The 288,358-nt window shown below is 38.2% G+C and overlaps 1 protein-coding gene across 1 annotated transcript; it reads left to right on the top strand.

The window, feature by feature from the left end:
- Positions 1 to 107,978: 107,978 nt before the first annotated feature.
- clvs2 (clavesin 2) lies at positions 107,979 to 263,325 on the top strand. The gene is made up of 5 exons (XM_039748408.1): positions 107,979 to 109,436; positions 144,842 to 145,016; positions 236,733 to 236,843; positions 238,641 to 238,861; positions 259,623 to 263,325. The coding sequence occupies exons 1-5, from the start codon at positions 109,048 to 109,050 to the stop codon at positions 259,714 to 259,716; spliced, it is 990 nt and encodes a 329-aa protein (XP_039604342.1). The 5' UTR covers positions 107,979 to 109,047; the 3' UTR covers positions 259,717 to 263,325.
- The last annotated feature ends 25,033 nt before the right edge of the window (positions 263,326 to 288,358 follow it).

The following is a 288,358-nucleotide window of genomic DNA, read 5'->3' as shown; positions in this document are numbered from 1 at the left end:
GTTGCTCTCAAACTTCGTGACATGGCTCTTGGCTTTGTTTGCCAACATTGGGATAACTTCGGTGACGTGGTGTCCGTTGTTCTTAGTCACAGAGGCATTGTTATACAGTCTGCTCAACAATACGCTGATTACATGAATACGTCCTGACTCTATGGTGCAGCGTGTCAAACGGTTTGCGAGGGGTATCCCATGGGATCCTTAAAACAATCCTTTACAACTGAGGTTAAAACACAATGAAGTGAGCAGTTTTCGGTTACGACGCTCCACCACGTGCTCCATGGCAAACTGTTTTACACGCTACATAAAGCAATTCGCATCCGCGACAAACATGCGTCGTCTAGATGCTCCTGCACTTTGTTCACACCCCCCCCTTACTACCGTGGTCAGGTGTCTTGGTGGATTATATATAGAAAGGCAGCCGAAACCGCACAGAGCAATGAAAAGTCTACAGTTCCATCTTTTCATTCACTTTCTGTTGTATCCTCAAACCCTCCCTTTGTAGATAACTGTGTCTTTCCAGAAGTGTTCAACCATCAATAAATAATTATGCATGACATTGACCGTGTGTCTACCCGGCGTGGGTAAGCCGTTGAGCCCATTCGGCTGCAAACCGTGGAATTCCCAATAAGTGCGACTCATACGCTCCCAGGGCCGATCCTGGCGACGGGCAAAACGCGCCCGCACGTGCCAAACTCAAAGGCGGCCGTTGAGGAGACGGCAGCAGCCGGCAACGCTGCGACCGGGCGGCTGTCCGCCTTTGAATTTTAAAGTCTGAGGGCGGCGACCATAGCAGCGGCGGCGTTTGCAGTGTGCAAAGTTTGACGAAGTTGCGTGTGGCGTGTATTGTAGTTGATGCCTATTAGGGACTCCACACACATAGCGATTTGCTCGCGCGAGCGGCGCAAAAACCTTTGATGGTCGCCGGCTCATCGCACGCTCTGTCTGAACGGTTCCATTGCTTACCATGTGTTTACGACACGCTCTCTAAATGTGTATAGTCCCTTAGTCAACGCTCAACTTGCATGTTTCATAGTTGCGCGCGCGGCGATAGATTTCATGTGAGATGCGTCGTTCCTCAATGGGATTGCGAGTCAAGACAAGCGGCAAAGACAGCGGGCTGGCGATCTCTGAATTGACTGTCACTGTGTGCAGAGCTGCCTGTCGCTTAGAACGATTAAATAAACCGGCTTTCTAATCTAGGCTGTTTTTTTCTATAAAATTAATCGTTTGAAATTAAATTTTATTTATACATCCCGACTCTAACCATAACACCGTCTTAATCCTGTTTGAAGTAGTACATGTAATAGTAATATCCGTCATATCATAATAGAAAATAGGTACGTAGGGCGGCGAAACCACATTCGCACAAAGGCGGCCGTCTACCCAGGATCGGCCCTGACACTCCCACTGATTGCGTCGCGACAAACATGCGTCTTCTTGGATGCTCCTGCACTTTGTACACACCCCACCCCGCCACGGACGATTGTGTGTTGGTTCGTTCCGTGCATTGTTACAATGTTGCTTTTCTTGCCGATTTATTACATTACCGATTTTTCAAATGTTAATTTTCTCCCTGTGCTTAAAATTCATTAAAAAACCGGCCTGATTATGCGGCATATGGTACGCGGGTTGGCTAGTAGGAATTAAAGCATGTTATTAAACATGGGAACATGGTGGCACAGTGATTGTTCATGTCTCACGCAAGATGCTTGCTGCGCCATTTGCGACCTTTGATGAAATACTTTATTGTAGCAGTACTGTCTCTTTCAAATGTACTAACCTCTAATTCCTGTCTTTCCTTTTCTTTCTCCAAATACCCAATCGCCATACAATTAGCTCTGTAATAGACGTTAAGCCATCTGTAAGCTTAGAATGCCGATTCTTCCAAACTTTTAAGGAACATTGAAATATCTTCATAATAAATGTTTAATTATTCTATCCATCTATCCTTCCAGTGTCATGTCAGAACCAGCAAGAATACAGCGCAAGGCAGGAACAATCCGTGAACAGAGCACCAGCGACAATTATTAACAATATAGATTATTTAAATGAAGTTAAAAGTTTTATCTGTATAATATAATAAACATATTTTGCTGCATTTCATTGTAAAAATGATAACGTCATCATATGTAAATATGCGCTTTATGAAGTAGCTCAGGTTGTGCAATATTGTAACTGTATCGCATGTTTACAGTGAGGTAATAGTACTTATAAGTACAAACAGTTCTACAAGGAGCACTTGATGAACTGATTGAGTGTGTTTATAGTTCTTGGGATGAAACTGTTTCTGAACAGCGAGGCTGAGGCAGCGTGTGCTTGATGCTGTATACCGATAATTCTCTTTCCGATCAGCTGCTCTACAGCTGTGATTCACACTCATATACAGTGATATAAATATTCTGAGTGGTGCAGTGAGAGTAATATGGAAAAAGATGATCCGCTGTGGCAAACCCTAACGGGAGCAGCTGAAAGAAGAAGAAGAAGATGCAGTAAGAGTAACAACGTTAAAGCAGTTATGGTATTTGGAATAGTTTGACCATTCTGTGGACCATTATATTGTTACAGGTTATTTGCAATCAGATGCATTAAAATGATAAACAATATGCAGTTAATTTCAGTGTATTTATAAAGCCGCATCAGGGATGTGGATCTAAGAAAGAAAGGTAAGCACTGCTTTGACGCTGGGTACTGCCAGTCTGCAAAATCGAGCGCAGAACTTGCGTATGACAGGCTATGAGCTACCGTGGAAATGTGCGTGACTTTACGCCAAGTTTAGGTTTTATACATCATGATTTGAACGTGGAAACATTCTGACGCAACATTTTTGTGCATATGCACCATTTATACATGAGGCCCCAGGTCTCCAGAGAAAGGAAGATAAAAGGAGTAAGCTGTCTACTATACGCCCATGTGTGACACCTTACATACACTATATTACATATATATTGGTGTATGTAAGTGTCTTTATTGAATAATATCATTAAAATATACACTAAAAAATAAAAGTATTATGAATTGGTTTTGCTTTGAAGATCCTTGATGTTAATAATAAGGGCAGAAGTTGAAAGTACAACAAAAAGTTGAAAAGGAAAAAATGGTGCTAAATTAACAAATGGGAAATCAGGTCTACAGTGCAAAATACCAACAGATATTAGCGTACAGACTTTATGAATTTCTTCAATGAGAAAATTAAAAATATAAGATTCCAGATCTCAGCATCACACCACAAACTGCAGACTAGCTTAGCAGACCCTGCCTCACATTGCATTCAGCACTTTAGTAATTTTAATCATGTAACTGAGCAGGAAGTCAACTTTAATTTCTAAAATAAAACCCACTACTTGTTCCCTAGAACGAGTACCAACAAAACTAGTAAAAAGTGCAATGGATGTTCTTGCAGCGCCTATTCTAAACATTATCAATAGCTCCTAATTTCATGGCACAGTATCTGATGCATTAAAAGTGTCAGTCATTAAACCATTACTTAAAAAGTCAGACCTAGACCCACACATACTAAATAATTATAGGCCTATTTCAAATTTACCCTCTCTCTCTAAAATACTAGAAAAAGTACTCGCCAATCACCTTCAGTCACACCTTATGCATTACAATTTATTTCAGAAATTCCAGTCTGGTTTCCACACTGGTCATAGTACAGAAACGGCACTAACGCGGGTTGTAAACGACATTCTGATATCCTCTGATGAAGGAAACTCCACTGTAATTATGTTGTTAGACTTAAGTGCAGCATTTGACACCATTGACCATTCTATTTTACTGCACAGGCTAGAAAATGATGTTGGGCTTACAGGCACTGTGCTCGCTTGGTTTAGTTCTTATTTATCAAATTGATTCCAATATGTACAGAAATGTGCTGACAGTACTCCATCATTATACACAGAAGTTCAATATGGTGTCCCACAGGGCTCAGTACTGGGACCTTTACTGTTTTCACTTTACATGCTTCCACTGGGATCTCTCATTAGGAAACATAATGTTAATTTTCACTGTATGCAGATGACACCCAGTTATACCTTTCATTTAGATCAAATGAAGTTTCTCTGATGTTGTCTTTAATTAGTTGTGTTAGTGAATTAAAGGACTGGATGGATGAGAACTACTTGTCTTTAAACACAGATAAAACAGAGATGTTAATTGTTGGAGGGAATGACGCTGATCACAGCAATATTTTGTCATCATTTAACTCATTTGGAATCACCATTAATTTTACTGAATCAGCGCACAATCTAGGAGTTATCTTTGACTCTAGTATGTCATTTAAAGCACATATTACAAAGTTGTCCAAATCATGTTTCTTCCATCTTTAAAATGTTGGGAAAGTAAGGCGCTTTCTAAATAAACAGGATTCTGAGAAGTTAATTCATGCATTTATTTCTAGTAGGATTGACTATTGCAATGCGGTGTTCACTGGCTGTTCAAACTGTTCTCTATACAGCCTCCAGTTAATCCAAACTACTGCTGCAAGAATTATCACAAGAACAAGAAAGTACGAACATATAACTCCAGTTCTTAAATCCTTACACTGGCTCCCGGTTAAGTTTAGGGCAGATTTCAAAATCCTCCTTTTAACATATAAAGCATTAAATGGCCAAGGTCCAGCTTACTTGTCTGAACTTATCATGACTTACAAACCAGAGTGCACATTAAGATCTCAAGATGCTGGTCTGCTTATGATTCCAAGGATTAATAAAATAACAGTGGGAGGTCGAGCTTTTAGTTACAGGGCCTCTAAACTGTGGAGTGGTCTGCCTGCTTCTATAAGAGATGGCCCTTCGGTCTCAGCTTTTAAATCCCGGCTGAAGACTCATTACTTCAGTTTAGCATATCCTGACTAGAGCTGCTGATTAACTGTACAGGCTGCATCTCTGATGTTAGTCATTAGCCCTAAAACATAAGTAACATGATAGTTATAATTTGTTACTAACCCTCACCTATTCTGTTTCTCTTCTTTATACTCAAATGTGGCACTTGGTGCCACAGCCCACCTCCCAACTTGTTTTGCCTGCCTAAGGTAAAGTCATCCCTGATGGAGGATCGCAGGAATCGTGGGGTAGATGGGTCATTTCATCTGATTGGCTGACCCAGCAATGTTTCAGCTGTGGAATGGCCAAATGGGGGAGGCAGCTTGATGGCTGAGGTCTAAAGGACTCTAAACAAATCCAAATCATAGTATGTGATGTCATCTACTGTTAAATTCTACTCTGTACTTCTAAAATTTTTATTTTTATACTGTATTGAGGATTTGTTCTGTTTTGTGTATTGATTTGCATTGACACCCTTCTTTTTGACACCCACTGCACACCCAACCTACCTGGACAGGGGTCTCTCTATGAACTGCCTTTCCCAAGGTTTCTTCCATTGTTTCCCTACAAGGGTTTTTTTTGGGAGTTTTTCCTTGTCTTCTTAGAGAGTCAAGTCAAGAGGCAGGGCCTGTTAAAGCCCATTTTGGCACTTCTTGTGTGATTTTGGGCTATAAAAAATGTAATTGTATTGTATTGTATTGTGTCAAGATGAGGAGATACATGAGATACCTGTGGAACTGATCAAGGAAGGAGAACCCGAACTACTTTAGCAGTTATTGAAATGTTGCAGTGAAATATAGGCAACAGGGATATGGCCAACAGATTGGCGTAGATCTATTTTGATGGCATCACCAAAATTTTAAGGTTTAATGCATTGTACATATTAAACAACAATAGCACTGATCCCACATTTATGTAGACATGACTGAGATGTAAACTTAGAGAATATAAATAAGGAACAAAGTGGTTTTAGGAGAGATAGGGACACCATTCATCAGGTACTGATCCTTTGATTGCTGTAGAAATGTTAAGTAAATTAAAAACCTCTACTACTACTTCATTTACTTTACTTGGTATGGCACTAAGGATTGTGGAGGTCATTGGTAAGTATGGAAACATTAGAGAAAGTTATTAGGGTAACTAGAAGCCTATATTACAGTATATATCTGATCAATGGCTATGAAGATTAAGAAAAGTCTCATTGAGTGGATAAAGGCCACAATAGGTAGCAGAAAAGGAGATAAAATATTACCACTCGGTGTCGCAAAAGGGCACTGCAGGGAGATACCGCTATGTAAGACTTCTGTGTGACCTGGAAGTACTTGCAATGGGCAACAGCCCTGGTACTGGAAGTACTTCTGGGTCCTCAATAAAAGAGACAGTACTCCCTTGTTCAGGTGAGTCGGAGCTGGGAGGAAGATGAGCAACACTTAACTGGAGGAGGGCAGTGGGTTGGATAGAGGAGAGGTGATTTGGAGGAGAGATAACTGTACTTGGTACTTTGTGTGAGGTATTATATAATAACACACTATTTATTTGAACCCAGGACTGTCTTTGTGTGTTCATGATGGAGTCTGGGGCTCTCTGGTGCTCCCTAGGGTTTGCAAAATATTATGCCAAAAATCAGGAGCCAAAAAAGAGAAGGGCTTCAAAATATATGTTTCAAACTACATCCATAATTATGAAGTTAAGATCCAGACGCATTACAAACTTGTGTCTACTATGAACTTACGTGGGACAGATATGTAATTACATTAGGATTCTTTACTAAAAAACAAAAAATCAATAATTAGTCATTAAACTTTATTCAAGAGCCAAAAGAAAAATGTATGTAAGCTTAATACTGCAACAAGTTATACCACCGTGGGATGACCACTCTACATTCTGCACAGTCGGAAATTCTTTATTGAGCTAGTGCGGCAAAAAGCAAGCAGTCATTGTAAGGATAGCAAACCACCTCAAAGAGCCACATAATGATCAGAGAATCCATCCAATGTGGCACTCGGTGCTGATGCTACTTTGGTGTCAGAAGTGGGATATGGAGAAGTCCCTATGTTCAAACTCCGAGTGCCTTGGAGACCTAAAATGAACCTCCTCTTTGGAGGAGGTGCTACAGAGTCTCAAGGTTCAAATCTGGAGTGCCATTTGCAGCAACTGTACAGGGATGGAGACAGATGAAAGACTGGCACCTCTGCAGCTCCAGCACCACTTCTCCATCTGCTAAGGTCCATTTGTCTGGGTGCGTGAACACCAGCAGAGCTTCAGGCTCATTCAGCTGTGGAAAAGTGTGGCAGATCAAGTTGCCACTGACCCCAAGTGAGTTGTGAGAAGCAGGGTCTGTGGCAAAAATGCACAGGCAAAGAACAAGGCAGATCACAGAGGCGTTGTGAAACAGTGCTGAAGGGAGAGTTTTAAAGCTAAGATCCAGACCTGGAAAGTGATTTACAACACCAATTAAGTAAAGGAAAACATCTGCATCTCCAAACAAGGAGGTTCACCTGCTTACCTACAGCTGACCAGCGCTGAACACCCTTGTTGCACCACATGACAACACAGCACTTAATATCCCATTTGTCCCATCTGCCAGTGTGCTCCACAACATTCCTGATTTCTGATAACCCCACTGTTTCAACGAGTTTGTGCGCCATTACAAAGAGTTGGAAGTGGCTGCTTTGAAGGGAAGGCTGTGCAACGGTGATGGACATGTTTTACTTCCGCCAAGAGTGAATCACCAAAAGAATGTGCTGGCATTACATCATCAATAGCAGGAGCTCATATAAAAATGGCAGCTGTGCACAGTCGCACGTCCTTTTTCAATTACTGTGGCAAAAGACACACAGTCCTTTTAAGTATAGCGAGCCACCTCAAACAGTTATGTAAAGAGCAGAGAATCCATCAGTTGTGATTCTTGGCACGGATGCTACAATACATAATAACTTGAGTCTGCTGGACATCTAACCTTGCAAAACAGTGAATGGCAAAAACCACTGCTTCATTGTAAGGGTCGCAATTTGTTTCCTCAGCTGGAGGATCTCCTTTCTAAGAGACATGTTTTTCAAGCATTAGGCTGACAGCTGTTGGATCTGAGCCAAAGCGTAACTGTGGTCCTTGAGGATTTTATCATCCTCCTCCTTGCCCAGTCATCCTCCTTCGGTTGCTTTCTCCTCTTCCAAACCTCCTTGAAAATGGAACAGAGAAATTCTTCTACTTAAACAACACAGGAAAGTCGTTGCCTTTTTTGAGACCGTGACTTGCAAAAATCTTTTTTTTTTTTAATATGCCAGCTACAAACTCAGGTATGGGGACTAACTATAAAGCTCTCTCTCTGAATAGCGATGATCCTTTTAGATCAGGTTTCCTCATTGGTGGGAAATGTATGAAAAGTAAGTACCTTCTTGTACTTCCCGGAAGCTCGACATAAAGGTACACAACAGTGTTAAACTGTAGAGCTATCTGTATGCTGGAACATAGAGTTCTTTTTCTCTGACATTCTAACAACTAAACAAAAATCACAAATGCAATACGGACAACGGACGTGACTGAGCAGGCCAAGATTGCGCTGGAACTACGTCAGCAATACTCTGGGCATATAATCTATTGAAAGATCCTTTTTCCACCAGTCCATAGGATCACTGATGGCAAAATTAATTTTTTAAAATTGCAAGTACAGAATGTGTTTTCAAAAAAGAAAGACAATTTCCCAAGTTACATGACAAACTTCTTTCTCACCACATCCATAAACCTTCGCTTAGGCCTTCCTCTTTTCCTCTTCCCTGCCAGCTCTATCCTTAGCATCCTTCTCCCAATATACTCAGAATCCCTCCTCTGCACATATCCAGACCAACGCAATCTCACCTCTCTGACTTTGTCTCCCAACCGTCCAACTTGAGCTGACCCTCTAATGTACTCATTTCTAATCCTATCCATCCTCGTCACACCCAGTGCAAATCTTAGCATCTTTAACTCTACTACCTCCAGCTCTGTCTCCTGCTTTCTGGTCAGTGCCACTGTCTGAAGCCCTTATAAAATAGCTGGTCTCACTACCGTCCTGTAGACCTTCCCTTTCACTCTTGCTGATACCCGTCTGTCACAAATTACTCCTGACACTCTTCTCCACTCTCTTTTTCACCTGTCTTTCACAATCCCCATTACTCTGTACTGTTGATCCCAATTATTTAAACTCATCCACCTTCACCAACTCTACTCCCTGCATCCTCACCATTCCACTGACCTCCCTCTCATTTACACACATGTATTCTGTCTTGTTCCTACTGACCTTTATTCCTCTCCTCTCTAGAGTATATCTCCACCTCTCCAGGGTCTCCTCAACCTGCTCCCTACTATTGCTGCAGATCACAATGTCATCAGCAAACATCATAGTCCACAGAGACTCCTGTCTAATCTCGTCTCTCAACCTGTCCATCATCATTGCAAATAAGAAAGGGCTCAGAGCCAGTCCCTGATGTAATCCCACCTCCAACTTGAATGCATCCGTCACTCCTACCGCAGACCTCACCACTGTAACACTTCCCTCGTACATATCCTGTACAATTCTTACGTACTTCTCTGCAACTCCCGACTTCCTCATACAATACCACAACTCCTCTTGAGGTACCCTGTCATATGCTTTTTCCAGGTCCACAAAGACACAATGCAACTCCTTCTGGCCTTCCCTAAATTTCTCCATCAACATCCTCAGAGCAAACATTACATCTGTGGTGCTCTTTGTTGGCATGAAACCATACTGCTGCTCACTAATCATCACCTCACTTCTTAACCTAGCTTCCACTACTCTTTTCCATAACTTCATGCTGTGGCTCATCAATTTTATCCCCCTGTAGTTACTGCAGTCCTGCACATCCCCCTTATTCTTAAATATCGGCACCAGTACACTTCTTCTCTACTCCTCAGGCATCCATTGACTTTCTAAGATTCCATTAAACAATCTTGTTAAAAACTCCACTGCCATCTCTTCTAAACACCTCCATGCTTCCATAGGTATGTCAACTGGACCAACGGCCTTTCCATTTATAATTCTATACATATGCGGAAAAACAAATGAAAAGTAATTATTTTCCATTCAAAAATAAAACATTGGATGATATCTGAATTACCATGCAATGATGTCAAGAACTGGTATGCTGATGGTAGTTCTGAGGAAATTTTGTGCCTTAATAAACTATTTAAAAAGGAGCACAAATGTATTTCTCACTTGTCGACTCACCTGCTATGCTTTACTCTCAGTGAGATGCATATTTTGCTTGGTTAAACATTATTATTGCCAGATTTTGTAAAGAAGATGAATAATCTTAACCACTTCTGATTTATGTTCTTTGTAGTTTATGGCAGGCAAAGGCATTCTAATGGGATTTGAACTGAATGCCGTCTTGGGTCTCCCCTGCTCCAAAGTGTCTCTTTGTCTGCCTCAGTAAATGTGTCATAGCCAGGCAGGGGGCCGTCAATGAACGGGAGTAACCTCTCTGCCTCACAACGTAATCCTCATTAAGGAAGTCTTTCTAAAGATTTGGTCAGCTGTAAAACTCTGCTTAATATTCTGCTGAGGAATCACATTGTGACAGTCAGCTGCATTTTCAAGGAACCTGTGGGCTTAAGAAAAAGCAATGCTGTCAGTTTCTGTACCAGACGGAATATTTTTCTGAGTTAATTTTATCTGGTCATCAATAGCTGAGGCTTATCCCAGCACCATGGAGTAGTGCAAACTAGGAAACAATCAATTTAGATGCACCTCTTTGCAATAAAATGCACATCTTTGCAATGTGGGAACAAATCTGAGTGGCTGGAAAAAAATGGGGAAAACTTCACACAGACAGGCACTGGGCCAAAATTCAAACCAAGGTCAAGAGAGCTGTGGGGCAGCAGTGCCAAACACAATGCCGCTTTCAATATTAAAAATCGTGGCTGTTACTTTTGGTCGAACTTTTATATTCCAATTTTTAATTGCAAAATTTAGTTTGCCACTTTGTCAACTAATATTTTTATAGAAATGCTTTTTAAATTAATTAACCAAAATGTTCTGATTATTTTCATGGAAATAATAATAATAATAATTCATTACATTTATATAGCACTTTTCTCAACTTGCACTGTAAAGCATTACTTGAACTGAAAAATGTATACTTCTCACCTGTTGAGTTTTTAATGTAAGTTGATTTTTTTTATTTCAAAATATTGCAAGTCAAGTACATTGATAAAAAAAACTATCTTCTTTTTATGCCACACCAAAATTACCAAAGCACGCTCAGTTCCAAGGCTTGTTTAATTCATCTTATTTTTGCTTTTTGTTTTTTTGCTTTTTTTGTTAAATTCGGTCAGCAATCTAGAATTTTAAACAATTGTTTCATTTTCAAATTCAGTGCACTACACTATTTAGTAAGCCGTGTCCTCTACTTCATTTTGCCTTTCCCACATGTGCGGTGAATATGTTCAAAAAGTGGGAAATGGCAAAGCAGCGACTGGTCTCATGCTTCGCTGGTGATTTGTCAGCTTAATGAATGTGTGCCATTTACAACCTTTGTGAGGAAGGCTTGGATTCAGATCTTATTTAGCTGTAAGCCGATTGTGCCTCTTTCCTTTGTGGATCGAGCATAACCAGATTCTTCGTGGCCAATCTCCATTGGGTTTGCCCATTACATCACCGTCAGACGATGTCTTTGCAAGGAATACAAAATGAGTCTCCTTGTTTCTTTTGTGATAAGAGAGCATGGGAAGCGTGGAGAAATCAAAGGGGTGCCAGTGTGAACCTCTGAGAACCACTTCAGCGTAGATGTTTAATGAAAACACTCCTGCACAGATGCTCTTGAGTTTTGCCTCAAATAGCAGATGCATGTGCACAATCAGCAATCTTGTCTGTTTAGGCATAAACTGCTTCAAACATGTGCTTTCTGTGTGGTGCTATGCATCTTAAAGTGATACACGTCCATCTGCTTGAGGTGTTGACTAAAAACTTGAGCAATCTTCTTTGTTCAAGAACTACCATAATTATCATATCCAAGATAATGTTTTATTGTCTTTTATACCTGACAGTGTTTTGAAAAGCCTGTAGCGTGAGTAGACAGTAAGTCTTTGCATATACTTAATGGCATAAGGTATATTGTATCACATATCCTCTTTGAGCTTTAATTTATCAGAAGACAGGAGTTTTTTTTTTTTTTTGGAGCAACCAAAAAATTTGTGTGGTAGCAAAGGGCCGTTCTTGTGCATTCTTTTAGGCTGCGTAATTTTGTTGTCTCTTTACTATTTCAGCCATTCTGTTCCCTTATTTTCTGGTATCTCATGGTTGCAATCATCACTACTACCTTCTCAGGGCTCTAGACATTTTCCTTCCTCTTCCATATCCTGGAAACACTTTTGTGTTTACCACGACTCTTCATTTTCTTTAGGTTAACATAACAGTCTCTTCTCTAAACACAACTTTTGAAATAACAGTAATAAAGATTTTGCAACCTCTTGTGCAACTCTGTGATTTTTTTAAAAATGAACACTACTCTTTGCTTTAGGGCTTGAATATGCTTCATGTGCGTCTTAGCTTGACTACTACTACTGACTGTGCATATGTGGTTGGGCTTCCTTCCATATACAGTATCTGTAGCCATGATTTTGATTATTTACATGTAATTAGTAACGGCGCACTGCACAATAACATGCAGTGAATACACTTGACTTGAGCATTCATGGTGTTCATACTCTTCCCCTGTATGTTTAGCATTCATTTGCTCAGAGGTTGATGCGCTTGTTGCTTCTTGAGCAGCTCTTCTTTTCTCCACCCTAGCAGCCCACTTCTTCTCTTCTTTCTTTGGCATCTTTTTCACATTAAAACTGATTAAGTCAGTGTTTGTGTTGTAATTACTTAGTAAGTTTTCCTTAATTTTTCACTTAAGCTGGCACTAAAGTCTTCAATCTGCCTCAAGAATGATTTAAGATATGAAGAAGAAGGGGAATTGACGACGAAGGTGGCTGCTGCCGAGAGTTGATTCTACAATAAAATAAAGTAAAAATAAAAAGAGGAATAATCTTGGAGGTCAATTGGATAGTAGAGTTCACATAGTATATTGGTTCAATAGGTCAAACGGTTTGCGAGCTACAAGTAATTTAAAATCCTGGACAGACAAACGAACAGCCACGGTAGCGTATCTCTCTATTATTAAAAAAATCTTGGGAGGGAGAGACTAGGGAGATGAGACGTGATCTTCACGGAAGACACTTAAAAGACCCAAGAGCGCCTTGCGGGGACCTTAAACATGAGACTTTGTGCCAAGAGATTGATCCAGGACCGTCTCGCTGGAACGTAGAACATGAGATTCTTGCCAGACACGCCCTAATTACAACCAATATCAAATAAGACCACAGGCAGCAAAATACTCAGTGATGTAAAAGCTTTTAGCAGCCACAGACCCAGGGCTCTCAGCGCATATAAAGTATTTAAGGACAATACCTTATAGATGAAACATCGACGACTAAGCAAAGAAAATAGAGCAGCGTGGAGAAAAGAGACCCAAAAGCGTTGGAGAGAAAAAAATGCAAAAAAAAAAAAGAATAATCTAGGTGCAAATTCAGAAAATAATGAAAGTAATAATCAGCCCGGGAACAAGTGGAATTGAAAAAAAGCAGGTCCAATCGGGCTCAGAAATAAAAGACAAAGAGTAAAAGACAAAGTAGAACTTCATAAAGACCTTCAAAAACGGGGCGATACACATGCAGAGAAGGTTAGAGATTATGAAAGCAGTGGAATTCGAAAGGCTTAAAAAAACGCTGGCGTGATACAAATGCAAAGTTAAAGAATATGAAAGCAGGAAAATGAGTATAAACAATAGATGGCAAAAATCGCAGTAGCGCAAACAAACGGAAATTACTCGAGAAAAGGGAAAATAATCACCATGGACCAGGTGCCTCATGTATAAACGGTGCATACACACAGAAATGTTGCATAAGAACGTTTCCACGTTCAAATTGCGATGTATAAAACCTACACTTGGCGTAAAGCCACGTACTTTTCCACAGTACCTCATACCTTGTCATACACAAGTTCTCCGCTCAGTTTTGCAGACTGGCAGCACCCAGCGTCAAAGCAATGCTACTGTTCCTGTGTGGTTACTCCTTATTTTCCTGACGCGGCTTTATAAATACACTGAAACTAACCACATATTGTTTATTAGTGTAATGCATCTGATTGTAATTAATTTGTAACAATATAATGGTCCAGGAAATAGCCATAGTATTCCAAATACCATAACTGCTTTAGTGTTGTTACTCTCACTGCACCTTCTTCTTCTTTCAGCTGCTCCTGTTTGCCAGAGTGGATCATCTTTTTCCATATTACTCTCACTGCACGACTCGGAGTGTTTATATCACTGTAGCTGAGTGTGAATCACAGCAGCAGCTGATCGGAAAGAGAATTATCGGTATACAGCTTCAAGCACACGTTACCTCAGCCACTGCAGAACGTTTCAAAGCCATTTCTGTACGGACCTCGCGGTTCAGAAACTGTTTCATCCCAAGAACTATAAACGCACTCAATCAATTGTACCTTGTAGAACTGTTTGTACTTTTAAGTACAATCACCTCACTGTAAACTTGCACTACAGTTATAATATCACACAACCTGAGCCACTTTATAAAGCGCGTATTTACATATGATGACGATATCATTTTTAAGATGAAATGCAGCAAAATATGTTTATTATCTTATACAGATAAAACTTTAACTTCATTTAAATAATCTATATTCTTCACTGGGACTGGCGTGAAGGATAGAATAATTAAACATGTACTACGAAGATATTTCAATGTTCCTTAAACGTTTTAAAGAATCGGCGCTCTAAGCTTACAGATGACTTAACGTCTATTACAGAGTTGATTGTATGGCGATCGGTTACTTGGAGAAAGAAAAGCAAGGACTGCAGAGGTGGCCATGCCAATATATATTGAATATAAAACAGAAAGAGAAAATAACGACACAGTTAAAAACGCAGCGGCAAATTTCGACAAAAGTTAAACGCTTGTGTAATGAGCACGAGGCGGCTATGCAGTGTCCGCACAGGACGTGGCCATCCACCGTGCATAAGATAACATATTGACATTGGCGGGCGAAGGAGCCACCGATTCTTTATCTGCCTAGAGCCGCCCATGAGTACTGCTGCAATAAATAATTTCATCGAAGATCGCACACACTGCGCCGTGTTCCCATGTTTAATAACATGCTTTAACTCCTATCATCATGAAAATGATATCATGTATACATCTCAGTATTTTAGTTATTCAGAGAGCTGTAATATCATGAATATAATGGATTCTGTGTCCTTCCGGAGGAAGAGAGCCGGTTTAAGAAGCAAGTAGTGATTCACACACAGAGCACAAAGAAGATCAAATACAAAACAAAGCATTTAACGTGCTATACTTTAATTACGATGTGATTTGAGAAACTGCTTAATTAAACAATATTGAGATGAAGTTTATGATATTCTACTTTAATGACAAAATAAACTACGTGACGAAAGTGGAAATTTCGAGATTGAAGTTTACATTTCGTGCTTTTACCCCACTGTGTGCCTTTTTTTTCTCTGTACCCTAATAAGCTTTCATATGCCATTCAGACAGTGGGCTACAACTCGCCTTTTCACGGCAACTTTGATATGTGACTTCTTTTTTACTTCTAGCACTGTGCGACTTTGTGAATGTGAGCTTTCAAGTTTCTCCAAAACGTTATGTCATTCGATCAACTTTTTGATTATACCATGGTTAATTAAACAAATAGTATGTCTTTCCTTTGCTTCCACTTGGTATTCGCTGAAATTCTTTATATTTTTCCCCGTGCTTTTCCCATTGTCTTTTCACAAAAGGCTGAGCTTAAGGGCGATTCATATTGATTTGCATATTCAAAAAGGCGTAATTCGGGGAGAATTGGGGCATTACATATAGCGCGTGCACGAGCGTTACTTTTCACGCTGACTGGGATTTATGTAGTGGAAGAACGTGGAAGTTGGAGTACGCACAGATTCCTGCATCTGGATTTTTTTGTGCGTAAGCACATTTCGGCTTTTGTGCTTACGCCATGTTATAGTATGAGTTCTACACATGGCGTTATACATGAGGCCCCAGGTGTAATTGGAAAAAAAGCAAGACAAAGTAAGGTCAGAAATAAAAGACAGAATAGAAAACAAAGTAAAACATCATAAAGAGGTTAAAAAACAAGGGGGCCAAACATATGAAGAGCAGGTTAGAGATAATGAAAACAGTGGAATTGAAAAGACTCAAAAAAATCGTAGGCGCGATACACATGCAGAGCAACATACAGAATATAGAAGCAGAAAAAAAATAAAGTAAAAAAAAAAAGAAACTAAAAATCGCATTAGTGGAAACAAAGAAAAATGATTACTCGGAGAAATAATGGAAAGGCGAGTAGAGATAGAATATATGGACATGGATGATATGTCAGAAGTATGTAAATATTGTAAGGCTTTGAAGTTTAGGTCAGAGACTTGTAGATCGTCTTAATTCGTGTTGCCATCAGGGAAAAGTAGTGTTTATACACAATGAGGAGGTGTATCAAAGAGAATTAAAAGATTTGATGTTTGGGGAAAGTGAAATCCACAAACACAACAGATAAAATATCCGAGTCTACAATAATCTTTTCACGTTAGCATCAATCAATGCTCAAAACATAGATTTACACAATTCAGGACCATACGCTATGAGAATCTGTGGTCCAGGAACCAATGACAAAAACACGGACAAAGAAGTTTTCTTTATGAATCAGAAAGACCACGCATGCATCTATAATAATAAAAGGCAAAGCCCTCACTGACTCATTCACTGACTGACTGACTCACTCACTCACTGACTCATCACTAATTCTCCAACTTCCCGTGTAGGTAGAAGGCTGAAATTTGGTAGGGTTATTCCTTACAGCTTCCTTATAAAAGTTGGGCAGGTTTCATTTCGAAATTCTACGCATAATGGTCATAACTGGAAGCTATTTTTCTCCATTTACTTTAATGGAGTTGAGCTTGAAAGCCGTGGGGGGCCGGAGTTTCGTGTGACATCATCACGCCTCCCACGTAATCACGCAGTACGTAGAAAACCAGGAAGAGCTCCAAAAAGCGCTGAAGAAAACATGCATTATATAATTGAGAAGGCAGCGAAACAATAAGAAGCGAGCGAGTGACATGTACAACCATATTCATTAGTGCTGCTACTTCGGAAACAAAGCAAGGTGTAAATCTAAAGTTTAAATTAAGTTCATAGACAGGCTGCCGCTGGCGTTTGTAATTCAGTGCCTGCCCATATAAGGCCGTCCGTCAGCAGCAATCCAATAGAAACACTGCCGCTAAATATTCACGGGTGAAGGACTGTGCTTATGCAGAGGAAGATGAGATGGTCAGGGTGGTGTTTGGCACAAACTCAGTGAAACTGCGAGAGAAAGTTTTAAGTGCCGGGTCTTAGCTAAAATTAAATACAGCCGTGGACATAGCACGACATGGCACCAGCACAGCTGGGAAACTTCGATGCATGTACACCGAGCGGCTCACGTGAACTGACGCAGTGCGCAGACAAAAAGCAACAGTTCCAAAGAGTGCTGAACAAAAACCGAATTACACAATTGAGAAGGCAGCAAAAAAATATGAAGCGTCTGATACATATAAGCATATTCATAAGTGCAGCTACTGCGGAAACAAAGCACAGGGTGGAAAAAGTTAATGTCCCGCTAAAGGAAGACAGTGTAAAAATAAACCAGTGCATGCAGTGTGTCATGTCTCAGATAAAGAGGAAGATGAGCTGTTTATTGATGCAGTAAGAAATGAATCGATGAATGAAACCTGTCATCTTTACAACGATTGACAAACACGAAATGTAACTTGAACACAACACATCCTACAAATACGAACCTGATTGAAAGAAATAATGATAATCAAATCCTTGATGACAGCAACACTCAATAACACTCACAAAACAATTACTGTATATTGACAATCATGTTACGTTATTTTTAAAATGTTCCCTTTTCTTTTTCATAACTTCTTTAACACACTACTTCTCCGCTGCGAAACGTGGATATATATATATATGTATATATATACCCCGATCTACATACTCGCAAATAGACAAGCCACACGCCGTGGCGCAATTGTAGAGGCTTCGCCTCTAGCGCTGACATCCGAGGTTCGATTCCCGAGAGGGGGTGCACATGTATGTACGCGGGCTTCCCGATTCGTTTTACCCTCGCATCCCCTTGGTTTGAGACGTATGAAAAAATATTCGTTTAACGCAGAATCATGTTACGTTATTTTTAAAATGTTTCCTTTTCTTAGCACAAGCACAGCTGAGAAGCTTTGATGCATGTACTCCATAACACGTTAAAACAAATAACGCATTTAATCACACTTTCAATTTCAAGCAAAGGGGAACTTTTGTCAATGCATGATTTCCTGGTACATCGATTAGATTGATGCACACATCAGAGCTACAAAAAAGTTAAGAGTCGGAATAAAGCGCGTTTCTACGACTGATCGGAGGAAAATTTCGTTTCAAAAGACTACCCGACGGAAGCCTTGATAAAAGCATGGTTTTGTGCACACTGAAAAGCAAGCAAAATTAGATGCATTACAGAAAGCGGACTTTGTGGCTCTTTCTGGGGATCATTGGACTTCCGTGACCGTTAGTAATTCTAATTACATCTAATTACAAAATGTTCAATGATCACACTGTTTTAGCCTAATGTACAAAATAATTTTGGGTAAGGTTACTCAGAGTTTAAAGATTAAGTTGGTCAAATTACCTTTTATGTTTCTAACTTATTTTTTTAAGAAGAAAAACTGCACTTTGTGTTGAAATTTTGGTTATTATTATTTAAAGACAATACCATTCTGAAAATGTACTTAAAGTACTTTGTAATTAAACTACCACTTTATTTTTAAGTCTGCCCAATTTTAGCCAGGGATGATATTTTTGTTTCTGTTTTGAATTGAAGTGCAGTTTAAAAGCATTTTTTTTTCAGAAATTAAAAGAGCTTGAGTTTACAATATTCATGTCCATGTCTATTATTTGATTCTGTCGCCCACTAAAACCCTTTTAAATTAAAAACAAAAATTTGCGATTTGGGGCAAATTTTCATGTGTGATTACATACAATTAATCAAGATTAATTATTACACAGCCTCTAATTAATTAGATAAATTTTTTTAATCGAGTCCCACCCCTAATATATATGTAGAGATATATATATGTAGATTTGTATATATATGTGTATATACAATATATATGTAGATATGTATATGTATATATATGTGTGTGTATATATATATATGTGTATATATGTATATATTTATGTCTATATTTGTATATGTGTATATGTATATATGTATATATGTATGTATATGTATTATGTGGTGCCAAACAGGCAAATACATTGATTTTCTGAATTTATAAAGTCGGCGTCAGAATATATAAAGTCACTGTCGGAATATATAAAGTCAAAACCTGAGTATATAAAGTCAGCGTTGGAATATTTAAAGTCAAAACTTGAAATATATAAAGTCAGCGTCGGTATAATTAAAGTCAAACTTGTTTCTGAATATATAAAGTCAAAACTTGAATATATAAAGTCAGTGTCGGAATATATAAGGTCATTCCTTATTATATAAAGTCAACATTGGCGTATATAAACTCATTCCTGAATATATAAAGTCAAAGTCAAAATATATTGATTGAAACAACTCACATTTTTAGTAAACTAAAAAAACTGAAATAAGTTAACAAAAATGTATTCAGAAAAATTAATTAAAAAAAACACTGTTCGGTTAATGTTTTGAAAATGATGCATGTGCCCTGCCCAGGATTGGTTCCTGCCTTGCGCCCAGTGTTGGCTGGCATTGGCTCCAGCAGACCCCCGTGACCCTGTGGTCGGATTCAATGGGTTGGGAAATGGATGGATATTCCAGCGCTGACTTTGTATATTCCGACGCTGACTTTATATACTCAGGTTTTGACTTTATATATTCCAGTGCTGACTTTACTGTATATATACCGACGCTGACTTTATATAATCAAGTTTTGACTTTATATATTTGGGAATGACTTTATATATTCAAGTTTTCACTTTATATATTCAGAAAATCAATTTATTTGCCTGTTTGGCACCCCATAATATGTATATATATATATATATATATATATATATATATATATATATATATATATATGATGTGTATATATATATGTTTATATATGTGTGTGTGTGTATTTATATATATATATATTGTCGCGGATGCCAGGGGCGACGACCCGGCCGGGATGCCTTGGAGGACCCTGTAGGGGCCTGTGGTCACCGCCAGGAGGCGCCCCAATGCCTTGGGGACTTGTGACCTCAGCACTTCCGCCACACCAGGAAGTGCTGGGGGGAAGATTTAGGAGGACACCCGGAGAGCTGCCGGGAGAACAGCCGGCACTTCCGCCACGCTGGGGCGTGGCCAAGAGGGGAATGCCGGGAACCACCTGGAGCTCGTCCGGGAGTATATAAAAGGGGCCGTCTCCCTTCATTCAAGGCTGGAGTCGGGTGGAAGCAGGACAAGGCACGAGAGGTGTGGAGGCGGCCAGAAGAAAGGCATTGTGAGGCCAGGACTGAGTATTGGGGTGTGTGCACTATTTGAACTAGGTCTGAGTGACCAAAATATTGTAAATATTTGTATAATAAACGTGCGGTGGTTGAAGAACAACATGTCCGCCTGTCTGTATTTTGGGTATTTTGCTATATATATATATATATAGATATACATATATACATATAGATATATATATATATATATATATATATATATATATGACAACAGCACTCATATCAATGACAAAACAATTACATTAACAATCATGTTACATTATTTTTAAAATTTTTCCTTTTTCATAACTTCTTTAACACACTGCTTCTCCGCTGCGTAGTGGATATTCTGCTAGTATATAATAATCGAACATGTGACGAATTATCAGCAATAATAGTTTCGAAAGAAGGAAATATCAAAAACAGAGTAGATATTTGTGTTTATCCAAAAGCAAATCATGAATCAACATTTCTGTCTAATAATTCACCACATTACGATCCTTTACTCTTTCCTTTGCTTTTCCCAGATGGAGAAACAGGATGGTCATACAATATGAAAACCACGAATTCAGAAAAACGAAAAACACCAACACAATATTTTGGGACAAAATTAGGGATACGTTCTGTTATCTCAACGTCTAATGCAACATTACATTATTAATGCGTATGTAAAAGTTGAAGCTAATTGTCTTTTCTTTATTAAATCGAATTAGGCAAAACTTACAACGGAACATATGCAAGGTCTCATTGATCACGTTCAAAATTCAAATATCAATAATTCAGACAAATTCAAAATAAGTAAAGCAGTAATATTACCATTATCATATCAAAGTAGTCCAAGAGCATTGCAACAATTATATCATGATGTAATGGCAATATCCAGAACTATTGGTCGCACAGATTTATTTATTACAATGATGTGCAATCCACAATGGCCAGAAATTCAGAGATTCTTTAAAACAATTCCACCTGCTACACCAGCTCAGGATATTCTGACTTTCGTAAGTAGATTGTTTTATCAGAAAGTCTTAATTTTATTGAAATAACTCGAAATGGTGTTCAGTCAAATCCAAGCATAAATTTACACGATAGAATTTCAAAAACAGGGTTTACCTCACATTCATTTATTGGTTACTTTGCAAAAAAATTATTAACTGCTGATGTACTGTACATCGTTTTGTCTGTGCTGAAATTCCAAACAGAGAAACATATCCCAAGTGGATCCCAAACTGTGTCCTAAGCCTCATGCCTGGACAAACTAGTGAGGAAGGCAGGCTCTATTGTAGGCACAAAGCTGGACAGTTTGACATCAGTGGCAGAGCAACGGGTGCTGAGCAGGCTCCTGTCAATAATGGAAAATCCACTGCATCCACTTAACAGTGTCATCTCCAGGCAGAGGAGTAGCTTCAGTAACAGACTGAGGAGATCGTTCCTCCCCCACACTATGCGACTCTTCAGTTTCACCTGGGGTGGTAAACGTTAATATTATACAAAATTATTGTCTGTCTGTTATACCTTCATTGTTATCACTCTTTAATATTGCTCTTTCTCAGTATGCTGCTGCTGGAGTATGTGAATTTCCCCTTGGGATTAATAAAGTATCTATCTATCTATCTATCTATCTATCTATCTATCTATCTATCTATCTATCTATCTATCTATCTATCTATCTATCTATCTATCTATCTATCTAAAGACCCACTGTGGCTGCAGGTTTTTATTCCAGCCAAATTCACAATTAGTGATAATAATTGATCTTATTTATTTAGATGGCCTTTTTTCCATTCTCTTATTCTGCCTTTAGAAAAGCACAGCAGTATGATTTTTACATTTATAAGACATTTAGAAATATTTCAACTTTTGCTTTAAACTCTTACCTCTCTTTTATTGTTGTTCTATTGTTTTGTTATTTTTTGTGCAGTCTGCCCCTTCATTGTATCCTAATAATGATAATTAAAACAAACAGAACTGACAGCCAGGTAAACAAAACTGAATGATGAAAGGCTACAATAACCTTAGCATCAGACACACTAATTAGTAGATAATAAATTAAACAATCAGAACACCTGGAAAAGCAGAATGAAAATCAGGCTGAAATTTGTTAAAAGTTAAAAAAGCTATCCCCTTACAAGTACATTTTAATAAACATTTACCAAACTTAATTTTGGTATTTCTCCATTGACTCCAAAACACAGAAACTGGGAAATAACAGGTCACTTAATTGGGCTAGGAGACAAACTAAAAACAGAAGTTGGTTGGAACAAAAATCTGCAGCCACAGTGTGTCCCCAGGACTGAGTTTGGGAAGCACTGTCTTAGGCTATCAAGCAATCTCCCAACTGATCAATGCAAGGTGAGTCCACTTCTTTGGCCACGTTGCATAAGTTACACTGTTTCACAATCATCATTATGCAATATACAGTAGCTGTTCCCTTTCAGAAACCCCCAACCAACTGAAAAAGACCAGAGGCTGGGGACAGCTAGATCTGGCTTTGCATTGTTGAAGGGACCTGAAACCTTTGAAGACAGGCCTCAGAGAAAGGGACTGTGATTAGGACCACTGCCAATGCATTGTGGACACCAATGTGCTACACTATGAAGTTTGTCAATGAAGAAGAATGAAAAAATTACATTGTAGTGTCTGTTCCTTAATATCCATTCAGGGAAAACAATAAGAAAATGTAGCATGGTTTATCATTTTGAATAAATGTTTGAGTGAAAAAGCTTGTCTCTCTGGCTTGAAAAGAAATGATTCTGCATGAATAATTAAGAACATGCTTCCATACCTTCCACATTTTACATTGTGTTTTGATTTTGTGAAAGTTAATGATTAACGTTGGTAGTTACAAAATGAACAAAAGATGCCTCCATTCTCACACTTTGTGTAGACTGCTCTGTCTATGTCCTATCTACTACGCTTTGTCTTTACAAGTGTAGTCAATAAGACATTGTGTTTCATACAATGATCATCTACCAAAATAATATCACAGCAGAAGCTCAGAAATGTGTTTGGGAAGAAACAGGTAATAATTCTTGTGTGATATTTGTTTCCAGAAGATTTTATACGTATTCCTGTATCCTGAATCTAAATGAAGCAAGACAGCACCAAATGATATGTTTGTTTAGAATATTGAAGGGTACTTTTCAAAGGCTTTAATTTTCATAGAGATTAAAAGATATCAGGATGAAAACCCATTATTAAGCTCAGAATAAAAATAATAGACAATTACTTGTAAGTATGCAAAGCAATAATAAAGTCATAGAGGCAATTTGCAATAATGTTTATATAAGCATACTGTAATTTTACTGTTCCTAAGGACAATCATTTTATTTGAAGGTTTTTTGAATTGTAATTAACATTATTCACATTTCTCTCTAATGGACTAACTGTTGTTACACAGTGAGTGTGTTTTAAAAATAATGAGCTCTTCTAATTAATCTTCTCTTAATTACAGAGAGGGCAAAATGTAACTTATACTCGGAAAACTATCAAAAGTGAAAAGTCAAAATGATCATGGATGAATTTGAATGGCTGAGGAAAGTCAGGACAAAACTAACAATGAAACATGTTGAAACTATTTTGCCTGAAGGCTGGAAGAAGACCAGGACATGAAACATCATAAAAACCAGAAAGTAGTCGAAACCAAGAAGATGAAACCCATTGCTCCAAAGCCTAATTGCTAATCATAAAGCAAAGACAGAGAAAAAACTAGAAATTAGGGAGAAATTTGCATTATGTTCATTTTGAGTTTTTTTTTTTACCAAATCATAGATACGAATGATTCATTGTGCTGGTATGTAAAGGGGTCGTGCTGATGACAAAAGACGTGGCGCCATCCAAAATCATGTTCATTTGCAACTAGAAGCAGGTAATGAGAATGATAACATAGCCCATAAACAAATCAAAATCATGTTTCAGCATCATGAAATAAATCACTATGATCAGGAATATTACACTACAAAGGTAACTGCACACAAATATACCCAACATGAAGAAACTCATATTCCCCCATATACAATACATTTGCTTAGAATAATTATTTTTAAAAGAAATATATTCTCATGGTGAATATCTCATAAGAAAAAACACTAGTCAAAAGTTCCTAACAAGATTTTAGAATTTCAAAGATTGCTAAGTTTGTTTTTATCCAACAATTAGGATACTTAAAAGCATTTACCACCATCTTTTATAGGAGCACATAGAGACACCATCCCACAACACTGATGCTAGCCACATACCAGCAACCAGCATTGAAAGAATAACAAAAATGGCTGTGCATGTAGGAAAACAAAAAAAATGACATTGCATCCAAAAAGAGCAATAAAATATAAACAGAAATATAATTGTTTCACATTGTTCAGAATTTTTCTCTGACCAGGATTGGCTCTGGCTGCCTGTGACCCTTGTGGACACCACGGGGCACTCCAGCTCCCCAGAACACCCAACACACGCAAGTTTGGACTCAAGTCCTTTATTGTGGGAACCTCTTCCCACCACAGCTACAAACACAAGTATGCACAAGCACAATACAGCACAACTCTTTTTTTCCTTCTCTCTTACTGTCACTGGTCACTGCCTCCTGCAGTCCTCCTCATAAGCTTTGTCTACCTTCCACCCGACTCTGGCTCACTGACATGAGGCATACAGCTCCTTGTGAAGCTGCAGCCCCAAAGTACTTCTGGGTGAAGTTGGAGCGCTACAGAGTGAGGGTCTCCCGGCTAGGTAAGGGCCCTGACTGTCCCAATACCCTGTATTGGTCTAAGCAGGTTTGTGAAAATACACATATATATATGCATGTATCATTTAGATTTAAAAATATTTATAGATAGAAATCAAAAATGGCATGGAGTTAACCATCAAAATGTCAATTTTTTTAATTCAATTTAATCTGATGTAGTGTTGCTCTTATTGTGAAGGCTCAGAGAGCAGTGCACATTCATAAGTACACTATAAAAACATATATGGGCATACATTCATAAAATGCTTTAGTTTGGCAGTCTTTTAGAGTTAAAGGTGTTTAGAGTTAATTTATTTTTTATACTTCAGTAATAATTTACTGAATATTGGGCCCCAGCAACTACGAAAATAAGCAGAGAACCTTTTAAAGCTTTTAGTATTGTTTTTCTTCACACTGCTTACCATAATTATATTTATTTCTCTCACAATTATATGCAATACAATAAGCACATCAAGCTGCAGGTGTTTTATACGTATAAACATCCATTTCAATGCAAATCAATGTGCACTGCACGCATATATTTTTCTACATATAGTATCTGATGGCCATGGGTGGGCACCGCATGTTAAACTATAAAAAAATCAGATGTATAAAATAATGGAACATTATGTCTAAAAAAGAATATAAAAGTAAAATGGTCATTACCAGACTTTTTGTTAAGGTGTTAACATTTTCATTTATAGCTCTCACTGCACACATTACAGTTCCATTCTCATAAGCTTTTTTTTGTCAAATTAAGATTCTATTCATCCCACAATTTCCTGAGCATACAGATAACAAATTCTGTGTTGTGGGGATCAGCTTTGAGTGCAAAAGACAAGAAAAAGCCAGTGGGGAAAATAATAATTCATCACATTCAGCCTTAGTCAGACCAGGCCTAGCCAGAGTCATCCATCGACCAGCACACCCATGCAGCAGGAAACACCTGACAGATACAACGCAAATACAAAGAGAACAACCATTTTTTGAAGGTTTTCTGAAAGGGTCCGTCCAAAACCTGCATGCTGAAATGCTTGATGAGCTAAAATGTCCATTTTTATGAAATAGCTTAAGACCAGCTTTCTACACTTATCTCAGCAGGTATGGAGCCAAAACCCTCTTGTCTTCTAACTAAAGTGCAAGGTTGCCAATTTTAATTCATCGGCTGATTTGCTGTTTGATGCTAAGTATAGTAGCTCTTGTTATCTGCCTGTGGAATAAAGCATTTTGCTTAGTAAAGCTGAGTTTTAGAGGTTGTGTGAAGTGTAACACATTATGCTCAACATAATGGATAATAATAAAAGTTAAAAGAAAAAATGTTCTTGTATTTATAATAATAATAATAATAATGCATTTTAGTTATAGGGCACTTTACATTAGTAGTAAATCTCAAAGTGCTACATAAAAAAGTTTAAACAAAGGCAAAGCAAGATAAAAACAGAGATAAAGCAACAGTAATTAGTAGTATTCTTGTTAATAAGCTTTCCTAAATAGAAAAGTTTTTTAAAACAGCCCACAATCTGCTGTGTTCTCAGCCTCTCTGGTAGGACATTCCAGAGCTGTGGAGCAGCAACTGCAAAGGCTCGGTCACCTATTGTACGAAGTTTGGTCATAGAGGGGCGAAGGCGGTAGGTATTTACTGACTACTTAAGTATTTTTGCAGAACCTAAAATACTGATAAGCATGGTGGTCCACATGGTAGATCTTCACAATGTTTAGCTTCAACGTTTGATCTACAAGTTGAGTTACCTTCAGTGGAGAGTTTTAGGTTCTCCTGTGTAAACTCACTTGTGTGCAGTTAGCCAGCTTATAATTCATTGTTAAATGGGCACTACATAATCCTCTGTTGCAGCGGTTCCCAAACTGTGGTACGCGTACCACTGGTGGTATGCAGAGCCTTTTCAGGTGGTACGCATCGTGGTCCCTGAAATTTAATTTATCTGTGCAAAACCCTTTATGACAAGCCTATTGTGAGCAAAAACCAATTAAACTGTTTAAATACAATAATATGTGGATTCCCAAATTTAGTGTGGTGTGAAATTTCGTCATCTGAATAAATAAAACCTGTTATTCGAATCAGTATTTAGTTCATTTAACGCTACCATAATTCTGTTTTGCGGAAGTCAACTTCTACTTCTTCACTGTTTGAGCTTTTCATCACTAGATGACAGCACAACGCCGACACTATTTAGTCTTTGGTAACTCTGCCTTACAGAAACCGCTCGCATTTGTTGTTATACGTGCACTGCCGCTGTATCACATCGTAGTCATTAGATCTAAGCACAAAGCCGATACCATTTCGTCTTCAGTAACTGTGTCACATACAGGCCGAAGGCAGGATTTAGTTTCGGGGCGGAATTTATCAATTTATGTACATGCACACATTTTTTCATTAATTTTATGCATAATTTCTTCCAATTCTTTAACTTTTATTCAGATTTCGGGGCGGTTTAGACCTGAACTCCCCCCCTTACAGCTCTCCATTCCTTTCAACAAGGTGCGGGTGGTACGCAACGCAACTCACTTAACCTCAGGTGGTACTTGACGTCCAAACGTTTGGGAACCCCTGCTCTATTGGATATAAGAATGATAAAGTAGAAGTATGGTGTGTTGTTGTTATTAATTAACAATAAATACAATTCTTCTTCAGTACTGTGTCCAACTACAAAACCTATACTAAAAAGTATAAAGCAATGTAAAGTGTGCCCTTAAAAGAAATATTGTAGAGTGTTTTCCTCTTGCCACATTCAGGGTTGCCCGGAAGGACTTTGGTATCTGTGACAATGAACTGGATTAAGTAAGTTTGATAATGGATGGATGAATACAATACAATACAGTTTATTTTTGTATAGCCCAAAATCACACAGGAAGTGCCGCAATGGGCTTTAACAGGCCCTGCCTCTTGACAGTCCCCCAGCCTTGACTCTCTGAGAAGACAAGGAAAAACTCCCAATAAAAACCTTGTAGGGAAAAATGGAAGAAACCTCGGAAAGGCAGTTCAAAGAGAGACCCCTTTCCAGGTAGGTTGGGCGTGCAGTGGGTGTCAAAAGTAGGGGGTCAATACAATACAATACACAGAACAGAACAAATCCTTAACACAGCATAATAATAAAAATTTTAGAAGTACGGTTTAACAGTAGATGATATGACATAATTAGGTTTGGATATTTTTAGAGTCCTGGAGACCTCATCCATCTAGCTGCCTCCCCATTTGGCAATGCCACGGCTGAAACGTTGCTTCGATGAAAGGACCCCTCTTTCCCATGATTCCTGTGATCCTCCATCAGGGATGACTTTACCATAGGCAGGCAAACAACTTGGTGGGTACCAAGAAAAGAAACAGAATAGGTGAGGGTTAGTATTCAAATATAATTATCATGTTACTTATGTTTTAGTGCTAATGACTAACAACAGAGATGCAGTATGTACAGTTAATCAGCAGCTCTAGTCAGGATATGCTAAACTGAAGTGTGAGTCTTCAGCCGGGATTTAAAGGCTGAGACTGAAGGGGCATCTCTTATGGAAGCAGGAAGACCATTCCACAGTTTAGGGGCCCTGTAACTAAAAGCTCGACCTCCCACTGTTATTTTATTAATCCTTGGAATCCTAAGCAGACCGGCATCTTGAGATCTTAATGTGCGCTCAGGTTTGTAAGTCATGATAAGTTCAGACAAGTAAGCCGGACCTTGGCCGTTTAATGCTTTATATGTTAAAAGGAGGATTTTGAAATCTGCCCTAAATTTAACTGGGAGCCAGTGTAAGGATTTAAGAACTGGGGTTATGTGTTCATATTTTCTTGTTCTTGTAATAATTCTTTCAGCCACATTTTGGATTAACTGTAGGCTGTATAGAGAACAGTTTGAACAGCCAGTGAACACCGCATTGCAATAGTCAATCCTGCTAGAGATAAATGCATGAATTATGCTATTCTGAATTTTATTGCTGACAAATTAATTATTACGTGTCTCTAACCTATGATAAGATGAACATAGGATTTTCTATGCCTACTTTGTCCCATATTAATATTATAATTTTCAATTAATCGCACACTAGATTTGGAGTATTTGCAAATGTATTTAAATTGCAATTGCTAAAAAAAAATGCTAAAAATTAAATAGAAAACAGAGTGATGAAGTATACTGAGTTTTGGCTAATGTATTACCATACAGTAACAATTCTTTTTTACAGCTTCAGGGATCTTGCTGGGAAACCCAGTCTTGCCAGCACCTGTATGATGTTTTCAAATTCTTTTTGTGTGTAAGTGAAATTCCTCCTTTGTCTCTGTATGTATGTGTTGGCGAGTGTGTACCAGTCTAGAGTATATCCTGACTTGCAAAATGTGCCACATGTACTGTATTTAAAATGTATATAGTTTAGGCATCAACTTTAAAACATCTTGGCCTCTGCCTAAATATGCAATACTTGTACTGGAGTCAACCCGGGAAGTGTTATTAGCAGATGTGACTGCTATGTAAATGTTGTCCAAACCTCTCAGACTGTTAGCATCAATGGAGAGAAATACAACAGATAAATGACAGCATTGTCAGGCAGCAGATGAATGATTGGTCTCACTGATTCACTCTCCCGGTGCAGAATTAATCTCTAAGGCACAAGATGACTTAAGGACTAGCATGTGGCCCTGTGGTTTAGTGCAGAGGATGTGAGACTTCATGTGGTTAAAGAAATTGGTGAAAACTGTTCTCACAAGTGAGAGAGCATTTTCAGTGTTACCTTATGTGGTGTGAAAAAAGAGAAGATTGCTGTTGTCTGTATGCAAAACTGCACAAGACTGACTGCGAAACCCACTTGTCAGAATAAGGCCTTCTAAGCATTTAACTACTGTATAAGCTGACACTGTGGCGAAGTAGATAAAACACTGGACTCAAAGGTTAACTGTGACTTCATTTCAGTCACCTCTTAATGTATCTTTAAATAGCTGTAATATATGCTGAAGTTGAAATGCACTTTAGATAACGGTGTCAGCCAAATGTAAAATAATATTAACTGACTGCCCAGATGTTTTTTTTTTTATACAGGTTTAAGTTTCTGTGTTTTTCCACAGCATGAGTAGCTGATGTCCACAAAGAGATAGTCAGTTCTAGAGACCTTGGGTGACGTCACCCTCCTAACTCCTTTCTTAATGTCTCTCTCAGACTGCTTTCTGTGACCTGATTATCAATGTCAGTCTTACTGTATATGGCAATGAAATGCACTGAGATGCACAAGTGTTAGAATTTAGTCATTACATTTTATTTTGTGATTTTTTTTTCCCATTTTAAAGACACATGTGTTATGATTTTTGTAATTCTGAGTTCTCTGTGCTTTTGAATGCATCTTGTACTTTATTATTTTTATCACAATTTTCATTTCCAACTACCTTCATGTACAAAGACTATTCAGAAAGTTTTTCAAAACATTTTACCTTTATAAATAGTAGTTTATCATTGTTACAGTTGCTGTAAGGTCTCTCAGAACTAACAATAACTAAGCCCCAAGCCTTCAATGAAATTTAGAATAAAGGCCTTAAGAAGTAGGGTCCATGGTGTACACAGGCCAAAATGAAACTGTGGTTGAAAAACCATCCATCATCCAACCCGCTATATCCTAACTACAGGGTCATGGGGATTCTGCTGGTGCCAATCCCAGCGCGCAAGGCAGGAAACAAACCCCGAGCAGGGCGTGCACACACACTAGGGACAATTTTAGAACTGCTAATGCACCTAACCTGCATGTCTTTGGACTGTAGGAGGAAATTGGAGTACCCGGAGGAAACCCACGCAGACACAGGGAGAGCATGCAAACTCCACGCAGGGAGGACCTGGGAAGCGAACCCAGGTCTCCTAACTGCGAGGCAGAAGCGCTACCCACTGCGCCACCATGCCCCCCGACAAACCATTCAAACCTAATAAAGGGAGTTGAGAATTTTAAAAAACCCTGTCCAAGTTACAAAAAAAAAAAACTCCTTTATATCTAAAAATGTTATTAACAAAAAAAATAGAAATGGTAGAAATGAAATTGCAAAAAGCATGCCTAAAAGGCAAAACTAAAACTAAAAAACTCCAATCTGTAAGAACCAAAAATCAGAAGATCAAAAAAGAGCACTTACAATAGACAAAATCCAAAAATTCTAGAGAGAACAAAACAATTAGAAGTTGTGCCATCGTGCTAGTGCTGTGGCACACTAAGACTTTTTTAGAGTACTCCCACAACTGCAGTGTTAGAGGCCCTGACCCCTTAGGCTCAATATACAGTAAAGAGAACATGGAAAATAATTAAAAAAAAGACAGAAACATTTCTGAAACATAAATTATAAATGAATACAGAAAAGACAATAAAATAAATAAACTAAAAGAAAAGATACTTGAGCCAGAAATTGCGCCCTGGCTATAACATAATTATAGGATTGTACAAAGATTCTCATAGGATCACTAGATGTCCTAATCTTTATATGCAGCTCATGGATTACACTTTAGATCTGACCAGTTTGACTCTCACGTGTGTATTCTGAGCAGTTTATAACATAAAATTATGCAACATCTGTAAATGAAGGCCATGAATATGTAGATAGTAATAAGCACATACTAGAAACTCCTACTTTGGACAACCCATATAAGGAATATTGATTTTAGGGCTGATGCAGATGTGTGTGTTTATAACTATATTAAATAATACATTTTCCTGATACATTTTGCTGTGTAAGCATGTGTGCCATTTCCTCCAACTCCATGGCTTGGCAAACTTTAGATATTTTTGGTAGTTTTGCTAGCAAATGGCTCAGCTTGTATTACTTGGTCTAGAGCAACCTTCAGAGCAAAACTTAATAAAAAGTCTGGAAATAGAAAAGCAAGGAAAATTAATTCTCAATGAAAACAGAGTGTTTACTCAAGATATTGAACTTATTTTCTGCTAAAATATGTTATTTAATCCAATAAGGACCTATGTAAATGTGCAAGTATTTAAGCATAAAGATTACATATGTGTATAGAAGCATGTAAGCATACAAGCTATTTATCCATTTTGTCCTCCTTCTTTTGCATTTACAACTTTAAGCACTGGGCATCTATCCAGTATTACACCCTTCTTTGCACAGAGAGCCAGTAATGCCTTAAAAAGAGAAGCTAGGAGCAGCCGGCTATTCCATCCCCCCACCAATTTAGAACGTGCACGAACCTCTCTCAGCTCATGCCTTGATTGAGTATCTGGGAGTGAAGTGGAGTTTTAGAGTGGAAATAATAGATTGATGTTTGGAACACACGCATTTCATGTCTGTTCCGTTTCTACAGTAATCTGTGTCAACACATTGTTAAAACAGAAACTTTTTATATTCTAGTAGTAGATGACAAAATGTAGGCATAAACTATATAATGTATGAAGCCTGAAGTCCAAATAGCAAAGAAACATTTTCACAAGAATAACACAATTGCACTTTTATTCAAACATATAACTGCAGAAAGAAAAAGCCGCCTTAACATGCGACATTGACACCAGTTTTCTATAACTGACTCCGTGGTTTAATAGATACAGCCCCGCATGGAATCAAGGGGTCACGGGTTCGATCCTCGTCATTCCCTTTGAGAAGTAAACTGTTCCTAGTCTTATTGAGTGTTCCTGCTGTATGCTTTTCTTTTGCACCCCAGGACATGCAGAAGAAAGAATGGTAAAGACCAACTTCGGCGCTATATGCAATCATCAGACACTCCCCATCTGCCCGTGTCGTTCAAACACAGGAACATATATTGGTGTAAAAGTATAACAAAAGTGCACTTTTATTCAAGTGCACTTTTTCCATCGCCTTTTCCTGTAAGAAGCAGTGTACACACTTCTCTCTATGCTGTGGTTTCTATTACACACCTGAAAGAAAGACAATATATGTGAAAATATAATCGCACTAATGCAATATTATTTGAAAACGAACAGCGTCAGATCGGGTGTGAATTTATTCAGGAACTGGAAATTCTCTGATGCGGGACCTTCCCCCAGGGAAGAAAGTACAGTGTCAGGTGCTCATTCAGTGTAATAGAAACCATAGCACAGAGAGGTGTGTACACGGCAACAAGTACACGTGTCGTAAATGTAGGAAGGACGGTCCTTGGGTGTGTGGGAACTGTTAATATTTGAATGTGATGATTTTATATAGCACGGAATGAAAATCTGCACTTCTTAGCATTGCACCATGCAAGATGTCGTATCAATCGCCTACTGTATCTTGCTTTCTTTTTTCTTCGGTTATACAGGTAGTTTTGAATAAAAGTGCACTTGTTTTGTTTGCGAAATGAAGTGTCTGCGTGCACTTTTCGTGGCATTACACGTGTATTTTTTGAGCATGCCCGTTTGAGCAGTATAAAAAGTATAACAAAACAACGGGCAGATGGAGAGTGTCTGATGATTGCATATAGCGCCGAACTTACTGCTCTTTACTATTCTCTCCTCTGCGTGCCCTGGAGTACAAAAGAAACAGAATACAGACGCGCTATAGCTCTGTGCTGTACCACGATGCATACTAACGCCCCCCCCGGTTCTGACACACAGACGCTGGCGAAGCTGTCTTCTTCGTATCTCACCGTCACTTGATTTTCTTTTTATTCAGTTTTATTGAGTGTTCCTGCCAGTCCCCGCATGTTGCTGTATGCTGGATATGTTCATATGTATTGTCTCTTTCTTTCAGGTGTGTAATAGAAACCACAGCATAGAGAGAAGTGTGTACACTGCTTCTTACAGGAAAAGGCGATGGAAAAAGTGCACTTGAATAAAAGTGCACTTTTGTTATACTTTTACACCAATATATGTTCCTGTGTTTGAACGACACGGGCAGATGGGGAGTGTCTGATGATTGCATATAGCGCCGAAGTTGGTCTTTACCATTCTTTCTTCTGCATGTCCTGGGGTGCAAAAGAAAAAGCATACAGCAGGAACACTCAATAAAACTGAATAAAAAGAAAAGCAAGTGACGGTGAGATACGAAGAAGGCAGCTTCGCCAGCGTTTGTGTGTCAGAACCTTGGGGCGTTAGTATGCATCGTGGTACACTGCAGAGCTATAGCGCGTCTTTAGTGAAAACAGCCGTGTCAGATGGGGTTGTATGGATTGATTCTGAACGCGACTGAGAGAGTGAAAAGTGAATAAAAAAAAAAGCTAACCTTTACAAAGATCATAAATTGCACCGGCTGTTACAGACTGAAATCAAATGTATGTTTTTATTCTAAAACAGTAAGACTAAGAACAGTTTACTTCTCAAAAGGAGGGCGCAGGATCGAACCCGTGACCCTTGATTCCCAAGCGGGGCTGTATCTATTGAACCACGGAGTCAGTTATAGTAAACTGGTGTCAATGTCGCATGTTAAGGCGGCTTTTTCTTTCTGCAGTTATATGTTTGAATAAAAGTGCAATTGTGTTATTCTTGTGAAAATGTTTCTTTGCTATTTGGACTTCAGGCTTCATACATTATATAGTTTATGCCTACATTTTGTCATCTACTACTAGAATATAAAAAAGTTTCTGTTTTAACAATGTGTTGACACAGATTACTGTAGAAACGGAACAGACATGAAATGCGTGTGTTCCAAACAACGATCTATTATTTCCTCTAAAACTCCACTTCACTCCCAGATACTCAATCAAGGCATGAGCTGAGAGAAGTTCGTGCACGTTCTAAATTGGTGGGGGGATGGAATAGCCGGCTTCTCTTTATCAGCACATTTAGAGACAAAGGCGCTGGCGGAGAGGTGTGAAGGGATTTAAGAAGCAGTTTAAGGTGGGACGGAATTACGAGTTTTTCGTAGGCTCTGGTAATTCTAGTGTTAATGGCTAGTATTTGATACGCTCCTCATTTTTCTACATATTCTCCATCCACTTCAACAGTCTTGCACAACTTACAAACAAGAGTATGTATCCCCTTCTTGTACAAGTCTGAATGCCACTCCATGGACTATCTATCTCTCACTGAAAGTGAAGTATCCTTGTTTTCTCCCCAAATGACAATTTGTGACTGAAAGATTTTGCTCTCAGTCTTGTAATGAGGAAACACATTTGTCCACACCTCTATTCATGTGGTTTATTTAGGATTAATAGGACTCAAACAGGACCATTTTGAATAACCACACAAAAAAACTGGACAATTCAAATTAACCACAGAATTAGAAGTTGTATACCTTTCCTTTTAACTTTAACTGAAGTGTAAAATGTGTTGCCAAATTTTTTGGAATCCCCATGTATTCACACTATATTATTCCACAGAGGTACAGGAAACAGGTTGAATGTTTTACATCCGGTGATCAAAGTTACTGAAATGCAGAGATCACGTGCTTAAGAGAATAACAAAAGTTTGGGCAAGAAGAAGCTATTCTTGCCATCATACCCATGATATTAGAAGTGGGGTCCCTCAGGATTCAATGCTGGGGCCACAGGTATTTTTAATATTGTCAGGGATGCCAGGGGCAATGACCCGGCCGGGACGCCGTGAGGGACCGGATGTGGGTCTGCGCCCACCCTGGATGTCGTGGGGGCCGCCTTCCTGGTTGCTCTGGGGGCTGTGGGTTGAGGGCATGGAAGCCCCACCCTGTAGGGGCCTGTGGTCACCGCCAGGAAGCGCCCCAATGCCTCGGGGACCTGTTACCTCAGCACTTACGCCACACCAGGAAGTGCTGGGGGGAAGAATTAAGAGGACACCCGGGGAGCTGCCGGGAGAGCAGCCGACACTTCCGCCACACGTAGGCGTGGCCAACGGGGGTGTGTCAGAAGCACCTGGAGCTCATCCGGGGAGTGTATAAAAGGGGCCGTCTCCCTTCATTCGAGGCTGGAGTCGGGTGGAAGCAGGACGAGGCACGAGAGAGGTGTGGAGGCGGCCCGAAGAAGAGGCATTTGTGGCCAGGACTGTGTGTGTTTGGGGTATTGTGCACGAACTGGGTCTGAGTGACCATTTATAATTGTTGTAAATAGTTGTAAATAAACGTGTGGTGGTTGAAAAACAACACGTCCGCCTGTCTGTGTCCGGGTCTGCTCCACAATATATATAAATGATCTAGATAGGAATTTACTGTAAATAACAAACTGGTTAATTTTGCAAATTATATCAAACTAGAGAGGAACTTGAACCACATAAAGACTTAGGCAGATTTGCACAAGATGAAAGTAAATGTAAAATATACTGTGGACACCAAGGGGGCACTCCAGCTCTCCAAACACCCAGCACAGGCAGGCCCAGCTTAAAAGGCTAAAGAGTCTTTTATTATGTTAAACTCTTTAAAGCAAACGTTTCCCACCACACCCACAAGTACAGTAAACACAATGGACACACAGCACAACTCTTTATTTCCTTCTCTCTATCACTGCCACCTCCATTCCTCCTCATAAACATTGTGAATGTTCCTCCAGACTCCATGTGAGGCATGCAGTTCCTTTTATCTCCCACCCGGGAGTACTCCTTGTTCTCTTTTAGACGTTGTCCTAAAGTAGTTCCAGGTGTGACAGAAACCCCATGAAGTAGGGCTCCCCAGTCCCTGCAGCACCTCCTGGTGGCACTCACGGAAACCAGAAAGGCTGAGTCGAAGAACACCATGTTCTTTGCAACCCTGAGGGAATCTGAGGCACCACTACAACTATGGGTTGGGGATTGCCTTGTAGCACTCCGAGGGAGATAATACCCTGTGCACACTATCTCCCTTGGTCCTTCCATCCTAAGGGCATCCCGGCCGGGTAAGTATACGGGCTGTCACTCACAATAGGAAGTAGAAATGTTAGATTTGAGTACACAGTGAAAGTCTGGAGCTTAAAAGTACCCTTTATGAGAAGGACCTGGGAGTCAGAGTGGACCATCAATATCTAGAAAATCAACATAAGCAATCATGAAGGCTAACAGAATATCAGGTTATATATTGTAGCACAATGTCTGCTGTACAGGTTAGACATGGCATGATACCACTTTTTTATGTCCGATACCGATACCGATATTGTGAATTTGGATATCTGCCGATACGTCACAAATCCGATACAGTCATTGAGTCTTTTTTTAAACAGAAAACAAAAATTAATGCTTTCAAAAAAATGTCCAGATACATTTTATATACCTCAACACAAATACAGAAATCATAACTGTGATATAATAAGGAAGAAACATTGCAAAGAGAACATGGTTTAGTAACCGCTTCTTTTTATTTAAATGTCCTCAGTTTTAGCAGCATTTGACGGACCAGCACCATCCAAAAAATCCAAAAAGACAAGAGCAACTGTATACGAAAATAAAACATAGGATGACATAAAAGCTTAGTATCTAAAGAAACATTAATAATGAAATTGAGCTCATATTGAGCTCAATTTGAATGTTCTCCAAACGTGAATATGCAAGTGCAGAGTGCTTAAAGTGACCCACTATTTTTCTTCCGACAGCCACTGCATCACTAATACTACGTTGCGATAACAGTCCCTCATTCACCACGAGTTGCAAAGTGTGCGCGAAGCATCCTAAACTTGGAACTCCTAGTCTATCCATTGCCTTTATTACGTTGCTGCCATTGTCTCGTAAAACAACATGAACTTTGATTTTTGAAATTTTCCATTCATTTAACATTTCCTCTATAGCTGTAGCGATGCACTCTCCTGAGTGCGAGCCACGAAGCTGCTTAGCATGCAAAACTGCTTTTTGCAACTTAAAACTTGAGTCTATCCACTGTGCTGTTAGACCTAGCAAGGACAATGGACACACGTCTGAGCTCCAAATATCTGAGGTCAAGCTTAAAGCGGGAACGCTATCCAAGCATTCAAAAATGAACTTGCGCACTTGTTTGTACTTATCTGGAACAGCTGTCTCGGAGATAAAATGTCGGTTTGGTAGCGCGTAACGAGGCTCCAAATGTTCCATTAAGAGCCGAAACCCCACATTCTCAACAACAGAAAGGGGCTGGTCATCAAGCACAACAAACTCGACGATTTTCTCTGTTATCAGCTTTGCTTTGTTGCTTTCTGGAGGGAGTTTCTCGCGTTTCTGAATTGTTTCAAACAGTGTTTGTTGATGCGACACCATTTTCTTCTTGGCGCTCGTGGAATTAATAAATTCCGTGTACTCCTTTCCATGATATTTCTGCAGGTGTTTAATCAGATTCGTTGTGTTAGAGTTTCCAACTCTGCTACCACCCCGCGAAACACTTGTATTGCATAAATTACATTCGGCAGTCTTGGCTTTTTCTTCTTTGAGTCGGAAGTAACTCCAAACTGCTGACATGTCGGCAAGTCTCACACGCAACAGAAACTCTTATCAAGTGATGCATGTCCCAAATCACGTTATGCATGCGGTAATTATTTTCCGTAATTTTTAAAGGATCAAATTACATTTTTTATTGCTTCCCGATTTCCGATCCAGTAATTTAGGTCAGGATCGGACCGATACCGATACAGAATATCGGATCGGCGCATCTCTAGTACAGGTCAAAGGAGGCAATGCTTAAGCTTTACACAAAACTGCAGTTTTTGCCTCTGGACTGCAAAAAAGTCTTAGCAGTGCTTGTGAAAATCCAGATTAGAAAAATTGGGCTGATTCTGGGATTAACAGTACTGAGCAATAAGGAATGATGAAAGGAGAAGAACCCTTTTGGTTTAAGCAAATGAAGATCAAGGGGTGACATGTTCAAAATGTTTAAAATTATTAAAGGAATTAGTACAATGGATTCAGGCAGTTACTTTAAAATTAGCTCAAGAAGAACACAGGGACACAGACTGAAACTTACAAAGGCCAGGTTTCTCACAAATGTTAGAAAGTTTTACATCACACAAAGAGCCGTACACACATGAAATAAATTAGGTGGAGAGTTGGACTTTAGGGACATTCAAAACTCGACTCAATCCTATTTTGGAAACACTATATAGATAGAATTGATGAACTTTGTTGGGTTGAATGGCCTGTTCTTGTGTAAATCTTTCTATTGTTCTAATACCAATTGATTTCTTTTCACCTGATATTTCTGAAAAAGGCTAGATCACATTAATGAAATTACAGGTTTGTGCTGAGAGGGTTCAATGCTGCTCTGCATGACGATGACGATGATGATTATAACTACTACTACTGCTTCTACACTACTGGAACTAATGATCATCATGATCATGATCTTAGTAAGACTAATAATATTAAAAATAATATAAACGAATGGACTGGCATTCAGTGGGTTGGATGCTGTCCTGTGCCCAATCCTACTTTGTCCACCAAGGTCTTAAATTGGTTGAGGTTGATATATGAAATTTATGTATGTAAGGACAGTTAAGAATATGTATGAGGATGTCTACACGCAAATGACAACTAGTGTAGGAATAACAGACAGGTTTGCAGTTAAGGTTGGGTTTCATCAAAGATTATCATTAAATTCATATCTTTTTACTCTAGTTATTCGATGTTATTGCTAGGAGATTAATAAATCAGACCCCATGGTGCATGCAATTTGTGGATAACATTGTGCACAATGTGGCACCTCTAAGTATAATGTGGAAATGAAAGTGAAGGAAAGAAGAAGAGCTATGGAGGATAGAAGCCATACAATTAGTAGAAAACAGATGGAATATTTAAGATTTAAGGGACAAAAACACGACAGAGAAGTTAATCTCTGAGAAGAAAAGGCTTTAAAGGGTAGAACAGTTCAAATACCTAGGATCAGCAGTAGCAGAGGATGGAGAGCTAGATTGATAAATAAATTATAGAGTAAAATTAGGTTGGGAAAACTAGAAAATTGGGATATTATATCCTTAAAGTATTAGTGCAAGGTTCATGAAGGTGCATGAAATGAGGAGGTTGAAATGGATGTGTGGAATAACAAGCTTTTATATGATTTGAAATGAGAGAATCAGAGGTAAAATTAAAATTGGAGAAAAATCTTAGAAAATACAAGAAAGATTGTAAAAGTGATACTGGCATGTGATGAGAAGAGAGGTGGACAATATGGGAAGAATATTCATGGATATGGAGGCATCATGACAAAGGAGAAGAGAGGGACCAAAGAGAAGGTGGATGGAGTGTGTTATGGGGAATCTAAGAGAGTAGAGGTATCACGGGAGAATGTGTACAACAGATGGGAATGGAGGAGACTGGTCAAATATAGTGACCCTACCTGAAAGTGGAAAAGTTTTAAAAGAAGAATAAGGTGTAGACTATAGATAGATGGATGGGATGATATTATTACTGTTACTATTATTATTACTTTTCTGCATGTTTTTTCTCTGGGGTCTAATTTTTTCAGAAAAATTGAAAAGGTAATTGCTGCCTATGAATAATTGAGTGTGGCCATGTCCATGGGTTTTTCCTACAACAGACTGGTGTTCTGTCCAGAGTTGGTTTCTGCCTTGCACCCAAAGCTTCAAGGACATGCCACCAACCTCGCCATTCCTGAGCTGAATTTCCAAGTTTGAAGATAGCTGAATAGGTAAACTGATTATTACTTTCACACTTTTCATGACAAACACATTTCAATTTTTAAATGCCATATTACAAAACCTAAGTAAACAATTTACCACTTTTTCAAGGAATGTGCATGCTTGTTTTTGCCATATGTTTATCCCTGTCAGTAATCATTAAAATCTGTACGGACAAGATCTGGGGGTAGACATACAAGACTTTGTTGATCGTGATAGTCTCTGGCTATTTGTATTGCTACTCAATTACTTAAACCTTTCATACCAGCAGTACTGAATAGACAAGCCACCAATGGCACCTGCTGGACATAGCTAACATTGCAGTTGCCTAACTAATGCTCCTAATATTTAAGCATTATGAGACATTGCAGTGGGTGGCACAGTGACCTACTTATTAGTGCTGCATTCTAGCTTCCAGTACCTGAGTTTGAGTCTTGGCGTATTCACAATTTCAAGTATTTGCTTGATCCATTTTACTAACATGTTCTTATATATAAGGTTGCACTCTTAATATATATATATATGTGTGTGAGTGTGTGTGTGTGTTTAAATTAATTCATGATTTTATATTATATCTATAAAAGTACATTTGTTCATGAGTGTGGCATATGCTGGACTTAAGTCCATCCATACTTACATGCTAATGGGAAAGGCTTTGGCTCCCTACAGCTATCCATAGGTGTTTTGAAAAGAGATGGTGTCATTGTTCAAGGAGACACGCTTGGTCAAAGAGGAAATGTTGGGGCACCAACTGGATCATCCTGTTTAATATTTAGAGTGTCTGCATCAAATAATGTCAAAACAGAAAGCAGTCCAAAACAGAAATAAACAAGAGGATTCAAGGCTTCCTAGAGTGGTCAGTTTTCAGGTTGGACCCTCATTCTTCGGTCTACTCTCTCCAGAAGGAGATGACTCATGCTGGGAACACCTCGGTTTAATAGCAGAAGGCCTAGAAAATGCAGAGTCAGTTGTCCTCAATAGCCAAGTTTCTTAAGGCTATGCGAGAACATGGCGATGATACCATCAGCAATTGTGCCCCTCATGACTCGGAGTGGTAGTGTTTACCTTCAGTGATCTCGGAAGGCGAACCTTAGATGCACATGTATGACAATGGACATTCATACCTTTCACTACAACATTTGCGTTTCTTTTGCATTAAAACGGTGTATCCAAATTCTTCAGTCCTAATTTGTAATTGATGGCCCAGACTCCCTTGATGTCTCTCATTCTTTCATCACTCAGTACCTCTTTAGTAGTCCCATTTACCACTGGGAGGTTACTTCCTCGCACATGAAGACCTCAGAACAATTAGAGAATCTTCTATTTCACTTCTGAATTTTTTGAATTCTCTTTTTCTATTCCTGATGCACTTCACCTCTTGCTTGCCTGTTCTTTTATTACTGAAATAGAGAAAGAATCTCTTAGGATCGACTTTTGCCTGATCTGTTACAGTATATTCCTCTCCAACTGTCTTTCAGACTCACTTAATATACTTCTTAATAGTTGCCCTCATGTACTCATGTGCCCTAAGATTCACATTGGAGTTATCAGTCTGTGAACATTTTGGGGTGCCCCTGAGCCCCTAAACTCCAGATATACAAGACCCAACATGATTCTGGGTTCAAATAGAAGGGTTTTTAAAGCACACAGTTCTAATGTAATGATAAACACAGCCAAATACAGACTTTTATATAGTTGCTCTTTCTTGCCCTTTCTTTGTCTCTTTTTTCTCTTTCTTCTCTCCTCCAGTGAGTGTCGCTTGCTGTCTCCCGACACTGACTCCTTGAAGTGTGGTGGTGTGGTTCTTTTAAGTGCCCTCTATTGTTCCCCAAGGACCCCTACAAGGCTGCACTTCTGGACTCCAATTCCCATGCAGCCCTGTGGGCGACCATTGGCGAGAGACACTCCCACTTATTTGTTTGGGGGATAAATTGTTCCCGAATTCCAGCTCTCCTCAGTCCATTAGTCCTTCTAGCATCCCAGCCAGGATGGAATCACAGGGCATCCCAGCCAGGTAATGTCTATAACTGGGTCATCCTTCCATTATGGCTACCTGGCCTGGCAATAAATTATCCTTCATCATGCCTGTCTGTCCTCTTGGGCATAATCTTATATGCCTTAAACAGCTGTTTTTTCCTTTGTAGCTTCTTTTTTAACTCTTTACTAACCCACTGCATAATTTTTAAAAATTAAAACCTAATTTAGGTATACACCTGTCCTGCATTACATGTAAAATGTTTTTAAACCTGTTCCACGGCTCTTTGACTGTCTCCACACTTCAAATATTATCCCAGTCTATCCACCTTAGACTTTGCCGCACCTGCTCAAAATTTACTCTACCAAAGATAAACTTAACAGTTTTAATCTTTGCATCTGCACTCTTCCAAAACACAACTTTGTTATATTATGGTCACTTGACCCTAGTGGTTCAATCACCTCTGAACCCCCAATTCTATCCTGATTATTACAAAATACTAAATCAAGACACATTGATACTTTAACATGCTGTGTCAAAAAACAATCTCTGATTACTTCTAAAATACCCTGCTCTTGTGCTCTGCTGTTTGCAATGTTATCCCAGTTAACATTCAGGTAGTTAAAGTCCCCCATTTCTATAATAACCCCCTGTGAACTTGAATTTTTAATATTACTAAAAACATGTACATTGAAATTACTGTCTGCATTGGACGTTTTATATCTAAAATAAGGCTTCTTTCTCTAATGCTTTCCAGACAAAGCCACATGGCCTTATCGTCCAACTGAACAGGACTTCTGTTTAAATTTTGTTTGACATAAACAGCAACCACACCTTCTTTGCTGTTCTGTCTGTCATCCCCATCTTTGTTATTTAGCCAAATTTCTGTTATTTCTAGAATTCTCTAGCTCACTTGTTTTATTTTTGATGTCTAGCATTAAAGCAAGCTATTTTAATGTGTCACTCGTTTTACTTTTGGATTTAAACATTGGGTTAGAATTTACATTACTATGCATTTTTATTTTTATATTATTGTTTGTTCCTTCATGTACAGTTCTAAACCTGGGTTGTCCTAAATTTCCTAACCCCTCCCCATTCCCTAGCTCAAACAATCCTTGACTAACCTATTCATATGCCTCCCCAAACACATCTGTGGCCTTCTATTTCAGATGCAGACCATTGCAGGAGAACAGGCACCATTTGTTCTAAAAGTAGTCCCAATGCCCCATAAACCTGTACCCTTCTAATCTACACCAAGATTTAAGCCATGTGTTAAGACTTCTAATTTCCTCAGTCTTACTTGGACTGGCACGTGGCACAGGCAGAACTTCAGAGAAGACCATCTTGTCAATCCTACTCCTCAGAATGACACCTATCTCTTTAATTTTAGATCGCAGAACTGACAGATTACCCTTATGTATTTCATTTGTTCCAATATGGACAATGACGACTGGATCCACCCCCCGCTCTAGCTAAGAGCCTATCCACCCTTCCAGGTAGGTCTCCCACCTGTGCACATGGAAGGCAACACACCGTGCAAGACGCTCTGTCTCTGGAATAAACCAGAGCTTTAATCCCACTAATAATGAAGTCCCTAACTATCATTACCTCTCTTTTTCTGGGAACTGATTTTGAGGTGTCTCGTTGGGTTTTCTCATGCCTGCCTTCGACCAGAGAATCGTCAGAGACACAGTCCTGCTCCACAAGGATTTGAAAATGGTTTGACACTTCCAATTCTGGTATTGATGCCCCCTTGTGCATTCTTTACCTTGCTCAAGTATACCTAACCTCTTATACCTGTTTTGTCCTAGGAACCCCATACCAGACTGCCAACCTATTAGACGCTAGAGAAAAGAGTTCAGAATACAGAGTATTGTGGTTTTGGAATTTGGCCACCAAGAGGAGATTGTCCCAAAAAAATTTAAAGTCTGGAGTACTACACAATGTGAAGAACTTAAAATGGCCTTATTACGTTTCTACTGTATGCATTATGCTGTTATTTTGTATGTTTTATATATGTATGCTATATTACATAACACAGCCCCCTAAACTTTTATGTCTCTGTTTCATATGCCATTGCAGACAGCACATTCATAAGTCACTCTATGTGAAGCATATTCACTCTTCTGTATTTGCATCCCAGCAAGCTACAGTGTGTTGGGCTGTCCAGAATGTGACAGGAACTCAGCAACACGAGCTATGGAAAACAAAGGAATGTGCTTCCTTATTTCCATTTCAAACTACAATGCTATTGCTGCTTTTTTTTCAAACAAGGGTACACATTGTAAAAGTCAAGTGAGTGTTAGTGCCAGGGTTAAGGTTACTGAATGTGTGCCTAGATTAAAAAATATCAATATTTACAAACCATTCCTAATTCAAAATGCCTAAAAATAAACTAATTGTTCCTCTGTTTAAATTGATTTTTGAAGGAATTATCAATGCAGTTCATTGTACGCTGTATTCTCCTCCAGAGCATGATTGATTATCTGAATGTATTGCATGGTGGGGAAAGGGGTTGTGGCAAGCAAATCTCTTAAGTTAAACCTACATACAAACAGCCTCAATCCAGTTCTGGGGAGCTGTGTCTGTAGTGTATATCCTGACCACATTTGGGTACAAGGCACAAACCAACCATGGACAGGGTGTTATTCCATTTCACACACTGGGGTCAATTTAGTGTCCCCAATTATCCTGAGATGCATTTTTTTGGAATGTGGAAGGAGCCAGAGAAAAACCCAGCAGACACCTGGAGAATATACAGACTCAACAAGGACAACACCTAATGCTGGATTTGTGAGGGAACAGCACTTATCACTGCACCATCCTTGAGAACAACAGGGGTTCCATTGGTGTTATTGATTTGAGAATCTTCATTCCATGGCACTTATATTTTTCTAAATTATCATCTAAACCACCTGGACTTGCCTCTTCCTGCCAGAACACCTCTTAAGTTCGAAAGCCATCATCTTGGGCAGTCACCCTGAGAGGATGCAAGTCTTGCACTTACAATGTATTTTCACTTTTTTTTGTATTTTTGCTTTTTCATTTATATGGGGTTTGCTGAAAGGTTCCCCAACATACTGACATTGTCTTGCCTTGTGTTACAATGGTGTAGTTGGCAGGATTTTGAGCAGAATTAAAGATCAGAGCAACAGGACAATACTGCCATCATTTAGGCCATGGCTTTTGAGATCCAGGCTCTCAAAGTCCCACTAGGAGAACAGCAGACCCAGCCTGTTGAAGCGGAGGTATATAACAGAGCTTGTGTTGCCTTCTAACAGCAGATCCAGATGGGATTGTCCCAGATTTTGCTACCACTCCACCCTGATGACAATAATGAGACATACCTGTTGTTGTTTGAATGAACTGCCACCTGTTATCACTGGGAATGTAAGGAATGGGTGCACATACTGGCACCGATCTTGAGGGGACTGGCACAGCAGGCCTATTGCGACTTTGACAAGCAGGCTGCCAGAAACTGTGACCAACTGAAAGCCATGATGCTGCTCCGCTACAACATCAAGCCAGACCAACAGGTGAGGGCATGCCATGAGTAGGATTTCAGGCATATGAGCTTTGGGACAGAGTCGTGCATTTGCTGAAACCAGAGGTAAATAGTGAAAAGACTATCACAGAAATGGTCACTTCTGACCAATTAATAAATGCTCTACTCAATTAACTTACCCAGCCAGTCTGGAGACAGGAGCATAAAAGCCTTGACTTTATAATAGCAGCCCTCGAGCAACACCATGCAGCCTTGCAAGCCAAGTGTACGGAATGGTCCATTGATCGCCATCCTAGATGTGTCGCCAACCCAGAGCCTACCCATCACAATACAGAACCAGTGGTGAGATCCAAGGAGAGGCACATGAGTCTTCCCCACTGCTACAAGTGCGGGGAGCTGAGCCATACCATCCCCAACTGCCCCTGCTTTAGCGAACCGAAGGACTGCAGTTGGGTACGAGAAGAGAGGTATTTTTCACTGCTAGTCCTCTGTCTCTCCCACATAATGAGGTGGTGGTTGTTAATGGGCATAAAGTTTCTGCACTATTTACAAATCTCCATTGTTGCCTATCATTATATGTTTCTGTGACAGTAGGAAATTGGATCGATTAGTCTAACCAATATCCACAGGGAAATTTGATGGTACAGGTCTGCCAGATGTAGCATTGCATATTAGGGGCTAACAAAAAAGGTAAGGGTGGCTGTAACATGCAGCCCATCCAACCCAGTGATCCTTGGGCAGAACTGGTCATAAAATAAAAGTGATAAAGCGCCTACCACCTCTCCTAAAACACTGGACCAAGTAAGTGTTGGTGAAACCTCATCACAAACTGTCTCTACTCCATGCTTACAGCCAGCTACTGAGCAGGGCCACGTCTTTACTCAGTGGGATGTCAGTGACATAATCACAATCTGAAATCTCTATGGAGATGGAAGGCAAGACATAACAGAACGGTGTTCTGCCCCTTGAGGTCACCACAGATCCACTCTCAGAATTACATTTACAAGTTAGGCAAATGCCAGTCAGCATCATTTGAAAGGGAACAGTGGAATGATGACTCCCCTATGTTTGCCATGAATGCAATAGTTCTGATTAATAGACACCATACAAATGATCTCACCCCACCAGGGCTGCATTTTGTCCTCAACAATGATGTATTATATCGTGTAGTGGAGCATGAGGATGAGGTGAGGTCATTGTTGTTAGTCCCGTAGTCTTATTGACAGCAGGTTTGTGAGGTGGTACACACCCATCACGCACCTGAGAACCAAAAAAAAAAAAAAAAAAGTAGATCAAACTGATTTTATTTGCCAGGGATCAACAAGGAGGTCATTGCTTTTGCACTTCTTGACTGGAGCATCAATTGAGACAAATTCAATGACATAGTCTTGTCTGGTGTTACACAGTATATAATGGCACTTTTCCACTGCATAGTATGGCACGACACGGTTCAGTTCAGCTCACTTTTGGGGTGTTTTCCACTGGGAACAGTACCTGGTACCTGGTCCTTTTTTTAGTACCACCTCAGCCGAGGTTCCAAGCGCGCCGAACCGTTACCAAAACGTGACGTGTAAACTCTGCTGGTCACTGATTGGCCGGAGAAAATCGTCATTACTGCGTCACTGGCTATTCTTTTCTTTAAAGGTACACACACGCAGAAGTTTGTGCCCCGTCTCTCCATCGCTGGACGCAGTTTGTTGCACAAGTGGATGAATGTTTCTTCAGACATTCTAAAGTTCTCCAGCCACTGAGTGTTTATGGCGTTATTTCAGTGCCACTATTCTGAGCACACGTAAAAAATATTGAGCGCACGTAAAAAAAAGATTGCAAGTGCAAGTGTTGCATTTTGAAGAGAAATTTATTTTGAGCGTACAAAAGCTGAATTTGAGTGAACAAAATTCATTGCTGCGTGCAAAAAATGTATTTCAGTGTTTGCACTTATCCATATACACACACACAATAGCACCCCCTCTCGCTCAGTTTTTTCATTTGCGCTTGCTCGCAATGTGTTGCTTGCGCTCACAACATTCTCTGCTGCGAGCGCTCAACTCTCTGTACACCGTTATAAGTGTGCCACAAAACCAACCAATCACAGACTTGGTTTCAAAAATTCTGATTGGCTCTTACGGTCTCCAATCAGCTCGCTAGCTGCTGCATTCCGGAAACAGTCAGTTGGCATGGTTGTATAATGCAACTACATTATACTACACCAACGATAGTCTTAACAAATAATATATTTTAAAATAAAATAATTAAAGATATTATCCGCAAATTGGGGTTTAATTGAGTTTAGCTGGATTTAGCTACATTTCGGACTGTTTCCGGAATGCAGCAGCTAGCGAGCTGATTGGAGACCGTAAGAGCCAATCAGAATTTTTGAAACCAAGTCTGTGATTGGTTGGTTTTGTGGCACACTTATAACGGTGTACAGAGAGTTGAGCGCTTGCAGCAGAGAATGTTGTGAGCGCAAGCAACACATTGCGAGCAAGCGCAAATGAAAAAACTGAGCGAGAGGGGATGCTATTGTGTGTGTGTATATGGATAAGTGCAAACACTGAAATACATTTTTTGCACGCAGCAATGAATTTTGTTCACTCAAATTCAGCTTTTGTACGCTCAAAATAAATTTCTCCTCAAAATGCAACACTTGCACTTGCAATATTTTTTTACGTGCGCTCAGAATAGTGGCACTGAAATAACGGCATAAGTGTTTGTAAAACCGGGAACAATCACATCCCACCACTCTGAAGCACGGTTAAATGTCCAAACAGATGGTCTGTTGCGGCGACTTTTTTGCAAAATGTGGAAGATCTGTAATATACAGAATCAGCATTTTAATGTTACACTGGCAGTTAAGTTTATTTTATGCTTTGCAACAGTGATAAAAGTTAGCTAGTGACATTCTTTTTTTAGATGCTTACCCTTGCGCGTCATCGAGCTAAAGTGTTGTAATTGTCTGCGTGTTGTTGTAAAAGTTCCACGGTGTCACGGCAGTAGAGGCGGCGCAACTATAACGACACGTGAATAATCCCGCCCACTCTAAAGCGGTACTAAACTGCAGTCCAAACGCAAACCGAGCCGAACTGAGCCGAACCAAGGTGAGCTGTACTGAACCGTGCTGTGCCGTACTATGCAGTGGAAAAGCGCCTTTAAAGAGCTGGCCGTGTGCATTATTTTTTGTTGGATTGATGAAATAAATAGCACAAGGCACTTTTTGCACCTAGCTTCTTGTTGTGTGTTCTTATTGCATTAGTATGTCCCTGTCATAACTCTCAATGTCCTGGCTTCATGGAGATGCCAAGACTGCTGGCAGCCCCAGCATCACAACACCTTGTGCTGCTGTGATAAAGATTAATGATGATCAATGGCTGGGCAAATGGGTGGGCTTTTTAGTCATCTGTTCTGGAGAATTCTAGAAATATAAAGACACAACACTGCATCACTGACCATCTCCATCCAGGCACACATTTTTCTGGGAAATAAATATTCCTTTACTAATCCAGTTATATATATCCTTCTTTTCCTTATTCATTAAATCTGTCCCCTTTCTGAGGAAATGTACCAGTCATCTTCTTCTATAACTGCTTGCCAGATGGCCTCTCACAAATGGCTAAGATTCTCAACTCACCTAGATGGCTGCTGCCCACATTGTTTAATCTGTTCCTAACTCCACTTGTACTGCTCTCTTGGATCACTCTTGTACCTTAATCTTCAGCTCCCTGCAATAGTATTGATAGTCATATTGTTTCATGTATAGAATAAAGAGAAATTCTTACTAGCATGTCCAACCAATAAGCAACCCATTTTCACTCTCTGTTGCCATGATAACAAAAATGTATTAGAATTATTAACTCCATGTCTTGTACTAGATAACACAAATCAGCTTACCCACTGTTCCTGGCAAAGACAATGTAGGCAAATGCCTAGGATGGCAAATGAGTTGGGAAGCACAAACACTACACCCTGGCACACTGCACTCTCGTCTACCCGGTCCACACGAGTGCTCTAAAATGACACTCATATTGGTGGGTGCAGCCAGGAACCTCTTTCACTGCGGCTGTCTGCTAACAAGAACAGAGGCTGGTTAGGGTTCATGCTTGTTATTCTGTCCTTTTCTCAAACTCCCTCATTGTACTGATCAGTGAAATGAGATCTAACAAAATGCATGAATTCATCCTGTTTTCTTTAAAAGCACACAAGTATATGTAATATTGCCCAGCAAATGTTTCCAAAGGACTGTCATTATATTTTTACCATAAATTAGATATAACAAATAGTGAAAGCTGCATTTGAAGCAGGTTGAGGTGGTTTATTCCATAACACGTTGTGACCTTTGATTTACTGGGAAAGGGAGGTGGGCAATTGCTTGATGACAAAATCTAGGTGATGTATCCATTATATTACCCAAGGAGGACTGTCTGACATAAATGTCAGACACTTTGAACAGGAGCTGAAGAACTTGCCTAATTTGCTATCTAAGAACATGCCCTCCCTTAAACAGCTGACAGTCAATCATGAAAACCAGCTCTCAGACATTTATGTCTCTCATTATGTTACATCCAGGAGTCCCAGTTCTGTATGAACCACTTACGTATTATCACCATCTATCACTTCATCCCAGTAAGTTGTTTAAAAAACACACTACAGAATTATCTAAAACCTGCTTTTTTCCATGTTTAAAATGTTGGAAAACTAAAATGGTTTTAAATATGGAGGAAGCTGAAACATCATGACTTCATGCTCCTCATGTGCCTTCATGTACTGTACCTTTTTCTAGTGGGATTGATGACTATAATATTTTATTCATTAACTATTCAAAGCATTCTGCCTGCAGCTTTCGGTTAATTCTTGTAAGGCCAAGAAGCTTTCAGATTCTTGCTGCTACAAGAATCATTACAAGAACAATTATTATATGGTTCACACCTTTATCCATGGTGACCTACAACATTTAAGGCATGACTGGTTACATTTCTGCTTTTTTTCCAGTTGGAACACAGGCAAGTGAAGTGGCTTGCTCATGGTCACACAATGTCAGTAATGGGATTCGAACCCACAACCTCAAGTTGAAGTCCAAAATCCAGACCACTGCACCACATTGCCTGCCATAACTGGGATTGGAAGAACTAGAGAGTATTAACACAGAGCTCCAGGTCTTAGGTCTTTACACCAGCTTCCAGTTCAGCTTAGGGCTGCTTTCAATATCCTCATTCTTTCATAAAAAGAGTTAAATGACTAAGACCCTGCTTATTTATCTGAACTTATCATGACTTACAAACCAGAGTGTGCATTAAGATCTTGAGACGATGGCTTACTAAAGATTCCCAGGATTAATAAAACTACAGTGGGAGGTTGAGCATTGCACCTTAGGGCCCAGAGCTGTAGAACGATCTGCGTATGTATTTAAGAGATACCTCTTCAGGTTTTAAATCCAGGCTGAAGGTTCACTGCTGTAGTCTGTAGTCTGGCATACCCTGATTAGTCACTGCTCTAGTCTGGCATACCCTGATTAGAGTTGCAGATTAGCTGCACATATGGCATCTCCATTTGTTAGTCAGTTGTGCAATGTCAGTAATGGGATTTGAATCCATAACCCCAGGGTTTGAAGTCCAGACCACTGCACCACACAGCCAGCCATAACTGGGAAAGGAAGAACTAGAGAGTATGAACACAGAGCTCCAGTACGTAAGTCTTTACACCAGCTTCCTGTTCAGCTTAGGGCTGATTTCTACATTCTCCTTCTTTCATATAAACCAGAGTGTGCATTAAGATCTTGAGATGATGGCCTACTAAAGATTCCAAGGATTAATAAAACAACAGTGGGAGGTTGAGCGTTGTGCCTTAGGGTCCCATAGTTGTAGAATGATCAGCCTATACATTTAAGAGATGCCCCTTCAGTCTTAGCTTTTAAATCCAGGCTGAAGGCTCACTGATGTACTCTGGTATACCCTGATTAGAGTTGCAGATTAGCTGCACATATGGCATATCCATTTGTTAGTCAGTTGTGCATAAATATAAGTAATGCAATAATTATGAACTGTTATTAGCCCTCTTCTGTTCTGTTTCTCTTCCTGGTATCCTGTTGTGGTACTTGGTGATAACGCTCTACATCCAAGCTGTTTTCCTGCCCTTGGAAAAGACACCTGATGTACTGGGAGCCTTGGAATCAAAGGGTGGAAAGATTTTGCTATCAGGTTAGAGGACCCAGCACAGACTACTGCAGAATGTCCAGGAGGAGGTGGGCAGCCAGATGGTTGAGATTTTAGGGACCATGACAGTGTCTGACCTTGTCTTTGACTTTGTTTGTTACAACTGACTGTGGCTCCCCACAGAAGTTTATTTTTTCCAGAGATGTTGCTGACTGGAATTTTTGTTTTCTTCTCCTTCATTGTCATCTAACCATAGTTTAACAATTAATTAATGGACAGATATTGCTGGGCTCCATTTATGTGAACCATTTTCAAAGTACTTTGTTTTCCTGTCTTTTTAAACAAAAGTGTGTCTTTATGTTGTGAGGTTTATAAACTCTTTTGGAATTCCCACCAATGGGATGACATACTGAAGAGCGTCTGAAAGCGCGATCGATGCTTCTGTGAAAGACAGCTTATCCGTCGCTGAACCAACTGCAGGCTCCCAGCACTGCAGTGGCTCACCACAAAAACAAATCCCAGCCGACTGTGGTTGTGTTATAAGCGCCTTTTGTTGATGGGTGATGCAAGGAACATTATAACTGCAGGGAACAGTATTACTTGGCCATTAACCTGGCCACGATGCTGCCTGATTGCTGTGTCTGTATATAGGAGAATTGTAGATCCCGCTACAATAAATAGCCCTGCTGTTCCTGTTTCAAGCTGAATAAAGCTGTTTTATGCTAAAGTACTGAGATTCAGTCTCATGTTTTGGGGTGCAAGTCAGTGACTCACATGTCACAATGTGTAATTGCATTTGTAATTGAATTTACTAGAGAAGTCATTCCTGCAGTCTGTGCCTATAGTCAGTGAAAAGCACTATACAAAAACAAACCAAATTATTATTATTAACATTATTATCTTGCAGATAATCTACATGAATGTGCATCGGGAATCATGTTAAGTAACTCACTTACTGAACGAGTACAAGAGGTCACAAGTCCAATCAGTCATCTGAGTTCTGCTTTAGTCCAACTGACAGAGTGCTATATTTCACTCTCCACACGGATAGTGTAGCTCAAGTTTCTTTACCTGAGTTGGAGTGACTCTGGCTGTGCAAAACTATTGTAACAAAGAAAAATTGTGTCTGTGAGGCTGCAACACAAGGCAAAAATTATTATTTCTGAAATACTATGCAATGTTGGGGTAGTATGGTGGCATAGTGGTTAATGATGCTAACTTGTGAACTAAAGCAGTGGTTCTTAAACTTTTTTTTTTTTCTCACAACCAAATTTGCCCTTTTTTGTGTGTTCATGACCCACAATCGCCAGAAATCGACATCCTGGGTCCCACCTTGGAGAATCGCAGATGCGGGTCATAGTGGAGTGATCACGTTTGCTTTAGCTGCGGGCAGTGACCCATCACAAGACATTCTGCAAACCATTTGCAACCCTTTCCCATTCAGTACTGTTTTGATTCACAACTCTGCACAACCCAAATTCAGACAACACATGACCCAAAATGGGTTGTGACCCATAGTTTAAGAACCTATGGACTATAGTGTTCTGGGATTGAATTGCACACATGGCTTTTGTTGCTGTGCCGTTTACATGTCCTCACTGTGTTAGTGTGTGTTTTCCTACAGATGCTCAGGTTCCATCCATCCATTATCCGACCCGCTATATCCTATCTACAGGGTCACGTGGGTCTGCTAGAGCCAATCCCAGCCAACACAGGGCGCAAGGCAGGAAAGGCAAGGCAGAGCGCCAGCCCACCGCAGAGATGCTCAGGTTTTCCTTCTTAAATCTTGTACACATGCAGGTTAGTTTAGTTTAACTAGCGACTTTATTTTGGCCCCATACATGTTTGTGTGTGTGCCCTGCGGTGTACTAGCACCCTGTTCAGAGTTGTTTCCCATGTTGTACTCAGTCTTGTCAGCAAAGACACCAGTATCACTTCCCTGAAATGGATTAAGTGACTTTGAGAATGTGTTTAGTAGTTTTGCCACTTACACAGAAAACAGTGAAATCCTAACTTGCATCTCTACCCAACATGCAAGTTGTCAACATTTTCTACTGTTACGATCAATAAGAATGCATAAAATAATATAAACTTCCCTGACCTGCTCCTTATCCCTGTTTCCACACCACTTGTCCAGTTATGCACGCTGTTCAGAAATTTTGTATTTGCTAACGGAAACCTGCACACATGTTAGACAAAATAGGCTGCTCTTGATAAAACTGTTTTTTTAAAACTTTCTAATGAATGCTTTGTTTTTCTTGGGCAGTGTTTCTTGCATTATTTTGGTACTTGCAGTGAAAGTGTGATATCCTGTAAAATTAAAGCCGATTATATAAAATGGCAAATGATTTTTGAAAGACTCAAATAGATCCTGCCCCTGGAAAGTGGTTGGTCTTGTAATATTCAAAAAGTAATGGAGAAAACATTGAAGGAAAATATTATTTTTATTTGTTATTTCATTTCAGGGTTCTGGAACAAAATTTAGCCTACACCAGTGGCATGAAGGATAAGCCTGGGGCCAAACCTGGATGGGGTACAAGTCCATCACAATGCCCACTCTCACACATGGGGTCACGAAGTTTAATAACTTTTCTCTTGTGCAATTAACTTTTACCTCAGAATATTGCTAACAATAGTAATTATACTTGTTAGTTACAGAGTGCACATACAGTAGTGCACATTAACAACAGCAACAACATTTATTTATATAGCACATTTTCATACAAATGATGTAGCTCAAAGTGCTTTACAGGATGAAGAAAGAGAAAAAAGAGAAAATATAAAAAATAAAATTTGCCAATACTAATTAACATAGAATAAAAATAAAGTCCGATGGCCAGGGAGGACAGAAAAAAACAAAACACACACAAAAAAACTCCAGACGGCTGGAGAAAAAAAATATAATCTACAGGGGTTTCAAGGCTGTAAGACCACCCAGCTCACTCTAGGCATCCTACCTAACATAAATGACCTCAATCAGTCCTCATGGTATTCAGGCTTCACATGGAAAAACTTGATGATGACGGTCATGTGAACTTTTGGCCTTTAATCCATCAATGTACTGTAGGGACATCACAGTGCTTTGATTGGGTGGTGGTGGCGCAGAAAACCGGAAAAAGAACAGCAGAGAAAGTAGGGCTTAGTATGGATTTATGGAGCCACCGTGAATAATAATGATAATTAAATGCATATACAGAATATCAGGAGTAAACTAAAATGAAGCTAAGAGAAAGCCATGTTAAAATAATGGGTTTTTGCAGTTTTTTAATGTGCTCCACCGTTTCAACCTGGTGAATTTCTATCGGTAAGCTATTCCAGATTTTAGGTGCATAACAGCAGAAGGCTGCCTGACTGCTTCTTTTAAGTTTCCATCCATCCATCCATTATCCAACTCGCTATATCCTAACTACAGGGTCACGGGGGTCTGCTGGAGTCAATCCCAGCCAACACAGGGTGCAAGGCAGGAAACAAACCCCAGGCAGAGCGCCAGCCCGCCGCAGGGCACACACACACATGCCCACACACCAGGGACAATTTAGAATCGCCAATGCACCTAACCTGCATGTCTTTGGACTGTGGGAGGAAACCAACGCAGACATGGGGAGAACATGCAAACTCCACGCAGGGAGAACCCGGGAAGTGAACCTGGGTCTTCTATCTGTGAGGCTGCAGCTCTACCCACTGCGCCCTTCTTTTAAGTTTAGCTCTTGGAATTCTAAGTAGACACTCATTTGAAGATCTAAGGTTATGATTTGGAATGTAAGGTGACAGGCATTCTGAGATATAAGATGGAGCGAGATTATTTAAGGCTTTGTAAACCACCAGCAGCATTTTAAAGGCAATTCTAAATGACACAGGTAACCAATGTAGTGACATCAAAACTGGAGAGATATGTTCAGATTTTCTTTTCCTTGTTAAGATTCTAGCAGCTGCATTCTGCACTAGTTGCAACTGATTTATGTCTTTTTTGGGTAGTCCTGAGAGGAGTGCGTTACAGTAATCTAGCCGACTGAAAACAAAAGCGTGAACTAATTTCTCAGCGTCTTGCAATGCTAGAAGAGGTCTAACTTTTGCTATATTTCTTAAGTGGAAAAATTATATTACAGGCCGGAGTAACTTACCTCAAAGACATTGTAGGCATATGGACTCATTATTGTCAGAGCACAGAGAAATTCATACTTTTATGTTCTAATCAACATGCAACACATTGTCAGTCAGAAGAACTTCCTTAAAGTTAAATTTCTTTCTTTCTTAACTGAGAAATCTCAGAACGTATTTGTCATAACCTAGACAATGAAATAAAGAAAAGATGTCTTGCTACATGACAGAACTGTGTTTTCACCTAAACAAATGACTGGAATTCTTCAGTTGTTGCTACCATATAGAATTGCATCATTCAGTATGGTGGCTTTGGAGAAATTTCTCTATGATGTATTTCTTTAAAAATGAATTTTATTTGTTAAAAGCCACACCATTCATTATCTATACCTTCTTTAGATGGTATACATGGCTTTGTGGAATTTATTGTCTTGCGACCATGCCTTTCTGCCACCCTAACTTAGAAGAACTCTTTAAAAATAAACACATAGGAAGGAACATTAAATGGAGAAAACAAAGAAAACAAAAACTGAGATAAAATTCTGCTGCCTATCTAAACCTACCTATACAGGTTTTCAGTATCTGTCTACTCAGGAAAATTGTTAGGTTCCACCATAATGTGGCATAAGCTCCAAGTAACTCTATCAGTCACTTCCCAAAGCATCATAATATGTGTCCTTGCCCAACTCACCTCTCAACTCTCAGCTCAGTGAACATTTGGCAAGGATCTGCCTTTTAACTCTGGAATCATGTCTGCAACAATCCTCAGAAGCACTTCTAGGATCACCCAGAGCCACTTCTGAGGTCAGGAACATGTTTTGAAGGTCTTCAGGCCCCCTCCCCACCAGGGATCCCTTTGGTGACTCCCCAATCTCCTTGCTCCTTGTTACTAAGCCCCAGCACTTATTTAAATGGCCAGGCATACTATACTGTGCCTCTACTAGAGTTGTGTCTTGTCAGTGCTACTGTATGGAGGAAAGTGGGAAGCAACATTGCCAAACTGTCATCCTTTCACACAACATGCCTCAGAAGGATATGCCGCCTCTCTTGGCCACAGAAAATTCCCAAACAAGACCTCCTTGTCCAGTACCACCACGCTGACATGAACACCATTCTGATGTCAAGGTGATGGAGGTGGATAGGCCACGTGTTGAGGCGGGTTGCAGATTCCATCACCAAAACTAGTCTACACTGGACTCCAGAAGGCAGAAGAAGAAGGGGGTGCCCAGAAACAGCATGGAGGCGTACAGTTGAAAAAGGGCTGCAGAGCATGAACATGACCTAGGGAACGGTGGAGAAATTGGCCAAGGGTAAACAAGGGTGGATGAACTTTGTTGCTGCCCTAAGTGCCAGTGGGCGCAATGGGCAGACATGACCTGACCCTTGGTGTTTTGGTCTTACCTGTTCCACGTAATAGGAAGCTGGGCAAAATCCATTCCATGGTTCAAGCCTAAGTTGCCATTCTCTCCTGGTCCCTGCTATAATCTTTTAGCATTTCATGCTTTAACTCAGGTAACAACTTTGGTGATGGTGGCACAGTCTCGTACCCTCTCAGAGTAGTATGCACATCTCAAGGGCAAATTGTCCCATTAACGTGTAAATGTACATTGCCCTTATTGTGGTGTCTTCAATCAACATATGGACTTTTCTATTTTCTGTCCCTTCCACCTATGGCACAGGCTTGTCAGCCTGGCATTATGTCATTATGTATTACAGTATTGTTAATTATAAAGATATCAGTTGTAACTCCAAAATCATCATCAACAGTGTAGTTTTACTAATTTAATCCACAGATTCTGATCATTTATATTCCTTTGCTTCATCTGTTCATCCATTTCTACTCACCAGTTTTTCATATTTTAGAAAAAAAAATCAGTTTCTGTTTTCTTCAGTTAGAAAGGCATGAAGTGTGCTTTTTGGAACGCCAAACAATCAGGGGAAGTGAAGAGATATAACATGGCAAACTTACAAGATCATGAGCCATTAGACAGAACAAAATGAACAAAATGAGATAATTTGTTTCAGTGTTTTAGCTGGTTAAATGACTTGTTTGGGTTATGGTATGCTAACAAAATGCGGAAAGACTGCTACAAATGGAGCCTCCTCTGCAACCAGCACCTGGAGATGTGATGTCAAAGGGTATTTTGATAAAATATTTACTGTAAGAGCTGGGGCACAAGCCAGTTTATGCTAGAAAATGCAGTAAATTATAAGCTCTTTTTTTATGAGTGCCATGAGAGGAATTTAAATGGCTTTTTTTGGACTGGATCTTTAAAATACAAATGAATTCCATGTAAAATTGAACGTACATATGAGTCAAGAATACAGAAAAACACACAGGCATGTGTTGTGCAAACGATTACAACAAATACTTCATCATGGTCACATTTTCTTTTTGAGGCCAATTCTGTCTAAACCTGTTTTTTAAGTAATTTAGTGCATCATAGCCTCATAAAACCCTTCTCACACTCAGACATTATCTCAGGCTAGCGTATTGTTTCAGCCCATTGCTTTTTGACCAACTGGTTCTTTCTTGATGGTCCTTCAATTTCATCTTGGATGCTTCTTTTATGACTGGTGTCTAAAAAAAAAAAGACCTGGGCTAGCTGGCATGATAGACACCAATAATGTTTCGTTACAACTCTTAGCAGCTGGCTGCCATTCTGAGATCCTGAAATTAGTCTATATAGGTTTATTTCCAAACCATGCCTGAGAAGAAAATGTCTGTAAGAAAAGAGGAGAGAGACGGGGTGGGAGCATGCACTGATACAGCACGTCACTGCACCCACCACAAGATAAACCACTTAGTAAAAAAAAACTCTTTCCAAAACTTTTGTAACTTAAAAAGAGATGTGTACACACGTTCCTGGGCTATCTAATCACTGGATGGCTCAGCATCATTTTTGACCAGTTGTCAATCTTTGACCTTTGTCCTAAGATACTATAGTGTAAGGTGCACTATTGATCAACCTAATGTTTGAAGGTGTTGATTGTTATTGGCAAGCCATGACTAACACAGAAATTCAATACCAATTTCTCACTCAGATTTAAGTCACTGTGACCATTTCTCCTTGTCAGATCATTCTTGGGGGTTTCTATTGTTCTTGATTGGGGTCTGCAAATCAGATTTCAATATTACAGAATGACACATGTCTAATTAATATACTCACCATCTGTAATGCTCAGTCCTCTTAATAGGTATTTAGGTTTGAAAAAGTGCAAAAAAAACCAATATGATGGACAGCCCTTTCCCGGCCGGGATGCTGCTGTAAATGTAGGACATGGGGAGATAATGTGCATAGGGCACTGCCTCCCCCAGAGTGCTAGACGGCAGTCCCCCTGGTTTGTAGCGGTGCCTCAGGGCTCTATGGGAGTTGGAGTTTCACACAGCCCTGTTGGGTTCCATGGGGACTGGCAAGGGGAGCTGCAGAGCCCTACTTTGTTGGGCTTCCACCACACCTGGGAGCCGCCTGCCTTCATTCGGGAGTCTGAGTCGGGAGAAAGAGTGACGAAATTTTCCGGAGGAGGAGTGGAGGTGAAAAGACCAAGACAAAGACAGAGAGAGAGAAAGAGGAGAAGAGAAGAAAAATACCATGTGCTGTCTATTGTACTGTACTTGGTGCCGGTGGGAAACAAGGAAAAAAGCATTTCCCTCTTGGAAAAAAAGCCTTTTGTGTTGCAGAGACTTGTGCCTATGTCTGTCTGTGTCAGGTTTGGGGAGCTGGTGCACCCCGTGGTGGTCACAACAGGTTTTTCTTTCTATAAGGTGGATCATCACTATTGTCCATAGGCCCATAAGGCATCATTGGCAGCTAAGGTAGTGAAATATACTGTCGTTGTCCCAGTGGATTATATGGTGGAATAAGGGTATGGGGAAATAGTTGTAGTTGTCCACTCTTCCAATGGATCAAAGGTGCTGTCCTGAATGTGTAGATGCCATCTGCACACCAGCTATCCCATGTTAACAGATTTCATGCACAGACTTCTATCAAGATCACTACACACCACCATTACCTCCTTTAATTTCAGTAGCAATGAATAGTGAAGGGGACAAGGATGTAACTCTGGAGGTCCATAGTCTTGAATCTACAGCTTCTGTAAGCCGGCTGTTTGGCACTCAAATTGGGAATAGAACACAGTTAAATGGCCATGTCTATTACTGAGCAGTCCTTTCTGGAATCTTCTCTGCTCAATTCATGGGAACAGGTGCATGGGGGGTAAAAAAAGCACATCATAATATAATGTTTTTAAGGTCAAAACTATAAAAAAAAAAGTCTGATGAAGATTTCTAATAGGGATGACTGTATCCTCATTGACACCAGCAACAGTGATTATCCTGAATAAAGAAGTGCCTTTCTGCCAGGAAAATCATGAGATTTGATATCACTGCATCAATTCCGGCATCAACACCAAGGCAAAGTCATCATCCAACACTGCATCAGAATATCCGACTCTTGCACTTCTAGATGAGTAAGACGATTAAAGACGCCATCAAAGCCTTAGCTACAAAAATTGCATATCCAAGTCCTATCCTCAGAATATCCTCCTCGTAATTCAATAAACTGCACTTCATTTTGAAAACAAGTAAAACTCTGGTAAGGTCAATAAAAGATGTGAAGATGTGGAAGGACAAGATGGAGAACCTATATTTGTGCAAATCATTCCCAAACAAAAATCCCTTGGCTTTTTGTCCCAAGTTCTGTGGCATCTTTCTTGCTTTCAGTGACCACATTCATGATCTTCGCCTGCATGACTTGTATCCCTTACCTGCTTTGATCGTTTCCTACCAGGAGACTAGAGCTTGAGAGACAGTATCTTAAAACATGAAGTCTGACTGCAGGGTAAATGCTCTGTGTAGAAGTGAATCAGGCCATGCATTGTTTCTCTTTCTCTTCCCCAGCTGCTGAAGTGACATTTTTCATTGCCAAGGTCTAGTTTGTCTGGAACAGTTCCATACAAGCTCTTCATCCAACATGCGTCAGACCCGTAAACCATCCATGTCCTTGTGGCTGTGTTTAAAGAATCACACAGTGTCTCTCTATAGATAAACCTGATTAGGAAACATGGGCTACTTGGGTACCAAAAACCTCATGTATAAAACTTATATTCAACAATAAAATCTTGTTTATGGTCGAAAAGCAAAAACAGGGCACTCACAAAACAAAAAACAAAAAAAATCAGATTTATAAAACCATATGTAAGTCATGTGCCATGCAAAGTTCCTTAATTAATCTTAAATCAGCTTAAAACCGTGCACTCGTGCACACGCTTTTAGCCACTCCCTGTCACCTTCCTTCAGTATCTATATATAAAAAAGCATTAAAAATGCCTTTTAAAAATGCAAATTAATTAATAAAAATTAAAATGCAAGCTGAAGAGGAGAAGCTCAAATGCATCCTTTTTAACAGTCTTTCTGCAGGAGTCACAAATAAAAGAAAAAAGCTAAGTGTGGGAGCAAGTGACAGCAGCAGAGTGGAGAGAGCAATAGCAATGTGTAATCATACAGTGCCAAGACTGCTTCCATGCGCTCATCTTGGACTACTCAGTTGGCAGAGTTAATCCAGATGTGCACTATGCTGTGAAATACTGCAGAAGCCATTATAACATGCAAATATTTGTGCGGCTTAAAAGTTGTGTGCCAAACGCTAGTCCAAACAGCACCATCCACATTTTACTGAACCAATGGTCTATTGTATCACTGGTCATGTGTGTGAGTGCCACGCATTATATCTTTTTTCTAATTATGAATCCATTGTGAGCCACTAGGGGGGCACAAGAGAACCCAAAAACCCCAGACACAACTTCGCAGACACCAGTCCCTTTCAAATAAAGCTGATTTATTTGTACAAATACCTTCCACACAGGTCCAAAACCATAATCACTACTATTCTCTTCAGCTTCTCTCTCCTCCCCCCTCTCTTTCCTATTCCTCAACACCCTTCAGGCGAACTTCTGCTCTTCTGCTCACATGGTCTGCAAGTAGATAGATAGATAGATAGATAGATAGATAGATAGATAGATAGATAGATAGATAGATAGATAGATAGATAGATAGATAGATAGATAGATAGATAGATAGATAGATAGATAGATAATCCCAAGGGGAAATTCACATAATCCAGCAGCAGTATACTGATACAAAAAAAAAAAAAACAATATTAAATTAAATCATAATACAAATGCATGTAAAAGCAGAAAATAACTTTAAATAATGTTCGCATTTACTCCCCGGATGGAATTGAGGAGTCGCATAGTGTAGGGGAGGAACGATCTCCTCAGTCTGTCAGTGGAGCAGGACAGTGACAACAGTCTGTCAGTGGAGCTACTCCTATGCCTGGAAATGACGTTGTTCTGTGTATGCAGTGGATTCTTCATGATTGACAGGAGTTTACTTAATGCCCGCCGCTCTGCCACAGATGTTAAACTGATACACTTCACATACAGAGTTGTACTTCCAGGTTAGGCAAAAAACCCATGGCATATGGGTCTTCTGTTTTCACAGCACCCTTTGGCAGCACACACGGTACCCAACAGGGCTGTGACAAAGAACACCAAGTCCCATAATGGCATTTAGGAACCCAAGGCACTGCTGAAATCTGAGAAAGGTGCCATCTATCGTTCTGGGTGAGGCAATGTAGCAAATCCAATATTCTCTCCAGTCTTTCCATTATAAGTGCCTCCTGGCTTGGTATTGTTCGTGGATCTCACCCAGCTGGGACACCAGTGTATTCCTCCTGGCACTGACATCCTCTACCTCTGTACTAGGCAAGGAAGAGTTTTCTTTGCCCTGTTTCTTGAAGTGGCACAGGGCTGACTTACTGTTTAATTAAAGAACCACTCACTTTCCCGACCAGGATGCCTGCCTCTGCATATCGTTCATCATACCATCATCACGTGAAGTAAAGATTATGCAGTTGTCTATAATGTACTAAACTTAACTGTGATCCTATTAATTAGGTTTACTTACCAAGATGTCAACCATCACACAAAGCATGATCTTGAAGTCTTCTTCCCACATTACTTTTTAATAAAATTAAATATTCATGGGCTCAACAAGGCCGCCTTGCAACAATATTAGTCAGGCACATTTGAGCATCAAATATTAGTTGTATATTAATTGAATCAAAGTGCTTTCACTTTACATATGCAAATTAATTCTGTGATGGTGCCTTTATCACAATATCTGTGAAGTCAGTTGCACTGATTATGCTGAAAATGGCCTTTTAATCCATGCCTGCTCACCCAGATGGCATAACACAAATCAAGGAGACTGCAAGACTCATTACTGATCACCAAGTTCACGCTGAAAAGTGTCTGTTGCAAAATACCCTACAGTTGTTAAAACCTGTAACAGAACAGGGAACCCATGATTTCAGCTTGATGAAGGTTCCAATTCACTCAGCTTTAAGAGGACAGCTCTAGGAAGTCTAAATCAGCTTTTATGCCGGCCATCATCATCAGCAATTAAATTATTTTAATCCCTGAAAACTCTCTTTAGCTTGTCTTTGGTGATATTCTCCTGCTGCTTCTGCCAGTTATATTGCACAACACCCAGCACATTCTTACTATAGATAAAATAGACAGACTACACACTAAAAGCACAAACATTAGGTGTTATTTTAAATGTTGAAGAGAGCTATATTGAGAAAACATGTCAGTTAACTGTTCAAGAACATCGGAATGCCACTAACAAAAGACTGAAATATGCAACGAAGCAAGATTTTCTGTACGCTTCATTGTCCAGCTGCCTGAAGTCACTACAAATGGTAACACCAAAGACATCTTTGTAGCACTTACGGCTGGTTGACATTTGCCGTAATGTTAAGCCAATTTTAACGGCAGATTTGACTTTTTATAAATTCCAACTTATTGTGTAAGAAATGGCTTACATATGTTTCTGAGCTTGAGCAAGTTTTATACAGGAGGCCTCAGGTACCCAAAGAAGAACACTGCTTCAGTGATGGGACCTGATTTGTCATTTCTGGTGGAGGGTCTGTAAACTTTTGATTAGACTACCATGTGAGGCAATTTTTGGAACATTTGTTGTCAAATATGTACACTTAGATCAATCTGCCAAGTTTATCAACATAGTTCTAAGGATTTATATAGGATAAATGTAAGTATTGGATAACTGATCTATCAATAAATGGCAAAGGTTCAAAAAAGAAAAAGTTATTTATTACTCAAACGCCCTTTATATAATGTTGGATTTTGATTGAAGACCTATCAAAAGTGCATGTTATAGAGGAAATCAGGAAGGGGGAAATAACTTTTCATGGCACTGTGCCTACAAATGGATGAACATTTAAAGAAGCTCAGGCATATAAGGCCATTTTTTCTCAAGTGACTCAGTTATGAGCCTGCCATAATTGTTTAGACTAACCCCATCAAGATATACTCTAAAAGTATGCAGGACCTTGAAAATTATAAGTGATTATCTTTTTTGTGTTATAAACAAGATGACTTCATGTCTTCCTATTTCATATGACTGGGTAGCAATGATCAGCCCCAAATTCCTGTTTTGCCTCTGCTTATCCTGCACTAGAAACGAGATATCAGTTGAACACGAAAGCCTAACATTTGCATTTTTAGATTACAGGAAATAATGTTTCAATAATATTTTGTTATCTTTTGGAAATAATATATTCTGTCAGTCAGAAGAACTTAAAAGATAACACAGTATTTTTTATCTCTTATTTGCATGACAAGTCTTTTCTCATTTTGTTGATCTCCCTGAACATTTGAATTATTTATTCCAAACCAAATAATGTCTTAGAATATATTTTTATGATTAAACAGCAGTTCTCTACATCCAGTACCTTTAACGCTATATCGTTTTATTTCAGTCTGGTTAGGGTTAGGGTTACCAGGACAATGGACACCTTCAGAATGGCACAGAGCAGCCTCACATCCCACCAAAGACGTTATCATGAGATAGAACCACACTGGCATCAGAAATGGCAGATCATTGGGCACAGGCACCAGTATAATAATGAGAGATGCAGCTTGTTAGAAATGTATAACATTTGCACACAAGGCTAGCAAGAAGGCAGACAAGCAGTTGTCAGGGATAACAGAGAAAATAAGGCCAGATAAATAACAGAGGTGGCCACCTGCTATATGCTATTGTAAATGATCCTACAATGGAAATAATGCACTGTGTAGTTCTACTAATAGAAAAGGCAGACGGAGAGCAGCCGTAGAGGCCCAGGCAACTAAAGGCTCAAGCATGCAAGGAGCTAGTAGATGTGTTAGGGTACCAAAGGATGAACGCAGGTTACTGTGGGATGGATTAGAAATCCATCTTGCAGCCAAAGCATAGTTGAGTCTAAATTGAAGTGGAGAGTTTGTGGTGAAGGCTCAATGAGCAGGAAGATGAGAGGCTAGGATTCAGATCATGAAAAGATGAGTTGAGGAGGGGGCTGTTTTGTCTGGTGCTGTGGTGGGCAAATGATTGAGCCCCTTCATTGGATAGATGGGGGAATCAAGTCTCTATAGGGTGGTCCAGATCTAATTATGCAATTATCATAACGCTATAACTTTATTACAGTTTATTAAGTTTATTACAAAGAAAATCACCCAAAAAATCCTTGACCATCAAGAAGCGTGTGAACTGACTACATGAAGAATCGTCTTTGTGCCGAACTGGAATCGTCCCGCATAAATCAAAGTCATCCAGATGATCTGGATCTGCATAATTAGATCTGGACCACCCTGTATAGTATGGCCTAGAAAAAGAGTGAGTTTGTTGTTTTGTTCTTGTTTATTTTATACTCTGTTTGTCTCTGTGTTCACCACTGTCTTGAATTGTTTTTCTTTAATACAGGCTCCAGTTTTGTTATATTTGTGTTTTTTTTTTTACAAGGTCATTCTTATATTTTTTTTTTAATTTATATTTGTTATTTTTTTTTAGAAACCTTCTATACATATTTTTCTGCATATTCAGGGTTTTTTTTTTTTAAATGTGAGGGAATCCCTTTGTAGCTTTATTTTCATATTTTGCTTTGGATTTTCAAAGTTGATTTTCATTACCGTTTGTTTTTCTTTATTTGCATGACACCTTTTCGAAGATCATGTGACCTTGATCATCACCCCAATGGCATAATGGACGTTACTTTATAACACGTCATCCCTTGCCTGAAAAAAGTACTTCAAAAGGCTCTTTAGCATCAGATTATTTCCCAAGTAGGCCCTAGTGGCAGGAGTTTGTTTTTGGTTTTGACTTTCACTTTATCTTTGACTTGAATATCACCTTGTTCTTTTGTTCTTCGTAACCTCAATTTATTTTGGAACTCACAGTTCCATCCTTGACTGCACCTTTTTTGTTATTTATCATCTCTTGGTATTTTTTAGGGCTCTCAATAATCTCTAGGCACTTCAATGTGCCCATGACAAAAAAGAAATTGTCTACAGATTGAAAGAAGAAAAAAATGATCAGGATATGAACGTATTAGTAAAGGGAGTGGGCAAAAATCTTGTCAAACATACTGGTGAGGGACAAAAATGCTAGAAGTGATGAGGAAACAAAACCTAAATCAAAACATTAGTAGTAAAAGAATACATAGCACATGTACTGACATCATATGAAAGGTGCACAGACTAGGAGATCATAAAAAAATTGGAATCAAAAAACAGACCAAGATGAAAATGAGGAAAAGAAAGTATCAAGTCACCAAAGCCCAATATGCAACACCAAAGCAAAGACATTTCTAACATTAGCTACAGCACAATAATGTGTTTGTTATACCCAGAAACTTGGACATCAGGATTAGCAATCTGCCATCATTTACAGGTGGAAAATGGTGACTCAAAATGTCACATGATCATAGGGTCACATGACAAGCAGTGGGCAAAGGAACCTGTAGACAAATTGCCCATGATCATACAAACAGCCACCAGGTCAGGTCAGGTTGGGGAGTAGGCTATTGTGAAATAGCCACCATATGACAGTAAATCCTGAAAGAAACAGAACACAAGATTACAATGATTGAAATTGAAAACAGCACACACAATAATGGTGCACATCATAAATATAATTATAAATTTCTAGCAGCTATATCACCATTTCCACTGGGATTGGTGTACATTAAATTTTTTGTAGACAGTCATGAAGTCATGAAGTCATGTTAGGGGGCAGCTAAGTTTTGAAGACCCACCACGGTAAGAACGTCCAGCAGGAGAATGTTGTGTTAATACTTTCCATAACAGTGAGGGAGGAAGTAAAGAAGAAGGTTTTCTTTGGGAAATGATTTTGAATGACTGCTGCTAACATAGGTAAAAAGGGGAGAAGGAGGAACAGGGATATCTGTGTCAAGGCCTTTCCAAAAGGATGTTTGTTTGTGGATGTCAGTTGCAGACCTACATTTTTGGGGCTCTGAACTCTGAACAGTTATGGAGCCTCGTCACAACCAGCAATGAGGTCTTGATATCTACGATTTAAAGAACAATAGCCTTAGACTAATCTAACACTATTTCACCTTTATTGCTTACCTTACTTTTCTAAATTTAACATTTCTTTTTGAGTAGGTGTAATTCAAATATTGTATCCTTATGAGTACATTATCGAAAAAAAAATGTCTAGACTGCTATCATGAGTACCAACACGTTTTATGTTAAGACATGTCAACTATTGTTTGTGTCTACCAATTAAAATTATCTATTATTTTATTTTAATTATTACTATATTTTAATTGCACATAGTTAATATTGTTATTATTTTAATAGCATTACATGTTTAGTATATTTTAAGGTTATATATGATTATTGTGGTGGGCTGGCACCCTGCCCGGGGTTTGTTTCCTGCCTTCTGCCCTGTGTTGGCTGGGATTGGCTCCAGCAGACTCCTGTGACCCTGTAATTAGGATATAGTGGGTTGGATAATGGATGGATGGACATATGATTATTCATGTAAATAAAAAGTTATTGAAATGTTGTCCATTACAATGATCGCAAGCATCAAAATATGCTTTCATTTTTTTGATTACAAGTAACCTATGATAAATAATTTTGATAAAAATTTGAATTTATGTCATTAATGTTAGTAGTGTTTTAAATTATTTATATTTGTTTTGTATTAAATATATTTAGAATGAAACATTCTTGATTGGAATGTTTTTTTCAATTATGGCTAGTCTAAACGGTACTATAGTAACCTTTTAATTTTTATTTTAACTTTTATTTTGTATTGAATTAAACTATATTATTAACATTATTGTTTTTTTTAAACTTCTCATACAGTAGACACCCAAACTTTTTAAGGAATGTGGACTAAATTCACTTCTACTGCCCCTCCAGAATTAGGGGCCCTGGAGCTAAAGCTTCATGAGCTTCATAGTATATCCAGCCCTATGATGGTGACCACCTCAAAGAGGATTCCTGAATGGATGGACACCCAGTGAAAGAGGAGACCTGATTCATGTGTTAAGTTCTTAGGTTATTTCTGGTTTGTGGGTCAAAATGGTTTGTTCTCTTTTGGTTTAGGGACAGCACTACCCAAATTTCGGTTTCAACTGCCATTTCTCCTGAAGATTCAACTGACTTTGGATCCTTATCTTTACAGAACATTAGGAGAAAATATTTCTTTGTAACTACTTTTGACAAAAATATAAATGTTTCAGTATTTTTTTTTTTTAACTTTTTTGTTTCAATTGTTTTTGTGGCTGTCATCATTCTACCATAGTAGGTAGTAGATATTCAAGAATTAATAGACAAGGAACAGGAATCTTGCTGAGATCTCCCCATATGATGGGTCAGAGTTGATAAAAGGAGCCTTTCCGAGGTTGACATGAATTGTGTAGTACAGTCAATAAACTACCAGCTAAAAATAGCATTGGTGCTGAAAGAGGCATATCTGCTTGTAAGATAGAAGACAGAAGTATTTGAAAATGTGTTTTGACCTGAAGAATTCCAATTCCTACTGATTCACACACTGATCAGAGGACCAGAATGTGGCGAGAAGGCTGCAAATAACCTGATGGGTGTCAGCACTTCACTTCAGGAAAATGGTGATGGTATAATGGTTTGCGGACCCCTGGGGGTATACTGGCTTCTGAAGGAGGTTCCAAAGAATATGTCACCTAAAAAATATTTTTTAATTTTGTTATTTTCCCTGGTGTTGTTTGTAGTGATTGCTGAAAAAAAAAAACCCTTTTAAACATGTTTTCCCAAAAAATAGAGATAACAAAATTCAAGATACAATAGACTTCAGGGTGAACACTCTTTGAACAACTGCAGTCAATATTAAAACATCCAGTTTTTCATGTCATATAATCTACATTTCAAGTATCTGGTCATATACTCACATTGTCCGGAGTGTGTAATTTGTTCTAGAAAACACCCAGCACCCCACCCGCCCCCACCTTTTTAAGCTGCATGTTACAACAAATGGCAAGATCCTAGTATGGTTTCAGGAGTGTCACAAGAAATTCTTAAAATGGATGAATGTAGAAGAAGCCTAGTTTGAGGAAAAGACAAAGAACAAGAAATAAAGTGTTAATTAATTAAAATTAATAGGAAGAATGCAATTCTGTTATTATAACATTTAGGTGTGCCTTAGGATTGTGGATGGCTTATTCCGTTCATGGCAAAGACGAGTTATATGCTAGAATATCTTAAAAAGGCTACACACATCTCCTTGTGGGCTGTGGGTTGTACATGCAGCCTGGGCCAACCAACAGTTTAGATATGATTTCTGTTTAAAATATCTCTCTAGGAATGTGTAACATTTTATACATTTTATTTTAAAATAGTAATAAGCCAAGAGCCTGCTGTTATGTGTATTTAACATTAAATGAACATTTGCCTCTTTATCTTATGTTGGCTACAATATGAAATGAATGAAGTAAGGCATCAATGGATATTGCTTGATTGAGATGTTGCTTTTAATTAGGTATATTAATCAGTGTTTATCAGTTTGTTTTTTTATGATGTAAAAACCTTGTTCAGAAGTGTGGTGAAAACAGCATTACACATTCAGTAAACCTTTAAATATTCAGATAATTTCCGAAGTGCTCAGATAACAGCTTGTAACTTCTTCCCTTATGTGTTTATGGTTTTTCATTTCATAGTCTGTTTTTCACATATTGATATTTACATTTTTATATTTATATTTTGCTTGCTACAGTTCTCTATTATATTAATACATTTAAAAAACATTCAGGGATTTTTGTACTTCCACATTAAAACATAAAAGGAAGATGGCTTCAATTTTGTACTGTTAGAGCTGCATCTGAATGGATTCATGTACTGTAGGTCTATAAGGTGAGAAAACAGATGTAAAACAATGTGAAGACAGTTATAAGAAAAGAGATGTGGAGGAAAGTGCACATGCTCAGATCTCTACTGCCCTCTTGTGGCGGCAGCAAATAGTGCAAGAATTCACTCTTTTCAAAACAGGTTATAATTTCATCAACAAACAAAAACACTGAAAACCTATCTATCTATCTATCTATCTATCTATCTATCTATCTATCTATCTATCTATCTATCTATCTATCTATCTATCTATCTATCTATCTATCTATCTATCTATCTATCTATCTATCTATCTATCTATAATGCCCCTTTTCATACTGGCTTTGCTTTACTTAATGACACATCAAAGGCACACAGGAATAGACTGGTCTATAGGTTTTTATGTAATCACTTTTCAGGAAGCATGCAGAACTTTTTCAATGAGATGGCTGGGGTGGCGACCCGGCCAGGACGCCCAGGAGGACCGTTCCCCAGACCATGTGGAGGCAACCGCCCTAGTTCCTTTGGAGGCCACGGGTACAGAGCTTTAAAGCTCAACCCTGTAGGGGCCTATGGTCATCGCCAGGGGGTGCCCCTATGCCTTTGGAGCCCTGGACCTCAGCACTTCCGCAACACCCAGAAGCGCTGGGGAGAAGAAGAGCAGGGACACCCGGAGTGCTTCCAGGGATGCAGCCGGCATTTCCGCCACACTGGGGCGTGTCGATGGAAGATTGCTGGGACACACCTGGAGCACATCCCGGCGATTATAAAAGGGGCCGCCTTCCTTCATACAAGGTCTAGAGTCGGGTGGAAGACGTACGAGGTCTTGGAGGAGGCAAGGAGGCGTCCTGAAGGAAGAAGGCATTTGTGTTGTGGCCAGAACTTTGGGGACTTGAGGGGTTATGCACTGTACAGTATGTATAATAAACGTGTTGTGGGTGACATGAACGTGTCCGCCTGTCTGTTTCCGGGCCTCAACTACCACACTATCTATCTATCTATCTATCTATCTATCTATCTATCTATCTATCTATCTATCTATCTATCTATCTATCTATCTATCTATCTATCTATCTATCTAATAATTTGTGTCTCAGAAAATGAGACTCTGCCTTTCCCACAAGAGCATCCTCTATGAGAGGACGTGGTGTTCAGGGCTCTTGTGATGTTATTAAGTACATGTGCAGTCTAACATTAAGCATGCTGTATCCCCCTGATTAATATCAGTCGATCTTCTCCAGACTGCTGTTAGATACTGATAGTGTTATTTACTGTATTATTTGCTTGGATTGCACACAAAATCTGAGGAATATTGTCATCCATCAGGGGGTTTCGTTATTTAAGCTAAAACACAGCAACCTTCTGGCTGTCTGTAGCTACAGTATATGCATCCTTTGACAAACACTGAGTTAGGACATCACTGAGGAAATCACTTCATTGTGCTGAATTTATTGTGATGCCCTGGGAACCACTGTGGAGCTTTTCTAGTCCTGAGACATTGTGATTTCTCTGACTAGAAAATCTAATTTACTGTAAGGTAGATCTTTTTATGAGGGCATTCACCTAATCACTTATCACATTTAGAAATAATGTGTGATTGAAACATAGGATTCTACAGTATGTGCTCAGTTAAAGCACCCCATGCTGCTAGTGCCAATACCACAGGTCTGAACTGGTGACAACTGCCAGGATGGATTTTTGAGTGAATGAAATTTTCACCTCACTCTGGCCCTTTCTTTAGTATGAATAAGCAGGAATTGGGATTAATTAGACCAATTTTGCTTGGGTTTCCTAGCTGCTCAAAAAAAGTAGAACTCAGTAGGGACTTTGGCAGCTATGCCACTTTTTCAGTAATTTCTCAACTAATGTCACATTACATGACTTTCTGTCCATGGGATGTCAAACTTAACAGCTAGAACTGCTGTTGATGATTGACTTGAAACTGCAGTGTATGTTAAATTACATCACTGCATAAGAACTTTTTGGCACAGTTTCACATTTCAAAGTATGCCCCTTTTTCTGACAGCTAAAAATATGCTGCCTGATAGAGCTGATTACTATGTGATGCTTTACAGGTGCAGCAAGTTAAGGTGCCATCTAGTCCCATATTCATCTTTTTTCTATTTTGTAACAGTATGTAAAGCATGCAACATTGGACAGATGAGTCTCTGTTCTGTTTGACAGTTCGAGAACCCCCATGTTCCTAATTCCTTGCAGCTCTGTTATACAGTATGCATTGTATTTCTCAATCTCTCAGTGGTTGTCAGCCCTCACATGCACACAAGCACATCCTAATGACCAAAGCTATGGCCACACTACTGTGTTTTCATTTTAAACAAAAACAACCTGTGTCCACATTGTCATTTTCACATCATTTGCAAAAAAATCTCTGTCCACACTAAAATGACCGAAAATGCACATGACATAGATGTTTGCCTGCACTGGGCCTACATGCAAAATCCTTAAAGGGATGGTAATACTAACAGCCATGGGATTATCACAAAACTATAGTGATTGGTAAAACATTTGCCTTTTACACATGTATGCAGCACTTTAGCTGTACAAAACATAATTTAGATGCATACTAAGCGGCAGAACAAGCGACACCAGAAAGCAACTCCTCTGTATCCACTATGTTAGAATATAGTTTTCTTCCATTAAGGGTAACAAATCGGGGAATGATACACTGTAATGAGCAGGATCCAATCAGGGAAGAGCCACATAATAAGTACAAAAATCAGATTTTGTTAAGTGTCTATGTTTTCCAAAATCTGTGTTTTCACCCAATGCTTTGAATGTAGCCTGCCATTTTTCAAATGTCATATCAGTTTGTTTGACTTCCTTTCATCAAAGGTTGTCTCTCCCACAGCACCACTACTAGCTGAATGACTTTTTTATTAGGTGGTTTCCTATCCTCAATATATTGTGGCCCTGTGGTGCATTAAAACCCATCCAGGAATCTTGTTCTTAATATTGTGAGGGACGGCCAAGGCGTTTCTGAAACAGGTGGATGAATATCTGATGAGGCTCAGCACAGGACTCTCCAACAAGGTAAATTCAGCATTACAGGTAAGTCTCACCGGTACTGTAAGATTAAAGGCAATCCAACACAAATTGACAACGGAATGAACTGAAGGGTGTTGAGTAGCAGGGATTCTGACAATGGACAAGGTTGCAGTAACTGATTGCCTGGTGTTAAGATTTCCCACTGGGAAGAATGATGGAGGGTTGGATGAGATGGATCAGCATATCAGTGCCGATGTCACCCACCAAACCAGTGACAGTCACGCACAAGGAAAAAAGGACGCCGGCAATGCTGGCTTTCTCTTGATCTCACAGAGAGAAAGAAACTGTCACCGCACCCCAGAGCAAGAAAGAGATCCATGAAAGAAGAACTTAACATTGTGGAGTGAGTGGCTTTGCTGACATGACGAAATGAGCCAACTTCAGCTGAGCAGAAGGGGAGGAAGGGAATGCCATCTTTTTTTTTGATTTGTGGGTTATGGGCTCTAAGAGTGGGGTGGTGGTGATTCGAGTGCTGTCGGCCAGAGCATGGCTGCCATAGCATCTCTCTGTCATTGGGTTGTGTTTATATTACAGGACAGAGCCATGGAATGAACAATGCCGTCAGCAACCCCTTGGAGAGAATCAGCCTTCATGGGATGGGATGCCTATAAGGCTCAGCTGAAGGATGGGCACTTTGAGGAATGTGCAGGAGCCTATACCCTCAGCTGGGAAGGACTGGGGGAAATAGCATGCACAGGACATCTCCCCCAGATATATGGTAGGCCCCCAGGGTTGCAGCAGCACCATGGTTTCCCACATCGCATCATGGCAACTGGAGTTCTTGGACTCAGCCTTTTAGGGTTCCATGGGTGCCACCAGGGGATGCTGTAAGGACTAACGAGCCTTATCTTGTGGGGCTCAAGCCTAACTTTGAACTGCTCTCGGACAATAATTATGGGACATCAGAAGTACTTCTGGGTTTCACATAAAAAAAGTTGTCTGCCACTGCTTGAAGAGAAAGGAAGGAGGAAAAAGCTTGCATGGAGGAATGGAGGCAGTGACTGCGACAGAGAAAGACAGAGAAGAAGAGAAAACAGAGAGAAGACAAAGCATTGCTGTGTGCTATTGAACTTAACTATACTTGTGGCTGTGGCATGGGAAATGCTTACAGAGAAGAGTTTCCCACAATAAAAACTCTTTGTGCTTATATATGTGTGGCCAAGCCTTTGTGTCGGGTGTTTGGGGAACTGGAGTGCCCCCTGGTGGCAACAGTATGTTTATACAGGTGTGTCTGGTAGTCATTCAAGTGATCAAAACCACTTCAATGTTTAGTCTTGTTCTTTAATGATTTCTCAGTGTATGTAAAATTTGCTAGTACTTTCCTAATATTGGTGCCTTTTTATCTTTACTCAGATTTGCTTTGAAAAAATCTGTCTTTGTGATGTATTTTTTATTAAGGGCTGTAGATTTAGATTTCCCAAGAATTAGTGTAGTTAACATGAATCCATATGATGAACCTGAATTGACTGCAGGATTATCCTTCATTATAGTGAAAATAGGAATCTTTACACTGTTCATTTGATTATTTCACTGTTTACCTTACAAAAGACAATATATGCACAGATTTCAGATTATAACATATTGTTTCATATTGTAACACAATAAAATGTAAAGAAGCACAAGAAGCTGAATCCTACTCACATTTTCTGTACATTTGTCATTACCCCTAAGAACAAATAATTGTGTCCCCAAAAAAAACAAGACTTATGTATCCCACAAAAGCCTTTCACTGTTAGTTATTTTTGATGACTGCAGTGTTTGTACCCTAAACTCAGATTGCTTCAATCCAAAAACATTCAATAAAATCTCATCATTAAATGTATGTTTAGAAGCTGGTAGGTTTGTGGATAAATTAAGAGACCTCAAGAGGGTGCTGCTCATGCAGAATAGAAAATTGAGGAGATTTTTCAGAGACACTAACCAGTAAACATTAAACACATCATTTAATGGAATAAACAGAAGATTACAGAGGGTGATTCAGTACAGATTCTGTTATACATGAAAGACTTCAAATGGATGCCCTTTCATGTCACTTTTGATCTTTATTTTAACTTTTGAAAAATGGACAAAAGAGAGCTGCTTTTGTTCAACAAAGAGAAGATGCAATTCAGTAGCACACTAGAGGGAGAGAGAGACATGCTACTTGAAATATAAAGGCTGAAATCAAATAAATGACCTAGACCAAATAATGCTTTCTCATGAGAGACCAAGGAAGCAAGTCATTACATTGTTAAACAACTACTGGGTTAAAGTGGATATCCAAGAAGAGTAATAGGCAGGAGCTCTAGAAAGTGTGAAATAAAGAGATCCTGCAGTGTACCCAGTACCTCAAAACAGTGTGTCAGAAGTCATAGTAGTGACAGCATCGTCATATGGACAAAGTACAGTGAAATACCGACTAGTATGTTTGACCAACATGCACCACATAGTGAGGCCTAATAGGGCCGGCTGGAGGCCATAAGATCTCCTGGCAACCAGTGAAGTGCAAGAAGATGTCTATTTTTAAATGGAGCGGCCAAGTTGATTATTAGGACTCCATTTCAGCTTCAATTAAATTTATTTTTACTGTAGTTTAGAATAAAGCCTTTTTCTTCTAGTCCCACTTCTAGGCCCAGAAACATTTAGTAACTAAATTACACCATGGAACAAAACAGCAGGCACAGATTACTACAAACAGCAGCAATGATTAAAAAGGAGAAATTGCAACAGTTCTATATTAAAAAGAAAAACATAAATAAATGATCACATATAAAAAACAAAATTTAACAAACAATGCAAGTAATAATTAGACAGTGACATTAGATAAGTTGGAACTGTTAGAGGGTGTTTTATTCTGAAGATTTTACAGCAAAGTAGCGCAACCCCAGGCTTGACCAAGAATGACCCCAACTGGGGCGCTTAAACTGCCTCATGGCCAAGATGCTATTCAGTCTTGAGTCGGGAGGAGACTTCAGAGCAAAGGGAAGTGTGGCAGAAAGAAAAGGCCAGTGTGGAAACAATGAGATGGTCTGAAGGTTGGTGGACAACTGTGGGTGCTGCCCCACCCAATAGACAGGGGTCAGTAGCCACAAATGGAAACTGTGAAAGGTTTCATGTTTCTTGTTTATGTCTATTCAATCATGCTTTACTTTCACCCTCATTTGTACCTCACTCTATATTTTATTTTATTAACAATTAAGGTATTTTTTTGTTTTTACAAATTTTAGCCTTCTTGATTTTGATCTTAGTGCAGAAGATTCCAACAAGAGACGTTCCTTATCATAAATGAAAATGGAAGTGGGCATTCCAAAGAAGGGACAGTAACATATAAGGCCATGACAGTAAAATGACTCCTGAAGGGAATGACTTACACTGTTGTTCCAGTAGAAAAGAAGGCTGCTGAAGGTAATCACACTTGTATGGTAGAATACTTCAGGAGCACAGAAGCAAAGGAATATCACTGAAAATCTTTGGGAAATGAGGAAGAAGACCTCCAGTCTTATAGGTGGCAACAGGGAGGCCTATTGTGTATGTGGTATGGTAGACAGGAATCTCTGCCCTTTAAATATAAGGATTGCAGATCCACCTGGTGTTGGCATTAAGAATTCTAACAAAACAGTTTCAAGCTCCAGAGGGGATTGCTGAACCCCAAAGTGACCAGAGCTACCTGGAAAATGATGACTATTGATGGAACAATCTTGGCTGTCCCTGAATCCAAAATAAGGACCAAACAACAACAACATTTATTTCCAAAGCTCATTTGCACACACAACATACACACGAAGTGAAGTACAAATAATGGATTTGTTCTCCAAAGTAAAGTATACATGAAAAGAAAAATACAAGAAAGAAATACAAAATAAAGAGGAAAAGATAACCCACTCCCCTTAAAGCCTCTGAGGAGATGATATACCTTAACTCACCAATGGGGAGCGTAGCACACTGTCCCTTAATATACCATAAAGTAGACATACTTCCTCAATCTTTTTTACAATCTCAGGTCTCATTCTGCCCTCAAGTTGAGTTCTTGTCATGATCTGCTCCTCAACTTCAAGCTGAAAGAGAGAATGAATATATGGATGGAGTTTTGTTTTATAGAATAATCCCTCAACCACTTATGGTTAGACTGCAGAATAGGTCCAGGCCATCTAACAAAGCCCTTATGTCATATGATTAGAGCTCCTCCTAAAGGAGCCAGATGTTTCTACATTTTTCAGACTAGAATTCTTCCCATTTATTCCACAGTCATGGCAGACCCAGTTCTATGATGGTGAAACCCCTGATGGCCAAAGAAGATGTCTTAGGTCTCTATCACATAGGATAGAGCTTAAAGGCTGTTTAAGGTTAAAGGCCAAGTGGACATGAAGTCAGGAGGTAAGCATGGCAAGGGTTCAACTAGTGGACAGAAAAGCCGGCATTGAGAAAAATTATTACTGTTTGAAGAAATTTGGAAAAAATTCCAGCAATTCAGAAATGACTAGATACTTACTTAGAGAGAGAAGTCAGAAAACAGTCTAGGTTTGAAGTATGGTAACTAGAAGGAGCCAATAACAAATGCAGACCTCAAATCATAGTAACGAAACGTTTTCAAGGTTAATACCGAACAAAAACCTAAATCTTTGCTCTTGAAAGGTCGGAGAAAGGTAAAGTGCTTGTGTGGTATTGAAGCGGAAGGTGGATCAGTTACTCCATTCGATACTATAAAATAGTACAGAGACCGCAATTCATGCCAAATTAGTTTTGGAAAAGGTTTTATTATGCTAATGGTATTTCATGAAGAGCAAAATTCATGCCATTAACATGAGGATAAATGTGTTCACTTTTCATCTGGAACAGTTTTCATGCACTAATCCTGCATGCAAAATATATTTATCTACTGTCTAAGTAAAGTTCTCTAGTTAAAACAAAAAAACAAACAAAAAACACTGCAGTCCTGCCACATGAAGTCATTTTGTTGAGCCCTGAGATGTGTGTTATGGTTGTTCCGGAAGTATGTTGTCAACTTTGCCGATTATGAGGACAATCTTGGTGATCACAATTGTAAAAATGTGTTGGACACAGAAACAATTCTCAATACATTCCTCCACAGTGTTTGGAGTGTGCATATCTTAAGACTCATCTGCAGGATGAAGAAACAGGAAAAAGAAAATGAAAGGTAACAGCGAAAATCATGCTTTACATATAATATGTTTATCTGTGGAGAAATTTCAGTAATGTCCAAAATGATGGGTTTTGGTACAGCAAATATGCAGAAAATGTCACATTTTAAAAAAAAATGCATTGTGCATAAAAGAAATCCACCGTAAATAATTAATTTTACTGTAAGTTGCAATTTACCTATGTTATACAACTAACAAGGACTTTCCACCTCAAAAAAACAAAAGAAAAACAAACCTCCACTTAGTTTGTTTCAAATTTCACAATTGTGAAATCGTGTGCAAAACAAATTTTAATGTCAGTTCAGAAAATGCAACCTGGCTGTTGCACTCATCACTAGTCAATGACTTTATCCTGTAAAGGTATATCCCGAGGGGCTACAGCGCTTATTTTTTTGTCTGTTATACTTTGATCTCTTTATTTCCCAAGTTACTTTCTTTAAAGGAAAGTAAGATCCCAAGACTCCATTTAACATTGTACAAATTCAGTTCCAAAGCTCTTTCTCTTTATTGAATTCTCTTTATTGATTTTTTTTAATTCCTGCCTATTGAGTGTGAGCTGCTCACCCCATTTTGTCTTTGGCACAGTTCTTTAAGAATGAGACTTCAAAAGCACAGCCTTGTGTGATAAAGATAAGTACATGGTTTGGACTGCTGTACAGAGAGACAGTGACAGTGGCTTTTATGCTGCCCACCTTTTAGTCTAGTAGACAGAGATAGATAGATAGATACTTTATTAATCCCAAGGGAAAATTCACATACTGCAGCAGCAGCTTACTGATAAAAAATATTAAATGAAAGAGTGATAAAAATGCAGGTATAACAGTCAATAACTTTGTATAATGTAAATGTTTAAAGGTGGAATTGAAGAGTTGCATAGTGTGGGGGAGGAACGATCTCCTCAGTCTGTCAGTGGAGCAGGACAGTGACAGCAGTGTGTCGCTGAAGCTGCTCCTGTGTCTGGAGATGATACTGTTTAGTGGATTCTTCATGATTGACAGGAGCCTGCTCAGTGCCAGTCACTCTGCCAATGTTGTCAAACTGTCCAGCTCCGTGCCTACAATAGAGCCTTCCTTCCTCACCAGTTTGTCCAGGCGTGAGGCGTCCTTCTTCTTTATGCTGCCTCCCCAGCACACCACTGCATAGAAGAGGGCACTCACCACAACCGTCTGATAGTACATCTTCAGCATCTTATTGCAGATGTTGAAGGACGCCAGTCTTCTAAGGAAGTATAGTCAGCTCTGAACTTTCTTACACAGAGCATCAGTATTGGCAGTCTAGTCCAATTTATCATCCAGCTGCACTCCCAGGTATTTATAGGTCTGCACCCTCTGCACACAGTCGTCTCTAATAATTACAATTAGTACTGTGTCTAAGGACAGATCCTGTCTAGTCTGTTGTCCTCCATGACCACAAGTTGCATTAATAGACATTGTGTCTCCTGTAATATTTTGACCTGTTTCTACAATATTCATGTGTTCAAACTGCATGCCCCCCAGAGTTGCTTGGCACTTTGTTCTGGTAAATGAGTACTCACATTTATGGTAGAAGAAGATTGTTTTACTACTAGCTTATATCTGTGGCACTCATACTGTTATTTAGGTTGATAGGTCCTCATAGCAAGTAAAAGAACAACAATATGTATTTACTGTATATAGCAAATTTTCATACAAAAAACAAAATGTTTATTTCTGTCATTTAAATTCAAATAGGTCCTAGACCTTTACTATACTTACCTTACTTAAGCTGGGTTAAATGGAGCAACTCTGCAGATGCATGGAATGCCAGCTTCCCAAGATTCATGGCCACTGACAGGACTTTAGAATTTATTGGTTGAAATGGCTCTTCACAGAGAAAGTTATTTATAGATGTATGGGCGGCTATCTTGGATACAGACAGAGCAGAAGATGTTAGTCTTTGGGCTGATGCTGTCCCAGTACTAAAGAAAACAAAACTGACAGGTGGCAGGTGAGTTCAGGCAGATGTGCCTTTGAGTCTCAGCAGCCTGTAAGGCAAGCCACGTGCCATGTAAGCAGATGCCAGTCCTCATTTGTCCTTTTACTATGAGAAAATGTCTTCAGATGGCTGTTTTGTTTCCTTTTCTTTAGAAATAATATAAAGATATTAGGCAAATGTGTCTGTTTTCATGGCTTTCTACATCTAAAACAAGCCTCAACCTTTTGATCCCATCACATAACCGTTGAGTGATAGCAATGGTTGTATTGGTATTGGTTTTAATGTATAAAAGTAACTGAGTATTATTGTTGCAATTTAGATTTATCTTACATTTTGCCCATGAGAGCTAACTCTACTCATTCAGTTGTCTGACAGTTGTCTGTTCAGTTGACGGTTGTAGATCTTATACATCCAAAAATTGAAATATTATCTGAGTATAAAGTAAAGAGCTCTATGGTCATTTTAGTTACACTTAAGTTTAAATGATACTTCATTGTAGTTACTACGCACAGAACTATTCATTTTCTTTTAGACGGAAAAGACAATCCCCTCTTTACAGCGTGTAAAAAATATTTGAATGAAGAATCAACAAACACAAATACAGTTATGTTATTTAAAACGGTCAGGAATGCTTCTTATTTGCACTTGTTCACATATTGCTATGTGTGCACCGGCATGAAATAAAACTGTTAAATTGATATTCTTTTAATATATTGACTTTGTGATGTGCTCTCTCATTGTTCTTGCAGAATTATCATTACCTAATCTTAAATACCATATATTTAGACCCTACTGTCTTCTTCAGATTTAGTCCCTGCTTTATATCTAGTGACACCCGGGTAGGCTCTGTCTTCTTATAACATACAGTATAATGGAGTTTTTGGAGTTTTTTTTTTTGTTTTTTCTGTCCACCCTGGCCATTGGACCTTACTTATTCTATGTTAATTAATGTTGACTTATGTTTATTTTTTATTGTGTCTTCTATTTTTCTATTCTTCATTATGTAAAGCACTTTGAGCTACATTTTTTGTATGAAAATGTGCTATATAAATAAATGTTGATTGATTGATTGAATGGACTAAGCTGTCTAGGACAAATTAATAAAAGAATTTGCAAATATTTATTCAGCTACTTGTTAGGTAATTTTTACATTATACACTTAAAAAAATGCACACATTTGGAATATAATTTGCAAAAAATTAAGATGTAGTTGTCACAGATTATTATAAATTTGACCTGAAAACAAAAGAGGATGCAATTACAACAATGTATGCAATTTAGAATGTTACACTGAATTTTATGGGGAGTGTGGGATTAGTCACGATCATTAAACATTACCTTAAGCACTTTTCTTTTACCTCAACTAAGCTTGCTGTGAGATTCCCTGCTGTTTTCTTTCTTATGCTGCATGTAGTGGACATGAATGAAATATAAAAGTGCAAAGCCATTCTGTTCACATCTAAACTGTGCATGCTTATTCTCATTCATTAAAAAGACTGTATATAAATCACACCTTGTAGATACGTCCAGATGGTGCACGCTGAAAAGAAAACTTTCTGCCATATGGTGCTCTAATATATCATCAGTTACATTGGGGTTAAGCACACTGCTTCTCGCTGACAAAGCCACACCAGTCAGTGACCATGTTCTCTGTGCTTCCAGGCAACAATTTCATCAGATGTTAAGGTCCATTTAGAGCAGTTTGTATCCCATAGTGGTTGAAAGGGCATCTGTGATGCTGACTTTGGCTCACATTAAGTACTGTCCCAGTTTTTGTTTTCCTATAGGAGCACAGACAAGCTGCTGATTAAAAGCCCCCTAAAAAAAACCAGTGGAATTCTACCAGAAATATTTATTTTTCTTTGTGGGCAAGTAAAATTAAATTAGAAACCTGATGCTGCTTACAGTGTGTTTGCAATGTGGAATTAAACAAATTATGAATTTTCTCTAATAATCTGATTATCAAAATCATCTCACTCTCTGTCCCTCTCTTTCTCTCTCTCTCTCTCTCTGCCTTTCTCTTTCTGTAATAAGCATGCTTTTTGGTGAAAGAAGATTATTTTTAACCATCTGGTTCTCTACCATTACTAGGAAGCATCAATTTGCTACATTAGTGCTGGATACCAGTATTTGATTCTAACAGTCATTCAAGGGGTCAGCTGCGGTCAGAATCTGCAGGTCAATGAGATTCATTAATTCACCAGTCATGCAATTTAGGAGAGGGTGATGAGAAATTAGGAGAATTGGGGGAAGGGAAAGGGGGTTGAGACTGAACTGCTCTCAGCGGTAGGGCAGGATCTAAAACAAAAGTATTTGTAGCTCTTCAGATGAAGCACTGGGCCTTCCAGTCAAAGAGAAATATGGGCAATTATGGAAATTACAAAGACACAAAGGGAAGAATAAACTACAGGTAGTTTGTGATTCAGCTGAATGGCACTAAAATGGGAATACTGTATAAGATTAAAGAGTTCTCAATAGATAGATAGATAGATAGATAGATAGATAGATAGATAGATAGATAGATAGATAGAGAATGATAAATTAGTAAATTGTAGATATATAGACACACAGACAGTGTGGTAGACATGAAACAAATTGACTAAAGAAAGAAACATCCTCTACTAGGACAAGTATGATAAAACCTCTTGAGTCAGTAATCAGGCAGGTGGAAAACTTGTCCATTGCATCTTTAATAAACTCCTCAGCAATTGCTGAATAGGGAGCATCCATTACAGACGTCTGTTGATTAAAAAATGAAAGGACAGAGGCCCATTATATAAGCAGCTGAATTTATGGAATAGTGTCAATCAATGCATATATTTACTCTGGTTGGTTCGTTTGTCGATGCTCAAGTGAAATAATGAAAATAAAAGTCACTATTTCATGATGTTCTTGTTCTTGTCATGTGCTTTGGGTTTCTCTATCACCCTTGAGATTTCCTTGCATGTAACAGCTACTCAGTTTTGTTGTTTACAGGACATCTGCTAATCTCTTAATTATCCTTTGGTACATTCTGTGTATTATGTCAACCTCAGTAGCTTCCTTCATGACATTTTTAAACAAATACTTATATATTTCATTTTGCACTGCAAACCAAAATACTTAACTACCATTACCACTAAATTATTCTCTCACATAAGAAGGACAGATAGATTGATACTGTAGATAGACACAGGTTATTAGACTGATTTTTTTTCATAAATGTTCTGTTATTAAGATATGATCTGAGTTGTGAAACTACCACATTCTCTGACATTTTAGAAATTTAGAGTAAATAAAAAAAAAAACTGATCTATAATTCTTTTTGAAAATTTTAATGTAAATCTGATTTCTTAAGTAGTGGGCTAAAAAGATGAGTACTTCAAAGGAATCAGCGACAACATCATTCAATAAATATGTAGTAATTATGTCCAGTACTGGCTATGCAACTGCTGCAAAGGTGGTTTTCAACAAACTAATTGGTATGAGGTCTGAAGAGTAGACCTATGCTTAATTTTAGAATTCAGATGTGAAACATCCTGTTCTGTCATTAATCGAAATTCATTACAATGGTACGTGCAAGAGGTGACAGTGTGTGGTAGATAAGGAACTTGACTGCTGAATATATAATCTTATGTTACCTAGTCTATCAAAAAAAAAATCAGGGCAAAGGCAAATAAGATTTGTCATGTTGGTATTTATTGTAAATAAAACTGGAAGGCTGTTCACATCTATTAATATGGAACAGTAGTGAAAGCATACCTTGCAGCTTTTATATAAGCGCCTTGAGCATGGGAAAGGTGCTATATAAATAAAATGTATTATTATTATTATTATGTCCTTCAGTTTGATAGATAGATAGATAGATAGATAGATAGATAGATAGATAGATAGATAGATAGATAGATAGATAGATAGATAGATAGATAGATAGATAGATAGATAGATAGATAGATAGATCTCACGATGATATTTCCTTTGCAATAAAACACTTTGGTGGTGCCTTTGTCTTTTGCAATCTCTTGAGAGCTGAGTGCACTTTTTGTAAACAAATAACTAATTATGAAAAACCATTTACCTTACATTACACAAATTGGTAGGCATCCACAATACCAAGATTAATGACTAGCACTGGACAGGGCAACTCAAAGATTCTATTTAACAAACTTTATTGTAAATTTTTAACTTTTGTAATATATGTAGGAGGTCAGAAAGTGTGTAAAGGGATGGAGTATCCCAATGGTCCCCATTTATTTTTAAACCAGTGAGGAAAACGGATAGGAAATGCAAAAAAGGTAGCCGGACCATTCCCTTTCTTGGTTCATCAGACTCGTGTGGTGCTGTCCAGGAAGGGATTTTATATCTGGAGGCTGAAGAAAGGATTTATAAAAAGGAATTAGTGCAGTGGATCTCAGCTGCTACTTTAAAATAAATTATTTAAAAACAACACAGGCCCATGACTGGAAACTTGAAATTGACATATTTTGCACAAATGTTAGAAAGTTTTTCTTCACACAAAGAATAACAGATATCTGAAATAAATAATAAAGTAGTGTGGTGTACAGTAGAACTTTAGGGACTTTAAACTCTTGATTTGATATTATTTAAGACAGGTGAATGAAATTGTACACATTTGTTAGGCTGAAAGGCCAATTCTTGTCACAATGGTTCTAACATTCTATTTTGAAAACCCAGGTCCTTTGTGGAATTGGTTCCTTTTACTAAGGAAAAAAAAAAGAAAAACAAACTATTTTTGACATTAAATAAGATTCTACACTCAATTGTGCATACTTTCAAACACACATCTCACAAGAGATGATTACTCGTGGCATCCCAGACATTCTCTTAATTAAAATGAGTTCCTGGCAGGCTTTGTTTTTTCAATGTTTCCTGTTATCTTGCAATGGCCTACTCAACACTAAATTCCACTGGGTAATTGTTTAATTTTAAACCCTTCTGCCATTCTGTTTAGATTATAGAATTTATTTGTTTATATATATATATATATATATATATATATATATATATATATATATATATATATATATATATATATATATATATATATATATATATATATATATATATATATATATATATATATAACGTAAAATTGTTAGATTTTCATATTCTTATTCCGTTTTTCATCCATCCATCTTCCAACCCACTGAATCCGAATACAGGGTCACAGGGGTCTGCTGGAGCCAATCCCAGGGCACGAACCAATCCTGGGCAGGGTGCCAACCCACCGCAGGACACACACAAACACACCCACACACCAAGGCCAATTTAGAATCGCCAATCCACCTAACCTGCATTTCTTTGGATTGTGGGAGGAAACCAGAGCGCCCGGAGAAAACCCACGCAGACACGGGGAGAACATGCAAACTCCACGCAGGGAGGACCCGGGAAGCGAACCCAGGTCCCCTAACTGCAAGGCAGCAGCGCTACCACTGCACCACCGTGCCGCCCATCTGTTTTTCAATTATAAACTAAAAAATATCAAGAACTCACATCCTGCGAGATGAGAGTTGTGCCAAAAGATTTAACCACGCCCGGGCCTGGAAATAAGAGAAACTTGATTGTATTGTGTATTGTTACTGATCTTCAGAGGTGGATAGTAACGAGTTACATTTACTCCGTTACATTTACTTGAGTAACTTTTAAAAAAAATTGTACTTCTAAGAGTAGTTTTACTGCACCATACATTTTACTTTTACTTGAATACATTTGTGATGAAGAAACGCTACTCTTATTCCGCTACATTGGGCAACACTCGACTTGTTACTTTTTTTCACTTACACATTACACTTTTTGCCAGAGAGAAGTCGCCAGTGGATCTACTGCATGACTGTTTCACCAGTCAGAAGTAGGAACAATAATCACTTGACGACATTTCACCAATCAGATTAGCAACAATAATCACATGACTCCGTTTCACCAATCAGACGTAGTCATACAGTCAAATGACCATACAAACTTCCTGCGTCTGCAGCCTGTGAAAGACTTTTTAGTCATGCAGGGCTCCTGTTCACTGCTAAACGGTCACAGCTTCACTACAAGAACCTTGAGAGTCAACCACTGCTAAAGCTTAACCATCACTTCAATGAGTGAAGAACAAGCACGTTTTAACCAAACATGCACAGATAGTCATGGTAAAGTGAGACTTCTTGTATGTGCACAAGCTGCCTTGTTCCAATGTTATTTTCTATCAGCTGGGCTATTAGGAGGGCAAGTGTGTGACGATGCCGGTCCCCTACAGTCTCCCTCTTCCCACATGGGAGTCTGCTGAACCAACACTATCGATAGTTATGACCGAGATGAGCTGACATATGAGGCTAATTCACTGATGAGGGCAGAGGATGGTGGAAAAAGTGCTCAAGTGCTTTTATTAAAAACCAGTCAAAACAAAAGTAAAATCAACAAAAGTGTCAGTGGTGCAGTGTTCTAAAAACAGTACATATATATAAATCCATAAAAATCATTGTGAAAAGTAAGGATAAAAAAATCTAATAAATCTGTTAAAAATCCAAGGTTAAAATACAGACTAACTCCTCCTGATCTCAGCCCACCTCCTTCTCATTCTCCAGGCTCATCCATTGCTCACGTAGCTGGCGGAGACGTAGCAGCCACGAGGTCGGCTCTCCTCCCTTCTTCCTTTGCGCTCACATGGTCGCACTTTGGAAGCCTAGGGAGGGCACATGCCTTGCTCGCCACACTCCACCCGAATGTTCTCTTAGAGTGCCACAGTTAATGCTCTTTCATGGGGCCCTAACTCACACTGCTTCCTCCCTCCAGGTGTCCAGATTGTCTTTCCCAAGCCTGACTTTCATGTCTTTTAATCTCTTTTCTTTTTTTTTTTTTTTGCTGACCCGTATATATACACTCCCGTCTCTGTGGGCCTTAATCACACTCCGCAGGAAGCCAATGAAGCAATTGAGAACGATCGCACCCACACGTGCAGCTGCAACTCGCTCCAACTACCTCATTAACTCCCCGCAGTCGTGCAATTGCACCCACGGAGAGTGACACAGCTTTATGGATTTGAAACTGTGCTACACCATAAAGTGAATATACAGTATTATACTGTCAGAGTATAGTGTATCTTGTCACTGTAAGTAGTTTGCACTGTTCAAACAGTTTTGGCACTTTGTGTTAGTTGTGTATCTTTATTTTGTAAAGATATTATTTATTTTTACTCATTTTTTTTACTTTATTATTTGGAAATAACAGAATTTGCACATTATTTTATATTTTTGTCTGTCTTATTACATTTCTAAAAAATAAATCATTTATTATGTTCAGTTACTCAGTACTTGAGTAGTCTTTTCACCAAATACTTTTTTACTCTACTTTTTACTTCTACTTGAGTAATATTATTTTGAAGTAACGCTACTCTTACTTGAGTACAATATTTGTCTACTCTACCCAGCTCTGTTGATCTTTGAACAAATATTTATTGGAAGGATGCTTTGACTGAATAAATATCTTTCATTTAAATTCAGAATTGTGTTGGGTATCACTGTGTCTGCGGTTTGACGCTCGGTGGTACCCCCTGGTTGTTACACTGGGCACATGACTTAAGTTAAGTGGTGGACGGCCGAGGCCATTTCCCGGCTGGAACAACTCCACACTGGGAGGACTGGGGGTGCGAGCATAGCCAGCGCATTACCTCCCCCAGAGCACTAGATGGCAGCACCCCTGGGTTGCACCGGTGCCTAGGACTCTTGCAGGGCTTCATGAGAGTTGGAGTTTGGTGCAGCCCTGTTAGGATACATGGGTGCCACCAGTGGGTGCTGCAGCAACTGCTGAGCCCTCATGGGCAGTTCTTCCTCCACACCCAGAGGTGCTGCCGGAAGTACAGGGTGGTCCAGATCTAATTATGCAGATCCAGATCGTCTGGATGACTTTGATTTATAAGGGGACGATTCCGGTTCGGCGCGAAGATGATTGTTTATGTCGTCAGTTCACACACTTCTTGATGGTCTGTAATTTTTCGGGTGATTTTCTATGTAATAAACTTAATAAGTTATAGTGTAATGAAAATTGCATAATTAGATCTGGACCACCCTATAGGTCATCAAGCCCCTGGAGCACTTCTGGGTGCTTTATATAAGGGGCCAGCAGATGCTACTTGGGGAGCTAGAGTCGGAAAGAAGAAGATGAAGCTTGCCGGGAGGAGTGGAGGAGAAGAGAAGGAAGAGAAAAAGAAATAGACGGAAAAGAATTGTGTGTTGAACTGTGCTTGAGACTGTGTTTGACTTGATGGGACAAGGAAGGTGTTTCCCACAAGGAAATGAAAAGTAAAAATCATGTGTGTTTTGATCTTGGGCCTCCTACATCTGCCTGTGTCAGGTGAGGTGGCTGCTATGCCTCCTGCTGGTACCACAGTTACTATGTGTGATGTCACAACCTTTCTCGTGTTTAATGACATTGTGGCAGTCTAAATGTCCTAATTTTGGCATATTTCTCCAGAAATCAAGCTCCATTGCTGACTACTGAACCTTTGGCACCATTTTGACTATTTGAGTTTAGCCAATCACTTTTTCTAACATTCATCTGCTATTCTGACTCATGTTTGTCCTCTGATTTTACCTTTTCTCTTTTCAGTTAAGAACTGTCATCTCCTTGGATAGATTTTTCTAATTGGATGTTTGTGAATGCCCTGTCTGACAAATTCTGATTAGTGAGTGTAAGAAGTAGAGAACAAAATAACTCTTCCTTTATTCAAAACCAGAGAATAGCCACTGTTTTAAACAAAGGTTGTTACATAAGAAAAAATTAAACCAAAATCAAACTCTTAACAAAAGTTAAAAATAAAATCTTTTCTAATTTGTTTTTATTGATTGCTCAAGGAGTGGTATCTTATGAGATCTTGAAGTTCAAACACTGTGATATCCCTTTTATATCATGTCCATCAGGAAATCGTGGGTTACATGACACTCATGTCAAATGCCTAGCAGACACATAGAATCATAGTAAATAAAAGCTCTTGCAGTCTAACTGCAATATTTTCTGCATTCTCTTCAGCCTTTAATAACTGTATTGTAATGCTTTACCCAAATTATTCTATTACCTTCTTCAGAACTGTGTTCATTACCTATCACTAGAAGCTGATCTTTGAGGTAATATTCATAAAACTTACTCTTCCACCAGTATTGCACACAATACCAGTGCATTACAACCGGATTTAAATTTAACAAGACATTCTTCTTAAATAGACTGACATCTTTGATTGAATAATTTAAATTATCTGCTAAGACTGAATGATTTTGATTACATTTCCTTGAATTGTTTTTTAAACATGATGTGACCTACAAAGCAAAACGTAAAAAAGTGCATGACATCCACTAGTACCCCTGTGTTCTCCAGGAATATCACAGATTCATACTTTACAAAGAATGAATGATGATGCTGAGAGTTGATTGCAGCCAAAAATGTTCTGCCTCACAGTAAGGGGACCTGGGTTTGCTTCCCTGGTCCTCCCTGTGTGGAGTTTGCATGTTCTCCCCATGCCTGCGTGGGTTTCCTCAGGGTACTCCGGTTTCCTCCCACAGTCCAAAGACATGCAGGTTAGATGTATTGGTGATCCTAAATTGTGCTTGCTGTGTGTGTGTGTATGTGCCCAGGGTTTGTTCCTGCCCTGTGTTGGCTGGGATTGGCTCCCTGTGACCCTGTGTTAGGATATAGCGGGTTGGGTAATGACTGACTGACTATTTTAATGCACAAGAAGTAAATTATGCATTGTTTCTACAGTACATTATTTATACAGTATATGTGTAGTTTTCCACTGCATATGTCATATATACAGTACATCAATCTGCCACAGCATTAAAACCACCCGCCTAATATTGAGTAGGTCTTCTTCCTGCCAAGAAAAAGCAGCTCTGAACAGTCAAGGCATGGACTCCCCAAGACCACTGAAGGTGTCCTGTGGTATCTGGCACAAAGATGTTAACAGTAGATCTTTTAAGTCCTGTAAGTTGCAAGGTGTAACCTCAATGGGTCGAACTTACTTTTCAAGGACATCCCACAGATGTTCAATTATAGTGACATGTTTTGAATTTCCATTTTTTCCAGTATGTCAAGGAACATTATGTGATCAGGAAATACAATGATTTGTCATGAAGGGCTGTATGTGGTCTGCAAAAATCTTTAGGTAGGAGGTACATGTCAAAGAAACATTCACAGAGCATTACTCAACTTGTGATGCATTGTCTGTTCTGTCACCTTTCTCTCATGAGCAACATCAGGTTTTTCAGTAATTTGAACTACATTAGCTCTTCTGTGGGATAGGACCAGACAGGCTAGCTTTTGTTCCACAAAGATAACAGTGAACCTTTGGTGACCATGACCCTGTCACTTGGACCACTTTTGGTAGGTACTGACCACTGAATACCAGGAACATTACACAAGACCTGATATTTTGGAGATGCTTTGACCCAGTGGTGTAGCCACAACAGTTTGACCCTTTTCAAAGTCTCTAAGCTCCTTACACTTGCCCATTTTTCATTCTTCCAAAACATTACCTTCAAGAACTACACTTGCCCATTTTTCCTTCTTCCAAAACATCACCTTCAAGAACTGGCTGTTCACTTGCTACCTAATATACTACCCCTTGACAGATGCCATTGTAATGAAATAATTAATGTTATTCAGTGCACTTTTCAGTGGTCTTAAGGTTGTGAGTGTTTGGTGTATAATACATACTGTAATGAGAGGGATCAAGAGAAAACATAAAGGGTGTGGGGACCAATCATGTACCTTGTTTAATGAAGACAAAATTAGAAAAACTTCAATGAAAAAGCGGGAAAGTCTCAAATCTAGAACAGCATAAGCTTGCCAGTCTCTGTGACCCTCAAAGTCAGCCAGTAAATAATTCTCTTCCTCAAATTTCCCTACACTGAGTATTCAGGTTCCCAATAGTGATGAGCGAGCACCAAAGTGTTTGGGTGTTCGGTCCAAACACATCGCAATGTTCGTGTGCTCTACCAAGCACCCGAGTATAATGTAAGACAATGGGAGACAACCAGGCACCCCCCTGCTCTGAAGAGGGGAGGGTGCCTGGTCCATTGGAAAAGGTCAGAAAGTGACAGAAACACCACCCAAATGGACCGGGAACAGAATGGGGACGATGTCTGGATGCATCTTGGACTCCCAAGTCGCAGCTGGGAACCAGTTTGTCCGAGTTGTACGCCACTTTTACAGACTGACAAAAACACGCCCAAAACCCCCCCCAAAAAATCAATTTTACAGGAAAAATGATGCTCTAAAACATTATATGCCAGTGCCTGCAGGTGATCTGATGCTCTAAAACATTATATGACAGTGCCTGCATATATAGCACCCGATGACGTGTTTCGGCCAGCCAATCACTGTAATGCCAGCACTTGACATGGCTACTGGCATTACAATGAGGGCAGTACTTACCTGCCCCTTGATTGGCTGTCTCCAACCCGCGAAACGTGCGGGGCGGAGACTCGAGCATGGTGCACGAGCACATGTGGTGCTTGTTCGATTAGCACCATGCTCCGAGCATAGCGATGCTCGAGCCGAACACATGTTTGGCCGAGCATGCTCGCTCATCACTAGTTCCCAAGCATGTTTGTTCTTTAAATAGCCCCAGAGTAGAAGGGGCAGAACTTTTGAGCAAAACTATATGTATCATCACGGCCCATATCAGGACTCATTCTCCGCTCTGCAGTGTTACATGTGACACTACAAGGCCATTTCAGGAATTAAATTGTCACACCTTGTTTGTCTATGTGTGTGTGTATATATATGCGTATACTGGCGGACGGCCGGCAGCTCATCCCGGCAGGGACGCCCCTGAGCTGGAAGGATGGGAGGGAAGGCAGATTTTCCAGGACACTGCCTCCCCCAAAACACTAGATGTCAGCTCCCCTGGAGTATAACGAAATTGGAGTGCTGTTTCTTAGCCCTGTTGGGTACCATGGGTGCCACCAGGAGGAGCTGTGAGAGGACCAGAGGAGCCATGCCTCATCCATAGCCCAGAAGTACTCCTAAAGTCACAAGGACGGGAGCCTCAAAGTACTTTCATGCTGAAGGAAAAGCCAATTCTCCATCTGACCTGGAAGTGCTAGCAAATCATGTGGGCACAAGGACAGAAGCACTTCCGGGTCAAGGTCTTTTAAAGGACTGCTATGAACTCAGCAAGTGACCCGAAGTTGGGAGGAGTAGGACCGCGCTTGCTGGGAGGAATGGAGGAGAGAATTGTAGTGATTTGTATAGTTTATTATTATTATTATTATTATTATTATTGAATTGCCTGTCTATTGTGGCTATGGTGTTTTGGGCACTATTAAGAAGAAGAAGAGCATTAAAATACTTCTCCTTGCTTTTACCCTGTGTCCTGGGCATCTGTCTGTTGGATTGAAAAGGGCAACAGCGACCCCTTGCGTCTTACAATATATATATTATAGATGCCACAGGGGCTGGACGGGCATCCTGGCCAGAAGAGGGGATGGTTCCTTACCCAGATGGGAGGAAGAGAGGACCAGATAGGATGGATGGACAGCCCACCAAAACTGTAAAATGTCACTGGGGATTTTTTACTTCCCCAGCATGATAGATGGCCACAACTCTGGATAGTGGTGCCCAGTATGGAACCAGTAGGGCATGATGGGAAGTGTAGTCTAGCAACACAGCCCTGCTGGAGCCCCTGGGTGCCGCAAGGGGGCACTGCAAGTAGATGCACCCCCTAAAATGTCCTCACAGGTGGCGCAATGGTAGTGCTGCTGCTTTGCACTAAGGAGACTGTGGAAGAGTGTGTGTTTGCTTTCCGGTTCCTCCCTGTGTGAATAGTGCTTTAAGTACTGAGAAAAGCGCTATATAAATGTAATGAATTATTATTATTATAAAAGGAGACTTCTGTATGATCCGGAAGTACTTCCATTGGGCAGTGGCTCTGGCACTGGAAGTACTTCCGGGACCTTAATAAAAGGGACTGCACTCCCTTGTCGAGGTAAATCGGAGCTGGGAGGATGTGAAACTAGAGGAGGGCAGTGCAGTGGTTAAATGAGAGGTATTGTGGAGAGAGAAGAATTATGTGTTTGTGCAACTTCGTGGAGGAATTATTTAATAAACATTCCATTATTTGAATCTGGGACTTGGTGTGCTCGTGTGGGGTTTGCTGACACCCCCCAGTTTCCATCACAATATATATTTTTACACACATACATATGTACAGTATATGTATATATGGGGGGAAGGGAGATGTAGCAGATATGGCTTACTCTAAACGGTCTATGCATACTGAAGACACAGTGAACAGTAAATAAATAGGGCAGGTGAGATAGATAAGAATATGATACAGAACTTTTACAAACCAGCCATTAAGCTGGAGAGTATCCATTTAAGGTTGCAGTAGTGAAGAGCTAATTATTCTGACTGGATTAGAATACTGGGACTAAATTGAGTTTCATGGACAGAGTAGAGAATAGTTTATAATTAACCTGGAGTTCTCTCACAGCTTTATACTATGAGGTCAGGCACTCTGGGGAGTTTAACACTATTCTGTGTGAGTGGCAGGGCCTTGTAAGAATTCTGACAATCAATCACCTTGTCTTCTGCATTTGTTTTTAGCTTCTGTAACACAGAGAGGTCAGTAATGGGAAAAGTGACATTCTTTTTGAAGAAAACTGCTTAATTTGAGGTTCACAGTTTTTGTGAACTACATTATGTCCAAAAAGAAACAAAAACTAAAATAACAAATAACCAAAGTCATTCAGCAACTATAAATATAAGGTTCATTCTTGTCCTGTTAAATGTTACTAATGTACCTGTTCATTTTTAAACTAGTGATTTCAATTTAGAGTCACTGGATTTTGCTATTAAGACATTTCAAACACATACAGTAATAATGTTTGAATGGCACCAATATGGAGATAAGCAAAACTACAGGATGGACGGTGAGCACAACAACAGCATGTTACATCAATAGTTATTTCTTAGATGCAAACAGATACTGTATTTCTAGTAGTACATTGAAATCAAGATTGTAAAGCACTATGGAGGGCAGAGAAGGTGGCACAGAATGTGACTAGCACCAAGATGCCTTCTATTCAGGACCTATCGTCTACTGCAGTTGCTGCCTTAGAAAGGCAAACAGAATTAAAGACTTCAGCCACTGTTTCAGTTAGTTTCCTGTCATTAGAAGGATGGTTCGCTTAGCATAAGTAGCTGGTGATCATGGAACTATAGCGGGTGTCACACACGCCTGCTTGGTAGGCAGTCTTAGGGCTTAACTCTTAGTGAGACACAGAGACTGGGGTTGTTAACTGGTGTTAATGCCCTTTCTTCCTGCCCTCAGCCCAATAAATCTGGAATGTTCTCTAAAGTTCCCAGCAGTTTGTTTCAAAAGCACCTGACAGCGGTGAGTTCACTCGTGTGTTGCTGTGCTTATTGTGATTACGGATTTTTTGGAGTTCTTGCTCTGGTTTTGACTCCACCTTAGGAACTTATTGGGATTCATTTGCTTTGTGACTCCTAGTCCATGACTTTTTCATTTCTGGTTTGGGTTTTTAATTACATGCTACAAATCTGATCTTTTTAGCTAAGCCCCTAAAGCAACTGATTACACTGTGCTGTCCAAATGGACTCACCATTAAGTCCAACTCCAACATAAATTTCAGAATTTCTGAAGCGTGGATAGTTTATGGAATTATATTTTGTTCATAGCTTTCTGAATGCCATTTTTGATTTTTCTTTGTGCTGTAAATAAAAGATTTGACAGTATGTTGTTATAATGGATCTATCATTTGAGGTGTTAACACAGCAGGTTGATGGCTGAGAAGCTGACCTAAGTTATGCTTTGTTCCCCAACAAGTGTTTGAATGCTAAGGCATATTTTAACATCGCTGATGACAAATTGTATACTTTCATCATCTCCAATGGACTCTTATGTGAAAGTAAAATTGTCCAGATAAGAAATATTTTCAGAATATTTCCGGAAAATGAAGGTGGACTTCCTCTGAGTCACCAGATCTCAGTCAAGCTAAGCATTTGTTGGACTGTGTTGGACAAGTTACACACAGGAGGAATCCAATGCTATGCAAACTACAGATGTTGCTAACCTCAATATCATGGGAACAGGCCCATTGTCTGTGGCATATTTATGTCTAGCCATCCCCCGTGTAGTAGTGAAACAGGTCAAACTTTAAAAATCAATAAACAAACAGGTATCGCTAGTGAAACGGAGGCAAGGTACATTCCAAAATGCAGAAGTCCACCGACTCGAACAGAGGCTGGTGCGTGAGTGAGAAGGGCCCTGCCTGGCTCCCTACTCCTAATGTCATGCTTCCACCTCCCCTCAGCCCACAGCCTCTGTCTCGGATTAGTGTGAATATATCACTCCTGCGAGCGAACTATGATTCTTAGCACAATGTGAGAAGTCACTATATCAACCGGAATGTTCAAGCAAATTATAGAAAAAACCTGATCTAAATCTGTTTAGTAGTTCTCTCGTTCACTAGCTAAGCGGAGGCAAGGTACATGCCCTGAGGCTGGTATGTGAGTGAGGAGGGCACGGCCTCCTCTCCTTGGCCCACTGCCTCTCTTTCAGATTTGCGTAAATAAATTGGTACCGCAAGTGAACTATGATACTTAGTGCGATGAGAGAAGTTGCAAAATCAACCGGAATGTTCAAGCAAATTATAGAAAAAAAAACAATTTAAATCTGTTAATTAGTCCTCTTGTGAAAAGCGGACAGACACACAGACAGAGGTTGAATTTTATATATAGAGAGATAACTTATAAAGTCAGACCTAAAAATGAACAAAAGGTGGAAATGGCACCAGTCCTTCACGGAGCACATTCTCTATTTCATACTTGACAAATTAACACAAAGCTGACAATTAACCTAACATGAACTTTTCTTAAAATATAAGAAACAGGACTATCTGGAGAAACGCCCTCACAGATGAAGGTAGAGTGTCTCAGAGATAAGAAATCAAAGCCATTCCCCTTGCAATATATTGTAGGAGCAATGCTAACCACTAAACCACAAGGCTGTCTCCATCCCCTAATTTTATGACTTAAGGGATCTACACATGGGCAGAATGGTGATGCAGTGGGTAGAAGTACTGCTTCATAGATCCAGTGTCTTAGGTTTGAATCCCAAAGATGGCCATAGTCTGTGTGAAGTTTGCACATTCTGTCTGAATTTTTTCTGATAGCCACAAAAATGTATTGGGTAGATTAATTAGCAACTCTACATTGATGCTCTATGAGTGTGAGAACTGACGGCTGTGTGAGAACTGACATATATGTGAGAATGGCCTCTATCATGGACTGTCACTCTGTCTAGAACTGTTTCCTGCCTTTTGCTGCTGAGTTGGATTAAATGGGGCACTCCATGTATGTATGTGGTATCTGAGTAGGACCTACTATATTCTAAAAGATTAAACTACACATAATAACAGTTATATTTGGAATGTTACCTATGACTGGCTATGGAAATGGGAAGGATATCTGTAATTATATTGCTATAGCTGCCCTGACTCCTTGTGCCAAATGCTAAGAGCACACTGGAAACCATTAAAAGGGATTGTGAGAAATTGAGATCCCTTATCATCTTTCAGGAAGGAGCCAGAAGTGCAAAAGCATAGGCACACCTAGGAGTATTTTCAGATGTAACAGGGTGGCAACTTTAGTAATCTAGACTTATATAAGAGTGTTGTACTGGACGAAGATGCAGCCATACATTAGTAGGGTGGGGGGAATCTTAACAGGGCAAAAAAGCTTCTGTTTTGTGACTAGGAGGGCAATTAGCTGCTACAACACAGAACAAATTCCCAGAACAAGTCAAATGGTGCAGTGTGCTATGTTGGTGGATAGAGATGGAGTGTAATAGCCCAGGTATCTATAAAAGCAGAGGGCTGGGAGAGAGCTCAGACTGATAATGTGACATGGAAACATGCAGCTCGTAGTTTAGAACTTGCCCCCTTGACCTCTATATCTCCTTCCATATCTTATAGCTTCTGTGTACCCAGAAAGTCTCCAGTGTACAATTTCTGGGGAGCACTTACCCGCAGCACCACATGGCGACTTCCTGGACTGAGGCACCAACCCAACCCATTAAGGTCAAGTAGTGGGTCTCTGCCTTTTATGTCACAAAACCCCAATATTAAATAAATAAGGGTCTAGAGAACCAGACTGACTAAGGCCACTCACTTATTTTGAAAGATAACTTTGGGGATCACTTTATGAATGAAAAGTGACTGGTGATGGACATAGAATATTTTGTTACTTTTTGGGTATCTGCTTCATTAAATCAGACTCATAAATCTGTTCACCTGGCTTGAGCATTAGGAATTTGTAGATAAAAGATGCACTGCAATTTTAAATTTTAAATTGGATCTGTTTATGATCACCTTCAGCAGTCACAATGCCATGGCAGGGATCTCAAACTCCAATCCTGGAGAGCCGCAGTGGCTGCAGGTTTTCATTCTAACCCTTTTCTTAATTAGTGCACTGTTTTTGCTGCTAATTAAATTCTATTGCATTTTAAATGACTTGTTTTTTTAAGATTTGTTCCCTGGAATTTCTTCATTGCTCCTCTGAATTGCTCCATTTCTTTCCTTAAACAGAATGAAATGTAAAATGAGTGAGCCAACAGAAGACCCAACTAAGTCAGGGCCTCAAACTCCAACCAGTTTCACTCCAACCAATTGCTTAATGAGGCTCTGATTCTTGCTGTTAATTAAACCCGTTCTTTAATTCCATGGCTTGTTGCCGTTTGTGCAATAGTATATATTTCTGAAATTGTTGATTTTCTCTTTTCTAAGAACACTGTGGAAATGTTTTGGGGACCTGAGCAGACCTCCACCCTTTTTATTTTCAGATATTGAATGACTGTCACAGTTTGCTGGTCATGTTTCTGTTCATTTTGTATCTTGTTATTGTTTGGCTGCTAATTAAGGAAAACGAAACAATTAAGGAATCTGAATCTTCAACAGCAAGTCAAATAAAATTAACTCAAAAGAAGTGAATTAGCAAAAACAGCTCAATAATTAAAAAAGAGTTAAAATGAAAACCTGCAGCCACTGTGGCCCTCTGGGACTGGAGTTTGAGATCCATGGTCTATGGGCAAAAATAACCATTCTTCTAGGTTTTCTAAAAAGCATGTAAAGTATCAAAATTTTTAAGAAGGGAATGCAATTTAAAATTTTGTTGTGATACTTAATATTTATTTATTACTAATGACACTAAAGAGTAATATTACCAACAAACCCCTGGATATTCTTGGCTATTTAATTATCCGTTTGATCATACTTCTAGACAACTGCAATACCCAGACTGTGAGCTCATTTAGGATTCAGTGATAATGTCCAGGCATTGAGAACATCAGGAGACATCATCCTGACAAGACTGCTAGGACCCTTCTAAGCCTATATATAAATAATATTTAGGCTCCGCAGAAGGCTGTTACACTACCTAAAGATCCACCCTGAGTTAGTAGAATGTTTCATTAATGGCACCCCAACGTGTGTCTAGCTGACATAACAACCCACCCCCTCCCCTTCAAACTGGATAAAGAATAGCAGATGCCTTAGGGAAATGATGCTAGCAGATGGCTTGAAGTCCCTCGATAATTGAGATTCAGCAAAATTGCACAAAGGTTCTGTTTTGGGGAAGGTTATGATGTTAATGTGGACAGAAAAGCAAGAAGCAGTAATGACACAGCCTAAAGCAATAAATATATGTTTAGATTGTATTCCATTCAATTTACTGCTACAATATAAAACAAGAAGTGTAGTGCAGTGACTAAGGCACTGGACCTTAAACTATAAGGTTGCTGGTTTAATTTCTGCCTCGGATGCAATGTGTGACCCTTAGCAAGTCACTTTACCCACCTGTGCAGCAAGTGTAACATTGTACACAAACAATTTTACTCTGTCCTGACCTAGACTACGCTGACTTGGATAAAAGTGTCAGACAAATATGTAATTTTAATAATAGATCATCACAGCTAAAGGCTTTGCAAGCCACAGCAAGGACAAAAATGATACCTTATCTTGTGTTTTAACTGATTAAAGCATTTCAATAATGACATAATGAAAAAAGTATTCTTCACTTTAATTGATAAATAGAGGTGAGTGTCAGCATCATAAGGAGGAAAAAAAATATTGTACATTCAAATTATACTTTGTACTAACCGTGTTACCTTTCTGAGAAAGGTTGAAATCTAAGTAATTAATATAGTCCTCAGCACTAATGTTTGCCATTTAGTGGAATGGGTTTTGTAACGCATGTAGTAATAAAAAGCATTGCCTTTGCCATTCCAACAGATGGCACATCACAAACATTTAAAGTAGTAAAATGCATTGCATTTGTTATTCCAACAAATGGTACATCAAGAACATTAGTTCTTTTATTTTAATACAGTACCTAATGGCATATAACAGAGACATAGCAACTTGATGGACACAAAGAGACACAGACACGTGTCCTTTAATTAAGGTGTATTGGCAACATATAAAGTAGAAAATAAGTTGGATACCCAAAAACGAACCTTTTGGAACACAAAACCTGAACTGCCTGAATAGAATAACTTCCATTAGATTCCTGCTTGTGCTGAAAATTATTTAATTCAACTAAGAGCATTACCTTTACAGTCATTACTACTACATTTGCCAAGTCTGTGCAGTAGCCATTAGTATTAAAATCTGTGCTTAAATCTAAAAATATAATGATCCCTCCTGCATGGGAGGAATTAGAATATCATTTACAATATGAGTTAAGCCTGACCATGGGCAAAAGCCACACTGAATTTTCTTCAAAGATGTTCTGTTATTAAGATATGATCTGAGTTGTGAAACTACCATGTTCTCTAAAATTTTAGAACTAAAGAATAAATAAAAAACTGATCTATAATTCTTTTTGAAAATTTGAATGTAAATCTGATTTCTTTAATAGAGGTCTAAAAAGATTAGTACTTCAAAAGAAATGGTGACAACATCATTCAGTAAAGATGTAGTAACTACTATATGTCCAGTACTGGCTATGCAACTACTGCAAAGGATTTTTTCAACAAACTAATTGGTATGAGGTCTGAAGAGTAGACTTATGTTTAATTTTAGAATTCAGATGTGATACATTCTGTTCTGTCATTAATCGAAATTCATTAATATGGTATGTGCAAGAAGTGACAGTGTGTGGTAGAACTGGGAATTTGACTGCTGAATATATAACCTTATGTTACCTAAAAAAATCAGAAAGTTATCACTGACAATATTAGATTTGTAATGTTGGTTTTTATTGTCAATAAAACTTGAAGTATGTTCACATCTATTAATATTGAGCAGTAATGAAAGCATTCCCTGCAGGTTTTATGTAAGTGCATTGAGCATGAGAAAGGTTCTATATAAATAAAATGTATTATTATTATTATGTCATTCTATTAGATAGATAGATAGATAGATAGATAGATAGATAGATAGATAGATAGATAGATAGATAGATAGATAGATAGATAGATAGATAGATAGATAGATAGATAGATAGATAGATAGATAGATGAAAGATAGATAGATAGATAGATAGATAGATAGATAGATAGATAGATAGATAGATAGATAGATAGATAGATTTGTTGGTGCCCTTATAGATCATTGAAAATGTTATGCATGCTTACCGAAAAGTGATTACATAAAAACCTATAGTCCTGTGTATACCTGTATATTCTGCTAAATAATTTGTTAGTTAAAGCTACTCAATGCTAGTGTGTCACAGAAAGGATGTGCGGCATTGTTCATAATGGCACTCAGTTTTGTCTTCATTCTCTCCTCCACTACTACCTCCAGGGGGTCAAGAGTGCATCCCATAACTGAACCTGCCTTCTTAATTAGCTTGTTGATCCAGTGGGTCTCTCTAGAAGCACACATACTACAGCATATTGGATATGTCAATGACCATTATGAAGTAGAATGTGTACAGTGAAGGATACCACTACCCATATTAAAGGATCACAGTCTCCTAAGAAAAGCAAGTTTGGTCTGCCCTTTCATCCATTTTTTAGTTTTGAAAAACTCCCGTGTTTCCTTAGTAGTATGTTTGTGATCATTATCTTTTTTTAAGGATACAATGCTGTCCATTGAGTTTGATGGCATTTACTGGAACTTCAGCAGATTAGATGCTTCTGTACACCTCAGAATTCATTGTCCATTATCAATGAAGATTTTTGTGCCAGTACCTGATGCAGCCACACATGCCCTAACCAATAACAACCCAGCAACTTATTCACAGATGCTGTGATATGGTTTGGATCTTGGGCAGTTTGTTATCGTCTCCACACTTTGCTCTTGCCATCACTCTGATACAGATAATAAATCTTTGTCTTATCTGTGCACAAGACCTTTTTATAGAATTTTGCAGCGTCTTTTAAGTCTTGCAAACTATCTGCATCTTGAAATTTGGCCTCTGTATTTCTGTTCATGCAGTCTTCTGCACATAGTAGTCTCTGACATATACACATGTGCCTCTTGAATACTGTTTCTGATCTGTCCAACAGGCACTTGGGACTTTTTCTTTACCATAGTAAGGTCTTCCTTGGCCTAGCAGTCCCTGTGCGATTACTGAGCTCACCAGTGCATTCTTTCTTCTTAATGATATTCCAGACAGTTGATTTAGGTAATGCTAAGGTTCTACCAATGCTCCTAATGGTTTTACTCTTGTTTTTCAGCCTTATAATGACTTCTTTGACTTTCACTATCCCAGCTCTTGTCTTCGTGTTGAACAATGGCAATTATACACTCCAAAGTGTGGAAACAAGCCTACATATTTTATTCCTGTACCAATGAAGCCATGAAATACACCTGAGGAATCACAAACACTTATGATACCAATTGTCCTAAAAATAATGATGCTCTGAAATGGAGGAACTAAGTATAAAAAGTATTGTCATTTCTACATGGTGTGAAATGAAATTCTGCAATTTGCAAAAAAATTTATCTTTGTCCCAAACATTATGGAGGGCAAAATAACTTGCACCAAGCCTAGACCATCTATTTTACTAAACCTTTGATCACTTTAAATTATTAAATGGAGTACACTGAATATTAACTTTATTTGGCAATCAAGACATTTAATTTACATTTTTTATTTGTAAGTACTGTCCCTAAAAATGGTCTATTTATTCATTATTATAATAGTTTTGGTAGTAAGGTTGTATTTAAGGTGAAAATATCAGATATGAGTGGTCCTGACTGTTATATCAAAAAGGTGAAATTTTCTTAAGGGTGCATATACTTTTCGAACCCATTATTATATAAATATAATATTTTGGACTACAATTGGAGCAGTACAAAAAACAGAAAAAGACTACATCAACCAAAAGGCATCAAAACACAAGTGAGTGCATCATTCAAGCATCTAGTTTAAATAGTGAAGGTCACAAAGGGCCTGGTATACCAAAAGCTGGCTAAATATCAAATGTATGTGAAATCATAATGGGTCTGTAATCATTACAGTTGAGGACATTTGGGTCTGTTAAGAGGTGAAAGGTTGAGATACTTGGAGCAATTAACTGCTGTACCTACTGGCCAAATAACAAAGATGGACAGAATGGCCTCCTTTCAGCAGAAAACATTTTAATATTCCAATCAAAAAGCTGTTATCTACTCATTATAACACACATGCAATAATAGTGATCCTCAAGTCTCTGTGATTATGATGATACTTGAAAAACATGAGCAGCGCACTTATGTGGCAATGTTAATTTCAGAGAGCAGTACACTCAAATAGCAAAGTGATTGATAAAAACCAAAGTCTGTGTTCTTAAAGCTTTCTCATTTGCCCTTCATCTGCAGCATGCAATAATGCAATAAGCTTTATTGTGACATCCATTCCCTCGACTATACAGACTGACTTAGGGTTACATTTCAAATCATTACAGTACAACCTTTCTTTTGGTTGTAAAATCACATGGAGATAAATTTCAGCTTAGATGATTATTGAAATGAAGTTTAAATGAATACAAATAGTTGCAGTTAGGTCAACCCCTAAATATTACTTGATTACACAGAATATCATCAACTGCATAATAATAAACACAGTCAGTTCAATGGGGTAGTTTTTTATGTATTTCTCTGTACTCCACTACCTAATAATATAGAAAGTGTGCTTTGTGACTCAATAATCGTTTGCATACATGTCACGATGGGCTCTTATTTTTAGATTTTTTTGTTGGTCTACTTGTGGCCCAGCTATTCTAGGTCTTGAGCTCTGTGACCGTGGATGACTTTAAATTTTATCTGTTATAACCAACCGTCAAACCATCAGAGGTTTATTTTCTCTAAGGATGCTTCTCTCTGGAAATTTTGTTATCCTCTTCTCCATCTTCAACTGGCCATAGTTCAATGATAAAAGTAATAGACAGACATTGTTAGGTTCCATGTATGTTAATCAGTTTGGAACTGCTTTATCTTCCTATGTGTTTAAACAAATCTGTGTCTTTATGTGTATGGTTCAAATAAATAATAATCTGTCAAGTTTGTAATTGCATTTACCTGTAAACATTTTACAGTACTCTCACTGTACTGTAAAGGGCTCGAATAGTGACAGTTCCATGTCTGACCAGTGGGTGGCGAAGTGCACTGTGTTTTTCTCTCAGTCCTCCGTAAACCATTCACATGAAATTCCACAGGGTTCCGGTGCCCGTGATGATGTCACTTCTGGTGGCCATGATGTCACTTCCTGTCCTGCCACCCGTGCTGACATCACTTCCTGCCCAGACCTTTAAAGCTGTCATCTTTGCTACATGTCTTCAGTTCTGTTTTGGACATTGAATTAGACACAACTTCTCCTCTGGCGTACTCGCTGTCACAAGAATGGACAGGAGACATAAAAAAGGTTTGGGGCAGCCACTCGTGTATTATGCCATGGCTGCAAAAGGGTTAATTTTTGGAGGCATTGTGTCCGGTTCAATGTCTGTTGTGATGTGAGATTTTGCATATAACTTGATAAATATTTTGTGTGTCTTTATTTGTAATTTAGGCAAAGCAATGTAATTTTGTGTTACTTTAATGAGAAGCATTCATGTTTACCCCCCTCCCCCTTTACAACTGATTCTCTTTGTAATTTTACAACTGAGTTGGGGGGATGCGTCTTAAACCAGTTTGGTCAGTGTTTCTCTGCTAAAGTCTTTCAAACCCCACAAGAAAGCCAAACTTTAGCTCAACAAATGGTTTTGGGGGGATGGCAGGTGTTAAGATGTTCTATTTCCCCATTGGTCTGAGGTATGGCTGTTTGGAATTGGCTTGTCTCAGAGGCCTTTAAGTACTATGACACCCTATTGGCTCTAGGGGTTAGACAGAACATCTATAAATTTACTTGCTTAACCTCACATTCTCTCTTACTAACCTCTGATGATGAAGAAGTATCTCTCTTACTAACATCTGATGAAGAAGACAACACAATGAAGAGCACAGCTCAGCAGCCATATTGAGACAGGCTTGCGGCCTGTTCTGAAGAAAGCTGAGCACCAATGATGCCTTAACTAGAGACATTTTAAATGACTAAAAAGTCTGTGTACCGCCTGAAACTACACATTACCATTTAATCAGGTTGTATGGTTGCCAATATTCAAATGTACTTTGCATATTGTTATTATTTATGAATATTATCAATAATACATTATTTTATGTGTAACTTAACTCCTGTTTGTCTTTACTATACCTAATTGCCTGAGGTTATAGATATAGAAGGGAAGGTGGGGAGAAGTTATATACTATAATACCTTATTAGCAGTGGAAAGTCTGTGAGATTAGGCATTCTGACAAAGGCTACTTATTAATAATACAATAGGGGAAAGTAGAGCAATATATTACTCTACCAAGATAAAACAATGTCCAAAACAGAACTGATCACATGAGGCAAAGATGGCAGCTTTAAAGGTCTGGACAGGAAGTGACATCACCATGGGCAGCAGAACAGGAAACTTTTTTATGTCTCCTGTCCATTCTTATGACAAGTACCAAGAGCCTGCACTCATTTGCCTTTATTTGAATAGCAAAGGCTTTTATTCAAAGCAACTTGCAAAGGAGGTCAACATACTGTAGGTCAAGTAAACATGAGTCTGAGGTACTATTTGGGAACAAGTGTTACAGGACAAGGTTACAAATTTGATCAGCACAAGCGAAGAACTCTGAAAGAAATGCAAAGTAGTTACAGATGCTTGGTTTCAAAAGCCTAACAGTTGATAGAAGTTAAATATAAATTCACCAAACAGGAGAGTCCAAGTGCTTCTTAAACACATTGATGGAATCAGAATTTTAAATGGAGTCGTGCAGCTCTTTTCACCAGCTAGGAGCTATACATGAAGAGTTTGGTTTGAATTTTGATGCCACTTTGAGGTGGTATCAATAGATGCCATTCTAAAGCAGACCTGAGTGGATGAGGAGCATAAGACCTCACAAACATCTCCATATATACACAGTAGGTGCCTACCTGTTGATTACTCTGTGAGCAAGCATCAAGAATTTGAAATTAAAACCTACCACTACAGGGAGCCAATGAAGTGACTCTGAAAGAGTCCCCTGTTTGAACACAAGATGTGCTGCCAGCATTTTGAATCATCATCAGCAGCTTGGCTACACATATCAGTACTCCAGCTGGTAGAGAGTTGTAGTGGTCCACACCAGACAAGACCAAAGCCTGGATCAGCAGTTGTGCTTCATACTCTGTCATATGCGGTCTGAGCTTGCAAATGTTGTATAGAGTGAATGCACAAGACCGAGAGACCATTGTGACAGGGACAGTGAAGAACAGCTGGTCATTGATCACCACCCCAAAGTTGTGGACAGACCTGCCAGATATTAATGATAATGAGCTGAGCTGAGCAGAGTTTGGGTGCTGAATAGACATACAGGCTGAAATAACAAGACGTTCCATCTTAGCCTGGTTGTGCTGGAGATGGTGTTACTTTATTCAGGTGAGACATGCATGGTTCTCTGGAGAGAACTACAGGTACAGCTGCATATCATTGGCATAGTCCTCATAAGAAATACCATGGGGCATAATGATAGGGCCTAGGGAGGAGGGGTAAAGTGAGTAAAGGAGAGGGCCCAGAACCGGTCCTTACAGCACCCTTATGTTTGCCTGGCACACCCTTGACATCTCTACTCTCCATGACACACAATAAGATCTGCCCAAGATGTAGGACTCAAACCACCTGAGGGCAGTCCCAGTGATACCAGGGTGGTGTTGAAGGCAGGGGAAGATCTAGCAGAATGAAATGATACAGTATAACCAGAAGCATGTCTTGGAAAATAGAGGTTTCACTCAACTTAAATAATGAAAAACTACTTTAAAAATACTAATGTAGCCCTTCTTTATGTGCCTGTTCCTTTATTACGTGCAAGGAGCATAAAAAGTACTGCAACTAAACAGAGACAGGAATGGAATAAAGTAATAAGCGACACTTAAACTCAGAACTTTTACTTTGAAAATACAATAATGATTTAATAAACAATATAAAATGACCCATATGCAATACAGGACAAAAAAATGAGAAAGACAATGCAATAGTTATTATTTATACATAAAAAAAATAAAAATGAGTTAGGGCTATGAAAGGAAGAGTGTCCCTAATGACAAAGGGAATAAAGAAAGCTCTAGCATTACAAATTGCACCAAAATGAAGCAAAAAAGAAACTGACAATCGGTTCTATACACTGAACATGACAGTTCAGAAAACCAGGCTTAGAAAGAAAAGGGTGCCCTTCTTACTAAGTTTTCACTCCCACTGTATCCAGTATTGGGATGAATGGGAGCTCACAGCATAGCACCTGTGTTAAATGAACAATTTTAAGGGTTACTTTAACACTAGTAGAGTAAATGCAACATTGGCGGCTTTGCTGTGCTAGCAGATACTAGCACCAGACAGAAGGCAGCTCTGGGTGGAAGGCCATTTAATTGCAGGGCATAAGCTTAAGGGCAGGTCATAGTGACCAATTCAACGGACAGGTTGTATATGGATTGAGAGAGCAGAACAGAACCTTGGAATGTATACAGACTGAAATCACATAGGTCCTTTTGGCATTCAGCATAATGCAGAATAAAACATAACTTAACAATGAATTACATCATTTCGTCTAGGGAAGCGAAGATGTCCTATAGCTAAAGACTGACAAAACAGAATTACTTTACAGGCTAGTAAGACTTTTTAAAAAGGTTTCTTCTATTAAGGAAATTATCTTTTTTATGACTATCATAGTTTGTTGAAGATCTGATAATATACTATATAAAGTATATGGCTAACATTGATTTGTAATACGCTAATTGTTCCAAGTGTCACTAGGAAGCTGCAACATTCCCATCGCAGACGCAATTACGCAAAAGAACAAGTGGAGGTATTAAAAACAAATTTACCACAGAGGCCCGTTAAAAAGATGGCAGCGCTTCTTAAAATAAATGAGGGATTCATTTTGAAAATGTGCAATTGTAGTGGTAACCAATTTGAAACCGATAAAAACTGGAATTCTGTATTGAACGTATGCTATATTCACCGCAGGCATTAAATAGCAAAAGCAGAGCGCGCTGCTTTATTTCTTTCGTACATTCTTTAAGCCGTATTGTGCTTGTCTCGGCTCATAACTGGTGATTTGCTGGTAAGCGAGCCTTGCCTCTGCTAGTGGTCGGAGAGCAGGTGCTCTGGCAGTCTGAGGAGATGAGACGAGATGCCTCCCCTCCTGCAGGATGGAGCCGCCTGCCTGACTGACTGATCGCGCCGCCGGAGCGATGATTTTTAGTCACTTTCAGCAATGACAGCGGACGGAGTAGCGGAACCCGCCAGGCATCAGCAAACGCAGCCATCGGGCCAAGAAGTCAGGAAAGATAGCTGGTTTTAAAACAAAAGGCAGCCGAAGTAGGGGGTGATAGTGTGCGCCAGTTATCGAGAGCGGCGGCGCCCTGAAACGCGATGGATTTTCTTCAAGACTGCGATGACTGAGGTTGCTGCTGCATGGTGCCGCATTGCCTGGCCGCTCCACGGCAGAAGAGTGTAATGCTTCTTTTGGCGAATCCAGTCTATAGGTCTTCAGGGGGGGGGGGGGGCTTGGAACTGTGCATGTAAAGGGATGATAAAGCCTGTGTGATTGCGTTGCAGCTAGGCTACAATCGGCCGAGTGGATTTTAATATAAAACCGATAAACAAAGGTTTTTCGTAGAAAATAAATCTGCGCTCTGCACATCACACGCCCTTTTACTACAGCCAGTCCAGTGGACGCTGACTCGGAAAGGATTTTTTTAAGAAGTCTAGCTTGTGGAGGACCACTGTCCAGAAACGAGCATCGCTCAGACTTGGGAGCTACCGAATGCTCAACAAACCTGAAGGCACCTGATCTGCTCGTCTGCTTGGATTTTATTCAAGGTTGCTGGACAAGGTGTTCTCTCGGTGACATAGACAATGACTCACTTGCAAGCAGGTTTGTCCCCCGAAACCCTGGAGAAAGCCAAGGTGGAGCTGAAGGAGAACCCCGATACTTTACATCAGGACATCCAGGAGGTGAGGGACATGATCATCACCCGTCCGGACATTGGCTTTCTGAGGACAGACGACGCTTTTATCCTGCGATTCCTCCGAGCGAGGAAGTTTAACCATTTCGAGGCATTTAGGTTGCTAGCTCAGTACTTCGAGTACCGACAACAAAACCTGGATATGTTTAAAAACCTCAAAGCCACCGACCCGGGCATCAAGCAGGCGCTGAAAGACGGCTTCCCAGGGGTGCTCTCTAACCTGGACCACTACGGCAGGAGGATCCTTGTGCTCTTTGCTGCCAACTGGGACCAAAGCAGGTAGCTGGCCAATTTCATTTTTGTTCATGATACTCATGGTGAAATGGGCTTAGAGGGATGTAAGGCAGGCAGGAAGTAGATTGATAATAAGTGATACCTCATTCAATCCAGATCCAATATAGGCGTCACACGAGGCGCTGTCCTTTCAGGACCACACCAGGTTCTCGAGTAGTAGGGAGACGGAGAAAGAAACAAGTGGGAATCGCCTAGGTCGTCATTTATCGTTTCATTTCAATGTTCTTTGGAAACTTTACTACTCATCGTATTTTCTTTACTTAGAGCCACCAAATAATACTTTCTGAGCACATATGTTTCGAAGGAGTGCATCGATGTTGTTTAGAGTGCAGTTAGGAAAAGTTTAAAGGAATGTTTATAAAGGCCGTTTTTTAGATACACGGATGTAAAAGCAAGGAGGAACACAGGTAACTGTTAGCGAGAATTGTATGTCTTTTAAGCAATAATTAGAGTCCAGCCAGCTGGGGATCACCCATTCTTTGGAAAACATCTCCTTAATCCAGTTCAAGGTCGCTGGGGGGCCGGGGCTTATCTCTGCATCATTCACCACAAGGCTGGAAACCAAACCTGGGCGAGACTGTAGTCCATTACAGGGCACTCTCATGCACATGTTCACACTCGACAGGTGACCAAAGGTTATCAATGTCTTTGGGATGATCATGATACCACTGTGTTGATGCACAGAAGATTTATCTTTTTTTTTCTTACACCAAGCAGTCACATCACCTGCACTTCAGAACAGGTGATCCACCTGAAGCTATGCATGTTTGGGCCCTGTCAGTACTTGGATAGGGAACCAACCAGGAAGGCTTGGGTTGCTGCCGAGAGAGGCATTGGTGAGGCCATGGGGGATATGCACTTACCCTGTGGTCTGTGTGCAGATGGCAATGCCCCCAGTGTAGTGAAGGGGACAATGTGCTGTTAAAATTGGCACCATCCTTCTGATGAAGGATAAAACTGAGGTTCTGACTCTCTGTGGGCACCTTCTGGAAAAGAGTAAGGTGTTTCCTGATGTTTTGCTTAACTGCCCACCACAGAACGGTCATTCTGGCACCTCTCATTATCACCTGTTCCTTACTGGCTAACTACTGTATCTCTCTCACCCCTTCACCACCCAATAGCTAATGTGTGGTGAGTATACTGGCACAAAATGGCTACTGTTGTAATGCAACACATTTGTGGTGGTTGATGTAGCTCCCCACTGCCTATGTATAGTACTTTGAGTAAGCTAGACAATTGCTATATAAATGCAATTATCATTATCTGTTCTCATTGTCTCTAAGCTGTTTTCCAGAGATGTCTACTGTATTTAGATAGATAGATAGATAGATAGATAGATAGATAGATAGATAGATAGATAGATAGATAGATAGATAGATAGATAGATAGATAGATAGATAGATACTTTATTAATCCCAAGGGGAAATTCACATAATCCAGCAGCAGTATCTGTTTGTTTTTGTTCCAACTAAGTTCTTAATTAGAATCCAGTTCTTATTTTATGCTAGGCTTTCTTTAAGTAAGCATCATAGATCCAGAAAACTAAAAATTATCCAACCTACGGTGTTTTCTTTTTCAGGCAAACATATTTGTTCGAATGCAGTGTGGTAGTGCACTAGCTGTCACCTCACAAATCCAAGAATCTGAATTTATTTGCCAGGCCAGTGGGTATACTGTTTGCAGTAGGTCTTCCTCTTGGTCACATATTGAAGATGTGCCTGTTAGGATCATTTAATCTCTCCGCTGCAGACGTGTGTTTGGATTAGACCGGCATCCTTCCCACAGCAGCTTCCTGCCTTATGCCACATGCTGCAGATATGGGCTCCAGCTGCTTGCAGCACAACTGTGGAAAAGAATGTTTAGCAAATGGAAGGTTATTTTTTACACAGGTGCATTTAGTTTTTTATTTACCTGATTTTCACTTGTGAGTTTGTTGTTAAAAAGTTGCTCTTTTAATGGTTTATATATGCAGTAAGGATTGGAGAAATACCATTCTATCATAAAGAGGACTGGTTTATCAAGTCCTATTCACATTTACTAAATATCCACACCCAAATAAATAAGAAAAGAGCACATTCAAGCAAATGAAAACACTAGCATGAGCCTAAAATGAATAAATGTATTGCAAAAATACAATTTAAATACTGAAGTCGAAAACAGATCAATCTGTTTCAAATAAATATTATAGCCTTGGTTGTCCAGATAGACAGAGATGTTGGAATTAAAAATTTAAGCCAATTTTGTACTATAATATGCATTTGAGGAGCTCCCAGTTTGTTATTACAGAAATAATATGCATTCATTAATTTTCTGAAAACACATTTTAAATTAGTGACCATTCTGGTTGTCATCCATTATTGAAGCTGTTTATTCCAGTTGGTGGGATTATCAGGCTTACCTTGGCAACATAAAGTAAAAAGCTGGAAACCAGCCCTGTATGGGGTGTCAGTCCATCACTGGAAGCAATTGCTCACCCACCAATTCCTACTCTTTAATAAACTACTTTTCAGTTATGCCTACCCTGAATTGTTTTCTACTTTATATTACATTCTTATCAACTAAAACACTGTTCTTATAAATTTTACGTCATCTAGATGGGTCCACAAAACTCCAAAAACTTTAACCTTCCCTGCATCTCTGGGATGGCGGTCTGATCACTGTCAAGCTGGGACAACCATCCGTTAAGCAGGGTGGGGGTGGTTTGACACAGATAGCCATCTTCACGCTTCTTTAGAACCAATACAGCATTCACCATAACACACTGGTTTGTAGTCCCAACCCTTAGGGACCCCTATAGCTACAGGCATTTGTTCCAGCCTCTTTCAAAATCAGTGAGTCATTTTATCTCTAATTGATCTCTTTGTTTAATTAGCTGGTCCCTTCTTCCCTTATTCTACATTTAGAAATGAGCAGTAGTAGTGAGATTTGCATTCAGAGAAAATTTAGAAATATTAACTCTCTTTTCTCAGTTTTTACTAATTTGCATTTCTCCCCTAATTGTATCCTAATAATTACAAATAGCACTGAATGAAGTAAACACCAGGACAAAATGACAAAAGAGAATGAAGTCTATCCCAGCAGCATTTGGTGCAAGGTAGGAACAACATTGCAAAAATGCATATGCAAAAACTAGACAAAAACCTTTAAATGGGAATATTTTGGTTTTATTTAGCAAAAAAAAAAAAAAAAACAATGTGCCAATGAGGTAAGCACAATTTACTTGACAATATTTCTAGCTAAATAATTGTAAATGTACATTTTATGAGTCAATAAATCTTACAATAAGGAAAACAAGATTTAATGTCATGATATAAAACCATTTTTTGCAGTGTAATTCTGTGGAGCGTGCCAGTCCACTAAAGGCCCACAAACACCCTCTAGACCAGGGGTCCACAAGCAGTGGCTGCAGGTTTTCATTCCAACCCTTTTCTTAACTAGTTCACTGTTTTTGTTACTAATTAACTTCTTTTGAATTCATTTTAATTGACTTGTTTTTTAAGATTTGTTTCCCTGAATTTCTTAATTTCTTTCCTTAAATGGCACCCAAACAGAAATGAAATGTGAAGTGAGTTAGCCAGCAGAAGACCAACTAAGTCAGGGCCTAAAACTCCAACCAGTTGCTTAATTAGGCTCTGATTCTCGTTGTTAATTAAACCCGTTCTTTAATTCCATGCCTTGTTGCTGCTCTCATTGTGAAATAGCAGACATTTCTCAAAAAAAACCAAATTCAACATTAAAACCTTTCATATAAGCTTTAAAAGCTCACCATGTTCCTTCCTCTAGTTGCAGTGGTCATTACAAATCAGATGTCAATAATTATTTCAGTGGGTCAAAGTTTTTCCAAATTTTCTGTTGTTTAAATGGTGTAATCTGGAAGTGATCAGCCTGTTAGGCTATGCTGTCATGAACGATTTTGTATTCCTGTCTTGAACATCAATAGCTTAGCTGCATATTATGTGTATTCGCTACAAGAGCATGTTAGCATGAGTATATACATATACTGTATAGGGTGGTCCAGATCTAATTATGCAATTTTCATTACGCTATAACTTATTAAGTTTATTATATAGAAAAATCACCCAAAAAATCCCGGACCATCGAGAAGTGTGCGAACTGACGACATGAAGAATCGTCTTCGTGCAGAACTGGAATTGTCCCCACATAAATCAATCTGGATGTGCATAATTAGATCTGGACCACCCTGTACATATAGTACACAACTATATACTGAGACAAATCTGAGGGACACAGGGGCAAATTGCTGGGGCACCAATTCAGTGAAAGCCTATTTAAAACGTGGCAAAAAAAGAAACACTGCACAGGGTTAATGCATGGAGCTGTGGATAGGGGTGATGCTGTAAGTGTCAGGGCTCCCTCTTGGGGTACTGTTGGCCTTACTTCAGCCTTTCTGTATGTGTGTGTGTGTATATATATATATATATATATATATATATATATATATATATATATATATATATATATATATATATATATACAGTATACATAGAAATACATAGAAATAGAACAAAGAGTTTTCTGATTCACATTTTATGGTAAGTTCCTCCACTTTGGATTTTGTCTGCTGTGGCATTTGAGACGGCCTTGAAATAGACTTTTCTGTTACATCTGAAGTGGACCGTGAAAATGTACATCTTTTTTTTTGGTGTCATGGGTATATTATATTGTGTTACATGGTATTACTTATGGAATATGCACCACAGTGAGATGAAATTACCTTATTTACACTACGTCGGAAAGCGAACAAATCATAGACATATATAGATAGACGCTGCATTCACTGTGTTGCCCAGTCGACACGATATGTCAGCGTGTCCACCCTATTGCGAGTGGCAAAAGTGCCATTTAAACTAATACAGGTGGACGTGGAAACTGGGTTTTCTGATGAAAAAACAATAACTTTTAAAACAGTATTGTTTACATACAACAGATTTTGGTGAATCGTTTAAATGTAATTATTTATATCCATTTATACACGAATAATGGCAATTATTAAATAATGCTAATAATAATAATTATTATTATTATAATTATTAAATAATTCCTCCCATATACAGTAAGTGACATTTTTCAGACTGCCTTCTTCCATCTCCAAAACATTTCTAGACTTTGTCCTGTTCTTACGCAACACAGTACTGAAGTATTGGTTAATGCCTGTGTCACCTCACGTATAGATAATTTACAAATGTTGTTTAATTTTATTGTAAGGTGACCTTGAGTGCTAAAATTATAAAATGGGATTTTCTAATGTCGAAATATAACCAAAACAATTGTTCAGCCTCACCTATGAAATGTAATCCCCCGGGATCTGGTTTGGAGCGTACAGAGGTTTGTACAATCCCAAGCAGCACATGCGTGAGGCATCTTTATCCATTACTTCACTCCACAGCAGTGCCACTCGCAATGTGGTGGCGACGTTGACGTACAATGGTGCCGGTCATGCGGCGTTTAGTAATTCTATGTCTATGGTCGGCCTTCTCATACTTAGACACTTCCGCCATCTCTTAGCAATTTAAAGAAACATGGGTAGAGAGCGACGCACAGAGACCAAAGCTGCTGCTAGATGGTGCCGCGGTGAACTTCTGTTGCAACGTGCGGCCATCTTAAGCTCGGAGACGTGTGCCGAACCTGGTGTTGGTGAAAAGGTGCCCTGCAGTTCACCATGAACATTGTTTCGGGCCAAACATACCCTATGACCTTCTCCTGGTCACAAAGGAGCCCCATGCCCAGTTTGGTGGTGAGCAGACGCCCGGTGCAGATTTATATGGGGGACAAACAAACATACATACACACATACATCGACTCTGCTTTATATATTAGATATACAGTATACAGCATACACACTACCATAGTGAAAACACCCGTTTTTAATGGTACAATACTAAGTCATGCATTTATAAAATTATGCCTTACATCCCTTTTTATTTGTGCTTCTTGTTGCCTTCCTTTGTCGGACATTCCAGCCTTGTTGTGGACACCAGACATTATGATGCATGGACCTACACCACATGTTTTTTTATCTTATGCCGGCCACTTGCCTTTATTCATCGAACATTCCTGCTGTTCTTGTTAATGTTGAATGTTACTTTGCCTAGGCATGGAAACCAGATGCTAGACACTTGACACCCAACATTGTATTGCCCAAATAGCTGTGCTGTCCATCTAAGATGGGTTGAAATCTAAGTAATTTACATAGACTTTGGCATTAACCTTTGCAGTGCACCATGCAATGCACATGTCTCTGTTATATGCCATTTGGTACGGGATTTGTAAACGCAGTGTTATTGTTTGTGATGTGACATCTTTTGGAAAAACAAATGTGATTTTATTAGTAAAAATGTTTGTTATGCCCCATCTTTTGGAATGACAGAGACATAGCAACTAGACGGACACACAGACAGACACACAAGTGTTTATTCTTTTGTTAAGGCGGATATACAGTATATGGAGGTATATAAATTTAAAAGGCATACCTCACTTGTACTGGCAAAATATATAATATACACACTAGTGGCCAAAAGTTTGGGATTACCCATAAATGTTCATGTTTTTGATAGAACGTGATTTTTTTTTTATCAAGGTACCATTAAACTGATTTAAAAATGTAGCCAAGACAGTATTGATGTTGCTGGCTATTACTGCTTGAAATTACTGTTTTTTTATTAGTGACATATGACTACAAAGTCACATTTTCAGCAGTTATTCCTTCAGTTTCCTAATGGTGAGCACTTTTATTTAATTCTAAAATAATCATTTTTTAAATGCTAATTGGTTATTAGAGAAACCTTTGTAATTGTGTTAGAACAGCCAAAACATGTTATTCTGCTCATATAAAGCAAGCCAGTTGTTTTTCCATGGGTTGCAATGTACTGGCATTACTAAAGTGCAACTGGTCAAATGGGTTCCGTGTTTAAAGACTAAAAAAACAAAACAGTTTTCTTTAAAAAAAAGTCAACCTTTCACTGTTCTGTGAAATGATGGTTTTCTATGTGGCGGATTGCTAAGAAGCTGAAGATTTCATGCAAAGGTATCTATTACAGTCTGAAAAACTGAATGTAACCAGGAAAGAAAAAGAAGGGAAAGGCTAAGAAGTAAAGCTGCACAAGAGGATAGGTAATGATAATGATAATAATAATAATACATTTTATTTATATAGCACCTTTTCCATGCTCCAGTTACTTCACAGAGTCTCAACAAGACCAGCGGGGTCTATGCAACATTGAATACAAATATTTTCTGCATAGAACACTAAAACAGATAAATACAGAATGTACAAAGCATTAAATAGAATAAAAGGCAATAAACCAGAGTAAAATGATAAATTCAATTCTACAAGAAAAGCCTGAACAAATAACATCATTTGTGATATAATACACATACACTAATTATCCCAAGCATCTGCACAGATAGGCAAACTGAAAGAAGGGGCAGATTATCAGGTTAAGTTCAAAGCCTTCCTGAACAGAATTAAATGAGTCAGCTGATCTAATTAATTTAAGGAGGTGATTCCAAAGTCTGGGTGCTATACAGCTAAAGGCCCTGTCACCCACAGAGTACAGGTTAGTGTGGGGCACAACAAGACTGCCAAAATCCGAGGACCTTAGTGAGCGAACAGGAGCATAATGATGTAGTCTGGTGCAAGGCCATTTAAAGCTTTGTAGGTTAATAATAGAATTTTAATGGAATTGAGAACCCGGTGGAAGAAACTGGCACGCATGGACAGTGACATCTTCTTCTTATGTTGTTACTTGTCCTAGTGTGTATATAAATGCAGGGAACTCATGTTTCTATATTACATCTTGCCTGAAGAAGGGGCCTGAGTTGCCTCAAAAGCTTGCGTATTGTAATCTTTTTAGTTAACCAATAAAAGGTGTCATTTTGCTTGACTTGTCATTACATTCATAATGGCTAACATGGTCCAACACCCTAGTACTAAATTCAATCTAGTAAGACAAAGGGAGCCAGTGAAGGTGAAACAGGATGGATATTATGTGCTTGCTGTTGCTGGTTTGTGGATACAGGGTACTTGTCATAATATTCTATTCCAGTCATCCACTATCTAATGTCTGTATTCTTTTACACATTTTAACCTTTTTTTTATTTGTCAGTTTCAGATATGGTTTTAACTCTGAAACTGTGCCTCAAAGGCTAACGTCCCAGAGTTGTTTTTTCTCTCTTGCAGATGACTCTGTTATTTGGCATGTATTTAAAGAAGCAACCAACTGAGAACCTGTAAGGCATTTGTTTCTCAAACTGCAGACTTTGATGTCCTTATCTTCTTGAGCAGTTGTGCATCTGAGCCTTTAGGTTCTTTTTCTATTCTGATTAAATTTCATTTGCCTTCTATCAAGAGAGTAGTGGCTACCTTTGCATGAAATCTTCAATTTCTTGACAGTCTGTCGCATGGAACCACCTTTATTTCAGAAAACAAAATGTTTCCTGAGAAAGCTGTCTTTTTTTAGTTCACTTCTGAACCGAGAATTCGATTTTAAGAATGCTTTTGCATCCCAAGAAAAGATACATTTGCTTGCTTTATTGAATTATTATTTAAACATGATTATTTGCGGATGAGGTAAAATAATTCCCCTTTAGGACAGAAGAGTAGTGGCTGTAGATAAAGGGGCTTTGCAGTCATATGTGAATTATAAATTATAAGTCAATAAGTTTAAACAATAATAGCCATTTGCACTATCATTAATGTCTTGGCTACATTTTTGTTTAACGGTACCTTGATAAAAACAAGTATCAATTTCTATCAAAAGCTTAAACATTTCTGGGTGCTTCCAAACATATGACCACTATTGCATGTTGTAACTAATGTGGAAACGGAATCTCATTCCAGTTTGCTTTGACATTTTGCAATGAGCCAGGAAAGGTAAGTAATATTTTTTCAGATAGTCTGCATTCAGTGTAATGGAGCTACAGTATATAGGCTCATATCTATACATTAATTAATGCCTTTTATATAAACTGCTCAAAAAATTAAAAGGAACACTTTGAAAACACATCAGTGGGGAAAAAATCCTGTTGGCTGTCTCTACTGATATGGACTGGGTAATGTGTTAGGAACAAAAAGATGCCACATCATTTGATGGAAATGAAAATTACAAACCTACAGAGGGCTTAATTCAAACACACTTCGAAAATCAAAGTGAAAAAATGATGCAGCAGGCTAGTCCATTTTGCCAAAATTTCATTGCAGAAATTCAAAATCTTACTCAGTAGTTTGTATGGTTCCTGCGTGCTTATATGCATGCCTGACAATGTTGTGTGTGTGGGGGGTGTCATGTTCCTAACGAGATGACAAATGCTGTCCTGGGGGATCTCCTCCCAGATCTGGACCAGAGCATCACTGAGTTCCTGGACAGTCTGAAGTGCAACCTGGCTGTGTCGGATGGACCAAAACATAATGTCCCATAGGTGTTCTATTGGATATAGGTCAGGCGGGCGTGGGGGCCAGTCAATGGTATCAATTTCTTCATCCTCATGGAACTGCCTGCATACTCTCGCCACATGAGGCCGGGCATTGTTGTGCACCAGGAGAAACCTAGGACCCACTGCACTAGCATAGGGTCTGACAATGGGTCCAAGGATTTCATCATGATACCTAATGGCAGTCAAGGTGCCGTTGTCTAGCCTGTAGAGGTCTGTGCATCCCTCCATGGATATGCCTCCCCAGATTATCACTGACCCACCAACAAACCGGTCATGCTGAATGATGTTACAGTCAGCATAATGTTCTCCATGGCTTCTCCAGACCCTTTCCTGTCTGTCACATGTGCTCAAGGTGAACCTGCTCTTATCTGTGAAAAGCACAGGGCACCAGTGGTGGACTTGGCAATTCTGGTATTCTATGGCAAATGCCAATCGAGCTCCATGGTGCCGGGCAGTGAGCACAGGGCACACTAGAGTATGTTGGGCCCTCAGGCCACCCTCATGAAGTCTGTTTCTAATTGTATGGTCAGAGACATTTATACCAGTGGCCTACTGGAGGTCATTTTGTAGGGCTCTGGCAGTGCTCATGCTGTTCCTCCTTGCCCAAAGGAGCAGATACCTTTCCTGCTGATGGATTAAAGACCTTCTACAGCCCTGTCCAGCTCTCCTAGAGTAACTGCCTGTCTCCTGGAATCTCCTCCATGCCCTTCAGACTGTGCTTGGAGACAGAGTAAACCTTCTAGCAATGGCACGTATTGATGTGCCATCCTGGAGAAGTTGGACTACCTGTGCAACCTCTGTAGGGTCCAGGTATTGCCTTATGCTATTAGTAGTGACACCAACCATAGCCAAATGCAAAACTAGTGAAGAAACAGTCAGAAAAGATGAGGAGGGAAAAATGTCAGTGGCCTCCACCTGTTAAACCGTTCCTGTTTTGAGGGTCATCTCATTGTTGCCCCTCTAGTGCACCTGTTGTTAATTTCATTAACACCAAAGCAGCTGAAACTGATTAACAACCTCCTCTGCTACTTAAACTGACCAGATTAATATCCCAGAAGTTTCATTGACTTGATGCTATACTCTGATTAAAAAGTGTTCCTTTAATTTTTTTGAGCAGTATATTTTAAACTGTAAACATTTTAAAATATAAAGTCAACATTAAATTACAGTTTGTGAAAGGATGCATCAGTGTGTATTTGTTATAGAAAAAGGTAAAAGTTATTCCTATGCTGAAAAGAAAAGAAGTTACGAGACTCAACATTATGTCAGTGTAGCCCTCATCAGATGTGTTAATGAAAAAGGTGGTTATATATACAGGAGGAAATGGAGGGTAAAACGCCAGCCGAGATGAAAGAAGTGAATGGTAAGAATATTTTAGGTGTGAAAAGTTCCCATTAGAGAAGATAAAGGGAGAAATTAAAACAGTGTGTCAATCTTTAAGTCCTGGAAAAATATGTGATCCAGTGCCGAGAATGTCCTGACCTTCTTCTGTTATAGATCAATACAATACTATATAATACAATAAATTCTCAGATGATTCTGCACTTATGGAGTGTATTGATAAGGGGGATGAGACAGAGTATAGTAGTCAGGTAGAAAACTTTGTTTCTTGGTGCAGAAAGAGTTGTCTGCAAGTAAACATCAGCAAAACCATGGAAATAGGGCAGAACAAGTTCTTTTTTTCTTAGTAGATTATGTTCTTTTAATGTTGGTAGTGACATACTTCTTATCTTCTACAACACTGTGATGGCCAGTATAATTCTCTACTCTGTTTTGTGCTGGGCATCACTTCAGTAGAGGCCCACCAAATTAACAAGCTAATTAAAAGAAGAGCGTCAGTTTTGGGGCACACTCTGTATATCCTGGAGGTAGCAGCAAAGGAAAGAATTAAAACAAAACTGAATGCCATTATGAACAATGCTGCACATCCTGTCTGTAACACACTAACACTGAGGACTTTCAGACAACAAATCATTCAGCAGCAGTGTGTCAAGAAATACTACTGGGACTCCTTTATACCAACAGCAATATATATTATTTTTTTTTACTTATTTGTAGTTTGTGGCCATTTGTTGCATTTTGTTTGCTGTTGTTCTTCCATTTGTGTCTTTTGTTGTTTGAGGCATAGTGGTCGCCTCCTTGTTCAGATCACATTTTTGGACACAATAACCAGTACAGCATAGCTGGCAGATGCTTACCTAGCCCTCAGGGACTCTTAAAAGATAATTTCACCAATATAAGCTACTGAAAAATAGTTAATTTCTTCCTTCCCCCTTGACTTCAATGCATTTCATGAGGTTCCATGAAATTATATCATATTTCAATGACTGCGCCAAAGTCATGTCAAAATGAACTTCCAGGGTTTGCTCAACACTACTAGTAATGATTGAAGAAATTTACCAATGTGTTTTTTCAGTGAGTATGCCATTTTCGCTAGCTTAGACTAAATTATTTTTCTAAGAGACCCATGATGCTTTCTGAGGTTATCATGACAGCACAGAGCTGAAGCAGCCAATGCCAGCTTGAACCTGTTTTTTTCTTCATTGTGTCCCTAAATTTTTTTTTTCTTCTGTTTGGCTTTAATACACATAACGCTGATCCTAGTAGTGGTCTAAAAATTAGTGGAAAACTTGCTAATACATTTTAAACATAAAATATATATTCAGAAGGAAACTGGAAATAATGCTAGTGTGTTCATGTCTTAAAGTATGGACTTGTCTGCAAGCTGTGTGTAACACGTGAGCCTTTAAAATTATTACCCACAGTGCTTTGCAGTTGATGCAGGCAGGAAAGAGTGAACAGTCCATTTGCTTTAGTGTAGCACAATGGTAGTAAATGAGCAAAAGCATCATGGAAGAAAGCAAACAAACCAACTGTATTTTCCGGTTTTGAGAGGAGTGAGTACCTGATGTATAATCTATGGGGGCAAGTCTTTGTGAATTCATGTTTCTTGTCTACCAATATCTGCAAAAAAGTTTTCTGTTTAGATATTTAATTCTGTTATTTTTATCTCAGGAAGGCACTATGGTGCTGTCGTTAGCACTGCTGCCCCCATTTTCTGCTACAATAATCTGTCCAGCAGAGTTTGGCGGACATTTCCCTAGCCCTCAGTTACACTTAAAAGACAATTCACCATTATATTCCAATCAACAATAGACCAGTATCTCCATCTCCATTAATATTAATGCATTTCAGGGAGTTTGCCAAAATTCCCAAATATAACTGCATTTTCATTGAATTCAACAGGGTTTGCCCCATCACTTATCCCAACATGCTTATGAATTTTATGTCACGATTCTTTAACATTCCCATGAAATGGGAGGATGAGTCTGTGTACAAGTCTTTATCGTAATAGTGAGTGTAAGTTAGTTAATAACAAAATGTAAATGCTTTATTTTGATTACCCAATCTTGATTGTTGTATACAATGAACAGTGAAGGTAGCTGGGTCCCATCCTATGTGTTCTCATAGGCTGGGTGCCACACTAGCAATACTTTTACTACTTACTGACTCCATGTTTACTCGTGTTCAAATAGTTAGGTCAAATTTGTTTGTGATAATTAAGATTTACTTGTTTTATTAAGAATTTTTTTTGTGAACTATAGGCCTCTGCTAGTCAGTTCACGTAGTTGAAATGGCATAGTGCTAATGCAAGTCATATAGTTTACTTGTTTAAGTGTTGAACTCATGTTCACTGCTATTGATTATTTCCACCTAATTATTATTCTGAAGGGATGTATGGGCCTCATCTTTGAACTTTCCAATTGGTGCATATTTGCAAGTGTTTTTGAGAGGAATAAAAAAGTAAATTATTCAGTAGCGTGATTGGTTTCTCCAGGAAGTAATGAGCAAAGTAGCGACCTTACAATTTGACAGAAATAATCAGTAATTAAAATGGTTTGGCTGCTTTGAGCAACTACCTCAACTCATATTTATGAACTTACATGTCTTTAGTGATATGGGAAGGAAGGAAGGAAAACCCATGCAGTCACTGGGGGAACATGCAAAATCTACATGGATAACGATTGGGAGAGGCATTCAAACCTTGGATGCACAGCACTAATCACTGTGCCACACTGCTACTCCAAGATTAAAAGTACAAGCTGAACCTCTTGATGGCTTATTTAAAGGTCAAACTTTAATTGCAGTTTATTCAAAGTTCATAGTATTTGTATTTGCAACAGATATAAAACATTCTAACTATACACATTTCTGTGGATGTTATCAGACCATGTAATGGCTTCTTGTAAATTAAAATAAAGAAAAGTCTGCTTTACTACAAAAATCTTAAGTGCTACACAGTAAACCAACTGTGCATGGCAGTGACACCACACCATAAATGTCTCTAAAAAGTCATCCATTATTTTAAAAGCCTAATTAAAAAAGGAGTATCCAGATCCTATTATCACACCCTTTTGAAAAGTAAAGTTTAGTACAAAATATACATAGCGTGCATGAAAATCCACACTGAGCACACGTATAGTTCAGGTTAAAAAACAAAGCTGCAGCCTTGATTTGTAGTATTTGAACAATATGTATCCTAAGTGCTGGCCTCTGTCACTTTTTCATTCCACACCAATACAGCCTCCAATCACGCTAAACATAGGTGCTCATGCAAACAAGTGGCTGAGATGATTCAGCTACCTGTGTCTTATTCACTAGAAGGCAGGAACTACAATGGAGCCCAATGATCAAACTGCAGCAAAGAAATCAGAGGTATATTATGTACTGCATTTGTGAGCTGTTAGATGTAGTCATGAATTTCCTGATATTTTTGTACATGATTCTGAAAAATTCTCTGAACCTCCAGTTCCTCACATTCATTTGTATAGGTGCTATTTAAAATATCCTTGTTTTACAACTTCTTTAAGAGAGTGACTGAATGCTACCTAACATTCAAAATAATCAAATGTATTCACTTTGTAAGAGCGGTTGAGATACTCAGCCCATAGGTATTTCAGTGGCTTACGATTTCCACTCCAACCTAATCAATGGACTTGTCATGACGTTATCTGCATGGCAAGCTTAATTCTGGACTGATCCATTACAGTCTCACGCCAGAAATCCCAACATGGATTTATTTTGCTATCCGAAAGAATTAATGTTTGTGCATCATAGAGAAATGGATTATCTTCCTTAAATGTTTGGCTTTTTGCTTCTTTTGAAATAATCCCTCACAATGTGAAAGAAACCTTCAGAACAAACATTCTTTTGAAAGATAAAAGTCAATTTGTAATTGTTATTTCAAGAACATGCTCACTTTCATCTCCAACAATGGGGACCCGCAATCATTTAAACTGCCAAATCTGCTTATGTCTGTAGATCTGTAAGAGAGGCTGCTGTCATGACATGGTAGGAATTATTTCATGCATATTTCAAAACTGAGCAGACTGCTAATCTGCAAGAACGTAATGTATTTTTTTAAAAATGAAAGCCGACTATTAACTTCTTCCAGGTCCTTTGAATAGCTAATAGACACGTTTCCCAATACCTTGTTTAGATACTTCTTAAAAGATAGGATTTATGTTTTAACATACAGTATTTGCTTAGTAGATTGGTGCAAATTAGAAAATCCATTATAAGAAATAATGTCTTCTGATTTCCACCTTAAATGCATTTCCCCCTAGTTTATACAGGTGTTCTCAAGCCTGTGATTTTTATTCACTGTTAACACTTAAAGAATTGTATTGAATTAGATTTCTCAGTTCAATTCAATTAATCAGGGAGCACAGGATCAGAAGGCTGTAGCAAGGTGACTTGTAAAGAACAAATTACAAGTTTTACAAAATACAAACAAAAATGCTAATTTAGTTAAACAGTGAAAAATAAAGAAATGATTAACATAGACAGATCCAATACATATCTATTAATAATATATAATAATATGGCCAGATGACAAAAGAGGAAAGAAAAACAAAAATGCTAGTCAGGAACATCCTTGGAGACAATAAACTCAGGGGGTCCATGATCGGTTATAAGTTTTTGTAAAACCTTGGCCAACTGGCTGCCCACCCACTTGTGGGCGTTCTACACTAATAATTGTTTGGGGGCAATCTAAAAAAGTGTCTTTCTGTCTTTCATCCTTGGACTCAAAGGTTTCCAGTATCTCTGGTCATTTTCCCTTTAGCAGGAAAACAATTTGTATGTATAACACTTAGTGCTACAGCAGAATGTTAGGAAGGGAAAGAGAACAAAGAAAGGTGAGTAACAGTTCATAATTTTTGTAATTTTTTGTAAAACTGACTAACTAACAGATATACAATAAGAATAGCTAGTCAACTAAAGTAAAGAGCCTGTATTTAAAGGCTCAGACAAAAACGGCAACTCTTATTCAAGCATGAAGATCACTCAACAGCTTTGGGTTCCTGCAGGTAAAAGATGAACTTCCTGTTGTTTTATTAATTCTTGGAACCTTTAGTAGACCAGCACTAGACATCTTAATGCATACTCCAGTTTGTTTGTTATCATGAATTCAGATAGGTAAGTCTAGCCAAAGCCTTTTAAGGCTTTAAATGTAAGATGGAAGATTTTGAAATTAGTACTAAGCTTAACTGGAATAGACTTACGATAGAAGTTATGTGGTTGTACTATCTAGTTCTTGTACAATCCATGCCTATGAGTATTTTGAACAAATGAATTATGTCTCCACTTGCCAGTCTTTGTTTCAGACTAGTGAATCTCTATGATTTGCTTCACAAATCGTGCCTCACAAATCGTGTTTTGCTTTTAGTGAAATTTGTGATACAATAAGAAAGATATTTAGTTCTGTCTGGAAGCATTTACATGCATTAATTCCTCATGAATCTACCTCTCATTTAGTGTTTAAATAAAGATCTATACTAATAAAAGGCAAAGCCCTCACTCACTCACTCACTCACTCACTCACTCACTCACTCCACTCATCACTAATTCTCAAACTTCCCGTGTAGGTAGAAGGCTGAAATTTGGCAGGTTAATTCCTTACAGCTTCCTTACAAAAGTTGGGCAGGTTTCATTTCGAAATTCTACGCGTAATGGTCATAACTGGAAGCTGTTTTTCTCCATTTACTGTAATGGAGATGATCTTGAACGCCGTGGGGGCGGAGTTTCGTGTGACATCATCACGCCTCCCACGTAATCACGCAGTACATAGAAAACCAGGAAGAGGCCCAAAAAGCGCTGAAGAAAACATGCATTATATAATTGAGAAGGCAGCTAAACAATAAGAAGCGAAGCGAAAGTGACATATACAACCATATTCATGAGTTCTGCTACTTCGGAAACAAAGCACGATGTAAACCTACACTTTAAATTAAGTTCATAGACAGGCTTCCGCTGGCGTTTGTAATTTAGTGCCTGCCCATATAAGGCCGTCCGTCAGCGGCAATCCAATAGCAAACTCCCACTAAATATTCACGGGTGAAGGACTGTGCTTATGGAGAGGAAGATGAGATGGTCAGGGTGGTGTTTGACACAAACTCAGGGAAACTGCGAGAGAAAGGACTAAGGTAACATTAAATACAGCCATGGACATAGCACGAGATGGCACCAGCACAGCTGGGAACCTTCGATGCATGTACACCGAGTGGCTCACGTGAACTGACGCAGTGCACAGATAAAAAGCAACAGTTCCAAATAGCGCTGAACAAAACCGAATTACACAATTGAAAAGGCAGCAAAAATATGAAGCGTCTGATACAAGCATATTCATAAATCCAGCTACTGCGGAAACAAAGCACACGGTGGAAAAAGTCAATGTCCCGCTAAAGGAAGACAGTGTAAAAAAACCGTGCATGCAGTGTGTCAGGTCTCAGATAAAGAAGAAGACGAGCTGTTTATTGATGCAGTAAGAAACGAATCGATGAAAGAAACCTGTCATCTTTACAACGATTGACAAACACGGAATGTAACTTGAACACAACACATCCTACAAATACGAACCTGATTGAAAGAAATAATGATAATCAAATCCTTGATGACAGCAACACTCAGTAACACTCACAAAACAAATACTGTATATTGACAGTCATGTTACGCTTATTTTTAAAATGTTCCCTTTTCTTTTCTAGCTTTTTAACACACTACTTCTCCGCTCGACGCGGGTATATATATATGTATATATATATCCCGATCTACATACTCGAATAATGGATACTTTATTCGCCATCAATGATTGTTTTGGTAAAGCCATACTCAGTGTATTCATTAGATGAACGGTAAAAAAGTAAGAGCGAGGGAGGATGACTTATTGAGGCATGCAGGCTGTAGTGCGTCAACTCTATCTGAATTGCGATCACATTTGAAAAAATATATCTTTTCAAGTTCTATTTAGTCCATATGTGTCAAACTCAAGGGCGGGCCACATCCGCCCGTGTGTAATTATATCCGCCCGAGATCATTTTATATACTGTATTATTATTATTGGCCCGGGTATATGAAGCGCTGGTAACACAATAAACTACAGATCCCATAATGCAATGCAACGCTTCAGCTGCCTTGCCGAACACTTACCACGTTAATCAAGTCTAGCTTATGATGCTGCAAGTTATTGCGAAGCTAGCTCACACGATGCTGAAGAGAAAAGTTGATTCTGAAAATAGAGCCTTTAAAAACCGATGGGAGGCTGAGTATATGTTTACTGAACCCGTGTGTCTCATTTGTGGAGCTAATGTGGCTGTAATTACAGAATTTAATCTAAGTCGGCACTATGAGACAAAACATCAGGGTAACCTGAATGCAATGCAGAAGATACAGAAAGCAGAAGAATTAAATAAGAATCTGACACTTCAGCGGACGTTTTTACCCATGCACAATCACAAAGTGATTTCAAGTGAAGCTGCTTTTATGGGAGACACAAATGCACCAGTGCAACCCTGTTGCCAAGTAATGTTAAACCAAGTCATCACTACGGTGTTCCCAAATACGCACTTTGCTGATAAACTGAGCGCACTGAGTTTGCACGGCGCTTTGGTGACTTTGAAGAACAAAAAGTCCGTCTACATGCGGCTCGAACCTTGTGCATGTTTGGTAGCACATATCTGTGTGAGAAGCTCTTCTCAGTGATAAAGACTAACAAAACAGCACACAGGAGTCGCCTCACTGATGAGCACCTGCAATCCATCCTGAGAATCTCCACAACACAGAACCTCACACCAAACATAAACGAACCTGTTGCCAAAAAAAGATGCCAGGCGTCCAGCTCTAAAATGACATATGAGCAAAGACAACTGAATGATTTGATTTGTTATTGCTGAAAGGAACACATTTTATTTATATTTCCAGGTTTTGTTATGCAGCATGTTCATATTTGAATTTGTATAATTTTGACAGGATATATTTTTATGGAGAGCAAAATCTTTTGGGATATTTAAAATCTAAGTTTATTTTTTATATAAAATTACATAAGAGTAAAGAAATTTGAATGTTTGTTCTTTTAACGTTTACTTTATTTCTAACTTGTATAATTTAGACAGGATATATTTTTATGGAGAGCAAAATATTATAAGTTGTTTAAGGTTTGAGTTGATTTATTCAAGAATAATATTCCTGTCTGTTTTTACCATTCCTACCAAAGATATTTCTGTCGACTAAATAAAAATTCCTTCTATTTAAAATTTAAATAGAACTTGAACAAATACGATAGTTCATAATATCCACGCAGACTTGCACGTAAGAGCGGGAGTTATCCGTTTTAACAAGCAGCGTATTGCACTGATACGAAATAGCTGTGTGTGTATATATGTAGATATGTATGTATATGTATATATATGTATTTGTGTGTATATATGTGTATGTATGTATGTGTGTATGCATATGTATGTGTATATATGTAGATATATATGTGTATATATGTGTATATGTATAGATATGTATATATATATATATATGTTTATGTGTGTGTGTGTGTAAATAAATAAATATATATATATGTATATATATATATATATATATATATATATATATATATATATATATATATGACAACAACACTCATCACTCACAACAGTGACAAAACAATTACATTGGCAATCATGTTACGTTATTTTCAAAATGTTTCTTTTTCTTTTTCATTGCTTCTTTAACACACTACTTCTCCGCTGCGAAGTGCGGGTATTTTGCTAGTCTAGAATATAAAAAAAAATTCCTATCACTATTTGTTGAGATGCCAGATGGGTATCTCCCCACTGGTACTCTTCCTGCTTTGCCAGTTTATGATGAACATTTTGTGTATCACAATCCTAAAGATGTATCAGAAACAGAAAATAAACTTGAAGTTATATCTTGTAAGCATCAAAGACATGAAAGGGTGGTTGCTAAATGGTGGGTACTTTTTCTTCTGTAGGGAGATTTTCTTGTGAAGAAAACACAACAATGTGCACCATGGCATATTTTAGAGTGTTGACAGGTGGAAAATTTGCAGCATAATTTAACATGCGTGTAACAGATCACATGGATTATGCAGCTACACTAAAGAACACAGGTATACACAGAAGTGTGAACAAGGCTTTAGGGAGCAGTATTCCTTCTTTTCTACCTGTCAAAAAACCCTTAAATCCTCCAAAACAATCTCTGTAGTGAGTTTTAAATGTTGCAATTGTAAAAGTTCCGAATGAAAAGAATTTTATTGTCAGTTCCACAAAACTGTATGCAAACTGAAACTTCCCTGTTTCACTCATCACTATTTAAGACTAAGTTTAATTCCCTTGGAATATTAGAATATTACCTGATTATTAGTTTAGTTTAGTTTGTTCTTCTCTCTTTAATGTCTAGAGTTGCTCTGTCACCTTTAGCCTGATGAACCAAACTGCCCACAGTACTACAAAATGATATCGTCTCATTGGCACATTACAAAATCTGAACTAGACAGCTTTAGATTTATATTTATTTTTACAATACAACCTCTTATTTAAGCTGGCATTTTGTTTTAAATTGTTTCTGCAAATTACCTAGATAATTACAATGTTATTTAAATGTAAATTACTGTACTAAGTCCCTTCAAGAATTTGTTTTCCTTAGATTTGCATCACCCTTTTTGTATTATACTTAACTTTGCTTTTCCTTGCATATTCTGTAACAATTTGCATGTGTCCACAATAAACCTGCATTTGTTGGTGTTTCTGCACAATTTTTAAGATGCTTTCAGGTCTTTTTAAATTGTTGTTGCTGCCTCCTTGACATTTCCTATCTTTTCAATTCTGACAATTTCAGCAAATTTCACAGGTTTGTTAACTAAATCATGATCAATAGGATAATAGAAAAAATAAATAGAAAGGGTAATGGTCTTAGGGCAGGTCCTGGAAGGATTCTCCTGATGACCTCACCCATTATTAGCATTCACCACTTATATACCTCTTTGTTTTCTGTCCATTAACAAGCTCACTTTCCTTTCCTTAAGTTATCCAAACACCACTGACTTTCAGTTCAGTATTATGTTTTAATGTGAAACCATAATAAATGCTTTTTGGGTGTCTGTGAAATTTGTGTTGTCTGTTGGCTTATGTCTGCTTCACTAGTTGCTTGCTTGAAATATTATTATGGATTTGTTTCAGATGATATTTCTCTTCTACTGTACAGTCATGCAGACTGATGTTTATTAAACATTTCTCTTTAGCCTTTCTTTGATTATAACCTAACATTGTCAAATCTGCTTAATCCAAGCAGACTATTGCCTGTCCTAACAGCAACAGGAGCAAGTCAGGAACAAACCCTGGAGACAGCACCATACCATTACGGGCTTCACTCAAATATACTCTAACACTCATCCTTCTGCACATGTCTTTGAAAGGAGAAAATAGAGAACTTGGAAGAAAATCCATTTAGGCAAAGGAAGAGTGTTCAAACTTCATACAATCAGTGACTGGGAGTGATATTTGAACTCAGATTGACCATAAATCCAAAATAATAATGAGAGTAGAACTAAGCAGGCAAAGGGATTGACTGTTAAAAGTAAAAGGTTAATCAAAATGTAGTTTAGAAAGAGCTAAAAAGTCCAGGGCCTTACCCACTATGCCTTACCCACTTTAGTATGTGTTCACAACCTTGGATACGTGTTGTGCATGGCATTGACCACACTGGTCACACTGATGATAGGTTGTCATGTCATATTAACAGTTCAACAAAATTGACAAATATATTAAAAATCAAAATGGTGTAGTGGAATTAGCAAAGCTTAATTTAACAAAATTGAATCTAGTTCAAAACCCATTACTGAAAGAAACCAATGGTAGTTTTGGATTTTCTGTATTTTTAAAACCCACAGAAAACCACCTCTGAGCTTTGAAAAAACTTCTTCTTTCGGCTGCTCCCGTTAGGGGTCGCCACAGCAGATCATCTTCTTCCATATCTTTCTGTCTTCTGTATCCTGTTCTGTTACACCCATCACCTGCATGTCCTCACCATATCCATAAACCTTCTCTTAGGCCTTCCTCTTCTCCTCTTGCCTGGCAGTTCTATCCTTGGCATTCTTCTCCCAACATACTTAGCATCTCTCCTCTGCACATGTCCAAACCAACGCCTCTCTGCCTTAGTCTCCCAACCGTCCAACTTGAGCTGACCCTCTAATGTACTCATTTCTAATCCTATCCATCCTTGTCACACTCAATGCAAATCTTAGCATCTTTAACTCTGCTACCTCCAGCTCTGTCTCCTGCTTTCTGGTCAGTGCCACTGTCTCCAACCCATATAACATAGCTGGTCTCACTACCGTCCTGTAGACCTTCCCTTTTACTCTTGCTGATATCCGTCTGTCACAAATCACTAATGACACTTTTCTCCACCCATTCCACCCTACCTGCACTCTATTTTTCTCCTCTCTTCCACAATCCCCATTACTCTGTACTGTTGATCCCAAGTATTTAAATTCATCCACCTTCGCCAAATCTACTTCTTGCATCCTCACCATTCCACTGACCTCTCTCTCTTTCACACACATGTTTTCTGTTTTGTTCCTACTGACCTTCATTCCTCTCCTCTCTAGAGCACATCTCCACCTCTCCAGGGTCTCCTCAACCTGCTCCCTACTATTGCTGCAGATCATAATGTCATCAGCAAACATCATAGTCCATGAGGACTCCTGTCTAATCTTGTCTGTCAACCTGCCCATCACCATTGCAAATAAGAAAGGGCTCCGAGCCGATCCTTGATGTAATCCCACCTCCACCTAGAATACATCCATCACTCCTACCGCAGACCTCACCACGGTCACAACTTCCCTCGTACATATCCTGTACAACTCTTACATACTTCTCTGCCACTCCTGACTTCCTCATACAATATCACAACTCCTCTCGAGGCACCCTGTCATATGCTTCCTCAAGGTCCACAAAGACGGAATGCAACTCCTTCTGGCCTTCTCTATACTTCTCCATCAACACCCTCAGAGCAAACATTGCATCTGTGGTGTTCTTTCTTGGCATGAAACCATACTGCTAGTCACTATTTCTCAGCTGACTTCTTAACCTGAGCTTTGAAAAACAATTATAGCAAAAAACTTTTAAAGCCTGTAGTTGGGATATAGCGGGTTGGATAATGGATGGATGGAATTTTAAAGCTTGTCATACTGTAATGCTGATAACTGTGCCACCATGTCGCATTTCTGGATAAATTACAGATACCACAAATTGACGCTATTAGTGTGGAGGAGCTCGATAAACCTCTGTCATTATCAGAATTACTGGATGCTTTATTTCTGATAATCACTACAGTTTCAACCAAACTAGGGGCCGACACTTATCTTTGGATGCAGAAAAAGCATTCGAAATTTGTGCATGGTATACTAACCCAGCTTAATTGCCATTGAACCACTGGCAATACATTGTCGAAATACTTTTTAGCAGAGAAGGACTGGAACAGAAAATCTCATTATATGCAGATGACATGGTACTGTATATATCGGTCTAGACATACTCCACTCACTTAGAATCTGGAACCAATGTAGAAAGCATTTTAAGACAGAAGCTTTTTTTATCTATTTAATATCCTTTTCTTTAGACTAGGGTTATCAGGAACGTCTTTTTTGATTGTGTTTTCACATTCTGTTTGTGTTTTCCGTTTTTTTTTAAATTTTTTTTACTTTTAATCACTTTTCTCACTTATTTGCACTTTCATTTTTTGTGTGAATTTTCTTTGTTAGTGGTCTTTTCACAGTTTTAAGTATTTTTTGCCATATTTTTGGTTCAGTTTTCATTTTTGGCATGAACTTTGTTTATATAGGGCAACAATAAGTACCTTTAGAAACACACATTCAACCATCAAGGTCCTGGGTAATATGTGAAATAGAAGTACTAGCCACTGAGCCTCCATTTCAATCTGTGAACTCAAATAATAATTGAAATGTATCAATGTAATTAATAATAAATATTTCACATTTTAACCTGTATCTTCTTACATAATATATTCAGTGTATGTTTTGTGTGTGTGTCTTATTTTAATAACTAGCAGAATACCAGCGCTTCGCAGCGGAGATGTAGTGTGTTAAAGAAGTTATGAAAAAGAAAAGGAAAAATGTAAAAAATAACGTAACTTGATTGTTAATGTAATTGTTTTGTCATTGATATGAGTGTTGTTGTCATATCTATCTATCTATCTATATATATATATATATATATATATATATATATATATATATATATATATATATATATATATATAGCAAAATACCCGCTTGGCAGCGGAGAAGTAAAAAGAAAAGGAAACATTTTAATAATAACGTAACATGATTGACAATGTAATTGTTTTGTCATTGTCATGAGTGTTGCTGGCATATATATATATATGTATAAACACAGACACATACATATATAAACATATATATACACATCATATATATATATATATACATACATATATACATATATACACATATATATATACACAGTTATATATATATATATATATATATATATATATTTATATATATATATAGCAAAATACCAGCTTAAGCGGAGAAGTAGTCGTTAAAGAAGCAATGAAAAGAAAAGGAAACATTTTGAAAATAACGTAACATGATTGTCAATGTAATTGTTTTGTCACTTTTGTGAGTGATGAGTAACGAACATATATATACAGTACATATCCATACATATATACATATACACATATATATACACACACACATACTGTATATACATACATATATATATATACATACATATATACACATACATCCACATATATATATACATATACATATATATATCTACATATACACACATACATATACACACACACACACACACACACACACACACACACACATATATATATATATATATATATATATATATATATATATACAGTCTTTGGGGTGCGAGCAACTGTTGCTGGGGTGCCAGAATCCATGAAACAGGAAAAATGAAAAACATTATTTGTACAAAATCTTAATTTATTTATCCATTCCTAAATAATTAAATTGGCAGGCTATTTCGTATCAGTGCAATACGCTGCTTGTTAAAACGGATGACTCCCGCTCTTACGTTCAAGTCTGCGTGGATATTATGAACTATCGTTTTTGTTCAAGTTCTATTTAAATTTTAAATATAAGGAATTTTTATTTAGTCGACAGAATATTATTCCGGAATAAATCAACTGAAACCTTAAATAACTTATAATATTTTGCTCTCCATAAAAATATATCCTATCTAAATTATACAAGTTAGAAATAAAGTAAACGTTAAAAGAACAAACATTCAAATTTCTTTACTCTTATGTAATTTTATATAAAAAATAAACTTAAATTTGAAATATCCCAAAAGATTTTGCTCTCCATAAAAATATATCCTGTCAAAATTATACAAATTCAAATATGAACATGGTGCATAACAAAACCTGGAAATATAAATAAAATGTGTTCTTTTCAGCAATAACAAATCAAATCATTCAGTTGTCTTTGCTCATATGTCATTTTAGAGCTGGACGCCTGGCATCTTTTTTTGGCAAAGTTCGTTTATGTTTGGTGTGAGGTTCTGTGTTGTGGAGATTCTCAGGATGGACTGCAGGTGCTCATCAGTGAGGCGACTCCTGTGTGCTGTTTTGTTAGTCTTCATGACTGAGAAGAGCTTCTCACACAGATATGTGCTACCAAACATGCACAAGATTCGAGCCGCATGTAGACGGAGCTGGAGCATTTCTGCGGGAATGGAATGAATAAACTGTGCGGGCCCTGCAGTATCGTACTCTGCCTTCAGTGTGCCATTACACTGCAGCTCAATCACCTCCATCTGAATCTGCACAGGTGCAGTTTCCACATCGACAGCAAATGGGTTGCGAAACAACTCAAAATACTTTTTTTGTTCTTCAAAGTCACCAAAGCGCCGTGCGAACTCAGTGCGCAGTGAGCTCAGTTTATCAGCAAAGTGCGCATTTTGGAACACCGTAGTGCCGACTTGGTTCAACATTACTTGGCAACAGGGAAAGTGGGGCAAGTTGCACTGGTGCATTTGTGTCTCCCATAAAAGTAGCTTCACTTGAAATCACTTTGTGATTTTGCACGGTTAAAAACGTCTGCTGAAGTGTCAGATTCTTCTTTAACTCTTCTGCTTTCTGTATCTTGTGCATTGCATTCAGGTCTTTCAGGTTATCTTGATGTTTTGTCTCATAGTGCCGTCTTAGATTAAATTCTGTAATTACAGCCACATTAGCTCCAGAAATGAGACACACGGGTTTACCGGCAATGTCAGTAAACATATACTCAGCCTCCCATCGGTTTTTAAAGGCTCTATGTTCAGAATCACCTTTTCTCTTTGGCATCGTGTGGGCTAGCTTCGCAATAACTTGCAGCATCATAAGCTAGACTTGATTAACGCGGTAAGTGTTCGGCAAGGCAGCTGAAGCGCTGCATTATGGGATCTGTAGTTTATTGTGTTACCAGTGCTTCATATCAATAACAATAATATATAATATGATCTCGCGGGCCGGATATAGTTACACGCCGGGCCGGATGTGGCCTGCGGGCCTTGAGTTTGACACATATGGACTAAATAGAACTTGAAAAGATATATTTTTTCAAATGTGATCGCGCAATTCAGATCGAGTTGACACGCACTACAGTACATCGAGCTCGCGTGCTATTGTGGTTTTGCCTGCATGCCTCAATAAGTTACCCTCCCCTCGCTCTTACTTTTTTACCGTTCATCTAATGAATACACTGAGTATGGCTTTACCAAAACAATCATTGATCCCGAGTAAAGTATCCATTATTCATAAAGCTTCAATTGGTGATCTGTCTTTCTGCGTTAACCGCATATTTTTTCATACATCTCAAACCAAGGGGATGCGAGGCTAAAATGAATCGGGAAGCGCACGTACATACTCAGTGTATCCCCTCTCGGGAATCGAACCTCAGCGCTAGAGGCAAAGCCTCTACTATTGCGCCACGGCGTGTGGTTTGTCTATTTGAGCGTAGCAGTGTAATTCGGTTTTTGTTCAGCACTTTTTGGAACTGTTGCTTTTTGTCTGCGCACTGCGTCAGTTCATGTGAGCCGCTGAATATGGTTTTATATGTCACTTGCTCGCTTCGAATTGTTTCGCTGCCTTCTCAATTATATAATGTATGTTTTCTTCAGTGGTTTTTGGAGCTCTTCCTGGTTTTCTATGTACTGTGTGATTACGTGGGAGGCGTGATGATATCACACGAAACTCCGCCCCCCACGACTTTCGAGCTCAACTCCATTACAGTAAATGGAGAAAAATAGCTTCTAGTTATGACCATTACGCGTAGAATTTCGAAATGAAACCTGCCCAACTTTTGTAAGTAAGCTGTAAGGAATGAACCTGCCAAATTTCAGCCTTCTACCTACACGGGAAGTTGGAGAATTAGTGATGAGTCAGTGAGTGAGTCAGTCAGTGAGTGAGTTAGTCAGTGAGTCAGTCAGTGAGGGCTTTGCCTTTTATTAGTATAGATATAATGCAAGGAAAGAAGACACTGGTGATGATAAGATATAGTATGTAAAACGACATGCTAGAGCAACAAGAGAACTTTGCAAATAGTGAGACCACCATGTATCCACAAAAAGAAAGTGTTAGGCACAGCATAAAACAAGTAATCTAACAGTGCAGTTGTGGTTCTTGACGTTTTGCTCACATTAGGTGAATAGATATTGGCAGACTGCTATCTTTTGGTCTGCATAGCTGTTTCAATTAAACTAGGTATTACACACTGAATTTTCCTTTTAGAAAAAAGAACAGATTTCACATAAAGCATTTAAAAGGAAATCTTGGTCAACAGGTAAACTACTTCAGTCAATCTTGAATGATTAATTTTAAAGATTATATGAAGAGAGAATGGAGTTGCATCCTTATAACTGCCATTAATATGGTTTATTAGAGGTGCACAATATACTGTAAATGTTGCATTCAGAAAATAAGAGTACATGATGCCTAATGTATACTATGTACTACTTGTGCGACTTCCACAACCTTAACCCTAACCCTTGTTTTTGATTTTTATAGGTCCTGCCCCCACCCCAGCCCTAATCTTAATGTTTGTGGAACTGGACCCTGAAGTTAAGCTGTCATCTCACCTCAGGGCTCTGATGTTAAAATATGATTTGAACCCTTGTTTTTTTAGGTCCTGCCCTTGTCCCCAATCCTAATTTTAAGATTTATAGAACCCTAATCATAATTAATAGATAAGGCCCTGATGTTAGTACTCAGGGCTCTACATTTCAAACTATTATTTATCCATCCATCCATTATCCAACCAGCTATATCCTAACTATAGGGTCACGGAGATCTGCTGGAGCCAATCCCAGCCAACACAGGGCACAAGGCAGGAAACAAACCCCGGGCAAGGTGCAGACACGCACACACACACACACCAAGCACACACTAGGGACAATGTAGAATCGCCAATGAACCTAACCAGCATGTCTTTGGAGTGTGGGAGGAAACCGGAGCACCCGGAGGAAACCCACACAGACACGGGGAGAACATGCAAACTCCACGCAGGGAGGACCCGGGAAGCAAACCCAGGTCTACTAACTGTGAGGCTACCACTGTGCCACCATGCCACCCACTATAATTTATTTACCTTTAAATGCTTTCAGTGCCTGATTGAACCTTTTTTTCAACTCTCAATGACCCTAATTTTAATGTCAGTTTAATGTTTACTATTAATAGAAATTTTATTCATTATTTATTAGAATTTTAAATTTGACCAATATGGAGCGTCTTGTTTGAACCCTCTATTTTAGTCACTGTTTTACTGCAAAAATGATGGGATTTTATAGGATAATTTAAATATTAAAGCAGGAACAATGTTAGGACAATTTTAATGGGGTTTTAGAGTGTTTTCATTCACTTGAAAGTAGAGGGTGTATGTTTCTTTAAATAAGTTTTTATTTTAGGAATTAAATGTGCCAGAGCATTACCACAAGGCACTCATCCCCTACCCTAAACCTAACCCTAATTCTGAGCACACAAATTAGTAACATATTTAAGTATTTCAATTGAACAATGATAAAATACACTTACAATATGCAGAATAACATGAACACAAAAACAGTTTTCAAAAGAACAGGCCATGTTGCCCAGCATAGCTCATCAATTCCTACTCTTGCAAAAGATCCCCAAATGACTTCCATCTACCACATTACTTGGTGACTTATTCCATGTACTGTATCTGTAGTTTTCAGAGTGAAGAAAACTTTTTAACATTGGTGCAAAACTTACCTTTACACAGTTTGGATCTATGCCCTCTGACTTCTCATTTTGAACAGCTGGAACCCACTGTACTAATTCCCCTCGCAACTTTGTACATTGTAATCTTGTCTACTCTTTACCTCCATTTTATTCAAACTAAAAAAGTTCAGCTCTTTTAATCTTTCATCTTAGCTCTTTCAACCAGTAATTGCTTCCAATCCATGTAGCTGCTAATTTCTGGAATTTCTCCAGTTCTCTTTTATTTTGTTTTGGTTTTGTAATTTGAAGACCAATATTGCATTATAAATCTTAAGGATGACCTCACTTGATTTGTATTTGGCACATTGGGCTCCTAAGCCCTTCTTACAAGGTGTGCTTTCAATTTTCAGAACCGTGTATTCAAATCTATCATTTTAATTACTGTGTAATCCTCTATATCTACTTATATCACCTACCACAAATCTGTCCAAGTCTGAATTTGGTCCAGGTCTGCATTAACACTATTGAATGGTGGTGCCAATGCTGATCCCTGAGGGACATCTCATTTAACAATGGTTAATTCTAAAAAATTTTGTTTTATTATTTATTTTTATTGTTTGGGCCATTTTTGCACCTAGCTAGACAATACACCTTGAGCTCTCACTTCTTTGTCATTGATCACAAGCCGTTTACATGACTATCTAAAGCTTTTTAAAATTAATGTGAATGGTATCATAAATACCTCTCAAATTCCTCATAGAATTTAAGCATACTGGTGAACCATCACTCCACCCTCATTATTGAATGTTCTGTAATTAACCAGTACTTCACATAGAAAATCTTTTCTTTCATGATGCTGCCATCACTTCATACATTAAGCTCACATTTTCCAACTGGTATGTATGGTGCAGAATAATGTCTGAGCATAGCTTGGTTTGCTGTGCATAGTTATTATGCAGAAGTGGTAGTGAAAAAAGTGGAACACATGAAAACATGACAACTTTGAAACTGGGCTCTGCAGCTGGAGAATTTCTAATATACAATATATTCAATATGGTGTAGCTTGTAAGAAATAATGTATGCTGAAATTTGCTTGAAAATGCAGTACTTTTTAATAGCATTTATCATAAACTTTCCTTACTTTTGCCAGTGTTATACAGAACAAGATTTCAATGGCTACTTGACTGACAGATGAACTCAACATACAATAATATGGTTCAGATTATAGCATACTAGTTGCACCCCGTGGCTCTGCCTGCATCGTAGTGAAATAAGACAATCTTTAATAATCAATAAACAAACAGGTTTCGCTAGCTAAGTGGAGGCAAGGTATACTACAACAAGTTGAGAGAGGCAGAACAACTCGAATGGAGGCTGGCACGTGAGTGAGGAGGGCCCCACCCGGTTCCCCACTCCTGATGTCATGCTTCTCCCTTGCCATGGCCCGTAACCTCTGTCTTGGATTCACATGAATAAATCAATCCTGCAAGCAAGCTATGATACTTAGTGTGATGAAAGAAGTCATAAAGTCATCTGGAATGTTCAAGCAAATGATAGAAAAAACCTGATTAACATCTGTTAAGTAGTTCTCTCGTGAAAAGCGGACAGACATACAGACAGAAAGACAATGGATTTTATATATATATAGAGATAACTTATAAAATCAGTTAAAAATGAATAAAAGGCCCTTTACAGAACACATTCTGTATCTCATATTTGACAAATTAAATGACGTTGGGTTTTATATATATAGAGATATTAGATTGACTTGTTTGATATACTTCCTTTGCAATGTTTAGTTTACATTTTTCAGCCCCATGCTAAGTATGATGAAACCTCATTTTTATCTGAAGTACAACAAACATACAGTATGTATATATTTAATTTTGGATTTTGAGATGTTTTTATTTGTAAAAACCATCACATATTTGTATTCAATGGAGGTTCAGATAATTGCTTCTCTTTATTCACAGTTAGTCAGTTAACTACTGCAGAAGTGTGCAGTTACACATAAAATATTAGAAAGTAAAGACTGACCACGAAGCAGAGAAAAGAACAAAACACTATGGTGTTAGGCACTTAAATGTTCTGGTGCCCCATGTTTTAATCAATAGCCCTTATTGTAGTGTACAGTGTTCCCTGTGGAAATCACATATTTGACATAGGGATGAAATTTGAAAGTGACAGCAGTTTAAAAGAGATAGCAGCTTAAATTCTCCTTGATCTACAGGAAAATTGTTTCTTTATTGCTGTGTATTCTGTATCTGGAACAATAATCAAAAAGAAAGGATGAGACGGCAAACAGAGAAGAATTTCAAAATAGGCATAAATGGTTTTTTACTGCAGCACAATATAAACTATATGACAGGATCTATAATGCGTGAAGCCTATATTAGAGGCCAACTCAAAAACATAATTTGTCTACAAAATTTACAGGTACCGAATGAATATTATATTGACAAGCATAGCTTGATGCTGATGTTATATAGATATTGCATGCTAGACTGCAAAAGACAGAGAGCTTCAATTGGTAATACAGTATCTGGTTCCTGATGTGAATATGGCAGTTTTTAAATAATCTCCTTTAATTTCAGTGCCTACTTATTCCAGTACAAGTCAAGCACGGTGGCGTTGTGCACAAGGCAGGAACCAAACCAAGTTACAAGCAACACAGAAAGTGACTAGCCTGGGGTTTTCAGAGGTATTAGAGGTGTGAGGCAGTGGAGTTAATCACTTAGTTTTAAAAAGTAATAACACAAATAACTGGACAGATTAAAGGTAATATAACAGTATATTGGGGAAGTGTAGGAAAAAATACTGCATAATAATAATAGGATGCTATGTTCTTGCTATATATATCATCACTTGGAGCTCATACCGTTACTTGGCAGGCTTCTAACCTGCCTTTTGGATTAATCACTATCACAATGTACTTTACAAACATTACAGAAACAATATATTGCATTTATAGAATAACTGGTATTGAGAGTAAATAGTACAGAATGAAGCTTCAAAGAGGTAAGAATGAAACAAATTGAGAAAATTGGCTGTCATGGTTTGAACGTAATAGTGGCATCTGCTGTGTCAGAATAATTTAACCTTAGTAGTAAGAATATAAAGCTAAAAGAAAAAAATACTGCACGATACAGTGCAGCAAATATATAAATACACAATTCATAATGGTTGAATAATAAGCAGATGAATCATGACAAAAGGCAATAAGTAGGAATATTCCTGTGGGCATGTTTCTTTTAATGCCATTGCAAAAACTTGAAATTTACAGGCCAGAAAATAGGATAAGTAATCTGGAATTTTGACTTTTTAAATTCTTCTAGTAGAAAATTTTGAACTACACAAGTCAAGAGAATCATTTTCAGCCTAATTGGTGAATGAACAATTCATGTAAGGTATTGATCCGGAATAACTGTATGTAGAGTAAAGCTAAGAAATTGTACTACAGTATATGTAATTATTGCCATTACATACAAATCATTATTAATCTCAGTTTGGTAAGATTTTAGATATTTCATGCATTGCAAATACATTGCATATTTTGAATCTTATGTATGCATATAGCATGCATTAAAATATTTTAACTTCATGGTTCTCACTAAGAAATTCAATACTGAAATAAATAGATACATTCAATCTATGTATTCACGATTTTATTGATTATTATGAGCAAATTAAGCTCAAATAAATGTATGAGGGAGATCTGAACAGCTTGAGAATTGGTACTCACACACATCCATACTTACACAGTTACCAGTTAAATTAACCAGCAACAACCAGCATAACCATGTTAAATATGTGGAAAACAGGAATATCTGTCTCCCTGTCTAATGTAATAGCCTCATATGTACATAGACTTTTGTTCATTTTGGGGATTTGCATATGAGAAGTTTATTTCTGGAGTTATTTTCATTATTGGTCTTGAAATTAAAAAATACATTTTAATTATCATATTGTTTTTCTTTGTTTACACAACATGTTGGAAGTTGGTCATGTGACAGTAATTATCATGTTGACAACATCCCAGGAAGTGACAGTCTAAATATGCCAGCGATTACATACTGCCTCTATCCCTCTGTGGATACCAATAGTCTTGGTAGCACTAGTTAGCCTTATTCCAAGTAGGCCCTATTGGTAGGAGTTGTGTTTGTGTTCAATAATTTATTGTCATATCACTGTACTGCCTCAAAATGAAAATTCACAAGTTGATAAAGACAGAGTAGAAGATAAAACACAGTCAGAAACAAACTGGGGAGCTGAAACCAAAAGCACAAACAATCTTGCATTAAAAGCCAAGCAAAAAACTAAAATCAAAGTAAGAAATTCCTAGGCAACAAAATTGTGACCAGGAGGCTAAAATGAAAGGATATGCAAAACATTTTTTAAAACCATCCACAATCCTGGATGATTAAAAGACACGCACGGTACCTGTTCATATATCATCAAGCTGATGAAGGCACCTGATGTGACTTCTGAAACCACACCCGCTAGCAACCAGAAACACAGCATAGAAACGGACTCATAAAATGGAGGTGACTATTAGATAAAACAAACGGAAGCATGCTATTTCCAAATTAAAACAAGGAAATAAAATAACAAGTCCAAACTCACAATGAAAAGACACACAGTGAAAACAAATTTCCAAGTTACAAAACCTTAAGAAAAATGTATTAAGCATAGGAAAAATGAATGAAAAATCAGACTAACATAATAACTATATAAGCAATATTGGTAACTGCCAGGTAAATCCTGAAAGTTTGTCTTTTTGTCATAAATATTTTTATATTTTTTATTTATAAGGATAGGTTTCTTAATACTGTAGCAGACTCTTTATATCACAACATTTGAACCCCCCTGTATGGTTGTTGGTTTCCTTCAGAGAATCCAACTTCCTCTCACCTTCTCAAAACATTCTTCAGATATTCAAGAGTCGCTGCCCAGAGTGTTCTGTTATAGACTACTGTTGCATTCTGGGTGTGAGAATCAGTGGGTCAGGAAAATGAATTATTAAATGAAAGTAATAATTAGCTTTTATATTTGTCATAAAATGCAATGAAACGTAATTAATGTATTAATGCATCGATAAATTCATGTTCATGTTCATTTTTCATTTGCATTTGCACGCACACTTCAAATAAAATCTGAATGTCAATTTAAATTTTTATGTCTAAATCATTGTTATAATTGTAACTGATGTAACAGTATAATGCAGAATCTGGAAAAAAGCTATACCATACCATTTTCTAAGCCCACTTAATCCTAAACATGGTCACTGGGAAGCTGGGCCTAACAGAACATCCATAGCGTGCAAAACAACTGCAGGTTAAACACACAGACACACACACACACACACACACCACAGCCAATTTAGTGTCACCAATCCACCTACCTTGCATAAAAATGAAAAATCTGTCAAAGTGCAGTACTACATCCACCAGGGAATACTTAAGTGCTGACCACATGACTATCATTCTGAGTATTGACATAAAGTAAATGTGACAAGTTTGAGATCCATTTTAATGCAAATTATCAGCTGTCTGATTTACAGAATGCTTAGTACCTAAAGTACCTTTTCTGGACATAACAATACCTTAAGTAGCCAGAATCTTAAAGTGTGAACAAAAGCTGTTTTTTATGTTGTAATAAAGTGTAGAGACATTATGGTCTAGTAGCAAGAGCAATGAACTTGAAACTACCATTTGATTGTTCCTTTACTGTTTTTGACTCATGATGTGACTGTGAAACAAGTCTTTTAACCCATCTGTATTCTGAATGTTAAAAAAAACAAATCTTGTGTAAAGGTTCAGGGCAAATAAATGATACAAGTAATTATAAGGTCTGATACAAAAACATGGATACCTCTGTCGATTGGTTCTGCAAGTGAACTGTTGTTTCATTTCTGTCCTTGATCACTATGAAAAACTGTCACACTTTGCAATAATTAAATATGACAGAATCAAAGCAAAAAAAGGTATATTTATCTACAGTCAATAGACAGTGTAGCTCACATTGATTATTATACTCTATTGTCAGTTAGCAGTCAGAAAAAAAGAATTCACTCCTATTTGCTTAGACCATAAATGCCACCAGCCCTGTGATTACTTATTTATTTTCCTTTTCTCATGTTGTCTGTACAATTTTACAAAGAGTCACGCTGGTAATTTGCCCAATAGAGCTTATCATAGATTTTCAGGGGCATTATATACGACTTTCAAAGATCATAAGAGCCTATGATTTTAAAGCATGAAATTTACAACTGCAATCTTTTAATATTTATGACACTGCCATAACAATCTTATTTTTTCTCTTTGTATTTCAAATCCACATAGGTATACTTTTGTAGATATATTGCGGGCAATCCTTTTATCTCTGGAGGCAATGATTGAAGACCCTGAGCTGCAAGTGAATGGATTTGTATTGATCATTGACTGGAGCAATTTTACTTTTAAGCAAGCCTCTAAACTAACACCAAGCATGCTGCGTCTTGCCATAGAAGGTCTACAGGTAATAATTATTTTTATTTTTGCTGAAGTATACTATGACTTATGCAATCTATTCATGCAAAAGGCTAGAATGTGGCATTTATTTCCTTGATACAGTGCCTACTTAAATCCTGTGACATTTGTTTTTTTTTATGACCTTATGATGGGTGTTTATGAGATTAATCCAAATAGACTAACCTTCGGCAAAAGAAATTGTATCTTTGGTTCCTCAGACATGAAGAGTAACTTAGCGGTTGGGAAGGAGACTGAGCTTGTGCTGGAGGCTGAAAAGTACCAGCTAAGTCTGACATTGATTGACAGTGGTGACATTCTCTTCCATATTTTAGAGTAACCAGGCAAGAGAGTTTCTGTGTAATTGTAAGGATTGTTCACGTACACTATAACTGGAAGCAGCGTTGACGTTTGTACCAATGCTTGAGATGATCAATTCAAGCTGCAGAAAATAAATATTTGGTATTTATTTGTGCGTATGCACCTGATTATTTCAGCCAACCTAAAGAAATTGGATGTGTTTCATAAAAGGATAACAATAATGGACTTTTGGTGGACTTTAATTCTTACTTGGGTAATCAAAGGAGTATGATGGATAGGCCTATATAATCTGAATCCAATGTTTCTGTGTTAATTATAGATTTTCAAATACAGCTTTTACATTAAGTGTAGCTGTCACCAGAGCATCTTGTGAGAAATGTTCAGTGATCTTTTGTAGCCATGCCATCTGACATGAGACTATAAGCTGTGGACTCTAAAGGAAAGAGTTGTCATCTGATCACTGCTGTGTTGTTTGGTGTTGGCTGAAGTATACTCTAGACCCAAATGGATACTAAATATGTCCAAAAATTGTCTGTCAGGTATGTCTGTTCAGGCTTTGTTCAGCTTTCACCTTTCAATGAGCTTCGTATGTGCCTCAGATCAGGAACAGAAATCAAGGTGAACCTGGTTAACGTTCACTAGTTAATAAAAGACTCTGGAACTTTCAATGGACAAAAGATTGTTAATGACTGCTTTGGAGATAATTCTGGAACACAGTAAGGGATGCTATCATGTGAAAGAAGGAGGCTTTACTGTAATATTGAAGGGAGAGTCTATAGAGCTGACTATAAGGGATTGAAGGTCAAGAATTCAGTACAGACTGGTGTGGCAGAGATGAAAACCTAAGAGTGGGAGAGGTTTGGTGAGGTGATTGTAAATAATGAATGTGACCTTTGAACATCTGTAAGAGTGGTGCAGAATGCTGATGAAGTATATTTAGATATCAGCAATGGAGTCGTTTTGGAGAAAGTAAGTACGTCTTGATACTTTGGTGACAGATTGAGTGCAGGTGGAATGACAGGTATAGCAAGATAGCCAGGATCAGAGATGTATGGAAGAAATTCCTGGTGACGTTCTTGATATGATCTGGACTTTCATTTATCTTATTATAGTCTTTTCCTTTTCCTCTAAAACATTACCTTGATGCAAAAAGGTTGTAGTCGTACACTTCCTGACTGACCAAGTTTGTGAATAATTCATAACATAAAACATTTGACTCTGCTACTGTTAAAGATTCTTTTCTGGTCTCCAACATGGATTTATGTCTCACTTTTTGGTTTAGGCAATATGAAATATTCTTGTTAATGACTCTCTCATTATGTTTCTCAAGCAATGATTTCCCTTATTTTCTTGCTATTGTGTATTTGATTCCTGTCCTCCAGTTCATGACCATGACTTGTTATATTACTACTAGGATCCATTGCTGATTCCATTTTACTTTAAACTGTTGTTGCCTTGTGCAGTCAATACAGTCCCCTATTCTGACCTCTAAGGGAGTCTGTCTGACATTGAAGGGTAACGTTGATGAAAGATATGTAAGGAGTATTATGTTTTTGAAGTGGTGACACATGGCTGATGAAAGTGGAAAACAAAGCAAAACCAGAAAGAACAGATATGAATATGATCAGATGGATATGTGGAGTTTCATGGGCTGAGAGGAAGACAAATGCTGAGTTAACAGAAGGATTTAATTTGGAGGTAACAGTTGTTATGATAGCAAGATACAGACCAATGTGGTTTAAGTATGAAAGGAAGAGGATGGCCAGGAGGATGGTGCAGGAGGTCAGGTGAAGGTCAGGATGCCAAGGGGGAGGGCAGAGAAGATGTGCTTGAATGTGAAGTCAGAAGATAGAAAAATAACTTCAAAACAACTTCAAACAACGTACAACACTATGCAGAGTGGAAGAATAAGATATGCGTATACAAACACATACTGTATGTTCCTCCAGTGGACTGGTGGAAGCATATCCCTGACTGTGCTCCCATGTGGACACCTGTAGGGCCACATGATATATGTACTTCTAACAATCTGGCCTGCTAGGGTCCTTCAGAGCAAATGGAAGGATCTATTTGAAGAAAGCTTTTCTGTGATCTTGGAAGTCCATTTGAACCGAAGGAGCTTCTGAACTATGTTTTTGAAGTACTATAGGTACTGCAGGGGCTCTAACTGTAAGAAGAGTCTCTCTGTTTCAACTAGGTGAGTTTGAGTCAAGAGAGATTTAGGAGCAAACTCAGCTATACAGGAGGAGGATTTGGACAAAAAAGTAGTACATTGAGTTGTGCTTGGACGAAAAAAGTATATGGAAGCCTGTTAAAGTTTTGGGCACAAATAAAAGTGTCTTTTAATGTGAAATTTGCAATCGGGGTGTGAAGTTTGGGTTTGAGATGAGAGACGCATCCTTGTGATGACAATTCAGAAGTCTGCAAATGTAACCTCACATTAGCACCTGAGCAAAGAATATCACAGGAACGTAGTTAGGTAAATTGCACAAATAAAACAGTTGAACTGGTTTGGAAACTTGTTTGGTATTCCAATCACATAGTTCAGGAAGACGCCAATGATAATCTGCTGGAAATGTCATAGTATTTGGCTTGCCGCCAGATAAAGAGAGCTAATTGACCTGCCACTGTTAAAATGAAGCTTGTGCCATAATTCACTTCAGGTCTGAAGCTTTAAAGCCTAAGTGGGCTGGTAGGCAGCTGGTTCACTTACTTGATAGGGTGTAGATCAGAGTATTATATCTATAGGTCTGAATAATAATCTGATTATTTGGGTATTTACCTATTGTGATTCAGACCTATGGATATAATACTCCAATCTACACCCTGTCAAGTAAGTGAACCAGGCCCTGATGTTCGAGGTCCGATCCTCACAAGAGGAAGCAAAAGTGTGTACACCGGATTAGCTTCAATTAGGGGAAAACATGTGCCATGAACTCTTTGTATTATTTGACAGGTACATTACCTGACCATCCACATAATCAGATTGTGATTCAAACCTATGTGTGTGTGTATATATATATATATATATATATATATATATATATATATATATATATATATATATATATTCACAGTTCTCACTTCCTTTTACACACAGTGCCTTAACCACCCACAATGCTCATTGACCTTTTCCACTCCTTTCCTTCTCTTCTGCCATGTTTATGTATATATACTATATCTATATCTCTCTCTATATATATATAGACGTACATACTGTATATACAGTATCTCTTTAGACAGTAATGGCTGTGTGTTGAGTTATTTTGAGGGGACAGGAAATTTACACTGTCAAACAAGCTGTAGACTGGCTACTTTACATTGTGTCAAAGTGTCATATCTTCAGTGTTGTCCCATGAAAAGATATAATAAAATATTTACAAAAATGTGAGGGGTGTACTCACATTTAATAACAATAATAATAATAATTCTTTGTATTTATATAGCGCTTTTTTCACTATTCAAAGGGCTCTTGTGAAATACTGTATACTTTATGTCCCTGGAAGGCACTCTCCCACCATCCTTCCATTACTTTGGCCTCCCGATTGTGGAATGCGCCACCAACTGTCCAGGATGGAATGACAGGCCATCCACTACAGTTTGTATTTACTAAGTCTGATTAGTTTCAGCATGCAAACACAAATAATTACCCTTTAGCAATCATTGCCCAAATAAAAGTAGCAGAGAGATGCAGATGCTTAATATTGTTAGGTTTTCCTGCACATTTAGAGAAATTCATGCATCTTTCTTGAAGCAGTAATTTGGTTTATTCATCATGGTGCAGTTTTTCATTTTACATTTTTTCTTCCTTCTTCCCCTGAGATTAATCATTTACAAAGGTAGGTTAAATCTTTAAATGATTTTGTGTCACTTTTGGCTCGTGTTTGTAGTACTGTAGGAATAACTAATCTAGCATCACTACTGTTAATGTCACAGAATGCTGCACATGAATCTAAAATCTCCTGCCCCTTTCCATTTAATGGTGATTCAGAAGAAGTGTCTTCTTATCTAATGTCAACTGGTATTTCATATCCAATCCATCTTGTTTCCAACTGATAAAGTATCCATAGCCTTAATTGCATCAGTATTGGCAGGTGAGTTGGGTTACAGACATTTTACACAGCCAGCATCCATATACTGCCTCCTTGGGGTACTTTTTGTGTGAATTCCATGTTGTTTTTTGCTGCTGCTGAGAGGTTACATCCATTTGTAGATTACAGTATATAGTTGACTTTAAGATGCAGGTAGCAGAAACATGTTTGAATGAGACCTCCCTTGTTTATGTGTTGCATGAGGCTCTTCAAGATAAATTTGCTAGTCAGGATGTGGGCACCTCACGTGAAGTCAGCTGGCCCAGTATGATGAAGGTATGACTATTTACAGTAACCCCCCACATCCTTCTTCTTAAGTCAGTTGAGTACTGCAGTGCTATTTGGCAAATCCTACATTACAGTGAACAGATACAGAAAATGGTGGCATCTATAAGCTAACAAATACACAGACTTTGTACATGAAGTCATTCCAGCAGCTCATGCATAGGAAATCTCCTTTATGTTTGGTATGTGTTTTTTTTTTTTATTAATTTTATTACAATCAATACATAGCTTTCCAGTTTTACAAAAAAAGAATTATGCTAAGAGCAGATCGATCCCCACCCTTGAGAGAGAGAGCAAGCCAAACGGTGTAAAATTTAAGGCTTTTAAAAATACCTAAATCAACAAATTCTCTGTGCTTTATAAAATCATTTCAAAATATTACTGATTAGATCCTGCCATGTTTTGAAAAAAGTCTGCACAGATCCTCTAACTGAGTATTTGATTTTTTCCAATTTTAAATAATATAACACATCAGTTTCCCACTGACTTAAAAGAGGAGAGTTTGGGTTCTTCCAGTTTATCAGAATAAGTCTGCGTGCCAACAGTGTAGTGAATGCAATCACAATTTGTTTGTCTTTCTCGACTTTAAGACCCTCTGGAAGAACCCCAAACACAGCTGTTAATGGGTTAGGAGGGATTGTGAGTCCAAGACTGTCTGAGAGGTAATTAAAAATTTTGGTCCAGAATGATGTTAATTTGGTGCAGGCCCAGAACATGTGACCTAGTGAGGCTGGGGCTTGGTTGCAACGTTCGCAGGTTGGATCATGCCCTGGAAACATTTTGGAGAGTTTTAGTCGAGACAGATGTGCTCGATATATAATTTTGAGTTGTATAATTGTATGCTTTGCGCATATGGAGCTTGAAAATCTGGAAGGTTCTGTTTAACAAAGTTCCTGATTTGAAGATAGTGAAAGAAATTTGTAGCTGGAATGTTAAATTTGGAATGTAATTGTTCATAGGATGCAAAGACGTTGTCTATATAAAGATCTCTAAGCAAGTTAATTCCAAATTTTTTCCAGATATTAAAAACTGCATATGTTTGTGAGGGTTGAAAGAGGTGGTTCTTTTGCAGGGGTGCCACAGAAAGAAGCTTCTCCGTCTTAAAATGCTTTCTACATTGGTTCCAGATTCTAAGTGAGTGGAGCACAATTGGGTTATTAGTGTATTGCCGATAACGTGTGTTTATTGGAGCACAAAGCAAGGAATACAAAGAAGTACTGCAGGATTTTACTTCTATTGCGGTCCATGCCTGTGTATGTTCTTCTATTTGTGTCCAGGTTCTTATCGACTGTATATTTGCCGCCCAGTAATAAAACTGGAAGTTAGGTAGAGCCATGCCACCTTCTGCCTTTTGTCTTTGTAGGGTCGCTCTTTTGATGCGTGGATGTTTAGAATTCCAAATAAATGAGGTTATTGTTGAATCTAATTGCTTAAAGAACGATTTATTAATGTATATTGGTATGTTTTGAAATAAAAAAAGGAGCTTAGGAAGAATATTCATCTTAACAGTGTTAATTCTTCCAGCTAGTGTGAGATGAAGGGTTGACCATCTATGCAAGTCTTGTTTAATTTTTTCCATACAGACGACGAAATTTTGTTGATAAAGAGCTTTATGTTTACTTGTGATGTTTACCCCGAGGTATTTAAACTGTTCTGCAATGATAAAAGGAAGGGTGTCTAATCTAATATTATATGCTTGCGAATTCACCGGAAAGAGTACACTTTTATTCAGATTAATTCTGAGACCAGAGAGCTTTTGAAATTCTGTGAGTGCTGCTAAGACTGCAGGCACAGAATTTTCTGGGTCCGATATATACAGTACCATGTCATCTGCATATAATGAGATTTTCTGTTCCAGTCCTTCTCTGCTAATCCCCTTTATCTGATCAGTATTTCGACAATGTATTGCCAGTGGTTCAATGGCAATTGCAAACAGCAGTGGTGACAAAGGGCATCCTTGTCTTGTGCCACGTTCTAGTTTAAAGTAGTCTGAGCAAATGTTATTGATGCAAACTGAAGCTTCTGGGTTAGTATACAGTAATTTAATCCATGCACAAATGTTCGGGCCAAACCCAAACTTCTCCAAAATAGTAAAAGGTATTTCCATTCAATCATGTCGAATGCTTTTTCTGCATCCAATGATAATAATATTTCTGGGGTGTTTGATTTAGTTGGTGAGTATATTACATTAAACAGGCGTCAAGATTTGAAGATAAGTGTCGGCCCCTAATAAATCCAGTTTGGTCTTGTGATATTACTGAGGGGAGCACTTTCTCCATCCTTCTAGCTATGATTTTAGAGAGTATTTTAACGTCGTTATTCAGAAGTGAAATTGGTCTGTATGATGCACATTGTAATAAGTCCTTATTTTGTTTTGGAAAGACAGTGATTAGTGCTTGGCGAAAGGTTTGTGGAAGAGATTGGTTATCTCTGGCTTCTGTAAATGTTGCTAATAGGAGGGAGCTAGCTGAGCGGAGAATTTCTTGTAAAACTCTGCAGGGTAGCCATCAGGGCCTGCTGCTTTTCCACCTTGGAGTGACTTTATAGCATCCAGTAATTCTGATAATGACAGAGGTTTATCGAGCTCCTCCACACTAATAGCGTCAATTTGTGGTATCTGTAATTTATCCAGAAATGCATTAGATTGTATATTGTCTTCTTTAAACTCAGTAGTATATAGGGATTTATAGTAGTCTCTAAAAGTGTACATTATATTTTTGTGTTCGATGATTTTATCTCCATTCGTGTTAGTAATTACCGAGATTGCGCTATGCACATCTTGCTTGTGAATTTGTTGCGCTAAAAGCTTATTAGCTTTCTCCATGTTCATAATAATGATGTCTGGATTTGTAAATTAGTTGTTCGGTTTCTTTAGTTGTCAAGAGGTTTAATTCTGAATGTAGAGCCTGCCTCCTCTTATGTAGAGTCTCGCTTGGTAGTCTGGCATGTTCTTCATCTATTTTAGTAATTTCGCTTTTATCTCTGCTACTTTCTTCGCTTCGGATTTATTTCTGTGGGAAAGATATGAGATAATCTGTCCTCTTAAGAAGGCCTTAAGAGTTTCCCAGAGTATTCCTGCAGAGATCTCAGGGGATGTATTTGTCTCTAGAAAGAATTCAATTTGTTTGGATATAAATTCAGTACAATTCTCGTCAGCTAATAGAAGCGGATTGAGACGCCATCTGCGGGTGAGTGTATGGGGCTTAGTAATTTCAGCTCCAAGATCATCGGAGCATGGTCTGAAATAACAATAGCATCGTATTTACAAGATTTAATCTTAGGCAAGAAGTTATTATCTATAAAGAAGTAATCAATCCTTGAGTAGCAATGATGTACTGGTGAGTAGAAAGAATATGTTCTTGAATTTGGGTTTAAAAACCTCCAGGGATCTGATAAGTTGTGATCAGTTATAAACTTTGTAATTATCTTTGCGGTGTTAGTTGCCGTTCCCCCTGTGGAGGAAGTCTTATCTAAAAGTGGATTTAGAACACAATTAAAGTCCCCAGCCATTATAAGTTTATGAGTGTTCAGATTGGGAATGGATGCAAATAAATTTTGTATAAATTCCTTATCATCAACATTAGGTGCATAAACATTTATCAAAATCATTTTACAGTTAGATAAGTCTCCCATGACCATCACATATCTCCCTTCAGGATCCAATACTACATCTGATGCTACAAATGGTACTGTTCTATGTATGAGAATTCCCACCCCTCTAGTTTTCTTTGTAAAACTAGAATGGAACATTTGGCCAGTCCAGTCTTTTGCAGCCGGAACTGATCCTTACTTAGTAAGTGGGTTTCCTGTAAAAATACTATTTTAGCATTTAGACCTGTTAGGTGAGAAAGTACTTTCTTTCTCTTTAATTCGTGATTCAGGCCTTTAACATTCCAGCTTACGGTTAACTGTCCCATCATGGAGACACTGATTCTGAGTTTTTGGTGTCATATTATAGTCTTAACTGGAAGTGAAATAGTTTAGGTCTTAATTTCCTATTCCCCAAGAGTTGTTGCCATGCAGCTTATTATTACGTTGATAGTTATAATTATAAAGATTGAGATGATAGATTAGATATAGATCAAGCCTGCTCTCTTTCTCTTCCCCTTAACCCCCACCCTCCCTTTTTGCCTCCCCAGGTGAGGCTAAAACCCACTTCATGCAGTCCCAGTCCTCTGACATACCCAGAGACAGAGCACGCCCAAAGCACATCAAGCCCCCATGCAGTGGCGCTTTAAGGTTAAAAGATAGAGATATCTGTTACCAATATAGTCTTTAAAAGAGGAAAAAAAAAAAAAAAAAAGAATTTTGCACTTAATATATATATATATATATATATATATATATATATATATATATATATATATATATATATATATATATATATATATATATATATATACATATAATCTTCATCAATTTTAGTGCATTAAGATGATATCCCCAGATAATAAACCCAGGTGATGGTGTTAAAGATGTGTCCAAAACAAGCATAACAAGTCTTAATGCAGTAATAGCAATAACAGCAAACCAAGGGTATGATATTGAACAGTCTCATTTAGGGTACACATGAAATAATTAGAAAAGAAAAAAGAGGAGGAAAACGTAATTAAGCACAATAAAACATAAACATTTAGCCCTAGTAATACTAAGTAATGATAAGTAATAAGTAAGTAATAATAATATAAGAATATGAGAATATATGCTGATAAAAACCCGTATTTTAAAACAAATAGATCAGACAGTAGATTATTAATCCTAGCTTTATCATTTACCGCCATGACTCACAATTATGTATCAGAATAGTCCCGGATCAGCTTTCTTAACTCATTTTCTGCCTCCTCCTTGCTAGCGAAAACATAGAAATGACCCTGCCATTCCACTTTCAGTTTTGCCGGATACAGGAGGCCGATTTGACATTGGCTTGCCGTAGCGCTGTTTAATATTATAGAAGGCGCGCTTTGATAGCTGTTGCTGGAGAGAAGTCAGGGAAGACGCGAATGTGGCAATCTTCATATATAATATCTTCCTTTTTTCCTGAGGAGTTCCATCACCTCTAACTTAAATGATAATCGCTCAAAACGAACTATAAAAGATCTTGGTCGGGTCTGACGGTGTTTGATCCAGCGACGCGTAAGCCGCTGCTATCTCAGATTCTGCTTTAAAGTCGCCCCGATTATTTTAGAAAAAGTTCAGTTGCGAATTTCACGGGTTTAAACTTTCGATTCTCCGCAGGCCTTCAATTCTGACATTATACCTTCTATTCCCATCTTCTAAAGCAGCCAGTCTGTCTCCAAGTTTTTCTCCGAGTTTTTACATTCAACTGACATTTACTGCTCTTTCCTCGGCACTGGCAGCTAGATGTTCGCTATTTCGATCCGATTCGTGAATGTCTCACTAAGATGCTCCAATCGATCAGCAAGCGTGCTCAGTTTAGCCGAGTTTTTCTCAATGCGCCTTCAATTTTACCCAGCACCTGTCGAAGTTCAAGTTGTACCTCTTGACGCAGCCTTTCATTTGCCTGTTGGAATTCCTGTCGCAGCCTTTCATTTGCCTGTTGGATTTCCTGTCGCAGACATTCATTGGCCTGTTTCATCTCCTGTTTTAATTCCTGTTTCAGTCTCTCAAGTGCCTTTGCCGTTGCTTTCTCATTAGCCTTCTCGCTTTTCTTTATATCTTGCGTGAGCTCAGCGAGCAACACTTTCAGTTCAGATAGCTCAAATGTGCCTTCTTGTACCGTAGATGAAGCAGCAGACTCTGCTGAAGCGGTGTCCCCGCTGCTCCAGTCCCGCGTAATTGCGTAACTGAAGCCGCGGACCTCCCGGCCTTTTCCAGTTTCAGGTAATCCTCTCCAATCGGCGAGCTATCCACATCTGCACTCACGATCACACCTTCGCTCCCCTTTTCGCTCTCAGCCGGCGACGATGTAGCGGACCGTGGTCCCGAGGAGTCTGTACTTTCGCCCATCTGATCCAGGTCTGTCTCTGAGAGGCCGTATCTCGAACTAGGGCTTGCTGATCGCAGCTTGGATGTAGCTTTAGTCTTCGATTCTTTCGACCCCTTCTTGTTGGCCATGTTTATATGTGTTTACATATACTGTAGCGGTCCCTCTCGGGTTGAATAAATACAGGATATCTCAGAATAATAAGCAAATAATATGAAAAATAGCACCACTGCTAGCGGAGCTCCACTTCAGACGTCCATCTCTCGCATCGGACGAGACCAACTGAAAAAATGAATTTAAGAAGATAAAGACAGACAATATATATATAGCGCTTTTTTCACTATTCAAAGGGCTCTTGTGAGATACTGTATACTTTATGTCCCTGGAAGGCACTCTCCCACCATCCTTCCATTACTCTGGCCTCCCGATTGTGGAATGCACCACCAACTGTCCAGGATGGAATGACAGGCCATCCACTACAGTTTGTATTTACTAAGTCTGATTAGTTTCAGCTTGCAAACACAAATAATTACCCTTTAGCAATCATTGCCCAAATAAAAGTAGCTGTAGAGATGCAGATGCTTAATATTGTTAGGTTTTCCTGCACATTTAGAGAAATTCATGCATCTTTCTTGAAGCAGTAATTTGGTTTATTCATCATGGTGCAGTTTTTCATTTTACATTTTTTCTTCCTTCTTCCCCTGAGATTAATCATTTACAAAGGTAGGTTAAATCTTTAAATGATTTTGTGTCACTTTTGGCTCGTGTTTGTAGTACTGTAGGAATAACTAATCTAGCATCACTACTGTTAATGTCACAGAATGCTGCACATGAATCTAAAATCTCCTGCCCCTTTCCATTTAATGGTGATTCAGAAGAAGTGTCTTCTTATCTAATGTCAACTGGTATTTCATATCCAATCCATCTTGTTTCCAACTGATAAAGTATCCATAGCCTTAATTGCATCAGTATTGGCAGGTGAGTTGGGTTACAGACATTTTACACAGCCAGCATCCATATACTGCCTCCTTGGGGTACTTTTTGTGTGAATTCCATGTTGTTTTTTGCTGCTGCTGAGAGGTTACATCCATTTGTAGATTACAGTATATAGTTGACTTTAAGATGCAGGTAGCAGAAACATGTTTGAATGAGACCTCCCTTGTTTATGTGTTGCATGAGGCTCTTCAAGATAAATTTGCTAGTCAGGATGTGGGCACCTCACGTGAAGTCAGCTGGCCCAGTATGATGAAGGTATGACTATTTACAGTAACCCCCCACATCCTTCTTCTTAAGTCAGTTGAGTACTGCAGTGCTATTTGGCAAATCCTACATTACAGTGAACAGATACAGAAAATGGTGGCATCTATAAGCTAACAAATACACAGACTTTGTACATGAAGTCATTCCAGCAGCTCATGCATAGGAAATCTCCTTTATGTTTGGTATGTGTTTTTAATGTAGCAGATCTGAGCATTAAAAAAACAATTGACCATAGCTGAATGGTCATTCCACCATTTTACTCCAATATACAGTACAGGCCAAAAGTTTGTTTTCTTTATTTTCATGACCATTTACATTGGTAGATTCTCACTGAAGGCATCAAAACTGTGAATGAACACATGTGGAGTTATGTACTTAACAAAAAAAGGTGAAATAACTGAAAACATGTTTTATATTCTAGTTTCTTCAAAATAGCCACCCTTTGCTCTGATTACTGCTTTGCACACTCTTGGCATTCTCTCGATGAGCTTCAACAGGTAGTCACCTGAAATGGTTTTCACTTCACAGGTATGCCTTATCAGGGTTATTTAGTGGAATTTCTTGCTTTATCAATGGGGTTGGGACCAGCAGTTGTGTTGTGCAGAAGTCAGGTTAGTTGGACGATCATTTATTTTTCAACAGGACAATGACCCCAAACACACCTCCAGGCTGTGTAAGGGCTATTTCACCAAGAAGGAGAGTGATGGAGTGCTGTAAATGGTCATGAAAATAAAGAAAACACATTGAATGAGGAGGTGTGTCCAAACTTTTGGCCTGTACTGTATACTGCACATTAACTTTTCCTTCCTTAATGGCTGGGAAAGGCAAACATATTCTTGTTCTTATTCTAGTCACACAATTAAACCTCCAACTATTTAAATAACTTGAGAGGTAATGTCTACTAAATCAGTTAATAATTGTTTTTATTGATTACCATACTGCACTCCTTAAAATGGTAGTACGTGTTATTGTGTAGTGAGTGAATTTCATTGCTGGTAGTTCATATGAACTATCCTTCCAATAGTCTTGGGGTTCCCTTGGCTGAAACAGAACAATCAATATAAATTGGCTCAGGCCCGCACCTAGGAAATTCTGGGCCCCAGGCAGCTGACAGAGTTCGGTCCCCTTTCGTGTTTCAAATATGTGCGTATATTTTAAAACGCCACTTAAAGGGTGGGCCCCTATCTAGCTCGGGCCCCTGACAAGTGTCATGGTTGCCCCCCCCCAGGTGCAGGCCCGATTGGCTGACCCAAGAAATAACCCCCGGCCCAAAAATACTTTATAAGTTCTGCATAGACAGGTCTATTGCTTGCAAAACTTGTTTTACTAAAGGTTCATAACATAAGATTCAGGATATTGAAATGCTCCTAGAAAGAGTAAGACATGAATATTGTCTTCTTATGGACTATGTGATTACCCTTTTGATTTACTGCCTGCAGTTCCTTTACCTAAGTGGCATCTTTTACTCTGTGCCTGATTTCAAAAATATGGAGGACTACATGAGGGACTAGTTGGAAATTGGTATGATTTGGCTATCCGAGGGTCCTGTTGAGAATAGAGCTTTTATTGTTAAAAAATATAGAACATTCATATCAATTACTGTGGATGAAATACAATAGCAGTAAAAAAGCAACTAACCCACTATCTTTAAAAATAATTGTGAATGTAGTCTGCAGTATTGACTAAGCTAGACAAAAGGATTGCCTACAATTTAAATTTTATAATGTACACGGGGGGTTAAATACGAGTAACTGGTGATATTCTATAGTTTTTCCAATCATTGTATATCTTCTAAGTTGTACTGGGGGGTCAGTTTACTTTGGTGACTTCTTCATTTTTTATCCAGGACTGGCCACCCTTATTATTTTTTTTGAAAAAAAAAAAAATACCAAGGAATTTAAGGGTTGATTTATTTAAGGAAAGGTGAATGCCATCAATTCCCTGTACTGTTACTGGGTTATGAAATTTCAAAGAAAGGGTCAGAATGGCATACTGCACTTCAGTTCAGTAAGTACAAGATTTTCTTAAGCTCTCTGTTTCTCTCAGTTTATTTACAACTTCAGCATGATTTCGGCCCCTGTCACGGTCCTTTCAATTTTCTTTTTGTCCTTAGAGTCAGATCAGGCTCTTACTTCCCTAAAATGTTTCTTCACTACTGCTCCTTTTCTGCACCAGTCAGACCCAACCTCCACCCTTTTTATAGTCATAGAAACTTCATCTGGGTTTGAAGTAAGTGTAATATTTTCTCAGATTTGCCCAGCAACTCAAAATCCTTCATCAAAATGTATATCCCTCTAATATGTAACTGCCTGAAGAGAATAATTATGGTGTTTAATTGGAAGTTATTACTGATCAAATTAGATTTGGAGGAATGGCGCCACAGGCATGAAGGAGGTGAACAGATTTTTGATGTTTAGTCCGACCATGAAAATTATTCTGACCTAAAAATGGCCAAACATCTGAATCATATTCAAGCTTGATATCCAGATGATGTAATTATGTGATTTCCTGTTGTCCAGGAAAAAAATGCGAAAGCCAACGTTCTATAATGATCATTCTTGATATGCAGACTGATGCAAAGGCCCTTATATAGGTGACACATTATGTGCAGTGACTGTCCATCAGATTAGTTCAATAAAATACCCTACTCCCCACTCCAGTTGGGACAGATCCGGTGCAGGCTGTGTCGGTCACACAGACTAATGAACCACTCCCATGATAACATCCCTAGAGGGTTGCTTTTTGTGCTGGCTTCAATATGTGCTGATTTACTTGCTTGGGGCCATAATTCTGTGATTGCATATCCTCAAACTGATAGCTAAAGATATCATCTGTAAATTCAGATATAGTGTGTTTTTGTAAAAAATCTATGGCTTTTTGTTGTTGGAAGCAGGTCTTCTGGAACATGTGCCTACCCTTAAAAACAATAGGAGCATATTTCTTCAACTTTGTCTCTATGATTTTCCATGTTTTGAAGATTTCACAGCTGCAATGGTAACAGTTGATAGACTTACCATGGCAGTCAGTTTTGTACCTTTAAGTAAATATGAGGCTAAGGTTATGGCCAAATTAATTTTAAAACTTATCTTTAATTTACATAGCCTTACAGCATACATCAAACCTGATTGAGACCCTCCAGTTACTTCTTGATTCCAGAAAGCCTTCTGTAATTAGTTTAGAATTAAAATAAATCTCTCTCTTGTTAAAACTGTTTAAACCAGAATATTAACCCTGGTTAGAAAACAATATGAATGCATATTATGTCCACTTCTACAGGAGATTTTCCAATCAAGTCTGTTCATGGCTTGTAGCCACCATTACTGTCTGTGTCTACTGAAAACAATCCATAATTTTCACACTTTAGGGTCAGAATACGCAAAAGGCTGAAAGAATCCTGTCCACTTCAAAATATATACTGATTGCCATCGATGTGAACATCCAAAGCATGTTGTACAAAGTAAACCAGTTGTTTGTTAACCAAAAAACGTTTTCAATTACTGATTCTGTTGCAGAAGCTGACACCATTCTAGGACTCTACTACCATTAGGATGGCATTGCCCACCAGTTTGCAAACACAGTTTTTCTTCCATGTTTGCAACTTAAAACTGGTACTTTCCCCCAGGATTTTACACACTCCTGTTTTCCTGGATTCTTGAAGAGTTGGTGATCTGCCATTATGCTGATGATATGTCATTATGTTTCTATTGCTCTAGAGAGAATTTAGTTGTACTGCTCAGGCATACTGTAAGTGTTTGTCTTTTTTACCTGTTTAAAACAAATTTCTTTTTTATTTATTCCTAGTAAACTCATTTAATAATTTTTTGAGCCCACCTAATTCATAGTAACAGATGTAATATTTTCTGTTGTATTATTTTCTAATTTATGCCCTAGGACCAAAGCACAGATTTTATCAATGGCCCTATGGTTTCAGAGAGGTATGAGCATGAGCACTGGACATTTTATTTTACTTCTACTAAAGCCTTTAGTTTCACTTTTTCAGTTGTTTGCTTTAAATACTTTGTACTGTTATTTGATTTTGTTTTCCACACTAGCTTCAGACTTCAGCATTTACCAGTTTTTACTGGTTTACACACTGCTATGCAGTGGGCCACCTAAAACACAGTGACCCCATTAATAAGACTGGTTACTGCATAGTGTCAGCTTGAGAAAGCTGATATTCTACAGCTACACCATAAAATATTTTATGACAAAAAAGTTGAACAAAACAAAGTGCAGTAACAGCCAAAAAGTATGTTTTAAACAGGTAAAGTGACAGTTATGTTCCTCACACCAATAAAGTTTGCAACTGAGACTCTCTCAAGGCCCTTGCCATTCAAAAGATTGTGAAGGTGGTCTTTTGGATAAATAATCTTTGCAGTTATATAGCGCTTTTCTCACTACTCTAAGTGCTCAGCAATTGCAGGTTAAGGGCGTTGATTAAGGGTCCATCAGAGCAGAGTCCCTTTTGGCATTTAAGGGATTCAAACCAGCAACTTTCCGATTTCCAGTGCAGATCCCTAGCCTCTGAACCACCACTCCACCTTAAGCCCTTGGTGACTTCAGTATTGCTAGAAGAAAAACAACAAGAAAGTCGAAAAAAGGAGAAAAAAAAGAAGCAAAGAAAATACAATGATGATAGTGATAGTGATTCTGAGAATAGCTCTGAAGTAGAAGATGACAGAAAAAAAAAGAAGAAAAGAAAAAGCAAGCATAAAAAAAGTCAAAGAAGCGAAAAACTAAAAAGAATAAAAAAGAATCCAGCAGCTCCAGTAGTGAACGATCAGAAGATCCAATCCAAGAAATGAGATTTGGGTTGAGAGATCTAATAACCATGAGGAGAACTTTGTTGGTCCTGATGCTCCATTTACACACATGTCACAGGATTACAGACCTTTGAATTATGGCCATGCCCTGCTCCCAGGTGAAGGAGCAGCTATGGTTGAATATGTTAAAGCAGGAAAGCGTATTCCCAGAAGAGGTGAAATTGGTCTGACAAGTGAAGAGATTGTAGTGTTTGAGCAGGCTGGTTATGTGATGAGTGGGAGCAGGCATTGTCATATGGAAGCTGTACGTTTGAGAATGGAAAACCAGATCTACAGTGTTGATGAGAAGAGAGCTTTGGCATCATTTAATCCAGAAAAATGGCGTATAGGAAAACCAAATAAGCCATAAGCCAAAGATGATAAATGAAACGATTTCCACTGTGCTAATATTTTGCTGGTAATGAAAGTAATTACTTACAGCAAGTTTTTTTTTTTTTATATTAATGTTAAAAGAAAAGATAAGGTGCACGTTCTAAGTGTAAAATGTACCACTGATGACAGCTTTGATGTATTTTCTATGTAAAGTTGCCTTTTCCATTTTTAATAAGTTTTTTTTTTGGTTTGTATAAATTACCTTGGTGTCTATTGGGTAAATGAGAGTTCAACATTCTAATTTTTAAATTTGAATTTGTATGATATAATGTCAGAAAAGGTATAATCTTTGATATGCCTATTTCCTCATTGTATGCCAACCATCACTTAGTTTATTCAAAAGCCTGTTTTTCCCAAAGCTGTTTTGATTCTGTACATTGAGGATATCCAGAAAAGATCTTGTAAATACATTTTGTGTTGTATTGTTTTTGAAAGGACATGGTTTATTAGAAAATGCATATTTATTTACTGCAAGATGATAGTTATTTTTACTGAAAAATGTATACAGTTAGTAATTGAATTAGCAGAGGTTAGTATTGTGTGTTCTAAATAAACAGTGCAAAATTGAAAATTTTGGTGGACCATGTAACAGTTAGATCATTTATACTACATGACCTTATAAGAAGAGCAGATGATTTAAATTGTGTTAATTTTTTTGAAATTTTGCCTCATGATATAGAAATAGAAATTTCAAAAAAAAAAAAAAAAAAGAATTCAGCAACTCTAAAATTCACTCATCAGGTTAAGCTTAATAATGGAAAGGTCATCTTGTATACAAATATCTTTTTTGTAAGCAAAACTTTAGAACTCATAATACAAATTGTAGCTGCATTTACCCAAAATTACCAAAGTTCTGCAGTTTTAGTTTGCTTTGTGGGATTCTAGCAATAGCTTGCCATGTTGAAATGATTCCACAGACAAAATATCTTCATTTTTAAAAGCTTTAGTAAAAATTCAAAGTAAAACAGTTCACACAAAAAGTAAGAATAAATTTATATAGCAAAGAAAAGAAAAGTTCTGGTTTTCAGAAAAGTTCTGTTTAACGCTTACATATCTTGTTTGTTTCTTTAAGTTTTCTAATACAGTTGAACCATTTCTAAATGGTCAGAAAACTGTGTCTATCCCACTTACAAACCGCAAGTAGGTCTTTCAGTCCATGTGAGCAATGAGACGAATTCTAAAAAACTGACTGAACTTACACACTGTATCACAGATATAGCTTAGAAGAGTCTATCTCATGTTAATTTACAGGGGGTAAAAGGCTATACCATAATCTATAGGTATGAGAGAAAATTGTATTCTATGCAAATTTAGCCAACACTAATAATATGAGTTAACTTAAAGCATTTACTTTCTAACTTTGGCTCTTACACAAATAAGTGAAAAGAACATATCAAGTACAGTCGTATATCCATCCATTTTCCAACCCGCTGAATCCGAACACAGCGTCACGGGGGTCTGCTGGAGCCAATCCCAGCCAACACAGGGCACAAGGCAGGAACCAATCCTGGGCAGGGTGCCAACCAACAGCAGAGTACAGTAGTATATACTAAAAAAAATCAGTGAAACTCGGTATTCACTTCCCACCCAAAGGAATTGGGCTGTTTTGTGTAGCTAATCGGTTAGTGATGCATTTTATAGTGAATTTTAATGTTTATTTTTTTTCTTGTTATGATGATATTCAGTAAATAAATGGTTGTTGATTTATATTAGCTATCCTATATGAATCGGGCAGCACAGTGACAGGCTGGTTCCTTCCATGCTCCAAATGGTGTTGAGATCACTAAGACCCTGTACTAGAAAAGGCAATGTCAGTTCAATTTACAGTTCCTTTTGGGAATGTGTGCCAAGATACATTAGATCATGAATGCACATGGTTATCAAGAACTATATTATCCACATTGTATTTATTTACGTGGATATTTACCATCCACATCATGGTGGTTAAGACTTTGGACTTCAAACCCTGAAGATGTAGGTTCAAATCCTGCTATTGACTCTGTGTGACCATGAGCAAGTAACATGTTTTGCCTGTGCTCCAATTGGAAAACCAAAAGAAATGTAACCAATTTTCATAAACGTTATAAGTCACCTAGGATAAAGGCTTCAGCCAAACATGTAAATATAATGTAAATATTTTTATATATGTAGATTGTTGTGCTTGCTATTAAACTTGAATCAATAACTCAGTCAATTAACATTAGAATTACCAAAGCCTACGAAAAAACTCTTAAACCCGGCCCACCTTAAATCCCCTCACACCTCTCCGTCAGCGTCTTTTGGGTTGTAAATGTGTCGATAAGCACAAGCAGCTAGCATACCCCCACCACCGCAGAAAGGGCACAAAGTTCTCTCAGCTCTGTTTACCTGCCTGTGAGTTGCTTGGAGTTGTATAGGGCAAATAATAGATTGTTATTTGGAATACAATCATTTCATGTGTGTTCCATGTCTACAACAATCTATATAAACACATCGTTAAAACAGAAACATTTTTCATATTTAATAATTATAGTAATAATTGATAAAATGTAGACATGAAGTGTATAATGTGTGAAGCCCAAATATCAAATAAACACTTTCACAAAAGGTATAAGTATAACAAAACAAATGCGCTTTTATGAACTGCTCTTATTCTTGCTTTTTTAGTAGTTGGTGTAAATTTATGGTACTTGTAAAGGTTATCATTTTTTTTTTATTCAGTTTTGTTCTCTCAGTCACGTTCATGCTCCCCCCGATCTGACACTGCTGTTTTCTCATAAAGACGTGCTATAACAGAGGTGAACTCAGATGATAATGAAGATTCTACATCGGAGAAAGAATGCAAGTAGCACTTTTGCAGTCACTGTACTTTGTACATAGATGCCAGATTGAATGTTATTTACCTATTTACCTTGATTTATTTACTTATCTTCATACAGCGTAAAGTCACAAGTAGACTACAGAGCTTCCTGTGTTTGATCGACATGGGCATGCTCAAAAAATCAAAGTGTAATGCCACGGAAAGTGCATGCTAACAACACTTCAGTACTCAAGCAATGGTACAAGAATGCAGTCAGACTTCTTTTTTGGGCACATACACCATCCGGATCTTAACACTAGCGTGGAGAGTCGCTCGCATACTGAAGAGTCTATAGCTGCAGGTGGACACTACTGTCGCACTTTTGCTGTTGTTGTACTTTGTAAAGCCAGATTGAATGCAAGGTTAATAACATTCTATTTCACTTATTTTGTAGGTTTATTTTAGGTGCCCTTTTGAGAATCTTTAGATATGACGCTTTTAGTTGTCCTCTTCCATTTCTCTCATATAATGTACTAGCTGTTCCCCGTGGCTACACCCACATAGTAATGAAACAGGACAAATTTTAAAAATCAATAGATGTTGGCACTATATCTGATCATGTTCAGCTCTGATGGGAGATCATTCCCTGTGTGGGGAGAAAAGCATTTGGCCGTGATATCTCTGGCAATCAGCAGCTACCTTCTAAAACACATGGATCTCTGATTTCTCTCTCAAAAACATCAAACGTTACTCCTTAACAATCTGTAGATGATAATGTCTGTTGAACAAACAGGTATCACTAGCTAAGCGGAGGGAAGGTGCACTCCAACATGTGGTGAGACGTAGACCAACTCAAACAGAAGCTGGTGAGTGAATGAGGAAGGCCCCGTACTTAGCGTGATGAGAGAAGTCGCAAAATCAAACGGAAAGTTCAACCAAACTATAGAAAACAACGAGATCTAAATCAATTACAAACAGAACACGACTGGACCACAAAATTTTTAAAATCGTCTTTTAGCAAGCACCAAAGGTAACCTACATTCCAAATTTCAAGTCCCAAATCCTCATGGTTCAGGAGATCTCGTGATGCCGTGAGTCAGTGGTATTTGGCTTTGATATATATATAGATTTACTTGTGCAAACTGAAAATAACTCTCCTGACAATAAAAGATTACATTTTAATTTCTTTCATATGAAATAGCTTGCAAATCTGATCTGTGCTCACTTTCACTTTTAAGCCCTTTTGAAAGATACGTAAATGATGTTGATTGGTTGTTTGTTCATTGAAATTATTCCATGTCTCCTTTGTCCTTTGCAAACATTCTGCTTTAGAAGTTTGATTTCTTATTGCATCATAGATCACCATGCGAGTAAATGATACTATTGGTGAGAGGGGCATCCATGTGTCTGAGTTACAATAAACAATGCATTAATGAGCTAAATGACAGACGGCTCGTGTCCTTATTTCAATTGCATTCTTGTTTTACTCTTCCCTCACATCTCTTGTTTGCTTGTGCACATCCATCTTAACAGATTACTTTTAAAAAGTAAAAGAAGGATCAGACATGCCATGTCTATGAGTGCCCTCTGATTGACTGGCACAGCTGTCTAGCATTGGCTCCTGCATTACACCCAGTGTGGCAAGAATAGACTGTGATCTTTGGATTAAGCAGGTTTCAATATGGATGGATAGAGGACCAGATGGTAACACAGGCTTTCTCAATCCATTTATTTTTTCATTTATCTATTGGAATTTATTTATACAAACATGGATTTTGACTGAATAAAGATAGCAGGGGTGGCTCCTGTCAGCCACAATCACATGTTCTTTCAAACCTCATAAACATTTAGCTCTTATATGGCAATCACTGGGGATGTGACACTGCAGCTCCTCTCCCTGTCATCCTGTCATTCATTATCATTCACAATGAAATACTGCAGTAGAAAGCACAGCTAGAAAAAAAGAGAGCAAGTCAGTAGTGCTGATCTTCACAGGGGACATGTGTTTAATACTCAGCACTGCATCCAGCTAAACTGTCACATTTGACTAACCAGTTACTAATCATGCTTACCAGGAACTGCAATATCTATGAATTTGTGTTTGTAAAGCTGCATTCTCCAGGTTACCAGACAGGAAACATCACATAAAATCATTTTTTCTAAACTGGTGGTAGTCTATCATTTAGGCTTAATGCAATGAGCAGACACGGAAGAGTAGCATACACAGATTAACTGAACCGGAGTGAGTAGCTAGGTAGGGCTAATAGAGAAAAATTAGAAAATTAGTTTTATGTTTTCACTGTAGTACTGTTTCTGTGAGAAATCTGGATTTTATACTGACAGACAAAGGTTCTGGATATATTTTAAGCTTAACAATAATTTAATTCCCAAGCCAAAGGGTGGTGAAGATCTGCTTACTTACAACTAGACAGGCAGACAGTCAGCACTGCATGACTGTTTGAAAAAGTACCGGCTGCTTATTAATATTGTACTCACTAAAATCAGCTGAGCTGTTGATGATGCTACTATCCATGAGGCAATGCAGAAATGTAATACGATAAAGGAGACCACAGAGGTGCAAAGGAAGTTGTGCAAGCTTGCTAACCCCAAAACACGGCCTTCTTCTTCTCTTCTCATTATTTTAGTGGCAAGAGATTGGGTTCAAGGAATAAAATGTAAGGTGAAGTCAATATAATAACAAAACAATAACTCATGTGTAAAATCTCAGTGCTTATTGTTTTGGAAATATAAATCCAGGAGGAAACCAATAATATGTTTTGAGGTTTAACTTTTGCCCTGATTTCATGATAAAAAAACTCACAGAATACTAGAAATGCTAAGGAGCCTAAGGAAAAAAGCACATATTGTAGGCCACTTAAGATGTTAGTGAATTCATTTTGTCAGGACAGGCAACTCAGTAAATCACACAAATATAGGTCAAAACTGGTGCAATATATATATATAAATATATATATATATATATATATATATATATATATATATATATATTTATTTTTTTTTATTGAAACAGGAATAAGTAGAGTAGCAGAACATTGCAAAACAATCTGTAGGATTATTCCACTGAGACCTGTTACTAGGTATATTCAGACGAGGCTGTTATGAGAAAAATTCCCCAAAACCCATTACTTTCCGTAAATGATTACCTTCTTTCTTAATATTCTTGGACTATTTATTGCCATCCTCAAAATGTCATTTCCTAGCATAAGGTGGCCATTTTTGTTCCACCAGTAACAGAAACATAGGAATAAAGGACCAGAAGAAAACAGGCCAAAGTTTGTTACCAAGAATTCTATAATTCAATATGTCTAAAACATGAAACTAAATTGTAGCAAAATTCTATAGCAAAAGATTTAGAGCCAGGAATACTAAATTACTAAATACAACATGTTAGATGATTGGTTTGTATTCTTAATGACATGAAACCAGGAAATTCATGGCACTGATCTGTATACAATTATGACAGTTATGTCACATACATTACATTTTTGGTCATCTGTGCATAGCAATGCAGCAACACCCAAAACTAAAATTCCAAAAAATGGCACCGCCAATAGAAAACCAATATAGCGCCACAGGAAAACTTGGAAATAATTAATCTCCTTATTGTAACAAGGAAAGTGACAAGGAGATGAAAACAAACGGGCAAAGCAAAAGGATAATCAAAATCAGCCATGAGAATATTTTAAGGAGAAAATAGAAAGTTCTTAATCTTAGACATAAATGTGGTTACAACAAAACAAATCTAATACAGAACTATATTCATTTTGGTAGCTAGTGCTATAATTTCCTTTTGGATAGGTATTTTTCATCAACTGATTGATACGGATAGTGTCTGGTCATGTGTTGACAACAGAAGAACATCCATCCATCCATCCATCCATTATCCAACCTGCTATATCGTAACTACAGAGTCACGGGGGTCTGCTGTAGCCAATCCTAGCCAACACAGGGTGCAAGGCAGGAAACTAACCCCGGGCAGGGCGCCAGCCCACCGCAGAGGCACAGAAGAACATGCCTTAGCAAATGGTACTCAAAACTGGTTGGTTAAATAAAGCAAACAACTGCTAAACAAAATAGAAATGAAAATAAACCTACATGGTCCAAATCAATAGAAGAAAATGTCACACACCAAAGTTAAAAAAAAGTACAGAATCAAAACATCCTGTGCTACCGCCAGGAAACTTTATCTACTTTCTCCTTTGTTACAAGTTAAAAAGTAGAGTAACTACTTGGCTGAAAACCAAATGCCCAATGTGTCCTCTAACATATCATTCTAAGACCATGCACGTTATACATATGAGCTGCAATCTACCAGAACTCACTAAGTGCCAAAACATGAACTTTTGAACAAAATCTGTTCTTACCTTGATAGATTCTGGAATCTGTCACTTATTACTTTAATATGCACTGTATTTATTGCACAACTTTGACAGAAACCAGTCATCAGTAATAATTAACACTTGTGTCTCAGTTAGTATGGGCACAAAAAAAGGAAATATTATCTTACTGAAAAAGGACTATTGCACCCAAACATTATATTTTTTATGTTACTTCACCCAATGAAGTTTATAGTGATGGCCAAGGAAAATTGTTAACCTTGTGCTTTCATGCAAAAAAAAAGTTTATGATATTACTAACTGTATAAGCCCGTGCTGGAAACTATTGAAATTATCAGAAAAAAAATTGAAATGTAGAGATGTCAGGTAATTGAAAGGAACTACTCTGGGTATCTCTCTCCTAGGACGTTTTCTTTTTGCCGATGTGCTCATCGTGCTTGTGCATTAGCGGCGGGAGGAAAAGTTAAAGGGATACCATTTTGCCAATGTGCTTGCCTCGTTTCTGTATTAGCGTTTCGTTTTGCTGACATGCTCGCCTCGTTTGCGTATCCTTGGAGGTGGAGCCCTCTGCCCAACTCCATCTCTCACTTCCAGGCCGGACAGACAGACACACACACTTACACAAGTAAACCTTTATATACAAAGTAGTAGTCAATGGTGATCAAGGTCCAAGTCTTGCTATCCAGTGACCTTAGACGAAGACTGGACTCCTTTGGTACTGTGTCTCTCCGGAAAATCCTTGGGTACCATTGGTTTGACTTTGTGTCGAATGAGTGGTTGCTCATGGGGTCCTGAATGAGGCACATTACCTGCATTGTGATGGAGCGTCAGTTACGGCACTACAGCCATGTGGCGCATTTTCCCGAGGGTGATAAAGTTCATAAGATCCTCATTGTTGGGGGCCCGAGTGGCTGGACCAGGCCAAGGGGTCGCCCATGTAACACCTGTCTGTGGCAGATAGAGGGTCATTTCCGGAGGGTAGGACTGGACCGCGTGTCTGCCTGGGGGGTTGCCAACCGGGATCCCGAGTTCTTTCGCCGTGTAGTGGATGCAGCAACGCACTGTACTAGTGCATGCTCCCCAGCTTGACTTGACTTGACTTGGTGACCAATGCTGAAGAGTGGCAAACAATGTGAAAAATGTTCCTGGGAAAGAGAAAAAAAAAATCACGTTACTTGTGTCACATTATCCACATTTTAATTATCCAGTCATATGCTCAAAACGTGCAAAACACTTGCATTTTTTTGCTAAAATACTGTTTCACAAATACTTCCCTAAACATAAACGCACATCACCGAAGAGAAACACATTCCCATAAAACTGCACTTATGAAATGAAGATCGAACTCTCCTCATTCATTGGTCAAGGGTCTTGTCTGCAGTTCAGAAGTACAGTATTATGAGAATGTGTTTCCTGTTTATGATGTGTGCTGATATTTTTAGAAGTTTGTATTTATCAATATTTTAACAAAAAAATGAATATTTTGAGCAAACAGCAATATAACTGACATGTTGATTATGCAAAACAAGTAAAGTGAGATTTGTTTTCCTCTTTTCATAGACATTTTTCACATTGTTTGCTGTTGGAATGTATTGGTTAGCATAGATTTTTAGCTCTAGTGCCAATACTATTAAGGTTTGTCCTAGACAAAACTAAAAAGGGACAACCTTTAGAAAATGCATTTAATTCCAAAAAAAAACCCAATAATAATTCAATTGGGAAGGTCTGCATTACAAACACTAATCCTCCTACAAAGTCAGAAATCATGTAAAGTGACTAAAGAGAAAGGCAGTTAAGAACACCGAGATACTGTTTTGGACACCATTGGGTTCTATTATGTCATAAAAAATATTTTCTCTCATGCTTGAAAATGTGAAATTACATTTTTTCCTCAGCTATCACTACAAACTACATGGGGTGAGTAACGATTAAAAAATATATTTTTTGGGTGAAGTACTCCTTCAAGCATATTTGTTAAGTATTGAGATTATAGTATTGTACACTTTTTAAATATCTAATACAGTATATAAGATCACTTCAGCATGTTATTAAACTGTCAGCTCCAGAGATTCTTGGCACTTGTTTCAGCTATGATTTGTCTTTAATGAGAAAAACATCTTCACTTTTATAGTATAGTAACTGAAGCTATAGAATCTATGAATGGAAGGTAAATGGTTATGACTGGACTTATTAGCAACTGCCTCCCTTAATCGGTCTGTTTATTGACAGCTATGAATGTTGATGGCTTTGGTGATTATCTGGATTGCTTGGTGCAGCAATGACAATAGTCAAGATACGAGCCATCGCATGTCAATTTACATCTTTGAAAGCAATAACCCATCCATCTTTACTTTCATCCTGTTGTTCCTGTATTTGTCAAATCAGTTTCCAACATGTATCACTTACCGTACTTCCTCCTTCCAAACCCAGCTGTGTATTCGATGATTTTTTAATCATAAAATTCTTGATTGTCTTGGAATATTTTTTAGCATTTTCTTGTATTTAACAGACATCTGACATGTATTATCCATATATTATTTTTAAAATGTTTTAAGCATATCCCTACAGATATGGAAGGAATGAAGTTCTCCCATTTTTGGCAATGGTTTTATGTACTGGGATAGGTGTCAGTCCTTGAAAGATTCTTCCAGTGTATCATTTTTTTCCATTCATCTGTATGCTTGTTAAGATCTAGCGGTGAGAATGGATTAAAGACGAGAAAGATCCTATGGCTGACAGGGTGCATTTAGTTTATTGAAATCTCCAGAAATGGAATCAGAAGTAAAGTAACACCTAGTTAAGTCAAAATAGCAATTAAGTCAGAATACAGTGTGTAAAGAAGGTTAAGAAAAGACAATAAATAAATAAGGTAGGAGGTAAAAAATACAAATTTTAGTCCTAAACAGGCTAGTACCTAAACCACTAAAGCTACCCACAAATGTTAATACCTTAACCTTTCAATAGGGGAAACATCCACTCAGCATGCACAAGCTGTGTAATAATCCATTTATGTGGATCAATTCACCAAATCAAATGGCAGTGATACAACATAAACAGATTCAAAAACTCAAAACAAAAATGGAAAAATATACCTCATCATGCACGATCACAGCCTTGAATGTTCCATTGAGTAGAAAAAACGATCCAAAGTAATGCCACTTTAACGGCAGCACGTCAGCTTCTCAGTTACATCTGAATGTAAAATAAAGCTGTAGTGTGGAACTACTAAAAATTACACAGTTTTAGGCTGTAAACCAGATTTCTTACCCTACTTTCAGCAACAAAACATTCCACATTAGATTTATTATTTTTATACTCCTGATCTGAAAACCCGAAGCAGCAATTTATATTTCATGTTGAAAAAAAGCCCAAAGAGTTTTGGTATAGAGTATAGAGAAAAAAAATACTACCAAGCAGGGGCCAGTCTTGCCCTTTTTCTCATTTATTTTGACTAGTATGTAAAAAAATTATTCAGAAAGATATGTGGCATTAAAATCTTTACAGAAAGGTTTTCTGTTGTTTCAAAGCAAGAATTTTACCATAGTTTCATAGTAACAGAGATGTTAGAAATGCTATAAAGGCACTGTGTTAGCTGAATCATGTCATAGGTTTGTATAATTTGTAACGCACTACACTGTAGCAGATCTGGTGATATCAGCAAATATCCAGTTGTTGTCTTAAGTCCTGAAATTAGATTACACTTTGATGAAGCTAGGGTTTCTAGCCCTAGTGCCAACACTATTAAGGTCTGAGCTAGCCTAAACCAAAAAAGGACCACCCTTATGAAAAATACCTTTAACTCCAAATTGGCTCACACAAAATATCCACAGATTTGACAATAATAATGAAAAGAGGAAAGTTTGCATCACTAATGGTAATTCTCCTACAAAGCCAAAAATCATGTAAAGTGGCTAAAGAGAAGCAGGTCTTAAATATGATTCTAGAGCACCCCACCATCCTTGGCTCTACTACTGACACACAACTAAATAATTAAGCAATAAGAAAGATCAGTAACAACATTAGGAATGAAACACTTAAACATAAATGTTTACATTGGAAAAAGTAATGGATACAAAAGAAACATTTTGAAAATGAAACTAAATAAAAGGCAGCGACAAAGCCCCAGCAAGAACCAGACACATGCTATACACATTTTATCCATCCATCCATTATCTAACCCGTTATATCCTAAATACAGGGTCACGGGGGTCTGCTGGAGCCAATCCCAGCCAACACAGGGTGCAAGGCAGGAAACAAACCCCGGGCAGGGCACCAGCCCACTGCAGTACACATGTTTTGATACTTGTATATCAAACTTTATTCTGAATCCACCTTGAAACATTGTACATAAAACTATATTTGTCATAAAAAAAACTCTCAATTTCAAGAAAAAGTGACCAAAATAAAGTGCCCCATCCAAGTTGCATTTCTCCCATAAGTCTAACAAAATAAAGCATTTAGGTGTCAGACTGATCTGTGTGCCAACTGTGATCAGTCAGGAATGCTATCACTTAAAGAACAGCTGAAAGAATCAGTTAATGAATCACATCTGGTTGACTGATGTGCATCAAAAAGTGACACACAACAGGCACAACAGTGACATTAGAAAATGAAAGAAACCTGCAGCATATTTACATTTTTTTTCCACTTTTTTGGATTTTATTGATTTCAATAATAAATAACATTCCATACAAATAAGTCAAGTTTTACAAGACTTGGTTCAAAACAAATCAACCCCCACTCATACATTTATTAAAATGTCACACCTGCTTCTTTACCAAAAAATTACCACGATAGGCGAAAGCATCCTCTCTGCCTTAATCTCTTAAATTCCCTGCATGATCCCATTGCAGTGATGATGCCTAAAGTGTCTGAGAGTGGCCACCACACATTTTAAACCAAACTGTTGCCAGTGGGGGAGTATTAAATGTTTTGAGGAAGAATTAAAAATAAGCTTTACAATGTAATTAATTTCAGTAGTTATACCCACTTTTAACGTATTATATAACATTTACTTATATTATTTAAATAGACATTCTATTCTTGAAAGGTTTCAGTCCGGTTTTAGAACAAATTATAGTACAAAAACTTCACTGGTTAAAGTAGGAAATGACTTGTGGACAGACACCACATATCTATTTTTGTTCTAAGTGAGCTACTGCATTTAATGCAGCTGACACACAGCATTACTTATTTATTGGACCGATGCCCTGATGCTCTGGGTTCTCGGATCCAAAGTCTTACATTTATTTCTGAATAGGTGAGTAGTAAGTTCCTCAAGCTAAATAAGCAAAAAATTTAAATCTTAGTCATTGTTAAAAATGGAACTAATGAGAAGAGTAAACTTGATCCATTAGTAAGAACACAATGCAAACCTCTGGTTCGGCAGGTAATGACAATCACCAGAGCCCTTATATTGCCTCCCAAGTGCACACATGCACATGGCAAAGGACTGTACTTCTTTATTAATTATATATCTATCTTATGTAAGTAGGTATTATTTATTATTTATGTTATGTACTCATTCTCTAATTTTAATTTACTTTTCTTTGTTAGTAACTATTTCTTTGACATTTTGTAAAGCACTTTCAGCTACATCCCCTATATGAACATGTGTTATAGAAATAAATGTTGTTGTTTTACTTGGTTAAGCAAAGTTCACTTGAAATCCAAAGGAACAAAAAGTTCACTTGAAGTGCAAAGGAACTGAAATCAAAACTACAACAACATTTATTTCTACTAGCTGATGCCCACCATAGCATATGGCGGTGTAAGAATAGGAATGGAAAACGGTGAGAAAGGAATTCAGAAATCAAGAAGAAATAAATACTTGATAGACGCAGTTGTGAATAGGTGTTTTGCTGGAGACGACAGATAATGAGTCGAAAGATCTAACCATAGAAAAAGCCACGTACAACAATAGTTTTGTTGGGTGTATCTTGGACTTCCTGGCAATGTGGATGGTAATATGATCATTTTGCCTACACGTACGTTGTTGTTTTTAGCCTTTGCTTGCAGTGCGTCTGATAGTCCTTTGTATAATTTCCATGCACAGATCTTGTTGTTGTAATCTGAGGTAGTTAAGATGCACGCCCTCTGTTTTAACATATGCATCTACGACGTACTGTTGGAATAGTTTGCCGCTGGAGTGCAAAATACTAAATGTATTCCTCATTGATAATCTGTACACATAAAATTAGAATTGAGTAAGTCTGATTCGTTTGGCAGTTCTTTTATCAGGAAAATGTTGTAAATCTTTGTGCCAGCCAATTTCTCCGTAAGGGAATAAAAGTGGGTAAACCATAGGATCGCAATTCATATTGTGTGTCGGGGCATTGTATTGTCATAAGTCCTGCCTAGGGTTTTCCTCGAAAACCATTCGTACAGATGCTGTTGGATTGGACTGAGCATCGAATCTAGCTGGAAAAGTACATTTTCACTGCATGCAGAGTTTGCTTTTGTATTTTAGTAGCTTGCGCTGTGTCAAAAACATTTATCTTTCCATATCCTGGAGAGGCAGAAGTGTTAGTATAGTGGAGAGATTTGGTGATAAATTTGCCCGTTTATTTTAAAGCAGTAATGTCCGTGGCCAGGAGGTTGAGTTATCTGTGCACCCATGGAAGCAAACGCTAGAGAAGAGTTGTATTCTCGAATGTGTTCACAGTAATTTTTACCTTCTGATGTTTGCTGTGTAAGAAGCTGTTGTAAAGACACAGGGGACTCCTGCAAAGGTGGTAAAGCTACTTTACCATCGTTGCAGCACCTCGAGTACTTGTTGAATGTATTCAGCTCAGCAGGCCAGTATAGTGCATGACAGTGTTTGCACTGCTAGTCTGGAGTCCCAATGTTGTACTCTTGGACAGGAAGACAGGAATTAGGTAAAGAAGTACCTGTGGTAATGACAAGAGGATTGTGTGTATGTCTGCTGAGACTGCGTTGGTGGACTGCGTGTCGGCTGTGTGTGGGCGGGACCGGTTTTGAAGAAGAGCCACAAGCAGCGTGGGGAAGGGTTTGGAAGAGGACGAATAGGAATCAAGAAATGCCGTGTCGGCTACGTGTGGGCGGGACCGCTTTTGAAGTGGAAGCAGGACGAACCAGAAGAGAAATATATATAAGATATAGCTTATTGTCATAACAAACATGAAGCTCAAGGTGCTCTACAAGGAGTTGAAGACAAAATTTCAAGTAAAACGAAAAATGATAAATTAGAAATAAATAAGTATATGAATGAATAAATAAATGAAATACCAAATATAATTAAGAATGAATCAATACACACTTAACATAATATTGATAAACAAGCACAGATGAAGTAGTGTCCTTGATTATGGATTAAATTGCTAAATTTATGTTTCTAATTTCAGCACACAAATTATTTGTTTTTGTATACATGATTAAGTAACACTCTACATTTATTCTGCCCATTCTCTAAATTGTTTATGATGCTTCATTCATTTAATTGGTTTTCATTGTAAGAAATATTCCCCCACCTTTTATTTAAAAGATAAAGAGGTCAGGTATAGATCATTTTTGTTAGTTGTAGTCAAAAATCAAACAATCTTACTTAATACAGCTAATTGCCAGGAGAAATAAAAATGATTCACACAAAAAGCCTCTTCATATACAAATATATTACTATTTAAAAATGATAAAAACAAGGCACTTGGACAACATTTTTGATTGTCTGTTTCTCTCTTTTCACCATTTTCCTTTACTTTGTATTTTTAGATAGAGCACATCTATTTAAAAGAGCAGTACACTAGAAACGAACAATTAATACAAAAAAAACAAAAAAAGCACAGGGAACAAAAACAGGAAGTGACATGTACACAGAACCTTACATTTACAGTATGTACACATGTCTGCATTTTTATATATACTGTTAACAGAGAATTCCTAACGTTGATGATTCAAGAAATCTGTTTTTTTGTGTTGTGGTTAGTTTTGAATTATTATTTATTATGTTTTTACATAATCTCTGTCTTGTTCCACTGTATTTTTAAATAATATATCATTCCGATTGTTTTATTTTGTTTATGTTGAAGTCAGAAAGAGACTCTCAGCAGTGGATTACTTAGTTTGTGTAGGTTTTTTGGGTATATTTTCAGGTTTATCTGATTATTGCTTCTACTTTTTGATTACTAGTTTTGAATTGGGTGTGTAAATTTGTTTGCCTCAGACCTTTTTTGTTTTTTGTTAATAAATTCTCAATTTTTAAAGATTCTTGGTTTGGATTGTCTCTACAACCCAATGTTATGTTGGACCACTTACAGCATTTAATGTTTTTATGGCTTGGTTGTTTTTTAGAGGTTTTTTTGGGGCTGTAGATTATGTTTTTTCTCTGTTTTTTCATTTGAAATACCACTATTAGTGCTATTTTGCTTGTCTGTGGTCAGTGCCATCTTGTTTCTGTTACTATAGGTTTGCTCCTGCAGTTCTAGGCATGTGCCTCTGGAGTTTGTCACCTCTGACCAATTACCCCTAGGGTTAAAAGTCACTTGGTAGGATTAGTTCCTTCACTGAGTTAACAGTTTCCCAAAATCCTTTTTGTCTTATAGTTTGATATCTAAAAAACCTTACTTAGTAATGTATTTCTGACTGTGATTTTTGCCTCACAATTTGTTTTGGCTTATTTGTCTTCTGACTTACAGGTTTCGAACTTATTTCTACCTTGACTACATCCTTTCTCCTAGTATTTTCTAAAAATATCTCTGCTAAAAGTTTCTTAACACTGTAGCCAGAGGTTTACAGTTATCCTCTTCCTTGAAAGGTATGTTTGATATATTTTGGGTCTTTCGTTACATTTTGAACTTTCAAAGCCAGGGTCCTATTTTTGGGCCAGCATAGGCCAACACCTGCCATCATTAGTTGGAAGCTGACTAACATAGGTAGACTGGTGAAGATCCTGGCCTGCTTTGTGGATTTCATTGGAGGCTTCACTTCCCTTTTTGTCATGCTTGCCACTCCTTCTCATAACAGGAACCTTATTAATAAGAAACAAGAGACAAACTGAATTAACCAAGCTAGAGACAAACATTGAAAAGACCCCTTTGCCTTTGGTTGCTTATATCAGCCATTCCCCATCCCCACTGTATTGCATAGATAATTTCCACAAAAGTCTGACAATGAGTCCATCACTGCCAATGACATTTCCAATCTTAGGCTCATCAAGTGCTGTTACAGAACTTGGAGAAGATGAAAAGAATGGAAAAGGATTATAATTTGTCATATGCTAAAATTATTAAAACCAATATAATATATCAGACTACAAGGGAGTGCTTAGGCAGCCAGAACACATACTTACACCAAAATGTTTCATTTATAAATTCTGATTTATACTTCTGTGTAGAGCCTACACTGTAGGTATAGCATTGGCCATGCAGCCTATGGCATATCTGTGCCGTAGCCTGACACACATCTCCTCAAAAATGTGACTACGTGTTTTGTTGTCGAAAACTCTACACCGACCTCTACAACTCTGATTGGACTGTTTGATAACTATGTAGTTCCAGAAATGTTCTTCTGTGTGCAAAAGCATGAAAAAGTGGAAAAAAGAGAGGGACAAATATGTTTCCCAACTGAAGAAACTGCCTGCATTTTAATGGACCATTCATTTTTCTTGCGAGGTACAAACACCACCAGCTAGCATTTAGGCATGTACCTGTGACAAAGTGCGACATAGAAACATAAATTGCTTTAAGTATAAGTCAGATTTAAATGCAGGGTTATCTATCAAAATTCAATAACAATCCAATTTAAAGGAAAAACAATGGATCTTCTATTATTATTATTATAATTATTAATATTATTAGAAAGTTTTGTTGTCTGTCTTTTACGTCTCTTAATCCTACTTTCCTTCTCTTATTGAGACGTTGCTCTAATCATCAAGGTTATGTTTCCTAGTACTTGTAGTTTAAGGAGTTTCTCCTTTCTAAGTCTTCATAAATGAACAGCCACTGGTTAATCCAGTTCCTCTTTTTGTAGTAGCTCCATGTTGTCTTTTTTTAAGTTCATTTTTTATGTCTGTTTTGTGTAATGTAAAGTATGTATCATATATTTATCATTTGCATTTCTGTTTTGTTTATAATATTTAATTATTGTGTATATTAGTTTCTACTGTGGTCACATGTTTTATTAAGTCCCTTGCGCTTTATGGGTAGACCCCAAGAGGTGGGGCCACCTGTCTGTCTTTGTATGGACAAACTAGTGCTATAAAGGCTGAGGAGACCCACTGGCCAAATGTACTTCACTGAATGTGCTTTGTGGATTGATGAGTTATAGTGTTATAATTATTATTGTGCTTTAGTGTATTTCCTGGATTTTGGGACCCTCATACTCTGTATTTTGACCATTTGTTTTAGATTGTGTTTTGGGGCTTGATTGCCTTGGATTGGCTTTGCCTATTATAGGCAACTCCTGCTGTAACTTTTGTGCTACTTGAAGATTTTTGTAAAGAAGAACATTTTTGTATGGAGTAATTTTCATTTATCAAGAATATTTATTTGCTGTGTATATGCACAAAATGAATGTTGATGGATCCTTCCACTTTTGGAGCATTTTGCTGCAGGTCTTTAGAACTTTATGATAAGATTCTCCCAAGTTCATTATAAAAGTGATATGAATGAAGGAGAAAAGGCCAATTTTGCCCTCACTTGGTGCTTCTGGGAACTTATGGCTTCTTTTTAAGATGACTTCCTGCCCTCCTCCAAAGAACAGAACACTCGTTGAGGCATCTGGAATCTCTTATTTGTTTTCCTAACATTTTCCCAGTCGTCCCAGGTTGAATGTCACAAGGAGGGGGTGTGAACTGAAATAACAATTTTAATTGTTTTTATCCTTTTAGCCTATGTAAAGCACAGATAACAAGACATTTCATTTTAAAAGAAATAAAAAGATTTCAGATTTATGTTATTTTTCATATTCCCTCCCTGTACAACTGTAATGACATTGCTGGAGAGATGCCTAGCACTTGTTGCTGCTAATATTCAAAGCAGTGATCGAGTTCATTATATAAAAAACAATTCAGTTGTTTCTTATTTTAATAAAAAGAACACATTTTTTCAATTGTTTATTCCCCTTAATCCCCCAATTCATTTTTTATCGCCAATTCATTTGCTGGCAGAAACTGATGCATAATCTAAATGTTGGCACTGCAGTGCACCACTGTATATAAACTATTAATCTAATTTTTCTAGTAAGGATGAAAAGAAATGGTTGTATCCCTAGTGATTACTTGCCTGTTAAATATTTTTGTCTGACTTGTAACCTTGCACCAGTAGAATTCCCCATCCCCCTAATCTGCAGACTCCCCCACCCCTTTCCTTTCTCTACCATTGTTTGCATGTCAAAAAAAGAGTATTTACTTGATTTTCTCTTCAAGCAGTATGACAAAGAAAAGGTGCCCCTTTGCCCCCCATCATCTTCTCTCCTGTCATACATTTGCTTTTAAAGGTTATTCTGTGTATGCATAGCAACACAATCAATAAAACAAAGCCCAATATGAAGCAGCACTGTTTATTTTTATCTGCTAAATTAAAGTAAAAATATAAGAAAAATAAGTTATTTTTATGATCATAAATAGGGATCACTTTTTTATACTCAGAAAGCAAGCATATAATAAATTGTTGAACTGTGGAAGTTAAGCACATTTCCATGAGATTAAGCACTGACACAATGTAATGCCTAATTATAGGGGCATGAATGATCTCTGTCTCATTAGTAACATTGCTGGCATTCTTAATTAAAGAAAATAGATAATGTACACTTGAAGCAGGTAAGCAAAGAAGTTAACAGTTCTTCACAATTACAATAGCCTGTAAACACATAAGAGGGAATTAAATAACCTGGATCACCACATTATTAAACTGAAAATACAGTTTATAGATTAATTTGTCTTGAGTATCTGGTAAACACAGTATTTTGCTATAAAAAAGGAAATCACCCATGAGCAATTTCAGATCAAACCTGCATACAATATATGTGTGTACTGTGTAAGAGAGGAGCACCTCTAAATGTCACTGTAAGCAAGCATAAAAATAGACTAAGAATCCAAAAATAAAACTTCTGTTTAAAAAAAAAAAATTTACACAATGGGAAAGATAAGGTTGTCACCAAGCACAAAGTACTATATTTAACACTAAGCATATCTGACTACATGGTACAATTTGCTGCGGTGGGCTGGTGCCCTGCCTGGGGTTTGTTTCCTGCCTTGCACCCTGTGGTGGCTGGGATTGGCTCCAACAGACCCCCGGGACCCTGTAGTTAGGATATAGCGGGTTGGATAATTGATGGATAGATGGATGGTACAATTTGCCTACCTATACAACAATTTTAAATTTTTAACACCTCTTTTACTGGTGGCATAGCTTTGCACACTTTTCCACCTTGAAAAATCAGAAAACATCCTTCACTTCAGTTCAGCTTTTATCTGCATGCAACTCAACTTTCCTCAGCACATCATTTGACTCTAAAAACTTCATCAGTCCTGCAGTTTACTTTCTGGGAACCCCGAAATCACTTTTCAGGATCTGAGGCTGCAATATAAAGTCCTACAAAATTTTGAAGTCACAAAATCACAACACCCTCTGTCAAACCCTATAACTATTTTCAGAAATAGTCTGTGACTGATTTTATGCAGCCGACAGTCCTTTTCTACTTGCAACTTTCAGTACCAAGATGGAACAGATACAGTACCATTTGTTACATCTGGTTCTTTTCCATAGCATGTTGCCTTCAGAGTATTATTTTCTGAGGTATCAGGTACATGGCCAAGGGCTTCTGCCATCTCTAGGCAAATATACTTAGAGAGAGAGAGAGAGAGATGTGTTCCAGGTGCTCCCTGATGATCTTCCAGCAGCACTTCCTGGTGTGGTGGAAGTGCTGCATTACAGGGCCCCGAAATCTTCCAGGGGGGCTGCCTTCTTGTGTCCCAGGTGAGGTACTGTCTCTCTCTCGGTCCTTCCATCCTCCAGGCGCCCCGGCTGTGCAAGAGCCACAGCCATCCGCCGCAATATATGTATAAAACAGAGGGAAGTTACAACGAGAATTGTTGTGAAAAAAATATGGTCTTCACTGGGTAGTGAGCATGTGAGTCCAAAGACTGTCCCATTAACGTCTTCTTTCTGTTGAGCAAGGCAGAAGATGTGGCAGAATAGTGGAGCTGGATGTAAACCAGATGTAACATCAATGTTCTTCAGGATGAACCTTGTTAGTTACCAGGTTAGTCACTATGTGACACTTTTCCCTTTATTTAATACACCTTGAAATCTATTTTTGTAAGGCACTGACCATACTTACATGTTTCACATCACCCGGACACATATATATAGCAAGAAATAAACAGACATATTACCATAGAAAGGATTGGCATAACAGGCTGCCCTGTTTAATATTGATGGTTTCAATAATGTGAACCCCAGACTGTAACAACATGGATTTATTAGGCTCCTGAGCTTGTTTATGAATTATGTTGACTTCCAGTATGTGTGACTTTTTAACAGTCAGACACAAGAAGGGGAGGGAATGTAGGCGGGGCTTGTGTTAATGTCAAGGATCATCTGATTGGTTGGCTTCTTTTGTGCTGAGGACAAAACAGAAAAAATGTTACGGTGCTATGTGACCTTCAGATCCTTCCTCAATGTGCCTCTCTAATTGATCCCCGTAAATGAGACAAACCTCACACAAGTCACTATATATAAATATTTGTCACACTTTTCACTGTGTGTATATTGTAATTGTCCAAAGGGTCACCCTTTCCAGATTTCACAAGTTGGGTTAGTGTAATTTGTCTTTTCTTCTGCCTCTTCTTCTTTGTCTTCTTCCTCATGATCTTTTCCCACTTGTATATGGAGTTGATGTGCTTGATCCACCTTCTCCAAAACAGCACAAACCTGCACTTCCTGGTCACTCAATCTCTTTTCCTTCAGATCTGCTTTTACTTTATCTATTCACCTCCACTTTGGCCTCACTCACTTTACTTCCATTCTCATCACTCTTTTGCCAACATAACTTGAGAGAGGTTGCATATTTTTTTGTACGTTGTCCTCTTTTCACTCGTCCAACAGCCACTCCTGACATCAAAACAGATTGCCAATCCAAGGTAGTTAAACACTGGGTGAAGCATGCACATGCAGGCCTTACCTCTGGTACACCAGCTCAGTTCCCCTGCTCCTTGAGGTAATTTACCCTTTAAAATTCAAAAAAGCCAAACGGTCGCATATTTCGAAATGAATGTAAGATTACGTTTCACTATGTAAGCATAGAGTGAACAAATATGTACTTCATATTTACATTGCACAAAAACAACCTTACGGCTGCATTATCTTCACATTATTTCTGACATCATCATAGCTACAAACCTGCTCCTCATCATGGTCGGAGGCTGCCAAAACCTTTACTTTGACATTTCAACCGATTTCAATTCTTCTTAGGGTACATCTATCTATCTATCTGTCTATCTATCTGTCAAAGGATGACAAGATAATTGTTTTTCCTGGCAGATGATACAATTGGTTACATTTCTTTTGTTTTCATAATTGGAGCGTAGGCATGTGAAGTGACTTGCTCAGGGTCACACAGTGCCAGTAGCAGGATCTGATCCCACAACCTCAGGTTTTGAGGTCCTAAGACATTACCTACTATATTACACTGCCTGTGATAAATATGCAACATGTAAGAACATTTACAAAATTTTAAAAGATATGGAATTTAAATTATTAGATTTATTATATGTGTGGAACAGATTTTGTATATATGTTGAGTCGCCAGCAATAAAGTAGTGAGATCTCAAACTGCTCAGGAAACAAATAAGGCTATGGAATTTAGGCACAAATTTTAACTTTTGTTTTTGTCATTTTAACTTAAGGTCGTTTGATTAGCATAAAGAGCAACGGTGACATTTTATCTCCACATGCCACATTCAGCAAAGTTCCTTTAGCCATTCCACATGGCTGCCTATCAATAATGCATTAGAGCCCCTGCTTGCTTTTCATCTCACAAACAGTAGTTAAATTGGATGTTACCATAGTAAAGCTGGAGATCAGAAGCTAGTCACTCTGACAGATAAATAATTAGTGCAATGCCTGCCGTGGGAAACACAAATATCATGCTGAATCAAGAAATTTAAATGGCTAGAGTCATTTTTTCGTGATGTCCATTTTTCCAAAGCATCCAATGAAGGACATAAATACACAGGGATATACATTTAGAACTAAAATTTTATGTTTTTTGACTTTAACTGAAAAAGTACATAAAATAATTCAAATTACTGAATGTATGTTAGAACAGACAAAAGCATGAACTCATCAGAAAATAAATAATACAAGTAAAAACAAACAGATAATGGCTCAAAATGTAATGCATGAAAATGCCATGCAATAAACCAAAAGTCACAACTCTGATATTATATAATTGTATTGAAAATGATTAAATAGGCTAGTTCTGTTTGAACTGCAGAAAAGTCATTTGATTAAGTTACAATAAAAGAACTGGAAGGTTGTAGGCAATTCTGAACAGACCTATGCAGTTTAGGAATACCTGACTATTGTCACATTTGCACTCTCAGGAAGCTTAATGTAAAATGTATTTATTATGAATTATTTATTAATCATACAAAAGATATTATTAATAAATTATAATAAATGAATAATATATATACAAATATTATTCATTTATTTATTAATATATATTTTTTTACTATTTACCTTTCTGATTAATTTTTAGATAGATAGATAGATAGATAGATAGATAGATAGATAGATAGATAGATAGATAGATAATTAATCTGAAGGGGAAATTCACATAATCCAGCAGCAGTATACTGATAAAAAACAATTATAAATTAAAGAGTGATTAAAGAGGGCACTCACCCCAACCGTCTGATAGAACATCTGCAGCATTTTTTTGCAGATGTTAAAAGACACCAGCCTTCTAAGGAAGTATTGCCGGCTCTGTCCTCTCCTGCAGAGAGCATCAGTATTGGCAGTCCAGTCCGATTTATCATCCAGTTGCACTCCCAGGTATTTATAGGTCTGTACCCTCTGCACACAGTCACCTCTGATGATCACGAGGTCCATGAGGGGCCTGGTCCTCCTAAAATCCACCACCAGCTCCTTGGTTTTGCTGGTGTTCAGTTGTAGGTTGTTTGAGTCGCACCATTTAACAAAGTCCTTGATTAGGTTCCTATACTTCTCCTCCTGCTCACTCCTTATGCAGCCCAAGATAGCAGTGTCATCAGCGAACCTTTGCAAGTGGCAGGACTCCGAGTTGTATTGGAAGTCCGATGTGTATAGGCCGAACAGGACCAGAGAAAGTACAGTCCCCTGCAGCACTCCTGTGTTGCTGACCACAATGTCAGACCTGCAATTCCCGAGACGTAGAGGTTTGTCTGTAAGATAGTCCACGATCCATGCCACCATCTCTGTCAGCTTGTCCCTAAGGAGCAGAGGTTGGATGGTGTTGAAGGTGCTAGAGAAGTCCAGAAACATAATTCTTACTGCACCACTGCCTCCGTCCAAGTGGGAGAGGGATCGGTTTAGCATATACTGTAGATGATGGTATCCTCCGCTCACACCTTCTCTTGGTATGGGAACTGCAGAGGATTGGGCGTGGTGGACCTGTAGCCTCAGGTGGTGAAGCATCAGCTGCTCCATGGTCTTCATCATATGTGACGTCAGAGCGACAGGCCGGAAGTCATTCAGCTCACTAGGACGTGATACCTTTGGGACTGGGGTGATGCAAGACGTTTTACAAAGCCTCGGGACTCTCCCCTCTTCCATGCTCAGGTTGATGATGCACTGTAGAGGACACCCCTGCTGCAACACACAGGCCTTCAACAGTACTCCATCTGGACCCACTGCTTTGCTGGCACAAAGTCTCCTCAGCTCTCTGCTTACCTAGACTGCTGTAATTGTGGGTGGGGGGAAACTCTCTCCTATGCTGGTATCAGCAGAAGGATGGGTGGAGGGTGCACTACTTCGAGGTGAGAGTGGGTTAGGGTGGTCAAACCTGTTAAATAGTTTGTTCATCTGGTTTGCCCTCTCTATGTCTCTCTCGATGGTGGCACCCCGCTTTGAGCTCCAGCCAGTGATGGTTTTCATCCCATCCCACACTTCCTTCATGCTGTTGTTCTGCAACTTCTGCTCCAGCTTTCTCCTGTACTGCTCCTTCGCCTCCCTGAGCTGGACTCAGAATTCCTTCCTTCCTTCTTAAGCTCATGCTGATCACCGCCTTTAAAAGCCCTTTTCTTCTGGTTCAAAAGGCTCTTGATGTCACTTGTAATCCATGGCTTGTTGTTAGCATAGCAGCGTACTGTTCTTACTGGAACTACAATGTCCATACAGAAGTTGATGTAGTCAGTAGTGCAGTCAACAACCTCCTCAATGCTCTCACTATGTGACCTCTGCAGGATATCCCAGTCCGTAGTTCCAAAGCAATCTCTCAGAGCCTGCTCTGCCTCAGGGGACCACCTCCTGAATGAGCGTGTGGTTGTAGGTAGCTCCCTCACTCTTGGTTTGTAGTGAGGCTGAAGCAGAACCAGGTTATGATCTGCTTTCCCAAGCGCATGCAGCGGGGTGGCGCTGTATGCGTCTTTAATCTACTTGTGCTTAAATTGTTGAGGAAATTCACCTTTTAAGAAATATTGACTCTAACATTTACTACTTTTTATGTTGATAGTACAAACTTTTGTTTATATGTTGCTTGTACTCCTGACAATTTGTAACGCACATTTCCTCCAAAACAGCAGTTTTTGAATGTGCTGAAACTGTATTCAAGCGAACCTATGTCTCCTAACTGGGAGGCAGCAGCACTACAAGCTGTGCCACCGTGCAGCCCTGTAAGATGGGTTTTAATATTAAATGGGAGTCTGTGAAGATGACAGAATGGGTAGCATAGTTTAAGATGGCACAAGAAACAGTTATTAAAACAGTTTAGGGTATCATTTCCAGTCATGGTCAGTATTACAACATGGCTATGTGCCAAAAATATTTAATGCAATCTTTATATCTTCTGCAGTTTTAAATTAGTCTGTTATAGATGGGTAAATTTATATTAAAGAAATTTAATCAATTATCTTACAAATAATGTTCAAAGATGTACACTATTAGATTCAAGATTATTAGCTAACAGCTTTAAACACACAAAAATCAAAGCAAAAAATGTATGTATCATGCAACATTCTGGAGCATTCTGGGCTTTAGTTAACTTATTTGAAACTTGCAGCATTTAAATTTTTTTAGTTACTTAATCAAAAGATCACTTATCAAATTTTTGTTTATTAAATATTTTTGTAACAATGAATCATACTCAAAAAAAGCAGAAATAATAGAAGTCAACTGTATGTGTTAGTAGATTACATTAAATACACACTAATAGATAGATAGATAGATAGATAGATAGATAGATAGATAGATAGATAGATAGATAGATAGATAGAACTTTATTCTGTCTATCTGGCTGTTTATGGAAGCTCTTTAAATAAATCAATATATAAATAAATAAAAAAGGTAGATGAATAAATATATACACATACATTATAATCTGAACACACATCAGAATGAAGAAAACTTATCTTGGCAGTCCCAGTCCCAGTGAAGCATTATGCAGGTGGTATAATGGAACCCCACTAGTGTTTTTGACACACTTCAGCTGAGTGATTTTATTGTCTGAAATTCCTCAGTGTTAGCGTGTTGGGGAGGATGTACAGCATTATTCATAATGGCACTCAGTTTTGATTTAATTCTTTCCTTTGCTACTACCACCAGGGGGTTCAGAGTGTGTCCTATAACTGAGCTTGCCCTTATAATTAGTTTGTTAATTCATTGGGCTTCTCTTGAAGTGATGCTACCAGCCAAGCACACAACAGCACAGAAAATCACACTAGCCATCACAGAGTTGTAGAAGATATGAAGGATGTCACTTCCTTCATTAAAGGAGCTTGGTCTGCCTGCTGTGCCCTTTCTTATAAAGTCTCTCTATGTTACAAGACCAGTCTAACCTGTCATTAATGTGGATCCCAAAATACTTGTAGCAGTGGATTACGTTCACATCCGCTCCCTGAATAGTGGCCAGCACAGAGGGCTCTTTGGTGCAGTGAAAGACAGCAACCAGTTCCTTGGTTTTGCTGATGTTAGGGTGCAGACAATTCTCTTTGCCTCCACCTGACATTGATCTTTATAATGAATGATGCAGCACCTGCTACTTTATATTAAGAGAAACAATAAAGTACACAGATGTGCAATGTTGATACAAAACATCTGAAGGGAGAAAAAGTGTAAAAAATAATTATTTCTTTAAATATTTCCAGTGATTAGGATTTAAATGAACATTTCTTATCTCATTGAGCAGTTCTGGAATCTTGCAGCATTCAATAAAGATAACTGTGAAACATAAGAGATTTACAAGTATTAAATTTGTAAAATCAAAATGTGGATTAGTCTATATGTTTTTTATATATATGTATTTTATTTTTAACAATCCTCCTAATAACAAGCCACAATTATATAACAAATAAACACAAATCACACAGTTCTTCTTCCTTCTGTCCTCCACTGAGTGTTGCCCACTGCTTCCAGATTCTGACTTCCTGGTGTGAGGCAGCAGACTCCTTTTTCTTCTGACCTATGAATGCTTCTGGTAACATGCCATCCAGGCCAATATTAAAAGTAGGTAGGTCCTTCCCCGACAGTGTCCTCTATTGATACCCCCGGACCTCCACAGTACAGCGCTTCCAGACTCCAAGTCCAAAGACCCCTGTGAGTGTCCCAATTGAGTTACCATATGAGGACCACTGCCACCTAGTGTGTGGAGGATGGAACCAATCCCGATCCTCTGTTTTCTCAGTCTATCTATCTAGATGGATGTGTGGAATTGCAAAAAAGGACAGAATAAGAAATGAGATAATCAAAGGTACAAGAAAAGTGTGAGAGATATCTAAGAAGGTAAAGAAAAGTAGACTGAAGTGGTATGGACATGTGATGAGGGGAGACACTGAATATGTGGGCAAAAGAGTTATGGGAATGGAAGTACAGGAGAAGAGAAAGAAAGGGAGGCCAAAATGGAGGTGGATGGATAAAGTAAAATAAGATCTGAAGGAAAAGGCCTTGACTGAGAAGGTGCCGGAATGAGCTGTTTAGAAAAGGTTGATCAAGCACTTCAACCTCACATAGAAGTGGGAAAAGATGATGAGGAAGAAGATGTTAATTTGAATTTTCTAACAAAAATATTTTTTTCAGGTTTTTCAAAATTGACATAAAAACTTAAAAAAGTGTATTGTATAAAAATTATTTTGTTATTTGTTTCTAATCATTATTAAGGACAGAAGCCATCAGAGCAGGATGTTGCAGTCTGACCATTCATCCATCCATGAATTTTTAAAGGGCCAATCCATGCAGTGTCTTTGGCTGCAAAGCAGGAACTGACTGCAGATGGCATGCCAGTCCATTATAGGGTACTAGCCAACCCGCGGCGTAGCATACGCCGCATAATCAGGCCGCTTTTTAAATGATTTTTAAGCCCAGAGGAAAAAATAAACATTTGAAAAATCCATAATTTAATAAACCACCAAGAAAAGTAACATTGCAACAATGCACGCTACGAACCAACATACAATTGTCCGTGACTGAAAACCGGAGGAGCGCCGTCGCGCTTTCTCCTTCCAAAGCGAAGGACGGGGTTGAACGGCGCTCGTTCAGTACGCACTGCCTGCTTATGTGCCCGCCCCAACTCTCTACCTGAGTCACTTTCGTCTGTGTACAGTCCACATGCATCTGTGAGTCACGTTGACTGTTAATTTTCCAAACACCGCCTCAGTCGGTTTCCACGTTGATTATTCATTGTTCTTTGCGGTTCCGGCTGCTTTTTTATATATAATCCACCAAGTCACCCGACCATGGTGGGCTTTACAAAGGGCAGGGACGTAATCAGTGCGAGTGTATGACCCGCACGTACTGCGAATTTCTCGTTCGTGGGGAACAATTGGAAGCCACAGTCTCCATCACGAAAGGGGTTCAATGACTTACCCACGCCGGGTAGACACACGTTGATCCATTCAGTGTAGCGCGCGTGCAGTACTGGACATACAAGTGCATCACAGACCTGTTAATGCTCAATCTCACGTGGCTGAAAGCCACTTGTCCCTCTAAGAATTTGGACGCCGACCGCTGTTGGGTCGTGTAACTATTTAGCAGGCGGGAGTCTCGTTCATTTTTGGAAATAACCAGCCAAATCGCTCCACCAACTAAGAACTGCCATGCACCACCACCCACAGAATCGAGAAAGAGCTATCAATCTGTCAATCCTGTCCGTGTCCGGGCCGGGTGAGGTTTCCTATGTTGAGTCAAATGAAGCGAAAGGCTCCACACCTGGTGGTGCCCTTCCGTCAATTCCTTTAAGTTTCAGCTTTGTAACCATATTCCCCCCTGAACCCAAAGACTTTGGTTACCCGGTTGGCTGCCGGATCGCCTGTTGCGGGGCCTGCATTGGTGAAGCAGGTGAGATGGTAATGAAACAGAGGCACAAGGCTTATTGGTTTTTAAAGACTGCTTTCTTCATTGGATTTTAACCAATGCACAAAACGAACCAACACACAATCGTGCGTGCGGTGCTCAGGGTGGAATGGGAGGAGAGGAGAAGGACATCCACTCCGCTCCCTCCGCCATGCTAGTCTGCTGATTTCTCATTCAGTATACACTGCCTGCTCATGTGCCCCCCTCCAACTCGTCACTTGAGTCGTTGTCGTCTTTGTACAGTCCAGATGCACCTGTGACTCACGTAGACTTTCCATTGCTCTGTGCGGTTTTGGCTGCCTTTCTATATATAATCCACCAAGACACCTGACCACGGTGGGAGGGGGGTGTGTACAAAGTGCAGGAGTATCTAAGAAGACGCATGTTTGTCGCAGATGCGAATTGCTGTATGTAGCGTGTAAAACAGTTTGCTATAGCGCACGCGGTCGTGCGTCGTAACCGAAAACTCGTTTTTTGAAGACTGCTCACTTCATTGTGTTTTAACCTCAGTTGTAAAGGAACGTTTTAAGGATCCCATGTGATACCCCTCGCAAACAGTTTTACATGCCGCATATGGCGATTTACCTCCGCGAGAAACATGCCTACAGTCAATGTGGGTCGGAGCTGCATTTGACCTCTACGACAGACGAATATAAATGACGCCGGTTTTTCTGTGTCGTCGCGTCCGAGTTGGTGGCCGTGGCTCTGTGAGTTGTCGTCATATCCAATGGTCTTGGAGTTGGTGGGCGTGGCTCCTTCCTGCGTGCGCCATAGGTGTCTCACTTGTCGGCGGCTTATTGAATCCACGCCCCTTCCGGCGTGCTTTCCATGGTTGTCTTGCCTTAGTGAATTATATATATAGATGCTCATGCAGCCACTCTCACTTGCACACAATCAGTTTAGACATTACAGTTAACCCAAGCTTCATCCAGCCAGTTGACAATATTGGGACTCATACCAAGGACAGATATGAAGCAGAAGTGTTAAATACTCTGCTTTTCAGGCTTTCTGAAGTTCTGTTTAGTTGAATTTATTGTCGTTATACTTTCAGCCTCTTAGACTTGTTGCTATCTGAATGCATGCCTCCACCTATTCTACCAAACAGTCACCAAAGGTGATGCCCCTATACATCTGTGACCACTTCTTCCAATTTCTAAATGACATCCCAAGGGAGCCATCACTTGCTTATTTTTTCTAGAATTTCATAATTTTGTTCATTCTGGCCAGCTGTTCTTCATTAATGTGTGTATAACAAGTCAGCCATAAATCATTATTTTTGTTTTGGGAATCTTCCTACCTTGCAGTCCTTGCTTTCAGGATTTGATCCAGTCAACTGTGGTCCTGAATTACATTAGGCCACATCAATAATGAATGGAGGGATTTTTTTTTTGTTTTACTCTGTTTTGTGCTGTATATAATGTTTAGCACATGAATATTTTTGTTGACTAAAGATGCATTTTAAAATAACACAGTATGTAACAGAAGAGTATTATGCAATAAATTTATTTTATGGTCTTGTCTGTATGGGCATAATTGGAGTCTGTTAAATTTACATTTACATTAAACAATAGGTTGCATTTTTATTATAACTTCATTGCCTGAATAAACTTCTTAATGTCCTTTTAAGTCAACTCCAGACACTGGCATTTTACATTTATCTAATTTTTCATGTACAGTGTCTTATTTTCTTAGTGCATCTTCCACAAGAGCTGCTAATTGGACTCATTATGCACTTTCCAGAGTCATTAGCATAAAGTACAGGAGACAGAATATTTTTCATCTCGTATATGTTGGTGTTTTGCAAATGGTCTGGCAATGTATAAGCCTAACTCTGTCATAGTAGACCTTTCAAATCTTTACCAATTTATTACTGCACATTGACCAGTTCATTTAGGGTGATATCCCAAATACAACAGCTCCATGATTATGTTCTAACTGAATTTACACCAAATTACTGATTTTGTCCATGACCGATCAATTTATCCTTTTATATGGAATGGTAATTTTAATTAGATAGATAGATAGATAGATAGATAGATAGATAGATAGATAGATAGATAGATAGATAGATAGATAGATAGATAGATAGATAGATAGATAGATAGATAGATAGAATTTTATTTGTCCCCAGGGAGAAATTTGTCTTTTTGCAGATAAATTAAATAAACAAATGCATAAATAGGTAGATAAACAAGTAAGTAAATAAAAACACACACACTTTGGTCTGAGCACACAGTGAAATTACTATAAAGCCAGAAAAATTTCAAAAGAAAGAAACATTCTGACTTGGCAGTCACAGTGAGACATTATGCAGACATATTGCTGCTGGTATAAAGGAACCTCATGAGTGTTTCTTGACACACTTCTGCTGAATAGTTTGTTGGCTCAAAGTGAATGATAGCATTCAGTTTTGTCTTAATTCTGTCCTTTGCTGTGACCTCCATGGGGTCCAAAGTGCATCCTATAACTGACCTTGCCCTTTTAATTAGCCTGTTGATTTGGTGGACGAAATGTTACCAGCCCAGCACAATACAGCATAGAAAATCAGACAGGCCATCACAAAGTTATAAAAGATGTGAAAGATGTCACTTCCCACATTAAAGTAAATCCTTACTTCTCATAGCTCCATTAACTATAGGTGCAATTTGTATAAGAGGTACAGGAGCTATTTTACAAAGATAGGCATATTTGATCAGAAAGTTCAAAGAATGTCTATTTTAGGTGGTGATATGAAGGTTTTGTACAAAAATGAAATGTTAACCGATCCCAGGAGGTTGCTGTTTCCTCATTCTGTATCCCAATATTACGTAAGGATATAATGTCTCAACCCCTACGTCATAAAAGATAGAAGAGAAGAAATATGTAAAAAATGGCAAATGTGTAACAAAATTCGTCAAATTTTAGTCACATAATTATTCCTTGAGTAAGGCTGTCATTTATCAGTGGGTAAAATCTTTCCAGTATGGCAGTGGATCAGTCACAGATGACTCGCATTCATGCTGACCTAGTAGTTGCTAAGGTAAAATAAAACATTTGAAACAATTGTCAATTATTAAATACAAGAAATTACCAATGAAACGAAAATCTTTGGATCATGTCATGTGATTTTCACTGAAAATCTTGTGTGTGTGTCTAGCATGTATAAAATCTGTTCCAAGATTTTTAAGTGATTATCACTATCTTTAAGCCTTTAAGGATCTGACAGAGAGCTTAGAAAGTTGTCATAATGTATCACATATCTCATCCAAGATAATCAAAATGACACTGAAAGAAAAGAAATTCGATTGTGTTTCAGCGACCCTCATTAATGTGAAGTAACAAAAACTTAAAACTTTGGAATTTTTAAAGGTGGATTGATATTTACATTCATAACATACCTACATTTTCCTGAAAATGGTGGTCAATCTGGCATCATGAGAAACCTGAAATAAAAGCCTTTGAATAAGTTTATTGATCTTAGTGGAGGTGACACATTTCTTACCTCTTAAGCCTGACAATGGACTTGGTGAAAGAAGATCTTGGGAAACTACAGACCTTGCATTTTTGTTTAATTTTTCACATGATATATACTCACATTTTACAGCAATTTTACTTAAATATGGAGCTTCATGCTAAACAGTTGCAAACATAAGTTTTATGATAGTTTACTGCTGTTTTTCAGGAAAACTCCACAGACTGCAGAATCCATGGTTAAAATGAATGACTTCCAATTTTGTTTGTTACCTTTTGCTGCTTCAAAGTGGATACTTTTGGTTACTTTATTCTTTGGTGCTCAGTTGACTGCAATTATAAGCTGCTCTGGGTGATTCACTTTTCTGTATTGATAATTAATGCTTTAGTTAACAACACAGTTTCTTAGGGTAAACTTCAACTTTGAAATACCTGACCTGATCCTTTAATTACATTACAGCTAAATACTATAGTTCCAGCATTACTTCCCAAAATGGTAAGAATTTTGGGACACATGCATATCATCTGAATGACATTACCTTGAAAATAAAAGCCTTGGATATTCTGATCACTTCTCCTATGTACATAATGCATGTTTATTTATTTATACAATTTTTAAGCAGTGGAAGGTTAAGGAGCAACTCACAGGTGAGTTGGAGTGGGGCTGAGGAGAATATAAATGTTAACTAGTATCTTTATAATTTTAAATCATCTTGACTTTGTGTTAAATGAGCAGTTGCTCATGGAGTCCCGAATGAGGCACATTACCGACATTGTGAGGGAACGTCAGTTATGGCACTATGGCCATATGGTGCGATTCCCCGGGGATCATCCAGCTTGAAGGATCCTCATTGTTGATGTCCCAAGTGGCTGGACCAGGCCAAGGGGACTCCCATGAAACACCTGGCAGATAGAGGGTCATTTCCGAAGGGTGGGACTGGACCATGTGTCTGGTTGTGGTGTTGCCAACAAGGATCCCAAGCTGTTTCGTTGTGCGATAGGTGCAACAACATGCTGTACCAGTGCATGCTCCCCAACCTGACCTGACCTGACGGTCCTTAAACCAAACTACTTGCCAATTCAGGCTGAGCTTCATAATAATCTTTTGTATTTAGAACCTATTTTTATTTTTGGGTCATGAATTCCCTATTCTGTCCCCCCCCCCTCTCTGTGCTTGGATACAAGATTTCTGCACTGATTGCCAACAAACTCCCCCACACCTCCTCAATCCTAACACTTAGCACTGGCTCCACTCAGAGCTGCACACTGAACCCACTTCTCTATGCCTACATACACTTATGCATGTACACCTGATTCATTCAGCAACACTATCATCATGTTCACTGATGACTCCATTGTGATAGGTCTCATAACCGATGATGAGTCAGCATACAGGAACAATCTCTCACGCAATACCTGAAAAAATCATGGTCATTGACTTCTGGAGGTACAGAGCAGAGCCTTCCCCACTCTATATCAACAAAAACTTTATGGAGTTCCTGGGAACCTACGTTTCTGAGGACATGTCCTGGACAGCAAACACTCTTAACTGTGGTCAAAAAGTCTCAGCAGTGACTGCATTTCCTAAGACTTTGCCAGAAAGTGTAAATGAAGGGGAAGCTGCTGTTGACCTTCTACCGCTCAACCATTGAGAGTGTTTTAACATACGGTATTTCAACATGTACAGCAGCAGACAGGAAAGCTCTGCAGAGGGTAATGTCCACAGCAGAGAATATCATTGGCTGCTCTCTGCCCTCCTTGGAAGATATCTCCAGTGCCCAATGCTTCCGCAGAGCCAGGAAAGTCAATAATGACCAATCCTGGCCACTCATTGTTCACAATACTGCCCTCCAGCAGACAGTACAAGAGCATTAAAAGTAAACAAAAAGGATTTGCAGAAAGTTTTTATCCTTGGGCCATCAGAATTTAAAATTTTAGAAACTCAGAACTATTATAATTTTTTTTCCAGTATGATTACTTTAGTGGATAATTATTTTCTTTCCCATATTTGTTTAGGTACGGTATTTTTTGTTATAAGATGTATATTTTTATATTATTTATTGTTGTATGTTGTACTGTTTACGGATGTATCTTTTACAATTTCTATTATACTATTACAATGGCAATAAAGGCTTCCTAATCCTAATCCTAATAACATAATAGTTAGTGTTTGAATAAATACACAAGTGTAAAGAAAATGCCACTTTCAATACAACACAGATTTTGGCCTCCTCGGCTTACAGTAGGTAAAATTTTACCCAGCACTCTACATATAATATAAAGTGCTTTATTTTACTTTACTTTAGATCAAACTGTCTGGTTGCAGCTGTTGAGAAGGAGAAATTATAGTAATACTGTTCATTCCTGGTGAGACCGGTAGTAGCACTGGTCATCCCTAACCTTTAGGGGTCCTAAGCTAAATTTTAATTTGGAGTAACTCCCCCTGAAGCAAATTCAGCAGGGTTCAATCATCACTAAACGTAAGCATTTCAGTTTTTTTATAAAAAATTTGCAATCATTTCAAAAATCCTGTTTTCACTTAGTTATTGTGGGGTACTGAGTTTTGCTCAATGAGGGAAAAAGTTCATTTAAATGATTTTAGCACAAGGTTCAATTTAAAAATGGGGAAAAAAGTGAAGGGGTTTGAAAAGTTTCTGAACGCACTGTAAACATGTTGAATACAGTGTATTTTTTCACACAGTTGTCAATAAACATAAAATATGAAATACGTTCAAGTATACGTTGGTTTCACAGACCTAAATACAGATACATTACACCCTACCTTTTCAGTTCAATTCGGTGAAGATTGCAATGGCTACAAGTTTTCATTGTACGTAGACAGTTCCTTATTCAGGAGGTGATTTGATAAATCTAATTGAATTTTCAGCCACAAACGTCCTGTCCATTAACACTTAAACACAAGTTGCATGTGTGCAGTCACAGTAATTAAACCAATCTGTTATATTCTTGGATGATACATCAACACCATTTATGTTATGTGAAGTATATCTGAAGCAGATGTCAAAACTTGTTGAATCCAAAGGTGCTAAAGGTACTTCAGGGTACAATTATTGAAAAGTACATATCACTACTGCCAACTTCATCATAATCAAGTTAAAACACAATCAGGTCATTGTATCAATAAAGCTATTCATCCAGAATCTTTATCTGTGGGTTAGAGAAACTGTGACTAAAGACACTGCCGGACCTAAAATTAGATTAAAAAATTAAAAGGATCCAGGACTGTTGAAAGATTCAAGATTACTAAATCTATCTATCTATCTATCTACACCATATACTGTACATGCATTTTGAGGCCAATGTGTATATAGGTGTGATATAACCCGAACATGGGGAAGCGCCCTGTAATACACTCACTAAGGTATGGTAATGCTGGAATTTTTATTAGCAGCAACAAGGAAAGGGAGACCGGTGATAGTGAATGGCCCTAACTATAAACAGGGAAATTCCCTACTGATTGTCATTAACATTCACTTTAGAAAAAATATTTTTAAGCAAATTAATGATCATTTAGTCCATTAAAATAAAGATGATAGTTACGCATACTGTATGTGGCGCTTTTCTAGAAGCTCAAAACATTTTGCACAGACTGTGGGGAGCCACTTCATCCACCACCAATATGTAGCATCCACCTGGATGATGCGATAGCAGCCATTCTTGGGCAAATATACTCACCATAACTTAAGTATTAGGTTGTGAAGGGCTGAGAGACATAGTTAACTACTTAAAGACTGGGGATGTTTAGGGGGCCAGAATGGACAAGGCTATGATGGATAATTTAGCCAGGAGATCATGGAAGGAAATTAATTTTATAGACATGATGAGCTATCAACAGTAGCAACAAGTCACTAAATTGCCAACACAAAGGAGTTTCTGCTTTGAATTGCATCCTTGGGGCTTTCATGAGGCATCTAAAAGACAATGAACCCTAAAACTATGTCACTTGGAGTCTTGTTCTCCTAAGACGGTAACCAAAGATGAACAGGCTTAGGAAGACTCCCCAAATGCCTAAGTCATAAATGACAGGTAAAGCAGAGGGAGCCTTGTAGAGCTTGAGAATTTGGAGAGGAGAGATTAGATTGGTTACATCAAATTCTAAAAAAAAATCTGCAGCCTAAAAACAAGAAAATGCATATACCAAAAACTAATCTGATTTTTAAAGCCTGAAGTATGCACATTTCTATGGAATTTACCTTTATAAATCACAATCATCATGTAACTGTGCATATGAGAACACACATGGTTGGTGCTCTGAAACAACCACATATAGAGCATGCTAGTCTACCTCATACATATGCAAAAACGATGCTGCAGAACTTAATTTTCTGGTAAAGCAGCAGCTCACCTCCTTTGTCGAAACCCCAACACCTGCATTCAAGAGTATATGTCTGTATCAGCATCTCAGTGTGCAAGATGTGTGGCATTATAGTGTCTGTTCTCTGTGTTCTAGGGATCAGGGGAAGGCATAAAGCACCATAATCTGAGCAAATAGTCACTATTGTTACAATGAATAGTACAAAACATATAAAAATCGAAAGGTTCAGACAGTTACATTACCAATAAGCCAGCCACTATGTACTGTACCACCAAATCTGACGAAGTTGGTTTGTTTAAAAAATAAATGAATTACAGGGTTGACCCAGACTGCCTAGAGATGACGTTTGTCAGACTCATCTTGGCATCACAGTTGACTTGAACGTTAATGGAATGTAACTGCTTATGGTTAACAAATGCAGCCTCATTATCACTAGATGCCTTTTTTGAAATTTTAATGCAGTAAATTGATCTGAATACATTAGGAGAACCAGACACTGCTGCAAATTGCCTCTTTATGTTCGGAAAAACAAATTAAGTTTTATGTTTGCACACCCACACCATATGAAAACTGACTGTAGCACCTTGTTGGTCAGTTAAGGGTTTTCAGCACAGTGGGATTGATGCAGTAAAGCTTGGCTATGATATTCCTGACGTGATGAGAAGTGACAAGAAGTACTTACAAAAAATATATTGCCAATATTAACCCTCTTGAAAGGGAACTAAAATACAGTCTTTATCAAGTGAAATGTAATATGTTTTTCTCGTCAACGTACATTCTAATTTACAGCTCACTGATAAAGTAAAAGAAGATCTGAAGGAAAAGGGTTTGACTGAGGATGAGGAACAGGTCTGAGCTGCATGGAGAGGGTTGATGAAGCACATAGAAATTGGAAAAAATTAAGAGGAAGCAGAAAAGAGTCATCATTCAGCTAGTGTGGTCGTGTATAGGAATGACAGATGATCTCAGAATGATTTGGGGTACCAACTGGGTTGTCCCATTTAATGACATGGCAAAAATATAAAAGAAACTGGTTTAGAACAAGGGACTATATCCACTGACGCTCTCCAAGAGTGAACTTAAAGAACAATAGTGTAGAATTTATGCATTCTACCTATGTTACTGTTAATTTGTTTTGATGTACCTCCCATAATTGAACAATTTGCAGGTTTTGGTTATTGATCACAAAACATTAAATGAAGCTGTGCTCTCTGATGTAATGCCAATGCTTCCATGGTTAATTCCTGTCTTGCACCTATTTCTTCCAGGATGCACTTTAAAATGTTAACTTAAATATATTTAAGTATTATTGAAACAGCCTAGTTTAACTATACAAGGAATTTTAATAGTAAATAATATAATTAGATTTTTGTTTGACAGTAACTCTTTTCAGTTGTCTAATAAGCGTGATGTACCGCATATTACTGCTTGCTGTCATGCTTGTTTATTGTAAATCTTGATTTGGCTCTTTATTTATTGACTGAGATTTTTAGCGGAACAAATCTCAATGCTCTGTAACATGGTTCACTTTGTGGTTTCATAGACAAAATAAACCATGGACAGTACTCACTATCGCTTGCATTAAACTGTCAACTTGCACTGAGGTCGTCTACAGGAAGATCTGTATAGAATGCTCGGAGCCACAAACATTAGATCACTTTGTTAGAAATTTATTGGGCTTCGCCTCCCACAAGCTAAGCCATTAAATTGATCTATGTATATCTGCTTTCCCTCACTTTTTTGAGTTTTGTTCTGTGAAATGACTTCAGAAACAATAGCCTGCAAGGTAGAATGACTATAATTATCTGTCTACCATTGTTTATACCTATATAGCTGTGGAGGTCACCATTGTTCATGAAGACATTTAAAGGAGAAGCTTTGCTAGTCATAGACAGATGAGGGCCAGGCCTTGGATTTTCTTAATTATTGAAAACACATGTTGGCCTCGTAGTGTATATTCAGTGTTCTTCATTGTTTATGAGATAATGGCTTACAAGATGGGGAGCTTAGTACTTAGTAGGATGAACCAAAATAAGAAGCAAAACAGAGCAAAAACTCATTGCAGGCTAGAATGAATTGTCACTGATTTATAATTTAGTGACAGGAATATAAGTGTAAACAATTCAAAAATAAGTATTCGCATGTCCAAATTATCTAGAAGTAAATCACAGGTAGAATGTGCAAGACTAAAGGTATAATATGTGTAGGTTTGAGTCTGGCTTAAAAGTTGGCATCTAGAGCTGCTGGCATGAGTGCATCTAGAAAGGCTTAATTTTTCACACACAACAATGTTATAAGTGTGTCAGGAATTGGCCACTACCAAAACAAATATTCAACTAGTTGTAGTTCCTGAAAATAGGCCATTAATGAAACTGGCTGAGTTTGCTGACTATTATAAAAAACAAACAGGCAGCTAACAACTCTGTGGTACTGAAAAAGGTATATAAGAACACACAATTTGTCACCACATGGATGGGGTGTGGCAACTGATAAAGTTACAGGGTATAGGCTCAAGAGTAATGGTGTGGGGTATGCATTTTTTGAAACACAGTAAATCTTGTAATATCAAGTGAGCATGATTTGAATGCCACTGTGCACTGTTTTTGAATTTGTTCATGCTTTTTTGGTAAGTCTACTTTTTCAAATGAAAGCTTCCAGCAAGATAATGCACCATGTCATGAAGAACCAATCATCTTACCCTGGAACTGCAAACATGCCAGTGACTTCAGTTTACTTGATAGGTCCGTACAGTCCCTGGATCACAATCCAATGATGTACCTTTGGGATGAGATAGAACAAGTGGTTCACATAATGAATGTGTGGCCGAAAAGTGTACTGGAACTATGAGATGATATTGAGTCACAATGGACTAACTTCTTAAGAAATGTTTCAAGCACCTTTTTAATCCCTGTCTTGAAGAATTCAGTCTGTCCTGGAGGCTAAAGGAGATTCCATTGTTACTAATTTAGATAAAGGTACCTAATAATGTGCACAAGTATGTAAGAAGATATAAGTAAATAATTTATAAGCATTAATCTATTAAACTTTTATATGATATATGGTATTAGGTTCCAAATGTACATTCTTTAATAATACTTTTAAGGATTTTAATACTTAGAAAGATTTGGAAGATATCGAAAAAGATGATCCACTGTGGAAACCCTTAACAGGAGTAGCCGAAAGAAGACAAATACTTAGAAAGATTTATGTTCATTTTTTTTTTTTACCTTGAGTCATTTACGGCAGCCAGGTAACCAGGGATCGATCTTACAAGGTACTCACCTTTGACTGCCACCCATGCTACAATGCACTGGATCCTTATGGTAGTTTGGGCATTTGATTAGAATGGCTCTTGGACGCTTTCCTGGGGAGATGTTTAAGTTATGTCCAAACTGGGTGGGCAGGCACAGTATACGCTGCCGAGATTATATCTCTCAGCTGGTCTGGGAACGCCTTGGTATCTCCATAGGAGTTGGAAGAGTTGGTGTGGAAAAGGGATATCTTGGCCTACAGTATTTGCTTAGACTCCTGCCCTCATGACCCAGACCTGGATAAGATGAAGAAAATGAATGGAAGAATGGATGGATGTTTTTTTTTTTGACAGAAAAATTGTATTAAGTGATCATGTGAAAGCCATAATTAGTGAGGTGAAGCTGAGTATTGTTCAGTGCTTGTGGAGGTAATTACACACACAGGAATGCAAAGAAAATTGCCTACTTTTAATGCGTGATATCAGTTGGTGCAAGATGAATTTAATCAGGAAACATTTTATGCGTAATAACATTATTTCAGCTACTGTCTCTTTTATGAATAATTGTGCACTTATTGTAAAGTCGTATTTCGACTAGATATTTTTGAAAGGGAGGGCATTGAGAGTCTGTGTTGAAGGCAGTATTTGTTACATTATTAGTATCCTAAGACTTTATACATCAGTGAAGTGAAAATAAAAATAATCTGTTGTATTTCGGTAAGTGTTTCTAAGAAAAAAAAGAAATAAGCACAAAGTGTTGAGAGCCTGAATTAGATTCAGTGTTTAAAAAAGGTATGCTATTTTAAAATTCAACTTAGGATCTGGATAAAACTCACTGAAAATGATGCCATTTTATCGCTTTTATTGTACCAACAAGCACCCGACTAGTTGAAATGACAAACATTTTTCATTTTGCTGTATTCTCTGTAGCTTTCACCTGCTATTTTGTAAAACACATAGTAGTAGTATTTGATTATTTTCAAAGGCATGGCACATCTGCTTCCAAATACATAAGTAAGAATCTATCCTTAATATCCTGATGTATTTTTGGTACATCTGGCCTTGCTAAGCCAGAGGTACAGTACAATATGAGACAATTATGATGGAACTTTGCTTAAAACTGGGTGGGAGCAAGTGGATGACTTACTGAGTGTCACATTTCTAAACCAACCTAAAGCCTCATGAAGGTGGTGCTCAAAGTTGGAGCAGTGATTTTGAACTGCAAAGGTCAGTGGTGCTCTTGTTAACTTGGACTAACAGAGATCAAGCTTCTGATTGCTATAAACTGTCTATAGACAAAAAAAGACCCCTATTAAATATACAGGTTGGTCCATGAAAAAGTGGCCCGCCTCCACCGAGAAGACTGCATTATGTGGTGAAGAGAAAAATGATCAAATTTGGTACTCATATTTACAGAAGATGCTGAAAGTGATCTCCTTGTGCATCAATACATCTCTGTGCCCGTTTCAGGATGTTCATGTACATTCTTTGCAACGTCATGAGATCAATTCTTTTGTGGCGGACGGCTGGCTGCTCAACCTGGCCGGGACGCCCAAAGAAGAGAAGGATAGGGGAGAGTCAGCTACTGTGGGACACTTTCTCCCTCAAGACACCAGATGGCGAGTTCCTTGCAGTATAGTGGTGCCCCTATTTCCCGCAGGGCATCATGGCTTCCGTCCCTGTGACTTGGGAGTACTTCCGGGCTGAAGAAAAAGCAAATTCTCCATCTGACCTGGAAATGCTGGCAAGTCACGTGAACGTGTACTTTAGTGTAATTATTTTTGTCATTATTATTTTTACTTGCCTGTTTATGGTGGCGGAGGTGCTTGTGGGCACTATTTCAAGAAGAAGGAGAATTAAATACATTCTTGGTGATTTTACCCTGGGTTCAGTGTGTCTGTCTGTTGGGTTGAAAGAGGCAACAGCGACCTCTAGCGTCTTACACTCTGTATTGCATTTTCAATGTTCAACTTCAGTTCATTTACAGTCCACGGATTTGTCTCATACAGGCTATATAAATGTGTGTTATTTTTTGCGGAGACCACATTGCACGTGCTATAAATAAACATAACCTGTTGCAAGGGAAAAATCCTTCTGTAACATTAGATTATACATTGGCATTCAAAGACATCAACGGACTAGTGGTGAAAGTGAATGATATGTTGCCTTATGTACTGTATTTGCTAATTGTTTTCAGTTACGATGATAGTATCAGAGCTGATGTAAAGGTGAAAAAACTAGAAGATATATTTGTGAAAATATGAATTGCAAAATATGTATTCAAAGTAAATGACATGTCACACTCTGTAAAAGGGACTGCCATTAAGAAAGCGATAATAAAGAGCCACTGATTTCAGTACTCAAAATACCTGAATCAACAAATCTGTCCAACAACACCAGTTCAGGCATGGACACGACTGCACAGCATCCACCTTTTGACTACATCTCCAAACAAATGACTAAAGGAAGTAAACATTACTGTGCAACTAGAAATGCAAACATGCCATTCCAGAATATAGCTGCAGCACATTAACACATAGTTCATCCTTAATGCTTATCTAAACCCTACTTGTGTTGTTATGCCACATAGTGATACGATCATCACAATGACAGAAAACAGATTAGACAGAGGCATTTCTCAAATGTCTGAAGCTAAGTAGCTACAGTGGTGTACATGTACAGTATGTGAGTCTGTCTCTTCCCTCACAGGACTCATTACAATGTACAAATGAATAATTAAGATTCAGTTACCTTGTGCTACCGAGCTCCTGAAATGATAATAGCAAGTTTAGCTTTCTATTTCTTTTGTTCAGTTTCTTTTACTGTCTCCCTAAAACTCAGGTGGTTTAAGGTACATGGACTGGAGGAATTGGGGGCGGTTGTGTTAGGAGGAAGCCCTGCGACTGTAGCCTTTGTAGCTACGAATTTCATTTTTATCACTACAAACTTTTTAACAAGTTGTCCCCAGACGTTTGTTCTCAAATTAGAATACATGTCTGGCCTTGTGAGACTAGGCCTGATGTAACTCATGTTCAATTGCTATTACGTGTGTGGAACCATCCAACGAATATTGAATAACACAATATAATATTCTAAAAAGTGCTTCATATAATTTAGCGCTGCAGAGACCATAGCCTATATTACTGCATCTGTCCCCCCATACGGAATCCACTCACAGACACAATTTTCCATTTTCCTATTAACCGAACATATGCATCTTAAAGGTATATAAAGAAAACCAATGTCCCTAGAGAAAAAGAAAATCTGGCACTGAGAGAACATGTAAACTCCACAAAGACAATACAAAGACTTGGGGATGTATCACAAGACACTGGATCTTTAAAGCAGCATTGCCAATCACCATGATGCCTAAACCTGAAATTGGAATAATGAATTTGGCATAATCTGTAGCTGGCTTAATGCAACTCAAGATTGCATGGGGCTGTAATCTAACCAAGGAGGACTGTGTGCAAGGCAGAAACTAACTAGGGGACATTAGGACCACTGGCAAATTTCATACCATAACATTTTCAAACACAATGTGCAGCCATTAGAGTGTAACACGAAAGCCAAATTTGCCCCAACACCATTGACCTTCTTCCTGGTTACCATAGATTTGCCCACAAATTTCTCAATAATGTGGTGTGACTTTTCATCAGACCTGAAGAATCTTTTAAATTCCAGTAGTACCAGGAATGATTTTTTAATTGCATTCACTAAATGTCAGTGAGTTCATATTATAAAAATATATTAAAATGTTATTGATGGGAAGTAAATACTGAGCTAATATATATTCATTTCTACAAATCCAAAATATAAAAGAGAAAGAGCAAAAACAATTCAGTTAAGGCACAGCTAAATACTTTATATTACAATACCTTAAAATACTTTTAAATATAGGCAGAATTAATTTGCTCTCCAAAATCCATCACTGACAAAGATTCATAGCCACAATGAAGCAGGATGACTAAACCTGGGTTTTTGAGGCTAGTAGATTATTATATACCATATTTAAAAAGCAGGTCTATTTTTTAAAACCAACCAAGCTTATTATACATGCAATATTACCTATTTTACATGCATAGTACCTCTTTCTTTCCATTAAATTGTTATAGGCAAATAGATGAAGACTTTTTGAAGATCTTAGAGTAGCCATTCAATATCTTAGCTTTCAGAGTTCCTTATAATTTAGCAATACTAAAGTAGCGTTTGCAAAATAACAGCATACTGCAGGGAAATTCACTCGAAAGATGCCCCAAGTATTCTGTAATAACTGTCGCTAGGACAAAGCAATCTGAACAAAACAACATGCAAAGTGCTCCTCAGTATATGGAGCTTTGAACAACCCAGGATGCCCCAGCGTCGGAGCGATGAGATAGGTGCCAGACAGACGTCAGGACGTTTAACCTCCATTTGTAACTAATGGGTCACTCGACTTCTCATCAGGATGTTAGTCTACAGTATTGAGCAGTGCGTCTTCATGGTGTGAACCTATTGGGTCACCAATTTGTTTAAGCGATGTCAGAATCAACTGGATGATCATGAGTTCAACGTGTCACAGATTGGCAAGGAGTATGGCAGAAATTGAGTCCTTCTTAGACAATGGGGTAATTTCAAAGGGGCTTTGGCCACCACGGTCTCCAGATTTGACACCACTAGACTTCTTTTTTTGGGGTATGCTGAAAGGAAAAGTGTATCGGAACAAGCCTCGCACTATGGAAGATTTGAAGGAAAACATCCAATGTGAAATTGTTGCTATTCCCCCGAGATGCTTGCCGATACGTTCAGGAATGTGGAGCACCATGTTGAAATGTGTCAGACAGAAAACGGAAACCACTTCCAGCATCGCATGTAATGCAGTCGATTACACATACGTCAAGGTATATAGCGTATTTTTTTTGTTCAGATTGCTTCATCCTAATGGAAGTTACAACAGAATATTCAGGGCCTTTTTCAAGTGAATCTCCCTGTACATTATCCTTTTAACAATGTGAATCATATACACAATTGTAATAGCTTCATATTGCCTTTACTTTAACCCCTTGTTGCCTGAATTTATTTTCAATTGTATAAAAAAATAAATTATTTGTATTTTTGATGTCAAATAGATGCTAAATTAAGTGGAGATTGTTAATTTGAATGTAGCACATATATTAGATATAAATTTAGGTATGATGCAAATTAGCGACATTAGGCATAATTGGGTATAATAGTAATTAAACAAATTTTCCACTCTCAGGTATGTAGATTATTTTTTTGATGCTGTTATTGATCAGTTCCTCCAGTCAACAATCCAAATTACAAAAAATCTCCAAAAATCAGTAGAATGTCATGAAATTAACAAAAAGTCACATGAGGAGAAAGTCTTACTCATGAAATTCTCGAAAGCAGTTGTTGTTCTTGTTGAGGCACAGGTGAACATTGCACTTTGAACATTTTATTACAGTCTGGCCCTTACAATTTGGGCGTTTGCAGCGTTGCCGTCCACTTTCAACCACTGGCCAGTGACCCACAGCATCTGAACGGACTTCCATTGTTGGAATAGCCTTAGCTGGACCTCGATGTTTCTTCTTTTCGAAATCCCTTTCAACATCAGATGAAGGCCGCCCCATCTTCTTCCTTGACATATCCTTGCCTTGCATGCAGAGTGCCTGTGCAATTGATGTTCTAAAAGCAAGCAAATCCTTCTGCTTCTTTCTTGGAACATCCAGTGAATCACAATCACGTCGATACAACAACCAGCTGTTTACAATGGCCATATCAACAAAATGAAAAAAGAACCTATGATAGTACATTTTTGACCTTATGTGGATGCGATAATATGCAATTAGTGCATCAAGAGCATCAACGCCACCCATGAACTTGTTGTACAGGCTGATGATGTTTGGACATTCTATCGACACTTTCTTTTTCGACTTTCTATCCCATCTTTCTACATTAGAAACAGGCTGGGCACTGGCAAAAGTGCTGGCAACGATCACCCCTCTATTATCAAACCATTTTACTGCTCTTATTTCTACATTGTCTACAACAACCTTTTTCTCTTCAAATGTCCCTCTTCCCTTCTTCTTCATATCATTGTCTACGCTGAAATTGCACCCTTGCAGACGACTTTGCTGCACAGTCCCAAGGGCTGGTATTCCCTTGTTTGCAAGGGCAACAAACAAGTCCAAGGAAGAAAACCAGTTGTCAAAATACAGCAAGTGATTGAGAGCACCACGAATAACTTGTGCAAGCTTTAGCACAATGTTTCCACTTGCACCAATGTTAGGTTCTCCAGGCACAGGATCTATTTTCCCTGCAAATATATCAAATGAATGCACCAGGCCTTTTGTGTCACAAAGCACAAAGATTTTGTATCCCCATTTGTATGGCTTCTTGGGGATATATTGCTTTAGACTAAATCTACCTTTGAATGGCACCATTTGCTCATCAATAGACAACATTTGATCTTGTGGGAGACCCTGAAATTTTGGGAGAAGTGAATCAATAATTGGCCTGATTTTGAAAAGCTTATCGTAATTTCCATCATTGTTGGCTGGCATGTTGCTGTTGTCATTGAAATGAATGAATTTTTTAATTTGTTCCCATCTGTCTCTGGATATCACATCAGCCACCTGTGCTACTCGACATTCACTGGACCAGTACATTCTTTACCTTGGCAAATGTACAACACTCATGTACACTACAGTACCAATAAACTGCTCCAATTCATTTCGATCCAATTTGAGGGCACTATTTGGATTTTTTTGTGTGCAATACAGATTACTTTGTTCTGCAATACTATTCAAAAGATCAGCATCAAAAAATTCTCGGAAGTACTGAATTGGCAGTCTGATTTCATCAGCATCTGGAAGAGCAGCTTGCCAAATTGGAATGTCTTTTGCAGAATTCTGTTGTTGCACCGTCTTCCACACTACCTTTTGCTGTGTTCTCCTTGCAGTAGCAGCTGGTCGCCTTCTTGCACTAGTAGCACTGGTGCTAGCAGGTGCATCATGATTGCTGTCAGAGTCTTCATCACTGCTGCTTTCTTTGTCAGTACTGTCATTACTGCTGCTTTCATCTTCAGAAACATCACCTTGTGATAATGGTGTAGGTATGTAGTCTTCATCGCTCTCCTCACTGTCACTGAGACAGCTGTCATCACTTTCAACTGGTGGAACTCTGATTTGAAGTCCACCAGCTCGCTTCCCATAGAAAGTTGATGTGTTCATTTCGTTCTGCCTCAAAATAAAGGGCAGAAATCACATTTATATCTCAGTATGCTATTTTTACATTAATTCTAGAAATAAACTAGGATCAAAATGCAAAGCATTTGAAATCTATGCACAGGAATTCGAATTTCTATGATATTGCACCTAAATACAATATTTTTCATATGCAGCCATTATTGCCGAATGTAGCGCGACACAGCGAAAACGGCGTCTAACTTCCGGAATTTTCGTCACATGTAGTCTATTCTGAAATATCAGCAATAGAAGAAAACTATAAGCTTATATGTATTTTTATCTTAGCGCAATTTACCTCAGATATGGAGAATTTCGCGAAGTAAGCAGCCAAAATCCACGTGCATGAAAACGCCAACACCTCGCTTCCGTCAGGTGGTTGTAGTTTCCACTATGACCGCTAGATGGGAGCAGAAGCACTTTCAATACAATCCTTGGAACGTATCGAATACGCAGCAACCGGCATTAGTGGGATACACTTGCCGCCTCGGCTGCATTCAGCCTGCAAGCGGTTTGATGCGAATTCGCGACAATCGTCTACAATCGTCTTGTAAGTTGCATTAGATAAAGGTGTCAGTCAAATAAATAAATATACTGTAAACGTACTTAAATTCCAACTGGTTCTTATGGTTATTAGTGTCATGTGCTAATCAAGTGCTAATCAACATACAGCATTACCTCCTTACCTTGAAACTTTTGTCTTTCTTTCCTTAAACTTGCCTTGAAACGTCTGTCTTCCTTTTCTGAAGTAACTACTACTAGATAAACTCTCTCTTCCTCCCTATCATCATACCTCTTATTCTACTCTATAGTTAGACTATTTTTTCTGAATCAAAAAACCATAACAACCAATTAAATGCAATTATTTCCTAAAAATAATGTAAATTAGTTATTTTCTTATTTTACTTTGTACACCCACTTAATCAGATTCTGAGTGGTACAAAGCCAGAACCTCTCTAGGACTTAACAGAAATCAGTCTTTGACATGTTGCCAATTCATCACAGGTCCCATGTTTGAAAAAATTTATTTTTAAAAATGTATATACAATAATTAAATAATTTGTGATTACAGTTTTAATGTATTTGTAAAACTGCGGTGGGCTGGTGCCCTGCCTGGGGTTTGTTTCCTGCCTTGCACCCTGTGTTGGCTGGGATTGGCTCCAGCAGACCCCTGTGAACCTGTAGTTAGGCTAAAATGGGTTGGATGATGGATGGATGGGTGGCTGTATTTGTAAAATGTAAAACAAAACTGGGAATTGTTTTCAATTAATTTGTAGTAGTACAGTATGTCCTAGTAGGCTGAGCTAGTGGTTTAAAAAAGATGAGTAGCATAACTGATACCCTCTGAGTGAGTGGAACTACACTAATACGTAAACTTGTATTTGTGGTATTAAAAATCAGTCATTTGTCCTTAGCCCATTTATTTATGCTTGAGCACTTTTTCAGAGCACATGTAAATAACACCAAAATCTATTCAATATCTGCAAAGCAATGGAATCTTTGGTTTGACACTTCAAGACTTTAGGTTCAGTACCCTCACTGGCTTAGCACATGGGAATGAGTGTAATCTGTCAGCTTTTGGTCTGTGGTAAGTATAACATGTTTTGGGGCTGTTTTATCATGTAATGTTCATTTGAAATGAAGATTAATTGATTGCAATTCCTTTTAGTGTCATATGGCACTATCCAACAGCTGGCATATTGTTTTACTATTAATTGAAAAATTAGCCCAGTGCACAGTTTGGGATATAATTACCATTTTCATTAGGTTTATCCTTGATGGCTATCGACATTTATTAATAGTGTGCAACCGGCAGAAATGAATTAGTTTAACTGCCGAGAATAAATGAATACGATTGACACAAAACAGTTCAATATAAGTTATAAATGTATGCATAACTAATAAACAAAGGAAAAATTTTAAGTAATACATAATATATTACATATAACAAATTGTAACTTTCGATCACAAAGCAGTAGGAATTGATACAAATCCATATCTGCAGTCCCAATATTTAGGAAAATGAGCACAAACTGAGCACATTTATTGCTTTGTGTTCTACAGTTTTTGTGAAATATTGTGTACAACAATGTGGTATGTACTTCTTTGGGACTACTGAAATGGATTTGGGTCACTGAGTCAGTTCTACTGTTTTTTGTGATTTAGTTAAGATGTTTCTTTTATTTATTATTTGTACACAACTTATAACAATTAACTGATTTTGAAATGCTTGCATAAACATTTATTGCATAAAGCAGGAGTTCTCAATCTGGAGTGTCCACACCCCCAGGTTGTGTGAAATGGCATTTCAGGGGTGTAACAAAAGGGAAAGTAGCATCACGTTTAGCCAGAATTGAGTTTGGTGTGTTGTCTGACTTTATCGTGGTGCAATTGGTGTCTTGCAGTGTGCTGTCATTTGTAAGTCATTTAATAGTTAGTTCTCCTCTTCTATAATATCAAAAGAATCAAGCATTGTGCTCCCAATTGTCATCTGTAAATGAGCCGTAGAAGTGCATATTCTTTTGGGTTACTTGCTGCGGGCAGAGAGTTTGCAAAGATGAAAACATTTTTTAAGAGAATGGAATTTGGACCTTGCAATGATCGATAGAGAAGGGCGAAGCCTAGTATTGATTTCTGTACAAGCCCTGAATGTCAAACATCACTGATTTTGGAGTTTGCTTAACATTTTTGCCAGGGTGGACAACTGGGACTGAATTGGATGTAACACCAGCTGCTTACGCTTAGCTCATCTGTCCTGCTGGCGGTCCTGGCAGTAATGCAGCAATTTTAACTGAACAAATCATCTGTTTTTGAACTGAAGTGCAGTTGTTATTGGGGGACAAAACTCATCAACTGTGTGTCATTGCTTAGCTGCGTACTGCCACCCATTGACTTCCAAATACTTCTATCGTTTATCGTGTGTCATTTCCTCGTGGAGCCTGAATCTTTGTGGGATACCCCAAGTCCTGGATCATCAGTTGAGTGGTTAGGCTATGTGGGGGATACATTTACAAGATTACTGAGATTTGTAAAGATAAATTGCTCAATTTATATTTTAATTTTAAAAGCTAAGCTTAGTTTTTTATTGAACTTGTTCACCGGAATGTACGGAATGTGATTACATTTTTGGTTCAAAAATTAGAAGTTTGACTCTTCATCTTCATGTGTGATATTACTTTTGTGGTTGGTATGAACATACATCAAACATTCCCTAGTGGTGCGGAGCATAGACAAGGAGCATAGACCACTCAAACAAAGGATATATGAGAAGGCTTCATTTTCCCTTTTAAGTTCTCATGTAGAATTTTAAATTGAATTTGCTTTATGCAGTCAACTCTTTAGTGAATACACAGTATGATCTTACTCAAATTGTTTGTAATTTCTTTCAAAAGTACAATATAATCAGTATGAACCATTCTGTATAAATGACTCTGCACCATATTAACCAGGAGCTCTTAACCTATGAGTTTTGAGTCAAAGCTGAGTGGTAAGGTGGTTTTAGGAGAGTTGCAGGAAAGTATTTAAAGGGGCTTGGCACTTCATCAGAGAGATAATATTGAGCAACGTGTGCTCATGACATTACACTGACATTCTCACTTAATTTTCTCAATCTTTAAAGGTTTTCTTCCATGTCTTGTTTTGCCTTTGGAAGTCAATTATCACACATTCAAGTGGCTGGCATGTGTAATTAAGAATTACTCACTAATCCATTAAGACTACTGTAGCCATTTCATCGTTCTGCCAACGGTAAACAAAAATCCTGCTCTAGCTCTTGCAAATTTTTGCCTAGTTTTGCATATCCTAATTTATTCAGTCTTAAAAGCAGCACATACTGGTTGTAGTATTGCCAATCTCTTTGTCTTTGTAGCCTCATGCTCATCATAAGACCATTCCTGAAGACAATGCCTTACAGTTGTTTTCAATCAGTAGAATAAAGGTTCCACTTTTTAGACCACTTAATTTTTGAGGTTCACCTTTTTCTTAACAATCATTTTTTTTACATTTGTATTATGTTTTCTCTTTTTTGTTTTTTCTCAAGACTCGTAAAAACGGAGGTTTGAAAGGTGTAAGTGTTAAATTATTATTAAACACTACAATTTATCACATTAAGAAAACGGACTCAGTGGCAGAACGAAACCTTTTCTTATGCAGGACATTTGGATTTCTTTGGGTGAGCACTAGTCAGTTTACATTTTGAATATTAAAGCAAGTTAAGACAGGTATTGGATCTGTGAAGTATATTAACAAAGCCTTGGTGTCAAAAGAATTCAAATTAAATGAACAAGTGCAATTCTGGCACACTAGTCAGTCATGCACTGGACTAAAGAGATGGTTCATTACAAGAGGTCAGTCTCAATGTGAGTGGATATCCAGCATCAACAGAATAAAATTTTTGCTCAGCAGCTAGACTAGAGTTAGTCGATCTGCCATCAAAGCAAAAGTGCAAACCACCAAAAACACATTAAAGACTTTGAACACTATGGCAGGCACTGCAGACATAATGTAAAACCATACTAATCAAATATTATATTAATCAAAAGATCCAGAGTATATTAATCACATACTGACCACCAGACTAGACCATGTATATGGACAGCATAGGCAATATAAACACCACAGTGAGAGCAGGACACACACACACACTAAAGAAAACAGAGGTAGAGACACAAACATAATAACCTAAACGGAGTGCCTTCTCATTAAAATGTCTTCCCATATATTTCTACCACTTGTTACATGCCTTCTGTTACAACAATGTGGCATTCTTACATTTCAATATTACACCGTCAAGCAGAGTCATTGTAATATTCCATTCCTGTCTGTAAAGTACTGTATTAGAGGTTCAGTTTCAACCATTTTCTTACAGCCATGCTGTAAATGTTTTTTCTAAATGAAACTTAGTCATATAGGCTAGAAGGAGGCCTGCCAAACAAAAATCACCTCTTTAATTCTTTGTGAAGTAAATTACATGGCCACCTAATCATCACATCAATATAAGTTTGTCTGATATTCAATTTAAAAAAAACAAACCATGGGCATTAAAATGGAGTTGCCACCTCTTTTGTGACTATAACAGCCTCCACTCTTCTGGGAAGGCTTTCCACAAGATTTCGAATTGTATCTGTTGGAATCTGTGCCCATTCAGGCAAAAGAGTATTTGTGAGATTAGGTACTGATGTTTGACAAGAAGACCTGACTGACAATCAGCATACCAATTCACCCCCATGGTGTTTAGTCGGGTTGAGGTCATGGCTCTCATTTCTTTATGGATCTGGATTTGAGCAGGGGGGCACAAACAGGCTAACACAGAAAAGTGCCTTCTGTTTCCATAAAGTTGGAAGCGCCAAATTGTCTAAAATGTCTTTGCATGCTGTGGCATTAACAATACCTTTCACTGGAACCGAGGGGCCTGGCCAAAAGCCTGAAAAGAGCTTCAGGGTACTATCTCTTCTCCATCAAACTTTATAGTAGGCACTCAAACCAATCCAACCACCTCAACTGGCTCTTCTCAATCAGGAATCCTACTCTGAGGCTCTCCCAAATTGCTAAGCTTTTCGCCTTATCAAGAATGTTTCAGCAATGTCCACTTCATGAAGAAACTTCATTTCTGACACTTGTACTCAAAATCTAATTCTTTTAGTCAATACCCACCGGAATGTCGCTTGACTGATAAACCAAGAGGTTCGTCTTTAGATTCAGCTCCTGCTTCACTACCAAAGATGTGTACAGCGCTTGCAAAACAGCTGCTTCTGCTCCAATCCACTTGTCATTCATGTCATTTCCACCACTCAAAGTCAAGATCCCAAGATACTTAAACTACTCCACTAATGAAAGTTGTTCCCAACTCACCTGGAAAGAGCAATCCACACTTTTCAGAAAGAGAACAATGACCTCAGACTAGGAGGTGCTGAACCTCATCCCAGGATCATACTAGGCAGCAAATTACTCAAGTGTGTGTTGAAGGTACAAATACTGATTTTAGTTTCTGTTGTCCTAAAGCTGATGTTTTTTTCAGTCTTCTGTATTTCATATTGAGATTTCTTCTAAACACTGTGCTTTGGTTTTGGTATAGATAAATGTTCATTTTTTGTGATTTTTAATGGCATGATTTAGCTGACCTTTCATTATCACTAATGTTGGTGGCTTAATCTATTGGTAGTGAAGAAATGCAATGTCTCTTCTGTGCTCATTCACATTAGGTTTACTAGCTGTATAAGTATGGTTCAGTTCATTATCTCCACGGTATGATTGCATAATTAAATTATTGTGTGTAAATATTGTGTGGCCCCAAAACAGGTTCTGTGCAACAATTTTCATTGTTAATAAATAAATACATTTTGGTTGCTCTTATTCATTTTGCTCTCAGGCGCTGTATGTTACAACATAGGGTGAATTCATTAGCAGTAAAATAACCAGGCCAAAAGAGGATTTGCAATCTACATACATTTTTACTATGAGTTGTAACTGAATGACAAAATATTGAAGTCCCTAGAGACAGACTAGATACAGTATATTCATGATGAAATTCTTCAGATATCTCAGATACAGTATTTGCACTAAAACAAAATTGTACAAGAACAAATAAAGGCTTTCTAAAGCTGGGAAAGCTTAGAACCCTTGAGCAAGAGCTTTAATGTTTATTTATGCTCTGGGAAAATTCTGGTTTTTGCTTAACAAAAGGCATAAGACAGCAACGTTTTTTTATGTACATTTTCAAACAGTTCTGGCTCTTCTGTGAAACAATTTTATAAAATCACTGAGTCTGGAGAAGAGCCGGGGCATTATATGCAACTCATAGGGGCCTCAAGGCAGGGCAAGTCTAACCTTTGTCTTGATTCTTTTTTCAATAAATCCTTGCAGTGACAGACATGAGAGAGCATCATCATTGTTCTTGCCTGCAGACAAATGGTGAGCAAATGCTGGGTAATCCCAGGGTTTTGAAAGGATCTGCTTAAAATGGCTAAAAAATGCTAAAAAGATGAAGCATGAAGGCCTGTATTATTCGTTTGGCGTCCTGTCTCATGTTTTATTAGCTGCAAGCCCTGATCAATCCAATTTACAGCCTTCTAATTTTCCTCAATCTTTAATTATTCCTTTAAATGTCAGAGAGATCCTTGGTTTAAATATTTACAGCATTTAACTTGATGGATGAATTTTATTTACAACCATGACACAACAAACAATTTTGAAGATTGATAGCTAATCATTAATTGAGGGCAAGGGAGAATTATTACTTGTCTAATTTATGTCTCCAAACGGTGGAAATTTTGTTAAGTATTTTGCTATTACTTTAAACTATAATTGTGGAATTAGGACACACATGAATTAAATGTTGGGTGTGTGAGGGACGAAATGGTGTCCCAGCTGGTGTGGACCCCACTACCTTACTTGGTCAAGATAACACAAGCTCAGGGAGGGAATGACAATTTCTCATTTCTGTGCCAGGGCCTAGATGTGGAAAGACTTTACAGCAGCTACAGCAGAGCTGGCGTCCTAAACCACTGAGCAACATCTGGGATGGACATGGAAACAGGGAAGGACAGCACAATGGGAGCTTCTCCCTGTGCACTTGTGGCAGTGTCCTATCTGTTAAGTCCAACTATGGACACAACATGGGAGTTGTGGTCTCATTTGCCTGCCCTATCAGGTTCTTTGGCGCTTCCAGGGGGAACTTTCAGATAGTGATGATATAAGGACTCCTGTAGTCCTGCCTGACCTGGAAGTGCCTTCTGGGGTCAATTGATTAGGCACTGGAAGTACTCCTGGGTTTGGAGTTAAAGACATCAGAGTTGGGAGAGGAGTTCCAACCAAAGTGTTTAGGATATTGTAAGCACATGACCAGAGATCTAGTTTATGATCTAAGTGATAGATGTAGGTTGAGATTTTTTTCATTTTGATATTACTCAGAGATGTCCCCATAGGAGTTTGTTGTGCCATATGCTTATCTCCATATTATCCCCATCCTCCACAAGAATATTTTTTTTTTTCTTAGACATTACTGCAAACAGTACAGGGCACAACAAGTAACAAGTGAATAAAAATGTATCAGTTTAGGATGGTGTGCTCCTTTTAGTGTCCTGGCTAATTCTTTAAAAATACATTTGTTCGTTATTTTAGATTCTTAAAAAATATAATATTTTTAATACTTTATATATATACAGTATATATATTATTATTATAAGACATTGTTTTGTTTGAATTATGGGTGCTGCTATTTTGTAGCCCTGTTACTAAGATGTGGGTCTCCAGAAGCCATGTCACATGACACCATAGACATGATACTATTTAAAATGACCTTACGTCTTAACAGTTGTTGAAGTTTTTGGTTATAATTTAAAACCTTTTGCATGTGTTTTTGTTTACTTCCTTTGGTTTAAACTGAATACTGGTTAGGGTTCTATTATGCTGGTGGAACTAGCAAAAATATTTTTGAGTTGGACCAGGAGATAAAACAAATTCTGAAGGCCAAAAAGGTTTGAAACTTACAGAACAAGAAATCAAGCATTGGAACTGAAATGAAATCAGAACCAAAAAAGACTTTTGAGTAACTAGTTTAGATAATAAATATACTCAACAAAAACACGCCTGAAAAAGTTTTCAAAAAGGTGACCCTTTATACCCATTGTGTCATAATCAAGAGGTCACCACCTTTGAGGAAATACTAACAATTTGGGCACTGATCTAATGATGGGAGAGACAAACAGCAGTCTCCATAAATAAAGAAAATGGCAGTGACAACGGTTCAAAAAGTGAGCAATGATTTACTGGCCTCAAAATTAAATTCCCCACCTTGACAAGTCCCCATAAGGAATGTATAACATACGTTTTAATTCACAGACACCCATGCATATTTTAAACAACCAAACTCATGACAGGTTATATAAGATTTTGATTTGTATATTGGACTTTGTCACACAATTATTTAATACCTGGTTGTGATCCCTGCTTGTTCTAAAATTTCTTCTTTTGCCCTTATGACTTGTTAATTTCATGTCTGTGTAGAAAAACCTATACACCATTGCTACATTGCACCTGAGATATTTTTGTTTGAATTGCATGCAGTAAAATAATTATCATCTTGGAATTTGGTTTAAATTTGCTTGCAGTTTAGTTATTTTGCTCTTTCTCTTTACATTTGGTAGCTTGAAGTCTATAAAGTCCTTGGAATGAGCACAAAATATAATTATTAGAAAAGTATTAACAGAGGATGTCTGTTAAATAAAACCATACTATTCATTTTGAATAAACTGTATTTACACTAAGGTTGCTCCAGCAAATCCTATTTAATCAATCCAGAATATAATTTAGCGGGAGTGTGCCATTTCAAAAGCAGTATACAGTATATTAATTGGAAAGAAATATTCTGGAAAGTAAATTTTATTTTTAATTTTAATGTATGATTGTGACTCTAGTTTCTTCTTGTATTACTTTTTTGTTTTAGTTGGTTTCATCACATTTATTTTATATAACAATATTTAACATCTTAAAAACTACAAATACTGTAATACATCTTGGTCAGCATGAAGGCTTTGCAGAAAGTGACACTCATCAATGACCTATAATTGCTTTTTCATGTGGTCATTGGTTGATGACAGTGCAAGAAACAATGACTAGCCTCTTACAATAAGAATCTCAGTGCATGTCTGAACGGAGAAAACAGTCCAAATAAAGAAATATTTTTATTGCTGCAGTAGAAAATATCATGCCAAGACTCTTAATCTATCTCTCATTTCACCACCTTAGGTGGTAGGTGATTCACGTGTTAAGTCTCTCACTCCCAGCAGGGAGGCTGGCATAAATTATACCAAACAGCACAGATACTCTGACCCAGATTTTATCTCAAAAAGGAAAAAAATATCTTCATTTTTAAAGATTCATTTTCAGTGACAGGATGAGGACAGGATGAAGAGCTGAGCAATACAAGAGGACACTGGAGTAATACTAATGCTTCTCTGGATCAAATGGGGCTAGCTGAGGTGATTTTCCTTTGGTGCCTTCCAGTGGTTAAATGGTAGAAAACCCAAGGCCAGACCATTGATATGCTGGAGGGTTATACCTCTTAACTTTCCTAAGAGCTGCGGGAAATTACTTAGTTGATATTATAGTATCTACCTAGTAGATGTTAGATGCTCTTTAAATAAATCTATATATATATATAATCCAACCTCTGTCTGTCATCTGTCTGTATGTTAGTCTGCATTTCACGAGAGAACTGCTTAATGGATTTTCTTGAATTTGCTTGAACATTCCAGTTGATTTTGCGACCTCTCTCATCGCAGTAAGCATCATAGTTCACTTGTGGTACCAATTTATTTGCTTGAGTCCGAGAGACGCTACGGACCGAGGTGAGGGGCCTTCAACACTCATACACTAGCCTTGGGAAGTATCTTACATCCATTTAGCTAGCGAACAAGATAACTACTTAACAAATTTAGATCTGGCTTTTTTTTCTAGAATTTGCTTGAACATTCCGGTTGATCTTGCGACTTCTCTCATCGCGCTAAGAATAATAGTTCGCTTATAGGAGTGATATATTTGCATTAATCCGAGACAAAGGCTGCGGGCAGAGGGGAGGGGGAAGCATGACGTCAGGAGTGGGGAGTTGGTCTACCTCTGCGTCTTGGAGCGTAACTTGCCTCCGCTTAGCTAGCGATACCTTTTTGTTTATTGATTTTTAAAGTTTGTCCTGTTTCACTATTACTCAGGTGGAGCCAAGGGGAATGGCTAGTTAATAAATAAATAAATATATATACCCCGAACTATGGTCTGAACACATACCAGAGTGACTAAAAATAAAGAAATTTTAAAAAGAAGTGAAGCTTTTGACTTGGCAGACCCAGTCATCGTGAAGTATTATGCAAATGTATTGCAGCTGGTATAAAGTAGTTCCAGTGGCGGTTCTTGACACACTTCTGCTCAATGGTTTCTTGGCTGAACGTCCTCAGTGTTAGTATGTCATAGCGAAGATGTACAGCATTGTCCATAATGGCCCTCAGTTTTGTTTTCATTTTCTCCTCTGCTACTACCTCCAGGGGGCCCGGACCGTCTCTTATAACTGAGCTTGCCCTTTTAAATAGCTTTTGATTTGGTGAGCCTCTCTTGAAGTCATGTTAACAGTCCAGCATACCACTGTGTAAAATATTGCACTGGCCATCAAAGAGTTGTAGAAGATGTGAAGGATGTCACTTCCCATATTAAAGGAATGTAGTCTTCTAAGAAAGTGCTCTGTTCTTCTTGTATAGTTCCTCTAATAACGGCAAAATGAAGCTGCAGGAAATAGGAAAGCCTGGTCAGTCCAGCTCAATGTGATGCTACTGCAGTCCTCACTTGGGAAATAGTGCTGCTTCTGTTTTTACTGCCTTTTTAGGATCAGTTTCTCCATTCATATGCTCTTGGGATGTGTAGACACTAATGATAAAAAAAACACTGATTGAGTACTGAGCAATACTTCATGCCCAGATATTGTATTTTCCTGGTTGCAAAGAATTTTTCCTGCCTCCAGTTCCAATGACATAACATAGCCTCCTACCAGCTGCTTTGTTATTGTAATTCATGGCATTTTTGCCTTTGTTCAGTTAAACTCACTGGGTTTAATCAAGGGATATTTTAACTACTACAATACTTTCTTATTAACTTCTGTAATTGATACTGAAAAACTGAATGCCCTTCTGGTTATTGAATGACTCACATGTCATTCAATATTACAACACATTTTCATTTAAATAAGGATGCGAGGACGAAGGGTTATCCAATCAGGCTGTAGGCTGTGTCCATTCAGCTTTCATGTCTGTCTAGAACTGGTAGTATGTGCTCCATTTAACCAGTCTGTTTTTTGGTTTATTTAAAGAACAAACACCTACTACCACCACTTGTCATTAAAGGCTTGCATTATGTTTTCATAAAAACTTTTACTGTAGTGGGCTGGCGCCCTGCCTGGGGTTTCTTTCCTGCCTTGTGCCCTGTGTTGGCTGGGATTGGCTCCAGCAGACCCCCGTGACCCTGCAGTTGGGATATAGCGGGTTGGATAATAGATGGATGGACTTAAGTTTTAGATGAATCCCCAATTAGATTAAATTAGATTGTCAAATAATGTATCTGATGGTGTGTAGGAAGTTCTGAGCATAGGTTGGTTGTCTGAAAGAGAATGTTTAAACAAGGTGTTTTTTCTTAGCTGCATGTATGACAGCTGCAATAAAGTTTCGTTTACAAGATGTTAGTTCTTATGCCTGACCCTTAATACCATGGCATGGTGTCAGATATGACAAATGTGTTGCCTTTTGATAAAAAAAGTATTGTATCACCAAATGTTTCAGCTGATTTCGACGCTACACTTGATTCATCCAGTAGCTTTTACTTCTTTGGTTTGTGAAAAAGACTGAAGGCTATTAATAATTATTTTACCTTTCATGATGAAGAAGTTGCAGTAAATTATTTATTACTACTCAAATTAAACTTAAACTTAAATGAGCCTGCTTTCATGAACACATTAAGGATGGCAATGTCACCATGAAAAAATGAGAAAATTCATGCAAGCTAGACAAAAACAATTCCACCGACTTGTCTTCTGTAACTTATTGGAACAGTAGTTGTAAGTTTGACCATCTCTAAGGACGTTGATGAAGTAAATTAATGGTCACAAACATGGAAACTGTTTAAAATTCTGTGGTTACTATGACCCAAAGCAGTTTAGAGAGAATTTAGCACAACAAAATAATTGAACCATTAAGATTACTTGTGTTGGATGAAGATTAAACACCATATAAAATTATGGAAAAATGTCTGAAATAACTCACTGCAGAGATATTTTTCAACTTTCAACAGATAAGTTGTTTATTCATTCAGCAAAAGATGAAATAGGGTTGGTTTTAGCACTAACAAAATGAACCTGGATGTTTTTAAACTTTTAAAGTGAAATCCTGAAAAAATCAATATAATAAAGAACTTTGATGCAATACCATTAAGCAAATCTTCTCTGTTTTGAATTTCTACTCTTTTTACTCCTCATCAGACCGAATTAAAAATGCAAACTGATGCAGTCAATAATAATTGTTATTGAGTTTATGAAGGACATTCTTTGGAAGATATTAGTAGTCAATAAAATGGCGCAAGGAGGACTTATTTGGTTGTAGGTTAAGCAGAATAAAGACACATACAACAAACTGCAGTATTTTCCACATATCTTCAGCAAAGACATATTGAGAGAAGTCAGAAAAGCCAGTTGCTAAGCTCCCCTCTCCAAGAATATTTTAGAGTTTCACTGATAGAAAGATTTATTTAATTTTTCTCTTTATATTATTGTACATTCTGTCTTCCAACTGAACTACAAGTCACTGAACCCAGAGATCAATTTAAATGACCCGGCTCAGTAAGTGCCAAAGTGGCCAATATATCTTAGGAACTGACTCTGCCCCGGCCTGCTCTTTGCCCCTAGTCCTTCTTCCTGTACCTGCTGCCATGCAACACTAATTACATAACAGTTACAGACAGGGGAAATAAAAAATGGGGGGCTCATATGATGGCTTTACTTTAGCATTGTGCACATTTGTGTTTCTGCAGCTGCTTCGATTCTGAGTCCTTGAAATTCTTGTGTTTTTTGTAACACTTTAACTTAGCTTTTTTCAATTTTTGTCTTGTGTATTTAGTCAATTTTCATATTCTATATATGACCTCTGCCCATTTTTGTAATCTAGTGTTATCTGAATTTTATAGTTTTTTACGTTATTGTGCAGGGCCTTCTGTTTGTATCCTTCTTTACTATTTTGCTAATAAACAGTCTAGGCTGCTCATTAACCATATCTTTGTTACAGATAACCTCATCTGCATCTTCACAAGAGCCAAGATTTGTACTACAAGAGAAATGTTTTTGGATGTGACTGTTTTCATAATAAATTGGCAAATTTAAAGGCAAACAAGCTTATGGTGGCTGAACTCCAAAATGTTGTTTCAAAGGGTGGCTAGCTAGATGCCCAATTACAAAAATAAATTACACACCACCACAAAATTCAAACATTAGACATTTTTAGTCATTTATTGGATTATTAGCTTCATCTAGAGGAATACTCTGGGTAGCTCATATTCTGTTCAGTCTCTGTACTGCTGAAATACATCTGTTTAAAATCACACAGTAGGTTTATAGGGTCATTATTCTTACATGCACAGAGAAATTCTTTTTTGCACATCCTCTTCTACACCAGGATTAATGTGTATAACTACTTTATTTAAAAGCTTCTCTTTTCCTTCATATTTATAGGTAGATCATTCCAGACTTTGTGTGTTGCATGGCTAAATGTATCCCTGTAAAAAATGTATTTATTTTTTGAGAATCAAGATTTAATATTTCTAGTAGTAAATTGTCTTTTGTTCTTTTTCCTCATACTCTCCATACCAAAGACAAGAGTCATCAAAGATTAAAACATGCCAGATAAGTTACAAGAAATCAATTTGGATATGAAAATAGTGGCAGGTTCTCAAAGGAATGTGACAAATGTGAATTGTTTTGTTATACTTTGCCCTGCCAGTCTGTCATTGGCTTTGTTATGAATGACTTGTCACTTGACTAATGCATTAACGGTACTGTTTTGATTTGAGATTCCCTGTTGATCATTCTGTTTTGTGCTGAGAAAGCATTTTCCAAATTTGACCCAAGGGAATCTAGTGTTTTCAAGTGAAGTAATCAGATAGGCACTGTGGAAAAATAAAGTGGAGATTACATCTTTGTAAAGTATTCTGCATTGATATTGTATTATCGACAAATTCTGTCATTTATTAGCATGTAGTGCCTATAAAAGTATTCACCCGCTTGGAAATTTTCTCATTTTATTGTTGTACAATGCTGAAACACAGGGGGTTTAATTTTGCTTTTTTTGAAAATGATCAACAGTAAATGAAGAACATCAAAGTGAAAACAGATCTCTGCAAACTGGTCTAAATAATTTACAGATATAAAACACTAAATTAACTGATCGTGTAAGTATTCACTTAATTTAATAAGACACACCTAAAGTGATCACTGGTGTAGCCAGTTGGTTTTAGAAGTCACAGAATTCGTTCATTGGAGATCACCTGTCTATAGACAAGGGGTTTCAGTTAACTGTAGTATAAATGCACCATATTTACAATATCCTACTTGTGCTGAGTGAGTATTGTGGCCTAACCAATACAATGAAGACAAAAGAGCACTTTGAAAAAGAAACTTTGTGAAAATGGGATTAAAAAACATAAATAAACAGGATGGATAGAAGCTCTTATCCAAGTCACTGAATATCCATTTAAAATTAAATTAAGAAATGAAAAGAGCATGGTACAGCTATAAATCTGCCTACAGCATACCATCCTCAACAACTGAGTGCAAGAACAAGAATAGTGAGGGAGGTCACCGAGAGACCTATAAGAACTTTGATAGTGAATGTGATTGGAGAGACGCTACTGTTTCACAGGTACTTCACCAGTCTCAGAATTATGGGACAGTGATAAAGAGAAAGCCACTATTTTAAAAAACGCACTTACGACATCTCATCTAGTGTTTGCCAAATGCATATGAGAGACTGTGGAGTCAGTTGGAAGAAGATTCTGTGGACTGATGAGACCGAAATGGAGGTTTTTGGCCATCCGACTGTCATGTTAACACTACTTATTATTAAAAACACAACATCAGCACCATGAAGTATGATAGTGTCAGTTCATGCTGTGAGGATGCTTCTCTTCAGCATGTTCTGGAAAGTCTGTGGAGATAGACCGTAAAATGAATGCAGCAAAATACATGGAAATCCTAGAGGAAAACCTTAGCTGATCTGTAAGAAACCTGCACCTTCGGAGAAGATTTGTTTTACTGCATCACAACAACTCCAAGCAGAAAGCCAAAGCTACACAGTAATGACTTAAAAACAACAATGTTTAGAGTCAGAATCCAGATCTCAATCCAATTGAGAATTTGTGGCTGGATTTGAAAAAGGCTGTTCACTCATGATTTCCATGTAGCCTGATGGAGACTGAGTAGTTTTGCAAAAAAGAATGGAGAAAATAATAGTGCCCTGATGTGAAAAACTGATAAAGAGACCTGAGCACACAGAGTAAAGGCTGTCATGGCTGACAAAAGCACATCTACTAAATATTGGCTTAAAGGGAGTTAACTGATCAATTACTTTGAGTTTTATGTGGTACATACTTTTTTATAGGTAGTGTACCTAACTCAGTAATTTTGAAGGTGTTTATGGCTAGAAGATACCATTCTTCCTTTTGTCTCCAGTGTGTCTTGAGTGCTTGGTGTAAATGTTCTGGTCAGAGCTGTGAAATCCTTTTGATATATTTTGAGTGCTACTGTCCATTTTAATAGATTTCCAGACCACAGATTTTTACAGTCTACCTTGTTTACGGACCTTTGGAATGAGGTTCCACCAAGCATTATTAGATGGCTTTATCTAGCTACCCATCTGGTGGCTTTGCCAGGATCCCTACATGTCTCCACAACATTTATTTTTTAATAAATTCTGTAAACAGCTGCTTTATACTCCTGCTATGTTGATTGTTCTAATTTGTTAGTCATCTGAAGAAGGTGAATTTGATATTGTCGAGTTTTTGTTTTGACATTTTCTGTCAATCATTTAAGTCATCCTATGGTATAATAAAAGGAGGAACTGTATGAAAATACATTTGACAAAAAGAAAAAACCCTTTTATTTGTATTTCACAAAAAAAAAATGTACAAAATCCTCAGAGCCTGCAGGGAAAAAAATTTTCATTATTTAAATTCCAAAAGTAATCAAACCTTTTAAAACCCTTATTAAGATTCAAGTGTCTTTGTGGAGGCACTGCCTGCTTTAGGAATCTTTAAAAAGTTTTTAAAGATTAGTCTGTTTAGAGTTGAGCATAGAATTCACACGGTCTGTTTGAAGTTCCTCATACTGTATATTCCAAATACATTTTGGCACAGTACATTGTTTGCTATACCCACCTTCTTAAGGTCAGAATTCAAATTCACTCCCTGAGGGTCACACAACTATTAATCAGTGGCAAAATTGCTCTGAAGAATGACCCTGCTTGTCTGTCTTCATCTTCTTAAATTCATTTTCTCTTTGGTTTCCTTGGAAGCAGATGCATGTATATGAAATTACAGGGGTAGTGGGACCAGTTTAGTGTCGTGTTTTACAAATGAGTTTGACTCTGCTGTGAGAACTCGATAATTTTTATTTAACAAAAACACCATCTTACAGCCAAATGCATTTCCTCCCTTCCCCTCTTCCGGTTTCCCTCCAGCATTCCTCCTCCTGCAGCCTACATTACCCCCTAACACTTAATGGTATTATATATAAATTATCCCACATTTAGGCTTTTCAGTATGCTTCAAATATAGTGTACTGTCTGTCTATATAGCAGTTGTTCCATATTTTAATATCATTTTTGCTGGTATGTTTAATTTTTTGCCACTTTTATCAGTCCTTTATTAGTGTTTTGCTTAAGAGATCAACCTTTTTCCCCCACCAGAATGCCTGGAGAGCTTCTCAAGCAGGCTTCTGTCATTTTCAGGGAATTGCCATTTCTCTCTTGTAGTCTGCTTCTGTATTGCTCTTGTGGCCACGAGGGACAGTTGTTTTATCACCTCTTGGACTTCTTTGGGTAGGGTTAGCCTCTTTGTACTAGTGTTCATCCTTCAGGGGTGCATTCTGGGCGATGCACTTCCAAATCCATCATGAAATGGAAGGGAGCTGTGATTCTCTAAAGCCTGTCACTGTCAACAAATATTAAATCTCCTTTAACTCATATGCTTTCAATGAGGTTGTATAAATTGATAATAATACATAACTAGAATTAAATCTTTTTTGGAAAAAATATGACTTCTGTCATATTATAGTGCTTCAAAACATTATTATTCACAAACAAAGGTAGCCATGGAAACAGAAGTGATGACAGGAAACACAGTTTTGAAGAGGCCAAGTCTACATCTTGACTTAATATGTTATTCTGGTATTCCAATCAGTGCCACAGCTGCGAGTCCTGCCGGGCTCATAACAGGGTGTTAGGTTAGCAAGATGATCACAATACTAAGTAAGAGGGTGCAACCAAAGCATATTAAACATAAGAAGGAGAGAAAAAACATAGGAGGAAAGCAACATGCAAGTTAACAATTAAGTAATCAGCAACATGAAACATTACCCTTTTGATTTGGTTTTGGCACAAAAGACCAGAGATATATAGTAGGTTTTAGAAATACTGAGAAATGTAAGTCAGTTCCTCCACAAAAGACATAATGCAAGATATGCATGAACATTTCTATTAAAATGAATCTAATCTACTACACGAACCTATAATTATTTATTCTCCTATTATTCAGTCCACATCTGTAATGTCATACTCTTATAACCATTATTTTCTGCTTTCTATTCACTTAATAAAAATAGGATAATATTATAGCATACCTGCATTATTCCTGCCTCTGTGAAATGCTTAAATTAGAAAACTCAGTCTCACACTGATGCCAGATATGGGACAATTTGTCTGCATGCCGTTATTCCCCTCCTCTGATCGCCTACTAACTCATCATGCTTATTTAAGTGGCTAATTTCCATGTGCTTCAGCTGGTTTGTTGCTATTGCCACAATATTATAAAGACTTTTGACGCATAACAAATTTTGCATCATAACTGAAATGTGAAATAGAGCAGTACCAGATAATACTCCATTTTTTTCTGCCATATCAGAACAGCTCTGGTACACATGTTCTCTCACTGCATGACTGCATCTGCGTGTGCATCTTGACATGCCTTGAATAAGGAGTGGCAGAAAAGGACAGTCGACGCAATCTCTTCCTCATAGGTCATCCTATACCATTATTTGCTACATGCTATTTTTTTTTTTTTTACTTTTTCAGCTTCAGGTAAACAAATAAAAATCTCTATGTTAAAAATGCTAGATTTAGACTCAAAACATTTTTGGAATTTTTTGAAGAAAATAAAATGTCAGTCTAACTGTGGTTATGCACATCTCTCTCTATATATAAAAAATACAACGTCTGTCTGTTGTATGTCTGTCAACTTTTCATAAGAGAATGACTTAATGGATTTAGATTGGGTTTTTTTTCTATAATTTGCCTGAACATTCCAGTTGATTTTTGTGATTTCTGTCATTGCTCTATGTATCATAGTTCACTTGCGGTACCAATTTATTGGCGCTAATCTGAGAGACATGCAGCGGGCCGAGAGGAGGGGGGTGAGGACCTCTTCACTCACGCACCAGCCTCGGGGCATGTACCTTACCTCCTCTAAGCTTGTAAACGAGAGAACTACTTAACAGATTTAGATCGGGTATTTTCTGTAACTCGCTTGAACATTCCAGTTGATTTTGCGACTTCTTTCATTGCACTAAGAATCATAGTTCACTTGCAGGAGCGATACATTCACTCTAATTCGAGACAGAGGCTGCAGGCTGAGGGGAGGAGGAAGAGTGACGTCAGGACTAGGGAGCCTGGCGGGGACCTCCTCACTGTCCTGTTTCACTATTACGCGGCCGGAGCCACGGGAATGGCTAGTACAGTATAATTCAATCTTGTTAAAAATACCTCTCAGTCTTGTCAATGCTTTTCTCAGGCACACTTCTTGCGCTCTCAGCTCTTATAAATTTTAACGTTTTCCTCACTTTAAGTTCCCATATAAAGAAGACGTATTATGTCCAAATCTTATTGAAGAATTTCATCACGATGGGTTATCAACAGAAGAAATGAGTACACGGGCAATCCTAGCACCTAGAAATGAGGAAGTCAAACAAATTTACGCCAAAAATGTCGATTGGTAACAGGCAAAATGGTTAAACACGTATCAATAGGCTATGCTGAAACAGTTGGTGGTGATTGTGCAGTAGATGAAAACAACAACTTACAATGTTACGAAGAATATCAAGAACCATTTACACTGTCCGCTCTTCCAGCGCACGAATTACTGTAGAAGAAAGGTAATGTAGTACATCTCCCGCGATTAACATTAGACACCAAAGGAGATCTTGATATGCCGTTCGTATTAAAACATTAAGAGTTTCCCATTAGAGTAGCTTTTGCAAAGACAATTAACAAATCTCAGAGCCAAACATTCAAAAAAGTCATTTTATTTAATAGAGAGAAAGAAACGAAATGAAGTCACGGGCAGTTATACATCACGTGGATGCAAATGTAACACTTCACATGAAAATTAAAATGTGTTTAAATTGTACATTCACAACCCCATACGCGAGCGGTAGAACTGCAAAGTGGCTAGTGTGTAGCGCTGGCCAGGGGGTTGGCGAGCGAAGCGAGCAGGGGGCAATGCCCCCTAGTAGTACTTAAAAATGTAAATATTTACTACTATTTGTGTATTTGGTGTATTTCTATACATACAGTATACTGTATTTAGTGTACAGACCAGATTAAAAAATAAAGTTTAATTAAGTTAGCTGCATCAAATGGTATCTATATAGCGCATTTTTCATGCAAAAGTGAAGCTCATTGAGCTTAACATATGACAAGAAAAATAATTAGCTTAAAAAAAAATCTCTGATGTTTATTCTGGCAAAAGTCAGTACCTAATTTGAAAAATATACACCATGGTCAATTAACCAGGGAGGAGAGTAAGACAAAGAATCCACTTAGCATGGATGCTGGAGAAAATAAATATCTTGGTTAGGGATTCCAAGGCCAAAAAAGAAAAGAAACTCAGTATTTATAAAGTAAATGGTGATTTTAAAGTGCTCCTTTACTTCAGTCTTGAATAGATTCTTAGATTTACTTTTAAAAGCTTAACTAGTGAAAACACACATATATAAAAGAAAATGTTTTTTCTTTGAAATAACTGTATTTTCAAGCAACACTGTTTCAACAATTTTTTTTCAATGCACATTTATTTATTTTTTTAACATGAATCTTATTAGGTTGACCATAAAGGGCTAAGTGGATCCCGAAATGGTTAAACATATAGTGTTTGTTCAACATACTGTAAGTAACTCAGTAAAAATAATCAACCCATCCATCCTCTAATTCACTTGAATAGCTCGGCATTGTAGCCATAGTGAGCACAAGGTGAGAGACCACTGAGCAGGACACACGTCCACCACACGGCATACTGATGCACTCACTCAAAAGTCATTCATAATGAGCAAATGTGGTAAGCACATGGTTTGGAGGAAAAAACTAAGACCCCCAGAGAAAAATGGACCCGGACACAGGGAGAATGTGCAGACTCCATGCATACACTGCCTAGACTGATATTTGAGCCATGGATTGAGGGGCAGTGAAGTTGCTGCATTAACATGTGCACTACTATGCTACTTAGGCTTACTCCACATTAATATGGGAAAATCTGAAAATTATTTTTTTTATTAATTTTGGCCTTCCTTCCACATTGAAAGGGTGTTGACTGAAACACTGAAAAAAAATCTTTTTAAAAGTGTTTTTTTGAATTAAATTTGAAAATGTCTGTTCTTAAGTAGCAGTGTGGGTTGGGAAAACCAAGCTTTTCAAAAATGCTGATCAAGCACTGGCTTTAGTTTTGCTGTGGTAATGCCTTTTGTGATCTCATAGTTCTTTCCTTACTTTGCTACATCAACTGCACCTTGACATTTCACCATGTTCATTTGGCTGGACTCTCACCCTATACTTTTCATGGCTTTGGCTACCTTATACTCATTTGTAACCTTTAAAATCAAGTGACCATTGACTGTCCACACAGAGAAGTCTAGTTTAGTGTTTTCTTCAGGTGCTATTTGTATCCTGCATGTTTGACAGGAAAAATGTGTGCACTTTTGGTGTTTCTATGGCCAAGAGCAGCGTTTGGGGGTGGCAAGTGGGGCGACCGCCCCAGGCTCCGCACCTAAAGGGGCCCTGCTTTTGAGGTCTGCGTGTTCTGTTCAAGCAGATTTGTCAAGTTATATTCTCCAGTATATATATATATATATATATATATATATATATATATATATATATATGTATATATATATATATATATATATATATATATATATATATATATATTTGAGATTCTTCTAAGATGAGCCCTCTTCAAGGTCAAATTCCGTACATATGCATCTTTAAAAATATTCCATAGTCCACCTTCATCACCCGAAAAGGGTCGGCAGTATAATCCCTTCATAAAATAGGTATAGCCCATTAGTCGCTGGGTTGGCTTCTGTTTTGACTTAGGTACAACTGATGGCTTGTCGCTTATTACTCATTTGTGTCCGGAGAGCCTACCATCATTTCTTAGTCAAGTCTTTGGTTCATTTGCTACAGTGGGCCTATTTGAAACAGTGCGGGAAGTGTTTGGTAGTGGAATGCACAGCAACGTTTTATTACTGGTTTAGCCATATTGCTGTCGACCACATGAGTGGAAGAGATTGTGGTGCACTTTTTTAATAGAATATATCGTTTAATTTTGATAAAGTCTGCCTGTTATCTTGCAAAAATGTAGCTGAATACTGTAATGAAAAAATCCGGTGTATGTTGACATTATTTTTATTTAATTCACACGCAAGTTTATAAAGTCCACATATACAGGTAACAGCGTTTGAGCGGCCCTGCGTGGGGTTGGTCAGCTCTAGGCCCTGCACACCCCTAAGGCTGCCTCTGTCTGTGGCAATCTCAAAACAAAATATCTGTGTTTAACAAGGTAAGTCTCAATACGAACAATAAGTTAATAACATGTAAGAGTTAAAAAAATCAATTTCTTATTTCATGGTAGTTACATGTAAGCTCTTATTAATACCCAAACTGAAGCCGTTGCCTGTCATATGCCACCCAATGCTAAAGGGCCAGGATGTGGCTCCTTCTGGGCATAGAACTAGATTCTTCTTCTTCTTCTTTTGGCTGCTCCCATTAGGGGTCGCCACAGCGGATCATCTTCTTCCATATCTTTTTGTCCTCTACATCTTGCTCCGTTACACCCATCACCTGCATATCCTCTCTCAGCACATCCAAAAACCTGTTTGGCCTTCCTCTTTTCCTTTTACGTGGCAGCTCTGTCCTTAACATCCTATTCCCAATATACTCTGACTTTGTCTCCCAACCGTCCAACCTGATCTGACCCTCTAATGTCCTCATTTCTAATCCTATCCATCCTCGTCATGCCCAATGCAAATCTTAACATCTTTAACTCTGCCACCTCCAGCTCTGTCTCCTGCTTTCTGGTCAGTGCCACTGTCTCTAACCCATATAACATAGCTGGTCTCACTACCGTCCTATTGACCTTCCCTTTCATTCTTGCTGATATCCGTCTGTCACAAATCTCTCCTGACACTCTTCTCCACCCATTCCACCCTGCCTGCACTCTCTTTTTCACCAAGAACATTAGATTAATTGTGAACTACATTAATTGTGTTCAATAAATTAATAGATGGAAGTTCTTTAAAGAAATCTGTTTCACTTTGATGTAGCAGTGAAACAACAACATAACCATATTATGTGATAATATTATTCTAATGCATATTTTCAAAGCATTACTTTATTTCTTTTCGCAGCTGCATATGTCTAAAGTTGTCATAATTCTGCAGCTTCAGCTTACTTCATAGAGTGGTTCAAGCATTAGTGTGAGTCACATGCAAATAATTCCACGGTCCAGATATTTTTGTGTTAAAAACGTTTTAGTAAAATGCAAAGCAAAACAGTTTACACAAAATAAACAGAAAAATTAACATTGCAAAGAAAAGGAAAGTTCTTGTAGAAAATGTTTAAGGCTTAAGTATCTTTTCTTTAATTTTTTAGAGGACAAGGGACAGCACACACCTTCATATGTTCAAACAATAGTTAGGAAACCGTATACCATTGTTCTGTTAGTAAGCTACTCTAACAGTTCATGCTTCTAGTAGAAAGACTAGAAGGGTAAATTAACATTCTGTTTTTACGGAAGTAACTGAGAAAGTTCTATTTCATGTTAACTTACAGGTAGTAAAAGATAAAACCAGTATCTAATTAAGCATTTGGAATTCATGTTCTGTTCAAATTAAGCAAACACTTATGCGAATTTTAATGATTACCTTTCTAAGATTGGCTAGTTTCTATGAAGTGTTCAATGGGCAATGAATTCCATATCTTGCAATATTAAATTAGCTTAGAATACGTACAGTCATGTGTGCTGTTTTCCAGTTTAAAAAAAAAATCATTTGAGCATTACTTAGATTAATTCTGAGAAAAGTTGTTATTCTCTGTCATGTTAAAAACAAATGAAATCGTTGACAGTAAGGAAAATATAATTAAAGGAATAACTCTAGTATTTATTATTTGATCATAATTTATCTAATACCACATTTGGAGCAGTGTTTTGTTATTGGACTTCTGTGCTCGTCATGGATTGTCCATAACGAACACCATGTTCAAGCATAAGGGTGTTCATATGTGCACTTGGCACCAGGACACCCTAGGCCTCAGGTCGATGATCGACTTTGTGGTCGTGTCGTCGGACTTGCGGCCATATGTCTTGGACACTCGGGTGAAGAGAGGGGCGGAGCTGTCAACTGATCACCACCTGGTGGTGAGTTGGCTTCGATGGTGGGGGAAAATGTCGGTCAGACCTGGTAGGCCCAAACGTGTTGTGAGGGTCTGCTGGGAACGGCTGGCAGAGTCCCCTGTCAGAAGTAGCTTCAACTCCCACCTCCGGCAGAACTTCAACCACGTCCCGAGGGAGGTGGGGACATTGAGTCCGAATGGGCCATGTTCCGTGCCTCTATTGTTGAGGCGGCTGACCGGAGCTGTGGCCGCAAGGTGGTCGGTGCCTGTCGTGGCGGCAATCCCGAACCCGTTGGTGGACACCGGTGAGGGATGCCGTCAAGCTGAAGAAGGAGTCCTATAGGACTTTTTTGTCCTGTGGGTCTCTGGAGGCAGCTGATAGGTACCGGCAGGCCAAGCGGAACGCGGCTTCGTTGTTGCTGAGGCAAAACTCGGGCATGGGAGGAGTTTGGAGAGGCCATGGAGAACGACTTTGGACGGCTTCGAGGAGATTCTGGTCCACCGTCCGCGTCTCAGGAGGGGAAGCAGTGCAGTGTCAACACCGTATATGGTGGGGATGGTGCGCTGCTGACCTCACTGACGCTGTGGGTCGGTGGGAGGAGTACTTCAAGACCTCCTCAATCCCACTAACATGCCTTCCAATGAGGAAGCAGAGCCTGGGGACTCTGAGGTGGGCTCTCCCATCTCTGGGACTGAAGTCACCGAGGTGGTCAAAAACTCCTTGGTGGCAGGGCCCCGGGTGGATGAGATACGCGAGTTCCTTAAGGCTCTGGATGTTGTAGGACTGTCTTGGTTGACACGCCTCTGCAACATCGCATGGACATCGGGACAGTGCCTCTGGATTGGCAGACGGGGTGGTGGTCCCCTCTTTAAAAGGGGACCGGAGGGTGTGTTCCAACTATAGAGGGATCACACTCCTCAGCCTCCCTGGAAAAGTCTATTCGGGGTTCTGGAGAGGAGGGTCCGTCGGATAGTGAACCTCGGATTCAGGAGGAACAGTGTGGTTTCCGTCCTGGTCGCAGAACAGTGGACCAGCTCTTCACCCTTAGCAGAGTCCTGGAGGGTGCATGGGAGTTTGCCCGACCGGTCTACATGTGTTTTGTGGACTTGGAAAAGGCATTCGACCGTGTCCCTCGGGAATCCTGTGGGGGTGCTCGGGAGTATGGGGTACCGGACCCCTGATAAGAGCTGTTCGGTCTCTGTACAACCGGTGTCAGAGCTTGGTCCGCATTGCCGCAGTAAGTCGAGCCCGCTTTCCAGTGAGAGTTGGACTCCGCCAGGGCTGCCCTTTGTCACCGATTCTGTTCATAACTTTTATGGACAGAATTTCTAGGCGCAGCCAGGGTGTTGAAGGGGTCCGGTTTGGTGGACTCAGGATTGGGTCACTGCTTTTTGCAGATGATGTTGTCCTGTTTGCTTCATCAGGCCGTGATCTTCAGCTCTCTCTGGATCGGTTCGCAGCTGAGTGTGAAGCGGCTGGGATGAGAATCAGCACCTCCAAATCCGAGAGCATGGTCCTCAGCCGGAAAAGGGTGGAGTGCCCTCTCAGGGTTGGGGGAGAGATCCTGCCCCAAGTGGAGGAGTTCAAGTATCTCGGGGTCTTGTTCACGAGTGAGGGAAGAATGGAGCGTGAGATCGACAGGCGGATCGGTGCAGCGCATCCGCAGTGATGCGGGCTCTGCATCGGTCTGTCGTGGTGAAAAAGGAGCTGAGCCGTAAGGCAAAGCTCTCAATTTACCAGTCGATCTACGCTCCTACCCTCACCTATGGTCATGAGCTATGGGTAGTGACCGAAAGAACGAGATCGCGAATACAAGCGGCTGAAATGAGTTTCCTCCGCAGGGTGTCTGGGCTTTCCCTTAAAGATAGGGTGAGAAGCTCAGTCATCCGGGAGGGGCTCAGAGTAGAGCCACTGCTCCTCCGCATCGAGAGGAGTCAGATGAGGTGGCTCGGGCATCTGATCAGGATGCCTCCTGGACGCCTCCCTGGTGAGGTGTTCCGGCACGCCCAACCGGGAGGAGGCCCCGGGGAAGACCCAGGACACGCTGGAGGGACTATGTCTCCCGGCTGGCCTGGGAACGCCTTTGGGATTCTCCCAGGAGAGCTGGAAGAAGTGGCCGGGGAGAGGGAAGTCTGGGCCTCTCTGCTTAAGCTGCTGCCCCCGCGACCCGACCTCGGATAAGCGGAAGAGGATGGATGGATGGACATTTGGATATATACTCAATTTCAGATTTTGGTTGAGTTGCTTATAGCTTTTCCAAGATACTTGATTTAGATTTCTATATTATGTTTTTTTTAACACACAATGAAATGATAAGTATTATGATATTTTAAGAAGACTAGTGTTTGAACAAAATTACAAAACAAAAAATGTGTCACAGTGTAATTCTGAAATGTGAATGGGATTATTATTTCTTTTTATTGCTCTTTTTATTATATGTTCACAATACACAAACTGTCAGATAATAACATATTGCTGTAGTACCAGTTATACTTAAATGTGCCACCTGGTATTTAGAATACTGTACGCCACTGGTGGCAGCTTAGCTATAAGGGTCTTATCACAGAGACTGTCCTTTTTGCAGTTTTTTGCCGATGACCAAGAGCTGGATTCCTGTTCAATATGTGTTTATCTAAGGAACATGTCTTTGTTTAACTGGTCCCAATCCAAGGTTAGATTTTGCCCTGTGCCAAATGCTGCCAGGACGGCCACCATCTTCCCAACAATTCTGAAATGGCTAATCAGGTTAGAATAACGATGGTATTAGATTTGGGTCTTGGATAATAAGCACTGGTACCCTCTTTGTTCTGCAGAATATGGTTTTAGGTTTAAGAGGGATTTCTCTTTTTTCCTCCTTCAGTGCAGTTAAATGAAAGTTATGGTGTTTGTGGAATGAATGACGCTGTTTTTTGCAAGTTCAATTCATGCATTCATTTACTGTTGCATGCTGCAATTTTTCTGTAGTTACATGATATTTACAATAAACATGAATTTAAGAGTTTATTACAAAGGGGAGTCAACTTAAAGTTAGAAAATGGGATTCATCAGAAAATGGAACGAACATTAACAAAACTGATCATGTAATTTCTCAATGTAGTCTCCAACCTCCCGAATGCACTTGCGCCACCTGCCTGGAAGTGCATGGATTCCAGCAGAATAAGAATTTTTTTCTCGCAACATACATGGGTTATACGTTTTTTTGTCAATATTTGACAGTTTTAATTTCTTTTGAAATCTTTTGCTGAAAAGTATTATTTGGTTTTTCTCTTCCCCAGGATAGTTTTCCTGCCCGGTTTGGAGGAATTCATTTTGTGAATCAGCCGTGGTACATTCATGCTCTCTACACGGTCATAAGGCCATTTTTAAAGGAGAAGACTAGAAAAAGGGTAAGTAGAAAATGTTAAAATGAATAACACAGATTTTTATCAGTCAGTGTTAAGTAGCAGATTCACATTTAAAGTGTCTAAAGTGTTCAGATCTGTAGTTCTTTGAATTACATTTCTTAACATTGCACTGCATAAAAATCATTCTTACTATGATATCGTATTTATATTACATATTGGAATTTTTTTACTCGTGATTCAAATTTGCACTAATTCAAAGATTTTTACCATTCCAGCCATAAATAAATTTAAGCTTCATGAATAACCTTTACAGGATTTGACATCACCACACAATACTCTGCTTTTATCTCCTTCACAAATCTAATGTACTATGCCATGATTGCTCCTTCTAGTATTGCCTCTGCTCCTCTCTACGTGAGCTTTGTACAGTTCAACTCCCAAAGCTGTGGTGGATTATCTTCTTTTCAAACAGGACCAGTGCCAACATTCAGTGCAGTAGTATTGTCTGCTGGAAGCACACGTGGGTCAGAGAGAACCTTTACAGGACAAGGGGGCTTCTTCTCCCAGAGCTCCTCCTAGAAGCACCCTAGCAGTGCTGCCCATTAAGACTACAAGTCTAGTGAGTCCCTGTGTGTGTCCAAATGGGAGCTCAATCAAAGGGATGCTGCATACTTGGGGAACACCAGGCCCTTGGAGACAGTCTCCCACTGTCTCTGTCTGGGATGCCAACCAAACCTTACCTTCCATGACTTGCATTTATTGGGCACCCTATAAGAAGAATCTAGAGAGATGAAATGGCACTGGAACTTTGCAAGAGTGTATCAGAAGGTTAGGGGGAAAGAATTTATGGGTTCCTAACCTTCTCACACAAAAAAATTCTAGTTTGACAGGTGGTAACAGTGGAATCTCACCAGGCACAGTTGGATAGATATGTTTCTGCTGCCATAAAAAGGGAACTAGCATCTGGTTTGGGAATTTTAGACTTTAAATAATAATAATAATTCTTTATATTTATATAGCACTTTTCTCAATACACAAAGCGCTTCAGTGAGTGGGGAGCCACTTCAATCACCATGTGTAGCATTTGGATGGATGATGCGATGGCAGCTACTTTTACACCAGTACACTCACCACACATTAGCTGTTAGGTGGTGAAGTTGTGAGAAAGATAGTCAATTAGAGACAGGGGATCATTACAGGGCCAGAATGACCAAGTCGTGGTGGGTAATTTAGCCTGGACATCGGGTTACACCCTACTCTTTAACAAAGGATGCACAGGGATCTCTTTATGACCACAGAGAGTCAGGACCTCGGTTTTATGTCTCATCCATAGGACGGCTCCATTTTAACCCTACATTGTCTCCATCACTACACTGGGGCATTGGGATCCACATTCAAACCATACGGTGTGCCCCCTGCTCTCCTCACCAACACCTCTTCCAGCAGCAACCCAACATTTTCCTAGATGGTCTCCAATCCAAATACTGGCCAGGCCCAGACATGCGTAGCTTTAATTTGACAACCAATTCTGAAGTGCATGTGGTACAGCTGCTTTAATGCAGGAATAGCAAGTGGCTGCCAGAGAACTTTTGGCACTATAGCATCAGAGAGCTGCTCCTGACCAAAGAAGTAATTCTTTGTTAAATGTAATGATTTTTGCCAATTTTGACTGTCTACACATTTTCCCTAATTTGGAGGGACACCAGAGGCCCATCCTATTGCACAATAAATTAAGCTTTGTGATTATTTCAATAGTATGAACACATAGTGAGTTTCATGACCAGTGCTGTATTCAGAATTTCCTGTCTTCCTAAACTGGATCTATGCTTTTTTTGACAGATATTTATGCATGGCAACAATCTTAACAGCTTACACCAGCTCATTCACCCAGAGATCCTACCTTCGGAATTTGGAGGGATGTTACCACCATATGATATGGGCACATGGGCAAGAACTCTGCTTGATCACGAATATGATGATGACAGTGAATACAACTCTGACTCTTACAATCTTTCAGTAAAAGAGCTGGAAAAAGATCTGTCTCCAAAAACCATGAAAAGGTCAGTGGCAGATCAGACGCATTGTAATTCTATGACAGAGCTGAACAATGATTATTTAAACTTGCTCAATCAACAGTAGCCAAACTAAATTAATTTGTCTGCATTTTTGTTTATGTCTGGAAAAAAGTATGCTCCAGTGCTTAAAACACTGATTTTTTAAATGTATACTGAAGGATAAAAAGGCATTTCACAGAATATGACTTTGTGCATCAGAGCTTTTTTACATGTCATCTTATCTGTGAAAACTCTCCAAGTTTACTCACAGATAAAAGACACTTGCAGGGTAGACTATCTTCCTAAAGCCTAAAACCAGCCATATCCCCCTTTTCATATTTTAATAAAGTCACCTTCTTCTACAATAAAGTGACATCACTTTTTAGCCAGAAAATTACATGAGAAATTTATGAGCAACTCATTGAAGAATTTCAGTTACAATCTAATTATTTTTCTGCCAGCTTTAAAGCCTATCAGAATACCTTTTACATGAAATTGTAATCCTGGTAGGGAGCAATATATACTCAGCAAAAAAAGAAACGTCCCTTTTTCAGGACTGTGTATTTCAACAATAATGTTTTAAAAATCCAAATAACTTTACAGATCTTCATTGTAAAGGGTTTAAACAATGTTTTCCATGCATGTTCAATTAACCATAATCAATTAATTAACATGCACCTGTGGAATGGTCGTTAAGACCTTAACAGCTTACAGAAAGTAGGCATTTAAGGTCACAGTTCTAAAAACGCAGGACACTAAAGAGACTTGTCTACCGACTGTGAAAAACACCCAAAGAAAGATGCCCAGGGTCCCTGCTCATCTGCGTGAACGTGCATTAGGCATGCTGCAGGGAGGCATGAGGACTGCTGATGTGGCTAGGGCAATAAATTGCCATGTCTGCACTGTGAGACGCCTAAGACAGCGCTACAGGGAGACAGGAAGGACAGCTGATCATCCTCGCAGTGGAAGACCACGTGTAACAACACCTGCACAGGATCGGTACATCCGAATATCACACCTGCATGACACGTACAGTATGGCCACAACAACTGCCCAAGTCTCACCAGGAACATTCAATCCCTCCATCAGTGCTCAGACTGTCCGCAATAGGCTGAGAGAGGCTGGACTGAGGGCTTGTAGGCCTGTTGTAAGGCAGGTCCTTACCAGACATCACCAGCAACAACGCCACCTGTGGGCACAAACCCACCTTCGCTGGACCAGACAGGAGTGGCAAAAAGTGCTCTTCACTGATGAGTCACAGTTTTGTCTCACCATGGGTGATGGACGGATTCGTGTTTATCCTCGAAGGAATTGAGCACGTCTGGGACCTGTTGGATCGCAGGGTGAGGGCTAGGGCCATTCCCCCCAGAAATGTCCAGGAACTTGCAGGTGCCTTGGTGGAAGAGTGGGGTAACATCTCACAGCAAGAACTGACAAATCTGGTCCAGTCCATGAGGAGGAGATGCACTGCAGTACTTCAAGCAGCTGGTGGCCACACCAGATACTGACTGGTACTTTTGATTTTGAGCCTCCCTTCATTCAGGGACACATTGTGAAACATTTTTAGTTTATGTCTTATGGTGTTGACTCTTTTAGTGTTCATACAAATATTTACACATTAAGTTTACTGAAAGTAAAAACAGTTGAAAGTCAGAGGACGTTTCTTTTTTTGCTGAGTATATATTGGTTAGGACCATAATGTATCATGGCTCTCCTGTTGTGCTTCAAAAATCTAGATATTGACTTCATACAATTTGTGTCATAAACTGCTTATTTGCTGAGAAAAAAAAATAACAAGTTATCAATTCAAAGCTTTTACTTCTAAGTATTTATGTTGTGTGAAATTCTTATTATTAACTAGTATACCATGGAAACAGCAGAAGCACCAGTGGTTAAATACGAACAACTAAATCGGCAAATTAATTTTTGGTGATTAAAGTATTAAATTAACAAGTACCTGTTTGGTTTTTATTTTAATTTAATCTGCTACTGTATTTTATTTACATATAAATGTACACAACTGATATAAAGGTTTTCTTAAGACTTTTGATTTCTGTGGAAAATATTAAGGTAAATGTACAGCATCTATTTCAAGAGCAATAAAGATTTTGGTCTTGTCAACTAGTCCATAGGAGTTAATTTAATATGGTACAGGTAGCAACCGATCTTCTTTGGTTTTATATTATGTATACATGATTCAAAAGTAGCACTGGGTAAAAATACCTTACAAAAAATTACTGAATATAAGTGAATAATTAGCTAAAAATCACTTGTAAAAGACATTCGCATACACACTTAAGCAGTTTATACATTTTTTGTAATCCATCCATTTTCTGTATGTGTGTGACAACCATGGTCTGTCGTTAGTTGTGTACTGAGATGAGGAAAGGCAATTAAGACGTTTAACAAGCAAGAGCTGGTGTAACAAAGTGCAAATTCACAAATCCCGATGTTCAAGTACAGCCCCAAAGTGCAAGAGTGCAGTGCATCAAGTAAATAAATTAATAAAATCAAGTGTGGAGATATAATCAGCAATAAATACATTCCTCACAAACAAAGAAACTATGTCGACGTCTGCTTCATTTCCTTTCATTTTACCTCTGCCAGCCCTTTCTAAATCCATCTCCCCAGCTCACCCTTCTTAGTTTTTGCAACTGGTGAAGACTCTGACAACCCTAGTCCTTCTCCCCAGTCATTTCAGGCAGTGCCCACTGGGACACTTGGAGCTGGTCCTCTTTATTCCTGCTGCCTTCATCGGTGTCTTCAGAAACTTTTGGAGTACCTGATTGCTCCTTCTTAGTGCCCAATGTCACCAACCTGCCCTTAGAATGACATTTCTTTCGCTCCTTTGCTGTGCCAACAGCCCCTCTGCCTCCTAGTCATGGTGCTGGCTCACCTGCCTGATTCTGCCTTTAATTTTCATTCTCAACTGATGTCTCCTGTTTCCTGTGCAGGTTCCTCTTAGTACTTCTAGGGGTGCAGGTATGCTAATCATGGACCCCAGAGACCAGCTGTATTGTATGTTTTGGAGATGGTGGCACTGACAAAAGACAGGAGGCAGAGCTCAAAGTGACGGAGTTGTAGATGCTATGATTTTCACTCGTAAATATCAAGGGTAAACAGCATTAGAAATGAGTATGTTAGTAGGACAACACAAGTATGACAGTTTGGTGAACAAGTGAGAGAGGCTAGAGCTAGATGGTTTGAGCATGTGCAGAGCAGAGATGAGGGGTGTAGAATATTGAGGATGGAACCACCAGGCAAGAGGAAAAGAGGAAGAGCTTTATGGATGTGAGGGAGTGGATGAGAGAGAGGACATTAAGGCAGTCAGTGTGGCCGAAAATGATGCAGAAGACAGGAGTAGATGGAGACAGATGTTCTGCTGTGTGACCCCTAAATGGGAGTAGCCAAAAGAAGAAGAAAGAACTAGAGGCTGGTTGTAACAGTGCCTGATCTGATTTTCATGGCACAGTAAATTTCTCTTTAATTGATTCCTCTGTAGTAGTATTTCTTAAAGTTTGGACATTGACATAAATTCGGTCGCATATATGTTTGGGATAAATGGCCATGTGATTGTGTAGTAACAAGCAAATTCTGTGATGAGTGATATACCATAAAAGCTCAAGGTCTTCAAGAAGGTTAACTGAATTAAGCATTTCAGTAAACTGATTTAATAGTTTCCCTTTGAATATCCAACATTGTTTTCAGTAGTATTATATTCTGAACTTACACATTTAGCTATGGTGCAATGTTCCAATCCTGGACCGATCACTGTCTGTGGGTATAGTTTATATGCTCTCTCTCTGTATGTGCAGATATCTTTCTGTGTACTTCTAATTTCCTCTCGTCAGAATGATTTGCAACTCTAAATTGCCCCTGTAGGTGCGGGTGTGGCCTTATCAAGGAAAACTACCATGTCCAGAGCCGATTCTGTTTAAACACATGACTGTGTCTACCAGTGACCTCGATTTCAGGGTACAATTTGCTTTTTGTGCTACCTCGCAGTTAGCTTTTTAAAATGTATAAAACGTTCTGTAAAATGAAGGTTAAATTAACTTGCACTTCAGAGTACATCAGTAATACTAGATGAATAAGCTTTATTCAGTTCTTAGTGGATTTTTTAACTTTTGATATGGAATTTAAAAATGTATTGGATATATAAAACACAAGACATAAATATTACTCCTTAAATGAAAAATGTGAATATGAGGCAGAGACAAATAATTGGAAAGCATTGAACAGAATAACACACACACACACAAATGTTTATTACCCAAACCAGTGTCTTGGAATGGGTGAGGTGGGTGTTGGGGGGCTGGATCCTATCCCAGCTAGCACTGGACTCAAGGCAGGAACAAACCCTGGACAGGGTGCAAGTCCATCATAGGGCAATTGATAAAGATGTGCTTTAGATTTCTGCTTACTTGAGTTCAGTAACCCATTGCACATAATATTGTTTTTGAGAATTTGTCATGAATGCCTTTTTCTTCTTATAGCAGTTTTTTCTAATTACTGGCATATTTGCTCCTGCCCTGACCTGGGACAATTGCTTCAATTTACTTCAGTTTCTTGGCTCTGAGTAGTAGAAATCAAATCTGTCTTTTGGTAATTGAATTATTTCCTCTGTGAATCTCCAGACAAAACCAGAATACTGTGTAAGCATATTATTATCAATATTTTTCTTCATCACTTTTCATATTACTGTGCAGTTCATGTGGGAAAAGCAAACAGGAACTTACTTAACTTATATTCAGTTTGCGCATTTTTGCTTCCATCAGCTGATTTAACAACATACAATTTTCAAAATCTTTTTTTAATATAATGTAAAACCTTAAGCCACTTGGTAAGGTTCAGGGCTATTGGGGGCTAGAGATTTTTAAGCTGTATTGGTTGTAAGATAGGTAGGGCCCATTAATACACACACACACACACACACACACACACACACACACACACACACACACACACAAACAAACACTCAAAGGCTCAATTTAGAATCATCAGTGATGTCATCTTTGAAGTGACATATTAAAAGACAAAGTAGTCAAAGAAAAAGACACTTAAACACAGGAACGGAGCATTGGGTTAGAATGCAGGGTACCTCATCCATGAGTCAACAGTTCCGTGCCACCTAAATGTATGAATTTATATTTGTTTGTGGCTTTTTAAATGTTGAACCATGCTAAACAAATAGTATACCATTTTTTTTTTATATTCAACTACTAAAATGACTTTGAGGTATCCTTATGAACTCAGGTCGGTTTCTGCCATGTGTCTGATGCTTCCGGAATAGCCTCCAGTTCACCATATTCCATTAAACTATTTAGAAATTCACAATTGAGGAAAAATGAGGGATGGATTAATATTAGTGTTTAATTGTCTTTATTTAGTTTTGTGCAGCAAAGCATGAATTTAATATATCATCAATATCATTTTCATTGTTAATTTTCTCATAATATATATCATCCAGTTCCCTGTTACATAATATATGTTTTCAACCATCTCTTTCTAAGATGCAAAGAAAAGTGGAACCTAGTTGGAGAAACAAGGGGCACAAGGTAGTACCAATGTTTAGGACAGCATATCACACACAAACACTAAATGGTAATAAACAGTATATAAAATTGTGAGTGGTCTCCCCTAGACTTTCTCATATACTCAGATATGAGGATGGATGTTTGAGGAGTTAACCACCATACAATGATTATATTTTTATTTATTATTACATTAAAGAACCATCAACAACAGATCAAATCAAATTAATAATATACTGAACAATTATTATAAAAGTAAAGTTGAATAAAAAAATAAAAAGTACAACTTCCCTTTAGCAGAAATAGCTGAAAAGTTGACAGAAATCTACATTTTGTACCTAATACTTGTATGCAAAATTAGGTTGACCTAAGTGAAAACGTACTCAAGTTATCGTGTTTACACACACACACAAACACAGACAGACACAAACATAATTCCAAAAATGGTATTTTCGGACTCAGGGAGGTCTAAAACATTGAGATTCATCAAAATTTTGAGGTCAGATTTTTGGACGAGTACAATACTTTCCCTATACTTCGTATACAAGAAAGTAAAAAGCACTCAACAAGATACTGGGGATTGAAATTTAAAGAAATTCATGCAATAAAGGGCTGCTGTATCCCAAAGAACATTCAGACAATTAACTTTATGTTTGCTCATTTCAGACTATATAACGTGTTTTGGCCCTTCAGTATTACAGGGAGTTTGGTGAACAAGGCAGAGGCCAATCCAAAGATTCATGGGCATCCACGGGGGGCAAGAGCGGGCAGATGCCTTCTCCCACCAGAAAGCCATGTGATATTTTTTTCATTATTACTGTCTTACATTAATTGATTTGGACTGGAATTACTGTGGTAAAACTGTTATTCATATTGTATTTTTAACTTAGCATTGTGGGCTTTTACTACTTAACTATACACTAGGGCTTTGCTGTTTGTAATCACTCTGCTTCTGTTATATTTGCATTTATAGTTCACATCTGAATCTGCATTCAAAAAAATCTAAAAAATGCACATGCCAACGAAAAGTTTAAATTGCTCATTCCCCTAGAAAAGATAGTGTGCCACAAACTGTCAGCCTCAGGGCTGCATTTTGTGCTGTTGTTGTTTAAAAGCACTGTGCTTTTGATTTTTCACTATTATTTTTGCCCCATTATTAAATGAAAAATGTTTGCAAAGAAAGTGGACAAGAATAGTGTAACTTCCCCTCCACCATCCCTTCCTCTCACCACCAAATAAATTTTTTAATTAAGTAACTAAACATTCTTTTAAAATATTATTTTCCTAAGTATTATATTCATCCAAGTTCAAGGTTTTATTTCTCATTCCAGCCATATCTAAAATACAGTGGGCAGAAATGGCATTATTGAAGACCAGAAAATGTGCAAAAAGGGAAAGGAAAAAAAAATACAGAATAAAGTAAACCAAGACAGTGCTAAATTCACAAAGTCCAACCAATAAAATAGTAAAATAATCAATTAAATACTACCGCTAAACTGAATTATGTGTAAAAAACATTGTCTTGTTATGTACAGGTTACAGAGAATTTAGCAGTCTTATTGCCTGTGGAAATTCATTATGTGTTTTAAATGTTCATTTATACCACAGTACTGGACCATTCCAGTGTAGGAGGAAACACAATTTGCTTCCAAAAGTGATTAAACACATTGCTGTGTTTACTTTGATACTGCAACTAAACATCCACATTATTGAGTCTATAAAGTGTTAGACATGTAGATCATTAATGTTTTGGATGTATTTATGTTATGCACAGTTCCTTGCTGTATACTGGTACTTCTGTTTATATTTATGTTTTATTAACCTGATCAATAACTGGCTTCCAAGAACACTAAAGCTCCTCAAATTTAATACAGGCAAACTTAACAAAACAGAACTAAACAGCCACTCCAAGAGATAGAGAGAAGAGCCAACAGCAAGGGCAAAAAATAAAAAAATCGGGATTGCTCCCTCTTAGACTTTCATGTATAATCAGATATGGGGATGAAAATTTGTGGAGTAAACAACAAGACAAACATTATATTTTTATATTATGTACATTAAAGAACTATCAACAACAAATCAAATCAATTAAATGATATATTGAACAATTATTATAAAAGTAAAGTTGAATAAATCAGACTCTGCGCTGCATGAATAAAAGGTAATGTACCATTCCGGTTAATGGAAATAGCCCAAAAGTTGAAAGAAATCAATGTTTTGTACCTAATAATTGTATGCAAAATTTGTTTGACCTAAGTGAAAGCGTACTCAGGTTATTGTGTTTACATACACAAACACACACAAACACAGACAGACACAGGCAGACAAACATAATTCCAAAAATGGCACTTTTGGACACAGGGAGGTCAAAAACTTGAAAAGGAATTTTTGGAGGATTCCAGTACTTTCCCTTCACTTCGCATATGAGAAAGTTAGGAAGATCTAAAATGTCGAGATTTATCAAAATCTTGACATCAAATTTTTGGATGATTACAATACTTTCTGTAAACTTTGTATAACAGAAAGTAAAATAACAACATAAATGGCAGAATGTCCTTTTCCCCATTATAAATGCTTATTATGAAATTCTGTTAATTAAATGTTGCCATATTTTAAAAAACTTTTTCAACAGGTAAGCGATAATTAGATTTTTTCCAAATTCACATAGCACTATGTGGACAAAAGTATCGGGACACACCACTTAATTATTGATTTCAGGCATTTCAGTCAGATTCATTGCCACAGGTGTATAAAATCAAGCACCTACAGTAGCCATGAAATCTCCATTTACAAACATTTGTGAATCAAAATGGGTCATTCTGAAGAGCTCAGTGATAGGAGACTACCTTTGCAATAAGATGGTCTGTGAAATTTCATCTTTGATGGATATTCCACAGTCAACTGTAAGTGGTATTATTGGAAGTTGGAAGCGTTTAGGAACAACAGTAATTCAGCTATGAAGCTGAAGACCATGTCAAGTAGTCAAGGTGCATGGTGTATAAAAGTCACAGATGTCCTGCTGATTACGTAAATGAAGAGTTCCAAACTTCTACTGACATTAATTAATGTAAGCACAAAAACTTTGCGGCGACAATTTCATAGAATGGGTTTCCATGGCCGAGCAGCTGCATGTAATCCTCACATCACCAAGCATCGGACAGAGTGGTGTAAAGCACATTGCCATTGGACTGTGAAGCAGTGGAAACGTGTTCTAAAGAGTGACAGATCATGCTTCTCTGTTAGTCAGATGGGCGAGTCTGGGTTTGGTGGATGCTGAGAGAACATTACCTGCCTAACTGCATTGTGCCAATTGTGAAGTTTGGTGGTGGAGGGATAATGGTGTGGGGCTGTTTTTCAGAACTAGGCCCCATATTTCCAGTGAAGTGCAATCTTAATGCTTCAGCATACCAAGACATTTTAGACAACACTATGCTTCCAACATGTTGTTTTAAAAGCTTTCATAATAAATACATTATCTAAATCTAATTTTTCACACCAATCAATGCATGCCATAAAAATCAACAATCTTTTAAAAAAATCATCAATTGCCAGGTCATGGCCCTCTTCATTAAACTAATTAACTGATCTCAGAGGAATAAAGTTTGCATACTTGTTATAAGAGATAAAAAAGGAGGTGCAAATGCCATTTCATTTCCCTAACCTATTTCATTTTGATCCTGAAATGGAATGCTGTCAAAGACTCAACACCCGTGGCAGTAAATCGTAACATTTGAGGCCTCTAACTTTTTGATTTCTTAATTTTGTTGGACAAGAGACAGTCCTTTGAGAGATAAGGGGAAACAATAATCTGTCATTCAAAGGCAAAAGAATGGCCCAAGCACACAAACATATTGTTCTGGTTATGAAAAGAGCCTTCAAAGTGGGCTTGAATCCTTATACCAGGCTCAGATTAAACTCTCTCGTGGATCAGGTAAAGTCATTTGTGATAACTTGGAGTGTGCCGCAGAGAAATTTGACAATTTCCAGTCAATGAGGAGGCTTCTTCATACCATAAGACACTACGTTCTCTTAGTTCCTACTAAATCATATTAAGCCACTGAGTACAGTATATGTTTCACCTGTAAGGTACCACCAAATCATGCTTTTCTTGTCATGTTTTCCTGTTCCTATTTGGAAGAACTCTTAACTGCTTTTGATTATCATATATGACTACAGTGCCTTCTGACAGTATGGGATGTTTGGAGGTTTTCCTACAATCATATGTGGTTTCAGCATAATTCTTCTTTTGCCACAGTAATATTACAGATTCCTTAGATCTTGAAGTGTTCAGAGACTTTTTTGGCAGGCCACATGGGCTTTTGTTAGCAGACTAGAAGAAGATAGCAAAGGTTAGAAACAGGCAAAGGTTGGGAGATTGTAGCCCCAAAACCCTAAAACTAACCAAACACTAACCAAAAAACAGAAGTCAACACAAGAAGGAAAATAATTAGTCAAAAGGTTTCACTAAATATAAAAACTAAATATGCACAAAAGTTTTTTTTAGAGTTTATCCAATCTTATAGCAATCCTGTAGCACAATACTGATTTATTGTTATATTATGATTATACTGTTATATATATTGTTGCCAAGATGTCATCATAATAGCGCCACATTCATTGAATGTAAATGCTCCTTAGAAAACTACCCTAAAAATGGCTACATCCTATGTAGTGTCATGAGCTTTTCAAATCAAGATGTAAATAAACTAGTTTTATAACAAAATGCTGAAGTAAAATAAATGTAAAGCTAAATTCTCCAGATTTTAACTTTCCCAATAAATTGTATATTGACCAAAGAAACCATTCTTCAAGCCCAGAAAAAATAGCAAAACAAAGAACAAAAATGACATTGTTGTTTTATTATTTCAGTGATGTCATTTCATAGCCATTTTAATTATTATGTTTTCCTTGACACTGCCATTTTATATTTTTAGATTTCCTGGGTGTTGCCATTTTGTGTTACTATGATGCTACATGGCTGCTAGGAATGTTAACCACCTATAATGTGACCCATGACAGTCAGGTTATACAAGATAGCCCTGCACATTAAACAACATCTGTTGCAAAATAAAGGAACAGCTTAACAAGAAAAGTATTTGAGCACTCCTCTAGTTAGAATATTTTGTTTGCAACTTTGATTTTGGTAGCTACATTGAATTTAGTAATCCTTCATGCTTAATGAAGGATATCCTTGACCTATAGTATTTGGCTACATCTGCAACTCAAACATGTTCATAATGGCCCCTGGTAGTCGTTACAAAGCTGAGGAAGGCAGTGAAACTGGGATCTTCTCTAAATTAAACTATTGTAGTCTGATCTTGTTGTGATCATTGGTCATGTATCCGTTATGTGAGGTATGTCTACTGTTTCTAGATGAAAGCTATTCTCACTGTCTCACAGCACATTCTATCTAATTGTCCAACTACTTCCCATAGATTAATAAAAAAGATATTTACTGTAGGGTGTCAAGTTATGTCTTCATTCAGTGTTTGGATGCCATACAGCCTGTGTTCAAGTGATTATTTCTTGTTCCTTTTGCTGTTATGATTTTTATCTCTTGCTTTTTCTTTCTTTCTGTACATCTTTTTTTCCAAACCATTTAATCCGACTTATGATTTTACACAGTAGCACAAAGTAGGAACCATTTTGTATAGGGTGCTAATCCATTGCAGGTCTCACTCAATTATACATGGCCAGTTTAGTTTTGCTTTTGAGATGTGGAAGGAAAACCAAAGTGCCCCAAGGAAATCCCATATGGACAAGTGAAGAATGCACTAATTCTACACAAAGGATGATTACACTGGGATTTGAACCGAGTCTAGTGGGGCTATGAACATAAGAAAGTGCATTTAAAGTTTCACAAACAAGAGAAGACCATCCTTCCACCATGATTGTTGGGTTAGTTAATAGCTATGTTGTGTCGAAATCTTTTCAAGATACATTTTAAAGGTCATAAAAACTTCTGTTAAATACAGTAAATGTGTTTTTTCTTCTAGACTCCTATGATCCTTTGTGAGAGTACTAATCACTGGAGGGCTCTTTCCATTTAAATTAGAGATAAACTAGAAGGTGTGAATGATGTTTCTTCTTTTTTATTTTAATCACCAGAATCACCAAAATGCTCATTACCCTATCTATAACTTTGATATGATTAATTGGTTTTAAATCTTCAAAAATCCCAATTTGATTTTAATTTCTTAATCTTTAGGCTTTTCATACAGTCAAATACTGCTATTCTTAGTACTTAATGTATGCACTTATAATCAATTCTTTTCTTTTCCAAAACTCCAATAAAGTAATAAGCACCGAAAAAAGAAACAAACATATAACACACCATGAACCATATACTCAGTTACCACAGCACCCAATAAATGCCATAAACTGTAGACAGGTTCTTCCTTAAGACTTCATGCAGAAGAATAAAAGTCACGCCAAAGGTAGTTGAGAGGTACTGGTTTTGGGCTTAAATCTGTCATCCGAAGGGATTATCCTGACCTTAGCCATAGAGGCACTGCTGAGACAGATAAACAAAAGAAAGCACTAGCCAGACATTCAACATCTTTTACACCAATCTTCTTGAAAATGCCTCTTTCCGTATTGAACAATATGTAGGTTGTGACCACAAGTGGGTGCTGCAGCACCCCAAACCCCAGACACAACCTCACTGACATAAGTCCTGATTTAAATACAAGGTCTATTTAAAGCAATACTTTACAAAAAGGCTCCATAAAAAGTGACATAAACACAAATATTCTTTTTCTTTCTTGCTATTTCTCTCCTTCTTCTCCTCCACACCTCCCCAGCAAGCTTTGTCTTTCTTCCTCACTAGACTCCAACTCGCCAGGATGAGGTTGAGCAGCCTCTTTTATCTTGGACCCTGGAGTACTTCTGGTGTTAGGGAATGGTCCATTGGAAGTACTTCTGGGTCAGTCTCAATACAAAGTGTTTCTCTCATTGCTTCAAGAAATAGTTTGACAGAAACCATATCTAACATTAATGTTACAAGGCATTGAGCTAACATTTTACCTATCTTTGTATTTCACTTATTATTCAATTAAATAAACTTGTTTCCTCCTCATTCTACACTACTGTCTTATTTATTGTATACATTGTAGAAATCACAGAGTATTAAAGAGTTGATGATCGCATTTGAAGAACCAAAAATAATTTTTGTACTGTACGTAGCTCCACATTCTGTATTAAAAAGTATGTGGTGTATAAAGCAGAGTCGCATATTTTATCAGCATTTTTTCCGTAAGATAATATATGTTGTTTAATCCATACTACAGAAATTCGAATGTAGTTTATATCCTGAAGTGAAGTTTTCTGTTTGAAGTTTGTACATTTAGCCCCGAATTTTAACAGGCAACTGGGACTTCCTGCCAAACTCCAAACACACTAAACTATTACCATCACAGTGATAGGTTTCTACCCTATGGCCATTAACACCAGAACTTTTTTTCACAGGTTTCAAATGGGTTTTTACCAAGAGGGAGCATTTGCAAATATTTGCGTTTTAAATTCCCTGAAAAATCTAAAGGAGATGCATGTAACAGCTACTGCATTGAAGACGGGTCCCTGCTCATTACTAATTCACACCTTGTCTGGAAATCAGTTGTATCTATAGGGAACATACATAAAGTTGTAGTAAAGCTTCAGATGTATTTTTTCTTCAGCAGTCTGTGTGCTGTTTGAAGAAGCATTTAGTAATCTTTGCTGTCCAACGTTAGACAAACCAGTTAAACGTGAAAAGCTTTTCTCCTTTTAAATACATTATAATTTTTGTCTGCTTTTTTTCACAGCTAGGAGGATGAATGCAGACAAAAATTAGGATGTATTTAAAAGAAGCAAAGCTTTTCATGTTTAAGTGGTTTGTCTAACGTTGGACAGAAAAGATTACCAAATTAGTCATTCACAGCTTCGAGGATGCAGGGAGTGCAGTTGGCGAAGGTGGATGACTTTAAATACTTGGGATCAACAGTACAGAGCAATGGGGATTGTGGACGAGAGGTGAAAAAGAGAGTGCAGGCAGGGTGTAATGGGTAGGGAAGAATGTCAGGAGTAATTTGTGACAGACGGATATCAGTAAGAGCGAAAAGGAAGGTCTACAAGATGGTAGCGAGATCAGCTATGTTATATGAGTTGGAGATGGTGGCACTGACCAGAAAGCAGGAGACAAAGCTGGAGGTAGCAGAGTTAAAGATGCTAAGATTATTACTGGGTGTGACGAGGATGGATAGGATTAGAAATGAGGACATTAGAGGGTCAGCTCAAGTTGGCCGGTTGGGAGAGGCGAGATTGAGCTGGTTTGGACATGTGCAGAGGAGAGATGCTGAGTATATTGGGAGAAGGATGTTAAGGACAGACTTGCCAGGTAAAAGGAAAAGAGGAAGGCCAAAGAAGTTTATGGATGTGCTAAGAGAGGACATGCAGGTGATCGTGATGGTGTGTAACAGAGCAAGATGTAGAGGACAGAAAGATATGGAAGAAGTTGATCCGCTGTGGTAACCCCTAATGGGAGCAGCCAAAAGAAGAAGAAGAAGAAGTTCATTCACAGCTACTAAGTCTTCCTCTGACATTGCAGTTTTTCAATACTGTGTGCTTCTTTCTTTTTCCTGTCTGTATTTGCTTTTTATAGTTTAATAAACACTATTATTAAACTATACTTAGAGTATAGTTTATATATAGTTAGAGTATAGTTATACTTAAAGTATATTTCTATACTGATTGAGCCAATGCAGAAGTTTAGCCAAAGATGTTGGATTTTGTCATTGGTACACATTTATTCTCCTAAATTATTTGTAAAGTTTTTCTCTCTTATTTCTTTCATAATGTTTATAATTATAAGCAGCTACTTAATGACGAGTGCAGAGATATATACTGTATAAATGGAAGTTAACTGTTTCTCTTCAGGATACAATGTTATTTGTTATGGTGTTTATAATACAGTGGATTCAGAAAGTAGTAACAGCTCTTCTGCACACTTTATAGTGTTGCAGATTTAATTTTGAACAGATACATTTGCAATTTACCCCATCAATCTACACCCAATGACCCATAATAATGGAATGAAAAAATGTTTTCAGAAAGATCTGCACATTTATTAAAAAACAAAAACTGACATCTCTTATTAAAATAAGTATTCAGACCCTTAGTTGTGGCATATATGCATTTACCACGTGAAATTGTGTTCTAAAGTTAAGTGCGTTCTATAAATTAAAAAGAAATAACAAGCCTGCATTGGAGCTTTACAACTATGGGTGTGGTATAGAGGAAAATTTTTCAAGCCAATATTGAACTGCTTGGACAAAATTTCAGACCCTATGTCTAGTGAAGATCAAGAACTTCTCATCACCTTCCTAATACCTAATACCATTCCTATGGTGAAGAATGGTGGTGGTAGCATCATGCTTTTGAAGTGCTTCTTGATGGCAGGAACAATGAGACTGGTCAGAATTGAGGGAAGGATGAAAACAGTTAAATAACCTGCTCCAAAGTGCACATGACCTCACCTTTTGGCATGAGAATGACCCAGCACATACAGCAAGACAATGCCTGAATGTCTTAGAGACACATCTCTGACTGTCCTTGAGTTGCCCACCCAGAGCCCAGACTTAAACCCCATAGAAAATGGGGTTTACAGACACTTCCCATCCATTCTAATAGAGCTGGAGAAGATCTGTTAGGAAGAATGGGATAAACTGCCCATAACCATGTGTGCAAAGTTTGTAGAGATTTTCTCAGGAACAGCTGAAGCTGTAATTGCTAGCAAAGTGATTCCTTCAAAGCTCTGAATTAAGTGTGTGAATACTTATAAAAATGGCAGATTTCAGTTTGTAATTTTTAGTAAATTTGCAAACTTTTCTGAAAACATGTTTTCACTTTGTCATTATCGGTTATTGAGTGTAGATTAATGGGCAAAAATTTCAAAGGCATCAATTTAAAATTAAATTTACGCCCATTGAAGTATGCACAAAGTGATGGGCTCTGAGTACTTTCTGAACCCACTGTATGTTTATTCTAATTTGTTATTAAAAGAAATAGTAAATATTAAGAGTAAATGAAAATTAGTAACACAAATATATCCTTTTCACTATGGCAGTGTGTCCCAACACAGTCCAGAAGTACTGCTATAACATGGTATTTATGCCAACTAATCAATCAATAATCTATATAATATAAACTGAATTCTGTCTGTACAAAGTTAACAAGGGCCTTTTCAAAGATAACCTCTATGAAGGGCAATCTATTGGAAGGTAGTAATAATAGCATTGCATTTTCATTCCAGTAGATGGCATATCACAAACATTACCACTGCTCTTAAGAATCCTACACCAAATGCATGATAATCGAGTCATCAACCTTGAACTATAACTTAATAAAGTAAAATTAAGGAAATAAAAAGAATGATAGAAGTACTAATCTAATTTGAGTCCATTAAACATTAAGGTGATCAAATCATGCAAATAAATAATAAATTCTATTAATAGACGTAAAAAGGTCACCCTAGATTCCAAGGAACCCGTGCTTGAGACCCCCATGTTCATACCATCAGTCAAAGGGCTCCAATGGGATTAGTATTTTCTCCATCAGTCTTTTTTTTATTACCTAACATTTTATGTTTAAATTGACCTTTGTTAGGTTACAATGTCGGTTATACACACCATCAGTTGGAATGAAAAATGCAATGCATTTTAAAAGTATGTGCAACAAAAACCTTGAAATGCAGTGGTGCTTGAAAGTTTGTGAACCCTTTATAATTTTCTATATTTCTGCATAAATATGACCTAAAACTTCATCAGATTTTCACTCAAGTCCAAGTAGATAAAGAGAAACCAGTTAAACAAATGAGACAAAAATATTATACTTGGTCATTTATTTATTGAGGAAAATGATCGAATATTACATATTTGTGAGTGGCAAAAGTATGTGAACCTCTAGGATTAGCAGTTAGTTTGAAGGTGAAATTAGAGTCAGGTGTTTTCAATCAATGGGATGACAATCAGGTGTGAGTGGGCACCCTGTGTTATTTAAAGAACAGGGATCTATCAAAGTCTGCTCTTCACAACACATGTTTGTGGAAGTGTATCATGGCACGAACAAAGGAGATTTCTGAGGACCTCAGAAAAAGAGTTGTTGATGCTCATCAGGCTGGAAAAGGTTACAAAACCATCTCTAAAGAGTTTGGACTCCACCAATCACAGATTGTGTACAAACTGAGCAAATTCAAGACCATTGTTACCCTCCCCAGGAGTGGTCGACCAACAAAGATCACTCCAAGAGCAAGGCATATAATAGTCGGCAAGGTCACAAAGGACCCCAGGGTAACTTCTAAGCAACTGAAGGCCTCTCTCACATTGGCTAATGTTCATGTTCATAAGTCCACCATCAGGAGACAACTGAACAACGATAGTGTGCATGGCAGGGTAGCAAGGAGAAAGTCACTGCTCTCCAAAAAAAACATTGCTGCTTGTCTGCAGTTTGCTAAAGATCACGTGGACAAACCAGAAGGCTATTGGAAGAATGTTTTGTGGACGGATGAGACCAAAATAGAACTTTTTGGTTTAAATGAAAAGCATTATGTATGGAGAAAGAAAAACACTGCATCCCAGCATAAGAACCTTATCCCATCTGTGAAACATGGTGGTGGTAGTATCATGGTTTAGGCCTGTATCAGGGCCAGGACGGCTTGTCTTCATTGATGGAACAATGAATTCTGAATTATATCAGAGAATTCTAAAGGAAAATGTCAGGATATCTGTCCATGAATTGAGTCTCAAGAGAAGGTGGGTCATGCAGCAATACAACAATCCAAAGCACACAAGTTGTTCTACCAAAGAATGGTTAAAGAAGAATAAAGTTAATGTTTTGGAATGGCCAAGTCAAAGTCCTGATCTTACTACAATCGAAATGTTGTGGAAGGACCTGAAGCAAGCAGTTAATGTGAGGAAACCCACCAACATCCCAGAGTTGAAGCTGTTCTGTACGGAGGAATGGGCTAAAATTCCTCCAAGCCGGTGTGCAGGAATGATCAAAAGTTATCGGAAACGTTTAGTTGCAGTTATTGCTGCAAAGGGGGGGTCACACCAGATACTGAAAGCAAAGGTTCACATACTTTTGCCACTCACACATATGTAATATTCGATCATTTTCCTTAATAAATAAATGCCCAAGTATAATATTTTTGTCTCATTTGTTTAACTGGTTTCTCTTTATCTACTGTGACAGATAGGGGGCAGTATCACTCCCTTGAACCCTCCGATCAAATGTCAGACACCAAATAAAAGTCCAATAATTGACTTTATTGTCACAGTACAGTGCACAAAGCACCCTCTTCTCCACTATACTCATAAATAATCACAATACAATAATACTAAACAATCCTCCGACTCCCAGACGCGTTGCCACCCTTCCACCCAGCTCAGCTCAAAGCTCTGGTGTCTCCTTCAGTCTTTTATAGTCCTTGCCTTGGAAGTGTTTTGCCCTCTCTGTCCACGTGACTTGGAACACTTCCGGGTCAGATAAAAAACCTTCTTCTTTACCCCGGAAGCACGTCATTCCCCTTGTCCATGTGTGCTTTCGGGGTGTAGGGAAAATAGTCACTGTTCCTCCCTGCAACGCCTTCTATTGGCCCCCATGGTATCCAGCAGGGCTGTAAAGGAAAACTCCAATGTCCATAATTCCCTGCTTGCGTTCGGGGCACCTCCATGCTGCAGGGAGGGCTCCACCTGGCGGCGTGGGGGTATTGGCCGGGATGAACGACCAGCCATCCTTCGCACTACTTTTAGGACTTGAGTGAAAATCTGATGATGTTTTAGGTCATATTTATGCAGAAATATAGAAAATTCTAAATGGTTCACAAACTTTCAAGCACCACTGTATGTTTAGAATGGTGCCCTTGAGTGAGCATGTCGTGAGTGATGTGCTGTAGTAGTAAGTGTAGAATGCAGTTACACTTTATTCAGTTTGCTTTAATAAGACAATGCTTCTGCAGTTGGATTTAAGCACAAGACCATTGTCATGGAATGGGCCAGCTAGTATGCAATAAAGTAAGCCTACAATATTGTGTTTTATTAAATGTACACAATGTGTTAATTAGCAATTCTGAATTTGTCCTTGAGGTGTGGATGTGTGCATGATCTGATAGGTGCACAATCCAGAGTGGGTTTCTGCCTTTGCGCCTGATGTTGCCAGGATAGAATCCTTCTCACAGTGACCCTCATTTGCCTAAAGTGGGTTTAAGAATTTTACTGTCTTATAACTGGAGATGCATGTTAACGCTTTCTGTATTGTCAAACTGTGCACATTTATGGCTGCATGCCCCAACAAGGTTATTAAAATAAGTCTTTTTTCTGTTCCCCTTTGTTTTTGATTGAAATCTTGTTTTTCATTTACTGTAGCATATGCACCCCCTGTGGTACTATATTTCCTGACTTAATTTTGTTCTTTATTTTTTGTTAATCTTACACTTTCCAATCACTCAGATTGCATTTATTGTAATTCACAGTGTCTTCAGAAAGATGTGCCTGCTAAGTAAAAACCAAATTGCTTCGATCAACATCCACTGTTTTAATATCCCTTTTACCCTTAGTATTTTAATATATATTCAACAATATGTGTCCATGCTGACATAATTCTCTATCCCTTTTTGGATTTTCTTTTTGTTCAAAGCTCTAGTAAACAGATCACATAAGGTTATCTTACCCAATACATGCAGTAGCACTTTTTATTCATGATATAGCTGACCTAGGATGAACATTATAATCCTAACTCAAGACGATGGTAGAAGTGGGTAATATCATTGCCTGGGTTTTGACTCCCAATATTGGGACTGCATGCACGTTGCGTGTTCCCCTCATTTTCTGAAGGTATTCCAGTTTTGTTGAACATGTTAATGATAAGAAGGCCAGGTTAACTGGTGTCTCTAAATTGTCCCATTGTGAATGTTTGCGCCCTATGATGGGTTGGTGTCCATCTGGGTCCTTAAAATGCACGATCATACAGTATACAGCAGATCATTTCAAAGATGCCAATTCATTTCTTATTCACATCTTTTGGATATGATAGGAAAAAAAAAAACACATAGTATCTGGAGAAAACTTGCAGTAAAACAAAAAGATACATCCAAATTCATTGCAGGCTGTGGCCATGCAAGTAAGTGAACTTACCTTGCACAACAACACTGCCAGTAAAATAATTTATGTTCAGAAAATGTAAATAATTCAGAAGGAATTCCTTTCAACTTTTTTTTACAATATTTCTATGTTAAAATGAATTTAACATTTGTGCAACATGCACAACACATATTTTTACATTTGTTATCATGTAAAGCCGGCATGGTGGTTTACTGTGCATTTATTACCATACACATTACATCTGCTAGACACATTTTTACATTATTATCTTGTGATGGTTACAGACGTGAAAACAGACAGATAAAACAGACGTTTTCAGTTCACAGATGTTATACTTTTGTGGGTGACTTTTGCATAAAAAAAAATTTCTAATTAATTATTGACAAGTCAAGTAAAATGACATGTTTTATTGGCTAACTAAAAAAGATTACAATATGCAAGCTTTCAAGGCAACTCAGGCCCCTTCTTCATTTGGCCTGAAGAAGGAGCCTGAGTTGCCTCAAAAACTTGCCTATTGCAATCTTTTTTTGTTAGCCAATAAATGGTGTCATTTTACTTCACTTGTCACTACATTCATAATGGCTAACACGGTACAACACCCCAGTACTACTGTATTATTGCAAATCTAGTAAGAATATCATTAGCTGATTTTATATCTTCAGGCATGTCACATTCTTTAAAACGTTAATAGCTAAACTGAAAATAAATGTTTGTTTTTGCATTCTATAATGTTAATGATGATGGAGTTGTATATACAGTATTCTTATTATAATATATATTATTAATGCTATCAGTTTCTTTTATTATTTAGTGTGATGTGAAAAGTATTCACTACAATCAGCCCACCACTCTCATGCATCATGCTCATTTTGTAATAAACAGAGTTAAAATTTCAATAGAACTGAGGACCTGTCATAATAAGTAAAGAGGCAGGCTTCCTTTCTTGTATCTGTTTTTGATTTATTTCATAAGCTGCGGCATGCTCAGTAAGTTTCCAGTACAGAACACTCTGTGCTTCAACACTTCAATTTTAATGGGGTCGCATTTGATTTGTTTAATATCAGCCTGCTCAGTAATGATCATCTTGTTTCTTCACAGGTCACAATCTGTTGTTGAGCCTGGAGTATTAAAACGTACAGAGAAGGAAACAAGTGAGGAGGAAAACATGCAACCCTTGCTTTCACTTGACTGAATGCTTCGAATTGGACACTTATGTTATCAGGCCCTTCGGAAGTGAAGTGCACCTTATGTACTGCACAAGAGTGAACATCACAGTGGGGAAGAGGAATTATAAAAGTTAATGGACATGCTCCCATTCTGTGAAAGGAGGTTTACAAATGTGCATTACGCAGAAACTGCGGACCCCTTGTTGGTTGGTGTGAGAAATGTAAGGAACAAGTAGTATGTTAAGTGCCAATATCTCAAACTATAAAACCTTTAGCTCTGCATTTCAGATCTGTGAAGTATTACAGCAGAGCCATGTGTAACCAAATGAGTCTGAACCATGTACAATATTGTTCAAGAATTAAAACATAAACAAATATACTTCTGATTAAAGAAAAATGTATTTAAACAATTACAAGAGCGATATTGTCACTTGGCTGTATAATTCTGTGCACAGCTCATGGTATCTCCAAATTATTTTAGTAAAACGATTAAACCAATGGAGGATTAGACAGTGTGTATTAACGAACAAAGTGGATTTTGTATTCTGGCCTATTGAGCATTGAATATATTAGTCACCATTGATTCAACTAGCATAATAATCACAAATCTATTTCAAGTGCTATATTTACTTTTCTAAATATCTCAATATATCTCATTGGAGTACAATATTGTTACCCAAATATTGATGGACACTTTCTTTTTACATTTAAAGCCATATCATTTATAATGAATGATCAACAATGATGAGACAATGCTGACCACAGTCCCCATTGATCCTTCAAAAAGCAAAGTAAAGTTTTATTAAACACCAAATACTCACCTGAAGTAACACTTTTTGGACATTTTTTAGAATGTGATTCTGAGTTGCTTTGCATCTTTTAAGTAAAAGTGAAATAAATACATCATCTTTATTGAAGTGTCTGGTTAAGAATGGTTCCACTTGAAAATTTTTCCCTCAAGAAAGTAAAAACAGTTCAAGTATTGTGAGGGGGGTAAACTGCAGTTAAGACAAAAACTGCCTGTCAGAATATTTACTTGGCCTTTGTATTTTTGTATATGAGGTTTCTTCAGAAAGTCTCTACATTTAATTTCTGAAACTTTGCAGAATTGTAACCCTTAGTCTGGTAGTTGAGTGTCCTGCTGTTGTTCACATTTTTGTGAGTGTGCAAGATACCAATGAGCTGTAAACATACCTGAGGGTCTAGCAATTTGCACTAAAAAAAAAAAAGAGTTTGCAGTTTTTATTGGGGGATAGTTCAGAGGAGCTGACTCTTTTATGAACTCAGTGTAAGGACAGTGCACTATTTCAAAGTGTATCTGTAACAAGATGGTGATCAATATCTTCTTTTGTTGAGAAACAGCAACAAGATAAGGCAATGAGAGAAGAGTAGTGATAGCAAAATTGTAGCAGATGTGGCGAGTTTAAGAAACTGTGCATAAGTGGCTTCGTATGTTATGGCATTTAGAAGCTTGAACACCACTGCATAAGTGTGCTGAGGAACAAGGAGGTTTTATTGAGGAGGTATGAATTTGAAATGTCTGTAACAAACTGTAATTAAAAACATTTTTGAATAATAATGTGCAGCAACATTAATAATCCTCTTTTATTTATCTTATTACCCTAAAAAAGAAAACTCAGTGATATATATATATATATATATATATATATACAGTAACAGTGGTGGCTTAGAATTCTGACTGATTTTTCTGCAAATGAACACTTTTAGCATGGTTATCACGGCTGATGAAACTTGGTGTCACCAAGCGTGACATGTGTGCTTTTTTCAGGCCAAGATGAACTCTGTGCTTTTCACTGCATGAACAAACAGGCCCTAGCCTAATATTACTCGATTATGTTTACCTCTTTCTTTTAAGTTGCTTTGGATAAAAGCGTCTGCCTAGCAAATAAAATGTAAAATGTAAACGTTTTGTTTCTGGGTCGTAAAAGAAACACCATATTTCTTTCACCCATAATATCCCTGCTAAATATGTGTTCTGTTGCAGACAAATGCTGTGGCAACTTCAAGCTGCTGCTCTGTCAAGATTTGAGGCACACAAACAACACTACACGGCCATTCTGGGAATTCTATTGGCACACCTCGTGCATATAAAGTATATTGTAAATAAGGAGTTAAACAACATTATAGAGGGTTGAGGCTTCTAGGTAATCTGTGTATGAGCTACATTGTTTGTATGAAAATGTGCTATATAAATAAATGTTGTTGTTGTTATAACTAAGAAATCAAAGTTGTAGAAAAAAAAGTGCAATAAGTGTGGAGTCACTTTGCTAGGACACGAGTCTCTTTGTGACTGAATCCAAGATGGCAGTGGGGCTTGTTTTCAGGAAGATGAGGTAGAAGGAGGGCAATTCAGGAGGCCAGATGACAGAAGTGATGTCTTTGGTGGTTTGTCCATCAATCATCCATTCTGGTTTGGATTGTAATTTCCAGGAGATGAGCCCTAAAATTATCTCCCATACGCACATGTGTGACTGGCTTCTGATGTAGGCTCTGACCTATTTATTAAAGTGCCACAGGACCAAGAGACACAGGACCATGCTACATATGCTTTTTACTTTCTAGCAGCTGTGACTATCGATTCACTTATTAGTCAATCTCAAAATGATACCTCAGTTGACAAAATCACTTCCCTTTCTCTTTTGCCACCATGTCTATGCTCGAATCCCTTGGCAAAAATTCCCCTCCTGGTAATAACACCATAGGGTCAACTTCCCGGAAACCTAAAACAGATGGTAAAATTCAAGAATGGTTATGTTAGAGCGACCTCTAAAATAGCAAACATTTCCTCAGTATAAGAAAATTTCAGTGAAAAGTGTTCAGGTGAGCATGTACAGTGGCTTGGCGTTATATTCCAGAACGTCTTCTGCAAATTAGGATGAATTTGCTTCTTGCAATGCTTTATTAGATAAAGTGGATTCAGAAAGTGGGTGGCTGGATATGCAGTGTATAAAATGTATGTGTGTGTTTTGCTTCCATTGTATCTGCATTAATGGCATAATTTTACATTGAAATATTTAACTGATTAGTAAATATTCAGTGAATTGACTTCAGTATGAAGTTATGAAAACGGAAAGTTAAGGAGCCAAGTTCAAGATAGCTTACACTCTGTGGTTGTTTGATTTTTTATCACTTGTTCGACAACTTGTTTTTTCTTTTTGAATTTTGAATATGAAATGCTTATACAGTAATATAAATTATGCATACAGCACACGTACAGTACAGTGCTAGTGTCTGTTCGATTGATTAAAGAAGATGGTAACAAAGAACACTCTTTATGCTCTGTGTTGGATAAATATCCTCATCTTGCACCCTGGGCAAGCAGTTCTTAAAATGAATGGATGGATGAATATATACATACAGTATGTATGAGTGCATATTTGGTTTACATAAATGCTCATAAGTGTCAGAAGTATTCTAGACATTGAAATTTTATATAGAGCACATCAAACCTAAATATTTTTTCTTTATAATCAAGGTCACTCTTTTATTAGAAAGAACTTAATATTAACATATTGAAAACAGCAAAGCTATGAGATCTGTAAACATCGTACAATTGGTTTACTTTGCATTGCATATGTCATGCCAGTTATTAAAATAAACATTACTGAAACCCATTCTGTATTTTTATGTTAATAATGAGTATACTATTTTTCTAAAAATTTCTATGAAACCTTTTCAAATTAGAATTCCACATCCTTCTTAAATGTCTCTAAAAGAGGGTTTGGAAATATGGTCTGTATACGATGTACAGTTTTTTATTTATGCGTAAAGCCAGTGCAGTATGCTTGTGTGTGTCACTGCAGCTTTTTCAAATAGTCTCAGAATGCTGGGGTTAATCAATGTGGCTATTTTTCTCTGATATGTTAAACTGAATTGTATTGATAAAGACAGTTTAAAGGAAGACATGCAAACGCAGGTAAGCTTTAAGGATCATAAAATGACTTAAAAGAATGAGACATGTGGGTATCTGCAATATATGAATATGCAGCAATGCATGATATTTCATCAAAAAATATCATCACACTATGTGGCAAAGGATTCTTTAAAAAAATATTTTCTTTGAGAAAAAAACAGCGATTCTGAGTTATTTGTTCTTAACAGTGAACAGCAGCTCTACTTTATTCAGTAATACCTTGTGCTGCCCATTTAGAGAGTATGCCTAACTCAGAAAATTACACTCTTAGATGTGCTTTACTGTATTTGCTAAAAAATCAGTTAATTGATTGTTACTTGATAAGAAACTGATGAGAAGGATGTCTATAAGTATGCTATATTAGGTCATCATGATGCAGGCTCAATTTTCTGAAGGGGTGCTCTATTGTAGTTTTAATGTTCAACCTAATTTTATAATGGTATTATTGCATTATTAAACATGACGTGATTGCCAATTAAAAAAATGAAAAATGAAGAATTCTGAGTTATTTTTTTTACTGAATAGGACTGATGAATAGAATCAGTGCATTTACCTTTTAATTGTTAATGCTACATGGCCAGAAATGAAATGAATCATAGTAGTACTGTACATTTATGATTTATCATATCTACTACCATAAACCACTTGTGGTGGTGTGATATGGTGCATACAATTTGATAAATATTTTGTATGTCTTAATTTGTAAGCTAGACAAATGTAATATTAGTGCTTCGGGAGGCATGTTTCACTTTATTGAACATAGCAGCAGTTCTTTGATGTTTATTTAACCAATTCGACCCCATAACCCCACCCCACCATAGCCCCCATGAATCATCCAGTTGTTAGGATGGATCAAGGATGTTAAATTTATGACAGGGGTGGTGGAGTTTTTATAAAAACCAACATGGCAGGAGTAACTGTGTTTGGACTTACAGTACTTTATCCTATAAAGCTATTCCCCACAGGAAGGCCATAAAAGGACCAAATAAATCACCTGGGAGTCATGTTGTGCCTGAGCTATTCCATTGGTGAATGGTCCAGGAAGGAGTGTTTGTCTGGAACTACAATGCCATGATGAAAGCAGACCAGATGATGACCTGAAGAAAGCAGGCTGCACAGGGCTGTTCAAATGATGAGGTGACCAGGAAGAATAGAATGGAACTCTAAGTTATTGTGATGCGGGAGGCCACACATCCAGCATTATTAGGTTGTATGTTTTTTTTTTATTTAATCCTGATACTCTGTATTTTCAATTAATTATCATAACTATTCATGGTCGCTCTCAAATCTGTAATAACCCGTACTCTCTCTTCTGTTTCTTTCCCGGTTTTCTGTGGTGGCGACCTGCGCCACCACCACCTAATCAAAGCACCATGATGTTCCGACATTGATGGATTAAAAGCCAGAAGTCTACATGACCATCATCATCAAGTCCTTCTATGAGAACCCTAAATACAGAGGACTGTTTCATTTATGTTAGTTAGAGTGCCCAGAGGGGGCTGGGCAGTCTCATGGTCTGGAACCCCTGCAGATTTTATTTTTTCTCTCCAGCTGTCTGGAGTTTTTTTTTTCTGTCCCCCCGACCTTATTTTTATTCTATGTTAATTAATGTTGTCTTATGTTAATTCTTACTTTGCCTTTTTTCTGTTTTCTTTATTATGTAAAGCACTTATTTGTATGACAATGTGCTATATAAATAAATGTTGTTGTTGTTGTTTGGTCTTGGTTTAAAAGCCATATTGTATTTGCTTGTATGGCACTAGTTATAATAAAATGTATTACCTATAATACATAATTAAAAGTGTAGCTGTTTCTGCTGCTTGTTTTTTCACTCTGTCTAATTGCTCAAGTTTATAGATAAAGAAAGGAAGTGGTGAGGAATTGCTGAACTGAAATAGTGTATCTGACCACAGAGTGGTACATGTATGGGATTTCAGGCATTTGAGTAAAGTCTACACAATAAAGAGCATAAAGAGGAAAATTTGGTCACCATAAGACCCTAAATGGCAAAAAAATCACTTTATGAGGTCTCTGCTAGTGATGAGCAAAACAGCTGAGTTTCAATTCTCTAATAATAGTTTTGTGTAACTGACACTAAAATTAGTTTTTCAGGTGATTTCATAATTGCAAACCAGGAAACTTACTAAAAAGTGCTTTTTGGGAGTTGTTAGGGTTTTTTTGTGAGTGGTAAATAAGGAATATTGCTCCCTAAAGCTTCTTTTACACTTGTTTACCTGTGTTCTTGCAATGTGTTGCACACCCGTCACATCAATTCTGTTTATGCCTTTTGTACATATCCTTGCAGAGGAGTGTACTGTGTATTTTTTTTTTAATGTGCATGCTTTTTCACACGAAGACACACCAAAAGGCACCAATACTGTGTTTTCTCCAAAAAAACTAACTTACAGTCAAATCCGCTTTCCCCTTTGGCCCTACCTAGCAATTCTGAAATGAAGGTGGGTGCCCCAGCTGTCCAAAAGATCATCTTCATCAAATCCTGTTTGACCCAGCCGGGAAACAGTGAGGAATAACTTGGGAACATTATGTTATGTTAAACATCCAGTGGGGGCTGAGCAGTCTTCTGGGCTTGGAATCCCTACAGATTGTGTGTGTGTTTTTTTAACCAGCTTAACTGGACTTTTTTCTGTCTACTAGGCCATCTGAGCTTTTCTTTGTTACTTATTCACTAATATTCTTAACTAACCTTATTTGTTTTTTCATTAGTTGTAACTTTCTCTTTGACATCTTGTAAAGTGCTTTGAGCTACATTCTTTGTATTTAAATGTGCTATAGAAATAAATGTTGTTATTGGTTCCTGCTCAGGGGTTTGATGAAAGTGCTGCTCTGCACGTGTCATCTGGTGTGAAGGTTCGAAGGCGACATACTTAATAAATATTTAGCAAAGATTCAAGGTTTGATGAAGTGATTAGGAATATATTAGAAACCTTATCTTCTTTTAAAGAAAGTTTTAATGAAAAAAGATGCAAGAAGCCTAGAATGGTCTCATATGTTTTCTGCCTTTTCAGCTTTCCTCATTTGAAATCAAATCCAGCTAGTCAAAGTTAGTTTATGTGGTAGATCCACCTACAAATTATAATGTTGTCCAGTTGAACAGAAAAAAATTGCTAGCAATTCACTTGTATCCACTGCTATAAAAGTGTGATTAAAATAAGCTTTCATTTATTATTTTATAAGAGAAGTAACTCTCAAAAAATAATGGAAAACATATACTTTTACATTGTACCCTAACATACATAATATAGTTTATGAAAAAGAAAAGGAAACATTTTAAAAATAACATAACCTGATTGTCAATGTAATTGTTTTGTCACTGTTATGAGTGTTGCTGTCATCAAGGATTTGATTATTATTATTTCTTTCAATCAGGTTCGTATTTGGAGGACGTGTTGTTTTGAAGTTATATTCTGTGTTTGTCAACCGTTGTAAAGATAACAGGTTTCATTCAGCGAAGTGTTCACTACGCAAGTCGCTACTCATGAATGTAAGATGTTTAACAGGCATTCCCGGTATTAACTTGTGCTAAAAGTAACATGGTGTGACGTAAGGGGAGCTGACTGCAAAAAGGCTAGGAGGCGAGTATTTTGAATGAAAAGGGAGAAGACAGCGAAGTAGTGGAAAAGTGAGAAGGAAAACTGTTTAAATAAAGAGCTAGGAAGGTGAATGGAATGAAGCAGCCAGCAGTAAAGCAAGGAAGACTTCGTAATAAGGATGGTTGGGTGCATGTAGAAGGTGTAACAATAAGATTGTTAAGCCATATGATAATGTTCCTGTATGGAGGATTTAAAGAGACGCCCTGGGAGAAGTATAACCTCTCTACAGTTTCGTTTATTTTCGGGTTGTAATGTTTATCTAATTTACGTATCATCTGGTCCAGTGGTGGACTGTGCATTTCACACCTAGGCCTTCAGTAGTGCTCCGTCTGAATCAACCCGCCCCTCAAAAACTAATTTATGGCTATAAAAACCATCTTAATATGCAGAAATACAGTATAAAGAGCCGCTGCATTGCAGATAGATAACTCCTGTAGGCAAAAAAAATGCCTTTATTGAATAGACAAACAAGGGGTGAACAAGTTCCTTTCTACTGCAGCTACAGCCGCGACACACATAAAAAACATCAATAATAACTCATAAACTTGCAATATTATTTAGGAAAATCACAACATTTTACTCACCAAAAATTCGGATTACAGTGGTACCTCGGTATATGTCTGCTTTGGAATAAGTCCAACTTGGTATAGTCCTGTTTGGACACAAAAAATTTTGCTTGTGTTAGTGCGCCAGTTGCTTGCATTCAGTGAACAACCCACGTTATAACTCTCTGTGAACTTTCACATGTGTGATATAGCGGGTCCACAGCTCCTGTCAAAGTCCAGCTTTAAAATAAATAATCACGCGCTCGCAGCTTGGTGAGGGGGCGTGGTGGTTATGTGGCTGAAGGTTGTCATGGCGATTAGCAATATGGGTGTTTCTCAGCAAAGTGCACTTGTGAGGGACTATCCGCATTCATGATTGTTCCTGGGGCTGCTTAGCTTGATAAACAGAAGCGCGAGTCAGCTAGAAGGGGAGTAAAAAGAAAAAAAAGATGGGAGGTTGAGTGAGTGAGAGAGAGAGGGCTGCTTATCTTGATAAACAGAAGCGCGAGTTGGCTTGAAGGGGAGTAAAAAGAAAGAATGGACGCGAGAGAGAGAGAGAGAGAGCGAGCGGAGCGCGCATGGATAAAGTGGCTGAAGCAGGCAGAGCGAAGGTCAGCTGCAAGTAGGGCGACTCCCCAGTTGGGAAGCAGGCACCGGACTTCTTCTTGTTGTTTTTTTTTTTTTTAAAGAATGCTTCCTGCTTTTAACTTCGTTGTTTTTAAGAAGACTTTTTTCTATTGTTTTTAACCTCCACGTTTCACTTCTGATTTTATGGATTGTTTATTGGAACTTTGGAGACTGCACTTTAATTTGAACACCTTGTTTTGTTAATTGTTTTAATAAAAGCACTTTGCACTTTTTCACCATCCCCTTACTTTGTTGTTACCGATGAGCTTAGCAGTGAGGCACATTACCGACAGTGTAGGATTCAAGGGCTCCCCGGCAGCAAATGGGAGCATACAGCAAACCTGCATCGTCACAACGTGATTTTGTGTTTTTTTCATGTAAATTTGAATTGATTGTTGAAAAGTATGAAGGTGGCATGCGTATCCGGGACATGGCTGTTGCATACCGTTTGCCGAGAACGACGGTATCTACGATTGTGAAAAATAAAGATGTTATTAAAAAGTAAAGTGAGGTAAAATTTTCAATTATTTCATCTAATTGCTTTTGTATTTATGTATTTTAGTATTAAGCAGTGTTTAAATTATTTTATACAACCCCATCAATGTATAATATGCCAATAGCAATAGGATTTTTTTCATGGGAACGGATTAATCATTTTCCCATTATTTCTTATGGGAAAAATTTGTTTGGTATACGTCCTGTTTGGTATAAGTCAAAGGGTCTGGAACGGATTAAGGATGTATACCGAGGTTCCACTGTATTTGTAAACAAAATCCACTCTTCTCTCTTTCCTCAAAAACAGTTCAATTACTCTGTCGTACAGATCATCTGTGCGCTTCAGTTCGATCAAAAAGTCCCTTTCTATCGCCATCGAAGCTAATGCTGAAAGTCGAACCTGCCCTGTCATATTTCTGGCATAAGTTTTAATTCGCTTTAGGGCTGAAAATGTCCGCTCGACAGAAGCAGTGGACACGGGAATGGTCACTGCCAAATATACCAATGTGTACAGCTGCCCCATGCTCTCATTCAGATTTTTCTGATGAAGGAAGTCAAGGAGATCAGTGGGAGATTTTCCTGCAAAATCATCCATGGCATACATTACAGTCAGTTCTGTATTTAGCCGAGATAGATCAAAAAGTGCTCCGTGGCTCTGTGTTAAACTGGAGAAGGCTGCATGCGGGAAATTTTTCTTGTATTCCCAAAATTTCTGCGGGTCGAGGAGTGTGACAAACATCAGTTTTTCGTGGTCTTGAAATCTGGTCTGTGTCTGGCAAATAATATTGTCCAGAATCCTGCCATGGAGTTGGCGGTAGTGCGAGCGAGGATCTTGCGCTCGGAGCACCTGTGGTGCGTTCAGTGGCCTTGTAGAGTTCCTCATATCGGCTTCTATCCAATCAATGGGTCTGAATACGGTGACGTTGCCATACTCCTGCTAGAGGGCCCTACTGACACCAACTCAAAATCTGATTGGTTGAAGCAACAGTTTAATCGAGATTTATTCTGTGTTAGAGGGCCTGCAGAATGGATTGTGAAGGCCGCTGCCTGGCAACAAATGATGGCTGAAATGTGATTGGTTAAATGCTTTAATACGAAAATACATGTCTGGAAGCAGCACAACCATCGGAAAAGCTATGAAAGGAAGCGGACAGACTATTTGCAATTATTTAATAAGTATTCATGGACAAAATATAATTAACATCAGTTTGTGATTCAGATATTTTTTTAGGCCAAAAGAGAAGGCCTTGCAGGCCCTGACGGCCCACCACTCAAGCTCATGGTTAACTCATCAGGTCTTACATCACCGGTCAGCGCCTGACATAATTCTCTGCCGCTCTCTCCAATAAGATAACGGAATAATCTGACCTTAGTGTTTTCCTCTGCCTCGGGCATTGCAAGTTCTCTGTATAATGTGAACTCGTCCTTCCATGTTCTCCATGACTTCGCCAGGTCTTTAGCATCGAGGCTTAATACCCTGTGTCTTCTCATTAAACTTGTATCTCGAAAATATCTCATGCGATCTTGCGATGTCCACGGCTTTATTTAATTTTAGCTCAGACCCGGCACTTAAAAGTTTCTCTCGCACTTTCGCTGAGGGAGGGTTTCTGCAGTAGCTGCATTAATGAATATGCTAAGCACAGTCCTTCACCCGCGAATATTTACCTTATATTGGCAGGCATTCAATTACGTGGGAGGCGTGATGATGCGAGATGCAACTCCGCCTCACACGGTGACCGAGCTGCAGGCTATGGCTGTATACAGTATATGGACGAAAGTAGGTTTCAGTTATGACTGTTACGTGTAGAATTTCGAAATGAAACCTGCCTAACTTTTGTAAGTAACCTGTAAGGAATGAGCCTGCCAAATTTCAGCCTTCCACCTACACGGGAAGTTGGAGAATTAGTCATGAGTGAGTGAGTGAGTGAGTGAGTGAGTGAGTGAGTGAGTGAGTGAGTGAGTCAGTCAGTCAGTCAGTCAGTCAGTCAGTCAGTCAGTCATTTGATAACTTCAGTCTTCACAAATTATACACTTCATATCAAAATTTTGTTGTTAGTACTAAAACATGAAAAAAGTTTGTGTTTTAGGTATGTGTTCAACATTTCTTGCATTTCCTGTCATCCTACAGTTACATAGATCGTTGTAGACATGGAACACACATGAAATGCATGTGTTCCAAATAACTATATATTATTTACCAAATACAAATCCAGGCACCTCACACTGAGATAAACAAAGCTTGAGCTAGGAGAGCTTTTTGCTCGAGTTGAGCTCTGTCTATAAGGGGGATGGGACAACAGTCTGCTTGTTATTTGTGCTTATCAACACATTTACAAAACAAAAGATACTGATGGAGAGGTGTGAAGGAATTTAAGGTGGGCTGGGATTACAAGTTTTTTCGTAGGCTTCAGGGATTCTAGTGTTAACGAATAAGTTTTAAAACTACTATAAGAAAAGCAATGCTGAGTAAAGTAAAGGCACTTACCTTTTTAAACAGCTGAAATGAGTGTGCTTCCACGAATATTTTAAAATTGCTCCATATGTGGCTGGGCATATGCAGGTTCAGGAAAGGCCTATTGGACTGTCAAAATGCGAGCGTCTTCATAGCCATCTGCTGTTGAGGAATAAGAAGCGTGGACCGTTCATTTAAGGCATGTATTATTTCAGTAAAGGGGATCCTGAGATAAATTTACAAAAAAGCAACTTACTCTAGTAAATCTGGAGAAACAGTCAGCTTGACCAGCTGAAGCACGTAGCGGGTGTGCTTGTGTTTGTGCTTGTGCAATTTAATTTAATGTAATTCAATAGGGGCCTTGCAGGAGTATGGTGTAGTGCTTAAGAGGAACGTGTTTCCTGCAATTGGATGAAGGGAGTGGCGTGATGCAGGATTGGATGAAATTAACACTCCCCAGTATAAAAGGCATTCCTGACCATAGGGGCGTCTTTCTTTTCATTTGGTTTTGCCTTTAGACTGAATAGAGATAGCGAGGTGGCAACACTGCACAACAATTCTATGTGCAATAGTTGCTGATAGCTTTTGCTTATTTTTGGTTTCTATTTTTTGCTTATTTAAGATATCTCCTACTCATTGAGTGTGTTTGGTGGAGGCATTTATATTTATTGGGTTTTATGCTTTAAGGAACAACTTCCTGAACTGCATATATTAACAGAGGAAGACTTTCATAGTCTATAAACTTTTGGGGACATTGGATTGCACAGTAATTTCCGTAAATAATTTTTATTTTCTTTATTTTTGTGTGTCATTGCCTATGGAATGAATTATTAAGACCACAAGACAATGTCCTGTATCTGCAACTGTAAATAAACTGAACCTATTTGTTATATTTTATATAAACATTTGTTATATTTTTGTCAGTAGCTCTGTGTCTTAGATCTCTCCTGCTGGTCCTGTTCGGTCCCAAACTATAACAGTGCCGAGTGTGAAGTCTGCATGCCATCTTTCCCACTATATAGGTTGTCACACCAGGCCCTTCCATTTTGGAGCTAACTTATACATAACAATGAGTGAAACTCAGATCTACACTTTGTCTCCAATCAGAAAAAATATATATATTTCATCATCAGGCATTGTAATATCAAGATATGAGACATGTGCTTGATCTGTAATGGCCTATTCAAATAACTGCCCTTGACAAAAAGAGTCCTTACCCGTAATTGAAGATTTAGACACTGACCTTTCAAAGGAGCTTTTAACCTCATGCCGTTCACTGCAGGCGAAAATCATTAAGTGAACCTTGCAGATGGTAGGTCAGAAAGTGGACATCAAGTGGATGATGATAGTGCTTTTCATACTACAAAACAGGGTAGGGATCAATTCATGAATGAACTCATCAAGTCCAATTCTACTGAAACATTGGAATTATAAAAGCCCATTCAGTAATCAGAATGAAATTGAAAATTCAGGAAGTTGAATTTAATTCAACATAATTCTGTGTAATTCAATGTTTTTTGCTTTTTCTTACCATACATATATGAGATTAAATATAGTGATGCATATTTCAAATACTGAGTATTATGAAATGTCTAAAGTTAATTTTCATGTTGTATTTAATCTATGAAGAACAGTTGATATAAACTAATTTAAATAAAAAAGTGGATTTGACGTTCACAGCTGAGGACAGAACTGCCCCTTACTATACACAGACATGCATAGCTAATTGGCTTACACATTTTTGTCACTTGGTTTACTTGAGTTAAATCAGATCACTCCACCCCCAACCCTAGTCTTATCCCTAGAGTAACCAGGCATATTGCGTAACATCATTAACATATAATGCCAACCTCGTCAAAGTAGTGGGACTTACAGCTTGACTCTATTGGGGTAATTTTTTTGTGATTGTTAAATTAATGTTGCTGACAAACACCTCTTGTGATAATTTCCTATCAATGAGCAGAGAGATGGCTTCAAGTCAACACCAGTCAGGAGCACAGAAATGAAAAAAAAATGTAAGCATGAAGAACCAGCTTGTGCTGCATTTGCAGGGGTGTTTAGAAAGCTAAATTTGTCCAACTACCATTAAGTTCCCTAATGTTACTTCAATTGTCACTACACTAAAGTTAATGGTTTACTAGAGTAGCAATGGAGTAGCATTATGTGGAATAGTTCAAATATTGAATGTTTAATAGATATCCTCTGAAGTTACTGTACCTAGCTAAAACATGGTTGAGAATTATTTTTTACAGCCATATAGTCTTCAGAATCGCTATGCATTTTTAAAGGCTATGACCGTTAGTCAGCATACAGTATGTAGTGCTCTGGATGTTGTTGCACTAAGGACACGTTTGTAAATTTCACCGATACACATGCACTCTTGCTTACCAGTTACTATTTGCTGAATTGTTGGATAGCATCACACAAGCAACTTTGACATATGAAAAAAAAAACAATTTGTTCAGATTAACTTCAATTGGTGGTTAATTTTACTGGTAGCTAGCAGCAGTGATTTACAGTAGTTATTGTCTGTAATTGGAAGGACAAATTAAGTTTATATATATTCAGAAGTGTAGGTGATACATTCACATGATCATTTTTTAAAAACTAAATATTCAGCTTCATTTTTACACTTTATTTACTGCAATAAGTATGTTTATTAAGCACATCAGTAGTTTTTATTTTATAATTATTTTAGTAGTAACATTATACACAGGATATTATTATCTTTATTATTATTAGAATTATTATTTTATTATTTATTATTATTATTAGTAGTAGTAGTATTAAAATTGTTTTTATTGTTGTATCACATCTCAAGTGATACTGTTGGCAATTATCAAGTAACAATGAGTAACAGCACATTGACACCCCACACCATTATTGTTATTTTTATTATTATCATTATTACTACTTAAGCCTTCATTTATAAAGGAAACTAATCAACAGGCATATCATTGCCATTAAATACCACTGAACTCCTAATCTATGTGTTGCCCCCTGGATTGCAGCAACACTTCCAGTAACCAGTTTTTCAAAACTTAAGCTCATCACATCTTACTTGTGAACATCCACAGCACGACAACATACTTGTATCAGCAGCTTGGCTATCAACAGCATAGACATAGAATTACTAGACGCCGCATGACCAGCAGCATCGTATGTCAACGTCACCGCCATATTGCAAGTGGCACTGCTGTGGAGTGAAATAATGGATAAAGATGCCTTATGCATGTGCTGCTTGGGATTGTACAAACCGCTGTACACTCCAAACCAGATCCCAGGGGATTACATTTCATAGGTAAGGCTGAACAATTGTTTTGGTTACATTTGGCCTTTAGAAAATCCAGTTTTATAATCTTAACTTTAGCTATGCCAGGCTAAGATAGCAAAGCTATGCATTTATGTGCTCAAGTGAGCCTCCAAAGAACGTTTTGGCTAAACGTATTTAGTCACTAACTATGTAGATTGTTGTTAGCTGTTAACATTTCTCAAACTTTGAAGGTTTCCCAAAGAAATCCACCTCAGGAAGCAGTGGAAGGTAGCCCTTAGACGGGATTTTGAGAAAGCTGTCCTGTTATGCGTGCCGTGCTAGTTTGGTAACAGATGCTGTACCCACATCATATAATCAAAGCTACCACTTGCTCACATTAAAAAACAAAAGAGGTTTGATGATTCCTTCTGAGGGTACAGTCAAGGTGGTCAAAGTAGCTGAGCGTGTTATCTGACAGTCGACATTAGGGCAAGCTGTCAGTGTATCTTTGATCAATCAGTTTGTTTGGGCTGAGATTGGTTCAGATGATGTATTTTTTCTCAAGGAGCACATTGAGAAAACACATTTTGAAACTGACAATCATCATATTATACTCATGTCTTTAGTTGTGTATGTATTCCACAAACTAAGGCTGCACCATATTGCCAGACTGAATACTCTCAAATCACAGAGTGGCAACACATGGAAAAAGCTATGTAAGACAGTTATGTTTCAAGGATTTTAGATCCTATCCTGTATATATTTAATTAACCACATTGTGTGTGTGTGCATGTGTGTGTGAGAGAGAAGAAGAAATGTTTTCCGAAATTATTAAGCCAATTTGTATACGATAAAATTGTGTATTTTTGTAATTGAGTGTATCATTTCACTGTTAAAAGAAAGACCAGACTGCCAGTTGTAGTCTTACTATTTTGACTTCCAGGCATTGGTCAAGTTTTCGTCTCAATAATTAATAATAATAATACACTTTATTTAATAGGCACCTTTCTTAGCACTCAAGGTCACTTTACAATAAAATTAAACAACATTAGTAAAATTAAAACAAGAGAATGATAAATCAAAAAGCGATAATTAGCAAACAAACAAACAAAGATAACTGGCAGTAACAGTGCAAAATTCACAATTGGTATGCCAGTTTGAAAAGATAAGTTTTGAGGGCTAAATTGTGTTAAATTGTGTTATTGAATTGAGCTGACGTATATATGAGGGAAGAGAATTTCAGAGCTGAGGCACACTACGAGAGGATGCTCGAGCTCCCAGAGCACTGAGTCTGACGTGTGGTACAGAAAGTAGAGCTGCAGATGAGGATCGGAGTGAGCGAGAGGAGTGTAAGTCTGTAGGAGATCAGTGAGGTAGGGGGAGCTTTAAATGTTCAGAGCAGTATTTTGTATTGTATTCTGTAGTTAACAGGGGGCCAGAGAAGTTGAGAGACAATAGGTGTAATATGTTCAGTGGATTTAGAACAGGTTATTATCCTAGCAGCAGAATTTTGAATAAGTTGTAAGCCATGGATAGGTTTTTATGGGATGTCAATCATGGAGAATCCACTGCATCCACTGAACAGTATCATCTCCAGACAGAGGAGCAGTTTCAGCAACAGGCTGTTGTCACTGTCCTGCTCCACTGACAGACTGAGGAGATCGTTCCTCCCCCACACTATGCGACTCTTCAGTTCCAGGGGGGTAAACGTTAACATTATACAAAGTTATTGTCTGTCTGTTATACCTTCATTGTTATCACTCTTTAATTTAATATTGTTCTTTATCAGTATGCTACTGCTGGAGTATGTGAATTTCCCCTTGGGATTAATAAAGTACCTCTCTATCTATCTATCTATCTATCTATCAGGGCATTAACCAACACTTCAGTACTGTGTTGCGTAAGAACAGGACGAAATCTAGAAATGTTTCGGAGACAGAAGAAGGCAGTGCGAGAAATGTTACTTTTATGGGAGTAATTACTTAATAATAATATTAATTATTGTGTGATTGCCAAACAGATGACTTAGCCTTCAGTAAATGCAGATGTGTGCAGTTGTGATATGTAACAATGAGACTGAAGAAACCCCATAACATTCATTTTCAAGTTTGTATTATTTTGAGAAAGTATTTGACGTTTGTGATGTGTGTGACTTTGTTTGTTTATATTTATTGTTCAAATTAAAGCTGTTATAAGAAATACTAATGTAGTGGACTCAGGGGGGGTGGGGTGGGCCCCACCCCATAAAATAGGATTTGCATGAAACAATTAATTTATTAGAATGGAGGTAGAAAAATAATCCTTTCTGATTTAATTGTACACAGAGGGTCTAATCTTATAACCAATAGACACAGTGACCTTTTAGGGTTATTATTTGAAGTCCAAGCCATAAATTCATTCCTACTATCCATTCCACCGTTGTGACACCCGTGGCATACAGCTGGCATACTTCCTTGAACTTGGGACATCAATAGTTATAAACCAAAATTGACCTGACAAATGAGGACATACAACAACCAGAGTATTGCAAGTCAGTGCATAGTGCTTTAATTTAATAAATGTGCCCAGTAAATAAGTGCCATACAAATCTTCATTAATAAATAAACCAATAAATAATGCATAAAAACAGTGCATTAGTGAGGATAAAATCCAAAAATAAATAAATTAAAATCCAAGTATAAAACCTTGCAGTTCTTCTCTCTGGCTCTTGTCCTGACCACCATCCTTTGACGTCTGCTGGGACACTCAGAGCCAGACCACCATCTTCCCTACATCTCAATTGGCATCTACAGGATTAGCAGGAGTCTAGCTGACCATTCCCTGCTCTTCTATTGTGCTCAGCTTGGGTCAATTCACCTCTGGAGTACTATCTCTCACTCCCTCATGCAGCTTCTGACTTCCTGCATCCTCACCACCACGGTGGCTCTTCTAGACAATTGGGTTCTTTCACTGTCTCCTTTTCTACCCAGGCTCCTTTATATTACCGTGGGTGTGATGTTCTAGTTACAACCGTCGGAGTATCAATGAGGAAACTGGCACCAATAAGGCACTCATATGCCAACATGATTAGCCTCAATATCCCCATTATACACCCATGAAACCAGCGCTGCATTGTTTTTATATTAAAAACTTCCTTGGACCCGTATCATTCTGTATTGCACCTATCTGTTGTTTAATCCCACTTACTCTCGTTAGAGGAATTAGGGGAGCAGGTTACCAATACAGTGCACCAATTTTTCTCAGGACACAAATGCACCAACACTCATACATTTTGGACCAATTTAAATTCATTACTCAACAGAACTCACATGACTTTGGGATCATGTAAAATCTTGTTTGTTGAGGTTAAAAAAAGGATAAACCTAAAAACAATCATAAAAAGAAAGGAATTATGCAAATGTTGCTCTGTAAGCACAGAGTAAATAAATATGCCTTCAGTATGTATGTTACACTGGAAACAAAATCACGGCTGCATTATCTGCTGATAATAATGATGTAGAATTTCTTGGAATCTATAATTTATCAACAAATCTCCAGATCTGCTCTTCATAATGGTCCATAGTCACTAAGAATTTAACCTTGACACTTGAACAGTGATTTTAACTCTCCAATCTGATATTTTCTTCATAAATGTAGCGTTTAAGTAAATTTGAACTACACTTAGTCATAGATCTACCACAAGCAGCAACTAACAATAGGACATCAATGCCATTTTTCCATTGCTTGAATTGGAATCTGTTCTCCATAAAAGCTATTAAGCCACCACAAACCAATTTGAGCTATGCATTTAACCACATAACATTAGAAAATGCTGTTAAACAGCATATATTTAATGTTGTCTACTAACATATGTAACTAAATTCTGTTATCACTGTTATTTTTGAATATGAGTCACTGCTACAAATATTTTTATAAACAAAATACTGATAACATTCTTGTTAATAAATTAATAATAAATAAATATTTTAATATCTTCCATGTAATAATACTTTTCAAAATTCTTTGTAAGGTCAAGTAACATAATTTGCCTGTTACCTTAAAAGAACACTAAACCCAAAAATTATGTTTTTTAATATGTTAATTACCACATGTAGTTTATAATGGTGACTAAAAATAAGTTTAATGACATATTTTTGGGAAGAATTTACAAAGATTCTAATAGAATGGGACCCAAGGGTTACCAATGCTGGACGATGGCAAATGATATGAAAAACGTTCCTGAAATAAATAAAAATGATTCCCATATAACCCGTGTTACATAATTCGCACGTCTGTCATTCATTCCTACACTAAAAACATGTAAATTCAAGTGTCCAAATCATTATAGTGCAAAAAAAAATTCAATAAATAAATAATCCAAATAAAAACAAATCATTTATTGAGGTTAAAAGCCAATAAATAAATCCATAAAACAAGGGGTTAAACAAGCAGGAACCAGTCCTCTAAAAATCGTTCAAGCCCAGGTACATCCCTTTAAAACAGACGTCTCCTATTTGGACCCTGCAGCATAGAGAGATGTTAACCAACAGGCACAGGCAACCTTTAGTTCCAGCTCATGTTCCCGCCTCTCATCTCATGGCAATCCACTCCCTTGGACTCCCTCTGCCAACTCCAGCCCTGCAGGAGAGTCTCTCTGGAGTACACTGGTTGCTCCTGCTACCAAAATCAGCATTAGCAACATTCAGCCCCCTCTTGAGAGCCGGCCACTCTATCCATCCCTTGGACTTCAATCCCATTCACCTCCTTCTTCCCATCTCACTGGCTCTTTCTCACTCAATTATTTCCTTAAACCACCTTTTTTTTCCTTTGGTCGGTTTCTTCTCTTCCTCTGTCCATCCCATACAGGCTCCTTTTAACTCCACTACCAAATTGGGTGCAGGTGCTACATGGTACTCCACCCATAGAGCAATTAAGGTGCCCGACTAATCTGCCCACCACATCATGAATATGCGGATTGGTTGGCCAGGTACCCTAATTAACTGTGGAGCGAAGCTTGTGTGCACACACCAAAACCCATTTGAAGCCCTGCATCTAATTATTTATTTAAAAAGTTGCCCTGCATCATGGATCACTCATCACATGCATGCATTTTTTACTAAAACGTTAATACTTACTCAGTGTACAATGTAAACAGGAAAGGCGTATTCCCATAATTTAGTGCTTTTGAATTTAACACAGAAGAAGAGGTGGCTTCCATTATTTTCCTTACCTTTCTCTGTAGGAGGGGTTTCCAAACATTTAACATATAAGAAGTTAACTGAAGCACACTCATTTTAAGGAACAGAATAAAACAGTTTATTGATTGTATCCAGTAGGGAGCGGTAGCTCTCTTGCTGGAATAAGTTCTTTTGTAATTGCGGCATGTTACATAACCCAAAACTATATAGCTATAATATAAAAAGGCAATACCCATCCCTTAGTAATATGGCGGTAAGAAATCACATATGAGAAATAACTTAGTTTTCTTTAATAATGGTTTATGCGGCATAACAGACGAGGAAGCCATGACAAGACCGTCACTGAAGTGTGGGCCAGATGTATAGAAACTGTCATTTTCGTTGCTGTGTTGGAAGGATTTTCTGAATCGGATGACAGTATCTCCCATCCGTCCGTCAGCTTCAAAGGTGTGCCGGGCAATGTTCCAATTCTTTATACTCTTTCTCCAAGTGCAGGCCCCCACTTAGGTGAATAATACAATTCCGAACAAGGCAAAGAGAGGATACAATTTCATGCTGAGTTTGACACACAGAAATAGTGCACGTTGCCCATTTTGCAGTTGTCCTTAACTTGTCTTGTCTTAAAATGCTTTGCCTAGCAGTTCTAAATGCTGGGCCCTGTACTAAATCTGGCTCAGCTGTGCATGTGTGTAGAAATAAAAGAAAAGCAGTTTTAAAATATTTGCAGAGAGCACAGTGACAAATTAAACTTATATTCTGATTACATTGACAAACACAATGATTAGAGAAATATAATAATTGCATATGTATTTACATAAAAAACAAATTGAAACAAACTAACATATAACAGAAGAGGCAGGCTGTTTAAGTATCTTGGCATCAATAAACCGTTCTATGATACCAAGTCTTTCTTCTTGTGTTGGAGTACACTACAGTAATCCCTCGCTATATCGCGCTTCGACTTTTGCGGCTTCACTCTATCGCGGATTTTAAATATAAGCATATCTAAATACATATCACGGATTTTTCGCTGGTTCGCGGATTTCGGCGGACAATGCGTCTTTTAATTTATGGTACATGCTTCCTCAGTTTGTTTGCCCAGTTGATTTCATACAAGGGACGCTATTGGCGGATGGCTTTGAAGCTACCCAATCAGAGCATGTATAATATATTAACTAAAACTCCTCAATGCTATAAGATATTCTTCCCGTGCGGTGCTTGATTGTTTGCTTGTCTCTGGCTCTATCTCACCTTCTCTGACATTCTCTGCGCCTGACGGAGGAGGTGTGAGCAGAGGTGCTGTTTGCACAGAGGCTGTTTGCTTAAAAGATACTGACGCTCCTCTAAAAAATGCCGCTTTATTGCGGTGCTCGGCATATTTAAAAGCACAAAAGCACACGTATTGATTTTTTAAATGTTTGCTTTAATCTCGCCCTCTCTCTCTGACGTTCTCTGTGCCTGACAGAGGAGATGTGAGCAGAGGGGCTGTTTGCACAGAGGCTGTTTGCTTAGAAGATACTGACGCTCCTCTGAAAAATGCCACTTTATTGCGGTGCTTCGGGCAAACTTAAAAGCACACGTATTGATTTTTTGATTGTTTGCTTTTCTTTGCGTTCGCTCTCTCTTAAATTCTCTGCTCCTGATGCAGACACTCCTTTGAAGAAAAGATATATTTGCATTCTTTTAATTGTGAGAAAGAACTGTCATCTCTGTCTTGTCATGGAGCACAGTTTAAACTTTTGACTAAAGGGTGTTATTTCATGTCTAGAGGGCTCTAATAATGTTAACAGTGTGGGAGAGTTTATAAGGGCTTAAAATATATAAAAATAACTATACAAACATATGGTTTCTACTTCGCGGATTTTCATCTATCGCGGGGGGTTCTGGAATGCAACCCCCGCGATCGAGGAGGGATTACTGTATTTCTTTTTGCTACGTTGCTCTTTGTTCATAGCATAATGTGATAGGATGTTGTTTTCATTAGCTCGCTGTTAGGCTCTTTGCTTTGACTTCTGTAATTTCATAAGAAGAAGCATTACTCCTTATGGTACAACAGTGTAGGTGCTGAAGTTCCCTTCATGAGGTAATGCTGCTTCTCAGTCTTCTCTTAAGTCACTGGCACAGAGCTTGACTTGGCAGAGTGGCTCATCTGATTTCAGTTCAAGTCATTCAGCTCCCCCAAAAGAAAGCAGCTTGTCAGCTTTCAGGGCCTCAAAGAGAGAGAATTTGTCAGTCTTTAGCTCATTCCCTTCCAAAAAAAAGAAGAATGAAAACAGTTAGTTTTAAAGGAAAGTGTAACCTCTGGTGATTGTATCAAGGTTTCTTCTACTTACAAATCTAGTACCTGCTTATAGGTGCGTTAATTTGTCCATCATTTACAGCCAGATTTCGTAGTCAGAAGCCTAAAATAAATATCCATTTGGATGCCCTTTTGTCTAAAGGGGTTTGTGAAGAAGTGCCTGCTCTAATCTGATTTACACATTTGTTATCAGATGAAATACACAACTGACCAAAGTGTATTGGATGAGCTGCAGTTCAGCCATTCATTCTGGATTGCAGATTGGGGGAAGTTGCGGTTGAATCCCTGCATCCCTGTTAAATCTTTACAGGCCTTGTATGGCACTAAAGATTCTAGCAAAATGGTCAATGCTGTCTTTTTCTACCATTAATATGATTCATGTGACTGATTTTCCATTACACTTTTACTGTCTGAACAATGCTCTACAAAATTTCAACATGACCCTGGAACATTTAACGTCTCTACTATCACATCATGGAAAATTGACAATAACTTTTCTCTCCAGTGGTTTAATCTGTTTAATCTATCTGATATAAAGGGTAAAATCAACCCAAATCATGTTTCACTTTATTTCACTTAATTAAATCATAGAACTAACAATATTTAATTCAAAATTCATTATTTTAAGGAAAAGTATACAGTATATTTTTTCAATTACATTTCTCGAATCTGGTGTTAATAACCTGCTCAAAAAAATTAAAGGAACACTTTGAAAACACATCAGCTCTCAATGGGAAAAAAAAATCCTGCTGGATATCTATACTGATATGGACTGGGTAATGTGTTAGGAACGAAAGGATGCCACATCGATTGATGGAAATGAAAATTATCAACCTACAGAGGGCCGAATTCAAAGACACCCCAAAAATCAAAGTGAAAAAATGATGCGGCAGGCAAGTCCATTTTGCAGAAATTTCATGGCAGCAACTCAGAATCGTACTCAGTAGTTTGTATGGCCCCCACGTGCTTGTATGCATGCCTGACAATGTCGGGACATGCTCCTAATGAGACGATGGATGGTGTCCTGGGGGATCTCCTCCCAGATCTGGACCAGAGCATCACTGAGCTCCTGGACAGTCTGAGGTGTAACTTGGCAGCGTCGGATGGACCAAAACATAATGTCCCAGAGGTTTTCTATTAGATTTAGGTCAGGTAAGCATGGAGGCCTGTCAATGGTATCAATTCCTTCAGCCTCCAGGAGGCATACTCTCAACACAAGGCTAGGCATTGTTGTGCACCAGGAGGAACCCAGGACCCACTGCACCAGCATAGGGTCTGACAATGGATCAAAGGATTTCATCCCGATACCTAATGGCAGTGAAGGTGCTGTTGTCTAGCCTGTAGAGGTCTGTGCGTCCCGCCCTGTATATCCTTACCCAGACCATCACTGACCCACCTCCAAACCAGTCATGCTGAACAATGTTACAGGCAGCATAACATTCTCCATGGCTTCTCCAGACCCTTTCACGTCTGTCACATGTGCTCAGGGTAAAAATTGCTCTAATCTGTGAAAAGCACAGGGCGCCAGTGGTGGACCTGCCAATTCTGGTATTCTATGGCAAATGCCAATGGAGCTTCACAGTACCGGGCAGTAGCACAGGGCCCACTAGAGGATGTCTGGCCCTCAGACCACCCTCATGAAGACTGTTTCTGATTGTTTAGTCAGAGACATTCACACCAGTGGCCTGCCGGAGGTCATTTGTAGGAGCATATACTGCTGATGGGTTAAGGAGCTTCTACAGCCCTGTCCAGCTCTCCTAGAGTAAGTGCTTGTCTCCTGCATTCTCCTCCATCCCCTTGAGACTGTGCTGGGAGACACAGCAAAACATCTAGCAATGGCACTGTCTTAATAATTTAGGATTTGTCTCTGCTACTTTCTTGGTTTCTAATTTATTTCTGTGAGAAAGATATGAGATAATCTGTCCTCTTAAGAAGGCCTTAAGAGTTTCCCAGAGTATTCCTGCAGAAATCTCTGATGATGTATTTGTCTCTAGGAAGAAGCTGATTTGTTTGGATATAAATTCTGTACAATTCTCTTCTGCGGGTTGCGAAGCGGGTTGAGACGCCATCTGCGAGGTGAGTGTGTGGGGCATAGTAACTTTAGTTCCAAGATTAGAGGTGCATGGTCAGAAATAACAATAGCATCGTATTTGCATGATTTAATCATAGGCAAGAAGTTATTATCTATAAAGAAATAATCAATTCTTGAGTAGCAATGATGTACTGGTGAGTAGAAAGAATATATTCTTGAGTTTGGGTTTAAAAACCTCCAGGGGTCTGATAAGTTGTGATCAGTTATAAACTTTTTAATTATCTTTGTAGAGTCCCAAGCCATTATAATTTTATGAGTGTTCAGATTGGGAATGGATGCAAATAAATTTTGTATAAACTCCTTATCATCAACATTAGGTGCATAAACATTTATCAAAATCATTTTACAGTTAGATAAGTCTCCCATGACCATCAAATATCTCCCTTCAGGATCCAATACTACATCTGATGCTACAAATGAGACTGTTCTATGTATGAGAATTCCCACACCTCTAGTTTTCTTTGTAAAGCTAGAATGGAACATTTGGCCAGTCCAGTCTTTTTGCAGCCGGAACTGATCCTTGCTTAGTAAATGGGTCTCCTGTAAAAATACTATTTTAGCGTTTAGACCTGTTAGGTGAGAGTGTACTTTCTTTCTCTTTAATTCGTGATTCAGGCCTTTAATATTCCAGCTCACAAAGTTAACTGTCCCATCATGGAGACATTGATTCTGAATTTTTGATGTCATTTTATAGTCTTAATGTAGAAGTGAGACAGCTTCAGTCTTAATTTCCTATTCCCCCAACAGATATTGCCATGCAGCCTATTATTACCAATATAGTCTAAATACTATATGTATAAAATGTAATCATTAACAAACTGTGCACTTAGAATATATATAATCTTCAGCAATCTTAGTGTATTAAGATAATACACCTGTATAATAAACCCAGGGAACGGTTGCAGAAAGTGGTCCAGAATAAGCATAAGTCTTAATGCAATAATAGCAATAACAATAAAACAAGGGTATGATGTTAAACTGTCTCGTTTAGGGTAGAGAGAAAATAATTAGATAATAAAATAAAAAAAAAGAAAAAGTAATTAAGCATAATAAAACATAAACAGATAGCGCCCGAGTAATAATGTGTAATAATGAGAATATATAATGATAAAAACCCGTATTTTAAACAAATAGATCAGACAGTGGATTATTAATCCTTGCCATATCATTAACGGCCATGACTCACTATTATGTATCAGAATAGTCCCGGGTTCAGCTTTCTTAATTCCTTTTCTGCTTCTTCCTTGCTAGCGAAGACATAGAGTTGACCCTGCGATTCCACTTTCAGTTTGGCAGGATACAAAAGGTTGTATTTGATATTAGCTTGCCGTAACCGCTGTTTAATGTTGTAGAAGGCTGCGTGTTTAGTAGCTGTTGCTGGAGAGAAGTCAGGGAAGATACAAATGTGGTTATATTCATATATAATCTCTTGCTTGTGTCTGAGGAGTGCCATCACCTCTATCTTAAATGATAATCTTTCAAAGCGAATAATAAAAGATCTAGGTCTAACGGTATTTGATCCGCATACGCAATAAGCCGCTGCTATCTCAGAATCTGCTTTAAAGTCCTCTCCAATTATTTTAGAAAAAGTTCAGCTGCGAATTTCACAGGGTTTGGACTTTCTCGATTCTCAGGCAGACCTTCAATTCTGACATTATTCCTTCTGCTTCCATCTTCCAAAGCAGCCAGTCTGTCTCCGAGTTTTTTGCATTCGGAGCTGACAGTTGCCACTTTTTCTTCGGCACTGGCAGCTAAATTTTCGGCTGTTTCAATCTGAGTCGTGAATGTCTCCTTGACATCCTCCAGTTGATCAGCAAGCGTGCTCAGTTTAACCGAGGTTTCCTGAATGTGCTCTTCAATTTTACCCAGCATATCTTTAAAGATTTTATTATCCTGCTGCCGCATCTGTCGCAGCTCCTGTTGCAGGTCCTATCACAGCTTCTCATTTTCCTTCTCGCTCTTCTTTATGTCCTGTTGCAGCTCCTGTCGCAGTTTCTCATTTGTCTGTTGGAGCTCCTGTCGAAGCTTCTCATTTGCCTTTTCCCTTGCCTTCTCATTTTTCTTTATCTCTTGCATGAGCTCAGCGAACATCACCTTCAGTTCATTCTGCTTTCTTGCACCGTAGGTGAGGCGGCAGGCTCTATTGTAGCTGGTGTCCCTGATCTTCCCGGCTCGCGTGGAGTAATTGAAACCGCGGACTGCAAGGCCTTTTCCAGTTTCAGGTGATCTTCTCCAAACAGCGAGCTATTGAGACCTGCTTCACTCACGCTTGCACATTCGCTCCCCATTTCACTCTTAGCCGGCAACGATGTAGCGAACCGTGGTCCCAAGGAGTCTGGGCTTTCGCCCATCTGATCCAGGTCAGTCTCTGAAAGGCCGTATCTTGAACTAGGGCTTGCTGATCTTAGCTTGGGTGCAGCTTTAGTTTTCCGTTCTTTCTGACCCCCTTTCTTGTTGGGGATGTTTATATATGCTTACATATACTGTAGCAGTGTCCCTCGGGTTGGATAAATTAAGGATATCTCAGGATAATAAGCAGATAATATGAAAAATAACACCGCTGCTAGCGGAGCTCCACTTCAGACGTCCACCTCTTGCAACGGACGAGAGGTCCAAACTCCTTAATTTAGGATTTGAAAGGATGGTGGAAGAAATCTCCTTCTCAGTCTGTCTAAACTGGTCTTCAGGCAGTGGTGACGTTTCCCTGAAGGTAGCACAGAGAAGAGGCCATTGTTGGGATGGCTGGTATCTCCAATAATTTAATTTTCCCTGCTCCAAAGTTATTTGGTGTAAATGTCCTGGAAGTTGGAGAGTGCCCATCCACTAATGCATTGAGCTAACTGTACCACTCTCTGTTCCCAAGGCAGGCAGTCATACTTCTTGATAAAATAGTGTCAATGGTGAATTTATTGAAACTCTTTAATATCTGGAAGGGCAGCTTAACATCCCTCAGATGTCTGAAGTGGTGAATGTATTGTCATGCCTTCTTCACCAAGGTGTTGATGTGCTTGAACCAGGTCAGGTCCTTTGCAATGTGGACACTGAAGTTTCTGAAACTGTCCGCCCACTCCATCTGAATGCTGTTAATACTGATTAGGTGGTGGTAGTGCCTCCTCGGTTTTCTCCCAAAGTCCACAATCAGGTTCTCTCATTTTGAAAGTCTTCTGTATAGCAAAAACTAATGTTACCGTATTTTTTGCATCTTAGAATTGTGTGGGCCTAATTTTATCATGCTTAATTTATTTGCATGTTATATTCAGCGCCATTTTAATGTTATACCCATTATGAAGGCAAGTCACTGACTATGCTGGATCAATTAGTTGTAGTAAGTCCTTGAAGGCTAGCTTTAGAGGCTACTAGTTTACAGCTTCCTTTCTTTTTAGCTAGCATTAGGACTAATTAATACTTTTTACAGTCCATTGTGTTTTCGTTGTCCATTTCTACGGTGTCTCAGCGGCATGATTTGAAAACATACTGTACATTTAATTACAGACCTGCTAGTGCACATCACGTGACTGGCACTGGAGATATTCTAATGTCAGCCTTTTTATCTTTCAAAAAGTGTTTTGATTTAATTCATAAAGTTAACATTTCTAACCAAATAAAACACGAGATATAGATATTGTGTTTCATCTTGGATTTTTGTTTTTCAGATCTTTTTATCATAATGTACTGTGGTTTCTGAGTCTGACTCGGTTGTATATGATGTTACTTTCTTTGTTGTTAAAGCAAGTCTTGATTGTACGGAATGTTAACATCTTTAAATAAAATATCCAAATTAAAAAAAGAAAAGAAAAAAAAAAAAGAAACAGATCCGTACTCCTAAACAATGACAGAAAGTACATCAAAGCACGCTGAGCAAGCACATCTAGATCTTTGTCAACCTTTTGCATTTTATTTACTTGTGAAACTTGGACTGTACACTTTATATCCAGTTTGGCAATTTTAATTTTAAGAATATCAAAATGACACTTCCATTGTCCTTTAGCATTTTGCCAGATTAATAATATTAATGACATTTAAGGAGGCTGTCAATTAAACATGCCTAATTATATACAACTAGCTGTGTAAGCCCGTGCTGTAAAAAGCTCCTAGAAACTATTCAGATAGTCAGAGAAAGTTGACATGCTTGCCCCCCTTATCTATCAGTGGCTAAGAGAGTTTTTTTCTTGTTTGTCTTTCC

This window comes from Polypterus senegalus, chromosome 3 (genome assembly GCF_016835505.1).
Source record: "Polypterus senegalus isolate Bchr_013 chromosome 3, ASM1683550v1, whole genome shotgun sequence".
NCBI classification, from domain to species: domain Eukaryota; kingdom Metazoa; phylum Chordata; class Cladistia; order Polypteriformes; family Polypteridae; genus Polypterus; species Polypterus senegalus.
The sequence above is the reverse complement of the archived record's forward strand: the minus strand, read 5'-3'. Positions and strand labels throughout refer to the sequence as shown.

What these genes read in the sequence shown, in the direction of transcription:
- clvs2 (XM_039748408.1), top strand. Translation starts at nt 109,048, where the DNA reads ATGACTCACTTGCAAGCAGGTTTGTCCCCCGAAACCCTGGAGAAAGCC. An exon ending in TTGCCATAGAAGGTCTACAG is followed by an intron (nt 145,017 to 236,732) that starts GTAATAATTATT and finishes TCTCTTCCCCAG; the next exon opens with GATAGTTTTCCTGCCCGGTT. An exon ending in AGGAGAAGACTAGAAAAAGG is followed by an intron (nt 236,844 to 238,640) that starts GTAAGTAGAAAA and finishes TTTTTTTGACAG; the next exon opens with ATATTTATGCATGGCAACAA.